The 288,358-nt window shown below is 39.6% G+C and overlaps 2 long non-coding RNA genes across 11 annotated transcripts; one reads left to right on the top strand and one right to left on the bottom strand.

Moving 5' to 3' along the window:
- Nucleotides 1-123,354: 123,354 nt before the first annotated feature.
- Nucleotides 123,355-125,751, bottom strand: LOC122240140. Its single transcript, XR_006219495.1, has 3 exons — nt 125,438-125,751; nt 124,597-124,665; nt 123,355-123,841 (listed from the first exon to the last, which is right to left on the bottom strand). It is a non-coding gene; the product is annotated as an uncharacterized LOC122240140 (long non-coding RNA).
- A 125-nt stretch (nt 125,752-125,876) lies between these two features.
- LOC122240139 lies at nt 125,877-228,388 on the top strand. 10 transcript variants are annotated; one of them, XR_006219490.1, is made up of 9 exons: nt 125,877-126,076; nt 171,246-171,311; nt 182,349-182,488; nt 185,975-186,173; nt 208,150-208,275; nt 221,901-221,979; nt 226,767-226,847; nt 227,069-227,120; nt 227,871-228,388. It is a non-coding gene; the product is annotated as an uncharacterized LOC122240139 (long non-coding RNA). The 10 variants fall into 10 exon arrangements; XR_006219487.1 differs by having other exon boundaries at nt 182,349-182,526; XR_006219494.1 differs by lacking the exons at nt 185,975-186,173; nt 208,150-208,275 and adding exons at nt 145,099-145,180; nt 175,333-175,425 and having other exon boundaries at nt 182,349-182,526.
- Nucleotides 228,389-288,358: the final 59,970 nt, after the last annotated feature.

Genomic DNA, 288,358 nt, shown 5'->3' with positions numbered 1-288,358 from the left:
ATTTCACAGAAATGTGCTAAGCACTCCATTAGGCACTGGCAATACGAGGGGTTAAAAGGAGATATGGCCTTTGCTCCTAAAAACGTTATAGTCTAGTGGGGAAGACATACATTAATCAAAGAAATACCAGAATAAATATAAAGTGACAGTCATGATAACTGTTACAAAAGAAGGGTTAAATGTATGTAAGTGTGAGCATATAAGAGAAATCGACCCGGTCTTCCCCGGGAAGTGGTGTCGGCACTGAGGTGAGGGAGAAGCATGATTTCCTCAGGTGGAATTGTCATGGGAAAGGGTACTTTGGAGAGAAGGAACAATGTATACAAATGTCCTGGGGCAGGAGGGAGCATAATAGCTAAGTGGGGCTGAGAAAAGGTCAATGTGGCTAAGGATCAGGGAACAATGGGGACCCATCAAGGGGTTTAAAGCAGAGGAAGATGTGAATAGATTTAGGTTTTGGCAAGATCACTCTGGTTGCAGTGGGGGTATGGGTTGTCAGGAGACCAGAATGAATGTAGGCAGACTAGCCAGTGGGCTATTTCAGAAGAGATAGCACAGAAGGGCTGGATTGGGGTAGAAGTGACGGAAATAGAATGAGTGAATGTAAAGATAATGACAGGATGGTGATGGGCAGAGAGGTGATTCTCTGATTCTGGTGTCCATAGGAGTACTGGTAAGCAAGCTAAGAGACCCCTGGAAGAAAACCATGTTTGCCAGAGAAGCTCGTGTCTGCTTTTGGACTGTTGAGTGTGGTGAGCCAAGGGAGTGCTGGATATTTGGGTCTGGAGCTCAGAGGAAATTCTAAAATGTCACATGTACACTTGGATTTATCTGTATATATGTGATGAGGCAGCTATAGGCATGGATGAGAAGAGGGGGCGTAGATTCCTATTTTAACGAATAGCAACATTTAATGCTAAGTAGAGAAGACAAAGAAGGAATGGCCAGAGGGAGGGAAGGAGAAGAGAGTGAGGTATCATTGGAGCTGAGGAAAGAAAGTATTTCAAGAGAGTAGGAGTGGCCAACAGAGCCAAAGTATGCCCGAGAAAAGACCAGCAAAAGGTCTATTGGATATGGAGAAGCCCATGGCTTGGTTTGCTTGACACTGAATCTTGGGAAAACCATGAGCGATAATAACATAACAGTGGTCCCTGATAATAATCGAGATATGTGCTGTTGAGGTTATCCATCTCTCCCTGCCTGAACCCATCTGCCTATGGCCCAAGAGGAAGGAGAACAGAGAAGAGGACCCACTGAGGTATGAAAGGTCATGAAGCACATGCAAAAGCAGGCTCTGGAGACAGACATCAAAGTTTAGATTCTGACTCCAAACTACTTAGTTTGGCTGGATTTCTTCATCTTCCTAAGTTTCAGTTTCTTTATCTGTAAGATGAGCATAACTATTTTACAGGTACTTGTGAGGATTAAGGAGAAATGGATCAAAATCTTAGCAAGGTACCTGACCCACAGTAAAGGTTAAAAACAATTGTTTATTTAATAACTGAATGATGGATTTCAGGCAAGGGAATAAGGAAAAGATGTGTTTTAGCAAGATGACTCTATCTATCTAACTATCTATCTGTCTATCATGTATCAATCAATCAATCATCTATCTTCTACCTATATAAATGACTTCATAATTGGAAGAATAACAGTAACTAAATACAAAGAAAGTTCATTTTTGTTACCTTGGAAGGGAGTTTCTAATAGTGTGCTGTAGTCCTTTTCCCCAGGTGATTTACCTTTTCAGTTAATGCCTTTCATGAGGACATAACAATATTCTTAAGAAATGTACAGATGGTAAAGTGACATGAATATGGAAGTGATAGCAAATATAACTTGTGACAGAATAACGATTGAAAATAAAACAAAATAAATGGTCTGAATCAAATCAGACAAAAATTTGACAAATCAACTAATAAACGAACTGTACAAATTCAGGACAGTATGATCCATGTGACTTTTCTGGGCAAAGGCAGTTAAGAGCACCAAGCCTTCTCCATAATTTCACTTTTCCCTTGACTTAGGGCTGGATGTAGTGGGGCCCTCTGAGGTCCTAGGAATGTGCCAAAGCCTTGGTCCATGAAGGACTGTGTTGAGGAGAGCCCTTCCTCTGCCCTTGCCTCCTGATCTGTGACTTCATGTCACCTGAGAAGTGCGCAACTATTGCAAACTATTACAAGTTAAGCCATAGAGATTTGGGGACTGTTACCACAATAACCACCGTTATTCTTTGCTAAAAAACCAACGACAAGCAAAAATAGAAACAAAAAACCCCACTTCGGTCTTCAGTAATGTTAATAGAAGTATGGTGTCTAGTTTAATGGGAAATGGTATTCTGGAAGAAATCATCTAGGAAGCTACCAAATGACCACATTTTTTTGTATTCTGTTAGTAGAGCTATATACCTGATCTTTAGGTTCTTGGCTTCACACAAGACGAGATAGACCTGTTGGGAGAGTTCTTGACATACCCGAGGCACTCAATAAGTATCTGTCAAATGAATAAATATTAAAATGTATACATTCAGGGGTGCCTGGGTGGCTCAGTGGGTGAGTGTCTGACTCTTGGTTTCAGCTCAGATCATTTATGGGATTGAGCCCTGCGTCTGGTTCTGTGCTGAGCTTGGAGCCTACTTGAGATTCTCTCTTTCTTCCTCTGCCCTTCTCCCCTGCTTGCAGTTTCTCTCCCTCTAATATTAAAAAAAATTAAATAAAGTAAAATAAAATAAAATAAAAATGTATACATTCAATGGCATGGTCACAAGGAGAGGTGGTAAACTGAATCTATGTCCTATTAAGGGTGGTTAGAGGAACTGAGATTGTTCAGCTGGGAGAAAATGAGACAGGATAGGTATCACCAACTATAAAAGTACCGTGTTATAGAGGAAGGATTAGATTAGTTCTCTGGGAGTCCACCTTGGAAGTGCAATAATAGGTTGAAGTTAGACATTTCTGTTCACTGCATGATGATGGAACTTATGGAGGTCCCTCGTCAGTCAGAGATGTTCAAAGGAGAAGTGGCCCCTTACTGCATTTGAAGTGTTTAAGCCAAGAGTGAGTGACAATCAGTTGGGGGGATATTATTGAAGAAAGTCAAGCACTGGATGGAATCCTGCATAAGATGCCCCTTAAGACCTCTTACAACCCTAAAGTTCTATGTTTACATGGTTCTAAATTAAACTTCATCTGGAGATAGTCGACAAAAGGCACTGATCCTAGAGAGTCCTGTGGTGGGCCACACATGACTTGTCTATAGTAAGAGTAAATGTCCTTTTCATCTTTTAAATAGTAGTCACTGTTTTGTTCTTTATAGGGCAGAGATTATTAATGCTTTTTCCCAGCTGTCTTCTCCAGATTTCTAAAGGTGGCTCTGCCTTATAATTTTTTTTATCATGAAAACAATATTCATAGGAGGGTTTTTCTTATAGGTGGTCTTAAACCACTGTAGAGAAGTTTTAGCTGAAGCTCAGGTGATTTGAAATCTATTGCATATCAAGTTGTGTTGCTCTGAGTGCCCAGCAAATGCCAGGAGCTCTATGGATTATAGGCACCTTCAAGAAGGTTCCATTCTCAGCTGTTAAAGTCAGTTCTGCCACTGAAGTTGATGAAGACCCGGAGTGTGATCCCAGCTTTGTGCACACCATGACTTGTAGGAAAGCTGTGACTATCTCTTGAGTGAGCGTTTCTATTCACAAAACAGAGGCACAGCAATTGGTTTTCCTGAGAGGGATATTGTAAAGATAAAAGAGAACAGGTGTGAAATTGCCTTTACTTTTTAGGAGAAATAAGAGAAACTTTGGACGGTAGAGCCCAGGTTTATATTAGTTATTCTTTTAAGAAAGTACTTGGAGTCTAAAGGATGGGTCTCATTCTCTCATAGTCTCCACATTATGCTTACCAGCTACGTCTTCAACTGAAAAGTTAATATGGTACACCTAAAACATCTAAGGTTCCCTTTACTGTCATGCTAATATGTGAAAATCAATGCTCATTACTAAGAAACAATTATTTGTCTGAGGGTCAGTTGACTAAATGGTTAATATTTAATAAAACCAATAGGGGTAAAATTAGAAGTTTAGTAGAAATTCCCATCTGGCACAATTGTAAAGAGATATAGAGGAGAATAAGGTACATACCATCTATTTCTCTAAGAAAAGATGTAAACGTAAAAGAAGTAGTGTGCCAAAGCTTGACGAGAGTTTTTGGGTAAATATTTAGATTGTTTCCATGAGGTCACTGATATTCCTTAGGGACTGTTAATTCCCTCTGAAACTTTAAATGCCTTAATATGTTCTGCAGATATTTTCTGAGTAAACACCAGGAATGAATACATTGACTTTTAAAGTGAATTCTTCATTTTATTTGCAGTTGTCATGCATTCTATTTCAAATACTACTCTGTCAGAAAAAGCTCTAATTTGAGAGAAATACCAGATAGTTCTACCTAATATAATGAAATCAGCAGGACTTGAGCCTCTCCACACTCTCATTTGCTCTGCTAACAGAGTCTTTGCCTCCGTTCAGGAAACTCTCACCACTCCCCGCCCGCCAACCCCTGAATGTGTCAGGTCGTTCGTTGGGCATGAGAGACACAAAGGATGTGTGACACAGAGTCCCTGCCTTGGAGGAGCTCACGGTCTAGAGCCGCTGTGAAAAGATGTATCTGGTGCTCTAATACTGGGCTTAGAATGAATTTGAGGCTAGATTAACCAGGAACATCCTGTGAACAGTAACTTAGCTTTGATTATTCTTTTCTTGAATCTTTCTCTTTCTTAAAGATAATGTCTTGGGCTGTGAATCCCATAGATTTTCATGTAGCCCTTTCAGGCACAGAAATAAAATACTTCAAGTCCTAAGGATGGGCTTTATTCATGTTGTCCAGTGGGGTGCTTTGCATCTTGGGCATATTGAATTAATTTCCCCCACGCTGGCCGCTCTCACCACATTAGAGCATTTGCAGTTGTTATGGACTTAACTGTGTGCCCTTAAAATTCATATGTTGAAGTCCTAACCCATCATACCTTAGACTGTGACTGTATTTGGAGATGAAGTGTTCAAAAAGGTAACGAAGGTTAAGTGAGGTCATATTTGTAGGCCCTAATCCAATATGACCGATGTCCTTATGGGAAGAGGAAGAGGCATTATGGACGCACACACTCAGAGGAAAGGCCATGTGAAAAGTGAAAGTGAAAAGTGGCCATCTGCAGGTGAAGAGAGAAATCTCAGGAGAAATCAAATGTGCCAACACCTTGATCTTGGACATCTAGCCTCCCGAACTGGGAGAAAATAAATTTCTGTTGTTCAGGTTACCCAGTCTGTGGTATTCTGCTATGGCAGCCTGAGCTGACTAAGACCGCAACTATTTCTGATACTTCAGTTTTGGTAAAGTTGCCAAATTGAGCAGTTATTCCCAAATTCTCCTCCAGGTTCTGCACGTGGCTCCTCTGAGTCCCAACCATTCTTTCATGCCTCTATGATCAAAGTTCCCTAACTTTTTCTCCAGACTTCCCATAAGATTTGAAAATTTTCAAGGCTGAAGAAAAAGAGGAAATCCATCTTTCTATTTGAACTCTGCAAATGTCACCTCAGGAAAGGCTTGACTGTCACCTCGTTCTCTCCCCAGGAGACAGGGATGGAGAACTTGGCTGAGATGTAATGCTGAGGCCCCACAGTGATGTTTAAGTTTCAAAATGTCCCAAAGAAAGTTCATAGTGGGAGTAATGGTCTGGCCCCGCCCATCTGCAGTGGGGCAGTATTGGGTTAACTTCTTAAAATCCCAGGTGTTGGAAATGTACCTGCAGGAGCTTCATAAAGACAGGTATATTCTGAGGCAGAAAAACTAATACGAGTTCAAATTAAAGAAATGACATGAAATTGCATTTCTTTTTTTTTAAATTTTTTTTCAACGTTTGTTATTTATTTTTGGGACAGAGAGAGACAGAGCATGAACGGGGGAGGGGCAGAGAGAGAGGGAGACACAGAATCGGAAACGGGCTCCGGGCTCCGAGCCATCAGCCCAGAGCCCGACGCGGGGCTCGAACTCACGGACCGCGAGATCGTGACCTGGCTGAAGTCGGACGCTCAACCGACTGCGCCACCCAGGCGCCCCGAAATTGCATTTCTTAAGGAGGGAAATAACACTCAGGAACATTAAATGATTTAATTATGCTTCAAAGAGCTTTTTGAGCTAAAAATGCAGCAAAAGCAAAGTGTGTTGGGATATAAAGTTTGAGAAAGCAGCCACAAGAAAAATCTTGAAAGCAAAGCATGCAAAGTCTGTAATCACCCATAGCCATATTGAGGGCAAGGAGGACCCTCCATTAACATTCATTTTGCTTTTTCCGGGACAAGGACCTAGAAGAATAGGGCAATACTTTTATGTATTCTTGAGGCTTAATTGTCACCAGTGGAAAGAAATACCGCGAGTCTCAAGATTCTTCAACTTAATAGATCTCAAATATATTAATGTATATTTAACATATAGCATTAAAATTAATCAACATTTATTCTAGTTTCCTTAAGGACACACATATAGAAAATGACCACTATCAGAACCAACTGATTATTGATATAGCAAATACTTTGTCATTAACACCTGATACATTTTATGTGTGTGTGTATAACATAACATAACATAACATAACATAACATAACATAACATAACATAACATAACATAGTGTATATATATATATATATATATATTCCCTATATATATATATATTCCCTATATATATATTCCATATATATATATATATATATATGGACACTCCATACGTGCCAATTATTTACTAGATTCTTACTTTGTTTAGAAGAGGGTCATGGGCATATTTACCCCCAAATGTTTTTCTGGTAACGAACTAGCATTCTGAATGGAATCTGTCATTTAAATAGATTCTTTAGCCATCTCTGAATCCTCAGGTTTTAGTTCTAAACTTTAAACAGAATATAAAATGGTCCATGTGGAATGGGACGCAATGTCCCCCTGACTGAACAGTTCCTGGTATGGTGCAAATTTTCTTTTATGGTGCCAATTAGTGTCTGACTTGTCTTTTTTGCCATGTGATGAATTAAAAATGCATGATTTGGATGCTGGAAAGCTAACCAGCTTCTGGATAGAATCCCCTGGACACTGCCATTCTTCCAGTTGATCTTTTTGCCCTCCCTGTGTTGGCAAGTACTGCCTCTATCGCCCACTGCTTACATTTTTCCCTAACAGATGGTTCTTTTTACTAGTCAAGATCCAATCTGGTGATTTACTTTAATATGCTTTGGCCTAAAGAATACCCACGACAGACAGCTAGCACAGCCTCCCGAAGCAAAATTTTGCAAAGAAAAAGTTAAGTCGACACATGCTATCTAGACCGCGTTCCATTTTATGCACCCCATAAATCAGAATATTTGTCAACAACAATTAAAATGTAGTTTCCCCGGTAATAAACCTTACAGGGGGGAACAAATCAAGTTTCATTTATTCTGTCAGAAACCGAAGGCGAGCGCTTCATATTATTTTGTGGATAATCTCTGAGGAGTAAACTAAGCACAATTACATTCTTGATTTTAATTAAAACTCTGGGTACCTTTCAAGTTCCGTTAGGGAGATGTCCTGGGTCTGCTTAGCTGAGGTCTGCACCGTGAAGTTAATTTGACATATAACATATTTTTCATGAGGTAACTGTCGCAGGAAGCGGTTTGTAAGAGCAGCCTCTCCAGTGCCTGTGGGCCCCACAAAAAGTAATGACTTCTCCTGAAGCAGCAACTTCGCCAGGAAGTACATCTGCATAACGGTCCCCAAAGCCCTCCCAATAATGTCATTAAGGTGGAAAAAATCAAAGGAAAAGGCGCCCAAAAGATGCCGTTAAAAATGTTTCATTACTCACTGTACACAGAACAACAATGGAACTGAGTCATGGAATCATTTCAAATCACAATAAAAGTGAAACCATCCCCAAGTACCGGAAAGGGTGGTGGAAGCAGACACGATGGAAATGTGAGGCTGGACCTGGGACTCTGGAAGGCCACCGGGGAAGGCCCGTGTTCCTGCTTCTGTCTGTGAGGACCCTGTTCTTCAGGACTGGGCCTGAGGCTCCACCAGCCGTTAGTTTTTGTGTTATTTGACCAGGGGTTGGCTTACAATCTACTGATTTTCTCCTTGGCCTATTTTTTCAACTTAGTTCTGCAAAGTAATGAGCAGAAAGCTCAATGAGCATGTTCACTGGTGTGAGCTGAGTTGTGAGGGGCAGGGGACTGGACTGTCAAGGGGCCGCACACATGGAACCTCTTCCCCATCCTCACTGTAGCCCTCCTCCTCACCCATCCTGACCAGGGTTTCCCTACACTGGAGTCTGAAGAGTAGATGCTCCTCCGGGGCGGTTCTTAAAATCCGAGCAAACCTGAGCTGCTATTGGCCTTTGGAGACCGTCTTCTCCAGCTGGTCTGTTGATTCACAGATGGCGAGGCTAAAGCAGGAAAAGAGAAACAACAGCCTTTCTGGGTCTCTCCAGCCACATGTATTCACTGCCACCCTTGACTCTGAAGGGCACCTGATTTATACTTTCATTTTGGAGCTTTTCACTCTAAGCAATGATTGCTGTTGCCGTGATATTTATCACACTATGTAATTATTATATAATATTAATGTCTATATTCATGCTACTGTGCATTAGGTCTGTATGGCTTGTTTACTACTCATTGCATGTTCGTGCCTTTACACACCATCCATCTTGTGCCCCACCTCCATCCCCTGGTGGCTACCATTTTACTTTCTGTGTTTTACAGCTTTGAATTTTTTAGATTCCACATACAAATGCTGTTGCACTTGTCTTTCTCTGTCTGACTCCTCTCACTTAGGAAAATGTGCTCAAGTTCCACCCCTGTGGTCCCAAATGGCAGGATATCCTCCTTTCTCGTGCCTGAATGATATTCCAGGTAGTGGTATTTGTTACTGTTAATAACTCAAAAGCCTGACTATAATGGATCTGTAAATAAGTGTGCTGCGTATACCATTTAGTATATACCTGATTCTGCTTTAAGTTGTTGACATAAAGCATCTTTAACTTTCATAATAGTCTTCGGAAGAAGTGAGTATTATAAACCCTGCTTTTCAGATGAGCAAACAGAAATTGAGTGAGTTTAAGCAAGCTGCATGGAGTAACATAACTACTAAACACTGGCAAAACCAGCACTCCAGCCCGAGGCTTGCCAGAGTCAGTGTTCCATGCTGAACTGCATCATGGAGGAGAGTGAGGGGCTTGATGTGGATGCCTAACACTTAGAGAGAAATAGTGAAATAGTGGGCTTGTGCTGGGTTTTGAACTGGCAGGATAGGACCCTGTGCTGTAACAGTTATGTGGGTAAGAGGATTACCCCCGCCCCCCACCCCACTCAAGGAGACCCATTCCCCTTTGGCTTCTTATTTATCTTACTTCTTCTCAGTGCAATCCTAGCACAGGGTCCCAGAGACTAGGAGCTCAACAATCATCTGTTGAATACAGAAATGACTACAGACGGATGGCCCAGGGCTTATTCCCTCATTGCTAACCTTACCTCTTACTTTGCTGCCAACATTCCAATGAGGACTTTTTTTAGCCATGAGTGTGTCTCTCCTTCCTATCTTCCCCGAGTTTCTACAGGCTTATTTATATCACTGTCTTTCCAGGACTTATTTTGAAATTGTGGACTTCTTTCGCAAATATAGAAATCCTCAGTAAAGCTGGTAGTTATTCTCTGAGTTGGTACTGAGCAGGGTAAGGAAAATAAATAAACACACAAGAAACAAAGCCCTGTTAGACCTGATCCAATTCTGGCCACACATTTTATGTATTTCCCTGGGTAACTTCTCTTCACGAGATTTTGATCATCAGAGAACATAGGGCCGATATCAAGATGGATTACAAAAAAAAAAAGAGTAGATCTTAAACGTTATCGCCACATACACACAAAATGGTAATTATGTGAGGGGATGGAAGTGTTAACCAACCTTACTGTGGTAATCATTTTGCAATATATTTGTTTATAAAATCATTATGTTGTATACCTTAAACTTACATATGTTATATGACAGTAGTATCTCAGTAAATCTGGAGAGGAAAAAGTACCATGATGAATATACACTGCCACCTTTTAATGGATATTGAGGCTCTTTCTTAGTATCTAGCTGTTTGTTTTTATTACGATCAGAAAGCAAGGAGCATCCTGTACATATAACTTTGCAAATCGATGTGAATTTATCTACAAAATAAATTCGTACAAGTAAAAAGAAATGGGTAGGTGATGCCCCAGGTATTAACACACAAGAATTTCCTTTAACTTGCTGTACTCTTCAAATTAACCGAAGCTTAGTGAGTAGCAGAAGCTGCACGTGGCCAATGGAAGGAATCCCTGCAAAGCTGGGATTCTGGAATATTCAGCAACTACTGCCACTGTTGCAAAGTCCTTTATTCCTATGGGGGACCCTCCTTTTTTCCTTTAAGCCTACTAACTCCAGGACATAAAATGGCTTGAAAGAGTTAATGCAATTCTTCATCAATCTCTCTCTCTCTGAAGCTTAGCTTTTTCATTTGTAAAAAAAGGCTGCTAAGGTCTGAACTTTTGTGTTCCCTCCAAATTCGTATGTTGGAACCCTAATGGCAGATGTGATGCTATTGAAAGGAGGGGCTTCTGGAAGGTGCTTAGGTCATGAGGGTGGAGGCTTCATTAATGGGATTAATGGCCTGGCAGAGCTCCTAGCCACCTCCCTCCAGGAGGCAGATCTTCACCCGACATCAAATCTGCCTGTGCCTTGATCCTGGACTTCCCAACCTCCAGAATTGTGAGAAATAAATTTCTGTAGTTTACAAGCCACCTAGGCTTTGTGGTATTTTGTTATAGCAGCCTGAACAGATGAAAACATTAGTTCAACAAAGTCTGCCTTCGATGTTGTAAGAATTAAATGCAACATTCATAATAATAATAGCTCATGTTATTATTCCAAGATATATTTATATCTGTATCAATGTCTACCTATCTATCTAATCATTTGATCCTTATAAAAACCCTATGAGGTAGAAATCATTTTCTCTCTAACAGATAAGATTAGAGAGATTGCCTGAGATCATGCACTGAGACAAATTTGTGAATTCCCTGAGATTGACTAACTCTGGAGCTTGTAAGGCAGTTTGGAGCCCGGAACAGTGCTAGGCACAGAGGCACCTGTAAATGTTCCTTGACTCTGAATTTGGATGCCGGTATTTTTCTCTGCAAAATTGGAACTGAAAAATGAAGAAGCATAAGAAGAACATGCAGGGGTGCCTGGGTGGCAAGGTCAAGCGTCCGACTCTTGGTTTCAGCTCAGGCCGTGGTCTCTCGGTTTGTGAGTTGGAGCCCCACATTGGGTTCTGTGCTGTGCGGAGCCTGCTTGGGATTCTCTCTCTCCTCTCTCTGCCCCTCCCTCCCTCAAAAATAAATAAATAAACTTAAAAAAAAGAAAAAAAGACAAAGAATATGCAATCAGTAGTGCCATGTTGTGGCTTTATGTTCTCCAGCTTGGCTTATGGGTACCCAGTCACAGTGACTAAAGTGTCTATGGGCAGCATGTCTACCCCTGCTCGGGCTCTGCTGGCATCCCATGGCTTCTTATCTGATGAAATAATGTCCCGTTCTGGCATGTAGATAAGTCCAGTGAGATTTTTAGTGGGCAGAGGGTGTAAAATGGAGAAAAATAGTCAGGGCTGACACGGTGTGCCAGAGACAGCCATTATAGATGAAATCATCGTCCTCAATATGGCACTTGCTTAGACTTGAAAAACTCCCTAGTTTCCTGCTACATGCAGTTCAGGCTTGCCTTTTAACCTCTGCAATGTTAATGTGTATAGCCACAGGATATCTTCTGTCACAAGAGTACAAATCCCTGGTCTAGAAGGTCAAAAACCACATTGCCATCACTCTAGACCCTTCCTCCAGCATCCCTCCCCCTCACCACTAGCTCCCTGGCCCTCATCACTTCAAATCCCCTGAAGAAATGGAACATGCAGTCATTCAAAAAAATATGTATTGTTGCAAAGGTCAAAGCAGTAAACTCCAATTCAACAGAATCTAAGAAGGATTACAATTCTGATCCCCCTGTCTGGTGATAGACGTCATCTTTGGAGGAGGAAAAGGCAGCGTGCCATCAATCCACTCTAGTAGAGAGGGCAGGTGGAGCCACGAACTTAACTATTTTGATCCCAGGAAGACTCGGGGAAATCTCCCAAGGATGTACTGTGAGCTGATATGGCAGCACCTCTGGCAGAGTGTTTTGGTCCCTGTCCACCATTAGCAAGGAGACTGGCAGTGGCTAATGAGCCTCTTTGAAATGACTTCTTTGCATTGTGGAAAGAAGTTCACTGTGGCTGGAATGTCATCTCCATTTCTGAACAGAAATGAAAAAGTACTGCCACATAATAGTGAGTTGTAAAAGATGGGAGAACAAGAGATTAAACAGAAATTCTATTGCCCTCAGTAGGTTTGGGTTGAAATTTAAAAATAATCAAACTAACCATTATGGCTCTTCTAATGGAGTGGGTTGATTATTCTTGTGTCCCTCCCCCCCCCCCATTTTTATAAGTAGAAGAGCAAATGCTTTAAATGATACCTTATGTGTATCTGAGAGTACCTTATACTTATAAGAAGTGAAGAGAACTTTATTAGGAAAGAAATCATGAAACGAATAAAGTACTAACATCACATTAGGCTCATAGCTCATGCACAATCCGGGTGAGATGGAAAACTCAGAAACAGAAAAAACATCGGGGTGATGGAAGAGGAAACGCTTTGAAACAGCTAATTTTCACAGTCTGAAATCTGAAAGAAAATTGGGGCATGTGAGGACTATGTGTCAAAAGTTTTAGCAAGAAAGGAGAATGTTCTAAGAAGACTGATTTATAATGCTTTGGGTGGATCAGAACTCATTATTCAGGTTCTTGCTCCTTTGCAGTGGCACCAGGGGGGAGCTTGTTAGAAATGCAAACTCTCCGACAGGCTCGTTGAATCAGAATCTTAATTTTTCACAAAATCTCCAGGTGACTTGTATGCACATTAAAGTTTGGAAAGTTCTAATATAGTCTAATACTTTGTACTAGTACTCTGGAGTTATTATTATTATTATTTTTACCTGTTCCACTATTTATTTACCAAATCCACTTACACAGTAAAATTGCAAAGAGAATTAAGGCCCATATTATCTGGCAAATATTTTTCTTCAAAAGACTGAAGATAAAGGCCGAGGCTGTCTAATGAAGCTTTCCTTTGACCCTTCCCCTAAGATTTCACCCTGTGTGTTAGCAAGTCTAGTCATAAATAGAAATTGCATTGTCAAAACACAGAGGCCATGCCAAGGGGCAGCAATAGCATTCGCTGAACTCTGTTAATTGTACAAAAGGCTAGTTAGGCTAGTTGTGACCCGAAGGCCAGCTAACAGCTATGCAGAGAGAACGTTCCTTGGGAGTGTGTATCTTTCCAAATGACAAAATATAATTAAAATTTGAACTATTAAATGAACTGTCAAGAACACAATTATTATGACCATGGTCTCTCTCTCATTTCTTTTTAAGGCAAAGTTGGACTACATTAAAGGCCAAATTCAGATATTCGATCTATATGGTATTTCTGGCTTGGGGTTTTTCTAATAAAAGGGTTTCTCTAAGTTACTGTCTCCTATAATAAGCAGATTTTCTGAATCTTGAGATTGTTATAAGCATACGGAGAATGTGATATGCCTGTGGTGAACTGCTGAGAGCAAATTTTTGTTAAGCATCTCCAATTTGCTTACAAGCTGATTTTTAAAAAAATGTATTATTCCAAATTCTCTTGCTCAGATGATAGGAAATATGTTGAATAATCCAGATTGGCACTAAGACGGTGTTCATGTAAAGCTCTTTGGGCTTGTGGATTTTCTTGTCTCTAAAATTTGGACACTTAAGGGTATTTATATCTCTGATATAAAAACTGGCTCTGGCTAAAGCTAAGGAGAGAAAAGATGAATAAATGAAAAAAATGAATAGGGAAAGGGGCAAGAAATTGAAAAGAGGGAGGAAAAGGAGGGAACTGATCTTAATACTTGGGATAGCTTAAAAAATTCATGTATTCATTCATTCATTTTTCAGACCATTATTGAGGACTCTCTTTTCAAAATACTCTGCTGGGCCTTGAGGACATGTAAAAGAAATATATAACAGAGAAGTCCCCTCCCTCATGGAGGTAATAGACTAGTGAGTGGTGACAGGAATCAATCAGTAAAATATATGTTGTGGCCTCACTCTGTGTTCTGCACCTACTTTGTGCCCAGGTGCTCTGGGGAATGACAGAAAAATATGGTCCAGTAAAGCCTCTTTTTTTTTTTTTTTTTACTAGGTTTTTTTTTTTTTAATATATGAAATTTATTGTCAAATTGGTTTCCATACAACACCCAGTGCTCATCCCAAAAGGTGCCCTCCTCAATACCCATCACCCACCCTGCCCTCCCTCCCACCCCCCATCAACCCTTAGTTTGTTCTCAGTTTTTAACAGTCTCTTATGCTTTGGCTCTCTCCCACTCTAACCTCTTTTTTTTTTTTTCCTTCCCCTCCCCCATGGGTTTCTGTTAAGTTTCTCAGGATCCACATAAGAATGAAACCATATGGTATCTGTCTTTCTCTGTATGGCTTATTTCACTTAGCATCACACTCTCCAGTTCCATCCATGTTGCTACAAAAGGCCATATTTCATTCTTTCTCATTGCCATGTAGTATTCCATTGTGTATATAAACCACAATTTCTTTATCCATTCATCAGTTGATGGACATTTAGGTTCTTTCCATAATTTGGCTATTGTTGAGAGTGCTGCTATAAACATTGGGGTACAAGTGCCCCTATGCATCAGTACTCCTGTATCCCTTGGATAAATTCCTAGCAGTGCTATTGCTGGGTCATAGGGTAGGTCTAGTTTTAATTTTCTGAGGAACCTCCACACTGCTTTCCAGAGCAGCTGCACCAATTTGCATTCCCACCAACAGTGCAGGAGGGTTCCCATTTCTCCACATCCTCTCCAGCATCTATAGTCTCCTGATTTGTTCATTTTGGCCACTCTGACTGGCGTGAGGTGATATCTGAGTGTGGTTTTGATTTGTATTTCCCTGATGAGGAGCGACGTTGAACATCTTTTCATGTGCCTGTTGGCCATCCGGATGTCTTCTTTAGAGAAGTGTATATTCATGTTTTCTGTCCATTTCTTCACTGGGTTATTTGTTTTTTGGGTGTGGAGTTTGGTGAGCTCTTTATAGATTTTGGATACTAGCCCTTTGTCTGATATGTCATTTGCAAATATCTTTTCCCATTCCGTTGGTTGCCTTTTAGTTTTGTTGGTTGTTTCCTTTGCTGTGCAGAAGCTTTTTATCTTCATGAGGTCCCAGTAGTTCATTTTTGCTTTTAATTCCCTTGCCTTTGGGGATGTGCCAAGTAAGAGATTGCTACGGCTGAGGTCAGAGAGGTCTTTTTCTGCTTTCTCCTCTAAGGTTTTGATGGTTTCCTGTCTCACATTCAGGTCCTTTATCCATTTTGAGTTTATTTTTGTGAATGGTGTGAGAAAGTGGTCTAGTTTCAACCTTCTGCATGTTGCTGTCCAGTTCTCCCAGCACCATTTGTTAAAGAGACTGTCTTTTTTCCATTGGATGTTCTTTCCTGCTTTGTCAAAGATGAGTTGGCCATATGTTTGTGGGTCTAGTTCTGGGGTTTCTATTCTATTCCATGGGTCTATGTGTCTGTTTTTGTGCCAATACCATGCTGTCTTGATGATGACAGCTTTGTAGTAGAGGCTAAAGTCTGGGATTGTAATGCCTCCTGCTTTGGTCTTCTTCTTCAAAATTACTTTGGCTATTCGGGGCCTTTTGTGGTTCCATATGAATTTTAGGATTGCTTGTTCTAGTTTCAAGAAGAATGCTGGTGCAATTTTGATTGGGATTGCATTGAATGTGTAGATAGCTTTGGGTAGTATTGACATTTTGACAATATTTATTCTTCCAATCCATGAGCACGGAATGTCTTTCCATTTCTTTATATCTTCTTCAGTTACCTTCATAAGCTTTCTATAGTTTTCAGCATACAGATCTTTTACATCTTTGGTTAGATTTATTCCTAGGTATTTTATGCTTCTTGGTGCAATTGTGAATGGGATCAGTTTCTTTGTCTTTCTGTTGCTTCATTGTTAGTGTATAAGAATGCAACTGATTTCTGTACATTGATTTTGTATCCTGCAACTTTGCTGAATTCATGTATCAGTTCTAGCAGACTTTTGGTGGAGTCTATCGGATTTTCCATGTATAATATAATGTCATCTGCAAAAAGCGAAAGCTTGACTTCATCTTTGCCAATTTTGATGCCTTTGATTTCCTTTTGTTGTCTGATTGCTGATGCTAGAACTTCCAGCACTATGTTAAACAACAGCGGTGAGAGTGGGCATCCCTGTCGTGTTCCTGATCTCAGGGAAAAAGCTCTCAGTTTTTCCCCGTTGAGGATGATGTTAGCTGTGGGCTTTTCATAAATGGCTTTTATGATCTTTAAGTATGTTCCTTCTATCCCGACTTTCTCAAGGGTTTTTATTAAGAAAGGGTGCTGGATTTTGTCAAAGGCCTTTTCTGCATCGATTGACAGGATCATATGGTTCTTCTCTTTTTTTTTGGTAACGTGATATATCACATTGATTGATTTGCGAATGTTGAACCATCCCTGCATCCCAGGAATGAATCCCACTTGATCATGGTGAATAATTCTTTTTATATGCCGTTGAATTCGATTCGCTAGTATCTTATTGAGAATTTTTGCATCCATATTCATCAGGGATATTGGCCTGTAGTTCTCTTTTTTTACTGGGTCTCTGTCTGGTTTAGGAATCAAAGTAATACTGGCTTCATAGAATGAGTCTGGAAGTTTTCCTTCCCTTTCTATTTCTTGGAATAGCTTGAGAAGGATAGGTATTATCTCTGCTTTAAACGTCTGGTAGAACTCCCCTGGGAAGCCATCTGGTCCTGGACTCTTATTTGTTGGGAGATTTTTGATAACCGATTCAATTTCTTCGCTGGTTATGGGTCTGTTCAAGCTTTCTATTTCCTCCTGATTGAGTTTTGGAAGAGTGTGGGTGTTTAGGAATTTGTCCATTTCTTCCAGGTTGTCCAATTTGTTGGCATATAATTTTTCATAGTATTCCCTGATAATTGTTTGTATCTCCGAGGGATTGGTTGTAATAATTCCATTTTCATTCATGATTTTATCTATTTGGGTCATCTCCCTTTTCTTTTTGAGAAGCCTCGCTAGAGGTTTGTCAATTGTGTTTATTTTTTCAAAAAACCAACTCTTGGTTTCGTTGGTCTGCTCTACAGTTTTTTTAGATTCTATATTGTTTATTTCTGCTCTGATCTTTATTATTTTCTTCTGCTGCTGGGTTTAGGCTGCCTTTGCTGTTCTGCTTCTATTTCCTTTAGGTGTGCTGTTAGATTTTGTATTGGGGATTTTTCTTGTTTCTTGAGATAGGCCTGGATTGCAATATATTTTCCTCTCAGGACTGCCTTCGCTGCATCCCAAAAGTTTGGATTGTTGTATTTTCATTTTCGTTTGTTTCCATATATTTTTTAATTTCTTCTCTAATTGCCTGGTTGACCCACTCATTCGTTAGTAGGGTGTTCTTTAACCTCCATGCTTTTGCAGGTTTTCCAGACTTTTTCCTGTGGTTGATTTCAAGCTTCATAGCATTGTGGTCTGAAAGTATGCATGGTATAATTTCAATTCTTGTAAACTTATGAAGGGCTGTTTTGTGACCCAGTATATGATCTATCTTGGAGAATGTTCCATGTGCACTCGAGAAGAAAGCATATTCTGTTGCTTTGGGATGCAGAGTTCTAAATATATCTGTCAAGTCCATCTGATCCAATGTATCATTCAGGGCCCTTGTTTCTTTATTGACCATGTGTCTAGATGATTTATCCATTTCTGTAAGTGGGGTGTTAAAGTCCCCTGCAATTACCACATTCTCATCAATAAGGTTGCTTATGTTTGTGAGTAATTGTTTTATATATTTGGGGGCTCCAGTATTCAGCGCATAGACATTTATAATTGTTAGCTCTTCCTGATGGATAGACCCTGTAATTATTATATAATGCCCTTCATCTCTTGTTACAGCCTTTAATTTAAAGTCTAGTTTGTCTGATGTAAGTATGGCTACTCCAGCTTTCTTTTGGCTTCCAGTAGCATGATAAATAGTTCTCCATCCCCTCACTCTCAATCTAAAGGTGTCCTCAGGTCTAAAATGAGTCTCTTGTAGACAGCAAATAGATGGGTCTTGTTTTTTTATCCATTCTGATACCCTATGTCTTTTGGTTGGCCCATTTAATCCATTTACATTCAGTGTTATTATAGAAAGATACGGGTTTAGAGTCATTGTGATGTCTGTATGTTTTATGCTTGTGGTGATGTCTCTGGTACTTTGTCTCACAGGATCCCCCTTAGGATCTCTTGTAGGGCTGGTTTAGTGGTAACAAATTCCTTCAGTTTTTGTTTGTTTGGGAAGACCTTTATCTCTCCTTCTATTCTAAATGACAGACTTGCTGGAGAAAGGATTCTCGGCTGCATATTTTTCCTGTTTAGCACACTGAAGATATCGTGCCAATCCTTTCTGGCCTGCCAAGTTTCAAAAGAGAGCTCAGTCACGAGTCTTATAGGTCTCCCTTTATATGTGAGGGCACGTTTATCCCTTGCTGCTTTCAGAATTTTCTCTTTATCCTTGTATTTTGCCAGTTTCACTATGATATGTCATGTCATGCAGAAGATCGATTCAAGTTACGTCTGAAGGGAGTTCTCTGTGCCTCTTGGATTTCAATGCCTTTTTCCTTCCCCAGTTCTGGGAAGTTCTCAGCTATAATTTCTTCAAGTACCCCTTCAGCACCTTTCCCTCTCTCTTCCTCCTCTGGGATACCAATTATGCGTATATTATTTCTTTTTAGTGTATCACTTAGTTCTCTAATTTTCCCCTCATACTCCTGGATTTTTTTATCTCTCTCTCAGCTTCCTCTTTTTCCATAACTTTATCTTCTAGTTCACCTATTCTCTCCTCTGCCTCTTCAATCCGAGCTGTCGTCGTTTCCATTTTGTTTTGCATTTCGTTTAAAGCGCTTTTCAGCTCCTCGTGACTGTTCCTTAGTCCCTTGATCTCTGTGGCAAGAGATTCTCTGCTGTCCTCTATACTGTTTTCAAGCCCAGCGATTAATTTTATGACTATTATTCTAAATTCACTTTCTGTTATATTATTTAAATCCTTTTTGATCAGTTCATTAGCTGTTGTTATTTCCTGGAGATTCTTCTAAGGGGAATTCTTCCGTTTGGTCATTTTGGATAGTCCCTGGAGTGGTGAGGACCTGCAGGGCACTTCCCCTGTGCTGTGGTGTATAACTGGAGTTGGTGGGCGGGGCCGCAGTCAGACCTGATGTCTGCACCCAGCCCACCGCTGGGGCCACAGTCAGACTGGTGTGTGTCTTCTCTTCCCCTCTCCTAGGAGCGGGATTCACTGTGGGGTGGCGTGGCCCGTCTGGGCTACTTGCACACTGCCAGGCTTGTGGTGCTGGGGATCTGGTGTATTAGCTGGGGTGGGTAGGCAAGGTGCACGGGGGCAGGAGGGGCAGGCTTAGCTCGCTTCTCCTTAGGTGATCCACTTCAGGAGGGGCCCTGTGGCAGCGGGAGGGAGTCAGATCCGCTGCCAGAGGTTTGGCTCCACAGAAGCACAGAGTTGGGTGTTTGTGCGGAGCGAGCAAGTTCCCTGGCAGGAACTGGTTCCCTTTGGGATTTTGGCTGGGGGATGGGTGGGGGAGATGGTGCTGGCGAGCGCCTTTGTTCCCCGCCAAACTGAGCTCTGTCTTCCGGGGGCTCAGCAGGTCTCCCTCCCTTTGTCCTCCAGCCTTCCCGCTTTCCGAGCAGAGCTGTTAACTTATGACCTCCCAGAGGCTAAGTCGCGCTTGCTGTCGGAACACACTCCGTCTGGCCCCTCCTCTTTTGCCTGCCAGACTCGGGGCTCTGCTTGGCTGGCAGGCTGCCCCTCCGCCCCGGCTCCCTCCCGCCAGTCCGTGGAGCGCGCACCACCTCGCCGCCCTTCTTACCCTCTTCCGTGTGCCTCTCGTCTGCGCTTGGCTCCGGAGACTCCGTTCTGCTAATCCTCTGGGGGTTTTCTGGGTTATTTAGGCAGGTGTAGGTGGAATCTAAGTGATCAGCAGGACGCGTGGTGAGCCCAGCGTCCTCCTACGCCGCCATCTTCCCTCTCTCCCAGTAAAGCCTCTTAAGAGGCATTTAGATCACCTGGAGCTCGTGTCATTTACTTTATTTCCCTTTTTACTCCTCAGCCTCTGTTTCTGCTCTTTTCTAGTGATAGCACCCCCTTTTATGTTGAGGAGCTGCAATGAACCCGTTAGGTAAAGTATGGAGGGATTGTGAATTGAGGCTCTCTGATTTCCCTTATAATGACTGTGCACAGGCAAAAGCACAACCAGTTGGATGTTCTATCCTTAGAATTTCAATCCCAAGCCAAACTGCAAAAAGCCTGAATTGCTGATTCATCCTCAGTGGTGGTGGCCTCAAGGGCTAGTTCTCAGGCTGCTGGACCCACATTCACAGGGCTTCCCTGGTTTCTGGCCTTTTTGAGCCAAGTCCTTCATCTGGGAGTCCTTCCATGTCCTTTTCAAATAAAATACTTTTCGCTTAAGTTAGCAGATTTGGTTTATGTTTCTTGCAACCAAAGAAACTTACCAAATGAAATTAGTACCAGAAGTGGGGAAAGGGATTCTGGGTAACAAAGAAAAGTACACCACAAGTCTAGTCACAGCCCTCAAGGAGAATACAGTTCCTCTGGAGCTTCCCACGTGGGGTCTGAGAGCTTTTGGCTTGCTAGAATTATTTCTACAGGTATCAGTATTAAACCACAGATCTTAACTTCCCTACTTCCACAGGCAATTTCTATAGGGTTTCAGAGTTAACTAAACTTGAAGAGAGAAAGATCTTAACAGGATATTTGAAGAAAATAAATAAAGGAGAGAGAGAGAGAAGAAAAAAAAAAGGGCAGGAGAGAGATTGGGGTTTGGGGAGAGAGAGACATTATTATGTGTCTTAATTTTTATTTTCTGAAATTTTTTTGTGAAGATTTGTGGGAAAAAGGCCTCTCTGACAAAATACATCTTGTCAAGTGTGAAGAGCATTTTCAGAAGGACAAAAAAGACCCCTTCATACCTCATTCATAGTCTGTAGCTTGTGGACGATGCCTCACCTGTGAGAGACTTAAAAAATAGAATCCGTTTCAAGACTCTTCAGCCAGTAAATAACATTTCATACCGAGGGATTTCAATCACCCAAAGGCATCTGTCTTTATGACTCTATTTGTGGATAGTAAAATTACCAATGTTTATCAGGGGGTAAAATATTGGCAAGTCCATTCTGTACTTTACTATCTGAAAAAATTCTATTTTTCAAGCAAAAATGTCTGACAAGCAAATCACATATAATGACATATATCAGAATCTCACTGAACAATCTCTGTTTCTGGACGATTTAAATCAGATTTGAGCAAGGAATACTAGATGCTGATAAGAACATTAGTCAGTGATTTTAAACAATGAACTTGACCTCATCTCTCCAAAGATGTATGGTCTTTGTGGGACAATTAGCCAGGAACATTACCCGATGTTATTATGTTGCTTTGTGTGTGGAGGTCCACCTATACTGTGCCGGTGAAAAGACTCTTCTTAATCTGGGTACCTTCTCTTGATGTACTTCTTTCTCTTTCTCTTGTATTCTATGGAAATAAAACAGTTGCCTCCAAGGCCTGATGTTTCTTTTTATGTGGCTGGATGTCTTACCTGAGGAATATCATGCCCGAGACTCTCTGCCCCCCATTTTTTTACCTACAGAACTAGATAGCCTGCTTCTTTCCTGTTAGTGTTCAGATTATACAAGGACAAGCGTCACAGTGTAATTACTAATTTTAGCTTTTCTCAGAAAGATAGCTTTGGGCACTGCCTTAGTCTTTCAGGCTGCTATAACACAATACTATAGATACTACTACTATACTGGGTGCCTTATAAACAGCAGATATTTATTCTCAGTTCTGGAGGCTAGGAAGTCCAAGATCAAGGTGTTGGCAGTTTGGGGTCTAGTAAGGGCCAACTTCCTCATATGCCTGTCGTTTCTCTGTGTCATCACATGGCAGAAGGGACAAGAGAGCTCTCTGGGGTCTCTTTATAAGGGCACTTATCCCAGCCATGATGGCTCCACCCTCATGACCTACTTATCTACCAAGGGTCCCACCTCCTGATACTATCACAGTGGGGGTTAGGATTTCAACATATGAATTTGGAGGGGAGACAAATTCAGTCTATAACACACGTTATAGAAACACTGATAACTTCTCTTGATAGAGTTATGTGGACAAAGTAAACTGAATGATCAGGGAAGAAGAGTGCAAAGAGACTTTGTGTTTTGAATGGCAGAAAAGAGGCCTCATCCTCTGAGAAATGTAGGGATGGTTTTAGATGCAGTGATGATTTTGTCCTTATCTCCTTGGGGGGAAGGGGTAGGCTTAGGTCTCCTTATGCCAACTTGTGCCTTAGTAAGTGGGAATTATATGAATTAAGAACGATGTCCACTAGAGTTACAATCTCAGAGCACTGAGGGAATGAGACCAGAACCTGCACATGGCCTCACCTAGAGTGGACATGAGCCCATGGATTGTGGTACTGTGTAAGGATGAGCATTGACATTGACACATGAGGAGCAGTGGTAGTGGTGACCTTCAGAGTTCTCTGTGCACCTGGAAAGGGAGGAGAAGGGAATTACCTTTGGAAGCTCTCAGGAGTTCTTGAACAATTGGCAGGGGCACCTTGACAGGAGAATATTGAACTTCCTGCTTATATGGCAGGTGGGAATTTAAGGGATTATTTGTAACAATAAACGATGTGATTTTACTTGTATTGTTATTTTTTTGGAGCATTTCCTTTTGTGGCTGTGATCAACTACATCGATTTTTATTCTCTTATGCTAAAATCAGTTAACATTTTTGTATTCAAACAAGCATGTCATAATTTCTCTTCTTTATTGTCATAGAAAAAAGAGGGTGACTGAATATCATATCCTCCAGCATTTTTTTCCAGTTTTATTGAGAAATAATTGACATACATCAATTTAAGGAGCACAGCATGATGGTTTGATTTACATATATTGTGAAATGATTATCACATTAGGTTAAGCTAACATCCATCTCGTCATATAGTTACAATAACAAGAAAGAAAAAACAAAAAAAAATTCTCTTTCTGATGAGAACTCCTAGGATTTACTCTCTTAACAACTTTATATATCATACAGCAGTGTTAGCCATAGTCATCATATTGTACATCACATCCCTAGTACTTATTTATTTTATAACTGAAAATTTGTACCCTTATTTTTGGTTCATGTGTTTTTTTTTATTTTGATTTTTTTTAAAGAGAGGGACAGCACAAGTCGGGAAGAGGGGCAGAGGGAGGGAGAGAGAGAGAGAGAGAGAGAGAGAATGAGAATCTTAGGCTCATGCTCAGCAGGCTCCCCTCCACCAACCCTCAGTTTGTCCTCTATAGTTAAGAGACTGTTTTATGGTTTGCCTCTCTTTTTCCTCCTCACGTTTATTTGTTTTGTTTCTTAAATTATACCTATGAGTGAAATCATATGGCATTTGACTTTCTCTGACTGATTTTACCTAGTATAATACTCTCTAGCTCCATCCACATCATTATAAATGGCAAGATTTCATTCTTTTTAATGGCTGGGTAATAGTCGATTGTATGTATGTACACACACACACACACACACACACACACACACCAATGTTCTTTATCCATTCATCAGTCGATGGACATTTGGGCTTTCTCCATAGTTTGGCTATTGTTGATAATGCTGATATAAACATTGGAGTACATGTGCTCCTTCGAATCTGTATTTTTGTATCCTTTGGGTAAATACTGAATAGTGCATTTCTGGGTCACCGTTTTCCAGAGCGGCTGCACCAGTAGAGTTCCCTATTCTCTGCATCCTCACCAACACCTCTTGTTTCCTGATTTGTTAATTTTAGCCATTCTGACGGGTGTGAGATGGTATCTCATTGTAGTTTTGATTTGTATTTCCCTGATGATGAGTGATGTGGAGCATCTTTTCATGTGTCCGTTAACCATCTGGATGTCTTTTCTGGATAAGTGTCTACTCATGTCTTCTGCCCATTTTTTTTTCACTGGGTTGTTTGTTTTATGGGTGTTCAGTTTGATAAGATCTTTATAGATTTTGGATACTAACCCTTTCTCAGATATGGCATTTGAAAATATTTTCTCCCATTCTGAAGGTTGCCTTTTAGTTTTGCAGATTCTTTCTCTGTGCAGAAGCTTTTTATCTTGATGAGGTCCCAATAGTTCATTTTTGCTTTTGTTTCCCTTGCTTCCCGTGATGTGTCTAGTAAAAAGTTGCTGTGGCCGAGGTCAAAAAGGTTGCTGCCTGTGTTCTCCTCTAGGATTTTGATGGTTTCCTGCCTCACATTTAGGTCTTTAATCCATTTTGAATTTATTTTTGTGTATGGTGTAAGAACGTGGTCCAGGTTCATTCTTCTGCATGTCACCGTCCAGTTTTCCCAGCACCATTTGCTGAAGAGACTGTTTTTCTTTCCATGGGCTGTTCTTTCCTGCTTTGTTGAAAATTAGTTGAACATGTAATTGTGGGTATATTTTGGGGTTTCTTATTCTGTTCCATTGATCTATGTGTATGTTTTTGTGCCAGTATCATACTGTCTTGATCACTATTGCTTTGTGATATACCTTGAAGTCTGGAATTGTGATGCCTCCAGCTCTGCTTTTTTTTTTTTTTTTCCCAAGATTGTTTTGGCTATTCGGGTTTTTTTTTTTATGGTTCCATATAAATATTTTGATAGTTTGTTCCAGCTCTGTGAAAAGTGCTGGTGCTATTTTGACAGGGATTGAATTAAATGTGTAGATTGTTTTGGGTAGTATAGACACTTTAACAACGTTTTTTCTTCCAATCCATGAGCATGGAATGTTTTTCTTCCATTTCTTTGTCTCATATTCAATTTTTTTCTTAAGTGTTCTATAGTTTTCAGAGTACAGATCTTTTACCTCCTTGGTTAGTTTTATTCCTAGGTATTTTATGGGTTTTGGTGCAACTGTAAATGGGACCAATTCCTTGATTTCTCTTTCTGCTGCTTCCTTACTGCTGTATAGAAATGCAACAGACTTCTGTACATTGATTTTGTGTCCTGAGACTTTACTGAATTTGTGTATCAGTTCCAGCAATTTTTTTGGTGAAGTCTTTCAGGTTTTCTACATAAAGTATCATGTTGTTTGTGAAGAGTGAAAGTTTACTTCTTCTTTGTTGATTTGGATGCCTTTTATTTCTTTTTGTTGTCCGATTGCAGAGGCTAGGACTTCCACTACTATGTTAAATAACAGTGATAAGAGGGAACGTCCCTGTCTTATTCCTGACTATAGAGAAACTCTGAGTTTTTCACCTTTGAAGATGATATTAGCTGTGGGTCTTTTGTACATGGTTTTTATGATGTTGAGGTATAAGTTCCCTCTATTCCCTATTTGCTAAGGGTTTTTTAAAATCAAGAATAGATACTATACTTTGTCAAATGCTTTTTCTGCCTCTATTGAGAGGATCATATAGTTCTTTTCTTTTATTAATGTGGTGTATCACATTGATTGATTTGGGAATATTGAACTACCCTTGCAATCCAGGAATAAATCCCACTTGATTGTGGTGAATGATTCTTTTAATGTACTGTTGGATTTGATTTGCTAGTATTTTGTTGAGAATTTTTGCATTTGTGTTCATCAGGGATGTTGGCCTGTAGTTCTTTTTTAGTGGGGTCTTTTTCTGGTTTTAGAATCAAGGTAATGCCTCATTGAATGATTTTGGAAGTTTTCCTTTTTTCTATTTTTTGGAACAGTTTGAGAAGAATAGGTATTAACTCTTTAAATATCTGGTAGAATTCTCCTGGGAAGCCATATGGCCCTGGACTTTTGTTTGTTGGAAGATTTTTGATTATTAATTCAATTTCTTTGCTGGTTATTGGTCTGTTCAAGTTTTCTACCTCTTCCATTTTCAGTTTTGGTAGTTGATACATTTCTAGGAATTTATCTATTTCTTCCAGATTGCCCAATTTGTTCACATATAATTTTTGATAATATTATCTCATAAGTGTTTGTATTTTTGTGGTGTTGGTTGTGACCTCTCTTCTCTCATTCGTGATTTTATTTGGGTCCTTTCTCTTTTCTTTTTGGTAAGTCTGGGTAGGAATTTATCAATTTTGTTAATTCTTTCAGAGAACAAGCTCCTGGTTTCATTGATCTATTCTACTTTTTTTGTTGTTGTTTCTGTATCATTTATTTCTGCTCTAATCTTTATTATTTCCCTTCTTCCGCTGGCTTTAGGCTTCATTTTTTGTTCTTTTTCTAGCTCCTTTAGATGTAAGGTTAGGTTGTGTATTTGAGATTTTTCTTGCTTCCTGAGGTGTGCCTGTATTGCTATATACTTTCCTCTCATGACCACTTCTGCTGTGTCCCAAAGGTTTTAGACTGTTGTGTTTTCATATTCATTTGTTTCCATGTATTTTTTTGGGGAAATTTGTACCTTTTGACTACCTACCCACCCCCACCCTCCCATATGCTTCTGATCTTTTTTTCTATTAGTTTTGTCTTTTTTTTTTCTTTTTAGGATTCTACATATAAGTGAGATCATACAGTATTTATCTTTTTCTGTCTAACTTATTTCACTTAGCATAATTCCTTCAAGGTCCATCCATGTTGTTATAAATGGTAGGATTTCCTTATTTTAAAAGACTGAATAGGGGCATCTTGGTGGCTTAGTCGGTTAAGTGTCCACCTTTGGCTCAGGTTATGATCTCATGGTTTGTGAGTTCGAGCCCTGCATTGGGCCCTGTGCTGACAGCTCAGAGCCTGGAGCCTGCTTCGGATTCTGTGTCTCCCTCTCTCTCTGCCCCTCCCCCCACTTGCACTCTGTCTGTCTCTCAAAAATGAATAAATGTTAAACATTTTTTTAAATTTTGGGGCGCCTGGGTGGCTTGGTCGGTTAAACATCCGACTTCGGCTCAGGTCATGATCTCACGGTCCGTGAGTTCGAGCCCCACGTCGGGCTCTGTGCTGACAGCTCAGAGCCTGGAGCCTGTTTCAGATTATGTATCTCCCTCTCTCTCTGCTCCTCCCCTGTTCATGCTCTCTCTGTCTCAAAAATAAATAAATGTTAAAAAATATTAAAAAAAATTTTTAAAAATCTTAACAGGAACCCATGGGGGAGGGGAAGGAAAAAAAAGAGAGAGGTTAGAGTGGGAGAGAGCCAAAGCATAAGAGACTCTTAAAAACTGAGAACAAACTGAGGGCTGATGGGGGGTGGGAGGGAGGGGAGGGTGGGTGATGGGTATTGAGGAGGGTATCTTTTGGGATGAGCACTGGGTGTTGTATGGAAACCAATTTGACAATAAATTTCATGTATTTTTTTAAAAAGGTTTCTCATTAATTAGTTAAAAAATTTTTTTAAATGACTGAATAATACTTTTGTGTGTGTGTGTATGTGTCTGTGTGTATATATATATATATACATATATATATATATGCATACATACTACATACATACCACAACTTCTTTATCCATTCATCCATCAGTGGGCACTTAGGTTGTTTCCAAGTCTTGGCTATTGTAAATAATTCTGCTGTAAACATGGAGGTGCAGATATCTTTTCAAGTCAAGTTAGTGTTTTTATTTCTTTTCAATATATTTGCAGAAGAGAAATTTTTGGATCATATGGTAGCTTTATTTTCATTTTTTGAGGATCCTATGTACTATTTTCCATTGTGGCTATACAAATTACATTCCCACCAATAGTGCACAATGGTTCCCTTTTCTCCACATTCATGCCAGCATTTATTATCTTTTGTCTTTTTTTGTAATGGTGATTCTAACAGGCATGAGGTGGTATTTCATTGTGTTTTTAATTTGCATTTTCCTTCTGACTAGTGATGTTGAGCATCTTTGTGTGCTTTTCATGTTCCTGTTGGCCTTTTGCATATCTTCTTTGGAGAAATATCTATTCAGGTCCTTTGCCCATTTGAAAATTGTATTATTTGGTTTTTCTCTTGACTTGTGTGAGTTGTTTATATATTTTGGAAACCAACTTTTGATCAGATATATGGTTCACAAATATTTTTTCCTATCCCGTAGGTTGTCTTTTCACTTTATTAATTTTTTTCTGTGCAGAAACCTTTTAGTTATATGTAATCTGACTTGTTTAAGTTTTTATTTTGTTGCTTGTGCTTTATGTGTGATCTCCAAAAAATCTTTACCAACACCATATGAAGGAGATTTTACTCCTGTATTTTCTTTTAAGAGTTTCAGGGGTTCAGGTCCTACATTTAAGTCTTTAATCCATTTGAGTTAATTTTTGTGACTGGTATAAGATATAGGTTCAGTTTCATTCATTTAGATGTGAATATCCAATTATCCCATAGACATTTCTTTTTCTTAAAAAATTATTTATTTATTTTGATAGAAAGAGAAGATGAGCGGGGGATGGGGAGAGAGAGAGAGGGTGAGAGAATCCTAAGCAGGCTCTGCACTACTAGCCCCAAATGTGGAACTCAAACCCATGAATGGAAAAATAGTGCCCTGAGCCAAAATCAAGAGACAGACCATTAACCGACGAAGCCACCCAGGTGCCCCTCCCAGTACCATTTCTTAAAGAGACTATCTTTTCTCCATTGAGTATCATTGGCTCCCTTGTCAAAGATTAGTTGACCATATGAGAGTCTATTTGGTCTTGGGTCTATTTGTGGCTCTTGATTTGATTCTGTTGGTTTACTTTTCTGTTTTTATGCCCATACAATATTCTTTATAGCTTTATAGTGTAGCTTGAAGTCAGGAAGTGTGATGCTTCCTACTTTGTTCTTCTTTCTCAGTTGTGTGTGTGTGTGTGTGTGTGTGTGCATGTGTGTGGCTATTTGGAGTATTTTACCATTCTATATAAGTTTTAGGAGTGTTTCTTCTACTTTTGTAAAAACATGTCATTGGAATCTTGATAGAGATTGCATTGAATCTATAGATGGCTTTTGGTAGTATTGACATTTTAACAATATTAATTTTTTTCAATCTATGAACATGGGATACCTTTCCATTTATTTTTATCTTCAATTTCTTTCACCAGTATTTCATGGTTTTCCCAATAAAGATCTTTCACCTCCTTAGTTAAATTTATTCCTAAATATTTTATTGTATTTGATATTTGGAGCACTTCTTGCCAGTGACATTTGACATTTAGAAATTATATTGCAACTGCTAACTTATATCTTCTTTCAAATAGGTAGAAACTTTTTACATCTTTATAACAATTACACTATAATTCATATATAAGTATTTCATAAAATAATATGTGTTACCTAATATGTAATGATAAAGCTATGACTATGTAATCACTTTAGAATTAGGTTTGGTTTTTTTCACCAGCCTTCTTGATGATTAACACAATTTTGGCATGGGAAGGAATTCAATCTTCACCAACTTGAGGCCTTTGCAAGCACCATATTCTTAACAACTCTATATAATTAATTGGCTACATCATTTATTCATTGTTGGCTAAACATTTATTGAATACCGAACATATATCAAGCACTGTATAGGATTCTGAAGTTTCATATATAAAGACAATGTGATGTCTTTTATTTTTTTTTTTTAATTTTTTTTTAATGTTTATTCATTTTTGAGAGAGACAGAGACAGAATGTGAGTGGGTTGGGACAGAGAGAGAGGGAGACACAGAATCTGAAACAGGCTCCAGGCTCTGAGCTGTCAGCACAGAGCCCGACACGGGGCTCGATCTCACAAGCTGCAAGATCATGACCTGAGCTGAAGTCGGATGCTCAACCGACTGAGCCACCCAGGCGCCCCTGATGTCTTTTCTTAAAGAGTTTACAGATTATTAGTATGGATAGTTACATGAATAGGAAATCATATTCTTGTGGTCATTGCTTTAGCAGAGATATGTTCAGCATGCTAAGAAAGGAAATATACTCAAGAAACTGAGTGTTATGGGAAGGGCTTCACAAGGCAGATGAAATTTCATCTCAATTTTTTCAGGATGAGGAGTCATTTACTAGGTGGATGAAGAAAAGAGCAGGTCAGACTGAGGGAGAAAATTAATGGGTATAAAATAACTAAAAAAAGCTAGGTCACTATAGCCTATAGAGTGGTTTGATAATACAACTCAGAGATTGTGTGTATGAGGGCAATGGCAGAAAAACGTTCTGAGGCACTGCCCAATCCAGAAGGGTCTATTGCTACATAATCTGAGTGGGCAACAAAATTTTTAATTTCCAGCAGGCACAGTTTTCAGACTAAGCAGTAAAAGCAAGATGTATTCTCTAAAGTTCCCATATGTGCACTGACTTGGCTACGGTTAGTTCAATAAACATTATGTACAGGTGTTATCCAATAGAGTATCTGAAGCAGAAGAACACAATGAATGATGGCAGTCAAGACTCTGGTGCCATAGTGGACAGATCTAGTAAATGACACACATATTATACATATTACATATGTGTTATATGCATCACATAAAGTCAGAGAGAGATTTGAGACTACTAAAAATTTTAGTGTCTTTGAAGGGTTGGAGGTGAAAGAGATGTATGGAAAATAGTGGGTTGGTTGTATGGTATGCATGAAATCTAAACTTTATTTTGTGTTTCATTATTTCCCAAACACTTACAGACAGTGAACCCTGTCTGTAAGATGTTTGTATTGATTACAATTTAATTCACCCAGAAGTAACAGAACATCCAAAGCACAGTAGCCTAAATGATAAAGGAGTTTAATTTTCCTATAGAAAGTCCAGGGTTGCTTCATGGGTCAATGATATTATTTGGGAAACAGGTTTCGCTCATCTTCCTTCTCTTCCATCCTTAGCAAAGGCATAAGATGGCCGCCATTTCTCAGGAAGAGAAAACAGGAAAAGGGATAAAAGGAAATACTTTCCATAACTTCTGTCTATAACATATTGACTAGAATGACACTTAGGCACACCTGGCAGCCAGGAAAGCTAGGGAATATTATAATTTTTCCAACTTCCGTAATAGAGAAATATAGAGAATAAAGGGATTGGCATAGATAAAAAGTAAGCCAACCCACAACATCAGATTTAATTCCCCATGAAAAAAGTCTCAAATCAAATATGTTGGGAAAGGCTTGCTTCCTCTTATAGACTCGTCATGAGAAGTTCTGCAGCAAACCTGTTTAAATGAGTTTAATCCAATGTTGCCCCAAATTATTTAAGCATAGGTCACTTTCTCAATGAAACACCTTCTAACAATGTAATTTGGGAGTCACTGAAGATTTTTATGAGAGTGACCTAAAATGTGTGAAAGGTGAAATTGAAGATGGTAAAGAATGTTGACAGGGAGATTATTGGAAGCAACTTCAACAGTTCAAGCAAGAAATAATTAGTTTTGCTAAGTCAGTGGCAATGGAGACCAAGGAAAAGATAAAGATTCAAGTGATGGATTCATGAGGGAGAATAAAAAGGAATTGGTGAGTATTGCAATATAAAAAACAAAAGCAAAAAACAAAACAAGAGCTTGGTGAATTAAGAGGGACTGAAGTTTCTAACTTGAGCAACCAGGAAGATTTCAGTGTCATTAAATGATATAAGGAAAACAATAGGAGAAGGAGGTTTCAGAAACAAAATAAAAAGTTTAATTTTGACTCTGTTGAGTTTTGGTAGACTTGTCAAATATAATTGACATTCATATTACTATATAGCAAACAGGTTGGAACTTCTATCATAAAAATAATTTTATTTAAGGACTGAAGGAGTGTTAATTAATCTAATTTGCTTTTCTCTAGGACAGGAATAAATATACTTAACCATTTGGATATTAATTTGTCCTTTCATTTACATCTGCTTAATTGAAGGAGAACTTATTGAGGCTGTGCCATATACTAGGTGCTGTGGTAGGAGATGGACAAAGGGTTTGTAATCCATAAAACATGAGCACAACATGAGGCATTAAGAGCTCTGAATCAGCAGGATATGAAGGGGAAATAGAGGAGAGAAAGTGGCCAGCTTGGTATTTGAGCTGAATCCTTCATGAAAAAGCAATATTTCAAAAAGTAAGAATGGAGGGGGAAGGGCACTCGGAGGCCTGTTTTCCTAAATTTTTTACTGTCTTACTAAATATTACTATTTAATCTTCTCAAATGTGAGTAGTTAGAACTCTTTCCTAGAATGTTAAGCTCCGGTAGAATGGGAATGTTATCTGTTTTGTTCATTGCTATATCCTTACCATCTAGAAAAGTGCTTCGAATATAGTAGATACTCCAAAAATTTTTGTTGAAAGAGTGAATAGATTAATGAATGGACAAAATGCTTGCCTTTTGTCTCTTTTTACTACACTTTGTCACATATCCATAATGTCCTTTTTGGAAGATATGTATAGACCTCCTTTTTTTTAAATGAAGTTGAAAGAATATGAAGAATCACAGAATGTGGACTGGGAATTTTAGTAGTTCTTATCAACCGGATGATTTTAGTTTTGACTCTTTCCATTTTTACATGAAAGGTAAGGAAGCACTACGTCTTGTCTGTGGTTTCATCACCAGCATCTAGCAGTGTTTGGACTACAAATAGCTGTTGAATGAATGAATGGGTAAGTGAAAAAATGAGTGAGTGAATAAAATAATAAATCTATAAATAGAAAAGGGTTGATTTTTACCTTTCAGTTCAACAATAGAGAGTGAAGTATTTAAAATCTTCCTTCTGACCAATTCAACACCCTAGTCCCATTTCCCCTAACGATACTAGACTAGCCATGGAAAGTGATTTTTTAATTTCCAAAAGTTGGAAGAACTCATCAGAAACCTGTCAGAAGCACTATCCAGTGACAAATTCAAAATGTGGGAAGCTGCTGTAGAACTCACAAATCCTCAGAGCACATGCTAATGAGTTTGGTTTACTCAAAAGAGAAGAGTTGACTCAAACAACTGGACCAAATGTCTGGCTCGTTTTTATTGCTGTATTTTTTTCTTTATAGTTACAGTGTTTTGTACAGTTTTGTACTATTCAAGAAAAACCCACATTGCTAAGTTTTAAGGATCTTATTTTGTGTGGGAAAAATACAATAGAGATTATTATTTCTCCATACGTATCCACATTCTCAAGCTCTCAGGGTTTTTTGTTGCGTTTTCTTTCTTTCTTTCCTTCTTTCTTTCTTTCTCTTTCTTTCTTTCTTTCTTTCTTTCTTTCTTTCTTTCTTTCTTTCTTTCTTCTCCCTGGAAATTGTACGTATTTGTCCTTGGTCTGGGTTGAGGACAAAAACATCGAATGTGCCATGGTTATATGTTCTCTGCCATAAGTATACTCCAGAGAAGGCTGATAGACCATTACTAAACTTGTACAAATGAGGCTAAATTGTTTTGGTTTTGTTAAAAATTAAAAAAAGTTTTTAAATTAAAAATTTTTTAACATTTATTTATTTTTGAGAGACAGAGCACAAGTGGAGGAGGGGCAGAGAGAGAAAGAGACACAGAATCTGAAGCAGGCTCCAGGCTCCAAGCCATCAGCAAGCCCAGCGTGGGGCTTGAACTCACAAACTGTGAGAACATGACCTGAGCTGAAGTCAGAGGCTTAACTGACTGAACCACCCAGGCGCCCCAGCTTTTAAATTTTTTTAAAATATCATTTATTGACAAATTAGTTTCCATACAACACCCAGTGCTCATCCCAACAAGTGCCCTCCTCAATGTCCCTCACCCACTTTCTCCGCTCCCCCACCCCTCATCAGCCTTCAGTTTGTTCTCAGTATCCAAGAGTCTCTTATGTTTTGCCTCCCACCCTCTCTGTAACTTTCCCCCCTCCTCCCCCTCCCCCATGGTCTTCTGTTAAATTTCTCAAGATCCACATATTAGTGAGAACATATGATATCTGTATTTCTCTGACTGACTTATTTCACTTAGTATAATACCTTCCAGTTCTATCCACATTGCTGCAAATGGCCAGATTTCATTCTTTCTCATTGCCCATAGTATTCCATTGTATATATAAACTACATCTTCTTTATCTGTTCGTCAGTTGATGGACATTTAGGCTCAATCCATAATTTGGCTATTATTTAAAGTGCTGCTATAAACATTGGGGTACATGTGCCCCTATGCATCAGCACTCCTATATCCTTTGGATAGATTCCTAGTAGTGCTATTGCTGGGTCATAGGGTAGATCTATTTTTAATTTTTTGAGGAACCTCCACACTGTTTTCCAGAGCGGCTGCACCAGTTTGCATTCCCACCAACAGTGCAAGAGGGTTCCCGTTTCTCCACATCCTCTCCAGCATCTATAGTCTCCTGATTTGTTCATTTTAGCCACTCTGACTGGCGTGAGGTAGTATCTCAGTAAATTTTTAATGTTAAATATAATTTATACTTACATTACAAAATATGAGCAGTACAGAAGAGCCAAAGTAAGATAGGAAGTCAGTTTGTTTACAACTAATACTCAGGCAAAAAGAGTGTGAGAGTGCCCATTTCCCATGCCTTTGCTCACACTGAGTAGTGTCAAACTTAAATTTTTGCTTGGGTGATAGATTAAATCATTCTTAAAAGCACGAGAAAGCTATTAACTGCAACAATTCTGAAAAGTATAGAATTTGATGGTAATATGGCTTAACAGTATGGGGTCTACGATTCTTGGGTTTTCTAAAATAGGCTTGACATCTCTCCTATTTGACACATTAGAAATAATAGTAGCTAATATTACTGAGCATTTGTTAGTTACTTCTAAGTGTCTGAGAGACAGTGAACTATTATTATAGTACATGTTTTACAGGTGAGAAACTGAAGCACAGAAAGGTTGAATAATTTCCACAAAGTCACATAGCTGGCAAATACACCTACATTTTTCATTTCAGTGTCCTGTTTTTATTTAAAAATATGCTTATCACGTTTAATAGCTAACACCCAGACAGGAGATGGAAAATGTACCTTTTGTGTTTTGGGAAAAGGGGAAATATAAATCTGTAATTATATTGACAAAAGAATAGCCCCAAGTCACTGAGAGAGTAATGGAAAATCAGGAGAGGTGATATAGAGCATAAGTGTATAGGTGTGTCGTTTTTCTCTTGCTGCTGTGACAAATTATCACAAGCTTAGGGGGCTGGAAAAAAACCCAAATTATCATCTTTGTAGTCATGTTGGTTAAAAGTCTGACATGTGTTTTACTGGCTAAAATGAAGATTTTGGCAGGGTGCTGTTCCCTTCTGGAGGCTCTAGGGGAGAATCTGTTTCCTTGCCTTTTTCAGTTTCTAGAGGCTGCCTGCTTTCCTTGGCTCTTGGTCCCCTTTCTTCATCTTCAAAGCCAGCAATTCTTTGAAGGTCCTTCTCATATCACATTACTTTGACCTCTTTTTCTGCTTGCTCCTTCTACTTTTATGGACCTTTGTGGTTTCTTCAAACCCACCTGAGCAATCCAGAATGAGGTATCTATTTTAAGGTCATTTTATTAGCAACTGTAATTTCATCTTCATTTCTGATCACAGGATCCAAGGAATAGGATACAGATATCTTTGGTGGACAATAATTCTGTTTATCACAATAGGCTCCACAGTCCATAATCCATCCAACCTTCCTTCCTTCCTTCCTTCCTTCCTTCCTTCCTTCCTTCCTATTCTCTTTCATTAACTAAACAAATACTTATGCATCCCTCTGTGGTTGAGCCATGGTTCTAGGTTCTGAGAATACAGCAGAGAACTTGACCAACCAAGTTCCTGCTCCCATAGAGGTTACATTCCTAGTGAGGGGAATGACTAATAAATGAATGAATATACCTGTGAAAAAATTGCAGGTAGTAAATAGTCTCCTGAAGAGAGATAAAGTAAGGAGAGGGGATAGAGAGTAGTGAGAGGAAAGGAATATGGGGTGATTTTTGAGAGTGGTAGGGAAAGCTGACTACTGAGAAAAAACCTGCATGAAATGAAAGATCTAGAAGATGAACATTCCAGGCAGAAAGAATGGCATATGTGAGAAAGTGGTATTTTTGAGAAATAGCAATATGGTCAGTGTATCTAAAGTGGAGTGAATGAGGCAGAACTTGGTAAGAGATGAGGACAGTGAGGTGGCAGCAGCCATAGAATTGATTCTGAGAGGTACAGAAGTCTTGATCGAAGGAGTGACTCTGATCTGACTTGCATTTTGAGAAAATCCTTCTTCCCAGTGTTTGGTTCAATGCCTTTGAGAAGGCAAAAATGGAAGCAGCAAGACCAGTCAGATGATGCCTGCAATAACCTAAACAAAAGGTTATGTTGGCTTGGACTAGGGTGGTGAGTCACAGATCTGGTAACACGTCAGATTCAAGACAGGACTTGCAGTGGAGTGTAGGGGACTACAGAGGAAAGAGAGGGATCAAGACTGTGTTTTATGTTCTCAGCTTGAGCAATGGGATAAACACTCCTACACTCTGACATAGAGATGGGGAATACTAAGAAGGAACAGATTTTGGGGAGTGGTAAAATCTAGAGATATTTTGGGCATGTTGGATTTGTCTATTTGAGATCCAAGTGGAGATGTTTTGAAGGCTGTAGACTGGAATTTTAGGAAGAGGTCAGGCCTACAGATATAGGAATAATTAGCTTATGGCTGGTTTGTGCATGGAGGCTGGTGTGAGTACTGGACAGCAGGAGAATGAATTGCTTGCTGGGTGGTTTTGAGGAGCCTCTGAGCTTTATGTTCATTTAAGGTAATAATGTTAGCACAGTTGTGTGTTTTCCTCTAGTCACATACATTTGGGTAGTGAATGAGGAGGCTGAAGGTGGCTGCACCAAGAACCTAGGAGCTCTGGATTTGAATTCCAGTTTTTTGCTTCCATGCTATAGTCTGCAGTTTTTCTTGGCTTCACTCTCCCGACAACGGGGACGATAGCAATGCCCATTTCTGAGAACTGCTGTGAGATGAAGGAGTGTGAAGGGCCTAGTCAAGTAGCTTGACCTGAATAAGAGCTCAGTGGTTGGCAGCTGGGATCCCAGATATGGTATCCACTATTCTCATCATCAGGATGAGTAACACTGAATCAGAGTGTCCCAAAGTACTGAACTTATTTTTAAAGAATAACATGTTGGGAATATGTCTTTAAAAATGACAAAAATAATGTGAAGTGAATAATATGCCTTAATATTGATAATAAATCACACAGGACATAATATTTTTTAGACATCCAAATAACTTCACTGTTATTTCTCAGTGCTTTAACCAATTCTTTGTATTTCACATTTAGTTCCAATGAATCCTACTGGTTTCTACCCTCTCTTCATCTTCTCTGCTTATTTCTAGGTGCCATTAGTTACACTTAGTGTCTCTCTCTCTAGATGACTTTAAGATCTCTCATATAACTCTATTTTGAAGTAGGTTTTTTTTTATTCAACTCTCATAGAAGACAACCTCGAGAAATGAGATAATCAAAGTTCAAGTGTTTCCAGAGACTGAATGCTTGTGTCCCTCCAAAATGTATGTGTTAAAACCTAACCTGCAATGTGATAGTATTAGGAGTTGGGGGACTTTGGAAGGTTATTAGGTCATGAGGGTAGAACCCTCATGAATGCAATTAGTGCCTTTATAAAAATTGTCCCACAGCTACTATAAAAAAAGACAAAGATAGCAAGGGCTGTTGAAGATGTGGAGAAAAGAGAACCCTTGGGTTCCCTTGGTAGGAATGTAAACTGGTATGGTCACTACAGAAAACAGAATGGAAGTTTCTCAGGAAATTAAAAAATAGACTACCATATGATCCAGCAATCTCTATTCTGGCTATATATCCAAAGGAAATGAAATTATTATCTCAAAGAGGTATTTGCACTCCCATGTTCACTGCAGCATTATTCACAATAGTGAAAGTATGGAAACAACCTAAGGGTCAGTCAACAGATAAATGGATTAAGAAAATGTGATACATGCGCACACATACACACACACACAATGGTATACTATTAAGCTTTAAAAAAAAGAAGGAAACTCTGGGCTGCCTGGGTGGCTCAGTCAGTTAAGCATCTGACTCTTGGTTTTGGCTTAGGTCATGATCTCACAGTTTGTGAATTTGAGCCTCACATTGAGCTCTGCACTGACAGCACGGAACCTGCTTGGGATTCTCTCTCTCCCTCTCTCTGCCCTTTCACCACTTGTGTGCTCTCTCTGTCTGTCTGTGTCTCTCTCTCTCTCAAAAAATAAATAAATAACTTTTTTTAAAAAAAGGGAAATTCTTCCTTTCATGGATGAACCTGAAGGCCTCATGCTAAGTGAAATAAGCCAGACAGAGAAAGACAAATACTGTACTGTATAGCATCAGTTATGTGTGGAATCTTAACAACAACAGAAAAATTTAATTCATAGAAAAAGACACCAGGAAAGTAGTTGCCAGGGCCTGGGAGTGGGGGAGATATAACATGATGACTACAGCTGATAAAACTGTATTGTGGGGGCGCCTGGGTGGCTCAGTCGGTTAAGCCGCTGACTTCAGCTCAGGTCATGATCTCACGGTCCGTGAGTTCAAGCCCCGCGTCGGGCTCTGTGCTGACAGCTCAGAGCCTGGAGCCTGTTTCAGATTCTGTGTCTCCTTCTCTCTCTGTCCCTCCCCTGCTCATGCTCTGTCTCTCTCTGTCTCAAAAATAAATAAACGTTAAAAAAAAAAAAACTGTATTGTGTAATTTCAATTTGTTAAGAGAGTAAAACTTAAATGACCTCACCAAAAAAAAGGGGGGGTTAGATATGTAAGAAACAGATGTGTTAATTAACTCAATGGTGGGACTCTTTTCATAATATATACATATATCAAAGTCATCATGTTATACACTTTAAAATATATTATAATATTGTCATTAGAGCTAGGAAAAAAAGAGAAATCCTGGAGAAATCCCTCACCCCTTCTTCCACGTGAGGACATAGCAAAAAAGCATCTGCCTATGAAACAGGAAGCAGACACTCACCAGACTGCCTGTGCCCTGATCTTGGACTTCCCAGACACCAGAACTGTGAGCAATAAAAGTTTGCTCTTTTTAAGCCATCCAGTCTATGATGTTTTATTATGGACTAAGACAAGGGGTCAGTTGCTAAAGATTTGGGAATTACTCTTGAGTATCAACAAGAAATAGATGACACAGATTAGCAAATTGGATCAATTTAAGTATTTAAAATTTTTTTTAATGTTTATTTTATTTTTGAGGGGGGGGGGCGAGGGGAAGAGAGGGAGACACAGAATCTAAAGCAGGCTCCAGGCTCCAAGCTGTCAGTACAGAGCACAATTTGTGGCTTGAACCCACAAACCATGAGCTCATGACCTGAGGTGAAGTTGGATGCTTAACTAACTGAGCCACCCAGGCACCCCTTGAGTGTTTTTTTAAACAAAGGGTTGGGTTGGGTGTGAAAACTAAAAAAAATATAGTGTAGTAACCCAGGGCTACTATCAGTGACTCTGTTAAGACCCCCAAGTTTGAAGAGATCAAGGGAAAGATCAATGATTGGTTTCAGCCCATGAAGACCCTACAGTCAAGGAACCAGGGAAATAAATATCTTGTTCTCACCCTTCTTGCAACCCTACTTTGTACATCTCCCGTTAGGCCTCCCCACTGCCTGACCTAGCTGGAAGCCAGGGAGTGCAGGAACCCACTGTTTGTGTCCACACTGCCCTGGGATAACAATCTCAAGACAGAGAGCAGGGAAGAGGAGGATTTAGAGTGTGTCTGGGGGACTCAGTAACTCAGTAAAGGTCTCTAGTATGGTGCCTGCTGAACACCTGCCCTCAATACAAATGTCTCCTGCAGGAAAATCCCTTTTCACCTTCTAATTTCCCCACCTGGAACACCTGGACTGACATTATTGTGTCATACTGGCCTTAAGCCCTCATTTATCTTTTCTCTTCTCACCTCCATCTTTCTTTAAAATGGATTTCTTTAATTAGCTCTTCAAATAAGAACCCTTAACTGGTGGTCTCCATACAAGTAGCTAAATGAATAAATAAAAATGTAGGAACTTGGTACACTCACTACTCTCCTTCTTACCTGATGGACTTTATATTGACAAATACTGCTTACGCATGTTACTCCTGGTCCACGTCTGGTATATCTCTGAGACTATATTCAGGAGTTAGTGTTCCATAGAAGGTAATGAGAAACCAATGAATCTTAAATGTGTGCCATAAAAAGCCACTTGAAAACACTAGCTGCAAGTACCCTTCTAAAGTCAGTTACTTAAGAAGACAGTGTTTTTAAAGGAACACTGTCAAGTTAGTTCAGTCTAGCATAATTTATAGGCTTTTAAATTGTTCTGGCCCTATAGTTGTTAACATTGTCCCTGGTATAAAAATACATCTAAGAAATTGCCAACATATGCAATGGCCGTGGCCTTTTAAAGACCATTTCCAGTCTTCTGTCTCCAGTGCTATGGACACTAAATAAAATGGTGGCAACAATCAACAAAACTAAAAGGCAGCCTACAGAATGGGAGAAGATATTTGCAAATGACATATCTGATAAAGGGTTAGCATCCAGAGTCTATAAGGAATTTATCAAACTCAACACCTGAAAAACAAACAACCAAGTGAAGAAATGGGCAGAAGACATGGATAGGCGCTTGTCTACAGAAGACATCCAGATGGCTAACAGACACATGAAAAGATGCTCAACATCACTCATCATTGAGGGCAATACAAATCAAAACCACAATGTGATACCACCTCATACCTGTCAGAATGGCTAAGTTAACAGCTCAGGAAACAATAGATGTTTGCAAGGATGGGGAGCAAGGGTAACTCTCTTGCACTGCTGGTGGGAATGCAAACTGGTGCAGCCACTCTGGAGAATAGTTTAGAGAGTCCTCAAAAAGTTAAAAATAGAACCACTCTCTGACCCAGCAATTACACTATTAGGTATTTACCCAAAGGATACAAAACACAAAAGATTTTAAGGGGTACATGCACCCCACTATTTATAGCAGCATTATCAACAACAGCAAAACCATGGAGAAAGCCCAAATATTCATCAACTGATGAATGGATAAAGAAGATGTGAAATATTATGCAGCCATCAAAAAGAATGAATGAAATCTTGCCATTTGCAACAATGTGGATGGAGCTAGAATGTATTATGCTAAGTGAAATAAGTCAGTCAGAGAAAGACATATGCCATATGATTTCACTCATATGTGGCATTTAAGAAACAAAACAGATGAACACATGGGAAAGGGAGGAGAGAAGAGAGGGAAACAAATCACAGGAGACTGTTAACAATAGAGAACAGACTGAAGGTTGATGGAGGGAGGTGGGTGGGAGATGGGCTAGATGGGTGATGGGTACTATGGAGGGCATTTATTTTGATGAACACTGGGTGTTGTATGTAAATGATGAATCACTGAATTCTACTCCTGAAGCCAATATTGCACTGTATGTTAACCAAAATATAAATAAAAAATAAATAAAAATAAAAAATAGAAAAAGGAAACACTGCTAAATTACTGAAAAAAATGTTTGGTAGAATTAAATATAAACAAACAAACAAAATGATGGCATTCTTTTGAGAGGGGTCTGCTGAATCCCCAGACTGACAAGAAACAAACATTATTTTGGCTGTAAAAGGAAACCAGGAATATTACTGGGGCTTTTCTAGATGGAGACCAAGCGAAAAGAACTTAGTTTTGAGATTTAATTTTGTTTTCAGAGTGTCCCCTTGAACAACTGTAGGAAGAAGAGAAGGGAAATGGCACCTGAGAAACACATTGTGGCAGAAAAAAAAAAAACAAACAGTCATCTTGTGGGCCAGAGTTGGCCTTGTGTTCAGGCAGAAGATGATACTGAGTATAGCACTCAAGAGGGGAAAGATGCAGTCAACCTCTTTGACTTCCAGCTTCAAAGGTTTGTGTGGGGGAAATGGCCTTGGAAGCAGGTGGGACTGCCATTCTTGATCCTCTTTTCTAATTACGTGAAGTGTAGGGAAAAAGGATATTGGAAACGGAGACCCAGCTGTGCAGAGTGACAGTTCAAACATAATGAGGACAAAGAACACCCAATGCAAGAGGGAAGATGTTTTAGTTTCAGGTGTCTGCACTCTTACAGCATTGTGTAAAAGAGAGAGAGCAGAAATAATGAAGGAGAAATAATAAAATGAATGGGTTCCCCTCTTGTAGTGCCTTCTGATACCAAACCTTGAATCAATCACTAAAGAGAAAGCCCACAAAACAAAGTGAGCAAGATCAAGTAGGTAGCTAGCTACAGAATGTAGAGGGTGTAGACTAATCAAATGAGAATAACACTTTGTCCTTATATTATGCAACACGGTAGTGCATTTAAAGGGACTGTTTGAGAAAAGGGAGATGTTAACCTCATGGGGAGAAATGAAACAGGTATATGCTTATCTCCTTCAGTTCCCTTCTGTCCTTCCCACCCCTTTCCCCCTGTCTCTCTGCTTCTCTTCTTCACATAGTGTTAGAAATAATTCCAGAGCCTGAACAGCTTGGGAGCTGCCCACAAAGTGTTTGAGAAGCTGGAATCTCGGGCATTAAAAATAATTCAGACTGTTCTCTTCATGTGTCATAGACACAGCTTGAACGACAGAACAAACTTCCTACAGAAATGCAGATCCATTTTGTCTAGTTACTTTAGTAGCTAAAGTTTGGATGATTACATCATGCACTATTTTTAGGAAGACTTCAGGGTAACCATGGAAACTGCTTTTGCTGAAAACTTACACTATTTCCTTAGAAATTAGCCACAGAGAAAACCTTTGCAGAAAACTAATAAGGGATAAATGAGTTAGATTCAAGGGGGAAAAACAACTTAGTAGGTCACAATAACATTTATATGTATGTAGACACCTATACCTTTGTTTGAGGCAGAGTTATAATCCATAGGCCTATATTTATATGTGAAAACACTCAAATTTTTGCATTCTTTTTTGACTGGCAACAGCCCGGGCACATGATGTGATATAGTTTATTACAATGGTACAGCACTGCATATAATCTGAAGGGAGTCCTGCTCCTGAAGGAATAGAGCCACAGCTTCTAGCTGTGAGATGTTAGAAAGTTTCACGACAATCCTTTTGTCCCATTGGGAACTTGCTGGTGTGGGTACAGTGGGTGTAAGGAGAACAATTCACTATACCATGCTTGAAAAGACTCAGCTCGTTCCCCCAAACATTGCCACAGGAGGGAAGATGGCTAATCAGATGACAGATAGCAGAGTTAGTGTAGTTTTGTGGTCCTACTATGTGGTAGGCCAAATGGCCACCCCCAAAAGTACCCATGCTCTAATCCCTGGAACCTGAGAATATGTTATGTTACATGCCTATGGGGACTTTGCAGATGTAATTAAGGAAATGGACCTTAAAATAGGGAGAATATTCTAGATTATTGTGTAGACCCAATCTAATTACATAAGCCCTTAAAAGTAGAGAATTTTCATGGCTGGAGTCAGAGACATGTAGCACAAAGAAAAGTCAGAGACATTCTGAGTGCATGAAGGACTTGACCTGTAGTTGTTGGCTTGAAGATGGAGGGAGTCATGTGGAAACTGAGAAGGAAATGAAATCTGCTCACAACCTAAGGAGCCTGGGAGAAGCCTGGAATTCCCCCCCAGAGCTTCTAGAGAAGAGCCCAGGCCAATTGATACCTGGGTTTTCACCTTGTGACACTCTAAACAGAGTACCCAGTCAAGCCCATTGGACTCCTGACCTAGAGAACAGTGAGACAAGGAATGAGTGAAGTTTGTGGGAATATGTTATTACCATAGCAATAGGAGACTAATACATATCCCAAAACTGCTATGTTAGGAATGTGGCTTAGTAGTGAAACTTCTTTCCCATTGGTGCAAAAGGGGCCAAGAGACAGTTCTTTGAGTATCTTTTTAAAATTTGTCATTTATCAGGAACCTTGAAATTAATATTTAGAATGTTATGTATCCCAGAACAATAGTAGAAACTACCTAAAAGGTTGGCAATACAGTTCTGGTTAAACAAATTATGGAACATCTGTTTGATAGAATATTATGCTTCATTAAAGTTATGCTGCATAAAAATATTGATTGATCTGGGAAAATGTTCATGTTGTATATAAGTTAGAAGTGGGGAGAATGATTGAAAAAGATGTATATGCATTAAAAAGATTTGAAACATGTTAAAGTATTTAATGCTCTTCCCCTCTAGGTATTGGGAATGTATGGTTTTCTATTTTTCAACTCTTTCTGTGATAAAATATATAACTTTCATAATGAGAAGAAATACTAATAAATGTCATTAAAATCATAAAAATAAATAGAGGAGCTTGACATTGAGCAGTAAGGGAGCAGTTTGAGGCTATGCATCAAGTAGAACTTTCAAAAGCTGACCATATTGCTGCCTTGGAAATGGGACATTATGACTTCAACTCTCTCCCACTTCTTTTTTTTATATTAAATATAATTTATTGTCAAATTGGTTTCCATACAACACCCAGTGCTCATCCCAACAGATGCCCTCCTCAATGCCCATCACCCACTATCCCCTCTCCCCCACCCCCATCAACCCTCAGTTTGTTCTCAGTATCTAAGAGTCTCTTATGTTTTGCCTCCCTCCCTCTCTGTAACTTTTCCCCCTTTCCCCTCCCCCATGGTTTTCTGTTAAGTTTCTCAGGGTCACACTTCTTAATTATTTTTCATCAAGTGTGGTTTAGGAGTGCACTTGGAGGGGCACCTGGGTGATTTAGTTAGTTAAGCATCTGAATCTTGATTTTGGCTCAGGTCGTGATCTCATGGTTCATGAGTTCGAGCTCCGTGTTGGGCTCTGTGCTGACAGCATGGAGCCTGCTTGGAATTCTTTCTCTCTTCCTCTCTTTCTCTCTGCCCCTACCCTGCTCATGCTACCTTTCTGTCTCTGTCTCTGTCTCTTTCTCTCAAAATAAGTAAATAAACTTAAAAAAAAGGAGTGCACTTGGAGCATCTTTTCTTTCATATTAGATAGGATTTGTGCAGTTGCCAGTAACTAAAATCTAATTCAAAGCAGCCCAGTCTCTAGTGATGAAAAGTCTACCTGGCTTCAGGATCCAAGTGTTCCAACAATGTCGTTATGGATCAACATTTCTTTCTGCTACTTGGCCAGCCTTTTTCTCTAGCCCAGCAGAAAGAGAGCTCTGACCTAAGTCTCTGGTTAGTCTGGTCATAGGAACCAGGGTGGTCAGACTTAAGGTAGGGTTAGTCTTGACTTAGTCACATGGAATGGCTTTTCTAGAGGAAATAGCGTGGGGTTTTTTTATTTTTTGTTTTTGTTTTTGTTTTTGTTTTAGCAGGAGAAGGGAGATGAGACACTGGAAAGGAAAAAAACAAGAGCCACCATCAGAAGATCTGTGCAATGTGAGAACCAGAGTCCTCATCTGACAAGGAATATAGTCAGTCTGCTTCTTGCATTTCCAGTGGAGGCACCATATCTCCAAGGGATGTTGGCATCTTCTTCCTCTCTAGCCATGCGTGGGCCAGAGCCACCATCTGTTCCATTGCTTCTGCCATTGCCCTGGTGCTCCACTACTTCTGAAACTTGAGGAAAATTATTTCCACATTTGAGGAACACCATGCAATGTCACATTAAAATGCCTCATACTATAATAAGGGTTAAATCTTTGGGCTCCTTCCTAACGTATAATGAATTCCTTGCCTTTATAGCTCAGTGTTTGGCTCATAGTGGGAAGTCAAAAAATATTTGTTGAGTGATTGGAGGTTTCTGACTTCTGCAGTTGGTGTAAATATTTGTCTCCTTTCTTTGGGTCTCAACCTTATTGTCACAGGATCTTTACTGCCAACCCTAACATCTTCCTCACAGAGGCTCCCAGGAGGTTGACAGACGCAGCTTCTGCATTTCATAAAACACTGAATTCATAGGTAGTCATTCAGATTATGCTCCCCATTCAAACCTTACAATAAGCAACTCAATCATTACTATCAGTAGTCTAATTGTCTGGACAACAGAAGCCCATTTTTCCATACATCCTTCTTCTTTATAATCCTCAACTACTAAATATTGCTGGAGAATTATGAATAAACCATTTTAAAACTGTAATAAATTCTTACCAGTCTTTGAGGGCAGAGAGGTCCCTCAAAGAGTCTTTGATAGGCAGAGTCCCTGGGATAGGAAGAGGAGAGATGGAAGGATCTCTCAGATGGCCTTTAGATACCTTGCTTTTCTAACCTTGCTTGTATTTCTTTACAAGTGTCATTATATTTCTAGATATTCTCTGCTATCAGAAAAATTATGCATTATGGACTGTAATATTTAAGGTGGTAAACAAACAAGAGGAAATGAGGAGTGGAGGGTCTGATCTATGGTTTGCATATTGGATAATGACCTGCCCTGCTGCAGAGAACAGGGCTGGATGACCTCTGGTCTCTCACTTAAAAATTCTTTGTTTTTGATGCTCTGTGAGGATCTTTGCACAAAACCTTCTCATACTGGCAGCAACCGTTTGCACTTTCTTGAACACTTTTAAAAAATACTCTTGAGTATATGAAAAGGCCTAGAAATCAGAGGCAGTGTGTACTTTCAGATTATTACCCATTCCTTGAGTTCTCTTTGGAGGATACTTGCTAGATAATTACCAGAACAAATCACTGAGTGACTGGAGGACCCGAAAGACAAAGGCTGTCCCTAGACAGAATGGCAAAGTAGGCAAAATTGTCATTTGGTGCCTTTGGTTTTCCTACCCCATCCCCACCTCCTGCCTATAGTTTGCTCATTGTTTCATGCTACCTCCTTCCCAACACCCTGGCTCTCAAGGACCATCACCTGTGCACTTCACTAAAACATAAGCTGGTCTTGCCTTGAGTTCTTTCCTAGCAAACACAGATTCATGCTATATTCCAGTCCCTCAGGCATCCTTCTTGAGTGATAGCTCTTTCTGAGTGACAATTAGCTCATCTGGCAAAATGTATTTATAGTATGAATTAGTGTTTCCCATATCATTTGCAGGTTAGCAGGGGCTCTCTGGAGATAGTATGTTAACATGCTGAAGCCTGATCAAAGTTGAAAGGACCTTTTCTTCACACTGCTTCACTTCAAGTTACATTTTACACATTACTCTCTTTTACCAAAATAATCTTAAGGGAGTACATTGTACTTGATATGTCTATTTCCTTTCTTACCCCATTATAATTTGTATAACTCCTGCATGCTATTCCATAGCTGACAGACTATCAAAAATCACCAATTGCCAATCAACAAATTCTATTAAGCCTGTTGACCTGTTCATAACACTAGATAGTATCTCCTATTCTGATCTCTAGCCTTCTTTGGTACTCCATTAGCTCTCCTCAGCTCTGATGAAATTCTGGTTTCTTTTACTGGCTTCTCTTCCTTTGTTTAAACCCTTAAAACTGGAGCTTCCCCAAGAGTTACTTGGACTTCTCTCTCCTGCTCCCTAACCCATCCAGATAATCACAAAATCCTCAGCCCAGTGTCTGCTAAATCTCAACTCTGTTGCCATTGCTTTCATTTCATCCCATGCTACTTTTGCTTGAACTTTGGCAAGCTTCCTGTCTCCAGTCTCTTCCTCTGCATGTCTCTCTCACCCACAACCTGAATTATCCAGTCTTGACACTCCTACTATGGTCTCAAATGTATTTGTTTTTCTCTATTCCTGTTCAAAGAACTTGCCACGTCATTTGTACCTTTCTGTGAAGTCTTATCCTCTTATTATTCTCTTTCCTTTCTTCCCTAAGTCTCTACCTCTCCAATGAACATCACTCAAGAGAGAGCCCGGTGGGCCCCTCATATCCATTCCTGAAAACATATCTTGTATTGGTTCCCCAGGTCTACTGTAACAAATCACTACAAACCACATGGCAAAAACAAAACAGCAATTTATTCTCACAAAGTTCTGGAAGCCACAAGTCACCAAAATCAAGCTGTTGGCAGAGCTTCACACCCTGCTGAAGAATCCTTCCTTGCTTCCAGCTCCTGGTGTTCCTTAGCTTGTGACAACATTACTCCAAACCCTACCTCTGTCACCACGTGGCCTTTTCCCCTTCATCTCTGTGGGACATCTCCTTTTCTGTCTCTTATACAGATACTTGTCATTGGATTTAGAGCCCATCTTAACCCAGATCCTTACTTCTAGATCCTTAATATATGTAAAGACCCTATTTCTGAAGGTCACATTCGCAGGTACCAGAGGTTAGAACTTGGACGTATCTTTTTGAGGGGATCTTTTTGTTCAACTCATTACATCTTCTTTGTGTGAAATGTTCCTTTACAATAAGAACCTTTCCTCTTGGAATGGCCTCCCAGCCCTTTCAACTTGTCTTCTAGTTCAGTTTTGAAACATAACCCAAATTCCAATTTTTCCATGGGAATTCCATAGAGTCTCCTATAATTACTGTCATTTGCAAACTCACAGAGTACCTTGTACCTCTCCAACAGAGCTTCGCATAATATGCCTTAAGACAGAAGTATGTATGAACCTAGCTATCTTTTTTATTCTCCATAAGACTCTTGGTTTCTGAGGGCAAGACTTCCTCTGTAACACCCACCAGAAATTTCCAAGTTCCATTAATGCATTAGCTGAATCAAATGGACTATAAAAGTGTGGTTCTAGTGTAGGGGACTTAATGTCCATGGATGGGCAGTGGGGATCTCCATGGACTGACTGAGACTATGTTTTTTTTTTTACCCTTTCCAGATAGGCGATTTTGGGAGAGGGTGCAAATTAAACAAAGCAAAGCAGATAAGCAATCACCATTAATCTTGAAGACAAAGGTAAAATTTCAAAAGAAGAATCTGGAAAAATCCTGTTGAAACACCTACATCCAGCATCATAAATTTTTAAATAAAATCAAGCAGTCTTATAGTTAATAGACTGCTAAGTACTATAAAAGCTCAGTGGTCTTACAGTCTAATCATAAAGATGAGTGCATGATTTGCCTAAAGCCAGATAGCTTCTCCATGACAGAATCAGGAATGCAAAGTCCAGATCTTCTCACTCAAAACCTAAAGAATAGTTTCTTCTATTATTTTTCTGTTGAGATATAGCCAATCTAACCTCCTTCTGTGAACCCCTCTATACTCCAATTAATAGCAAGGATTACAAAATTTACTTTGTTTCAAAGGAGCTTTAAGCATAAAATTCATTTATATTTTTATTTTTAAGTAGGCTTTGCACCCAGTGCAGAGCCCATCATAGGGCTTGAATTCACAACCCTGAGATCAAGACCTGAGCTGAGTTCAAGAGTCAGATGCTTACCTGACTGAATAACCCGGGTGCCCCCCACAAGCTTTGGATTCTTGAATGCCTTTGGCCTAACTATCCTAAACTGGAAAAAGAACTAAGTACAAGTAATACAGAGATGTATTTCTAATATTTTTAATGTATAAAATAGCCTGTTTATTTTTCATCGCATCTTTTCACATTCTCACTAATAAGCAGAAGTCACTAGATCATGTGTTCATTGGGTCTTGTGGTCATTAGTGTGAAGCAGAAAGGTTGCATTCTAATTGCTTACACACTGTGTAAAGCACTCTGTTGACCAAGGTGCAAACCAGCTTCCTTAGCGACAAAGCAAATCTCTAGGTCAAAAGCCCTCACGACATTTTCTTTTCTGTAATTTTTAGATGTGTTGTTACCAACATGGGAATCATTAGAACCTATTCTATAAAATTACATATACTCATTATAACCATTTTCAGAATGAAAAGTCAGGACCAAAAGACTTCTGCTTGATTTGTAAAATTATGTATTTGGAAACCTTGCAGTGATACAAAAATTAAATCTTATTTAGCTATGTATTTAGCAAATCAAGGTATTTTATGAAAGAAAAATAAAATTGGGTTATCCAACAAAATCTGGGACATGGGATCATTGCACTATGCTTTATCAGCTTTACTAAAAGCCATACATAAATAATATGTACATATATATTCAAGAATATACATACATATATACATATATATTCCAGAATAAATGAAGGTTAGTCAGAGAATTAAGTAAGATCATGGAATAATTGTGAAAAATAGAGTTGAAAATAATACACAGGAGTACAGGGATTGGATGGTCTCTTACAATCTCTTTTATGATTAAACTGTTGCCAATATTAACAATAATGATAATAATAACAAATATTTACTGAGTTCTAACTATATGCCTGATTTATGCTATAGCATTAGATGAATCCACTGACTTAAATAGCTTTATATCTGTAAATTTAGTCTCAAAATAAGCCTATGACATAGGTAATAATAATAAAGTTGGTACTAATATTATCCACATTGTATGATTTTACAGATGAGGAAATTGAGGCACAGAAAACTTATGTAACATGTTCAAAGTCACATAATTTGATAAATGGCAAAATGGGATGGACTGTGGTATTTAGGGTCCAAAACATGTTCTCTTGACTTCTATATCATCCAAATTTACTTAAATATCACCACACATCTGACAATATAAAATGTAATAACATGTAAAGTAGGCCGGGAGGATTGGTTAAAATATCTCTGAAATAGTGCATATGGGTGACTAGGATGCATATATTCACTTTCTGGGTAGGGGTTATTGGGCAAGGTACATGAGGAGGAAATCCTTTTCTTTCCCCAATCTTTTATTTATTTCCAACCCTCTAGAATGACTGGGTCATTTGACAGCCATGCATGAAAACACAGCATGAGAAGTTTAGGCAGTTACTCAAGACTCTGGCACCATGTGGTTAGAACATACTGATGGCTGAGCTGATCCACTGTGAGGCCAGGTGCTCTGGCACCATGCAGGTGCAGTAAGACAGCAGGCCCTGGGTTCTTGGCTCCACACTAATTGCCATTCTTGCCCCTCCTCTCGTCTTTCTAATCCCTTCTACTTCCAGCACATGCTAGAATGGCCTCATCACAGAGAGCAGGAGGAAGAGCCCAGTGAGATTAGGGATCAACTGTGAAATAGTGATGCTTTGGGACTGTTTTCTTCCAGTAAAGAACTCTTCTGCTTTTCTTTCCTCTTCCTCTTCTCACACCTAAGTTTCCACAAAAAAGATTTCTGACACTGCTTATTTATAGATTCCTTTTTTAGTGTAAGGCAGGTTGAGTTTTTCCTTTGGTGATGTGCAAGATCCAGGTGAGCATAGATCTCACCTCATAAAATGTTATTTATTGGCAAAGTCATTTAGTATTGTCCGGACTGCTAAAGTAAAGCAAATCTATTTGGTAAGTCAAATATATCTCTCACTCCAAGCCTTTAGAAATCGTTTTCTTTTGTTCCTCAAAAAGGGACAGGAGGGTGGGGAGGGGGGTTGCTATTTATCCTAGGGCTTTCATGTGCCATGCGGTCTATGTACCTTGTTTTTTTTTTTTTTTTATTTCTTGTAGCAATTTTGCAAGATAGACATTATTACTCCATTTTACAGATATGGAAATAGAGGTTTTGAGAGGCAAGCTCAAAGACCTAAGGAGTAAAATGGGATTTGACTCCCAGTTGGGCTGAGTCCTAAGGCAGCATCCTTTCCCAAGTGTCATTGCCATGGAGGTTACCTGCCTTTTAACTGAGATAAGGGACTGAGCCTTTTAGTAGAGTTTTGGGCATCGATCTGATGCTTCTTGTGAGGAGTCCTTGTCCTGAAATCATAGCACAGAGGTAGTGATTTGGTGTTATTCTGTGGATAATCTGCCCTGGTGGTCCAGTACAACTACTAGTCTGGTGCTACATGAAGGGAGAGGCCTGCCCTGGGAAACACAAGATTGGTGCATTTCATACAGGTTGTAATTCTTAGAGGCAGGAATGACCTCATCAATTAAGGATATCTTTGTCTAGGCAATTGATTGCAATTGACAACAGCCAGAAATAGGACTCTTGCTAATAAACTTGCTAACAGTTGCTTCCTGTTGACTCATATTGGTTTAAATTCAGTCATTGGCATTATTGCCTGAATGCTTGGCCATTTGAATGGTGTGATAGAGGTACTGCTACAAGCAACATACTTGTGTATTTCCCTACCCGGAGTGGCTGTTGACTAGATACCTGGCCCCTGCTCATCAGTCCTCATTCTCTCCCCACCGGAGAGCTCATTTAAATTCCATTGCTTCAATATCCTTTCTATGCAAATAACCCCCAAATTGGCACCATCCCAGCTCCATTTCCACAAATATCCCCCTGCCTACCAGATATTTACAACTGGACATCTCACAATCACTTCAAGAATTTCCAAAGCCACTAATTATCTCCCCTCGAAGCAAGGTCTTTCTCCCAAACAGTCCATCTGCTGGTGACTCAACAATGTTAGTCATCTTCACTTTGGGATCCTTTAGAACCCATCTCTCTTCTTTACTTCTTAATTTTCTTCTTGAGTAAAATTCCAGGGACCTGTTTCTTCATCATGATCTCCATGAACACCAGTTTTCCCTGAAATGGTAGACCCCGATTCTTCTGCATCTGCAGACTATATTCTAGCTTCAAATTCTGGGACCCATCCCATTTTTAGACAAAGGAAAATTAAAGAATACTGGACTAATTGTTTTCCTCCCCCTCAGGAGAAAGCATCACAGTTTTAATCATGCATTTAAAATTTTTCTAAATTAATTTTTTATTAGCCAAGTAATATGTGAATATTCTCCTTGTAATAATTAAAACATTACCATTAAAGCTGAGGTCCCTACTGACCCTCTCTGCTTTGCCCCCAGTGAATTTCCAGTTTGTTTGTATCCTTCCGGATCTTTTCCTAAGCATTAACACACATGCATACATGTATCCATAGAAAATACTATTTTTCTCTTTTTTCCAATACAAATGATCACATGTAAGAGTATCATACTGAACATATTCTGTGACATGCTTTTTACTAAACTTCCATTTATTCAACAAATATTTATTGGGTAGCTGCTAGATGCCAGGGACTGTTCTGAATTACAAGGGATACACTGGGGAAACCAACAGAAAAAATTAAACCCCTAAGTTCAGAGAGTTCACAAGCAATCTATTTGTGTGGTACAAATAGATACATCTCATGCTTTTCAATGACAATGTAGTAACCCATAGTATGAGCATGTTGGAGTTCATTTAGCCATTCCTGCATTGATGGACATTTAGATTGTTTTCAGTGTTTGGCTGTGACAGTACTACGGTGAACACCCTCAAACGTGCCTCCTTGAGCATACGTCTGTGTCTCTCTAGGGCAAATGCCAAGACATGGAACCGCTGAACCAAGCACCCTCCAAGAAGATTCCAGCACTTCCAGCAGTGTGTACATGACAATTCATTCTTATACATCCTTGCTAATGCTTGATATCATCTGAATTGTATGCATTCCCCCATCTCATGAATGCAAAATGATATCTTGCTCTTGCTTAAAGTCAATCAAGTTTTCATAAAATTCACATCTATACACTGTTGTGGGTAAAATGTATAGACTGAGTTAAATTAGTACAACCCCTTACTTTTTAAATTTATCACTTCAAACATTGATGGGGACGGATATGAAGTACAATCAAGTAAAAAAAAGAACATTAAGTGGACACATACAGTAAATAAAGTAGCTGTATTTGGTCTCCCTTGTCTCCTTTATGGACAGGTTTCATGACCTTAAAGCTCCCATGAAACCCAGAGATTTGCTTCCCTGGTGGTCTTCTCTGATCTTCCTTGGTCCTCTATGTCTGAAACTCAGCTCTGATAATCTGCCCTTGAAAGAATACTTAACAAAGTCAGAGGGAGGTTGGTAAAGGGAAGAAACAGCACATGCAAAGGTCACCACAGGAAACTACTTTGCTGGGCACAGAGGAGGTCCCACTCAGTATTGGCAGAGAGTAGTAGTGGGGGTGGAGGAGGAGGAAAAAGCAGGAGGCTGATCATGATGTACTAAGGATTTGGCCTTGACCTTATGGACAATGGGAAGCACTTCCATGTTTATTAGAACTCATCTATAAAACTGTTCTCTGTTTTATGGGTCTTATTGTTAAAGTAAAAAAAAGAAAAAAGGAATTCTTCAGAGAAATCTCTTCCTGGCAATAAGAGCACTGAATTAGGACTACAGGTTGGTTTCATGAACACAGAATTAGAGCAAAGGGATGGTGATGGCTTTCAGGGAGTATACGACTATATGAACGATGCATTCCTTTGTTCAACAAGCATTTATTGGTGCTTACTATGTGCCAGGTACTGTTTAACTTCTGAAGTTAACTGCACACACACAGAAAAACATTTCTATTCTCATGGAATTTATATTCCAATAGGGGTGAGGGAGATAGGGGGAAGAGAGTAAACAAATAACCATGTGTTATGTCAGGTGGTAGGTGCTGAGAAAAGTTCAGATAAGGAGAAGGAATTGGCAGTGATTGGAAGGAAGAGAGAAAGTGAACAATGCAGATGGTAAGGTGAGAATATTGAGGTATAGTGGGTAACAAGTGCAAATGTCCTGAGGCCAGGAGTGCTTGGGATATTCAGGGAATAGACATTTATGGGGTACCTGCCTATACATCATTCTTGAGTGCTAGAATAGAAAAGTAAACAAAGAAGGCAAGATTGCTGCTCTTAATGAAGAACACCTTTTAAAAAATGTTTATTTATTTTGAGAGAAAGAGATGAGTGGGGGAGAGGCAGACATAGAGGGAGAGAAAATCTCAAGCAGGCTCTATATTGACAGCACAGAGACTGAAGTGGGGCTTGATCTCACAAACTGTGAGATTGTGACCTGAGCCAAAATCAAGAGTCAAACACTTAACTGACTGAGCCACCCAGACACCCCTGAAGAACATTTTCTTGGTATACTATTTTTTTGAAGTCTCTCTCTTAGAGGGTATATTAGTTTTCCAGGGCTGCCATAACAAACTACACAGACTGGTTGGGTTAAACAACAGAAATCTGTTTCCTCACAGATCCAGAGACTAGAAGTCCAAGATCAAGGTGTCAGCTGGGTTGATTGCTTCTGAGGTCTCTCTCTTTGGCTTGTACATGGCTATCCTATCTCAGCGTCCTCACATTTTTTCATCTGTGTGTGTCTATGTTCTAATCCCCTCCTCCTCCTCCTCTTCTTCTTCTTCTTCTTCTTCTTCTTCTTCTTCAGAGATAGAGACAGCATAAGAGGATGAGCAGGGAAGGGGGGTGGGGGGAGGAAGGGAGAGAGAGAGAGAGAGAGAGAGAGAGAGAGAGAGAATCTCAAGCAGGTCCCATGCCCAGTACAGAGTCCAATGCGAGGCTCAATTCCACAACTGTGAGATCATGACCCTAGCCAAAATCAAGAGTCAGGTGCTTAACCGACTGAACCACCCAGGGGCCCTAATCTCTTCTTTTAAGGACACCAGTCATATTGGATTAGGGCCCACCCATATGATCTCATTTTACCTTAATAGTCGTTTTAAAGGCCCTATTTTCAAATACAGTCATATTCTGAGGTACTGGGTTTAGAACTTCAACATATGAATTTGGGGGGAGACACAATTCAGCCCATGATAGAATTATGTTATTTCTAAGTTAAGAACAATTATTGGGCCATTAGTCCATGGTCTCATTTTCTCTTTTCCAAACTAATATTGTTTTACGTTTATTTGTTTATTTTTAGAGAGATAAACTGTCAGTGGCAGAGGGGCAGAGAGAGAGAGAGTAAAGAGCGAGGATTCCAAGCAGACTCTGCACTGCCAGCACAGAGCCTGATGTGGGACTCGACCTCACCAACTGTAAGATCATGACCTGAACAGAAGCTGTACGCTTAACTGACTGAGCCACCCAGGTCCCCCAAACTAGTATTTGTCTTTTAAGACTCTTTTTTCTTTTTTTTTTTTAATTTTTTTTTAACGTTTATTTATTTTTGAGACAGAGAGAGACACAGCATGAACGGGGGAGGGGCAGAGAGAGAGGGAGACACAGAATCAGAAGCAAGCTCCAGGCTCTGAGCCATCAGCCCAGAGCCCGACACGGGGCTCGAACTCGCAGACCGCGAGATCGTGACCTGAGCTGAAGTCGGACGCTTAACCGACTGAGCCACCCAGGCGCCCCTTAAGACTCAATCCTCACTTCCAGGTGCCTCTTCTTAGCCCTGATCTGATTTGCTGTCTCAGTCTGTCTATGCTCATGAAATCCATGCCTGGCTGTCATAGTCCTTACTGCATTTTCATATAATACTCTGATTATTCCTCTCTCCAACCAGTCTGTGAGCTCCTTGCCATGGTGAGGACTACATCTGTGGTGTTTTTTATCCTTACTAACATTTTCTTTTACATCATATTTGTTCCCTATAGACCTTTGCTAAAGGAATGAATATATTTCCTGAATCCATATACAGTCGTCTCCAGAGGCAGGAAGGACCATCTCACACTGTCCCTCCAAGGAAAGCCCAAGAGAGTGTGGGAGAAGCTGATGGAAGAATGTTAGAATGAGGGGGCTTTCTTGGTGATGGGTCTCTGGTCTTTTCTTCCGACACAAAAGGGAAATAACTGGCCTTTCAAACTACTCTTCCTAACTCTGGACAGAGAAACTAATTCCTCACCAGGAAGATAGGTGTGAGAGGGCCTTGGCTCTCAGCAAGATATCAACTACAAAGGCTTTGATGTGTAACATTTCTCTCCCATCTCCCCACTGTTGGGAAGTATAGCTTTGGATTGGAAGTGCAGACATGGCTGCTGATGAACATGGGTCACATCTTCTCTCCTCTGGTCACAGAAGGTCCCTAAGTATTTGTTCTTCAGGAAGTAGCTACTTTACATCATTGTGAGACCTCAGAGGACCCCTAGTCCTTCAAGTAGTTGATTGTAATTTTAATGGCTTTCCTGGCTGTGCTTATCTATATTTATGGGCATGGCTGGAAGTTTTATTAGAAGGAAGGAGGGAAGGAAGGAAGGAAGGAAAGAAGGAAAGAAAGAAAGAGAGAGAGAGAGAGAGAGGCAAAGAAAGGACGGAAGGAAGGAAGAAAAAAAGAAAAGAAAAAAGAAAAGAGAGAGAGGTGGAAGAAGGAAAGAAGCAAGGAATGGAGAGAGAAAGAAAGAAAAAGAGAAAGAATAGAATTGCCTCAACAGATGACTGGATCACCTCTGGGAAGTAATCAGGGTGTGAGGCCTGTGTATATTTGGTTTGTTTTCTTTTAAGATGGGCCATCTCTTGCTTGTGGCAACGATTGCCACTTCTCTGGGCTTACTCTAGAGGGTCTGTGTGGTTGTTTTAGTCCAGTTAACAACTCAGTAATTGGAAGTGTTCAGGGTGAGAGGAATCAGTGACCAGAGGAAGGGATTAGCTATTGAGGGATAACTGGGGATGGGGGCACAGAAGGAGTGGGGAAGTTATTAAAAATATCATAGAGGACGATGTTTTAAAGAAGTGGCTCCACTTTTTGATGATTCCACAGCAGAATTAAATGGCCATTATAAATCATCTACCTGTCAGCTATAAGATACTTGAGCTTCATTGGGTCTTTTCTTGTGTGTTAACACACCGGTAGGTCTTGATGTCTGCATGTGTCTTTATTACTCTATAGGCAGCCCCTAGTGATGAATGAATTATGCTCTCAAAGTTGGGTCTTATGTTTTTTGGTAAACTTTATAAGCTCAGTTTTCTCCACCAAAAAGGCATACCCTACTACTTAAAAAGTACACACTGGAGTCAGATTTCTTGATTTTAAACCCTGCTTACATCACTTAGCACTTTTGGGTCTTGGAATGAATCTAGCAATTCTTACCTGGTAGGATTTTTGTGGAATGAGAGAGTCCCAGGGAAGTGCATCCTGCCTGGCACTTAGGACAGCCCTTTGCGCCAATCACTGCATCCTTCTGCCCCTATCTTCTCAACTCTCTATTTGAATGGCCACTGCACATGGGACTTTTGCATTCAGAGGAGTCATTTCCACAATGCATCTTTTCCAGGAGACAATACCTTTGAGAATCTTGCTATAGGTTATAAAACAGTAAGCACCCCAGGTTGGCTTTCAATTTATCAGAACTAGTTAACTTTATCCTTGATAAAATTCCTGTGAGGATACTCATGATCTTGTACCTGACCAGGCACGGGCCTTCAACAGAACCAGATCTGAATGGTTCTGCAGGAGAAGTTGATGGTACTGACACATGAGGTGCTGTCACTCTCAACACTGGATGTCTATTTAATCCTCTGTCCCATCTCTTTTCCAGAAATCCCAATGGCATCATAAAGGGGTGTTAACTTACCTCAGGACCAGACCCCTTAGGAAGACAGCTGGGTACACAGACCAAGCTGCAAAATGCATTCACTCATTGGAAAGCATTTCTTACTGCAGAAAACTGGGCATCTTCTGAGATGAAAGGAAGATCTAGGATTCATGGTGGAGGGTGTTTCTTCTCTTCTAACCATTTTTTTCCCTAATGTCTCCTACCCAAGCACATTTATTTTCTCCCTCACCTTCTACCTTTTTCCACTCCAAAGAAACAGGCTAACAATGTCTATAGAATTATTGAGCTTTGTTGTTCAAATTCATTTTCAGGAATTATTGACCCAATAGAACTTAATGACGCTTCAGAGTTGAGGCCCTTTGTGTAAATCTTTCATCCTTTGCAGATTAACAACCAGATGGGATCTGAAAGGGCTCCTATGTCCAAACGCTAAAATCTATACCAGACTTTCAGCTGAAAGAAAGTTACTGTTCCTGCGTATAGCTTGATTTAAAAACAAAAACAAAAACCTGGAACAACAACAAAATTAAACTGATGTCCTTTTCCTTTAAAAAAATTTTTTTTTTAAGCCAACAGACTGATCAGCTGGCTCAAAGTCAGGAACACAAACTCATAGCTGTCTCTCAAACGTTCTTTGTTCATGGCCTGTAAAATCTGATTTCTAACATCGAATTAATTATGTGCAGATAGCAGATTTTAACTTTAATTCATGAAAGACAGGGAGCAGTGCACTCCTAGGTCCTGTACAAAAAACCATCCCTCTATTGCTACATTGTGTAGTGTAATTTTAGTTGGCACCTTTTAGCAGAGAACCCTCTACCCCTCCAAAAAAGGGGGTATAAGATGCTGATTTTGTTTGCCTTCAGACAGGTTCTAGTGAAAGCATGAGATTACAGTGCCTGACTCTTCTGGAATTAGAAGGTATTGGGATGTGAGGGAAGGAGTGCAGTCCTACTGTGGGGGCCAATTCCTCTTTAAAATGAGCCCAGATGCATAGCCTGGGCCCTGTCTGACATGCACAGCTTGGGCTGGCACCGTTATTACCCCATCAAGGCATCTGCCCATTTCTAATCCTTCAACGCAGAAGAGACAATTCCACCATCCCACATAATATGTACCAGTTGAATGGATCCCAATTTATCAGGAAAACTATAAATTGCAGAACACCAGGCTGAAACTAAAGTAATAAACCCTGTGATCTTTGTACCATACATTTTAGGCTGTTATTTAAAGTCTCCAAGGAGATCGGTGCCATAAAAACCATTTCTCAGGAATTCTGCCAGCTATAGGAGCGTGCTGCAACTGTTCGTGCTAATATATTACAACTTGTTTATCGCACTCCCGGAGCAGCCTCAGCATCAGCAGCGTTACCAAGGGAGGGGAAATGATGCGCATACCCTCTCCATAGGCAGCCAGATTTTTGTTTCCTATGTACACATAAAAAAGGATGCTTTTCTTTTTTCATCCTGTTACTACTCTGTACCTGCTCCCCAGAAATAGCTCTTGAGCTCAAAGGAGATGGAATAGGGCCTCTATTAATCTTCATACCTCCTTGGGAGACTTCACCACTGTCAGTGCAAAGATAACATGCAGCTACGTGGAAACCATTGTGCAAAATTTGGGGAAAACGTATGAGCTTGAGAGCCATGTAGATCTAGATGTTCTTTTCACAAAGCATCCATGTGGCCTTGGGCAGGTTATTTAACTGCTCTGAGGCTCAGTTTCCTTATTTGTGTTTTGTTTGTTTGTTTGTTTGTTTGTTTGTTTTTTAAGGAACAGCGATGCCTCTTGTGAGGATTAAATGAGACAGCAGATGTAAAGTAGCTGTTTCAGTGCCTGGTGGATAGCAGGGACTTGAAAAATGTTAGTCCTTTTCACCTAATTAGTTGGTGCAATGAACAGAATATAAGATACCAATCTGCTACTTTTATAAAAGAGTTGAATATATTGGGAACAAGATCACAGTACATTATTTCTGACTCTTTGCCTAGTAGAGAAATCTTTAGTGCAGTTTCTAGGGTGCTGATAATGATCGCCTCCTGTATTAGTTTGCTAGGGCTTCTGTGACAAACCGCCACAGGCTGGGTGACTTAAACAACAGATATTTACTTTCTCCTAGTTCGGGAGGCTAGAAGTCTGACATCAAGGAGTTGGCAGGTTTGGTTTCCTCTGACATCTCTCTCCTTGGCTTATGGATGCCCATCTTCTGCCGGTGTCTCATATGGTCTTCCTTCTGTGCATGTCTGTATCCTAATTTCGTCTTCTTAAAAGGACACCAATCATAGTGGATTAAGACCTACCCAGTGGCCTAATTTGAACTTAATTGTCTCTTTAAAGGCCCCATCTCCAAACACAGTCACATTCTGAGGTACTGGAGGTTAGGACTTCAACATATGAATTTGGAGGGGGGAAGAAATTCAGCTTATGACAACCTGCCACCTTGTCACCCCCATGTTAGGCAGGGAAGGGGGCTGGAGAGGAGACTTATCACACTTCAGGAGGTGTTATGTGGCTCTAGGTGCCATTATGTGCTCATTATCATCTGTTAAAACATGAAGTGGATTTGGAAACTCAGTTATTATATTGTTTAACACATAACACAAATCTAGAGGACACAGAAGTTTCAATAAAAACATTATCAACTTAAGATGTCCTCTGCTTAATTGGCTACCCAGTGAAGAACTTAAGCAAAAATGTCAAGCCTTCCCAGTAATGGATTAGTAATCTGATGACTGAAACCCTTTAGGTTGCTGAGAAGTTATTTCCCAGTTAATAGAGCTGGTAGTTATCTAGCGTGCTGTCACGGTTGGTTTGGCCCGTGATGGATAATGGCTGGATCACAGAGTTGGACAGATGTGCTGTGAAGAGGCTCTGCACATTAGTATCGGGACTTGCTCCTCTGCTCTAGGGACTAAGGCTTAAGAACCCAGAGTGGCTTCTTATCTCTGTGTGACCAGTGTAGCAAGGCAAGGCAGGGAGGATCCCGGCAGCCAGGCCATGGGGCTCATTCTGGGGAGGTGTATTAGTTTCCTATGGCTGCTGTAACAAATCATTACTAATAGAGCAGCTTCAAACAACACATATTGATTGTCTCCTATTTCTGGAGGTCAGAAGTCCCAGGTCTGTTACATGGAGCTAAAGTCAAGCTGTTGGCAGTCTGGTTCCTTCCTTCTGGGGGCTCCAGGGGAGAATCTGTTTCCTTGCCTTTCCCAGCTTCTATAGACTACTTGTGTTCCTTGGCTACTGGCTCCTTCCTCCATCTTCAAAACCAGCGTGATAGCATCTTCAAATCTCTTTGTGATTCTCTGACCTTGCTTCCATCATTACATCTTCTCTGTCACTCTGAACTTCTTGCTTTCACTTGTAAGTATCCTTGCGGTTACATTGGCTTCACCTGGATAATCTAGGATAATCTTTACATTTCAAGATCCTCAACTTAATCTATCTGCAGAATCCCTTTTGCCAGGTAAGGTGACATATTTACAGGTTTGGGGGATTGAGATATGGACATCTTTCAAGAGACCATTATTCTTCCTATCACAGGGAAGGGGCCTGGCAGATGGGCCCTCGACCCAGGAGGTAGGATGTTGTCAGCAGCTCCAAATTCCAAGCTAAGGGTTCTTGGCTTGGGGGTGGAGAGAGTGGTGGTCATGTTATGTGTGGGAGTGGGAGTTAGGGGGAGTCTGTGCGTGTATGTGGGCTGTACAAAGATAGGGTTCAGGAGGCCCATGAACTCTCATTCATTCATTTCTATCAAAGTGTTCCTCTTTTTAGGATCTGAAAAGTATCTTTACCTCTACTAGGTTAACACCTGTGCTTCAAGCCTCAAATAAACAGACAAAAAGAACAGCCAGACCCTACAGATCTCAGAGCTCCCTAGAGCTGCTCTCTCAGTGTGAGCCACTCTCTCTGCTCATCATCACAAATTCTATTTCTTTCTTCTTTTTTTTTTTTCCTGGTTACCATTTATTTAGTACTTACCATGAGTAGATAGAGGGCTACATGCTTTATCTGTTATTTATCCTGTAATACTTACTGCATTTGTGAGCATGAGGCCTCCTGCCATTAACAAATAAACAATGGTTCAACACCAAAGAGGCTTATTTCTTGGCCATATAACCCTCCTTAGCCAGAGCTCTGGTCCCAGGGCAGCGTTCCTCCACACAGTGGTTTGCTACCCAGGCCTTGTCTGTGCTGATCCACATTCTCTAGGCTCCCAGGATCCTCTGAATCCAGTAGCTGGTTGGGGAAAAGCAAATAGAAAAGGCCGATGTGCCCCTTAAAAAATCCTGGCCGTAAGAGGCATGTGTTGTTCCTGCTCACATTGTCTTGTACAAAACATGGAATACTTGGCCACATAGGGTCTAAGAAATGCAGCGCCTGGCCAAGCAGTATCCTTTTAGTAACAACTCAGACTACGCAAATTTGGGGGCAGTGAGAATTTTTGGTGGGCAGCCGCCATCTTTTCCATCCTCTGAAAACCCTATCTGGTAAGATGATCTCTATTTTTCAATGAACAAATCAGGACCTAGAAATGTCTAATAATGTGACCTGGCTAAGTAAGTGGCAAAGTCAGAATTCCTGTACAGGTCTGTTGGAATTCTCTGTGATTGTCTTTGTAACTGGTGTCTCATTGCAGCACTGTCCCGATGCAATGCTTGTCAACCTCCTTTTCACTTAATGGTCCTGGAAGGGGTCAGTGATCCTCCAGAACCATAGGGTGTCACATCTGCATGGCGTAGTCCCAGAGGCAGCCTACAATCAGCCTCTTGTTGTTCTCCTTTCCTGCCATTTGTTCTTCTCCCTCCAAATTCCCAGGCCCCTTACGCTGTCCCCAAGCCCCACGTTCCAGATATTTTCTAATCTTCCACCTCCCTCAGTCACACATGGATTTGTCACAGTTCATTTTCTCAAACCTGTTCCAAAGAGGTTCCCAGACATGTAACCCCAAACATAGGCCGTCTTTAATTCCTCCCTCTCCCCCATCCATCCGCTGATCCATCTCTGACATTTTTCCTGTGTCTACTCTGTGCTACGACCTGTGCAGTCTACTTGGTAGGAATATGACTCAGGACTTGGGCTTAAGGAGCTCATGTTGTCTATTTCAGAATCAATAATGCCAGCATTGTCCTTCTCTCTGTTCCCACTGTCAAATGTTCCAACTCACACACTTATTCCTTCTTACTTAGAGCATTCAGTAATTTCCTCACCACCTCCTGCCTTATTTGTTTTTTATTTAAATGCTTCCACACATTGTTGCCAGGTTAATCTTCACAAAGCAGATTCTTGATTATATTAATTGCCAGTTCCCTATTGACTGTAGAATAAGGGATAAACTCTTGAGTGTCATATACAAAACCTTCCATGATCTGACTGACCCTTCTTGATCTTTCTAATTTTATATTTTATATTCCATTTTCCACTTTCACACATCCCATCCTAAATGGAATTTCTTATGATTCCCTTCATATTCTCCTTCTCTAACCCTCATTTGCATACTTATACTATACCTACCCTTTTTGTCCTTACATTAAAGTCTTTGGTTTTGCATGGTCTCTCATATGAATGGGTCCATTTGTGCTCAATAAGTATGTGCTGAATGAATGACTAGGTCCTAGCCTGGTCTTTAGCACATCTAAATCCCAAACATAACACTTTATACCTTTGTCATGGCAATAAATTCACTGTACACTGTATGATATTTATTTATGGATGGATTTTTCGCTCCTATTAGATGGTGCTCAGGGCCAATATGATTTACCTTTATCTACCACATGTAAGTTCCTCCACCTGAGCACAATGTCCTGTGTATAATAGGTTCTCAAAAACTCTGTGTGTGTGTGTGTGTGTGTGTGTGTGTGTGTATGTGGGTGTGTGTGTTGAATGGTTAGACCCTGCTAGAATGTTTTCAGGATTATGGAGTGCATTTAAGGCACCTAGTACAACTCATGGCATACAGTAGGCTGTCATCTGGAAACATGTCATGCAAAGGTGTTAGTGACTGATGACTGTACCAAGCCATTTCTAAAGGGCATTTAATAAGGAATCTGAAGAGGAGTGCCTGGGTGGCTCAGTAGGTTAAATGTCCGACTCTTGATTTTGGCTCAGATCGTGATCTCATGGTTTCGTGAGTTTGAGCCCCGCATTGGGTTCTGCGCTGACCATGTGGAGCTTTTCTGGAATTCTCCCTCTTTCTGCCCCTACTCCATTCACACTCTCTCTGTGTGTCTCAAAATAAATAAATAAACTTAAAAAAGTAAGGAATCTAAAGAGATGAGAGGCTAATTTTAGGGTTCCTGAACCACATGAGAAGTGTTTGGGGGTAGGGCTCCTCAAATGCTCCCACATGGTCAATGGAACCCTCAGCCCAGGGTAGCCATCTGCCCACACTTGAAACAATTCATGCTTGCTGGAATCAGCAGTGCAGAGTGAGGTGCCCCACTATCCATCCTGGCAGAACCTGGGGTACTAGAGTGGGGGTGACTGTCTCACCCATTATTCCGCACAGAGCTGGGCAGACAGAATATTGGTTAAATGAGTTAAAGGTATCAGAGCTGGAATGTGAATGAGAACTCTAGGGTTCTTTGCAATAGTCACCTCACTGGGTGCTTCTTCTCACAAAAGTGAGGGATTTGGGGTGCCAAAGGAACAAGGAGCTTCGCTGTTTCTTTGTTTGGTCAGTGGGCAACACTCTAATTGTGCCCTTCTGATAACCACAAGCATTCCCACCCTTTTTATTTGGTGCCAGTCCTGGGGAGCACAGACACAGTCTGGGGGTTGTGTCTTTATTAGAGACATTAGCCACCAGGGGAGTCTGCTCAGAGTTTCACATGGTTTTCTGCTGAGCAGGAGGCTAGCAAAGTCACCAGACTCCACATGATTTAATTAGAGACAAGATTTCAAGCTTTGCTTGTGTTCCCAGGATTTGGCATGATGGTACAGCTGGGACCTTGGTATTTCGGCTTCCTCTGTTTAGGTAATTGGTACAGCAGGGAGGGCTTTATTGGACCAACGGTAAGTTTTCTCCACTGAAGATTTCCAATACCCAAAATACTTTTCACTGTCTTTAAATGAGTCACTGGATACAATCCATCCAAGGAAGACACACGTCTTAGAAACTCTGTGGCTTAAATTCTTTGCTAAGGCTTGGGAAAGGCGGGATTTGGAGCCCAACACACCCAACTCTTACGTTAGAGCTGTAAAGTTAATTCTTTTTTTGTCAGGCTTCTCTATAGATTATCTCCTTTGTACATTTCAGAATGTTGTCAATCCAAACGAGGAGTATGACACAGGGATTCATCATATCGCTAACCCCCCACCATCGAGTTTCTCCCTCTCTCTGTTCTGCTGTAACCTGTTCTCATGGCTGCTGTTGCTTTCTCCTTGCCCTCGGCCATCTCATAGTCAGGTGACCCAGTGCTGCTCTGAGTGGCCTCTGTGCTGTCATTGATCCTTTCTGCACCCATGGCAGACGGCACTAATTAATCGATCACAGCATACTTTCTCAAAGAGCTGGGTCTTGTGTGTGGAGTTCTACTCAGGAGAGCCCCAGGCAGCACCACTGATCAGTGAAGGTTAGCATGTGAGATAAAACCTATTTTCCCAATTAAGCAGTTTCTATTGAGTCCCAGAAATAAAAAATGAGGAATTAGCTCACTTACACTATTCCTTCTCCTGCCTTTTCTCCTCCAGGATTTTTAGTATTTCTACTGATCATCTTTGTAACTTTCAATAACAGTTAATTTCCCCTATTTTGTTCAATCAAGTTTTAGCGGTATTTCTTGATTTTCCACTTTGCAAGAAGTCAGTGATAGCTTTCTTATGGTTTCCTCCACCTTTCCTCTCCCATTTTCTATATGGTCATAGTGTTAACATTTACATCCTTTCCTGTATGGAGAGTGTCCTGATCACTTCTAATGAGACAGTCTACCCCCACCAATCTATCCTTGTTAGCCTGCTTTATTTTTCTTTATAGCATTTTTTACCACCTAAAATAGCACATATTTATTTTTTAAATGATCTCTCCCCAACTGGAATTTAAATTTCATAACAGGAGGGAATTTGTTTGTTTTGTTTAGTGCTGTATGCCTTAGCACCTGGAATACTGTCGGCATAGTAAGGTGCTTAATAAATACTCGTGTAAGGAATAAATGAATTCTAATCATGCTCCATACCCCAGTTAACTTTTATTGGCGGAACCAGCCCAGCCTTTGTGCCTGAGGAAGATACCTGACCCTGTGATATGAAAGGATAATCTCACCTTTGGGTCCACTAGGGCAGTGAAAACACCCATTGAAGGCATTTGCCAACCCAGCTTCCCATTAAAAGAAGATTGTGTAACTGATAATCTAGCTTCAGACTTAAAAACCATATTGGCTTCCTGAGGGAATGGAACCCAGAACAGGCAAATTTTTATAGGAAGGAGGAAAAAAGAGAAGTTTCAGAACATGAGTTTCCTTAGGGACGTCAAAGTTTGGGAGTTGTGAGATTATGCGGTTTAGAGTATAAGCTTAAAGGAGAGACAGAAAAGAAAGGGGGATTTTATCTCCTTAAAATATTTCTTATTGGACTGGCTAACAAATACATGTGAAGCAGCAGTGTTTTGAAAAGACTGGCCTTTGAGGCAAGCAGACCTGGGTTCCAATTCTTTGCTGCCATTCTTGGCTGTGTGACATTGGGTGAGTTACTCACCCTCTCTGAACATTGATTAGTGTTATTCATAAAGGTAAATATATGTTGAATATCATCTCAATATTCCTGCTCAACTGCTTAAGCACAAAATGGAAAGAGTCTGTCAGTGCCTTGGGGGAAGACAAGAAAACAAGAACCCTTTTCAGTTATAAAGAGAGGAGCTTAAATGATAAAAGCACTTCATTATCTCACATGACAAGGAGTGCGGTGTTAGGTCATTTCTGGCTTAGTTCAGTAGCTCTGTGATGTCAGTGAGCAAAGCCAGAGTCTGTTTTAGCTGTTTCCTCAAGATTTAAGATGGCTGCAGCAGCCTGAAGGATATCCTTACATGACAGAAAGGTTAGAGAGTGAAAAAGGGTTTTCTCATGTTCCTTTTCTTTTATCAGAGTGGAAGCTCCTTTCCAGAAGGTTCCAGCCACTTTTAGGTATGCTTAGCTCAAAGGATGATGGGAAGTGAAGAGAAGGCATTTCTCCGCCCATAGGAGGCAGGGGGGTGGAACTAGCTGTTGGCTAGACAATTAAACAATATCTACTCCAGAGATCACGTGACTAAAGGAATGTTTGGAGCAGATATTTCCATTCATCTTCAACATGTAGTACTGATCAGGTAACAGACAATCCTAGGAGATTATCTTTATGTAAATCTGAACAGTAAGTTCTTAATGAGAGTTACCACTTCCTACTATGTACCAGACACTTTACAAACATAAACTTCTTTAAAGTTTTCCTGCAACATCTGATAAAGTAGGTGATGTTATTTCTCTATTACAGAGATCTGGAAATGTATAGCAGGTTGCCTAAGACCCATTAACTAGTAAGTGGCTGAGCTAGGATTTGAAGATAGATTTTTCCGACTCCTGTATTTATTTACTCCTTTGTCTCTACCAAACTCTTCCCCAAATGCCCATCTTCTCCAGTCTTTCAAAGGTAGTAAGATGGCTAAATTACTGCCTCTGATGCCCTTTCTAACATAGTCATCTATGAAGTGAGCCTTTTTTTTTTGGATGGTTTTTAAGAGATCTTTCAGTTATTTTTATTTTTCTCCTATTGACCTAACACCATTTTTTTTAAAAGTGTGCTTAGGTATGATTCAGTGATTCTGAATACTTTTTTTTCTTCCATGTTTAATTTTTCTTTCTGACCGCTCCACTCTTGTTTGCAGCTCCCGTGGCTGGATCAAGCCAGGGCAATTCTTTGGATGTCAATCATTTTGAAAGGCGACTTTCTTGCATGACTTGGTAAGATCTGAAAGGAGGATAACCACAATGGAGAGGCTGTGGTGAGGCGTCCCCAGGCAGCTGGCAGTCTTGAGCATCCAAATGTAATTGCTCTATTTTATTCACCACAGCCTGCCTGCTGTGTTCATCAGACTGCCCAGTGGAACAGAAGGCAATCAGGGCCGAGATGGCCTCAGAAAGTCAGGCATACACGACCAAAGTTAAAAATATGTAAAAAATTACTTGAATGTGATTTGCTCTCATAGAACTCAATTCCTGGGTAAGAACAAGAGGAAACAGTGCAAAACTGGGGCACTAAAATTCATCTTCACTGAAGGAAATGTAGGGAGAGCTGTGAACATTTAATAACTTCAGTATCCAACCGCCCATAGTAAGTGCTTGCTTAATGCATAGACAAGACAGGGAGATTCAGAAAGCAGGCAACTCACGGCATTTCCAATTTATTTAAGGAACTCTTTGATCTGTTTTGAAATTTAGGATTCTGCCTTTGACTTTGTTAGATAAAGTTGGAGTAGAAATGAATTATTCATATGAAATATTGCCTCAATAACACTGCATCAAATAAACATAATGAAAAGCTGCCCATGTTATATAAGGGAAGCTAAGTCACAACTCTTTTGAATTGCAAAGTTAAACACTCGGGGCTAGACTCTTCTCCAACATTACTCTATGGAAGAATCTGCTTAGGAGGATGTAACGTTCAGATCCTTTTTATTTCCGGTCAGACATGCATTTGTGGTTTATGGGTTTAAACTACAGTTGTAACCATGCTGTTATTAAATCTCACAGTCCTTGTCCCGATTCCATCCAAGTCATTGGAGGCCAGAGAGCAATTTCCATGACAATGTATCCCACACCATGCCAGCATTTTAAGTTCGCCATAGAAATATGGTAACCAGGATTTACCCCCCACACTCCACAAATTGTGCCCAGTATATTTCTAGCAACCGCTGAAAGCATACCTATATCCATGTCTTGAGGGGAAAATTTTAAGGCAAATAGAACCCTCAGTTATCAGTGATGTTTCTTTTTGGCTAAAAATTAAAAGAGAGAGAAGGATAAAGTAAGCCTAAATAAACAGTGCACGTCTGGGGAATTGAGCTTTGCTGAAATTCAATAGATAACACTTGAATTCTTGCTGACAAGCCAACTTTAAAGAATGTAGTTCAATAAATGTATGGGAAGTGGCCAGAGTCAGCCGTGGGCAAAATGGTGAGGAAGGCAGTTTGTCTTCAGAGTTGCTCTTCCCCTTCCCGTCCTCTGTCCTTTGGACACTCCGGACTCCACAGGAGCAGGCCCACCATGTAAGTGGGTGCTCTGTGATTCCTAATTACTGGCTCAGGGCTGCGAAGGGGCTTTGTGAAAGTGGGTTCCTGAATTGCACTCTCGGCCTGAACTGGAGCTTCTGAGTTGGGGAGCATCCTGTAAATGGATGTCCCCTCCCTCCACCCCCCCCCCAGGGCGGGGTGTTGCCCTTACCTTCAGGGCTGAGAGCACAAGCTCTACTGTTGGCCTGCAGGTGAGCCTTGGGCAAGGTCATGAGCTGCTCTGCCTTAATTCCTACATCTGTGAAGTGGTGATGGCCCTGCCATATCTTGGGGTGTTTATGAGAATTCAGTGAGAGATTTTCACACCCACGTGAGTCCAGGGTCTTGGGGGGGTGTCACATCTTCAAGTGGAAAGAGGAGAGCATGGATTTGGAGTCACTTATTGGTCAAGCTTGAGTGGAGGTTTCTTCATTCTTAAAATGAGAAAGATAATTGCTGCTGATTCTGTCATAGACAATTGTTCTGAGGAATAAATGAGACAGGAATCATGGTTTAACTTATGTTTTACATTAAGTAAGTATATGTAGAAATATAATATTATATTAAAAATAAAGTTAATATAAAATTTGTAATATAAATTATAAGTATATGCATATAGAAAGGAATTTATAAATGTAACACATAAATAAAATAATAATTATGGTAGATATAATTTATTGAGAACAGGTGCTGTATTTGATATTTTAAGTCGGTGTTACTACTTCTCAAAGGAACACACTTCTTGTTTACTGAGGACTCTTACTGGCTCAGCGCTGGGTGAGGTGATCTCTAACATACAAAACAAGCACCTGTAAAACACTTATCATGAGCCGGGCATCATTCCAAGTGCTTTACACACGTGCGTCAGTTAAGTCCTCACAACTGCTAGGAAGCCCCTGTTAGCGTTGCCATTTTACAGATGACAAAAGTGAGGCCAGGAAGGTTCAGTAACTGGCCCAATATCACATAGTAAGTGCTGTTACTGTGATTAGAACTAGACATCCTGGCTCTGAAATTGGCTGTAAGCCACAATTCTAAACTATATTTATGATATGAAATATTTTTTGTAATATAATACCTAACAAATATTTGTCAAATGACTAACCAAATCTTCCTCAGAACTTTGTGTCTTCTGTGAAGGGCAACGTGAGACCCTGAGAGAGAATTGCCTGGCCTCCTTTTCTCACTTTTCCTGGAAGATCCCCTCTAGTCAACTGTGCTTAGCTCTGGATGATGAGTTTTTTTTTTTTTTTAATATGAAATGTATTTCAAATTGGTTTCCATACAACACTCAGGGCTCATCCCAACAGGTGCCCTCCTCAATGCCCTGGATGATGTATTTTACATGGCATATGACATGTCCCTCTCCCTTCCTGCCTTCCCTTCTCCCTTCTTCCTTCTCCCTTCAAAAATATTTATGAGGCATGCACTATGCTCCAGGTACCACGCTAAGCTCTGAGAGTTCAACAGCAAACAAGACCGCATGGGCTTCACCCTTAGAGAGGACTAATGTTTTAGTGAGGGAGAAAAGCAACACAATAAGTACTTACCAGCATGTGTGATGAGCATGAGGCCTGGAAAATTGCAAGAGGCCATGGGAGTGGTGGCTGGGTGGGCAGAGAGAGGGTGTCCTTGCGGAAGGTCACTGGAAGCACACACTGGCCTGGTGATGAGGTTGTTGGTGTAGACCTAGAAGAGAGTGTTTCAGGCACAGAAAATAGCATGGACAAAGGCCTGCACGCGAGATAGAGTGTAGCTTGTTGCAGACACTGAAAGAAGTTTATTTTTTTTTTTAATTTTTAAAAAATGTTTATTTATTTTGAGAGAGAAAGAGAAAAAGAGAAAGAAAAAGAGAGAGAGAGAACATGAGCAAAGGAGGGTCAGAGAGAGAGAGAGGGAGAGAGAGAACCCCAAGCGCAGAGCCTGATGTGGTGCTTGAACTCATGAACCATGAGATCATGACCTGAGCCAAAACAAAGAGCCCAATGCTTAACCGACTGAGCCACTCAGGTGCCCCTTTGCTGAAAGAAGTTTTCTATGCCTGGGGCTCATATTTCCAAAGGGAAGATTGGAGGGAGATGAGAAGAGAGAAGTCAAGGAGAAATCATATTTGGAAGAGTTTATATTAGAGAAGACAAAGGCTTTGAACCTCATGCTCAGAGCCATTGGGAACTATTGAGGCTTTTCAGCAGGCTGCGGCACGGCGAGAGTAGTGTTTCGGAAGCGTCACTGACAGGTGTCTAAAGCCAGGACTGGAAGGCAGCAGCAAGGAGGGAAGTCTAGAGATGTGTGAGGAGGCTGCTGCAGTAGCCAGGGAGGGACTGTGGACTCAGGAGAGAGCTAGGAGGTACATACAACTGGTAGGACTTGGCCACTGGTTGTATACGGAGTGACCAGATACCTCCAGGAAACTCTCTTTTGGAGAAGTGAGAATAAATTCATTCCAAGAATTGTGTGTTCGGTCAGGAGAGGTAGACTGAAGAGGAAAACATGTGAGGTATTTTCAAATATTTAGTATCGAATCACTTTAAAAATGTTTTGATTAAATTTATTGTCTCCCGAAAGAGCGATCAACTGAGTGCATCTATCAAAATATTATGTTGGCACAACAAAACAAGGTGTTCTATGAACTTACGCATGGCATCCTACACCTGTGTGAACTGTGAGTATTTCTCAGCCCCAAGATTCCCCACTATGAACTCAGGGATGAGGAAGGAGAGTTGGGGGTGCTGAAGAAAAGGGCAGCTGCGCTCCAGTCCTCTGATGCATCTGTCAGGCACCCATGGGTACAGGGTAAGTCCTTCCTGAACTGAGCTGTGGGGCTTCCAGGGGTGGGACTAAAGGGTCAAAGAGGCAGATATCAGCAAGGCTTAAGGAAGAGCTCTCTGGCAATTGTTTCAGAGAGGTGAACTCCTCATTCTCAGATACGTTCAAGCAGATCTGTTATAGATCTCTCAGGCAGGGGCGTCCTACTGAGGGCCACATCACCTGATCTCTAGTGTTCCTTATTACCATCTGTAAATAAACACTTGTAAGGAATGACACTTCCCTCCACTGACGGGAAGCCGTCCATCTCTCATTCATGGCTGTACCATCACAAGCCAGTATAAGGAGCAAGATTATTATTACAGGAGCTGTGAGTCTCCAAAGAGTATCATTGTTCTGTCATCCCAGACATTTGCCATCTTACAGCTTTATTACACTGGCCTCTAGATATCGTCTTTGCTTTTCTAAACAAAATTGGAAAGAGAAGTCACATTTTATCAAGTGAAAGCTACCTCGCCAAGTTCTTTTACAGAGAAGTTTGTCTTGTAATTCAATGCATGCTTTCAATTTGGGGATAAAAATTAAGAAAGATCCAGAGGAAAATGTTGTATCAACTCTATCTCTAGCTTGACCACCTTACAATAAAGATTCAGAGAGTCAATCTGATGTTAGGGCTCAAAGTGAACATGAGTTATATGTGTTGTTTACAATTCCTTTTGAGAGCACTTGCATGCTCTTTATAATATGAACAAATGGCTGCTAAGGACTTCCTAATGCTGTCAAGTTCACTTTACTTATGTCCATGTTTTTTTCACCTGGGTTTGCTAAGTAAATAGAAGCCTATCACCCCGTGCCACCTTGCTTCCTCAGGGTTACGCTTTTAAAAGCATTCTCAACAGGAAATAAGTTTCATTAGGGCTTGGAAAACAAATTGGTGAGGTGACAGATTCTGTGGTTTGATGGAAGCTCAATTATAATTGTGTAACATAATATAGCAAGTGCAGATGAAATCCTATTAAGGTCTAGAAAGCCAATATCTCATCTCTATGACTTTTAATTGATCTTTACACATATTGTCATTGCAGTCAAATATCTGAGCTGATTCTGGTACACATAAACAAATGTAAGCACATTAACTCTGTTAATAATTTTAACAAGTAATCTGTATTTCCCATTAGACCATCTCCAGTTTTGCCTTGGCATAATTAAAGATATCATCAGTGATAAGCCTAATTCGTTATTTAAAGTATGCGTGTATTGAAGTCTTGCTTTTATCGTTAACTGTATGGTGAGGCAATCTATGTAGCCATCATTCAAAAATTAGGCCTTTTCTTTCTCTGAAGTATATATGGATAGTGGGGGGGGGGGTGAAGGAGACCCCGTGGGGTGGTGTAGAAACCACAGATGAAGAATAGAAAGTCTAAGTTTTAATCTTAACTTTACCACTAAAATATCCAGGTGGTAGGTATCTTTAACCTTTTTGATCCTGTTTCATAACTTTGGTAACAAAGATGCTGTCCTAATTTTTTTCTCTCAGTGCTAGCATTCTGGTTTATGTGAAGCAGACCTTGACTCCCTACTTTGCTAATTGGACATATTGGATATTGGATATAAAAACTGTGGGCTTTATGTTTATTTTCGCTCAAGTTTCATAGAGCTGGACAATGTAAGCTCCCGTGTAGAGGAAGGTGCTCCGGGAATGCATCTTTCTTGCTGATTGTTATATCTGTAACATCAGGTTCAGGGCCTGGCACTTGCTCAATGAATATCTATTGAATGAATGAATAGGTGAATGAGTGAATGAGTAAATGAATGAATGCATTGTAGTCATCCTGCTTTCCCGTGAAGATGGATTGGAGAGATGGGCTGGATATCCTCATTCAGTATCCTTTGTGTTACTATCCTTGGGCTAGATGAAAATATCGTGGTTACCTCTGAAAGTACACCTTTAATGACATGACATGACACCAGATGCCTTCTCCTGGTCTTAAGGGAATGGAAGAATCAGAACAAACCACTGCCTCCAAGACGGTTCCCCACTCTTGCCCATTAGTCAGAGCACAGTGTGGAGATGCTCTCCTGTTAGTCAAAGGCAGGCAGAGACTCAATTTGTTAGTTTCCAGCTCACTCAAAGTGGGAACTATTTGCATGTGCTACAAATATGACATTTGAGGATGTTCTTTGAGTGCTCAGAGAATGTTAAAGTCTAAATCATGCTGTAAACAAAAACAACTTTTAATACCAGCTATGACTAATCCAGTGCTTTTGTTCATTAGGTAGAACAAACATTCTGATTTGCAATCAAATATCTACAATTACCTTGAAAGCCTGAGAAAAATCCTCCCTGGCATGAGATCTTATCTCAGCACACAGAACAGGTAAGATTCATTCCTTGATAAACAATTTCCATGCACAGGTGATTCCAGTAAACAGTCTTTTCAGAGTGATTTTTAGCTATGAGTAGCTGTATTGTGTGTGTGTGTGGGGGAGGGTTATCTGTTTAAGTTCATCACTTCCTGAAATCGTCTTTGCATATATTAGCATACATTCATTTCACTGATTCTTTGTTTCTTTTGATGGGGGATACTTCCTCTGCTTCTTATTTCATTTGATTTGCTTTTGAAGTGAAGAACCCTTTTCTTCTTTAGGTGTCCTTTGAAAATAAATAGAATTTCCTGTACCTTAAAAAAAAAAAAAAAGAGTTCTAATAGCAAGCCTTCATTAAGGCCAAAAGCCCCATGGAAAAATTATTAGCGTACTTCCTCCTGCATTAAAAAGAAACACAACAAACTTCATTCAAGGCAGAAGCTCCACAGAAAAGTTATTAGTGCACTTCCTCCTGTATTAAAGACTTCTAGGAAGAAGATGGAGAGAGGCTGTTGGAGAATATTAGGGATTCCTGAAGTGAATGAGATCAACTCCAGGGTGACACCAGCCTCTCTCAGATTAGTGACCTTTTGCTTGGTTTTTCTTGTTTGCACAAGCAAAGACTTTTGACATATTCCCCAAGACCCTTAATTCCCCTCTGCTGGCACATTACCAGTGACATAAAAAAGAGAGAAAGCAAGAAGCTCTCATTTTATCTTTGAGCTGCTTAAATATTTATGTTCTAATTTGTTATTGACTTCATGTGAAGTTTTATCAAAATATAGATGGAAAAGTTTAAAGATCGCTCCTGGGAGAGCACTTAATCCATTTAAAAATAAATTTCTAATGGTCAGATTTTCTGGGCTTAAAACATGAAGCTATGGAAGAAAGCAAAACCAAAGAGGCCCAGTTTATGTGCTGACATTTGTAGACGAGGATAAAGAAACTTGGTAATGAAAATGCTAATCAAATATCATTGTGAATGCTCATTTTTTTTTCATTTTTTCTAATATTTGATGGAAGCCTTTACTAGATTTCTATTTTAATTACTTTTCATTTGCAAAAATGGAAACCTAATTAAAAAACACCCTAGGGTAAACCCTTGGGGATGAGTCTTTGTTGCATTTCACCTCCCATTTCTATCTCACTTTTAGCCTACTCATGCTTCCTTAGACACTTAATATGTTAATTCTTTCAGAAATAGTTAGATGTTAAATGTGGGGACTGGCAACATCTATGAAAATGGCTGAATTTCTAATAGTGAAATATTGGAGAATAAAAAACGAGGTAAACTTAAACAGATCATATACACATATATTCTTTCAAATCCAGCCATACAGATTGATGCTTGAAGATGTATCCCCTATCACTGCTACCTTTATGATATAACTAACATTATGTACCTTTCTATTCTGAGACCTTGCTGACTTGTTTTTGACCAAAGTTCTTATGGTAGTGAGTTCCATATTACAAGGAAGAACAGCTTTATCTGAGGAGATTGTTGAATAGCTATTTCAAAATTCTAGCCCACTTAGATTTATTTTACTGGCAAAAGTCGCATATATTTTGATTATTTTATAAAGGCTAAACACTACTTTGTTTATTTTGATGGATCAAAGATTTCCTCATTTGCTGGGATCAGAGTTTCCCATATTTTAGGCCTCAGATTAGGTCTAGTTCACAGAAAACTGTTATGGATTCTCAAAGCAAACTTAAATTTGAAAGGAGAAAGAAGGGAAGGAAGGAAGGAAGGAAGGAAGGAAGGAAGGAAGGAGAGAGAAAGAGAAAGAGAAAGAGAAAGAGAAAGAGAAAGAAAGAGAAAGAAAGAGAAAGAAAGAGAAAGAAAGAGAACTCTGTGTAGCTCTAGATTTTTGTCTGACCTCCCAGAAGTGGGATCCAGCTTCCTGGGGAATGAGCAAGCTCCCTGCTAAAGAGACAGAAGCAGGAAACAAACACTTATGACATCTCATAGAAGCAATGTTTACTCCTTCCAGATCCAGCAGGCCCAGGCTTAGAGCTTAGAGCTGTCTTCAGTCAAAAAGACAAGCACAGCCCCTGTCCTGAAATTGGCCCACACTCCGACATATATTTTCTACCAGTTACATCTTTTTGAGCTACGCACAAATGGTAGAGTTTTTAACACAGGTGCATGAGATGGCTTCCAGCTTGGAAGTTTCTAGATGAGCAGTTGGATGTCAGATGAGCAGTTTCTAGATTTTGCCAATTCCCTTGTGAGAGATTTCATGATGTGGTGGTGATGATTGTTTCCTGTCAAGAATGGAAACCACCAATTATTGGAAGCCCTGAGATGCTTTATATAATTTGTGTGTCACCCTGATCTAACACCCAAATTCTGGCCTAATTTCTGACTACTGTAACAAGGCTGCTATTCATCAGAAGCATCACATACACACAGCATATAGTCAGGAAATGGAACCAATAGAAGGTCTAGAGCTATGTCTATACATCTACATATCTGTATCTGTATCTGTATTTATTATAAGGATTGGATCATGTGGTACTGGAGGCCCACAGTCTGCCGTCTGCAAGCTGAAGGCCCAGGAGAGCCGGGGTATTGTTTGGAGGCTGCTTCCTGGAGAGCTGATGTCATAGATTCCGAGTCTGAAGGCCTAAGAACCAAGAGCGTTGAAGGAAGATCTGTGGACAAGCTCACTGATATAGTTGGGCAGAGAGAGAGACTACGGAACCTTCTTCAGCTTTCTTGTTCTATTCAGGCCCTCAACAGATTGGATGATGCCCATTCACCCTGGGGAGAGCCATCTGCTTTACTCAGGTCAGCGCCAATTCAAATGCTCATCTCTTCTGGAAACACCGTCTCAGACTCACCTGTACATAATGTTTAATCCGGTGTCTGGATATCCATGGCCTAGTCAAGCTGACATGAAAATATTAGTGGTCACATGCCCTCACCCTTATTGTGGTTGTGGCTGCCTTGTTGTGGCCCAGGAGAGACTGAGTTAGGCGAGCCTGGCCCAGGCCTCCTGCAGCTCTTGGAGACTTGCAATCTAGAAAGAAGATAGGCTGCCATGTTGCCTGTCTCCAGGAAGTACCAGAGTGAAGGGCGTCTATGGATGACCCACAGTGCTCTGCTTCCACAGCCATATGTGGTGACAGAGAGCCATGATCAGATTTGTGCCTTAGTGGTGGTGAATTGATACATCAACAAAAAACATCAGAACCAGGTTACTTAGCAATATGGAGGCAACTACCTAAAGAAATAGCTAAGGGTCAGAAGCAGTTGCTTTTAGGAATTGGGTCTAGAAGTGGGAGGTGTATGGAGGGGGGCAGAGAAGCTTGCTTGTCATTTTAAGCCTTTGATTTCTGTTTGATTTTTTTTTAATTTCTTAAAATTTATTTACTTATTTTGAGAGAGACAGAGACAGCACAGTGGGGGAGGGGCAGAGAGAGAGGGAGAGAGAAACCCAAGCAGGCTCCGCGCTGTCAGCTGAGAGCCCAATGTGGGGCCCGAACTCATGAAACACAAGATCATGACCTGAGCTGAAAGTGAGAGTTGGCCGCTCAACTGACTGAGCCACCCAGGTGCCCCATGATTTCTGTTTGATTTTTAAAAATCAGGTATGTGTATATATAAAGCAATATCATAGGCACATGTATGCATAAATGTGTGTGTGTGTGTGTGCATATGTCTGTGTGCAGGTATATATCAATGCACACATACATGCATATGTGTATGTATGTGTGTACATACATCTATAAATGTATGTACACATTCTTTGAGATTAAGGAGGGAGATATCCCTGGGGATAGTGTGGATCAAGTATTGGAGCAGGGAGACCAGTTAACAGGTGACTCCTGCACAGACTGGGGCCAGAGAATGCTCAGACCTGAACCCAGGCTGTTCACAGAAATGGAATCAGTTGATCTGGGAGATGCTAAGGAGATGGAAGGAACAGGACCCAGTGCTCATGAACACAGGCTTTCTGCCTCATGTCCTCGTCTCCTCCCCCTGCCTGACCTCCTGCTAGCCTTGCTCACCTTCATTGGGAATGGATGGGTGGAAGCAGGGAGAAAAGGGAGGCAGAGTAGATAGGAGAAGCCATGGGAAGGAAAAAAAGGGACCCATAGACTTCCTGCTGGGACATGGTGTTTCTTTCTCTTCTGTCTATGGATGCAGAGTATCTCCCACATTCAAGAACAGAGAGGTAAAGAGATACAGTTCATAATGATCTTCCCCATGTCTATTTTGTACCCCATCCCCAAATATACACACACGTACAAGGTTTGGGGTACACTGGCTGTCTTTAATGTTCCCACACTTCTCTTTACACTTTCAATGTGACATATATTTGATGTGTATATGTATGTTTTGTGGGGTTGGGTGATTGGGAGAGGATAGTGGTTTAGGGGGCCTGAGCTGGATAACAAAAAAGGTTTTATTTTGTTTAATAAAGAATATATGCTTTTTATTATATATATGTACACACATCATCATCCATCCCTCTCATTCCCTCTTACATGTATTCATCTATTTATCTGATTTTTGTGTCAGGGTATTATCTGTATTACTGACTCTCCCCCAATTATAGTTGCATTTGGAGAACACTAATTTGGATCTGACAAAAATATTTCTAGAGGTTACAGAATTTTGACTCTCCCCCAGTTACTGGTGAGGCAAGAATCAGTTCTGATGATCTCATTCATCTACCAAATGTTAATTTAGAGCTTATAAGACAGTTGCTGTGTTAGCTCTCTTAGTACCCATTTCAAACTCTTTTCCCTTGCCTCCTTCCATAGAAGTTGCAAAGCTAAACACTCACATTTTTAGGCAAACTTGAAGCTATGGGTGGCCATGTAACACTGTTCTGGCCAATGAAACATAAGAAGGAAATGTTGCTTGAGATTTCAGAGAAGGCCTTCACTTTCTTGCTAACATGGATAGTACCATCTGCCTTTATTCTACACCCTATCTTCCTTTATCTTGCCTGGGATAAAGATGTGATGTCTGGAGCTCTAGCAGCTATCTCATGAGCATAAAGTAAGACCAAGAGAATTAGCAACTATGGCCTTAATATCCTCCACCTAATGAATCCACGCAAGCAATTACCCTCAGATTTCCTGTATAAGCTCAGACAATTGGGTTTTCTAAGACTCACAACAAAATGCCATTTCTGACTGATATAGATAGGCATTGGGAAAATAGTGGAAAGAGGACAGGATAGAGTCTCTGACCTATAATTTTGTGGGCAAGACAAGTCTATAGAATTTGAGGTCTTTAGGCAGTGTCCTCCACAGACATGTCTTGGAAGCTCAGGGCTCATTTTCTGCCTGAGAAACTTGGAGCACAGAGACCAATAAAACACATTTCTAGCTATTAATGCAGAATCAGTGGCAACTCCAGTGTTAATCCTGCAGCCTGGAAAAAAATTATGCTCTGTCTCCACTGGACTGAATCTTTACTAAAACAGCATTAAATACCTATTTATATTTTTCTATCAATATTTCATAAATTTGAAGAGAAACAACTTGAAAGAATTCAGATGATTTTTTTCTCTGTGTGTGCTTTCAGAGCATCAATTATTGCTGTGGGGCACCTTCAGCATTGCCTAAAGCTGCAATAAATTCCAGAGTTCTAACTTTGAAGATTTTAGAAATGCTAATAGTGAAATGCATATGAATTATTACTCTTGCTTTAACACAGTGATACTCTCCTGAAGAGTAAACAAAATCTTCATTCAATTTAAGAATGAATGATAATTTTTTTGGCTTGAGTTAGAGGAGGGGTGAGTGGAGGGTGGAAGGGACTTGTGAACTTCTTCATTGTTTTAAATTCAGTGTCTCACTGAGTAAAGAATATAGATAAGTCAAAGAAGATTGTTAGTGTAATATCTTTACATTTTTTCCCTAAAAATTTCACATTTTCTAACTCATCTGCTTCTTATGAAAATATTGTTGGCAGGCAGGTGAGATATAACTATTTCCATTTTGCAGATGGGAGATTAAGGCATAGAATATATTTTCATCATGGGCTTCTCAGTGTTCCAGGAAGACAAAACTCATTATTCACAATTGGTATCAAAATGGTGATCTATTGGTCACGTCTGTCACTTTGTTGTCCTTCAAGCCTGGTAATAAATAAATAAATAAATAAATAAAAACAGAACAAAATAAAACAAAAAGCCAAAACAAAATAAAACAAAAATAAAAGAAAAAAAAAAACAAAACAAAAAAACCTGACCAACTTCCCTCATTCCATTCTTGAAAACAACAACAAAGAACGGAAATATTTGTGAATCCATTTACATTTGATCCAAAGTGAACCAGGAGAGGTAAAGAGGGAATGAAAAAGGGAGAAAGGAGGATCAGAAGTAGCATTAAAAAGATAAATATACCTTCATCTGCCCCCTTAATCCCTCTCCCAGATCTAGAAAAAGAAATGGGAGGAATAACGAAAAAGCAGATTCCATATTTTTTCCCACTTCACATATTTTAAGTTCTAGTTAAATCTGAAAAGAAAGGTGCATGGAGAGGGTGGTGAGAAGAAGGAGATGAGATTAAAATCAAGTTTGAGGAGAACTTCTGCAATAGTGGTGTGAGAATCTCCATGGATCATCTCCCCAACAAAACCATAACTGGTGAAGTTTATTTTTTAAATAAAGTCTCTGTAAATTGTCTTAATAGTATATGAGAAATGGAAAAAGATTTATTCAAGGAAATCTAATTAATCTTGATAAGAACAGCAAGAATCTGTGGCATTTGAGCCATGACCCACTCCATTACCTCACACACTCCAGCTCATTTCAATGGAAGTGTTATCATGAAAGGAATAACCATAAGAGAGCTAGAATGACTTGTACTAATACCAGACAAAATGGACTTTAAAACAAAAATATGTTACTAGAGAGAATCACTTTATAATAACAAATGGATTTATTCATCAGTTAGATGTAACACTTATAAACATATATGCACCTAACAAGAGAGGTTTCAAAATTCAGAAGCAAAGTTGACTATTTGAAGGGAGAAGTAGACAATTGAACTATACTAGTTTTAACTTCAATATTGTACTAACAATAGTATATACAACAACCAGGCAGAAGATCAACAAATACATAGAAAAATTCATGACATTATAAGTCAACTAGATCTAGCAACAATAGAACATTCTACCCAACAAAAGCACAATACACATTCTTTTTAAGCACTCATGGATCATTTACAGGTATAGATCATATGCCAGGTCATTAAAAAAAAAAAAAAACTCAATAACAATTAAAAGGTTGAAAGTATACAAGGAATGTTTTCAAACCACAATTGAATGAAGCTAGAGCTCAACAACAACAACAAATTTGAGAAATTCACAAATATGTGGGGAAAAATAAGACACTTCTAAATTACCAATAGGTCAAATAAGAAATTACAAGCAAAATTAGAAAATACTTTGAAGTGATAAAAACAAAGCAAAAAAGGAAGATATCAAATTTACAGGATACAATTAAAAAGCAATACTTGGGGAAAAATACATACTACAACAGTATTTGGAAAGAAATTATAATAAATGTCTATATTTAAAAAAGAAAGATCTAAAATCAATAATCTAACCATCTACCTTAGGACACTGAAAAAAAGAAAAGCAAACTAAATCTGAAGCAAGTAGAAGGAAGGAAATAATAAATATAAATATATGTAAATATAGAACAGAAATAAAAGAAACGGAGAATAGAAAAAAAAAGTAGTGAAAACCAAAAACCAAAACCTGATTCTTCAAAAAGATCAACAAAATTGACAAATTTTTAACCAGAGTGGTCAAGAAAAAGAGAGAAGACTCAAATTACCGGACTCAGAAATGAAAGAAGGGGCATTACTACCAACTCTGAAATTCACTATGCTATATACACTGCTTTATCTTTCCTTACTGGGGGACAGGTCAGCCTTTTTGTTCTATTCAAGCTTTCAACTGACTGGATGAAGCCTACTCATATCAGGGAGGGAAATCTGCTTTGCTCATTCTACTGATTTAAATGTTAATCTCATCCAAAAACACCACACAGAGACACTCAGAGACACTCAGAATAATGTTTGATCAAATAGCTAGTCATCTTGTGGCCCAGTCAAGTTGACACATGAAAATAACCATCACACTCCCTTCCTTCCTCTCTTCCTCCCTTCTTGTCCCATCTTGGCTGTAGGAACCCAGAGTTGAGCTTCTGTTGCACTGAGCTGGATGTAGAGTGAATGAGCAGGTTGTAGGTCAAATGCCATGGATTCTTGATTCTTATCAAGATTTATTAAATTTCTCTTGAATAAATGTTTCTCAATTTGCTATAAGCCATAGGAAAACTTTCAGGCTTTAAAATTTTAAACCCATTGGATAAAATGGAATTCATTCTCCCTCCCTCCTTCCTTTACTTCCTCCCTTCTTGCCAGAATTCCTTCTTTTCCCACTAACTTCCTTTCTTTTTTCTTTCCTTTTTTTCTTTCTTCCTCCAACACATGTTTGTTAGGGCCTCTAGCTCTACATAGCCATATTAAACTCTTTGGAGAAATAACTTGCAAAGACTGGAGATCTAAGAACTCTGAATGTGGGAACTGAATGCCAGATCTTGGATTCTCAGTGGGAAGTGTGGCCTGGAGAAGAAGTTTACAATGGTAAGGGTCAGAAAAGGTCTTTTTATAATAGAATGCTTACATCAAAAATCATCTGTATTCTGTGACTTAGAGGAGAATACTTATTGGAAATTATGCATTTATTGGTTTCAGTGTTGCACATTCTGGATTTGGTCTCGATTTCAAGATTTTAATTATTTTTAATTAGTATACATGACTTATACTATTGCCTTTTAATGAATTTAAATATTGGTCTAAACCAATAACCAAAAATCTAGTAATATAGTTATTGTCTCCTGCAAAGAGTAGGGTTTTGTTTTTGATCATAACTTTATTGAATATTGTTATGCTTAGATATAAATAAAATTTCATTTTATGGATATCATACATTGTATATATTGAAGTAGTGTTTTGTTTAGATTTTCCATAAATTATTTGTGCTGCTACATCAGAAAATTGAATAATGATTTTGTAATTTTCTTTATTAAAAATAACTGAAGCAATTGTTTTGAAACTAGTGGGATATGAACCATCTCTAATTCAACATGTTAATCATGGATGCTTAGGGGGAATATTTTGGAATCAGAGTATTAAGAATAATTATTATCCCCAAACATTAGGCATTCATTTTGTGTATGCGTGCACATGCTTTTTTGTTCAATTTAAAAAAATGGAGATTTAATGCCCCTTATTGTCCAAGAACCTGTATCAGATACACAAGTCTTCCATCATTTTTTAGCCTACTTTGAGGGTGGGAGACATATAACTGAGGTAGTAGAAAGTCTAAGAAAATGCCTTCAGAGGTTAGAATTAAATACTACAGAGTTTTGGAGAAGAGAGTAAGTGCAATTTGTTTCAGGGTCCAGGAAATGCACAGGGGAAGTGATATTGAAATTAGAAATATAGGGGCGCCTGGGTGGCTCAGTCCGTTAAGCGTCCGACCTTGGCGCAGGTCATGATCTCGCGGTCCGTGAGTTCGAGCCCGGCGTCGGGCTCTGTGCTGACAGCTCAGAACATGGAGCCTGCTTCTGGTTCTGTGTCTTCCTCTCTCTCTGACCCTCCCCCTGTTCATGCTCTGTCTCTCTCTGTCTCAAAAATAAATAAACGTTAAAAAAAATAAAAAGAAAAGAAACTAGAAATATATACCCTTTATGTTGGAACTAATTGTTTCTGCTTCCATGTTCTTTGCATCTTCATTATGGTATTTGTTTCATTCAGTTTTACCATACTTCATTATTTTTATTTGCTTATCTGACTAGTTTTAAAGCTTCTAGAGGACAGGGACTTTGTCATAATCATATTTGCCCCAAATACTCACTATTCTTCTGTATCCTTTCATCTAATCCCCATAGTAGTGGCTAAACAAATGTTTGTTTCATTAAACTTGGCACTACTACGAAGAGAAAATTATGCAGAAGCTCAGAGTTCTAGTCTATGAGTCTAGATGAGTCTCCCAAATACCTTTGGTAAGAGGTTTAAGATTAACGGAAAATTCCTATGGGAGTAATTAACACTTTCCTCTGAAAAGAAGTCAGGGTCCACATAGACATGAGTTCAGAAACTGAAAATATTTTTGAGAAGCAAGGGGGGATATGGTAGGACATACTTGTTTACAGACACCAGGAGAAAAAAATGTAAGTGGGTCTTGTTACGATTAGTGACTGGAGGTCTTAATTTGTACCTATGAATAAAGATGTATTGTAAATTTTGCTAAGGATTAATTACAGTTAATCCTACCTACCTATGCAAACCTGTGTTATAAGATATGAACAGATAAAGAAGACTTGGTTCCTGCCCTCAAGCAGCTTTTCAAAATATATTTTTAACAGAAACATATCATCAGCATCGTTTCTCTTGCTTCTGCCTTCCCTATTTCTTATAACTAGGGCTATTGATTCACCATATCCAGCACCAACTATTTCCTGATTCTGAGGCTAATCTTGAGTGAGGCAGACATATTAGCCTCATGTGCACTATTTAGGAGGACGTGAAAATGAGTCTCATTTCTGGACCTGGAATCCAGGACTCAGCCCAGCCATGGGTGCTAGGCTCCATTGCTTCCTTGAATCTTCTGAACACTTAGACTTGGGATGGCCACTGTTCTGTTGTCACATGGGTAGAGTTATAGTATTTGCTACTCTCTCTTTTACCTGGTCTGGCACCTTCATCCTCTCAAGTTTTTGCCTTAGCCCATACCTTGTCAGCCATGTATTTCTCTGCCTATTTCCTCTGACCCTCTGGCCCCCAATACCAGACTGTTCCTTCCAGTCTCTTTCTTTGAGAGCTGGGCGCTGTCCTGGTATATCAGACTGCAGGCCCCAACTCTGTAGGGAATGGGAAAATCTCCCAGGACTGTCCTCTTCCATTTCCTGAGATTCTCTGCTCTCTTCCTTTTTGAATCTTCCATTCCTGTGCACTCTATTTGTAAGACCAGACCATGCAGTTGTAATGGTTTCCTGAATAGTGCCATGTTCTCTATACCCCTTGGATTCTAGGCCTTAGACTATCCAGCTTCCTTTCCCTGGGCCAGTCTTTGTAGCTGGACCAGATTCTGTGCTACCCTCACATCCATTTTTACTTTACTTAGTTTCTCTCCTCTTTCTTCCAGTTACATGTTTCTGAGGACCCTTCATACTTCAAGCTCAAGTCCAGGTAGGTACTGCCACATTGATCTTCTTGTATTAGATGATGCTTCTAATCTAGTTAGAATAATTTTCTTAGCAGATATGGACACACACACACACACACACACTCATCCATAATGCATCCTATTTAAGTATTAACTTTGTGTCCAAGTATTTTTCTTCATCCGTCCATCCATCCATTTATCCATCCAACAGATATTTAGTAAGAAACTACTGAATTTAAGCCATCTGGCTCAAATGATGATTGGTAAATTCAAACCATACAGATACTCTGAAGGTAAAACTCTGCTAGCTTTAAAATTTCTAAGATAACATGAAACTTTTGTGCTATATAATCATTAGTGATAAATTTTAGACCATGGATATAACTTAAGACCAAGTGTATTTTAAGTTCAAGTAAAAAAATATGATTTCAAGTCTATTATATGGGATTTTAAAGCTAACTGTTATATATCAGGTACTTTACATATTTTATAAGATAGGTTTTTATCAGTATCCACAATTTAAGATGTGAAAATAAGAAATGGAAGCTCAGAGAAAATTAAGTAACTTGCCCAAGTCAATTGTCAGAAAGCAGTGGAGAGAGATTGTATAGTTAGTTATTTCTAGGTCTAAAGTCCAGGTTCTTACCATATCACCTCTCTGATATTTAATAAAGAATAAAAATAACATTTGAAATTTTACAATCTGATCCTATTAGAATTTTGTATTGTTATTATTTTTAAATGGTTGCTTTTTTATTCTTCCTGATAAGTCTGTCATTACACAGAAATGTTTTATGTGTGTATCCAACTCCCACCAAGCCCCCAGCGTTTGTCTAGATTTAAATAATCAGGATACAGTTAAAGAAAGGGGTTTGACCAGTAAAGGGAAAACACATGGCTTCCCTTCTGCTCAGGAACTTCACTTGAGGTACAGTATCTCAGCACCTCAGTTAATGTCTAAAGCTCTAAAGTTTTACTGAATTCTAACAATACTTTAGGTGGTTTCCCAACCCAAGGCAGAAAGAAGAGGGGGTGATGAAGGCATATAACTGCAAGAAATAATAGTTGCTGTGTTTTGATGAGAGGAAAGATGGGAAAACTACAAAAGTAGGCACAGGGACTAAGAAAACTAAACTAAGAAATTTAATGACCCTTTAAAATGGTGAGACATTAGACATACCTGCCCGAAAAATGCATTGTATGATAATTGCTTCCTTACAACCATTTAGAAGGGAGCTGGTACATAGGGACACACAAAATGATGATTTGGGGAACTAAGTGAAAGATTAAAATATATTCCAATTCTCTCTCTTGGAAGGCAAGAAAGTGTGTACGACATACGAGAGTATTGAAATCCAAAATGGTTTTAGGACTTCAAGGAATAAACTTCTATTTTCTGAAAAATTACACTCATTCGGAATATGCATCCCAGTGCTACTTCTTACCCTCTCTGTGACCTTTGGAAAGTCATTCAGTTTCTCAGAGACTGTTCCCTTCTCTGTAAAATGAGGCTAATAATAATAATGATGATGATGGGTTGGTCGTGAGGATGAAATTAGATCAAGTGCTACCACAGCTCCCAACATATGGTAAGCACCTAAAAAAGAGTTTGCTATTGTTTTTTAGGTTCTGTCCATTTGCATTTTGCATTTCCTTGGATCCATGGATTTAGGTTTTTGCATTTTAGAGCTTAAGAAAATTCATCAGCAGAGATATGTTTATTAGAGAGTTTGTTGTATCTTGAGATCCATCTTTGCCTGAGTTTCTCATTACTTTTTACAATTACATGAGACTCAATTATATTTCACATCTCTTTTTTTTTTGTTGCCCAGACACTCCATAGGAACCACATGGCAGCCATGATCCAGTTTAAAGAACACCAGGCCAGCCTCTGGAGACCTAGATTTCATTTTGTCTCTCTCGGTACCTCACTGTGTGAACTCAGGTAAGCAGCTTAACTTCTCTGGGCTTTCTTGGTCTGAATTTCTCCCTAATATTCCTATCACCTTCTTTTATAGCATTTTCTATCAGTCTTTGGAACTATTTAAATGGTTTCTTTGAATAAATTTAAATATATGCATAGTATAGTGTTTAAGTGTGGACTCTCTAGGGTAAGTTTGACTGGCGTCAACACTTACTGGCTCCTGGAGGGTAGGCAAATAACCTAACTTGCCTGTACCTAGTTCTACTAATTTGTGAAATGGGGATAAAAGTATCTACTTTGTATGGTTATTAGGAGGATTAAAAAATGACTAACACACCTGCAGCATTTGAAATCATGCCTAGCACATGGTATAAGCCCCATAAGGGATATGGAGATGAATGCATTTTTAAAGAGCTGGCAATTTACTGGGGGGAGATTAAGGCACATACCAAATAACAAAGAAAAGTATGATGCATATTCAGTAGAAAGAAATTGCAGAACCTGATGGAACACTAGGGAAGGAGCAATTGATTCCTACTGAAAGGACCAAGGAAGGTCTCATGAATTAGCTCAATGTTGTCTGGGCCAGGAGGAGTAAACTGGCTCTCAAGGGAAGGTCAAAGGTATTTCTTCTTGGTAGAAGAAATAAAAGGAGGCAGGGTGAAAAACTCAGAAAGTACCTGATGTGTAGCTCTTTTTAGCTGCAGTGTTGGTGGTGAGTGAGGGTGTGTACTGAGAGATGAAGTTGGGAGAATGACCTGGGATTAGATCAGTAAGAGGTTTGTTTAGTGCTTCGGCAAGGAGTATGGGGTTGACTCCACCAGCAACAGGAAGCATTGAAGATTGTTGAAGTGATATCATCCCATTTGTGAGCCTGGGAAAAGTCTCAGGTGATTCTATCAAAGAGAAATTAGAGGAAAGAGAAAATGCAGTCAGGGAGAACATTCAAGGACCACTGGGGTAGTTGAGTAAGAGATTTTAAGGGTCTAAATTGGAGAAGTGGCTGTTGGGATAAAGAGAAGGGCTAAGATTGAGAACTGGGAAGATAGGTGTTGTCTTAGAAACTCTCTTACCTGCCCACTGTTCCCCCCCCCCCCCCCCCCCCCCCCGCCGCTTGGTTCTCTTTGTCCACCTTTTGAGCTCCTGTGGAATTCTCTCTATGGTGATCTACCTGTACCCAGTGGCCCACATGGGCCACTATCTAGTCATGGAAGCATTAAATGGCAAGCCCTCAGTGAGCTAGCAAGCCATCAGCTTTTATTCCTGTGTTTAAGGGAGAAGATATTTTAGAAGCAGAAGACAATCACACAACAAACAGCTTTTGTTTAATGGGGGAGAGGCTTCCAAGCAATAATTAATCTGAAAGCCTTCCTTTACTTGCAGGAACCCAACCATTGAATGGTGCATTTAAACCTCTTCATTATGTATCTGCAATAGATACTGTGTAGCAGGAATTTTGTGGGGGGCATTTTATACTGCAGAATCTGTGGTATGGAGAGCACTGTCGTTCATCACTGCCTGGGTTTGTGTAATAGCAAATAGGAAAGGGACCATCTAGATCAAAAGAAATAACTATTATAGGCAGCACCTATGTATTGCAGGGCAGATATTCTCTTTACTTGAAAGAGTGCATCGTAAGAAACTGAAGGTCATGCTGATTCTCTTTAATTAGTTGTACCTGGTTTGACAAAAGAAGGTGAAATTCATGAATCTGTGTAAAATACAAACCAGAAACCAATCAGTGAACACTGCAACAGTATAACAAAAGGGGATCAGAACCAGGTAGAAACATAAAGTTAACAATTATAGAGTGACAGTGATGCCCTGTGAAGAGACCATTAATGAATCCCAGAACCACACTGTAGCAATTATCCTGCATTTACATATGTGAGTACGTATGCATATATACATCTGTGTATATATGCATAGGTATATACACATAATATAATACATAATATATGTAAATAAAAGATAATTCATTCAACAAATGTTTACTGAATGCTCAACGTGTGCCAGACACTCTTCTAGGTACTAAGGATAAAACAGCCAACAAAAACAGATCATAGCCTGAAGAGCTTCTCTTTAGTAGGAGAGACAGACAATAAATATACATGAAGTCAAATGATGATCAGTACTAAGAATAAAATAGAGGACACATTAAGTGGAGAATGAGAGGTAGAGGGAGGGCTGTGTTTTATATATGTTTAGGAAGGGCCTCCTTAGTAAGGCGAAGATTTGAGGAAAGGCTTCCAGAGATCTGGGAAGGAAAAGTGGTCCAGCCAGAGGGGACAGGAAGTGAAAGCTCTGAGGTGAATGTCTTGTGGGTTTTTTAATTTTTTTTTCCCAATGAATTTCTTTTATTTTTTTTTAATATGAAATTTATTGTCAAATTGGTTTCCCTATGACACCCAGTGCTCCTCCCAACAGGTGCCCTCCTCAATGCCCATCACCCACCCTCCCCTCCTTTCCGCCCCCCATCAACCCTCAGTTTATTCTCAGTTTTTAAGAGTCTCTTATGGTTTGGCTCTCTCCCTCTCTTTTTTTTTTTTGAGGAAAGCGATGAGGCAGGGTGGTGGGAGCAGATAGAGGGAGAAGGAGATGGTAGATGGGGTTAGAAGAATAGGTAGGTCTTTCAGGCCCTCATAGGGCACAGTAAGGACTTTGGGTTTTACTCTGAGTGAGATGGTAAGCTTCTAGAAGCATATTATTAGTATTTATTTATTTTTTATTTTAGAGAAAGACAGAGCATGAGTAGGGGAGGGGGCAGAGGGAGAAAGAGGGAATCCTAAGCAGGTTCCATGCTCAGTGCAGAGCCCTATGTGGTGCTTGCTCCCACGACCCTGGAATATGGCCTGAGCTGAAATCAAGAGTCAGACTCTCACCCAACTGAGCCAACCAGGTGCCCCTAGAAGCATATTATTACACTAACCTCATAGGGTTAATTTGACTACTTCCACATATTACTTTATGATCCCACTTTGCATGCATAAATTTCTAACATAAGACATGTCCCCCTCTTCTGTCCTGCTTGCCTTCTTCCCATCTATAGTGCCCAAGCACAATGTAAAGACAGCTCTGGATTCTGTCCTGGCTCCTGCCACTGCATCCTTGGATAGTTTCAGTAAGTTACACTTCCTATTTGATTCTCTGATCAAAACAATGGAAATACTTTCACAAAACTCATGTTATTAATGATTTAGCAAGAAAAAAATTTTAAAAATGTGCAAACTCGTAATATTACAAGATTCTTTGTCTTTACACAGTTGCCACAGGGCATAGTATGCAGTAGGCACACAATAAAGGCCTATGGAATTGAATTAGAAAATTAAATGAGGAGAGGTGTAAAATGTTCTATTAGGTAGGTAAAAAGTTTTATTAGGACTAGTATAATTTTATTCACTGAGCTCAAAAGATACTCTCCCTGGGGAGTATCACTCTCTACCCAGAAAGTTGTGCCATTTTTGTTTTCATAATGTTTCTCTAATACTCTTTTTAAAGAGCTAATTTTTTTATTTATTTATTTTGAGAGAGAGAGAGAAAGAGAGGGAGGGAGAGATAGAGGGAGAGAGAGAATCCCAAAAAGGTTCCACACCATCAGCGCAGAGCCTGATGTAAGGTTCAAACTCATGAACCATGACCCGAAAAACAAATAATCCGGTGAAGAAATGGGCAGAAAACATGAATAGAAACTTCTCTAAAGAAGACATCCAGATAGCCAACAGGCACATGAAAAGATGCTCAACATCGCTCCTCATCAGGGAAATGCAAATCAAAACCACACTCAGATATCACCTCACGCCAGTCAGAGTGGCCAAAATGAACAAATCAGGAGACTATAGATGCTGGAGAGGATGTGGAGAAACGGGAACCCTCTTGCACTGTTGGTGGGAATGCAAATTGGTGCAGCCACTCTGGAAAACAGTGTGGAGGTTCCTCAGAAAATTAAAAATAGACCTACCCTATGACCCAGCAATAGCACTGCTAGGAATTTACCCAAGGGATACAGGAGTACTGATGCATAGGGGCACTTGTACCCCAATGTTTATAGCAGCACTCTCAACAATAGCCAAATTATGGAAAGAGCCTAAATGGCCATCAACTGATGAATGGATAAATAAATTGTGGTTTATATACACAATGGAGTACTACGTGGCAATGAGAAAGAATGAAATATGGCCCTTTGTAGCAACGTGGATGGAACTGGAGAGTGTTCTGCTAAGTGAAATAAGCCATACAGAGAAAGACAGATACCATATGGTTTCACTCTTATGTGGATCCTGAGAAACTTAACAGAAACCCATGGGGGAGGGGAAGGAAGAAAAAAAGAGGTTAGAGTGGAAGAGAGCCAAAGCATAAGAGACTCTTAAAAACTGAGAACAAACTGAGGGTTGATGGGGGGGTGGGAGGGAGGGGAGGGTGGGTGATGGGTATTGAGGAGGGCACCTTTTGGGATGAGCACTGGGTGTTGTATGGAAACCAATTTGACAATAAACTTCATATATTGAAAAAAATTAAAAAAAAAAAAAAAACAAACTCACGAACCATGAGATCATGACCTGAGCTGAAACCAAGAGTTGGATGCTTAACCTACTGAGCCACCCAGGCACCCCTAAAGAGCTTATTTTATTTCTTAAAGTGAAAATGGTTAATTATACTTAGATTTGTACTTTTCATGATGCTACAGATAATACATAATTATTCCCTTTATGAAATTTTGCCAACAATTTTAGAACAATTTTGAAGCTTTGCAGAATGATCTGTGTGATACTTTTGTGTGTATATACCTTGAGTCTAGCTTTTATAGTAGATGTTTGCAGGAAATGGTCAGAAACTCTTTTTCTTCCTATATACATGTCCCTTTGATGTGACTTTGCAACCCATTAAGAGCTGATATCTATTTCTTTATGTCTTAACTCTGGACTTGGCCATGTGACTTGCTTTGCCAATAGAACATTAGCACATGTGATACAACTAGACCCTTGAAAAGTACCATGCACAGGACCCTCCCTTGCTGCTCTTGGTAACCCTGTGGCCAATAGCATGTAAACAAGGTTAAATTTACCTGCTGGATGATGAGTAACATATGGCCAATTACCTTCTTTGCTTCTGCCAAGAGCCAGACAACTACAAGATATGCCAATGATGCTATTGTCAGCCAGCTGACACATGATTGAGCCTGACCAACAACACATAGACCAGAAATGAACCATCCTAGCTGAGCCTAACCCAGCTAATCCACTGAATTCTGAGCAAATACATGTTTTAAGCTCTAAGTTTGGGACAGAAAAATCTAACAGATACAGCTAGTATCCCTATTAATTGTTTATATTTTGTGAAATGTGTTTTCTTTTTGCTCCTTTTTGCTCCAGTGTGTTTCCCTCCAAAACACACCGTGGTAGGGACAAGTGTCTCTACCCCAACATCCATTTTCTCTTTTTTGTTTTATTAATAGACCTCCTCCCTTTCTTCCAACTTTCTACATTTGAGTTTTATCCAGGCCCATGGCCATGCAACTTAAGACTAAATTCCCTGCCTTTCCTTGCAGCTAAAGTGTGGTCATGTGACAAAATTGTGGCCAATGTGACATGAATGGACAAAATGTGTGCTAAGAAAGCTTCTTGCTGTCCACTCTTCTGCTCTGTCATTTTTCCCTCCCCATTCCCTCAGGCTGGGAAATGGAGCAGCCTCAGACCAGGAGATGGAAGCCACAGGTTAAAGACGGCAGATGTAACTCTTGGGGCCCAGAGCACACCTACTTTGCACATCATACCTACTTACCCGTCCTGGACCACTGTCTACCACTGGTCTGTTATGTGGTAACCGTCTTAAGTGTGCCACTATATTTTTGTGTCTCTTTGTTACAGCAACTTGACTTTTACCCTGACTTGTACATAACAAATAATCAACAGATAAAAATAGCAAATACACACTGCCTACAACCTAGAACTCAGGAGCTCAATTAATGTTAGATTCATGCACTTATTCAATAACAGTTACTGATTTCCTATTGTGTATTATATTGTGTATTAAGCCTAGAGTTGCCTAGATAATAGCTTTTTTTGGGGGGGGGGTGTGGGCAGGACAAATGAGCAGGGATAGAAAAACATAACAAACAAACAAGAAAGGAATTAAAGGTGAAGAATACTGTAACATAGGACTCTGTCAGGGGTGGTATCCAGAGAAAATGAAAGGATTTGGAGATCTTTTAAAAGTTTGCTGTAGTAGGATGAAACACAAATCATGAAACGAAGCAGCCATTCAATGCGCCTGTACAATTACTTTTACAGAATTTGGAAGCCTCCTCTCTCTTGTTTCTGGGTCACTGACCTTGAGCTGGGGCAGGGGTAGGGGCTGGCCACTGGCTTACTGCTTTCTCACTTCAGACTTCCAACACTATCTTTTCAAAGGGTTTTGTGTGTTGGGCATAGGGGTGGCAATAGGGACGGAGGTTAGGTTTAGAGGATTACTGACAATCCTGTAATAACTTTTGAAATAGCTTTTCAGATCAATTCCCATTCATTTCCCACTTTACAGAGAAAAGAGGACCAAGGAAGGATCAACAGTTATGAGAAAAACTTAGAGGAAAAAACTCCACTAACCACACCTGGAAATGGAAGATATCTCTTTGTTCCTGTGTCCCATTCCTCGCCCACCCCACCCCCAACCATATCCTGTGGCTTATTTGTGTTTTCCTTCTATCATCCACAGTAGCTTTTATTTTATATTGAGAATGTCCTGGGAAGAAGGCACTAAGTGAGAAACCATTGCGAAAGTTCAAGAAGAGAATACACATAGTATCTTGGGTGTTAACTAAGACATACTAAGCATGAGAAAGAATCTTGTCAAATTAGGTAGTCATGTCTACTTCATCTAATTGCACCAAATCTCCTGTCACGATCATTGGCAATAGTGGTATTTTTTACCTTGAGTCATAATAACCTTGCTCTTTATGAACGCCTTGCCCATATGTGCCTTATGTTTTCAGAATTCCATTCATTTCCAAGTTGTAGGTTATATGCCTTTACAGAAATCATGTATCCTCTGTAAGCCCCAGTTTTTTTTTTTTTATTTGTAAAATGACCACATAATCTATGAGATCTGCTTTGGGTCCCAAATTCGATAATTTGAGTTCCCTTGTAAACATATTGATTAAAGTCTGGTGACAACTGTAGCTACAATGACAACAGAATGACGAAGCATATTAACGTTAGTGTTAATGCAATAATCAGCTGTGTTTTATCCCATATGGCAATTTATTTCAACAATGAAGCCAAACTCCATCTGTTTTGGCATACACATTTTTTTCAAACGGGTTCCTGAACTACATCTTTGGAAATAATTTTATGTTTTGCAAATATTGCTACCATCCATAAATGATGACTGTGTGGAATCTTTCTGATTAAAAAAAAAATCATGGGTGCCAAAGCCCATCTTATGTGACAAAGGGCTCGTTTTGCTGTTTGACCTTATGGATATGTTGCATTGTCTAATTGATAGTCCCGGAAAAGGAAGATAAATCTCAGTGTCTGCATAGAGGGAACGTACATGGGGTGCTAGTTCCTAGAAGAGACAGAGAAAGCCTCAATGCCATCAACAGCAGATTTCTATTTTTCTGACCTGAGGATCCTGTTGGGACAGGATGTGCCTCAATCTGTGATGGAGACAAGACAAATGGTAACTTCCATACATCCGGCTTGGGTTGAGCTGCATTGACAGAATAGCAATAGGGAACATTTGTCTTTATCTTTATAACGCTTGACAAGAGGCATGATTACTGCTGTAAGGGTATCAAAATAAAGAAAAAAATGGGCTGTCCTACAGCCCTGTTATTTATCACATTCAGAAACGCTAACCCAGACTAGCAGGAGAGAAATTCCTTGTCAAATTGCCTCTAAAAATCATTTCCCTCCCTGAGATAATATGTGAGTCCCATGGATCCACCCATGCTGTCCCCCCACCCCTCCAGGTTTGTGGTTGGGGACAGTCTTCCCCTGAGCCAGGCTGTCCCTCCATAGACTGGAAGTTGCTTCCATGTGGCTCATTGCATGTGCCAGTCTGCCAATAAACACACCGTTCCTTGCATGTGCAGGAAATACAGAAAAAATGCTAGCTGGCAGCTTATTAACAAATATTGAATGTACACAGCAAAAATTCGATTTATTTTGCAGCAAGTGTTAGGATGTCTCCAGGCAAATTAGTGCTGGAGCCGACTTTGTTCAACCCCTTTATTTATTTTCTTATTCCTCATTTTCTAATTAGGCAGGCTTTCTTCTGCTTTACAAACACCCTCTCTGCCTAAATCATTGCAGGTCTATTGCATCCTGAATACAATAGGCTTACACATTCATAGTAATACCATGATAGGGAGGTATAATCCACCCTTCTGCATATAGGCTCCAAATTGTTTCAAGAGTGATACTAAATGCCTTTATGACACAGTATGCATTTTCCCGCTCTGACTTATAGGAGGCCTGCACGTGCTAAAGCCAATGATTTTTTTCCGAAGAAATTGCAAACAGTAAATGGGTCTAAATAGTGTTTTTGTTTTTGCTTTTGTTTTTTTGAAAGGCCACCTTCTTCAGTGTGTGGTACAAAGTAGTGTTTTCCCCTCAAAATGTTCTTTTTCAACAGGTATTTGCAAAAGAGGGTATTTGCTCCCAGTTCCTCATGGAGAGAGCAACTCAGGAATTAAATCAATGGCTATGTCCTGAAGCTTGTTTGAAATTCAACATAATTTTATTTGGATTCACATTCTTTTGTAGGGTATAGAGCAATGGTTCTCAACCTTAGCTGTCCATTGGAATCATATGTGAACCTTTAAAAAATATTGATGCCCAAGCCCCTTCCCAGACCAATTAAATCAGAATATCAGAGGGTGGGGCCATATGGCACTAGCATTTCTAAAGTTCTCCAGGTGATTCTATTAGGCAGAAAGCCATTGGTTTTCAGGGTTTTTATCATGAGAATACATCCAAAGAACTCTTGTTTATTTATTCAATGAATATTTGAATAACTACTATTAGGAAAAAGACTATGTACCATAGGGGAATCAATGACCTACCAAAGAATGTCTATGTCCTGAAAGTAGCTGGTAAGTTAATAGAGGACATGAAGTTTTCATTCATTCCACACATATTTATTGAGTCTTATTATGTGTTATGAGCATTGGGGAGTGAGCAGGGAACAAGACAGACAAAGCCCCTGCTGTCGTTGAGCTTACATTCTAGCCAAACATTGTTTTAAATAGGTACTGATTAATCATATAAAGAAATGAATACAGAGATAACATGATAGAGAGTGGCTGAAATGAGGGAAGAGTTCTGGGATGCTTATCTGAGCAGCAGATGAGAATGATGTGAAGGAAGCAGGTAAGTGAAGACCTGGAGGGATCCAGTTTTGGGTAGAAAGAACACCAGTGTCAAGGTCTTGAGGTGGGAGTGAGCAGCTGCAGAAGCAGAAAGAGGCCAAAGTCTTTAGAGGAGGTAGGTGGTCAGAGAGGAGGTCAGAGAGGTGAACAGAGTCAACAGTCTTCATAAAGGTAATCTTAACAGAGAGAAGAAAGCAGGTAAGAGTTGGGAGACGCAGATTAATGGTTCTGAGTATTCAGAGAGAAATGATATTGCTTTGGTATGGACATTCAGTGTTCCTAGAGAGAGTGGTTTTGAATTGTACCTTGAAGGAGAATACCTGAGAACTGGAGGGGAAGAACATTTTAAGTAGTAGTATTTCTCTGCAAAGACAAAAAAGGCACAGCAATCTAGACCATGAACTGAGAGTAGCACATTGTTCAACTTGACTGGAATGAGGGATATAGGAAGGAGTAATGGGGACTCAGACGTTGGGGTAATAAAGGACCGTATATGTAGAAAGCTTGGACGTCATCCTAGAGAGCTGCTTACTTCTTTAGTCTTATGTGTGGCCAATTCCTGCCTCACTCTCTGTGTCCTGGAAACTCCAAAACACTCCTTACTGTCCCACCTCCACACACATACCACCGTGCTGGTCCTAGCCTTTAGGTTACAATTGTCTTTTCCTCTGTTTGAAATATCTTTCCCATGTTCTTGGGCTCCTCTTTGTCAGGTAGTCAAACTCCTCCTACTCAGGAGTTAGCCACAGTTACTTCAGGAAGGTGTTTCTGACACTCCTTCGTGACTCCATAAAATGAGAGGCATATTTCAAGGGCACTTGCCATGTTGAGTGGATCGTTCATGAGTGCTAGGTACTTGCTCTTTATTGAGTGCTAGGTACTACTCTGTGTGCTTGCATTATGGCTTAATTGATAGGCAATAAATACTGAGCATAACAAATAAACAAATTGTATAGTATGCTATAGATGGTAAGTGTGATAGGAAAAAGTAGCCTAGGATATGGAAGGTTAGGAGTGGCGCAGGAAGGCAGTTACACTTACAGTAGTAAGTCAGAGTGAGCCTAACTGAGAAAGCAAAATTTGAGCAGACTTTGACCAACTGTTCTAATTTACTTGAGACTATTTCCTGGGATGTGGGATGTTCAGTACTAGAACTGGATCAGTCCTGGGCAAATCAGGATGGTTGGTCACCCTAGAACTGTCTGTTAATATTTGTCTTCACTACTAGTTCTAAACAATTTGAGGACAGGAACTAGAGAGTCAGAGTAGCATGGTGGCTAAGATCATAGGCTTTGGAGTCAGAGTAGCAGGGTTCAAATCATAGCTTAGCTCAGCCATTTGTTAACATTGTGACCTAGGACTAGTAAGATTTTTAATTTTCCTGAACCTCTGTCTCTTAATCTATAAAACTGAAGTAGCTGGCACAGAATAAGCGCTCAATAAATGTTGCTGTTATTATTATTCACAGTGCCCAGCACAGACCCTGGGGGAATAGTAGCTCCTTGGTAGATGTTTGTAGAAGGAACAAATGAATTAATGATAATGTACCATGTGCCAGGCACCAGGCTAAGCCCTGGATATATAAAAATGAATCAGGCATGATTTCTGCCTTTAAGAAAATCACAATCTAGCAGGAGAGACATACATGAAACACCATATTTGATTTTAACAACCGCTCTGTTGTTCTACCATGCCATTCTTCATTCTACTTTCTTGGTGTACTTTTCTTTTATAGAGTGTTCTTATATGTCAGTTATTCTCATCAGAATGCAACTGCTTAAAAGCAGGGACCTTGGTTTTTTCACCGAGATATCCCGAGTGCCTGGAACAGTACCTGGCACCAAGAAGATGCTCAATAGTGTTTTGTGGATTCATGAATAGAAGGTCCATTTGGTGTGATAAGAACTTTTAAAGAGAATGTGCAAGGTGTGGATGACTATTTTTGGAGTCAGGAAAGGTTTCGTAGATGACTCAGGTTCCACAGATGTGGCATTTTAGGTTGATCTTGAAGGATATACAGTGTTTCTTCTAGAAGGCTTCTGGAAGGCTTCTAGAGCCTTCAAGGCTCAGAGCTCATCAAGAGGACCTGATAGGAGCAGGAGAACCAGAAGAATGCAGGGCCAATGAAGGTGGAAAGAGGGATTGATGGGTTGAAGAGAACCTGAAGCAGTTTAGTATGGGTGAAATTTTTTTTTAATTTTTTTTTAACGTTTATTTATTTTTGAGACAGAGAGAGACAGAGCATGAACAGAGGAGGGTCAGAGAGAGAGGGAGACACAGAATCTGAAACAGGCTCCAGGCTCTGAGCTGTCAGCACAGAGCCCGATGCGGGGTTCGAACCCACGGACCGTGAGATCATGACCTGAGCTGAAGTCGGCCGCTTAACCGACCAAGCCACCCAGGCGCCCCTGTATGGGTGAAATTTAAGAGACATTTCAGTGTGTTGGTGTTGATGGAAAATGGATCAAAGGTTGAAGCAGTGTGTGGCGTGACAGCATGGAGACCCGTGTGTAGTTGCTTAAGAATCTGGATGGAGATGAGTTGGTAATTTGATGGAGGATGGTTTTAATTTTTAATGAATTAAGATCACTTGAGGATTAGAACACTAAGGGGAAATAGCCAACGGAGGAGGCTAGAATAAACACCGGAAGAGGGCACAACTGATACAAGGAAGTTCTGGAAGAGACAGGAAGAGATAAAGTTGAGAGGACAGAGACAGGGAGGGAGGGATTCCTCTGAAAGGAAAAGAAAACCTTAATCTTCTTCAGAGACTAGACTTAAGCTTCTCTCACTTGTGTGGAACCCGATATTCATGAAGTCATAGGAGACAGAACTATTATAGAAGCTGAGTCACTATTGGCACGTCAGTCGAATCCTGTTACCTCACTTTATGCTGGATAGCAGTTAAGAAAGGTGGAAACTGGGAGACTTTCTTCAGCAGGAATTTTTATAAAAAAAACTTAACCACTCAATTATTAGAAAACACAGGGTGCTGTAATGGAATTTTCTGGCCAACTCAGAATTCACCAAAACCAAAACCAAACCAAACAAAAAAACCCAACCCTTTCTGTTTCCAACATTGTTAAAAGTGATGGCATTTTTTTCTTTAATGGAGAATGACAACTGAAAAAAAAAAAAACCAAAACATTTGGTTTTTAACAAATTCGAAATGCCTCAGAAGTTTCCTCCTCATTTTCATTTAATTATACTGAGTTGCAGAGGTAGATGGTATGAGGGATTAGTATTAATGGGTATGGAATTTAGGATGTACCCAGAGACAGCCTTTTTTAAAAAAAAATTACTTAATTCCAGTTGTGGCACAACTGCTTAGTGAATTGAGGATCCTGGTTCTTTGCTTTTACTTATTTTTGACTTTTGTTTTATATCGGAAAATTAACATCTAAGAATTAGGAAATGAAAGGTTATGAGTAGCCTGGCTTTTGCAGATCAAACTTTAGCTTATAAATTTTGTAGTGGGTGGGTAATCTTTATATTCTGCCATCAGCCAAAGAAGTGGGTTGTCTCTGAATATAACTATTATATTATCAGCCATAATAGTCTTTTCCTCAAGGGCACTTACTCAAACAAATGATTTCAAAATCAATAAACACCCTGTAGCCTCCTATTTCAGAATTTACTTATTCATGAGATGCTTATCTCTCTGTAAATTCCCAGGAAGAATTCTTATTGCTTAATCCCACCATATTGGATTGAATGCTTATCAGTTCAAAATTAGTTCTTATTAAATTTTCTTGGCAACTTTGTAACCATCTCAGGGGGTTCTCCCCCAGAGAGTTATTCTTACTTTTAAATCTTACATGAATAGAAACACACTTTAACATCCTAAAAATCATTAAACATTGGCTTGCCCATTTGCAGTCTGTTCCACTTCAGTGTTAGTTAGGCAAAGGCCATATGCCCTCAAACAGGGCTTCCTAAACAGACTATTTTGTACATCTGCATCTTTTCATTATTAGACACCAACAATCTCCATCACTGACAGGTAGAGACACATTGGAAGCTAAAGCACAATGGAGGCTAGTATAGGCACGTCCTCATTTTTCAACTTGAAGGCTGTTCTGCCATCCTTTGGTTTGGTCCCAGGGCCATTAGCAGCTTCTCTCCCAATCTAGGGATGTGATGTACACACACATGGCCAGGTAACTAAAGAGGAATGGTCTGCTCAGACTGCCTGACTCTGAGAGAAGATGCCTGCTCAAGATGGCGAGAGCTTCCGAAATAATGCTTTGCTGTGGGCTCATTTGAATAATCTCTCCACTCATTAAACACAGCTGCAAGGCAAGAGGCAGCAGAGTTCAAAAGGCAAGCCAAGGGAATATATTAGTAATAGAATTATAGTTTAAGCCTTTAGGCATGTTTCCCCAATATTTTTGTACTCCATTAATTACAACAAGAACACTTTTGTCACTTACTGAAAAAAAAGGTTAGAGGAATATTTTGACTAGGAAACATAAGTAAAATGTATATGTTTTATAAAAGTGTTAGGTATGCTGCAATTAAATTTTAAGACAAACTCTGGAAGTCATCCAACAAGTCATTTCCCTGTTGTACAATTTAAATCCCTGGTGAGCTGGGATTAGAAACCATCAGCATGATTTAGCTTCATGAGTCACTTTACCCTCGGCCCAGTACTTTGGTGTCCTCACGCAGTCTTCTCACAGCTGTGTGTGTGTGTGTGTGTGTGTGTGTGTGTGTGTGTTCTGCTGGGTGATTTCTGGTTTAAATCCTAGAATGCCTCTTATACCCACTCAGAATAGCAAATTTATTATAAGACTAGAAAATATTTAATAGAAGACAGACAACAGTGGAAGTAAAAGGTGGAAATAAAAAAAACCAAAAGTTTCTTTTTGAAGACCTCACTGGCAGCATTTTTCCTCTTCTCTGTCTTTGAGTTTCAGGGTCACTTGGGCACTTCTGGAGTTGCAGACTCTAGGGTCATGTTTTTGCTCTTGATTTACCCCCACCCCTAATCTCATCCACCACACCATCTTGCCTGGATGACTCACCAACATGACATTTTAAGATATTGGGAATTTGATGTATTTAAATTCTGAATGGTTTAACTCTGAATTCAATTCTGTAACCTCCCTTGGGCTGTGGATTGGATTGAGCTGAGGTTTATTACCCCAGGGACTCATGTCCTCTTCCAATACAGAAGCAAATGGCTTTCATTTTGTCACAGTTTCTGTAGGGATTTGAAGGATATATTGGTGTCCAAGGGTGGACAACTCCATCCTTCTCCTTTCCTTGTATACCTATCTAAATTGACAGAAAGTGATGTAAATAAATGTAGCACTATTAGAGATTGTAGGGACATTCTAGTTCTCCATTTTCATTAGCATTTCCATGTTAAGGTGTTCCTAAGGCATGAGGCAGAAAACTACTGAAGAGTTTTTCTTTTTAAGGCACCTTATTTCACCCAGCGTTGGATGAATAAAATATTCCTTTCTGGTGAATTTTTTAGATAACCGAATTTATCTAAAAGTTTGAAGAAGAGTTAACTGACAGTTTATCACTTGGTTTTGGCTTTGATCTCTCCCTCTATTTGATTTTGTATGTGGTAAGCGCTTGGCAAGCAGTGAGTATAGTATACCAAAAAATGGTTCCTCGAAAGATTTCCACATCCTAATACCTAGAACCTGTGAATGTTAACTTATGTGGAAAAAAAGAGTCTTTGTGGATATTATTCAGAATCTTGAGAAGGGGAGATTATGGTGGGTTATCTAGTTGGGCCCTAAATGCAATCACATGTATGCTTACATGAGGAAGGCAGTGGGAGACTTGATACACAGAGGAAAGGTGATGTGGAGATGGAACAAAGTCAAGTTTTAAGATACTGGCCTTGAAGATTGAAGCAATATGGCCACAAGCCAAAGAATGTCAGCAGCCACCAGAAGCTGGAAGAAGTATGACTTTACCTGGAGAGACTGTGGCCCTTAAGATACATTGATTTTTGCCCAGTGATACTCATTTTGAATTTCTGACTTCCAGAGCTGTGAGGAAATAAATTTATGTTGTCTTAAGCCACCAAAAATCTAGTAATTTGTTACAGTTGCAATAGGAAACTAACAGAGGAAGGCATTTTCATAACATTCAAACACTGGGGCCACTAGCCAGGCAAATGAATCCCCACGTATCTGATAGTTCCATGTTTGCAAATGATCTTCTAGACAGTTGCAATAGCACAAAATATTTAACAAAAAGGAAAAAAAAAACTAGTGACTTAAGGGCTATAGACCAAAAGAAAAATATAAATTTGGTACCCATGGGTTTATCCCTCCCTCTTATTTTCAGCCTGAAGGTACCAGTTCTTATAATCTAGATGTTCTTTCTCAGGAATGAAATAGATGGCATTGGATATTATATAAATAAGTCCTCTAAGATGAGGATCTGGCTGCTGCTGTGTCCATAATTTCAGTTCTTGCCATGTTATTGTAGGGGAAGCCATAAATTGTCACCTTAGGTCTCAGAGTAACAGGTGGTCCAGCAAGATGCACGGTATAGCATTCCTGTCCCTTACTGTGCCCTTGACCTTTGATCTTTGGTTCTCCCCTCCTCCCCAAATAAAAGAAGCCCTGACTTTTAATGTCTTTCCCATCAAGTTAAATCAGAAGCACCTTCTCATTGGCCAATTTCCTCCTAAGACATCCTACTTTTGGCCTTACCAGGTCCATTTCAGTTAGGGAGACGAGTTCGGTAAGAGAACACATCAAAACATCTCTTTGCCTAGATTTATGAAACATATATCTTCTAAAAAAGTCTGAAATACCAGATTATAAACATATCCGTATGACTTTTTAATTTCTCTATGGAGAGGAAGAAGTAGGCTTTTTTGGTGGATAGCCCCTGTAGCTGGGACAATGCCCATTTTCCATTTTATTCTTCTTTAAGTTTAGAAAAAATAAACAGAACTTTGAGAATGATTCCACATATCTCTAAACACCATCATTACATTGGCAGCAAGATTTCACTAGTTTAGAATAATGATGTGAGGGTGGAGAAGGACAGAGACAGCTGAAATTCTGGTTGTGGGAAATTTTTAAAGAGCGCTTTGGTGTCACCTAGAATGCATACTAGACAGTAAGGTATAAATGTATGTTAGTTATTGGAATAAAGCAATCTGAACTAATTTTAACATTCTTTCACACTGGACTAAAGAGACAGAAGTCATTTAATATGCAAGAATTTATTATGTCTCCTCAGTGGTCTAACTGAACACATCTGGAGGCGTGTTTATAAAGAAATCCTTCGTTTCAAGAGCTTTTGGTTAGATATAGCTACTGATTTTATACTGGGTTCCCTCCCCTGTGAAACCCCAAAAAGGTTTTCCAGGAATGTGTTATTTTGACCTTCAATAATAGATAAAATGGACTGATATCATCTTTGAGAATTAAAATCTCTGTCCTGCCTATCAGGACTGAGTTTATGATAAGCATTGTTTCCACGGACTGCCTGTTTATTCACCTTCTTCCCAACTTCAACCCAATGCAATGTTTCTTCTTTCTTCCCATCTCCATCAAAATTGTTCTTGGAGAGGAGCAGTGATATAGTTGCTAAACTCATTGGATTCTTTTAGTACTTATTTAACTGAGTTCTTGGAAGAAGGTTGATCCAGTCCCGGCAGTAGTCCGGTAAAACATCTTGGCATCTGCCCTGAGAATTCCACTGGACTGGAATAGTTATGGCCTGAAGCCTCTGTCACCCTGATCATTGATCCAAGCCATCAACTCTGTGTTCTCCTTTCAGTACCTCTTCTGGGCAGGATCCATGCTGTTGAATGAGAGTAAGAGTGTAAGAATAACTAAGCTCTGATCTCAGGGTAACCATCTAAATTCTGATCTAGAGTCAACCTCTTGGGTCACCAGATGAAGTCCACGTGTCCTTTCAGGCAAGCTCCTAGAAATATGAATTAATTGTATTATTCCATTGAGTTTAGGGCACATTCCCCTCCCCTCTCCCCAACATTTTTAGCCTTTTTTATGGTTCATGGCATTTAGAATCACTGTTAGCCTGGATTGACATTGACTTCTTTCCTGGAGGATTTGAGATTCCTTTACCAGTCACTTGGTCTACTATCAACTTGAAACCACTTTAAAATAAGTTCTCAGGTTGAGGTTCTTTTGACCACACTGACGGTGTAAATTCAAATAAAAATCTGTGTGTTGGCTCATATTTTTATGGGAGAGGTTTTGATTTCCTTCCCAATTAGTGCCAAAATTGAGGTACCCATTCTTTACTGTCCCCTTCTGTGTGGTGGGTTTCTCATTTACTCTTCTACAGAGAGTGTAGCCCTTTGTCTTCTAGCTCTAAGCAGAGGTGTTTTTCTCTCTTAATAGTATACAAAATTATGGTGCATGTTTTTTTTCAGGGACAATAAGAGAACAAAAGGTCAGTGTTGTACCTAGAAACTTTCCAGCAGGCAGGCTGAATTCACCTCCTAACTAGAGAACTTTCCTTCTTTCCCTCAAGACCACACCTTTTGTCTGTAGCATACAACTCTCACCTCTCTCCCCTAAAATGCACTCAGATCTTCCCCTAGTTTGTTTTTCATAATAATACTATTGGTATGGGATACAGTTCACTCATGACTAGGTCAACCAGGGGTGGGTTTGGTCTTTATTTAACTTCATTAAAATGTGAAGTGTAGTCTTTATTGAAACTAACCTTAACCCTACCTGGTCATGTTCCCATTGCATTCTTGACTCATTTCATTCCTGGGCTGTCAAGAATGCACAGCAGTTCACATTTTGACCATCCTCTTCCACCTATTTTATCTGGTTTTCCTTTTGTACTAGGATGCTTTACCCCTAAATTTGCTAATTTAATTCTTTTTTATTTCAACTAGCTAGCTTTGAAGATTTTCTCTTCTGCTATGTACAATAGGTTGACCCTCTGAACTTCCTCTCTCACTGGTATATTTTGTATAACTCTTATCACAATGCTGACACTTCCTTCATTTTAGAATGCTCTCTTTTCTTGTCTTCTTTTACACCATGCTCTTCTGGTCTTTCTCCTACTGCTCTGTCCATTCCTGCCCCTTGAATGTTGGTGTTTTTCAGGCTTCTTCCCTATGCTCCTTTCTGGTCTCACTTGGTATACCTTCTCCAGGCCATCTTATCTATACTCTCATGGTTTCAATTTTAAATGCTACTCTGACCACTTCCCAATTACAATTTCTGGTCCAGTCCCTTTGCTGAGCTCTAGGCCCATCTATTCAGTTGCCCTCAGACATCATCCACAGGCACCTGAGATCAACCAAGTCTAAAAAGGAGTCAGCACCTTTTCTGCAAATGTTTGCCCCTTCTATATTTCAATGGCACCTGTATTTCAATGACACCATCATTCAGCTCTTAGCTCTGCCTCCAAAACTGGATGTCATCCTTACTGCACTACTTATTAGGTCTACAGGCTAATCACGTATTTGTCTCTGTAAGTCTTATTTCCTTCATTTCCAAAACAGGAATAGTAGTGCCTGTTTCATAGACTTGGGAGAACATTATAAATATGTTTGTAGCACTTTGTATAGTGATCTATGATAAATGCTCTATTATTTTTTTTAATTATACTTGAGTCTTTCCTTTCAGATAACCCTTATTCAGTTGATCACCAAATATTCCTGAACCCCCCTCCTAATCCATCTCTCCTGTGTCTTTCTCATGTCCTTTTCTTATATCCACATTGCTAGAATTTTAGTTCAAGCTGCTAGTGTCCCTTAGGCTAATTATTTCAACTGATTTCTTTGCCTCCCATCTTGCCAGCTGTTTATCCATTTTCCACCATTCACCCAGAACAGTCTTCTTAAATCAAACACCCAATTGTATAACACTGCTGCCTGGAAACCTTTACAACTTTCCATTGTCCTAAAGGTGTCCAAATGTCTTTATAGGATCTCCATGGTCGGGCATCTGCAATCTCTCCTGCCTTATCACCCCATGCCCAGTTATTTTGTATGACAGTGATAGGCATAAGCCAGTCTCTTTCTCTGCATGTGAACTTTGCACTTGCATTCCTTCTTGAAACCTCTTAACTTTTCCTTTTTCTTGGTTAGCTCCTATTCATCTTTCAGATCCTGGTTCCCCAGTCTGGGTTACTCATACATCCTTAACCACTTCTTTAGCATTCAGATCATACTTACCACTTCACACTGTTGCAATTGCCCATTTACTTTCTCTTAGGCTCACCAGATTTAATAGATAAAAATACAGGACACCTGGTTAAATTTGAATTTCAGATAAACAGTGAATAATTCTTTAGAATAAGTATGTCCCATGCAAGCCTTTCTTCTATTAGACTGCTCTCACTTGAGGGCAGGGACCATCATTGCTTCCCAATACCTCGCATTTTGCTTAACCCACTGCACACACTTTATTCACTGTTGACTAATTGAGTAAACTACCTAATGAAGTCCAAATATATATTCATTAGTTGTATGTTAGCTGACATGTTCCAGATCTTTCATTTTGATGCTATGTTAACCATGAGACACATTCTTCTAGTTGATTATCTATCTTTCAACTGGGCTCTAAAGCAAGCAGAGAACTTAGGAATTGACCGCCTTCACCACAATTAGCTTTTACGTAAATGATTCGAAATGCTCATGTTTGGAATTTTCACTGTGTCAGAACGAAGTTAAAATTTCAACCATAGTTTTCAATAAAACAGAAGCAAAAACATAACTTCCACAACTCAACTGCCTTTTCCTTTTTGATCAGTTGAAGGGCTTTTGTTCTTTCTAATACAAGTGTTTTCTGTTCATGCATAGCAAAGACATAATCTAATCTCCAAGGTTTATTTGCCTAAAGAATCACTAGATGTGAAAAGGAGCAAAGGTTTGAATTTTTATTAATTTGAAACGTAAGTTCACCTGAGAATTAATGTGCAGATCTCTCATAGGAACCTTTTCAAAATAAGAGTACAACTAAGGGAAAGTTCATAGATATTTTCCAACCTATGAACTTAAAAGTTTAGTTAACCAAATGAAAGGGTTTCATTGTAAGACTGTGAATGGAATAGAAGCAAACCAGTTTCAAGGTAAATTCTTCATGCTCTGAATCACTGAATGCCTTCTTTCTAGAGAACAATAGAAGCCCTCAGCTATTTTATAAAATTTGAGAAAATACCATGGGGTCTGAGATTGGCTTTATTCTCTGCTGTGATTGGCCAACTCCTCTTTCCTTTAATTGTGCTTGTTCAGTGGTCTAGTTTAGAAAAAAAAAATGCTGGACTGCTTTCAAAGTATGGAAAAAACACCTTACTGTATTTTCCAATATACTATTCTCAAGGCTAGTAACCACAGGGATCACACTCTAGAATGTTATGCCAGTGAGATAAAACGAAACCTTCCACACTCATTAAACAAATCTTTTGGTGTTTTTGGTGAACAATAATTACAAGAGCTTTTAGTCATTTTGGTGACTGTGTGACTCACACAAGTCTGAGACAAAAAAAAAAAAAAAAAAAAAACCTACAAGAAAAGGGCACACACCAAATATGCTTCCTAGGGGATTAAACACATTAAAACCAAGAGGCGCTCTCATTGTAGAATTTAATTGAACTATTTTTCAGTAGCTGATATTTAGTTTGCTTTATTTATATTTAATGTAGCTGTAAGTAGGAAGACTGTGAATTGGGTCTCTGGGCTAATCATGCTGACATGTTCAGGGATGAAACTCAGGGGTTTTGCATAGCGGAGTTCTGTGATCAGGTCAGCACTGGGTTATTGAGTTTCTAAGGTTGAGGATGGGCTGTGTCAGTTTATACTTTTCCAGATAAGGAAAAGAAAATTGCACCTGGAGGCAACAAGAAGAGTCAAGAGTAATTTGCAGGGAGTGAGTAAAATGAAATCCTGCAGGAGGTCAAGTTTGTTTTCGCCAGGAGGTGTCACTATTGTCAACATACATTACTGGAGATGGAGGAAAGCTAAGAGGCAGTGGCTAGCATCATTGGACAACAGGAGACAATTTTTCTGAATTTCTTCTTCTCCTTTCTTCCTTCCTTCCCTCCCTCCCCTTTTTCCTTCCTTCCTTTGATGCCGCAATTTACGTACTCTATGTTACATGTAACGGGTGTGTTAAAATGCTTTTATTAACATCAGGAGGAAAAATCAGTGGTGGGGAAAGAATGGAGAAGAATTCATGTAGTTTAGAGGCCACCAACTCAGATACATTGTAGCTTTTCCCCCCTCTTAGTCATGACTTAATGGCCTGAACTAATGAAAATTTGAGGCCATCGAGTTGTGAGAACTGACCCCTTTGCGTCTTTCTATTCCTGCACGACTCACTTTCGTATTTTATAAAATTCCTCTCGTGAGGAATTTATAGAATTCCTCAAGATTATCCATCAGAGATAGTATGGACAGTCTTCTGAGTTCATGCTCTGTGATATTATTTAGGTTTTTTAAAACAGAGTTGGGGACTTCTGAGTTTTTTTATTTTTGTTCACGCTCCAAAGTCAGAGAATTTGGCTTGACTGGCTCTATGTAATCCAGCTATGCAATCTTGTTTGGCAGCTTATTTACTCTGACAAAAACCTTAGTTTCCTCACATGGAAGCTGACAATAATAATACTACCTACTGTCACTGGAATGCTAGGAGGATTAGGTATGAATAAATGAGATAACATATCAAAGCACCTAACACAATGCATGGCACCTAGTTAGAAGCAGTAAGAGTTAACTTTACTATTATCTGTTAATGTTGGCATCTGGGCAGTAGGGAGGCCCTTGTAGGGTTTGAGAGTCATACTGGCTTTCAAGTTGCCCTAACTTCTCTGTCACCAGTCCCTGGGGGATCTAGAAAAGACTATACGCCCTTACTTTCTTCAAAGTCTCCTATCTGGCACTACTCTCCATTTGAGTTGATAGTTTACAAAATTTATTAATGACACTTCCTTGTTGGAATATGGTGACTGCAATTGCTTTTTCTCTCTCTTCTCTGAAAGCCCAAGTGCTTCCCTTCCTTTATGCTTCAGGTCAACTTCTACCTTTCATGTGTCGTCTTCCTCATCTTTTCAGCTCAATTTCTATAGCACTCAGAGTCCATATTCCACAAACTAGATTACTGTCATTACCACTTTTTATTTTTTCGCTAGTAGTATTAGCTGTGCAAACTCTACTTCTTCAAATAGCTTTTTTGTTTCTTAAGGGTCAGAAGGACATTTGTGTCTTCCTTTTATTCCCTGTAGCACCCAACTTAGTCTTGAACATACAGGAGGGATTGAATACTTGTGTGTGAGTGTGTGTGTGTGTGTGTGTGTGTGTGTGTGACTGGTTGACTTACTGAGAGTCCAGAATGTCAGGGAAGCATATTGAAACAAACAAACACGAGCAAGTAATTTTGCAGCTCTAAGTAGGATGAAGGAATTTAATGGGAACTTGGGATTGGAGGTGGAAAAGGAGGACTTTGAGAGAAGTTGGAGGGAGAAGCTCTGGAAGTTTAAATCTGGGAGAAAAACAAGAATTTGGCTAGAGCTACCATTGCTGGATAAAGGCAGGGCTGTTTGAAAGAGACAGTGTGCCCTAAAGGAGGTAGCGCTAGAGTCACAGATTTGAGTCCTGAGTCTATCACCACCTGTGCCCTTGAGAGAACTACACAACCTCTCTGGGCCCATGCTTCTTTGATTTGAAAGTGAGAAGCTTGGATTAGCAACATCTAATGTCCAAAGTCATTCTAAAACTGTATACTTCTGAGATAGGAGAGAAATAGACAATTCTAGACTGTGATTCCTGAGATTCTAGATGTTTCTTTCTTTTCCCCCAAAGTGTAAAAGAAATAGTGTTGGATAAAGAACGAACACTGCTCTGTCATAGACTCACTGTGTACCACTCTTTCATTCACCCAACAAGTGTTAGCGGAACCCTGCCATGTGGCAGGCTCCAGGCTAGTGCTGGTGACCAAATGGTGAATGAAACTGGCATGTCCCCTTCTCTTCAGATTTACAACCTAGTGGGGGAAAATAGGTCCAGAAATGTAAAGCTATGAATTGGATGAGGTCTAGGAAGGACATGTAGATGGTGGGTGAGAGAGCCAATTTGGACTTAATCTGGGAAGGCTCTTTAGTGGAAATAATCTAGGTAGATGGCAGGTAGAGGAAAAGGACATGTGTGAAGATCTCTTGGTGGGAGGGAGAATGGAAAGTTTGGAAAATAGAACAGTGCAGCTGGAGGTGAGAGGACTAAAGAGGATAATTTAGATAATGAAGGAGTGATGGGGTCAGATTATGGGGGACTTGTTAAACACTGTAAGAATACGGGACGCCTGGGTGACTCAGTCAGTTCATGATCTGACTTTGGCTCAGGTCATGATCTCACGGTTCATGAGTTCAAGCCCCACGTCGGGCTCTATACTGACAGCTCAGAGCCTAGAGCCTGCTTCGGATTCTGTGTCTCCTCTCTCTGCCCCTTCCCTGCTCACACTCTCTCTCTCTCTTCCTCCTCTCCCCCCCCCACCCCAAACATAAATAAATATTTAAAAAAAACCCCAAAGAACATTGTTCTTTATTTTAGGAAATAGAAGGCACCCATGAGAGAGGGGGGGTGATCGGCATTGTGGTAACTGGATTTGAGAGTGGCTGGAGTGGGTGTGGGTCAGATCACTCAGGAGGAATCCAGGCGAGTCATAGCCGTAGATTGGTTTAGGGAGGTAATGCTAGAGACAAACTGATCACAGACTTTCAGGACCTCAGTTTCCTCATCTGCAAAGAGAAAAGCTAAGTTCAACACTAGGATCCTTTCTGGCAATTTCTGTGGTTTGATGGGATGGAAATACTCTGGGGAAGAGTGTGTTGCTGTGTGGCCTCATGACTGGTGTGTAGACATGTATTCTCACATCCCGCCTTTTGGGGTGGCCTTTTCCTGGATTTGGGGATTCTCTTAGAACTCCTCAGATGAGACATGCATTATAGCAGAGCTTCAAAACTTACAGGATTTCTGACAACTGTATTTTAAAAATTTTACTGTGAATCAAATTACAGCATGGGATGAGGGATTGTTGAAATTTTCCTCTGACTTAAACCCCTCCCTTCTCCTTCTTCTTCTTCTTTTTTTTAAAATCCATATTGGATGGACTAGACACAACAAAACAAACAGCTGCGTCTACTAGTTTTCGTTCTGGCTCCACTGGAAGAAATAATGAGAACACTTTGGAAACATTCCCCCCAGGGACATAAATCCCATGAAAAACTCAAGAATTTTATACCATGACTTAAGGCTTCTTGGTATAACAAGAAGAGGGACAATCTATTGTAAATTTTACAGCCTCTGCCCTGACTATAAAAATATATGCTAAATGCAGACAAATTTTGAAAAATACAGAAAACTGTAAAAGAGAAAATTAAGATTCCTCAAAATCCCGCTACTTAGAGATAAACACTGTTTAACATGTTTATTTATTTTTGATTCATTCTTTCCTATCAATGTACATATGTGAGCATATTTAGACATACAAACACACGCACCCTTCTTTTATTCCTACAGGATGGTGTAATGTTTAGGGGTAGGTGCTCTGCAGTCAGACTGCTTGGATTCAATTTCCAGGCAGCTCTTGGATAAGTTTAACAATTTCCCTCGTTCCTAAGCCTCAGTTTTCTCACCTGTAAATGGGCACAATAATAACACCAGCCTCTAGGACACTGAAAGAGCTAAAGGAGATAAGGTATGTAAAGTCCTTGCTATGGCTCTGGGCACCAGTACTTCAATTTGCATAAATAGATATAGGTTATTTTTGTTATGCCATTTTGTTATATAGTTTCTGTCATCTTAGATTTTCTTCCCTTGTTTTCTGTCACTTTCAGTCTCTCCTGTGATTTGGAAGTTACACATTCTATTTTTATTTCTAGTGGCTATTTTTGAGTTGCATTTTAAAACTTTGCTCAGTCTATATTTCTCTAAATATTAAAGTCAATCACTCATATGAGGGCTTTAAGATACAAAACAGATGAACATAAGGGAAGGGAAGCAAAAATAATAGAAAAACAGGGAGGGGGACAAAACATAAAGGACTCTTAAATATGGAGAACAAACTGAGGGTTACTGGAGGGGTTGTGGGAGGGGGATAGGCTAAATTGGTAAGGGGCATTAAAGAATCTACTCCTGAAATCATTGTTGCTCTATATGCTAGCTAACTTAGATGTAAATTAAAATACATAAATAATTAAAAAATTTAAAAACATAAAAATAAATAAAAAACAAAGTCAAGAATTAAATGGTATTTTTTGACCTTCCCCCACCATGAAAGAAAGGACCACTGAATCCTTGAGTGGCCCCCCAGGACATCTGGTTCATTACACGGATAGGTTTCCTGATTTTTTCTAGACTATTAACCCCAATGCAAGATGAGGACACTGAGACTTAGGGAGATTAAGTCACTTGCCCAAGGCCACATATTTTAGGGTATGGGGCTAGTTGTCAAACTCAATTCTTTCTGACTCCAAACCTATTAATTCTTGGCTTATGTCAAGAATTACTCTGGTCACTGAGTTTCTGTTTGAACACTACTGGGAAAAAAAGGATTCATCACTTTCTAAATCAACCTAATCCACCTTGAGTGGTTATAAGTTTTCCTTGTATCCAGCTGGAATTTTGTCCTTCCAGTTTCCTCCCCTAGCATCGACTCCAATTTCCTATTACGCTGATATATTTTGAACAGTCAACCAAACATTCCTTGAATTTTATGTGCTTGGATTCAAAGCAAGTGCTACGTGGGCTTAAGACATGGTCTTTGTCCTTAAGTAGACCTTCGGTGAAGTAAGACCAAAGTATATAAAGTAATTACAGGATAAAATGAAACTGTGAAGAATTAAGTAAAAATATACTGAATGAATTATCAGCTCACGAAAGTTCAACAAAAGGAGAAGAGAGCACAGGGGTACAATTTCCATGGAAAGTTTATCTTTACCTTATCTCTTACTCCATCTGAAATGATATAATTATAATCAAGAATTGGGGATTCAAAGTGCATTATTAGAACTAAATAGTAATGCAATAGCAGAAGAAACTTCTGCAGGGGTCCTTGGATGTTTGATGTAAATGTAAAACAGATTCCACTAAAATAATAAATGTCAAATATAAAATCCATTGTTTCCAATTACTGCCACTTCACAGACTTTAACTACCTAATTTAGCCAAAGCATGAGGGGAAAATATTTTGCACTTGAAAATGTAAATTAAAACATTTTCCAGTGCAGCAACAATGCTGTATTATTGAGCTTGGCAGACCCCTGCTCCATCTCCTATGGTCCATTACCCTGGCCCAGCGCCTTGGAGCTTATCTGGGCTGCAAGACATTCTTTGCTTCAGACTCTGCCTCTTGATAAGGGTTATCACTTTGCTAGATGTAGAGAGCTCATATGTGCCAGCTTAGGGTTTTTACCAGAAATTCATGGCGAGGTAAGGGGCATGCTGATGGGGTTTTTCCAGAGCCTCATTCTTTTCTCTTTTACTGAAAAAATTGGGCTATGTCATTTCCATCAAGCCTTTGCAAACCTCTTAGCAGAAAGACACAATGTTTCTGCTTATTCAGGATCCTTCTTGTACCAAATTTTAGGTTCTTTATGTGGCTTAGCTCAGAGAACAGACAGGTGACCCATGCTTCAGGGAGTTTATTTTAAGGAAATTAGAGCAGGATCAGCTTGAAGACAAGTTATGCTCTGTGTATCTCTCTCTTGGGCTAGGGGGGTCTTTGTGATTCATGGCTTCTGTCTGCACATGCTCTCGGTATTGACTGGCTCCCTATGTTCCCTCATAGTTTCTGCTTTCTTATAATGGCCTGCAGATGGCGTGGACTTGCCTTGGTCTTGGAGTCTACCTGATAATGCTAACCATCACTTACATGGTGCTAACTGTATGTTAGCCATCATTCCAAGTGCTTCCCACATTCATTTACTCTTTGAACTTTACACTAGGGCCACAGTGCAGGTTCTATTATCACTTCCATTTTTACAGATGAAGACACTGAGTTCAGAGAGATAACGTACCTTGGCCAAGATCACACAGAACTGACAACTGGTACAAGGATCCAGGCTGACTAGATCCAATCTTCATTCCCTACTGTAATATGCCTACTAATGGTATTCTTTCAGTTTTAACTCCCATTCCTTCATTTTCTCAGTATTTCTAAATACACATTCTGCTATAGACTGAATATTCCTGTCCCCCCCAAATTCATATTCTGAAATCTTACCACCCCAGGGTGATGGTGTTATGAGGTGAAGCCTTTGGGAGGTGATTAGGTCATGAAGGTAGAGATCTCATGATGGGATTAACACCCTTATTAGAGACCCCAGATAAATTTTTCCTCTTACACCATGTGAGGTTATAGTGAGAAGACAGTTGTCAATGAGGAAATGGGTCCTCACCAGAATCTGAGCAGTACCATGACCTTGGATTTCCCAGTCTCTGGAATTGTGAGAAATGAATGTGTGTGTGTGTTTTTTTTTTTTTTTTTTAATAGCCACTCAATCTATGCTATTTTGTTACAGCAGTCTGAACAGACTAAGACAAATTCCCAAGGGAAAGAATCTAATTGGTCAGTTCTTCATTCTGTGCCTGGTTGCATCATAATTTTCTGTCTCTGGTCCAATGAACGATATACATCTCACTAGGGCTAGGGGGATCATGTATCTTACAATGTGGTCACATTGGGTTTCCTGGTCAAAGGGGTTCGAGAGAGGGCATCATTGCCCAGATCAGGCGTAGAAGGGTAGGTCCTGTTAACTGAACTTTTATACCCATGAACACTATTTTTGACATGTAGGGTTAAAATATTTACATGTATCCACAGGCTTCCTTCTTAGAGTCACTGAGTCTGCTAACTTGGAGGTCTGTCTGTCCAAATTTTGAAGTGTTCATCCACATTATTGTTATCTGGTTGAGATGAAGGCATATTGCAGCATGCCAGAAAGCATGCTACCTGCTGGTTTAATTTGCTCCCTGTGGAGCCTACTGCATTAGCACATCAAACACTACCTGCTCATAGGTGATGTGTAGGGTACAGAACAGCAATGAGAGTGTCTCTGCCATAAGGAATTTATAATCTTGAGGAGAAAAGTCTTGTGCACTGGCACACAGAACAAAACAAAGCCCTGTTGATGAAAGAAAAATTCCACCAATATTTACCAAGTACCATGTTGGGTGTTTTCACAGATGGTACCTTACTTGGTTTTCACCATCACTCTACGTGATATGTGACTTATGCCCATTTTTCAGATGAAGAAACCATGTGATGGTGATGTCGACTGTCCCAAGACACAGGTGGCATGCAATAGGGATGGTCTTCAACTACGGATTGCCCTGACCATTGCAAAATGCTCAACATTTTTGTTCTGAGTGGCCCACTTCTAACTGGAATAAGTCACATGGGTTTTCAATTTATGTAACTGCCTCTGAGAACCTCCCAAAGATGGAACTGGTTTAGCAATATTTATTTCTGAGGACAATGAAAAGCAGAGATTTTGCTATGACAAAATTCTGAAAACCTTTGCCTTGGGTCTTGCTTTGCTTCCTAGACAAAAGCAGCAGTACTGGGCTGGAATTCGGTTCTCCCAGCTGGAGCCCAGGGGAGTGATGAGGTGAGGTCTAGCTAGATACAGAATCTACAGGAGAATGAATCTTGAGCTGAGCCTGCCTTGCTCTCCCTCTCTTTAGCTTAGGTGCTAAACATGAACTTGAGTAAGTCTTGGGCTTGTATGATCCTTTCTCTGGTGTTTTGTGTAGTGATTAAGAGCTTGGACTTTGGTGAGAGACAGACCTAGGTGTGGTCTTAACTTTGGCATTTATCACCTGTGTGACATGAGGCAAATTAAGTGCTATCCAGGAACCTAATGTGCCTAACATGTGCTTGCTAGACTATATCTATTATCATTAATTTCCTCGTTCTCATCATCTAGGCCCTAGTTTCTAGGAAAAGCATTTTTTAAAGTATTTTGTAATACTGGGCTTCTTTGGGATACTTTTTTCTTTTTTTTTCTCCATTTCCCTCTTTGAAAAGGTTTATTTATTTATTTTGAGAGAGAGAGAACATGAGTGGAGGAGAGGCAGAGAGAGAGGGAGAAAGAGTATCCCAAGTAGGCTCTACACTGTTAGCACAGAGCCCAATTAGGAGCTCAATCTCATGAACTGTGAGATCATGACCTGAGCCAAAATCAAGAGTCAGACACCCAGGTGCCCCCAAGATTTATTTCTCTTTGGAAATTTGGCTCATGTGATTTCCTGGCAGGAGAGAAGCTTGTCCTTATGGCCAGGTGATAAAGAGACATGTGAAAACAATGATGTCAAGTGTCACCAGAGGATTAGAATTAGTTGCCCATGGACGTGTCCTCATGCTCCTATGCAAACATACAATGAGTAGTGAGTAGGCCTCTTGTTCTCCTCCAAGGAAAACTGTACTTATCCCATTCTGCTTCTAAGAAATGTCCCCCCTGCCCCATCCTAATCATGTGGTTTGGATAGAAATGGACAAATTCTTTTTTTTTTTTATGTTTATTTTTGAAAGAGAGAGAGAGAGGCAGAGAGAGAGAGGGGGGGACAGGGGGACAGAGGATCCAAAGTGGGTTCTGTGATGACAGCAGAGAGCCTGACGTGGGGCTTGAACCTATGAACCATGAGATCATGACCTGGGCCAAAGTCAGACATTCAACTGACTGAGCCAACCAGGTGCCCTGGAAATGGCCATATTCTTATGGATCTCATCAACTTGGCCTCTATTCTTTGATTTAGGATAAACATATGATTTGTGCTTGGCCATTTGGAGCACTTTCCAGCTTTTAGAACTTGGGATGAGAGAAAGTGAGATGTACTGCCTGATCATGTTGGTGGTCATGTTTTCTGTTACATCAAAGAAGACTGTCTGAGAGAATGAAAAATATGTGCAGAGAGAAGCAGAGATGAGAGATAAAGAAAAAGTGTTTTGGCATCTTTTGGGGCCCTGGTTCCATTGTCCTTTAAACCACATGCCCTCAAACCTTCCTGTAGGAACATAGGTTAAAAGTTTACACTGTTTAAAACTAGTTGAAATTAAGGTTCTGTCACTTGCAGCCTTTATTGTTAACTATTGCCGAATGATAGACTACTACAAAAATTGGTGACTGAAGACAACAATGCTCATTTATTATCTTATTATCCAGTTTCTGTGGGTCAGGAATTCAGGAGAAGCTTTTCTGGGTGATTTTGACTTGGGATTGATTTGTTCATTCAGATGTTGGTGGGCACTACAGTCACCCGAAGCCTGGAATGGGGCTGGAGGATCTGTGTCACATGGTGGTACATTGGTACTGGTTGTTGGTGGGAGGTTTCACTTACTCTTCACACAGACCTCTCCACAGAGCTGCTTGTGCCCATATGACATGACAGATGGCTTCCCCAAGAACAAGTAATCCAGGAGGCCAAGGTGGGAGAAGCAAATGTCTGTTATGACCTAGCCTTGGAAGTCACACATTGTCACTTCTCCAGTATTGTATTGTTCATATAGGTTAGCTCTGATTCAGTATGGGAGGGGACTATACAAGGACATGAATACTAAGAGGTGAAGATTATTGGAGGCTGTCTTGGAGGCTGGTTATGATGGAACCAAAAGAGTCCTGACTGGTACATTGTGGTGACAGATGTCTCTACCTGAAGGATAGATTTTATACCATATAGGTATTCTGATCACTATGATAATCAATATTTGTTCATTAGGTAATTGCCATTATTTATCACCTATTATCTCTTTGGAGGTTAAATTCATATAATATAATTCTCTCTTTTCACCTCATATGTAATATGCAAACGATTCATGAATAGAGTTCCATTTTTGTCCAAATAGATTTTTCATTGGTTAAGTTCCTCGGTTGTGCATAGGCATGGAGGTGTGAGATGATGACATGAAGAAGTTAAGAACAAATTGCTAACCTCCAAGTTCTGCCATTTTCCCAGTTCAGAGGTCGTAGAATTAGGGTAAGAGGAATGGGTTTAAAACATCTGGTTTCTAGTTCTGAATTTGCCACATACTAACTGTGTGACCTTAGTCCCTTAAGCTCAATGAGTCTCTTTCCTCATGTTTAAAAAAGGGATCAATATTTTTATCTTATAGTGGACTTAGGAGGATTCTGTGATTTGGTGCTTTATAAACTATGAGATGCTACTTGTTGCTGCAGAAAGGTACCGTGGTATTGGCTTGGGAATCAGAAATCAGACTTGGGTCCAGTTTAGCCACTTGTGGGCCACATAATTTTATGAGGAATTATTTATCCCCCCTGAGTTTGGATCTCCTCCTCTGTAACACCAATTTAATAATAATAATCATAGTTTCATGCAGATATGGAGTTCAGATGAAATGCTGTCTGTAAAAGTTTGGAACACAGCTTTGCTATGACAATGTCTATTAGAGAAGGGTTGGAACCAAATTTACTGTATCTTTTATATCAAAGTAAACATGACCAAGTAATTTTACTTAATGAATCAACATGTATTGAAGATAAGTATATGGCAGATGTGAGCTAAGTGCTATGGATACAACAACAAACAGGACAGACGCTATTATCCCTGTCTTCTCAGAGCTTAGAGTTGATGAAGGAATGATAAACAGGCCAGATATTACAAAGCCCTGTGATAAATGGTATGGATGGGCATGTGGGTGCTATGGGAGCATGTAGGAGTGTTGCCTCACACAGGCTTGCAGGGTCATGGAAGGCTTTCATGAAGAAATAAGGTCTAAAGTAAGATCTGAAAGTTGAGTTGGAATTAGGTTAAAGGAAGTGGGTGAGAGTTAAAGGGAGGAGCATCCCAGATGGAGGAAAGAGCCTACCCAAAGAATGAGAGGTAAGAGAACACAGGATGGTCAAAAATTATTCACTGTGGCCGGAGCCATGAGACAGAGGCGGAGCCCTTTGTGAACTAGGGTTGAAGAGATGCCCGATCTTAGAGAACTCTCTGGTAGGCATGCTAAAGCTTTGTCCTGGATTTTGTCTTGAGGGCAATGAGGATTCCCTGGAGGAGTTCAAAGCAAGAAAGAGACATATTAGATTTGCATTTTAGGAAACTCACCCACTCCATATTTTTCAAAGAGGCTGCTAGTGGCATTTTGAGTGGAACACTTCTCTACTATGGAGATCATTCCAGCTGTGGTTGCAGATTACTGGCTTCCCAAAGATACCCATGTGCTAATTCCCAGAACCTATGAACAGGTTATATTACATGGCAAAAGGGACTTTGTGGATAGTATTAAAGTTATGGGTTTTAAAATAAGGAGGCTATCCTGGGTTACCTAGATTGGGCAGGCCCCATCTAATCACATGGGCCCTTAGAAGGGAAGAGGAAGACAGAAGAATCAGGGAAAGATGTGGTAGGAGACGCGAGGCATGAAAAGTATTCAATCCACCATTACTTTCTTTGAAGATGAAGGGAGAAATGAACCAAGAAGTATGGGAGGCCCTAAAAGCTTGAATGATCTCTGCTGATAGCCAGCAAGGAAACTGCCACTTCAGTTCTACAATCCCACGGAACTGAATTCTGCCAACAACTTTACTGAGCTTGGAAAAGGAGCTTGCTTCCATTAAGGAGTGCAGCCCTTCCGAAACCTTGATTTGAGCCCAGTTAGACCTCTGTCAGACTTCTGACCTACATAACTTTTGCAGTAATAAATGGATGTTGCTTTAAGCTGCTAAATCTGTGGTACTTCACTACCCGAGCAGTAGGAAATGAGAACACTAGATAATGCAGCCTCCCTGGCTCCTATTCCTTTAATGACAGCATGGCCCCCCACCCCCTGCCCCCACTTATGTGACAATCCCAATGGCTCTCACACATTTCCAAACCTCTGCTGCTGCTGGGGGCAAGGGTGGGGGTAGAGCAGTTTGCCCCTGGTTGAGAATCACTGCACTGGAGAACTGTGGATAGGAAGAAGGCTGTGTGGAAGGCAGAAGAACCAGTTAAGAGGTTGTTGTGAAATTTAAGCTGAGCAATGAAATGGCCTGAAGGAACATAGTGGGAACATTCATGGGAATAGGGAAGGGGATGACTTTAAGAGATAATTAGGAAGCAGAACCAACAGTGGTGGTTTGATTAGCATTGCGGGTGAGCGATCTCCTCTGTCCCCAGCCTCCCCCCACCACCACCCTTCCACCCCCACCAGCACCACACACATCTAAAAGCAAAGAGCATTTTTGTAGAAACCTGACTTCCCCTCCAGTGAGCAAGAGGACACACTCTTGGAGCCATCAGCAATTTGTACCAGGATCAGCCAAGGAAGGGAAATGACAGCGGAGCTATTGCAAACCCAAAAGGCCCCTTATGGCCAGAGGCACCCAGTTGGTGAAGCCCAGTAATTGCTTGAACACTTTTCAGCTACTCCATGCTGCAATTGACGACAGGAAATGAGGAGAGATTTTATACTTCCCAACAGAAGCAAGTCGGGCGATCCAAATGGCTGGAATGTAGTTCGAACCAGGGTGTTTGGCTGAGCTGACCAAACCCCTGTGTGCAGTTTGAAAGCATTTTGCCCTGGAGATTTTTATTTATACTTTGTCCATAAGAACCTGTGCCCCTTACTTACAGCCATGGACCCAAGTGCTTGTAGTAAATCCCTTCTGTGTGAAATACTTGGTGCGGTTTCTGCCTTCCTGACTGGACCCTGAGGCAGGGCACATACCACACCACACACACAAGCCTATTTCAACAGTGAGTTTGTTCTCACTCTGAGATGTCACAGCCCACTGGCTTCCCAGCCCTCCTCTGGTTTGTGCTGAGTTCCCCAGCCTAGTGACTGGGAGGGCCAACACTGCATCACTGACCCCTAATCCTGGGAAGATGAACACAACAGAGCATGTAACCAGTTACCCAAAACAAATGCAAGTGTCATAGGAACCTTTTAAAGTTGGTTCTCAGTGGGAAACGAAAATTCTCCCTGCGTTTGCATTTTCCTTACGTTCTTGAAAACAGCCACGGTGACATGAATGAAACATCAAGTCAAAAAATAATGATTCAACATAATTCATAGGTCATAGCAGAGAAGCTGAGTTTTTTTGTGCTCTTTTATGCATAGGGATTGATGAATCCCGCAGGTATTCCTGACGTCGGCACTTTAGGTAAAGTGTTCAGCCTGTAATATTAAGACTAATTGGCCAATATGTAATTCACACATGAAGGTTTTGCCTTTCAAAGTCCAATGAAAGTTGACCACACACTCTTATCCCCAGTGGAACTGAAGTGGGTCATGTCACGGGGTAGGTCGGCTCTGTGTCTGCTTAAGCAAAGCATTTCCCCCTTTCTGCCTCTTGATGAAAGTCCATTTAAGTGGAATCAGTTCTGTTTCTTAAAGAAAAAGTTATCTCATTTTCAAATAATAATAACAATGTTAAGTTTCAGCCCCAAAGCAGGAAAACCCAGGGCTGATGCTTCTCATTGCTCTACACTTACCTTGCTTCTGAGTCATTTTCAGTTCCAAGAGATCCTCTTTGTTCTCTGCCCAGGCACTGAGAAAAAGCCAAGGACAGAAAGCAGGCCTCGCTGTCAAACGTTTTCGGTGTCATTTTCCTAATGCTGACTACGTATCAGTATGTGTGATTTTATAATTATAGCTGTTTATTTGATTTGGATAGGCAAATTGGCTTGGGAGTGAAAGGGATGTTTTATGTCAAGATGCTCTAACTTTGGTTGGCAATTATCTTCTGAATATTTAGGAATGGTGACAGCCGTCTCTCCATTCTTGAATATATTTCTGGCATTGTCGGGGCTTCAGTCCCAGGAAGGGAGGAAGAAGGCTCCTATACAAGAGGAGATAGCTAATAAAACTATAGTGGTGGGATTTTTTTTCTATAAAAGAAAATCCATAAGTGACAAAATATCTCACCAAGTCATTTTTCCTCCCCAGTGTCTTGGCATTGTGCGCGTGCTTGGCACATGCACAAATTAAGTTTACAGATTCTGTAAAGCAATTCATCCTGCTCTGAATCTAATGCCAGTAATTTTTCAAGGAAGTCAGCAAAATGTAGCCCAAGAAGGAAAACACTGCCATTATTTTTTCAAAACTCTATTGTTTTTATTCAATCTGCTACTGAACTATGACTAAATCATTTACTCTTCATATTTAATTTTTAATTTTGCGATATTCTCACCCCAAATGAGGTCAAGTCCTAAATCCTTGTATCCTAACATCCCAGCTGTACAGTCATATAAGAGGTTTGTTTCAGTAAAAATGATTACTGGTGTCTATAATAGAATTGTAATAACTCAATACTGTTTTATAAATTTTTGATTCACTCTGCATTTTTTATTTGACAGCTTGCCAAGTTCCAGTTTTTATCTGATCATCTTTGCATCAATAATACATGAAGCTGAGATCTTCTGAAAAGAGGATACTATTCTCCCCCCTCACTGAATGCTTTGCTTTTGCCAGCACCAACATTGATTTGGATTTAATAATCTGTAGTCCTTTTGGTTTGATCACACTTCTCAGGAAACCCCAAAAAGAGCCATGGCCACATATCCACCAACATGGAATCAATTGCTCCTTCTTAATAAATGCAATCATTGAACACCTGATCCATACGTTGCTTGTTACGTGTAATTGATTAAAGTTTCGACATAGTTAAGATTTGAGTGGCCCCAGGTTTTCCATATTCAGATCCTCTCAACCAAAAAAATGACAATCAACAAAACCTATGCCGTAGAAGGATGATGTTTCTGATTGTAATTCCTTGTCACCTCCATCATCGCACATTTCGTCACACTCTGCTCTTAAACGATGGTAGCAGTTCTGCTGCTCTCAGGCTTCTCTCGCTCCAGCTGTTTACGTTAAAGACCACTGTGTGAGTAACAGGTCTACCCATCACCCACCTCCAAGATTGTTATAAATAATCAGTATCAGGAAAAGGAACTGACTAGGACTGAGAGCACCACATTTTCATCTATTGTCTTATTTTCCACCTCTAAGGAATGCAGCCAAGGGCCTTTTACAATTCATCATTCCCATCTCAAATAAACAATGAAATGCTGGTGAGTAAGAGAATTGCTCACCCAATGGTTGTCAAGTGATTAAATCAGAATCTCTGGGGGGTGCATTGTGGGCATTTGGTATTTTTAAAAGCTCCTCGGGTCATTTCGATGCGTAGCCAAGGTCGAGGCTCAGTGTGCCCCAACCTGAAACCTTGCCACTCTGTGTAGCTGGGTGCCAGCCTCATGGGCTTGTTAGAAATTCAGAAATGTACTGAATCAGCTAGATCTGTTGCACCCGGTCTACTGAACAGAATCTGTGTATTAGCAAAATCTTCAGGTGATTTGCAGGCACGCTGAAGTTGGAGAAAAACTGACCTAAACTGCTATTGTTGTAAGAGACATCCCTAAATTAGGTAAGCCGATTGCTGAACAGATTGGCCTCTCTCGGGGTCTCTGGAGGAAGTGGGGTGTAACCGTGGGGTCTATTGTCAGGCAGTTCTGGGTTTGTACCCTAGTTATGTCAGTCAGTAGCTGTGTGACTTCGGGAAAGTCTCTCTAAGCTTAAGTGTGCTCACCTGTGTAATGATACTAATAATAGTACCCACCTCTCTCGGGTTATCGGGAAAATGAATTGACAGATTTCATGGAAAGTGCTTGAGACAATGCCAGGTGCACTGTAAACAAGCAATATTTTTTAGCAGTTAATACTAACATTGATAAAGTTATACTCTTCAGAGACTCTGCAATTTCTCAGATGTTTAAACGCAGATAATAATTCTTGTTTATTTATCTGTTCACCCTCAAAGCCAAGTGAGGCTTTTATGAAGGTCAGCCCTAATGTCCACCCTTGCATTTTCAGCTCACACTTGATCCCATTCATCATTTACAGGAGGGACAACAAGAAGGTTAATGGATGCCTAGAACAACAGTGCAGTGGTGAGCTCAACCAGAATGCCTTTCCTAATGCCTGAGTCCGGGTGACTTCAGCTGAATTTTCTTTGGAAGCCATTGCCATTGTATGTAAAAGGACTCACAAAGCAGGCTTCCATGTGGGGCTAACTCTGTTCACCTACATTTGGCCTGATTTGGAAAGCTTTCTTGGCTTTTTCCCATCCAATCCAAACAGGGATGGGAGATTTTATTAAAATGACTTGGGCCCAGCCTGCTCTGTGTTCTGAACCATTGAAGAGAGCCAAAAATGTCCCCTGGTGTCCATAGAAACATTGTTCTTATTTTTCAAAATTAATCCTGCCGAATTTGCGAGGCTGCCTCACCTCCATCAGAGCTGCAGACGGCCAGGACAAAGAGCTGTTTTGATGTTCCCAGCTGGGAACCCTGCCCTCAGCAAATACAGTTGATATAAATAAATGGTCTCTTGCCTGCCTACATTCATGCCCATCTGTTTGGAGGGCGTGGTGCCCAATCAAAAGTTGCCTAGATGCTCACCATGGGCACCGGTGCCAAGGAAGGACGATTTCATGGCAGCCTGCCTAATGCTGTGAGTGCCATCTTTCCAGTAGTGGGTTCTCATGCTGGACCAGAATGGGAGCACTGGCACCGCATGTTTCCTTACTGTTGATCGCACCTGTTGACAAGGTGGTGCCAAACTAAAAAAGAGGGAGAGAAAGAAAACTGCTGTGTAGGAACATCGTTGGGCTCCCAGGGCCTGGCACATCCACTAAGACAGATTCTAATTAAGTAGAGAAAGTCTCTGCCCATGGATGTTCTGATGAGGCACGAGATTGGCAAGTCAAACTTTACTTGGCTCTATCACAGGGGCAGAGGGCTAGCTGCTCCCAGCTGGCAGTCTGCCCCTGTCTAATAGAGGAAATATGATAGAATACTGGTCTTTGTGATGACATCAGGAGCCAGACAAACCGGGGGAATGAATCATGCTGAGCCCAGCCCACCATCCCCTTGCTCCCAATTTTCACCCACCCACAGGCAATGATAGACCTGATGAACACAACTTACACACCGTAAAAACCTAGGAGCTGATTTTATTTTGCGTTGGCTGAGCTTGAGAAAGGAAACGAAGCCAGTCAGGAGAATGCAGGATGTGGGGACATTTTCATGCTGATAAAGGTAAATAAATTCCCTCAGAGTTTGTTAAGCGCGATTGCTAATAAATGCACGTACTCAGGTCAACAGGGGACCACAAAGGGGACCGGGAGAGAATCCTCACAGCAAAAGTTAGGAAATTACTAATCCCAGCATTCTCTGTGGACCTCTAAAGGGCTAAAAACAGTGGTTCTCAGCCACAGAATATTGTGGAGATGCGGAGTGAGTAATCTTTATTGATGAGAAATTCAGGCACACTACCTTGTCCTGTGGAAGAAAAATAGGTCGAGAAACTGCTGGCTGAGAGAATCAAAGCAACATGCCTTATTTACACTTAAAAGGGCATTTGTTAGTTCAATATTTGGTTTTGATCCGAAATTTGCATCGTCTTATTTAAACAGGAAGTCTATCAGTTAGACTTGTGGATAAATCTTGAGGTGAGTTGACAACAGTCCTCCAAGATGTCCATGTGCTAATCCCCAGAACCTGGAAATATGTTACCCGATGGGACAAAAAGGACCTAGCAGGTGTGATTAATTTAAATATCTTGAAATGTGGGAGATTATTTTGGATTATCTGAATGGGTCTGATGTAATCACAAGGGTCCTTATTAGAGCAGAAGGCAGTGTGAAGAGGGCAGCAGAGACTGGGTGATGTGTTTTGAAGATGAAAGAAGGGGCCCAAAGCCAAGGAATACACACAGCCATCAGATGCTGAAAAAGGCAGGGAAACCAGTTCTCTCCTCAGAAATTCCAGAAGGAACCAGCTTTGTATATACCTCTATTTTAGCCCAATAAGACTGATTTTGGAGTGCTTACAATTCCTTCAGAATTGTAAGAGAATAAATGTGTTTTGTTTTAAGCCAGTAAGTTGTGTAACTTGTTACAGCAGCATTAGGAAATAATGCAATCCTTAGCTCTGTGTAGCCGACTCAGGGTGGCCCAAACTGGAGGGCCCCAGGCAACACAGCTTGGAGTAACACAGTCTTATCAGCTGCTCTGATAGAACCGACTAATTCAGTTCATTGTTTTTCTCCCCAACTCACTGGCCTTTTCTTCCCCCATCATGAATACAAAAGACTGCAATCAAATCCAATGTTTTTGTTTATCCTTATTGGCATTGCACAAGCCTAAGGTTAAAAGAAACAGTTCTCCATCAGGTCTTGGGTCCCACCCTTAAATTCACAACATTTGGCCTACCAGGCGAGAATATCACTCAAATTAACAGCACAGGCAATGCCAGCTCTAATCGGAAGCATTCAGATCCCAAAGGCTGGGAACAGTTTTAGAGCCTCAGTTTAGATTTATGTTTGACTAATGTTGTATCCCTACTATGTGCCAGGTATGAACCATGGTATGTTGACATTTGGAATAGATCCCCAAGCAACACGATGGGTTAACTTTGCAATTACTGGATATACATGCAGTGTGAAATAGCCATTATTATTAGAAGTTAATAGGTGACTTATTCCTCTCAGCAACTGACCTAACACTGTAGGGCGCCTGCTGTCACTGAATGTTAGCAGCAGGTGCCTGTCCATATACTGGTCCATCATTCCATCTCAGTGTAGCAGTGTGTCAAACACAGGGAGTTGGGACATTGAGGCTTTTCTTTCCAGGAAGCAACTTTATTCGTGCCAGCACGGGCTCAGTGGGCTAAGACCCCAAAAGGCTGAGCCCCGAGCATAGCGGGGGGGCTGCCTTTTGTACAATTTTGCTCCTTTGTCTCCCATGTATGGTAACATACATCTGAATGAGTGGTCTGTGTTGCAGAGTTGTGAGGAAGGTCGCGCACTTGCACATAGCCAGGTTGCCTTTCCTTGTCTTGAGGTTTTTACCACATTCCTTAGGGAGAAGCTCTACCACATTCCCCCCTTTGATGCTTGGACCCCCTATTTTGGGTCAAAGAGCATCATCTTGGTTTAGAGGTTTATACTTCCATAACATCATCACATGTGTGGCCGTTTCCCTTTTGACTATCGCCTCAGTGAGGTTGGAGACAGACTGTATAAGCCGGGGACCTAAGCAAGGTAGGATTAAGCAAGCTCCCAAAATCAAGAGGATAATACTTAGGTGGATTTTGAATCCCCAGAGAGTTGAAAACCCTCCTGCAAATAACTCCCCAGGGTCTCAACCTTTCCGGGTCTGGACTGGCACAAGCAACATTTCTCGTTCGATCTATGATCTCCTTTATGACTTTTCCTTCATCATCTATCTGTAGGCAGAAGTTGCTCAGGTTAAACTTCCCACAAACTCCTCCCCCAGAAGGAAGCAAGTAATCTAAGGCCAAGCGATTTTGATAGATAGCATCGTGCATTTTGGTTTGCTGCTTGGCTAGTAAGTTAAGAGCTCTGGCACTTTCATTGGTTATAACTTCTACAACTGCTTGCAGTCTGATTATGTGGTTTAACATGTAAATGGGATTGCAGTAGCAATCCTACCCCATCCTCTAACCTCTCCTAACCCATCCTCTGCTAGGTGGCAGGGCCATAATATTGGATTATACACTTGGGAGGCCATTTATCATCTTTCCAATTGCCAATTTGTAGGGCACATCATTTCCTTTGAGTCTCCCTGTCCCCATACACTTGGACTCCCAAATCCTCCCCTCTGGCGAGGGGGAGCAGGAAGAAAGGTGGATGAAAAGTTCCCAGCACACATGACCCTGACCAGCCTGAGGGAAGTACTATATAGGCTATCCTTCCACATATCCAGTATAGTCAACCTGGGGCCCGCCATTCAATGGCTGCATTGACATTGTCCCAGGCCTCTTGGAGATGAGAGAAGTTAGACAAGGGGTGGGGATCTGTCTGACTCAAGGTGATCTGGGGATCCCCACCATTGTGTTTCCTGGGGGGTTGAGTTATAAAATCTTTGGCCTAGACACGTGAAGCTTCCAACAGAGATGGTGAACTTTCTTCCCCACCAGGCAAGGCAGTTTGTCTCAATAATTGAGGATTTGAAGAGCCAAACCCTGGTAGGACTGGATTATTCTGTTCCATTATAAGGTTTGCGGGGATCTAATACTCTAGCCTCCCATGGTCATTGATCTCCCATGTTGGTTCCCACGCATACATAGCAATAAGAGATCTTCAGAGTCTGGGTTATAGTCTCTGCTAGGGCTAGAAACAAGTTCCTTGCTGTGACTGAAATGGGAGCAGGCTACTTCTTATTTCTTCATAGAAGGAATGGAAGACTTGATGGGACATGGTTGGATGGGTGGTAGTGACTCTCTTGAAATATAGCACAGTCCCTGGGTCTCTGCCTCGCCCAGGGATCCGGATGCCAATTCAGGTGCCCCATTGCCATTTGGAATCTCCTGGGTTAATGATGGTAAAATTAACAGCATTACAGACCTTTGATTGACAACCTGATGTAGCAGCCCCCTTCTGAAGCAGCACTGTTGTGCTTTCTTTTTTCCAAGTAGCCCGTGAAACACAGCTCCAGCTGGGGCATAAAAACTCAGGTGTATAGGCACATAAACCATTTTCCTCACACATGCATTTGTCATTGAGTCAGTAAACCCACTCCCAGTCTAAGCCTCCACATGGTGTATAAAGAGTCTTTGGGCCCTCTGTGACAAGTGCCCACTTTTTTCTTATGACAGATGCCTCTGTGCCAATACCTATAACCACACATACGTCAAACAACATTGACACTGGTCCTTTTGGGTTAGTAATTTGTGTCCAGCTGACCAAGGCCTCCCCTCCCCCTCTGGAACCTTGGTAGGATCAGACTTCTAACCAATCTTCACTGAGGGAGTACTGTGGGGTGAAGCAAGTGTTATTGACTCTCCCATTGGCAGATAGAATAGGTGGTCTTATGTATGCAGGTCCCCAGTCCTTTTCCCTGGGATGAGAAGTGGGTATGGTAAAGTCCAAGTGACTCTCTGGCCTGACCTGGTTATATGAATACATGGGTCACATGATGAGGGATATAGGTCTACAGAAGGGGTCCAGATTAGAAGCAACCAATACCAATGAAGCATCCCTCCACAAAGGGAAGGTGGCACTAACAGAAACCTCTCACCACACATGCAGCCAGCCGGGCAGCCACTGCCAGTCCTATGGCAAAAAGTAAAGCGAGAATCACAATAATAGCAAGAAACAAGGGTGACAGTGCATCCCAGTAAGGAAACAGATATAGAAAATAAGGACAGTCGATTTGTCCCACCAGACCATCGATTCCTCAGGGTTCTGCCATGCATAGATTAGTCAGCTTCTGGAGTGACTAAAGCAGGGCTGTAGTGTCCCAGAGGCTCTGGAGTTGCAGATTGCTCCCTCCATATGGTCAGCTTGCACGGTGTTGATGGATCAGGAATGTACTCCCAGTTTCGAGATGCTGCCTTCACTGTGCTGTGGTGAATCCAGGGACCCACCTCGGCTACCTTTACTGCACTAGGTGACAGTAAATGGACCCTTCAGGAGGGGTTTTAGGGGTTGGACATTCCACTCCTTCACCCATATAGCATCTCCTGGTTTAAAGGGGTGAGCGTCTGTGGCCAGACTCACAGGTAATCCCTCCCCAACCCAGTGGTGTAAGGTGGTTAGGGTAGAGCCAAGGGCCCACATCTGTTGCCTCAGGGTTAAACTGCCTATCTAATTTAGATCCCCACTTATGCCCTTGATAATGGAGGGAGGGCACCCATAATGGATTTCTTAACGGGAGAACACCATCTGCTTAGTGGGGCTACACCTGATTCTTAACAAGGTGGTGGCAACACCTTGTTTCCTGACATAGTTTACTTAATTGCAGCTTCAGGGTTCGGTTCACTCGTTCCATCTTCCCAGAGCTCAGGGGTTGGTATTCTGTATGTAATTTCTAGGTAATCTTTAACCCCTTTGCCACCAGCCACACCACCTCAGCCGTGAATGCTGGCCCATTATCTGATCCCATAGTGGTAGGGATTCCAAATAGAGGAATGATATTTTTAGAAGAAGTTGGGCCACTTCCTGTGCCTTTTCTATGCGATCAGGGAAGGATTCCACCCAGCCTGAGAAAGTACACACAAAGACCAACAGATATTTATAGCCTCAGACCCAGGGAAGATCAGTAAAGTCCACCATCATATTTTCAAATGGGGCTCCCCCAACACTCTGCACCCCAGGGGCAGCCTTGAGTCCCTGACGTGGGTTATTCCGGGCACACATTTCACATTGCTCGCATACTGCTCAGGCTATGCTGGACAGTCGAGGGATGTAGAAATGTTGGCTCAATGTAGTCTTGAGAGCTGTCTGGCCAGCATAGTGTCCTGATGGAACTTCTTGACAAAAGTTTGGGCCAGGGCCTCAGGAATTGCTAACTTGGCCATCTTCAAAGTTCCACCATCCACCTGGGAGGTAGCTTCCATTTTCAGTCTTAAACCAGGTATTCTCATGTTATGTCATTAGGGTCCCATTTTGCCAGTGGACTAGGGAACAGTGTGGCCATTAAAGTCGCAGATTCCGCTGTCCTTTGGAAGCTGCAAGCTTTGCCTCTCGGTCTGCTTTTCGGTTTCCCTGTGCAGCCATGATGTCCCCAACAATGCATGACTGCCACTCTTTAGGGGCCCACACAGCATGTAAGAGTTCAAGGATTTCCTTACCATACTTTATGTCTTTTCCTCCTGAGTTTATTAGACCCTTCTCTTTATATAAAGCCCCCTGTACGTGGAGGGTGGTGAAGGCATACTTAGAGTCTGTATATATATTAACACCTATCCCTGCCACCAGTTGGAGAGCTCGGGTTAATGTGATGAGCTCTGCCTTCTATGCCAAAGTCCCCTTTGTCAGGGATTTGGCCTCAATGATAGAATTCAGGGTCACCACAGAGTACCCCACAAGGCATTCCCCCTCTTTCACAAAACTGCTACTGTCAGTGAAATGCTCAGTGTCGGGGTCCTTGAGGGGCTGGTCCCTCAAGTCTGGTCTGCTGGAGAACACCTCATTCATGATTTCAATGCAGTCATAATCTGGTTGATCTGGCCCAACAGGCAGTAGGGTTGCAGAGTTTAGGGTCCACACTACTTCTAGGTGAATGCATGGGTTCTCACATAGCATTCATTCCCTGGTATCTGACCATGCTGGCATTGGTTAGTCAGTAGTCCATTAACGTCAGTACTGAATGTGGCACTCAGACAGTCAATTCTTATCTCATAGTTAACTTGTCAGCCTCAGACACTAAGGGGGCCGTGGCTGCAAGTGCCTATAGCAGGGTGGCCAGCCTTGGGCAACAAAGTCAAGCTGTTTGGAGAGATATGCCACCGGACAATGCCAGGACCTCAACATCTGGGTTAGGACTCTCACATGATGCTGGTACATTCATGAACGTACAAGAAGAAGGGCTTGGACATGTCTGGGAGCCCCAGACCAGGCACGTTGGTGAGGGCCCATTTGATCTCTTCAAAGGCCTTTTGCTGTGCTTGCTCCCATAACTAGAGGTTCCTGCCCTCCCTACTCTGTGGCCTCATAAAGGGGTTTTGCCAAGACTGAGAAGTTAGGTAACTGGATTCTACAGAAACCTGCAGCCCTGAAAAACTCCCAAACCTAATGTCAGGTCAACAGGACCAGGATCAAACAAATGGCCTGTGTTTTCTCTGGGCCGAGTTGGCACTGCCCCTGGGAGAGGTGAAAGCTAAGGTACTTGACTTTCTTTTGACAGATTTGGGCCTTTGGCACACCCCCCCCGCTTCCTGCATGCCATTTAGAAGGGCTTCTTGATACTGGTTAGTACTCACCAGCCCTCCATCTACACATGAGTCATTTGGGTCCCATTTGGGGTCCTCTCCAGGGAAGTGAGCCCGAGCATAAGCGTCGCAGCCGGGCCATTCTCCTCTAACCATGCTAGGGCCACCTGGGTAATTTGAGGGTCAGGAGGAGTTGGCAGCAGTCCATGCAGGTAGGTTTATGGGTTTGAATTATGGACTGCATTAGTTTAGTCATAGCCTGGGGCTTCTCTGTACAGGAGGGAGTGTGGTGCTTCCAATTTAGGAGGTCCATAGTGGTAAAGGGTTGGTACACAAAACGTGCTGGTATCCTCGGATCTGGCCTTCCTGATCATCATAGATGGGTCCCCTAATTTCCCTCAGTGGCATCTGTAGGGGTCCCCAGTGTTGCTGCAGGGAGGGACTGTCTCCGCCGGCCTGATCTTCTAATCGCCCTCTAGGAGGGATATATGGGGTTAGGACGGGTGGTCCAGTTGAGCTGGTCACATCCAGAGAAGCCGGTGGTGCTAGAGGTGGTGAGGTGTCAGGACTAGGGGCAGACTCCTGTGGGGTTTCAGCAGCTGGGATGGCTGGAGGCACAGGTGGCAGTAAGGGGTATAGTGGGGGCATATGGCAGTGGGGTCCCCTCAGGCTCTCCCAACAGTATGGGTTTTTCAGTTTTTGGCCAGCATTTGGAGGATGCCATGATGCGAGCCATCGTAATTTTATAGTTCTCTTTAATACAGACTTTTAGCCAAGGCGACTGGGATAGGACTAGGTCTTGCCAACATTCAATGTGAAGAAATTGGTTGGGGGTGGCCTGGATCCCCCACAATGACCTTGAATACTGGACCAACTAGTTCCCTATCAAGTGAGCCCTCAGAGGGCCAGCCCACCCCAAACGGTGGCTAATCAATTTCATAGAATGTCCAGAGCTTTCCGGAAGTTAATTTCACACTGTAATCTCCTGAATATCCCTTTTTGAAATTCCTCAGAATACACTCTACGGGAGTCGTTTACTCTGCTTTCCACCCATTTCCTCCCCATAATGGACAACTTTCATGCACAAGAGAGGAGAAAAGGGAAAGAAGGGACTAATTTGGAGAGGACACACACTTGCTTTGTCCATTTTCGGCTGCTCTCCTCTCAGAGATATTTCAGGCGCCACTTAGCATTGGTGGGTTCAGTATCAAGCGCTGACCCAGGTCAGACTCCTGAGGAAGTCTGACGCCGCCCTAAGCCATATGAGGTTGCCACGGAACCACAGACTGGGACTCAGAATTCACTTTGACCCATTTAATGGGTCAGGGTCAGAAAACTTCCTCTGTCCGTCTCATTTACACACAGTCACACAGTGACTCCAACCTGCTGCCCAGTGCCTGGTATCTTAGAGTTGTGGTTTCATTCCTTATGGAACTACCCGGGCAACTCTGGGAGGTGATCAGGCTCCCCTTCTGCCTCTTAGGGGCAGGTCTACCAAAATGAACCTGGGTTCTTACCAGTCTGATGGGCGATGTTCTCTGAGCTGGTTCCTGGGCCTCACCAGCTTCCTTTGTGGATCTGGGGCCCTCGCCCCAGTGTGCTGGGAGGCGCTAATCTCCTATGGACCAAGCGGTCTGCCAGCGCCAGTCAAGGTTGCCTCTCCCAGTGCCCTGAGGTTCGTGCTTGGTGACAAGGGAGGTAAAACACCGTCCCTGCCTCCCGGGCGATGTCCCCACAAAATGTAGTGATGTGTCACACAGAGAGAGCGGGGGACACTGAGTCTTTTCTTTCCAGGAGGCAGCTTTATTCATGCCAGCTCAGGCTCAGTGGGCTAAGACCCCAAAAGGCTGAGACTTGAGCACAGTGGTCAGGTTGCCTTTTGTACAATTTTTGCCCCTTTGTCTCCATATATGGTAACATACAGTCTGAATGTGCAGTCTGCATTGCAGAGTCGTGAGGAATAGTGCACACGTGCACATAGCCAGGTTGCCTTCCCTTGTCTTGAGGTTTTCACCACATTTCTTAGGAAGGGACCCTACCACATCAGCAGCTGGATTGTCTATTTGCCTGCCTGCAGTGGCTGTGATGTGCAGAAAACAGACACCAGGAAAAATTCAGGCTTTACCTGTGGCTAAATTATGGTTGGACCAAATTTAATATATATATTTTAATGTTTATTTGGAGAGAGAGAGCACGAGCAGGGGAGGGGCAGAGAGAGAGAGAGAGAGAGAGAGAGAGAGAGAATCTCAAGCAAGATCTGCCCTGTCAGAACAGAGCCCCACTCAGGGCTCAATCTCATGAGCCGTGAGACCATGACCCGAGCTGAAATCAAGAGTTGGACGCTTAACTGACTGACCCACCCAGGCGCCCCTACTATATTTATTTTTAAACCATAGTGGACGGCTTTTGCTTTTGTTTCTTCTTGGACACAGCATGACACACACAGTACACAGTAAGTATGTACATAAGAATAAATGTCTTGAGCTCCAAAGTAACAAGGATCCTAGAAAAAGAAGTGGTCATTTAACTGTTTTCCTTTTCCTTCAAGGAAATTAAATACTTCTACCTTGTTTTTTTCACAAAAATTTTGAGAGATTGAGAATCTACCAGCTCTTCTATTGTTAATAACTGTTGAATGAAGTTAAATGACATCTTTTCCAAGTTGGTTGAGTTGTATCTATGTTTCCCATCAATTGGCCTATTTCAATATGCATTTCAAGCATTTGGCCTACTGGAAAAATTGCCCCTATCACTTCTTAATCTAATATTTGGACTTTATTCTGCCAAGGTTTTTCTTTTAAAAATAAAAGTAAATAAAAATAATTTTCCTCAGTGTATCATCTTTTTCTCTAAATGCTGTTTTCTGTTTTTATTTTGCTTGCAATCTAAGTTAGTGATAATTCAATATCTTCTGTTATGATAAAAGCCTCAGTTTTTGAGATGCCTTTAAGAGTGAAATGAAAGTATCTCTGTAGAGCTCTATAGACTTGAGAAGAAAATAATCAAAATACTGTTTATTTATTTATTGAGCATCTAGTTGCCCTGCTATCTTCCCTTTCTTTCTTTTTGTTGTCTTCCCCCCACCCCATTTTCTCTCTTCCTCTCTCCTACAAAGTTGGCATTGTATCTCAGAAACTTGCAATTTAAAGATGAACAAAATGAAGGACTCTTAAGGACTTAGAGTTTAATAAACAGTAATAATGCAATGCAACTGTTCTGTTATGGAAGGGTGCAAAAGGTACAATGGGGGTATGAGGAGGGAGAGTCTATCTGTGCATGGGAGCATTGGGTTAGGCAGATAACACTTAGATAGAAGTTTGAGTAGGATTCTACAAGCGAACAGGATTGGGAATATATTAGTTTTCTGTCTCCATGTAACAAATTACCACTTTGTAGTAGTTTAAAACAATAAACACTTATTATCTCATAGTTGCTGTAGGTCAGGCGTCTGGGTGTAGGTGAGCTTGGTTCTCTGCTCAAGGTCACACAAAGCTAAATTCAGGATATTGGGTGGGCTGCATTCTCATCTACAGGCTTGACTGGGGAATAATCTATTTTGAAGCTCATTCACGTTGTTGTTGGCTTTCATTGTCTCATGGTTGTCTGACTGAGGGCCCCATAGTTTTGCTGGCTATTAGACAGAGGCTGTCCTCAGGTCCTAGAAGACAGCTTTCATTTTTAGAGGCTGCCAGAAGTTCCTAGCTATGTGGTCTTCTCCTACATGACTTCTTACTTCATTAAGCCAACAAGGATAGTCTCTAGTCTAGTCTGCTAAGAGAGTCTTATGTAATGTAACAAAATCATGAAAGGACATTCCATCACCTTTGACATACTCTATTGTTTAGAAGTAAATCACAGGTCTTACCTGCACCTAAGGAGAAGAGATTATACAAAGGCATGAACACAAGGAGCAACTCATTGGGGGTCACCCTAAGGTGTGTGCCCCACATGGGGTGATAAGAGGAATGGGAGAAGCAGGCAGATAAGAGATTGTGTAGGGAATGAACAATGGTTCTGTATAGCTGCAATGGGATGGAGGAGTGAAGGAAGAGTGACTCAAGGTAAGACTCAAGGCAGAATGATCACTGCTAACATTTAGATAATGCTTAATCCATGCCAGGGTACTTTATGTATGTTAAATCATAGAATCCTTACAAAAACCCCAAGAGATAGATATTATCACCATTAAGACAGGCAGAAACTCAGAGAAGTTAGATAACTTGACTGAGGTTGTATAGCTTGTAAATGGTGGAACTGGATCCCAATTGTCTGGCCCCTGAGTCTGTGTCTTTAACCACTACACAACCTAGTCTTTGGGCAAGTATTGAGGTGTGCAAGGAGGAGATTATGAAAGGTCTCGTTGTGGAATTTGAATTCGTTCCAGGAATCAGTAGGGAAACACTGTAGAGTTTTCAATGAAAGGTATAGATGCTCAGATTGACATGCTGCCAGAAGCACAGAGGAGGCACTGGTATAGGTGAGGGAAGATGGGTTACTGGAAGTCACTGGGACTGGGGCTGGGGAGGAGGGAACAGATAAGAGATCTTTGGATGATCTGACTCAGTGATCAATTATGAGAGCTGGGTGTGTAGTGGTGGAACTGAGGAAGAGCAACCCGTCTCAGGTAACTTCCAGGTTCCTGGCCTGAATGATTTGGGGTGGAAGGAGCATGGGACTCATCCAATAAGCTCAAAGTTACTGGAAGGCAGGGACTATATTCTTCTTTTTGGTGTTAGATCCTTTGGGCCTCGCATATGTCTTTGCCTAAAGTTACAAAAGCAAACACTTGGGCTGTGCATACTACATGCCATGCACTGTTCTAAGAACTTTGTTTATACTAACTTGTTTAATTTTTGCAACACCTCTGTGAGATCTACTATTATCATCCACGTTTTACAAAAGGGGAAACTGAGGTATAACATGGTTAAGTAACTCGACCAACTTCACACGGTTGGTAAGGATCATAGCCAGGACTTGAACTAAGGCGGGCTCTCTTCAGAGTCCATGTGCTTAACTACCACATTATGCCACATCCACACAAACAGATGCTCAGTAGTATTTGCTAAATGTTGTTGTGTGACCTCACGAAAGTAGAACAAATATTTAAAATACAATGTGATAAATTTGTCCATGGCCTTAATGGCCTTTGTATAAGTCTCCATTATCACATTGAGGAAATCGTATTCTAAGGATATGTTGAAATCTCTCTCTCTCTTACTACTGTTAACTGCTCACACATAAGGACTGGGTTCTATTCTAGACATTTCCATTGTGTCTTGTGCAGTACACTCAATAACCATTTGTGGAGTGAATTACTTTCTTGTATATTATATATATGATAAAAATTAAAAACTGTATTTACTACATTATCTCATTCAATATTGACATCAACCAGAAAAGATAGGGGTGGTGGGTCCTGTTATTCCCATTGTATAGCCATGGATATTGAGGCAGAAGAGAGTGACCAAATGGAACCCCGAAGTTCAATTCTTCCTCATTATAACTTAAATCTTGGCTGGGATAATGAGGACCAGCGAGAATGTCAAATTCTAGTGATTCTTTGCAAGTTTTCCTTTTACAAGTACATCAGGGGATCAATAAGGACATGAGAACATAGGGTACACTAAAAACTAAAGGGACACAGCAAAAGTATCATGACTGGCATTAAGTGATTAATTAACTAATTAAATGGCCATCAGAGTGTAGTCTAAGGAAGAGGTCTATTTATTGAATAAATAAAAATAAAAAGCTGAGGGAACAAACTGTGACTGCCACCCTTGCTTCAGCACATGCCCACCTCTGTCACTCTGACCTCCTATCCACTTACTAATTCAAAATAAATTTAAGAAAATAACCCTCATCAGCAGTGTGGCTTTCAAACTACTCCACAGGTAAGACTAATAGTCTCTGTTTTTCCTTTCAAAATTCACCCCAATTCTTCCCTTAATCTATATCCATTGTCAAATTTCCTTCCATTATTTAAGAGCCTCTTTTTCCCCATTCTTTTCCTCTAAGATAACATCTTAAGAAATAAGATAACTTATTTATCTTTCCCCCCTTTTTCTTGTTTGCTTGCTCTGTCTTTTCTGCAACCTTCTACTTTCTTCCCACACAGACTCATATTGACTCCTTCTGCTTTAAGTATCAGTTCAGGAGTTCTTTTGGGGTAGGCTGACTTCTAATAAGGGCTCCCATGGCCTCTGCTTCCTAGTATTTATGCCCTTCTATAATCTCCTCCCCTTGAGAATGGGCTGAACTTAGTGACTTGCCCAGGACTGGCAAAAGTAATGGGATTATTAGTATGGCAAAAATGATGGGGTGTCACTTCCATGGTAATTATGATGTCCACCTTGCAAGTAGGCTCTCTCTTTTGTCTTCCTGGCTTGCGTGTTTTGGTGAAGCAAGCTGCTAAGTTGCTATGCTGGAGAGGTCCACATGGCAAGGAACCAAGGACAGCTTCCAGCCAACAGGGAAGAATTAGTGTCCTCAGTCCAATAGTGCACACAGAAATGAATTCTGCCAACAGCCACAGAGCTTGAAAGTGAATCTTCTCCCCAGTAGAGCTTTCAGATGAGGCTGCATACCTGGACTAACACCTCGATTGTAGACTTACGAGAAACCATGAAACAGAGACCTAGCTACACCATGCCTGGATTTCTGACCCACTCAAGTGATGTGTTTATATATGTGTGCTGTGTTAAGCCGCTAAATTTTGGACTAATTTGTTACACAGCAAAAGATTACTAATACACATCCCTTCCAAGCAGCTTCCCCTCACCCTAGGCACCTCTCCTTTATGTAGCCATCTGTATAGGTCTATTCTTGTACTTAGAACATGGTATTCTAATTATGTTTGTCTTTGTTTCCTGCTCTGCACTGAGCTCATTGAGGGCAGTGACCTGATTTATCTCCTAGCACAGCACCTGGCTCAACAATAATTGTGTGTTAAGTAATGAACATATATTCAATAGCCCTCTCTGCTCCCACTGCTCTCCCACCAATCACCAGCAATTGGTGCCATTAGGGCAAGAGAAGTTTCAGCTCCAACCATCTCAGGTAACTGCTGTAATTCTTCCTGTGCCCCCGCTCTCTCTGTCCATTTGAGCAACACATCCTGGCAAAAATGGGAAGAGCAGGTTTGTGATACATTGTCTTATTTGATCTTCCAGTCAATGCTATGAACGAGGTATCAGGATCCAATGTATAATGAGGAAATCAATGTTTTATACAGAGCTGCACAGCTGTTAAATAGCAGAGTCAAAGTTGGTATCTAAATGTGTCTGATTTTTAATTCAATGCAAATCTCTATTCACAGTTACGCTATGCTGCATGATCCCGGACAAAGTTTCCTACACACCAGAATAAACTGGCAAAATGAGAATAATAACAAAGATAATACTATTTAAAAACATTTATTGAGTTATTGTTCTGTAACAGGCATTGTTCTAAGCCCTTTAAATGGATTTACAAATGAAATTTTTATAAAAGCTATGAGAAAAGTATTGTTATTTTTTCCATTTTACAGATAAGAAAACTGAGATGAGAAAAGGTTAAATAAGTTGCCAAGGTCATACACTTCAGTGGCAGAGTGAAGATCCAACTTGGGTGGTCTGGGTCTAGTAATCAGTGTGGTTTTAAGGGACGTGATTCATCTCAGGTAATTTTGACTTGCTCCTATAAGAGAGTAGAGTGACAGAGCACTGCTCACATGTTTTTGAATCCTAGGTTCTCAAGACAAAATTAATTTGGAGATCCGTTTCTCTTTTGTTAATGAGCATCAATTTTTCTCTAGAGAGAGGACCCCCTCCTGTTATAGATCCCCACTGCATTGTAGGAGCTCTAATTAAGCGTATGCAAAGTACATAAAAAAGGGAAATAATGAGAATCTGCAATTGAGAAAGACATGACTCTGGTAGCAACCTTGAACACAATTTGGCCAGATTTTGTCCCTTCCTCTTAGCATCTTAAGGCTGTGAGCAATGGGAGGGAGATGCAAAACATAAGTTAATTTTTGAGAAAAGAAAGCTTAATTGGAAGATTTTCTCAAGCAAGGGCACAGAGCATTATGTGAGCCTCCAGTTCATTTGCTGAGAAGAATTTATAAATTTTATTTTCTTTTTTCATCAGTTGTAATTGCCACGTAAAAAGTCAAACAGTTCTGCAAGACTTATGAGAAAGATCAGCTCCCTGCACAGTTCCCACCCCTTGCCCCCCACAAGCTACCTCTTTAAAGCCTTTTCAGCTGTCTCTCATGATATTTACCTACATATTTTCAAATAACTTGCTCATACTGCTACCTCTTGATTATTTTAGTTTTAGACATCATTCTGAAGAAGGATTTGTCACTGGCATTTTATATGTCAAGTTAGCATTTCCTTTTCAGACATTTCTCCAAGAATAAAGAAAATAAGGCAAAGGGGTAATAGTTCCTTGACATAAAAAGTACATCCACATTTATACAAAGCACCTCGAGATAGGTGGGGTAAGTAGAGAGAACAGCTATACGAGACAACGTAAGAGCAGTAACCAAGTAGATGGGGGGAAATACCCATCACTATTTTGGAATATAAAATGAAAGCCAAAGCAAGCTTGAGGTGCCATGTGAAATTTAATATATTAGCAAAAAAGAAAGGCTAATGAAACACCCAGTGCTGGTGTGGTTGTTGTAAGTTGTAAGTTGTAAGCTGTTGTGAGTTGAAACTCTCACATGTTTTTGATGGAATAGTTTTGAAAATAAATATGATAATTATGTACCAGGTGCCATTAAAATGGTGATACTGTTTGACCCAGTAATCTACTACTGGAAATTTATCCTAAGGAAATAATACAACAGAAGCAAAAAACGTATGAACCAACATGTTCCTTGTAGTATCAATTATAAGAGAAAAAGAGTTAGGACACATGGACGGACACACACACACCGAAAGGCAGCCAGTTTAAATATAGTGTTTCATATACTAATGTAAATCACCAGATGGATTACTGTCCACCTGTTAAAAATGACAAACACGAAAGCTTTATAAAAACATGAGAAATATTTACGACATTCACTGAACAAAACTGAACACAAAATAGTATACATTCTCCGTTTAATTATGTATAAACAAGTTTGCACACCCACGGGAGTGGCTATGGTACGAGGGACATGAGTATTGAGAGGGAGGAGCTGATTTGAAATTTAGGTCTTCCATTTACAAGCTGTGTGTTGTTGGGCTTTAAAAGAATACTTCTCTGAGCCTTGCTTGTTGCATCTCTAAAACTGTAGAAAATATCAACTTTTTAGTGATGTAAACATTAGAGAAATAAATAATTGGCAGCTAATTTGGTACACAGCATATTATGGTAAGGGCTCCATAGATGGTTATAAGTATTGCTAATATATGGGCCCTATTCGGGAGAATGGGGGAGCTATGTTAGGGACATGTAGCCATGAGTGCCTTTGTGCCCCTTAAAATTTTTTATATATGCATATATATAAAATGTTATATATGCATGTCTATATATACATTTTAAAGATAATTATATATATATATATATATATATATATATATATATATATATATTATTGCTGCATGAGCATTTACTGACCTTGTCAGTAACGAGGCTCCATGTTTCTGAAGGTGTCATAATGAAACGATCCGGGAGTGGAGAGAAAGCAAGGCTGAGAGCCTTGGTCTGTTACACCTCTGTTCTCTTTTTATTGCCCTTGGCTCTCCCAGCTCTTTGTTCTCCAGTGGGCGATTGCGACTGGAACTGGTGCATTCCTGCTAAATGGCATTTTAACCCTGGTATTCCCACAACTCTCTGCTATTTCCTTAACTGACATTTGCATGGCAGATGGCGCAAATGGCCTAGCAAATATATACTGGGTCAGCGTTAAAAAACTGCCAGATTGATGGCTTTGTTGGCTGTGTGCCTCTAAGCAGAGACACGACTGGAAATTGCACAGAGACTCAATTTTCCAAACCAACTTGTGGGCTTTCTGTTCCTCCCTTGCTATGGGCGATCAGTAGGACAGGTGAAGATGGGGCTAGTCTGATTGGCTTCACTTTTAAATAGACACTGATGTGGGCAGATGGGTTGGCACACAATGTGCTGAACTGGGAGCTAAATCTTTCTACTTCTAATCCTGCCTGCATCAGATTTGCTAAGGAATGGAAGCCAAATCTTAACCTGTTCATTTCCAGAGTGTTCCATACGATAATACTAAGCTTCTTTTGAGGAGTGTCATGAAGGCTGATTTAGAAAGGTAGAACATTTTATCTAAGTGGCTAAAGAAAGCTGGTTTACTTAATACTTGTTAGTCTGAACTACTTTTGGGGAAGAACACACCATTGACTTGGCTTATACATCTTTGGCCCTTAGGGTTTTCATTAGGGCCTTTAGTTGTTTCACAGAAACAACTGTTTCTGTGTTTGTGATCTTCTCAACTAGACTATAAGTTCTTTGGGGACAGAGACCAAATCTCATATATGTTGGTCTTCCTTATGGCATATAATAGGATCTCTTGCCAATGGTAATTCTCAGTGCCTAGTAAATGTTTATCACATAAGTACTGCTGGTCTGGTTCATAATGCTATGACAACAGGCAGTTCTGTTCTTAGAGGGACCCCTGCCTTGGGTCTCCAGTGCCTATCGTCCTACTGTTGGGATAGAGAGTCCAAGGTTTGATCATCTTAGTAGATGACTATGAACATGACATGGCAGTTAGGTAGGATTCTACTTGGGGATTTCCCTTCTCCACACCTACTAGACCATATTCTTCATATCTGTGACTCTCTAATTGCTTATCCCAATGGTCCTGAGCCCACAACCAGAACCCGCAAGGTCCTCTTCCAAGGGAAGACGCTCTTCCCTGTTCTCCCAAGGGGAGACTATCCTAGTGTTTGTGTCTTTAGGCCTGGAGGGTAGCCAAGGGGCCGTTGTTTGTGGGGAGGGGAGGAAAAAGGTAGAGATGTAGCCTGGAAATGTGACCCAAGAGATGAGTGTAGGTGGAGTTGGGGCCTGAAGAGACAGTGGTGAATAGCAGCCCGGTGCTGACACTCCATGGGCTGCCACATTCAGGTACAGCTCATGGTGATCCAAGAGTTTAAATCTGAAGCTGGCCTTCAATTTTTCATACTAAGATAGGACCATATGACAAGATCTATTTTTCAAAGTGGACAGATAGAATGTATTTTATTTCACCTGTGTAAGCTCGATTGATAACTTTTAAATATATGGACATAGAGTAGTAGGCTTCTGTTTGTATTGTCACGCCTGAGCCCTGCAAATTCTAAGGGCAGGCTCATGTCAATGAATTCAACCTGCAGAATAGTATTGGGCTGCAAATGTGATGTCAATCCCTGCATTTTATCTACTTAGTTAACCTTCCTATAGTAGGCACCTTTGAATGTAGTAAACAGCAGGAATAAAAGGTAAGAGACCACCACCGCGTGCAAGTGACACTAGGGATATTTTCCTTATATGAACCTGAAACCACAGCGGGTCAATCCCGCTTCTTTCAACCGTGGGAAGTTGGGGGAGAATCTGAATGACAGAACAGCTTGAAAAACAACACAACTTTGTTACATATAATCACCCAAACTGATGACCAACTAAGTATTGCTAAGTTGAAGTCCTACGGGTCTCCTTTAGTAAAAAGATAATTAGCTCATTAATGGCTCTGAATGAAATGAAATGAAATGAAATGGCTCTTAAGGCACTCGAAAACAGTATTTTCTAAAAGAGACTAAACATTCCAGTTGTATTTTTGTATCTGGCTAATTTTCTTAGGTCATTTCATCCCTGACCTTTTGTTCTCTAAGATAAGGTAAACTTCTGCCTCTTTCGAGTAAGAATGATGACCAATTCTGAGACGCACAGGGCCCAACTGGCAGAGTTTTATGGTGCCGATTAATGTTGAGAACAAGACAGGGCAGATAAGATTCCAGACCCAATGTCAAGCATCCGGGTTTTCCTTTGGGATACCTTTGGTAGAGAACAATCGTCAAGATAATGATTATTACAATTTATAGAAACATTTTATTGTTCCTTTTCAAATGATTTAAAAAACCCCACTATAAGCAGGAAGAAATTAAATTCAGAGGGAAAACAAGAACTTTATAGGCCATCTGCTCAGACTTTCAAATTTAAATTTTATACATAAGAGCACATTAGCTGTGGGGAAAAAATGTGATCACATTTTGTAGCTGTCTGAGCAATGAAGAAATTTCCCTCATTGGGCTTTCTGCATAGAAATAAAAGGAACCGTTTTGCTGAAGAAAATGAAATGGCTTCGGTATGGGGGAAATTTGCTATTCACCATTTTATATTTATGGAGTGCTGAACTTACACCGTTTTTTGTAAAATATGAAGTAACGGTCGATGCCTGGGGTGGGGAGGTTCACAGGTGACGTTAGACAAACAGTATTGGAGAGCACCTTGCAGAGAGAAACCTGGGACCCTGACAGCCTGTTAGAGGTGGTGAGTAATGGGATGAATGGGGGAATTCAGGGCAACAGTGGGCCCACCTGTGGGGAGGGGGAAACAGGTGCATGAGGGAGGAGGCTTATCCTGAACCTTCCCCTGAATCTGGGCCTCCAACTTACAGCCTGGTCCTACTGGCCTGTGCCTTTAGGTATATCCTTTCTCACACAGGCACGGAGAACAGTAGGATGCGGTTGACAGCATGAGAGAGTCAAGGATCATACTGAGTCGAGAGCGGGTGACAGCAATGCCGCTCACAGTGGCCGCTGACCCCTGCGAGCCAAAGCTGGCGGCTTTCCTAGGAATGGTCTGGAGAGCGTTTGATTAGGTCAGGCTGCTCCTGCTGCTTCAAACCTACCTGTCTGATGCTCTGTGACAGGGGGAAGAGAGGTCGCGGCGAACACCAGGACAATTAGTGTGCCGGGTTTTTTGTTTTTTGTTTTTTGCATCTGCCTGCCTTCCTCCCGTTTGGTGACCACCAGAGAAACCTCCATCATTGCTTGGTCAAATGAAGCCTGGCAAACAAACCAAGCCCCTTGCCCCACTTTGTTGTGCTGTGAAAAGATAAAGGAGGCACAGTGAACATCCAACTGATGGAATGAATGCTGACCCTGGTAGGCAACTTGATCTTTTACAGCCAACCCTAAGAGCTGATACCTTAAAGCACCTAATTTAGAGAGGTATGTGAAATCGTTAAAAAAAAAATACTAATTAAGGAAAACCAGCTACAGGGAAAACTGTGAACTGAGGGTCAGGAAAAACAAATTAAATTCATCTGAGTTGGTGCTATTTTAGAAAAGCCTAGAAAGGCTTAAATTAATCTGATGATAAATGAATGAAAGGAACACAGAACTCAAAAGGAATGGTAAGCACTGAAACTCAAGCTTCGTTCAATCATAAGATCTTAAAAAGCAAGCAGCACAGTGGTTCAGGGTTCAGCCTCAGTAGTCAGACCTCCTGTGTTTGAATTTTGGAAGATGGGAATATCTTCCAGCCATGTGACCTTGAATGAGTCAATTACCATCTGTGGGCTTCCAGTTCCTCATCTGTAAAATGGGGCTAATAATAGTAGTTAGTTCACATAGTTTTGAGGAGCATTAAATGAGATAATACATAAAAAGTACTTAAGAGGGTGCCAGAGATACTTGCAAGTGCCCCCTAAATATTAGCAATTTTAATCCAGTAATTTTAAAACTATGCTTCAAAGAGTCCCAAGTTTCTACAAGTCTTGTGCTGAAACACCTACAAATTTAAGATAAGGATAAGCAGGGGAAACTTGGTTTTTATCTGCAACTACCACAGTTGCTCAGCTTGTGTGTACCTTGTTTTAATTTCTGTTTGCCATTTTATTTGAACAAGATCCTGTAAGTTAAAACAAAACAAAACACGTCTTATAAGGCATCTGATCCAGCATCTGATCTGTTTATCCAGTTAGATCAGGAATCCTGTCCCTATCCGTGGATCATCCTGCCTCTTCTTGAATCTCTGCAGAAAACGGACTCTCACTGATCTATAGACCTTTACGGTTCAGGGTTGTTTGGATAATTAGAAAGTTCTTTCCCATGTTGACTTGTCTGATTTCACCTCCAGGTGCTAGTTTTGCTCTCTAAATATGGCCAAATTCTCTTCTGAAAAGATCCAGGTAGATGTTAGGAAAAAAACGATTGTACCCTTTGAGGTCTTCAGTGGCAAGAAGCAGAAATTGACTTTGACAAACCTAAAAAGAAGATAAATTTCTTGATGAGCCATTGGGCTGCTCATAGAATTGAAGAGAAGTTGGAGAACCAGGCATAGAAGAAAAGGCAGGAGTCAGTCTTTCTGGAGATCTTGATGGCATGACCCACTTAGGGCTTCCCCTCCCACATTCTTTCAGCTATCCCACCTAAGATGTGATTTCCATTCTCTCTGCCCATCAACCCAGCAGCATCTCTCCAAGAATGGGCCCGGAAAGACCCAACACACTCTGCATGTGCTCTCTTGGGCTCAGTGAATCCTGGGGTTCTTTCATCTAGTCGTCATCCTTCCCGTCATACCGCGGAATTGATGTGCTTTCCAAGGCACCCATGTCTGAAGGCGTGTACTGAGCTTTCAGTCAATTCAAACCTCAAGAGTAAGGCTTCCAGATTTACTAAAACACACAGAACACCCAGTTAAATTTAAATTTCAGATAAACAAGGAAGAATTATTTAGTGTAAGTATGTCCCACATATTTTGTCTGGCAATCCCACTTCTCACTTCTTTTGTTTTTTAATAGAATTGGCTGTGGAACCATTGCTGGTTCATCTTCTGTGCTTCATTTTAGAAGCTAAGCTCAGAAATACCCATTTATCTCAATTAAATTTCATCACATTGATTTCAGCTTCTCTTTCCAACTTGTCAGAAGTTTTAAATCTTGATGTTATGAAGTCAGTGTGTTCACTCTACTTCTAACCCTGAATCCCTAGTTTGACATTGTGACCAGAGAGGGAAGGAGAGCAGAGGTCCGTGGAGGGAAAAATAAAGAGAATGATGCAGTGTAGAAAGGATGGTGGTAGTAGGGAGATAGCCCATCAGAAAGAAGGACTCAGGATAGAAAAAGCTTTAAGGAAATTGGAGGAAGAGAAAGAAAGAAACATAAATATAAAGGAGAGGTACCAGTCAGGATTCTTAATTTCAGGCAACTGCTCAATTTAAGCAAAAACAAAAACAGCAATTATGTGAAGATATGAGAGGCTTGTAGACCCAACGGGAGGTTTGGATAATGGGCAGGAATCAAGGGTTGAGCATCAGGAACCAGAAAAAGGGCTGTGAAGCAAAACACACTGGACTCAAGGCCATTCGGGTTGCCATTGGGCTGATGAGCAACCTCCACCTGGCTCCACAATCATGCGTCGTAGGTGAGCTCTGGCGAAGAGTATCCCATTGGCTGAGCCTGTCACAGCCTGTCCCACAGAGGTGTTGAGCTTAGGGGAACTTTGGCCAAACCCTTTGGTCTGCATTGTGGAAGCCTCAAAACAGTCTCAAAAAGGGATCAGGGTGCAAATACGAAGAGGCTTTTTTTTTTTAATTTTTTATGTTTTTTATTTTGAGAGAGACAGAGACAGTGTGAGTGGGGGAGGGGCAGAGAGAGAGGGAGACAGAGAATCCCAAGCAGGCTCCATGTGGTCAGTGGTTAGGGGTCAGGGCACAGAGCCCGACACAGGGATTGAGCTCAGGAATCCATGAGATCATGACATGAGCTGAAATCAAGAGTCCAATACTTAACAAATAAGCCACCCAGGTGCCCAAGGAAGGGGCTTCTTTTTGTAGAGTCAAAAATCAATCAAAATCAGTCAATCAATCAACCCATTATTCATCAAGCAAGCAAGCAAACAAACATAATATTCCCCATGGAGAGATTAAAAGAATAGAATCATATGCAGACAACTCACTATATGCTGCCTCCAGCCCAGGCCTCTCTTCCTTGCTGCCAGCCAGAACAGTCATTTGCCTACTCAGTATTTGGACAGTATGTATGAACCAAAGCAATGCCAACAAAGTCTATCCAGAATCAAACTCGTGTTCTGCCCCAGCTCTGCCTCCAGCCTGTGTCTTCTTTCAGTGTCACCTGTCTCTGTGAACACCACACATTCCAAATCTAGTATCATCCGTACTCTTCTCACTCTTTTATCCTTATATGAAATACACCTCCAAGTCCTGCTGAGTTTACTCCTTAATTCTCATTTGAATATGTTGACTTCTTTCTATCTCTTCGCCTCCACCCATTCCAATCCTATCCTCACCTTTATTACTATAATAACCACATTCCTGAGGTCTCTGAATCTGCTCTGCGCCCCTGCTCCCTGACTGTTCTTCACCCTGCAGCCACAGCAATCTTTCTGAAGTGCAAATTTGAACATGAAACTCCCCCCACCCCCCCCCCCCCCACATCCCTCAACTTGAAATATTTCAATGGCTTTCCATTGCGCTTAGAAAGAGATCAAGATCTTTAATCTAGCCTACAAGGTTTTAAAGGTCTGACCCTAGAGAGTCCTCTCCAAACTCTGTATCTGGGGTTGGGTGTGAGGATGTGGGGTGTTAGTGGTCGCGTAGTGGAGTGGTCTTCAGCGGCAGTGTCCAGAGCAAGAGCGTCTGTTGGGTAAGAACCAACCTCTAGGCTTAGAGTTAATTCTAGCCTTCATTAGCACCTATGATGTGATTAGTCCTGATCCTTGTACGCACGTTCACTTAACTCAGGGCAAGGGTCTCTACCAGGTGATGGCCCATATTTCTTTCCAGCTCCTTCTGTGATGTTTTAACTGATTACCTGGAAATATTCTGGCCGCTAGAGGGCCTCATTGGTTTTTTTCCCCTTAAAAGGCTCTCAAATAGTAGACAAGAACTACAAACATTCACTGGGCTCTAGCTGCTTTTGGGGTGTGTGACCTGTGCAAACATGTTGACTATTTTGCTAACAACGTTTTGAGAATATTTTTATTATCATTGGGTAGCTTTACACTGAAAACAGTTAACAATAAAAAATAAAAGTCTCTTCTATTTAGCATTTCTAATCTGTAGGTGAAACTAGGCTGTTGGAGCTCAGGGACCCTCAGCAATACACGACTCCTCTTCCAGCCTCCTTCAGCACTTGAAGAAAGAGTTTTAGGGTTGCAGAAAGCTTCACGGTCCTAGAACACCCCATTTCAACCGCCAATACTCACATCCTTACCATCACAATCTGCCAAAGAGATTGATAGTCACTGTCAATCCTATCATAACCTTTATCCAAAAGGTCATATGTCCTGGTTTGCCTAGGATGACCATCCTCTCCCAACCCTGAAAATGTTTCCGTTTGGATGATAATTTGCATGACCACCTTATTTGTCCTTGTTTATTTCAGACATTATAAGAAACTTAAGACTCCCACATTACTGCCTTCCCCATGGATCCTTTTCCTCACATATTCTATATCTGACCTCATCTTCCATCCTTTCACAACATCTAAAATCTGCCCTTGGTCCAAAAGTTTTTCCTATATGTTCTCTTCAACTTCTGGTTCTGAAATCTGACTCTCCTCTGAGGATCCTGCTTCTCATTTGGGCCTGGAGGTGGTGGTGATGGCGGTGGTGGTGGTGGTCATGGTGTATACCTTGCTCCCTGTCGCTGCCTCCAGACCACCACCCTTCTCTTCTCAGAACACCCAATTTTGACCTAACTCATGTCATCTCACTATATCACCTTCTCCTCCCCCCGCCCTTATTGTTGTGATCAATGGACCCCACAGAGCACTCTCATTTTATTCCTTGAAGGTTTTAACTCATTACTCCTTTTCATGGGTCTTTAATGCGCCTCCTGACGAAATTCTTAGAAATTTCAAAATTCACGTAAATGATAGTTCCCAAATTCTTGCCTCTTAGCTCTTGACTTCTTCTCTGGTGGTTATGTCTTTGAACATACCTCAGTCACCAGAGTCATGCCAAGATCTTTCATTATTAACTGCATGTACTTCATAATCTTCATTTTTATCTTTCATCTTTGACTACTGTCCACGATCTCTTTAGCTCTCTCCCTTTAGTATTTCAACTTCAACAATACTTTAAGCCCCCCAAGATCCATATTCTGTCAACCTCATCATCTTATCAGTACCCCTCACCTCTCACCCTCAGTACTTTTCTCTTTACCACGGTTCATCATTGCACTCCTTCCTGAAATCTTTCCTAGATGTACAGATATAGTTGGGTGGGGAACTTTGACAGTGGAAGCATGTGTTAGATATCTTCTGAATGCCTCTTTGTTGGTGCAATAGCAAACAAGGCACGGGTGAGAGTGAAGGCAGGAAGGAAGTGTTGTAAGCATGAGAGGAGACAAGATGGCTTGAAAGGGGCTTCTCAAACTTTAATGTGCATACAGCTCACCCAGGGATCTTGTTAAAATGGAGATTCTAGTTCTGTAAATCCACAGTGAGGCCTGAAATTCTGCATTTCAAATAAAATCTCAGGTGATGAAGATGTCATTGGTCCATGGGCCACACTTCGAGCAGCAAGGGTCTAGGATAAGTTTTCTTAATCTTGGTACTCTTGCCATTTTGGACCAGATATTTATTGTGGATGGCTGTCCTGAACATTGTAGGATGTTTAGCAGCATTCCCTTTTATAGGTTAGCTGCTAGCCCATATATTTCCCTGTCACATTCAACTGGAAACGCCCAATCCTGGCCAAATCCTATTCTCTACCTGCTTCATGCCTGCACCTGTGTAGTTGAATATGCCTGGAAAAACACACAATAATAATGTAAATCCATATGCATTATGCAGAACCTTAATGCTGCTTATTGTCCCTATTACATTTTCTTAATCTATTTAGACATTTATTGTCCTACAGTAGTGGTTTTTAACCAAGGTTGATTTTACTCCCTCAGTGGATACTTACAATGTATGGAGACATTTTTTTTTTTAATTTTAATTTCAGTATAGTTAACATACAGTGTTATGTCAGTTTCAGGTGGACGATGTAGTGATTCAACAGTTCTATATGTTATTCAGTGTTCATCAATATAAATATACTCTTAATCTCCTTCATCTATTTCATCCATCCACCCAGCAACCTCCCCCCTGGTAACCATCAGTTTGTTCTCTGTAGTTAAGAGTCTGTTTCTTGATTTGTCTCTCTCTCTCTCTTTTTTTCTTTTTAGTTTGTTAAATTCCACATATGAATTAAATCATATTATATTTATTTTTCTCTGACTGACTCATTTTGCTTAGCATTACACTGTCTAGCTCCATCCGTGTTGTTGCAAATGGCAAGATTTCATTCTTTTTTTTACAGCTGAATAATATTCCATTGTATAGCTATCACATCTTCTTTATTCATTCATCTATCAGTGGACACTTGGGCTGCTTCCATATCTTGGCTATTGTAAATAATATAAATATATTTATTGTAAATAAACATAGAGGTGCATGTATCTTTTCAAATTAGTGTTTTTGTGTTCTTTGGGTAAATACCCAGTAGTGGGATTACTGGATTGTAGGGTAGTTCTATTTATAACTTTTTGAGGAATCTCCATAGTATTTCCACAGGGGCTACACTAGTTTGCATTCCCATCAACAGTGCATGAGGGTTCCCTTTTTCCACATCCTCACCAACACTTGTTTCTTGTGTTTTTGATTTTAGCCATTCTGATAGTTGTGAGATGATATCTCATTGTAGTTTTGAGTTGCATTTCCCTGATGATGAGTGATGCTGAGAATCTTTTCATGTGTCTGTTGGCCATCTGTATGTCCTCTTGGGAGAAATGTCTGTTCATGCCTTCTGCTATACGGAGACATTTTGGATTGTCACAAATGGAGAAGATTATGCTGTTGGTATATCACAGGTAGAGGTCAGGAATGCTGCTAACCTACTATTGACCATATTGTGTCACTGTAATGATTATCTAAAATAACTCGTAGACAAGGTGACTGAAAATGTTAGGAACAAAAGAAAGAAAAGAAAAGGACATGAAAAGGAAAGGAAAAGAAAGGAAAGGAAAGGAAAGGAAAGGAAGGGAAAGGAAAGGAAAGGAAAGAAAAGGAAAGGAAAAGAAAGGAAAGGAATAGAAAGGAAAAGAAAAAAAAATGCTAGGAACATTGTCAGGGGATGCTTGTTTCTTTGTACTGACAGTTACATATACCATCTAATTTAATCGCTACCATATCACTATGAAGTTACATCCTCATTTTTTGGGAACTGAGACTCAGAAAGACTGAGGGTCTTTCCTAAGCTAGTGAATGCAGAGTTAGAATGCAAACCCATTTCTGGGTGGCTATCTCCATAATTCTGTATTTACATAAGAAATGTTACCTTCTTCCTGATTAACACAGAACTAGGCCTGCACATGAGGAATCATTAAGAACCAACACTTACATCTTCAGCCTGACGCAATTGTAAGAAACAGTGACTTAAATGGAGGAAAAATGTCACACTGACGATCACAAGAAAGAAACAATGATGCTCTAGCTTCGTTTAAACAATGAACCATCTTGCTTAGTGATTCAGCTGCAATTATATTTCAGTAATGTACCCCAGCTTTTCCCTGAGTGGGAGATAGCTGCTTTTAGACTTTCTGTTCCTGTTTTATTTAATCCAACCCAAGTTTGTTGATGCCTTAAGTGACTTACTAGTTAATTGTCACCCTGTTGATAGTACAGTTAATTGGTCCCTACCTAGTTCTAAAGGCTGGCGTGAGATGGGCGAAATCTTTTGGAAGCGCACTCTGTGGCTGGTAGGAATGCTCCCACTGACCACCTCAGCAGTAGACAAGGGCTTGCATCATCTTGCCCTCTGTAGGCCAGCTAGCTGAAGTTCCTTGCCAGATTTTGCCATCAACATTGGTCTTGGTTCCTGCTGTGTGGCTGGCCATATTTCACTCTTACCAGCCAAGGTATCTGTTCTGAGCTGTGGTGGTAGTTAGTAGTTAATTGGTAAGTAACCTTATCTGAGTCACTGAAACTAGAGCAAAGACCACACCTTAGCAAGGGTGTATCCTAGTGTAATCCTAGCTCCATGATTTACCACTGACTGGGTGACCTAGGGCAAGAAACAGGATTCTGTTTTCTGCAAAGTGGGGCTAGTAACACCTGTGCTACAGTATTCCTGTAAAGAACTCACTGAGCTCCAGCTCAGTGCTTAACGCATACTCCTCACTGAGGGCTTGGTGCTGTGCTAAATCCTTCCCACCAGTCACTTCAGTTTTACTTCAGTTAACTGTCACAATGACCCTAAGAGGAATAATAACATTCGAATCCTCATTTTATAGATAAGGAAAGTGGAGAAGAGAGAGAGAGAGAGAGAGAGCGCTTAAATCACATGCTTGCTGTCACACAGCCAGCAACAGGTTTCAAACTTAAGCAGATGAACTGCAGGCCTGTGTTCTTAATCATTAGCCAATAACGCTCAGAGTGAGTCGTTCATAGAAGGTGACTGTGTTGTTGTCTTTGATGATGGTATTACTGTGTGGTCTCCTTCTCAACTTTCCAACTTCTCTGGGGGTCTATGTCTATTCAAGAGGATGGTTCTTTGTCTTTTCATTCAACATATATTTCTTGAAAACAGACTCTGTGCTCACCTAAGATAAGTAAACCAGACAGACATGGTTCCTGAATTCCTCGAATAATTCAGTGGGGAAAATGCATTGAACAAGAAGTGCCAAATGATGAATTAACTGCAAGTGTGATAAGGAGGAAGGAAAATTGATAAAAGGGGAGCTCTAACCTTTGCTGTGGCAGAGGGCCAGGTAGGCCTCTTGGGTCAGAAAATTCTCTTCTTCTTTCCTGGAAGCCTGCAGGGGAGGGATGCTAGTATTTTTTAAGGAGATCCGCAACAGGCTCTCAGAGTTACTTTTATGTTAACTTTCTTATTAAAGACAAAAAGAACAAAACAATTTATGGGCTTTAAAAACCATATGACAGACCATTAGGAAAACTGAATTAATGAAGTAGATTAAATATGAACATATGATAAACCGTCTCAGTAGTTTTCTCTACAATAGTTTCCTTCTGCTTTGGAAACACCTGTCTTCCCTCTATTCACGTGAAATTTCATGCAATCTCCTCTGGCTGTTCTAACCTCATAGGTTTGGGGATTGGTGAAGAGACACTCTGCGTACATCCATTAGAGGCCTTTTGCTTCCAGCTGTTCCCAAATCCTAGATTGTTCCTTCAAAACACAGGCTTTATGCCCTAGAGGGCTTTCTTCCAACATACAACTATGCCAGTTTATCGTCCTAGATCTGTTTTAAAAATTTACATTTACTTAAGATGTTAAAATACTTAACCCAGGGGGATCAGTTGTTTCCCCATAAAATGTTGCAGCTCTGCATATTATATTTCCATCTAAAATATATATAGAAGGATTTGTAAAATATTTAGGCTAAGAGACATAGCACAAACCTAATTTATAACATGCCATAAATAATAATAAGGCAGTTTTCTAATTAGATTCTGTTTCCCCAAATAAAGACATACCATAGTAGATTATTTCTGTAGTCCTATTTTTTTTTTAAAAAAATCAATTCATCAGCACATCTGAAATCCATATACCAAACTGGCAGAAAATCAAGATACTAATTTTATATAGGAGAGGAAAACCCCTAGAGATTTCCATTTAAATATCTACATCCTGGAACCATTTCAGGTTCTGATTTAAAATCAGGGGTTCGATATTTTATGGCAGATTATAGGCAGAATCCAGAGAATTAGATGAGACATTTTCTGACTTGTATTATCTACTTGATGAACCAAAGTCTTGCTTTCAGATTCATTTTCAGTATGATTTCCCTGTTGGATATGTCCTGGATGCCATGGTGAGAAGCTGGCAGGAAAACCCTGGGGAAGAGGTCAGAAACGATGCTATCAAAAAGAGAAATGTCATGGGACAAAGACTAAAAATTGGAAACAATGAGAGAAGGAGGGAGGGAGGGAGAGAAAGAGAGAAAAAAGAGAGTGCCATATATCTATATCTATATCATCTATATCTATATCTATTTCTGTCACTATCTCTATCTCTATGGAGAGAGAATTTGCACGCAAGGCAGAACAACATAAGAAATAATACATGGAGTACTTCTACTAACATGATCATTTTGGTTCCTCTTATTTAAACCCTCTTTAAGCTTTCACTTGTAATTAATAAGAACTGCTATTTAAAAAATTTCAGAAGGACTTCTGTTTAGTGTTGAAACATAAAAGAAAAATATTGCCCTTTCATCATCTCTAAGAGAAAAAAAAAACCCCACACGATTTATGTATATACTTTGGAATCAAAGTCCCTTTTAAGTCTCTTGGAGCTGATCATAAATAGAAGCCAAGTCTGATCTCAAATAATAAAATAGTGGGAAAAAAGATAATGCACCCTACCATTTAAGCATTTGGACCACATCGTTAAGAGTGGTTCAACTGAGTGCCATTAAATTAGTCTTAAGAATGCAGTGCATTGGAATTTGTGTAGTAGGGACTGTTTTTCTGTATAGAAGCAACTGCTGATTACTGAATAGTAATGGAGGAACTCTATGGTTGCTTTCCCAAGAGTGGTGCTGGCATCCACTGAGCTGACCACTAACCCTCCTCTAACCTAGTTTCCCTTGGGACTGATGCTGTGGGTTATGGTTTTTCCTCTAAAAGGAAATTGACAACCTTACTTTTGAAGTGGAGAAAACATGAATTATATATATCAGTGCTAGTACTCAGTTAAACAGGTTATTTACTAGAGAGTAGAGTTTTGATGGAAGTGAAAACTTATCCTGGGAAGAAGAAATTAGCAATAAATCTGGTGATGAAGGTGGCTGAATTCTTCCCCGGATAGCCCCGTTTAGATGCACAACCTGAAGCATGTAGCCAACATGTGGTGGAGAGCCTGCTTAAACTTAATACGTTTTCCCACATTTGGGAGGTGGGGGTGGGGGGAGTTCAAATAGAGATAAACAGCAGTCTAAGACCGCGGAAGCATCCTTAGAGACAATCATTTTTAGACAGAAAATAGAAAGGCTTATGTATACAGCTGGTATTTACATGAATTCCTCCCACTGAAGCCTGGGACTTTGGAAGACAGACCAAGAGATAGGAGGGAAACAGCTGTCTGTGCAGATGTTGTCAACAAATAGGATTTGGGATTCTGATCTATTATGCAAAAGCCCATAACCAACGACTTTTACCTGAGGATCTGGGGAAGAAGGGCATTTAACTGACCTCTGAGTACTGGTGTGTTCAGGGCTTATTCCTGGGCTTCCTTCTTTCCCTGTTTTTTCTCCCTGGGTGAACTCACCCAGTCCTAAGCATGTAAATGCAATCTATGCTGATTTAATGTTTGTGAAGTGATGAGAGTCATGCCTAGCTCATAGTAAACACCATGGAAGTGTCAGCTATCTTTATTTATTATAGCTAATTGCCTACTATTTCCCCTTGTGTGTTTGATCGGTATTCCCAAATTAAGTCCAAAATGGAATTGCAGGTTTTATCGTTCCCACAAACCAATCTCCCCTGTGTTGTTTTTCCATCTCTGTAATAGCAGCTTGACCCAGTGACTCAGGCCAAATGCTTAGGAATCATTGTTGATTCCTTTTTTTCTCTTACTCTTCACATCCAATTCATCAGCAAGTCATCCCAGTTAAACCTCTGAGATGGAAAACAAATCCATCCACCCCTCTCCATCTTTACTGCCACTATTCTCGAACAAGGCTCCCCCCCATCTCTTGCCTGGAAGGCTGTAGAAACATTTTACCTTTTTTTTTTTTTTTTTTTTTTTGCTTCTACTCTTCCATTAAGATCCTTTCTCCATACACTAACCAGAAAGATGTCTTTAAAAGGTGAATCAGGGTCAGGCTCATGACTTAACAGTGCACTCAGCATATAATTCAGTCTTCTTTGGTTTTACTCCATTTGGGCTGCTGTAACAAAATACTATAGACTGGGTGGCTTGAACAATAAGCAACAAACAGTCCATGATCAAGGTACTGGCAGATTTGGGTTCTGGTGACAGCCCATTTCCTGGTTCATAGACAGTTGTCTTCTTAATGTGTCTTCTTATGGCAGAGGGGACGAGAAAGATCTCTAGGGTCTCTTTGTAAGGGCACTAATCCCATTCATGAGTGCTGTGATCTAATCACCCCAAAGGCCCCATTTCCTAATCCGATCACGCTGGGAATTAAAATTTCAACATATGTATTCTGGGGTAGGGACACAAACATTCAGTCTAAGTCACCTTCCCATGAAGTACAAAGCCTAAGCCTTTCCCCACTTGACCCTCCTCCATCATTCTTTCTCTTGCTCACGACACTCCATTTAAACTGGACTTTTTGTTCTTTCCATTTGTTTCCTGCGTTATTTCTCCCCACATCTTTCACCCCTGTCCCCCACCAACAATACATTTGTTTCTCAAAATTCAGGCTACAGCCAATGTGTTTAAGGCTTTCCTGACCACTCAGCTCATGTCTACCTACTGTTAGTGCAAGCTCCTGGAGTGCCGGGGCTTTTTCTGTCCTGTTTATGGCATCTCAGATGCTTAGGACAATTCTGTAGCAAGGAAGAGGTTCAATGAATAAGGATAAATACAAAATTATCCAGAAAACTGATCAGCTAGAGGGGATAAAAACTTGAAGCTTGTTTAGGGAGAGCAGCAGCATGTATGATGTGTAAGAATAACAAAAGTACCAAAGGAGGGACCCTGTGATTTACTTAGAAAGAATAGGGGCTGGAATCTCCATCTAAAGTCAAACTCTTCATGTGCCCACTAGATCCCTCTCCTTATTTTTACTCCTGGACAATATTCCAGAAATTTCTCTTTGTCTCTATAAAATCATACATTTTTTTTTTTTTTTGGCGTTCTACTGGATCATTTCCATCATCATGCAAAGATGTGATTTTTCCTTTTTTTTTTTTAATAAAAGACAAAGAAACAGACTAAAAACCCAACTTGACTCCTTTTCTCCCTCTATTTCTCTGCTCACTGTTAGCACAGACATTACACAAAGGGATGCATATTCTTGACGCTCCAATCCCTTGCTTGGAACTCCCTCCAATCAGGCATTCACAGCCAGCCTACTACCAAGATGTGTGTGGCCACAGGTGACTTCCATGTAGCTAGTCTTTAGTCCTTGCCTGACGATTCATGTCCTCACTCTGTCCTCCTTGATTTTTCACTTGACTTCCATGGTAATCACCTAATTCTCTTAGCTACTTTTTCTCCTCTCTGATGGCTTCCTCTCAGTCCTCTTTCCTGGTGTTTCCTCATCTCCCACAACTGTAAGTATGCAAATGTCCCAGGACTCCAAGCTTAAGCACCTTCCTTTTCTATCTTTACTCACTTGTTTGGTGATTTCATAGAGCTTCACACTTTCAACTTCCATCTATATGCTTATGACTCCCAGATTTCTTTTTTTTTTCATTAAAATTTTTTTAAGGTTTATTTATTTTTGATAGAGACAGAGGGAGACACAGAATCTGAAGCAGGCTCCAGGCTCTGAGCTGTCAGCACAGAGCCCAACATGGAGCTTGAACTCATGGACTGCGAGATCATGACCTGAGCTGAGGTCAGACGCTTAACTGACTGAGCCTCCCAGGTGCCCTTTGACTCCCAGATATCTATCTCCAGCCTGGACACTTCTCAAGTCTTGCCTATTCATCATCTCCACTTAGATATATAATAAACCTCACAAAATTAAAATGCCTGAAACAAAACCCCTGATTTTTCTCCCCCTCAAATCTCCTCCTCCACTGTTGTCTCCAGTTCAGAAAAAATGGTGACTCTTTATGATTCTCCAGAGGGGGAGACAAAAACTTAGAACCTTGGATCCATACTGATCAACTCCTTCCTTTAATACCCACATCCGTACTGTAGACTCTACTTTTAAAAGGAACCTAGATTCTGACAGTGTCTCTCCATTACTATCCTGGTTGAAGCATCATCTTTTCTCTGAATTATTTCAATATCCTCCTAATTGTTTTTTCTGTTTCCTTCCTGTCCTATTGGAATCTATTTTTAGCATGGCAGTCTGAAAGATCCTTTTAAAACCTAAGTCATCTAAAGTCACTGCTCTACTCAGAGCCCATATTTGCCTTCCTGCTCAGAGTAAAAGCTAACTCCCCAATAGACTGTAAGGTTCCTGGGATCTTCATACAGTGCCTACAATGGCACCCGGCACATAATAGGTACTTAATAAATATTTGATAATTCAATAAATTAAAAAAGTAGGCTCCTCAGAAAGGGAGGCAGAGTAATACTATACGGCAATAATATCTTAAATTCGCTCAGAAACTCTTAGTGAGGGTAAAGTACATGTCGAATTTCTTGGCAACTGATTCTTCTCTCCCGTGTGGTCTTTTGCCCATCACCTTTCTGTCTTGTTTCCTACTTCTCTCCCATTCATTCATTCTACTCCAGCAACACTGTCCTTCTTGCTGTTTCTCAAATATGTTGGGCATGTTCCTGTTTTGGAGATTTAGTACTTGTTGCTTCCTTTACTTGGAACTCTCTACCCCAAATATCTGCATGACTTACTCCATCACCTCTAAAGATCCTTTGCTCAAATGAATCTTTTCTGGCAACTTCTTTTAAAAAAAAATTTAATCTCACACTCATGACAGCCTCCTCTTCCCTAAAATATTTATTTCCATACAACTGGTCATTATCTGACACTCTGTAATTTTATACTTTTATTTGATTAAATGTAAAATCCTTGAGGGAGTTTTGTCTGTTTGGTTCTCTGCTGAATCTTCAACACTTCCATTAATGCCAGACACAGAGGACGTTCTCAGTAGATATGTGTTGAATGGATGAATGAGGTAATGAATAAATGAACTCTGATATGAAGGAACTGAAACCTCACTTGGGCAAAGAATTTGAAATACAGATAACTCAAGTACTGCAAATAACATTTTTTTCACATGAACCCAGATTAATTATTTCTCATGACTGTGGAGAACTTGCAAGTCAGGTCACTGAACTGAGATTGATTACTGTTGAGAAATAAAGAAGAAAAAAATGTGCCAGAAAACTTTGGATGTTAAAAAAAATCTTATTTTCAAAACAGTAGACTCAGTAGACCTAAGACTGGTACACTTGCTCTTGAACAAGATTTTGGAATTGATCATTATATTATGTGCCTACCCACTACAGGAAGTTTGCCACCAAGGCCAAATAGGAGGATACCAAGAACAAGAAGTCATGTTGGCTAAATTAATTTCTTATTTGCCTTGTTGAAAACTAGAATGCCAGAGAAGGCATGTGAGAGGCAGAGTGTATTTGCACTTTAACAAGTCACTAATGAAAAATCTCTCAGCGTGTGTGTGTGTGTGTGTGTGTGTGTATAAAATGGGGGAAAATGAGAAAGACCTGACATAATTAGATAGATTAATAATTTGTTTGACAATTAAAGCGATTGCTATCAGCCAGGATAGAAATTCTATTCAAAAAGTTTTAATCAGTTCTCCGTATTTTGCTAAGCATTCTCCACACTCTCCTTCTCTCCTTGAAGCAGAGATCAGCGGTACCCTGTGGTTCTCTCCCTAGTCCTAATCAACATATTTATTCATCAGTGCTTTTAGCAGTTTTAAATGTTTAGATCTGACTCACTTGGAAGTAATGGTGAATATACTGTATGACAGAATCTGTATCCAATTCTATCTAGACTGGCTTGGAGGACAAGTTGCCCCTGAGTATGCAGGGTCCTGCCAAGCTTCAACAAGTTGCCTGCACCCATGATATATGGAGCAGACGTAACTTAGTAGCAGCCCATGTGGAAGGCATGAGAGGTTTGATTAGCTAGGGTGGAAGTGAAGTTGCTCCAAAATTAGGACCCATGAGGGTCATCCAGGCTGCTGGGCAGCTTGCTTCACAGGCCATGGCTCTGCCATCCTGGAGGATTCTTGTCTTACCTGTATAGGCAAAATGCCTCTGTTTTATGTCAATGTCCTAACCTATGGGAAAAATGTCCTGGGAAAGTGATTTCCTTTCTTAAAGTTATTTTTTTAATTTACATGTAGTAAAAATCTTTTTGGGGGGTGTGTTGTCCTGTAAGTTTTAACATATATAGAGAGATTTTTTGTGAACACCCCTCTTGGTTCTCTGAGTGCTGAGACCATGGGCTTCTCTTGGTGTTTCCTGTTTATGGTTCCAGTTTTGGGCTTCTCCAGAGCCCATTCCATCACATATCAGAGGTACAAACAAACAAAGAAAAAACAGCATTGCTGGGTTGCTTTGGAGCCCTGAACTTCCTACCTAGTCCTCTTTTTCTTACTCACTTTTCAGAGTCCTCTAACAGTTGCTTTATGTATTCTTCCCAAGCTTTTTAGTCTTAGTAAGCAGAGAGATAGTAGGGAGTATGTTTGCTCCCTCTAAACCAGAATTGAACTTTGCAGTTTCCTCTTAAAATGCATGGAATGATGGGACACTCTTTACTTCCACTCACACTCTATTGATAGCAACTTAATCTTAGGGCCATGCCCACCTAGCTGCAAGACAGGCTGGAAAATACATCCTCCAGCTTAAGTTAAGGGGAAAAGCCAAAAATTTTTTACCAAGAAAGAAAGAAGAAGAGATTTTAGGAAACACTGGCAGTCTGCCACAGGGATGACAGTGAAGAATATATTCAACGTGGCTTGAAAGAATAAGATGGCTAAGAAGATCTCATGCTGCATGTCTGTGCATTTGAAATATCAGGTTAAACTCTTATTGCCTCAGTTTCATCTTGGACTCTAAAACAATACAAATTTAAGACCAAAGTGAGGGCTAGACAAGTCGATGTATGCATCGAAATAGCTGCAAACTGGATCAGATTGTGGAGAGGGATAAATGTGGGCAGGAAAGTTTTTGGCAAAAGCTATAACCTTTACCTCTAGCCTGCTGAGGGAAGCTTCCCTGAAGCCATTCAGAGAGCTTCAGTGTAAACTCATTAGAACTGTTAGTTGTGTGTGGGGGGGTGAGAATGTTGGTGCCTGACTCATACCTGAGGGTATAAGTGGCTGCCTAAGGCTTGCTGATACGTCCAAAGTTTGCTGAGATGAGGAATGGACCACAGGTGGGCCATACAGAAGAGAGAATTGATGTGAGGCTATCTTGAATCCTGTTTAATCTGTCTACCTGGAAGAGAGGAAGGACTTCAGCATCAAGAACATGGAAGAGAATGCTGGGTTCTAGGAAATGGTTCAAACAATGATCATTGAGACAACAAGCTGAATGGGATGGAATTATCGCCTGAAGTACACAAAACACCCACATAAAAACAAGAGAAAGCTTTAAACACCTGCCAGACCCAGAGACAGCAAGCCAGGTTTATGATTCAAGACCTTTCCTTCATCTTACTGTAGCTTTGTAAAGGGCAGAAATTAGCTAGCAGGTGCGCAGATAAGAAGCCACCCACCACCCACCACCATCCACAAGCATATGAAATCCTTATCCTTTTCCTGTTGCATGCAGGCTTCCAACCTGAAGCTGACCCAAGCTAAGGAAGTAGAAAAGATATAATCATCAAACTGATGATTTTAATTAAGTGGATATTTTATTTACTGAATTGAGTCTACATTTATAACTTAAAGTGTTCTTAGAAATGTCTGTTACTTATGGGGTGCTTGGGTGACTCAGTTGGTTGAGTGGCTGACTCTTGACTTTGGCTCAGGTCATGATCCCAGGGTTGTAGGATCAAGCCTCATGTCAAGCTCCTCACCTGCTTAGGATTCTCTCCCTCTGTCCCTCTCCTCTGCTCTCATGTTCTCTCTCTCTCTCTCTCTCTCTCTCAAAAGAGAAATAAATAAAAAGAAATGTCTGTTACTTAAGAGTGAGGACAACTCGGGGCGCCTGGGTGGCTTGGTCGGTTGAGCATCCGACTTCGGCTCAGGTCATGATCTCACGGTCCATGAGTTCGAGCCCCGCGTCGGGCTCTGTGCTGACAGCTCAGAGCCTGGAGCCTGTTTCGGATTCTGTGTCTCCCTCTTTCTCTGCTCCTCCCCTGTTCATGCTCTGTCTCTCTCTGTCTCAAAAAAATAAATAAACGTTAAAAAAATTAAAAAAAAAAAGAGTGAGGACATCTCACTCATTCTTTACCATCCCTGATTACATTTTAAAGGGAAGGTAGGAGACAAAATAATGTTGCATTTTGATAATGCTACAAATTGTATCTTGTCAATATAGCAACTACAAGTATGAAGTATTTCAGATGCAAGAGAGAAAAATCTGGTCTTATTTTCTCACAGAAGTATGTTGAGCATTTGTAGGCACTGTATGTTAAGAGGAACACAGAAAGGAACCATTTGCATCAAGTGACCATGCTGGTAGAAGGATTCAGAAGGATCACATTTTTTCCCAAACTGAAGGGCTAGCATGAAGAAGCGAGATTAAACTTGCTCAGGAGTTTAGTGGGTCAACTTGCTGAAAGCTTTATAGAGTCATGTATTTAATATGAAGAAGACTTCTTTAGTGTTATGGGGCCCCACAGATAGAATGGGTTGCCTTGAGAGATGGGAGCTTTGCATCACTGGAGATGCACAAGTTCCATTGGATGATGTTATATGGCAAGGTTGCTTGTAGAGGGAATTCAAACATTGGGAGGGTGGTTGGGGTTAATGATCTTTAAGGCCCTTTCTGACTTTGAGACTATGGGGTTCTATAATCTCTCTGTCCAGATGTGTTCATACTATTTAGAAACTGTAATATTACTGAGTCAAATCTAAAAGTGCATGTATTCTCTCATGTAACAAGCATCTACTCTATCTGATCATTTCTGTCTATTTGAATCTCATAGGAAACCAGCCAAGTGGAAAAAAAAAACTCCAATAAGTTTTTAAAATCATGAATCCCATAACTGAAAAATCCCTCAAATAATGACAGTTTAGCTAAGTACAAATTATAATTAAATTTGTGATTTGTTTTATAGCTAAAAAAAGCATTCCAGCTTCCCCCGTCACCCATTCTCTTCCACTGTTGCTCTCTCTGTCAATCACCCTCTCTCGTTATCCATTAGCTCTTTACAACTCAATCCACTGAGAGAAAACTCTCTGTTCCAATGTATCCAGGCCATTGTCTTGGCTATATCTCTCTGGAATACAGTGAAGGAAGCACAGCTGCTCCGGTGTAAAGATGCAACATGGGGTTCCATGTGCTTGCCTGTTCTCTTCAAGAGTTATTTATGCCAATGACTCTTACATTTTTCTTCGATTCCACAATGGCAGGAAGCACATGGTGGGTGCTCAATAAATAGGGAAACAATGATCTCCTTTTCTTTTTATCTCTCTCATTGGGGAGCTACTGAGAGAAACCAGATTGATCTCACAAAGAAAGCCACACAGCTTTGAAGAGTGTTTGGCATTGCTTCCATTCTCCAATATTTACAGACCATGTGGAATATAAAGACAAAGCAAACAAGATCCCAGCTATCAATGTGCCAGTAATCTAGTTGGGAAGATAAAATATGGGAAAATAGACTTAATAAAAGAAAAGGTATGAGTGTGATAAATGATGTGGATAAAATATTGGGCTTACAGCTTTGGAAAGGACCTTGGAGATTAGTGAATTCATAGTCTTCTTTTTACAGTTGGGTAAACTGAAGCCTTCCCAAGTCTCTGCTGTCTTGACACTCCTGTGTCCACATTACTCAAAGCATTATCCCACATTCTCCCCCAACATGATGAATCTTATAGCTTGCCTTTCCAGCAGCCATTGTCTTCTCTTTGCAGGCATGGTCTAGTTGTTTGAGTAGTAGTGTGCCCAGTCTAAGAGATGAATCAGGATTGGTTTCAGTCATGACTATCCTTCCTCTATGCCAATGATTGACATAGGGATGAAAGCGTGACAGTGGGATTTAAGGGAAATCAGATGAAGATTTCTGAAAAAGCTTCTCTTCTTCATTAAAAAGGTTCTTTTTCTTATTTCCACTTTGTTTCAAGTGTAGATGTTGATGTCTAAGGATATGACACTTGGAGTTGGGATAGACAATTTGCACCATGAGGGAGACAATGCTACACGTGGTAGAATCAAAGGAACTCAGGATCAACCTCTGTCTAAACTTCTTGTTAGTTAACAATAAATATCAATTTGGTTTAATTCTATGTATGTTTTGCTTTTACTCACAACCATAAACACTGCAAAACTTTATCTTCAGTAACTCTTCTGCTGCTGTCTTTCCTCCTCACTCACTTCATTAGAACCTCTGGAACCTGGATTCCATTGTCTCTCTGCTTAACCAGAGCCCTGGCTCTCCTCAGAGGTCACTGAGTCTGTTGCAACCCTTTAAGAGAACTATCGTTCTCCATTCTCCAAATATGACAGAGGTCAGAGGTATGGATGCTATTACCTTAGATGCCCATTGCCTTGGTAGACCATTGATTCTTTGCTGTTACTAGAAAAAAAAAAAACAACTCTTCTCTTTTGAGGAGGCAAGAGGAAACAGATTGTGATTATACCTGATTATGCCTGATAATAACTACCATCTGGCTAAGACATCCTCTACCCCTGCATGTTGTTGCCATGTACACTCCCCCCCACTTGATCCCCCAAGCCAGGAACTCATTCATGTTCCTTTTCTGAAGTCTCTGGCAACAGCTTCACAGGCTTCCTTTTTCTCCATATACTGTCATTATCATGGTGACATCAGTGACTCTATAGATGTCCTTTCCAATACTTGAGTTCCAGTAATAGGTGTTCAGCCTCTCACTGAAATAGTCCTTTCATTATGCATAACACTGATGCAGTGATTTCAAAATATGCCAGCCAATTCTTTGACACCCTTTCAATCAAGAGGGGTGTCTATGTTTTCTCTTTGATTTGAGCTGGCCTGAGAGACTACCTATTAACCAATAGAATGAAGTGGAAGGAACATGCTGTGACATAGGAGACTAGCTTAGAGAAGACCATGCAGCTTCTGCCAGATTCTCTTGAGATGTTCATTCTAGGAGATGCCAGTCTCCAGGTGAGAAGTTCCATACTCAGAGACAGTCATGCTGAAGAGGCCATGAGTAGGTGTTCCAGCCAATAGTCCCAGCGAAATTCGCAGCTGACAGAGTGTCACTGGGCAGCCTTGTTAGTAAGCCATCCTGGAACTCTAGATGCCCTTTCAGATGATTCTACCTGCCAGCCATAGAGTCATTCCTGCAGCTTTTGAGTCTTTCCAGCTGAGGCCTAAATATCCTGGAGTGGAGAAAAGCCGTGTCTTCTGTGTCCCGTCTGAATTTCTGACAGAATTTTTTGAGCATATTAAAATGGTTGTTTCAAGCTGGTAGGTTTTGGAGTACAGGTTTCCCCTGCTACCTGAGCAGAGCATTCCTTTGAAAACTTTGGTAAGCCAAAATGGCACAAAGCCAAGCGTATGTACCCTCTGCCATTTCAAAAGTTTGTGTTTCGCCATTATGAAAGACCTACATTAGTACCTGGCTTTTGCTAACCGATAGAAATCTGAAGAGGATTTTCACTTTTACCAAAAAAAAAAAGCCTTCATCAAACTAATGTAGGTCTTTTTCAAGAGTAAAACAGCATAACGCAAACTTTGGGAAAGTGAGGGATACCTGCACTTTGTTTTGCAGCTATAGTAAACAGAACTCCTGCCATTGGCTTTCAGGGGAGTACAGTTCATTCAATGCTCATCAAATTCTCAAGAGAGGACCTTCCAAAGCAGAGAGGCAAGATAGGACAGTGATTATACCTGATTATACCTAATAATGTCTATTTTGAACATTATGATTGTGCTAGGCACGGTGCTTTGGCTAAGAATATGGATTTTGAGGTGAAACAAATAAGGATTCCCATCCCTGCTTTGCTACTTAACAATTGTGTGATTTGGGGGCAAGAAAAGCCACTCTACATTTTTGAGCCTCAGTTTCCTCATCTGTAAAATGGGGAAAATAACATCCATCTCATAGAATGGTTTTGAAGAGTAAATATGATAATATATATAAAGCCATTGATACTCAGCAAATGGTAGCTAGTTTTGATAATAACACAGAATAATATGATTTGTGTAAGAAATGAAGTCATAATGGAAGCAGAAGGTAAGACTACAGGGTCTTTTTTTCAAAACTATACCATAGTTTATTATTTTTTACTAGAGGACTCCTTTTTGTTGGTATATTTATTCTTACCTAGCTCTTATTTACTAGTTATTAAATCATATTTAAATGTTTAAAATATTACATTTGGTTTCATGCTAGTCATCTCAATCCGATATGAGACATAAGAAAAAATTTACAATCCAATATTTCACAGACCAGAACAATGATACTGAGCAAAAAAGTTTGGAATTTAGGGGAACTATGTTGTTCTTTTTATTATTTTGAATAAACAGGTTTTAAGAAAATCGATGTAAACTTATCATTTTGTGTGAGGGAGTGAATTTCATTTCTAAAAATAATATTTGAACTCAACATACTATTTATCAATTTAATTTAAAAATATTTACTTAAGTATTTCAAGAATAAAGCAAAGTGAAGAAAAAATAACATATTTTGCACAGAGGACCTCCCTCCCATCCAGATGCTAATATTTAAATGCCTTTGTGTTTTAGAAGATGAAGTTGGTAGGTTGGTGGGGAATGAATCAAAAGGTGGAACTTCTGAGCAGGGAGGTTAGTCAGGGTTATTTCAACTTCACTATTACCGGTAGGCCATGTGGTTATAATTCAACGATGTGTAGGAGGCTGGATGGGAAGGTGTGGGCATGAGAGGCCCCATAAAGGAAGACGTGAGAGGCCTTGGTTTTCAGGAGACCTGTAGTCAAATTTCTCTCCCCAGCCCCCAATACCATAGCACAAATCTGTGTTTCCTTTTTCTTAGGGAGAAAAAATAAAATTAACAAAGTACAACCACTAAACAGGTTACACTAAGCTATGTGAGCAATTTTGTCAGAAATATCAATTCTACATATTGCAGCAAAAGAAACATGGAATGTTTGCCAAGTTCTTGTGAGAAATCTCTGTCTAAAAATTGTGCTAGCTTGCTAAATATAGAGTTGTTACAAAGAACAGAGCCAATTGGCCTGTTAAACCCACCTCAAATGAGATGATGGGGTTATGCTGGATTTTACCACACCAATCACTTCTACCCCAAGGGACGTGGAAATGAGGTCAGGGCACTTTTGTGCCTGAAGCCAGATAGTTTCCCAGTTTCTGTAGATGTTCCTCCCCTCAAAAAGTGACAGGAAGTATCCGTATGTCCTCATACACCTGATTTCGAAACGAAGAAATCTCTTATGCAGATGGCTGAAACAAAGCTGTGTATTAATTTTTTTTAAAGTAAAAAATCCAAAAAGGACAGTAGAAAAATTCTTTGAATGCTCTCATAGTGTCCTGAAACTTCTGTTCTGTTGCTCTTTAAAGAACAGTTAGGTCTGGCTCCAAGGAAGGAATCACCCTTAATATTGCAAAGCACCTAAAAATATTAGTAACCGACTGAATGTAAACGAGTCAAATAGCTCAGGATATGAAAGCTGTAACAGGAAGAGGAACTGGGCTGTGAGAAAGAGGCATGGAAGTAGCTTTGGATGTCACGAAGGAAAGCATGCAAATTGCTGTTTGGGAAGGTAATTTGTGTCCTTATGAAAGCACACTGAGAAGGTGCTGGAATATCAATGTAGTCGGCTGGATTGTGTCCCCCCAAAAGTCAGGCCTAAGCTCTAACCCCTGGTATCCATGAGTATGACCTCATTTATAAATAGAGTCTTTGCACATATAATTAAAGATCTTGAGCTGATATTATTGTGGATTTAGGATGGATTCATTCTAAATCCAACACCGGTTCCCTTAGAAGAGAAAGGGGGGGAAGTTGAAACAGAAACATAGAGAAGGCGGTGATGTAAAGCAGAAACAGAGATTGGAGGGACGCAGCCAGAAGCCAAGGAACATTCAGGACTACTGCCAGCCACCAGAAGCTAGGAGACAGGCCTGGAACAGATTTTCTCTCAGAGCCTCCAGAAGGAACCAATCCTGACAACTTGATTTCGGACTTCTGGCCTCTGTAACAGTAGGAGAAGACATTTTTATTGTTTTATGCTGCCCAGTTTGTGGTCATTTGTTACAGCAGTCTCAGGAAACAAATAAAACCACCCACAGAAGCACCCATGTGAAGAGGAGACCCAGGATTAGAAAAGGGGATGTTGATAGGTGGAGAAGTGTGCTATTCCAACTTGAATTTATTAAAAATTAAATGAAATAAAAAATTTAGCTCCTCAGTTGCACTTGTCACAATTCAATTGCTACACGGGGCTCCCAGTTACTCAAAGGGACAGCACAGATACAGCACATTTCCATCGTTGCAGAGAGTTCTATTGGACAGTGTTGCTGTAAGAGCCACAGATCAAAGTTTCATTTCTATGGGCAAATGACGTGCATGGGGACTGTTGGCTTCAAATCTGTCTTTTCACTCACACCTGCACCAGAAGATAGCAGTTATCACTGGTAGTGTCACTTTTGATTATGAAGGAACTACAGCAGAAAGGTGTAAATATAGTACAACCACCTGTCTCGGGTTTCCTCCCACATACCATCTTCCCAAACAACAAACATAATAAATGATAGTATTGATAGACAATTCTCTTCCAAGACGACATCCCAAATCACTATTGCAGAAACTATCAAACATGTTCTTATCTGTGAATGCTATGTGAATCATACCCAGGAGGCCATATTTACTCCATTCCCTTCCTTGTATATTTCTATTTCCTCTTAAAATTTTAAGGAGGATTTCCCCCCCTTATAGCAATTTACCCTCTGGTGGGCTCTGTAGTTATTGAGAACAGCAGGAGCTCTATGGTGGGCTTAGAAACCTAGGGAAAGATTCTGAACAGGGGGATGATGTGATATACACTTATTTTCCCCAGAAGATGAATCTGGCAATGCTGTTAGGATGATTGGAAGGGGTAAAGCCTGTTGGCTGTGTAGTTGTGATGAAAATGGGAAAGAAATTATGCTCTGAATTGCAAAAGCTGCCGTCACCAAGATCCACCTGTTCAGAGCTATCTTTAGCTGCATTCAGGAACAATTTACCCACATAACCTTCCTTTCCCTTACTTTTCTTGTCTCCAGGTACAGGCATGAAGGAATTTGCAACATTAAAATGGGAAACGGCATTACAGGAGTGTGTGTGTGTGTGTGCATGTGTGTGTGCGTGTGTGTGTGTAAGAGAGAGAGAGAGACAGAAACAGAGATAGCGATGGGATATACATGTGTGCATGTACATGTGTGCTGGTGCATTGTTCGTCACAGGTAGTACCAACAGTATGGCATTTAATAGTTTCTTACAACCTGACCCTAAACACATTATCTTTTTCACCCTAAAACCTTCCCTCCTTCAGCTCTTAGAACCACATGTACTGTTCCCTAAATATTCCAGGCACTGCTGTGTCTCCATCTTTTGTCCTTATCTTTCCTTTGCCTGGAATGCTGTTCCATGTCTTCTCCTTGTGGTAAATTCAGACTCATTTTCAAGGCCAGTACGTAGGTCACTGCCTGTAGAAAGCTTTCTTTCATTATTCTATTCTCCCTTTGGAAGATATTCTGCTTCTTGTGGCTTTCCCTCTTGACAGTCAAACATGTTCATTTACCATGCGGGATTTGAATTCATTGGGTTCTTATTATTTCTTTTACGTTTTATTTGCAGAACTCGTCCCAGCATCATCCTCAGTGGACACTCAAGGGAAGTATGCTGAATGGACATCTGAGCTAGGTGAGGTTGACTTGGAAGTGGAATGGGAAGTAGGTGCCAGATGTGAATCTCTCAGCCATTTTTTCCCCCTTATTTGACAAATACTGTTAGGACCTGTTTTCATTCAATAAAATTCATTGGCCTATAGCTTAGTGGTAGCATGTCATTTTACATCCAGATAAATTATTCATTAGAAGTAACAGATCTCTTTACTCTCCTCACCCCTCAGCATGCATTTGCTACACATATCTATCTGCCCTCTCCCCATTGCAGTCTTCCCCACTTTATTAAATAGCACCCCTACCCCCCGCCCCCCACTCAATTGTATAAGCCAGAAAGATGGAAATCTTCCTTGATTGTGTTTCCTTCTCTTTGTCTCCTCCTCCCATATCCAATCTGTCAGCACAAACTCTTGATTCGATCTTCATGTCTCTCTCTCCTTCTTGCCATTTCCACAGCCACCACTGTGACCACCCACCAGTATCTCTTGCTTGGATTACAGCTGTAGCTTCTTAGTTTGACTTCCCATATCTGTTCTCCACAGAGTAGCCAGATAGACATAGCAACATAAATTGGAGAATTTTACCCCTTTGGTGAAGCATTTTAATGGCTTCCCACTGTCCTTAGAATGAAATTGAAATTCCTGAGCATGGCCTAAGAGGCCCTGAGAGGTCAAGCTCCCAACTGTCTCCCAGCTCCTGTCAGGCATCTCTCCCCATCACATGCCGGTCTCCTTCACACAGAGTTTCTTTCTTCACTTCAGAGCTCTGCAGACTTCTCTGATTGGAACCATGTTTTTGCTACTCTTGGAGGATTGATTCCTTCCTGAATTTAGGGGTCAATTTTTATGTTACTTCCCCCAGAAAAGTTTTCCCTGACCCTCATTAAGTAAGATCCCCTCTTATTCTCTTTTCACAATGTAGGTTGTGTCCTATATAGTCCTCACAGAATTTTTCATGAGTTCAGTTATTGGTGTGTTTGTTCAACTATTGTCTACTCTCCCAGTGGGCTTTAAGCAACACAAGGGCAGAGATCATCACCAACATGGTGCCTGATAGAGACTATATGGTCCGTAAAATACATATTGAATGAGTGGATAAGTGGGTGAGTATTCAGACTCCTCTTACCATTCGTTGGCTGTCATAACCTTCCTCGTGCTTTAAGACTTACCTCAACAATGCCAGCTCTGCATAAAGTCTTCTTCAATTCCCCTACTCAAACCCTTACTTTGAGCTCCTATGCTATTTGTTTAAGGCTTTGATGTTGTGAAGCAATATATGAAGTAGTTGAGAGAACATGTTTTAGAGTAAGTAAGAATCTAACATTTGTCACCTTTGTGATCTACTTGGGTGAGTAACTAAAACTCCCTGACTTTTAATTTCACTACACCAGAGAAACTATTTTCAACCTCAATTGTGTAAGGTGGTTGACACAGAGAAGGAGACTTAATGATGATTGATAGCCAGTAATATATTGGTTCATAATCTTCTATATATTTTTACATAAGTGTTTTGAAAGTAAGAAATAGTGATCCCTAAATGACATGACTGAAGACATTTCGTGGCTCTGGACCAGGTCAAAAGCAGCTATTGATATTGGAGACCATTCCAGGTTCTGGAGTCATAAAAACCTGGTTTTAATCCCTAGATCTACCACTTATTGGCTGTGACCTCGTATATATTTCTTATCCTTTTGAAGTTTCAGTTTCCTGATATGATTGAAATGATACTTTCTCAACAGGGGTGTTGTTCATACTATCTCAACAGGAGTATATTAAATACAACTTATGCAAAGAGGGAACAATGTATAATCAGAGCTATATAAAACACCTTTAATACTGATCTATTTCATTCAACCAGGATAGAAACTTGGTCAAACTCAACGTGATCAAATCTGACATGACTAACAATGCCAGTAGATCTCCTGTCAATTTCTTAAAGCAGCCAAACATACCAGAGTCTGAAAAATACTTTTCTCAAATTGATGAATACAATGCAAAGGTCTGGGCATTTCTCCAATGCCTGCCCATTCATCCTAGGTAGTGGCTTCCAACCACTCTTGCAACAGCTATGGATTCAAGGTGAACTCTGACTGGGACTGGATTAACACTAAAAGATGCTCTGTTACAAAGATTTCTGATAGCTAGTAGGTTCATCTTTTTGAAGAGATATCTGAGAAATCTGGAGGCAGATAAAGCCTTCTTTAAAAGAGAACAATAAACATCTGACCCCTCTAGGAAATGGGTATTCAGACATTTCTAATGTTCAACTATTGAAAAAGATATGTAAAAAAGTATTTTAAAAAATTGAAAAGAACATTTCCAAAGGAGATGACATGGGGTTGTGTAGTGGGTTGGATAGTATCCCCCTAAAAGTTATGTCTATCTGGAAGCTGTAAATGGGCCTTATTTGGAAATATCTCTGAATAATTTAATCAATGTACAAGCAGGTGTAATCAACTTAAGATGAGGTCATACCGAATTAGGGTCATTACTATATCTAATAAGACTGGTGTCTTTATCAGAAGAGGGGAATTTGGACACAGACACACAGACATAAAGGGAAGATGATTTTATGAGAATGGAGGCAGAAATTGGAGTGAAGTTTCCACACACCACGGAATGCCAAGGATTACAGCAGTCACTATAAACTACAAGAGAAGTCTTCCCTCGAGTCTTCAGAGGAAGTATGATCCTGCTGGCACCTTGATTTCAGACATGTAACTGACATGACTAACAATGCCAGTAGATCTCCTGTCAATTTCTTAAAGCAGCCAAACATACCAGAGTCTGAAAAATACTTTTGTCAAATTGATGAATACAATGCAAAGGTCTGGGCAAAGTATTTTTTAAAATACTTTTTTACATATCTTTCTCAATAGTTGAACATTAGAAATGTCTGAATACCCATTTCCTAGAGGGGTCAGATGTTTATTGTTGTCTTTTAAAGAAGGCTTTATCTGCCTCACAGTTCCTTCAGAACTGTGAGAGGATAAATTTGTTGTTTTAAACCACTCTGTGCTGACTTGTTACAGAAGCCCTAGGAAACTAACACAGGCTGAAATCTTGAGTACCAGATCATGAGCTCTGCCAGATATGAGCTCCATCTATTCCCTTGAGCCTCTCCAGGCCTCAGTTTTCCTATTTGAAAAAGACTGTGACACCAAAGGTAGGAAAAAACAATACAAGAAAAGAAAATTACAGACCAGTTTCCCTGATGAACATTGATGCAAAACTCCTCAACAAAATACATGCAAATTGAATTCAACAGCATATTAAAAGGATCACTATGATCCTATGATCACTTGATCACTATGATCAAGTGGGATTCATCCCTAGGATGCAAGAATGGTTCATTTGCGACAACACAAATGGATATTGAAGGTGTTCTAAGTGAAATAAGTCAGTTACAGAAGGACAAATACTGCGTGATTCTAGTTATATGAGGTATCTTTAAGAGTCAAAAAGATAGAAACAGAAAATAAAATGGTGGCTGCCAGAGGATGGAGGTAGGGTGGAATGGGGAGTTGTTCATTGGGTATAAAGTTACAATTACACAGTGAGTAGGTTGAGATATCTGCTGTGCAACATAATGTCTATACTTAACAGTATGATGTTGTGCACTTAAAAATTGTTAAGAGGGTAGACCTTCAGTTAAGCGTTCTTATACAAAGACAGAACAAAACAAGAGCAAAGGGACACGAGGGAACTTTTGGAGGTGAGAGATACGTCTATTGTATTGATTGTGGTGGTGATATCATGAGTGTATGGAGTATGAATACATCCAAACTCAGCAAATTGTATACATGAAATATGAGCAGTTTCTTTTTGTGTATTAATTATTCCTCAATAAAGCTGTAAAAAATTCTTGGTGAATTATACAAATATAATGAAAAATCTTTGACATATGCAAAAAAAGGAAAGAAAGAAAAGGAAAGAAAGGAAGAAAGAAAGAAAGAAAGAAAGGAAGAAAGAAAGAATAAACGGTGTGTATGGAATACGTCTTTTGCCCTGTTTCATATTTTGCCTACCTTCTTACTCTAGATGGAAGTGCCTCAGCTGCCCCACGCTTAGCTTACATTTTGGTCCAGAGCTTCTCCGCTACAGCCACATGAGGCCTCACAGGACTCACTACTCGTAGGTATTGTAGCCGTGGAAGTGTTACGATGCCAACACCCTACAGAAGAGCTCTTGACCAAAAGGGATAGAATCCAGGCGGGAAATATTTCCCTTCTCAGAGTCTAAGACAGATAATTCTAGGGTGTTTTCTGTGTAGCTCCTCAGAGCTTTCCTCACCTGTTAGAACCCCAGTTGCCCACAGAGTCAATCATCCGGACAACACAACCCTGGGTTTCACTCCCCCTAATCTTCACTCTTTTTCCTTGGTGTGCTTCCCAATTTAAACTGCCTGCACACAAGCCATTATCATATGTTCTGCTTTTTGGAGAACCTAGACTAAGACACTGTGAGAATCATGGCATTGACCTCACAGGTTTGTTTCAAAGATGAACGTTTAAATGTATGTAAAATGCTTGGTCTAGTGCCTGCCCATAGAAAGCACTCAGTAAATGTTAGCCATTTTCCCCATATGAGATGGAATGTTCTGGAAGATGAATTTGAAATGTGCTATCATCAATCTCTCTTTCTAAGTGTTGAGTGGATGCATAACAGTAAAAGTCGTTTGTGGTTTTCAGCTTCAGCTTCCATCTTCATTAACACAAGTGGGGCTGTAATGGTAGAAAACAAGATATCAAATTTCACTCCCCCTTATGACACCCACTTGAAGCTCTGAACCCAAGAACTAAAAGCAAAATAAAACTATTTACCAGCCAGAGGGAAAGGAGAATAACAGCATGTGGCTTGTAAACTTAACAAATGTAATCACAGTAATTGAGCAGCCCAGGAAATAATTTGGCCAGCATAATTATATTACAAATTACATATTGCACAATTAAACAATTGCATTTTGGCCACAAATGGAACTCCAAATATACAATTTATGGTGAAGTGGAGAGGTAATTTAAAATGATAAAAGAATAGCAGGGCCCAGAAATGCATTTACATTTATATCCATATTGGAAGGAATATACCAGGCAAAGTAATAAGGAAAAGGGCCAGTGTTTTCAACAGAAAAAAAAACAAAAACAAAACAAAAATGAGTTGAATGAATTTTGCCAAGTACTACGTAGATGCTTTACCACTATTTGACTTTCTAACATATGTAAAACCCAAAAGTCCAGTGCTTTTTTTTTTTACTAAGGAGAAATTCATGTGTCAGAAGTTCTTAATTTGGGCTATTAAACTGGATTACTAAAGTCCTTAATTTAGTAGGAAATTCCAATACTCAACTATCAAAAACATATTGAGAGAGTTATATCTTATTTTTTTCTTGTCAAATACATTCCTGAAATATGCTGTTTAGAATATGCACAAAAAATTACATTGTCTTTCTCACTCTGCGGTTCACACTTCTTGGGGAATTTGGTTATTTGGTCTGACCCTCGTCAAACATTGACTATAGACTTTCTACCTTCCAGGTTCTATTCTAGGGGGTACAGTGGGGAACTTAGTAGACATAATTCTCTCTTGAAAAGTGTGTTAGATGAGAACAAACAAACTTTAAACAAATTATTACAAATAATTGATTAAATAATTACAAATGTGTAAAAAATTGAGAAGGGTGCAGGGTACCCTACATGCACATAGCAGGGGGTTCTAACAAAGCCTGATGGGGAAATGGAGTAGATCGGGCAGAGGAAACCTGAGGATCTATATTTACATTAAGACGTGAGAATGCCCAAGAAATATAGGACTCACTACTTATTTTATAATTAGTAATGGGTAAGGAAGCCTTTCTGGAATTTTTTGACTGGGGGTCCAAAATTCCAACTCCTGCCATCTAAAGGCAAAAGGGATTGGAGAAAACATTCCTCTGTCAAAAAAGAATCATAAAAAAAAGCAACGTCAGTAATTTGGGGATGAGTTCTATAATACTTGGTTTGTATCCTGCAGGACTGGTGATTTAATATTTCCATTGGATTTTTGATAAATGCGAAAGCATCCAGACTCTCTTTGCTTAGTATCTGGAGCTTAAGGGCTGGATATCACCAGGGTTTTTTGAAAATTGACGAAACAATACTCATGTGGTCACCATTTATTGAGTGCTTTACTGTGAGCCAGAGTCTCTGTTGAGAGCTTTGCCCTACTCAGTCTTCACAGCAGGTGACTGTGGTGGGCTCTACTCATCTTATTGTGCACATGGGACGATTGGGGTACATATGATAAATAAATGGTTTCAGGACCTCAGATACTGAGTGGCATATCTGGGATTGAAGCCAGGGTCTCTCTGACCCAAATGTCCACTCTATAGCATTTGCTATCAAGCCTTTCACCTGTTTAAAAGAAAAAGGAAAGGAAATAAGAGCAAGTACCTCATCAGGCACTTGCCTCTGCCTTCCCCTCTACCCACCCCAACCAGGCCAAGGTTGTAGTTCACTATTGTCTAAGTCTGGTTTTCAAGGTGTGGTCCTCATTGTCAATATCATCTGGAAATCTGATAGGAATGGTTGAGCTACTAAATCTGAAACTCTTGGGGTATGACCCAACAATCTAGGTTTTATAAGCCTAGGGGAGTGTAACGCCAGTTAAAATCTGGGAACTGGTGGTATAGACAAATGTGAAAGGCTGTGAAGGTCCTTATGTTTGTTTGGGGTCTGACAATCTCAGATGACAAGGTGCATCTCATTCTTTTCCTTATGCCGGGACAGCCAAAATCAGATGACCTCATTAAGAAACTTCCCTGGCCCACTCAAAAGTCCTGGCTTTGTTTGTATTTGAGCGTGTATACCTTAATTGGAAAATGTGGGAGACTGAAATTAGAATGTGAAAACCTGATTGTATCCTGGGAGATGTAGATTTTCCAGGTGAACTTAATGAAGAAACTTTTCCCCCAAGATAGAGCGGGAGCGACACCACAGGGAGGAAGTAACTAATAAAAACAAAGGAAATCAAAAACCCCAGGGAAAAGGAAAATATTAGATAGGTGGAATTAGGTCTATCTCATTAAAAGGAAAATGAAATTGGGACGCCTAGGTGGCTCAGTTGGTTTAGCCTCTGACTTCGGCTCAGGCCATGATCTCACAGTTTATGGGTTTGAGCCCCACATTGGGCTCTGTGCTGACAGCTTGGAACTTGGAGCCTGCTTCAGATTCTGCGTCTCCCTCTCTCTCTGATCCTCCCCTGCTTCTACTCTGTCTCTCTCTCAAAAGTAAATAAACATTAAAAAATTTAAAAAAAAGAAAGGAAAATGACATTGGTGTGAGACGGGAAGCTACTGGTCAAGTGAAATGACCTGAGTTATGTTTTTTAGGTTAGTTTTTTTCTCTTCAGGTAAAAACTGCCCTGACACTTACCTTTAAATGACATACAGGTCATATTAAAGAGAAAGAATGGCCTAAGGATAGGTTCTGTGGGTCACCTATCCTGACACAGGGAAGGTAGTAATCAAGTACATTTGGAACATGATGCATACCCTCTCTTCATCTCGGGGGTTTTGGTGTACATTAAGCATTCTCTCAGCAGATAACCTCTGCTTCAATAAGTGTTTCTCAATATTATTTGATCTTAGAACAATTTATAACAATATCTATTAACAGCCTGAGAACTCACTGATCTAAAGTCTTCAAGTACCAAATGGTCCATTGAGGCCAGTGGGGCCAAGTTTGTGACAATCTTTAGTATTCAACTCATAAATTGATCGTCGTGATTGGTGCTGTTCTGGCTTATTATGTCTAGAATAGACAGTGGGCTTCAGGTGTGGTAAATGAAATATGAATTGGGTTTCCTAGGCAAAAGCACTGAGATGGATATTGAGGAAATGATGCGATTAGAAGTTTTTCTTAACACTTTCATGCTGGGTTGAAAGTCCATCTGCTAGACACCCCTGCTGGATGAAATTCTCATAGGTGGTTTGCTGGTCCATGTTGGAAAATATTTTGTGATAGATACCTTTCTCTGTGTTTTCTCTTTTGCAATGTCCAATTTGGAGATGGAGGTAATAAGACCCAGTCTTGACTAACGAGCTTTGGGGAAAACAATGTTCCTGGAGGCGGCAAACAGGACTAGGAGAATAGTAAACTTGGTCCCAGCCTCTTGGTTCTCGGCAATGAGGTTTTCAATCATAACCTGCATCCTGCTCATTTGCTGAGCCAACTTTGCTAAAGGGCTTAATCTGGTGTGAGATACTCCATGGCCACATCCCTGCTAACCTCTTCAGACTTACTTCTCACAACTCACCACCTCCCATGACACCTAACTTCTTCAATCCCTTAAATATACCATGTTCTCCTTCTCTTTCCCCTGGCCATATTCCTTCAGCTGCAAACCCTCTCACTTCCTAGCTAACCCCCAGTCCTCTTTCTTTCCCATTTTTATTGAGATGGTAGTTGATATTCAGCACAATACTTTGACTTACATGTATTGTGAAGTGATTACCACAATAAGGTTAGTTAACCTCCATCACCTTGTAAGATACAATTTTAAAGAAAGAAAAAAAGCGTATTCTCCTTATAGATGAGAATTCCTAGGATTTGCTGTTTTAACAACTTTCATATATATCATACAGCAGCCTCATCCTCTTTCACATCTCAGTTTAGATATCACTTCCCCTAGGAAGTCTTTTATATTTGTTGGGGTTTTTTTTGGTTGCAAGTGGTAGAAGCCAAATCTGTCTTTAAGCAGGAAAGGTTATTACATGGCTCATAAAATGTTGGAGCATTGGCTTGACTTTGGAACCTGAATGGACTGGAAGTGCACCTGCCGCCAGCATTGATGCTAAATCTGATTCAAGAACCCGACTTTCCAACCAGCGTACCTGCTAAGGCTTGGGTGCCTTGAAGGCCAAATGGTTCCACTGGGGGCCTTTGTATTCATCTTTCTCGTATATAAATCAAAATCTCTCAGAGATGAGTCTGATCAGTGTAGCCCAGGGAACACACCTGTGCCCCAGTTACAAAAGAGGCTGGGGTGGCAAGTTTTCTGGTTCCTGTCTTAGGGAAAAGGGATGCATAGGGCTGAAAATTTCCCAAGGATTAAAAAAGGGATCAGAGATGCAGGGCTAACAGCCAACATGACAAATGTTCACCACCTATTTACTGATTTTGTAACTCTGGGTTAGGTGCCCTTCAAAGCACTACACGTCCCCATCTTGGCATCTTACTCCCAGTTCCATGTTGTAACCAGCTCTTCATTATTTTATAACTTTCCCCAGACTGTCTGTGAGAGAAAGGACTGCTCGTTGTCATCTTCTTTTTATTCACAGTTAAATTCCCAGTCCCTAGCTTCTATTGCTCTGCACATAGTAAGTGCTCAATAAAGATCTGTTGAGAGAATACATTTGGCTCAAGTAGTCTGGACTTCCTAAAGCTGGCATCCAAGGAACTTTCATCTTATAGCTGCTGTATTTTTTCCCTTTATGATTTAAGCCCAACCTTGCTTCTCATTTTTCTCAGCTTTATTGAGGCATAATTGACAGACAACATTGTGTAAGGTTAAAGTGTACAGCATGGTGATTTCGTATACGTATGTATTGTGAAATGATAACCACAGTGAGGTTAGTTAACACATTCATTACCTCATGTAGTTACCTTTTTTCCCCAGTGGCGAGAACATTTAAAATCTACTCTCTTAGCAAATTCCAAATATATAACACGATATTGCTAACTATAGTCAGCATGCTATCCATTAGAACCCCAGAACTTATTTGTCTTACAACTGGAAGTTTGTACTCTTTGATCAACAACTCCTCATTTTCCCTGGCTCTCAGTCCTTGGTAACCACCATTCTACTCTCTGTTTCTATAAGTTAGATTTCTGTAAGTAGATTCCACATATAAGTGAGACCATGCAGTATTTTTCTTATTCTGTCTGACTTATTTCACTTAGCACAGTGCCCTCAGAAGTCATTCATGTTGTTGCAAATGTCAGTATTTCTTTGCTTTTAATGGCTGAATTTTATTCCATTGCATATTTATATATACCACATATACATTCATCTAACATCAGACACTTAGGTTATTTCCATGTCTTGGCTATTATGAATAATGCTGTGATGGGAGAACTATTTCTTTGAGATAGTGTTTTTGTTTTCTTCACATATATACCCAGAAGTGGAGTTGCTGAACCAGCCTTACTTTTTAGCTTGTTCCCAATTCTATCATTAGGTCAAGGAAAATTATCCTGAGCGCCAACCTTTTTGCTGAACTGGAAATCTATAAGCTTTTGCCAGCTTTTTATTACTTCAAACTCTTCTCTTGTACCCTCAACCTTTGAATGGAATTGCATTCCCAACCAGGAGGATGACTCAGGAGCAAGGCATTCCCACCTGCTTAACTCCCACATTGTTCTAGACTGCTTCTCTTGTATATGTCATTCCAGTGCTGTTTTGCCTTTCACATTTGGATAGGCCTGAAAGTTGAGTTTACTCCATTAGTTCTAGGACTCCCAGTTCCAATTTTCTACTAGCCCAGCACAGAGGGCCTAGCGTTCCTTAGAGTCAAGCCCAAATGAGGGTGGATGGGTGGAAGAATACAACATCCCATTCGGCCTATTTGTATTTGAATTAGGGTGGAATAGCCCAGTGAAAATGCCAAGTGGGCATATACTGCTCTTGAGCTCACGGATGAAGTCATAGCCAGAGCTGAGAATTTCAGAATTATCAGAAAAGCAGAGTGGCTAGAGTATGAAAGAATCCAAAGAGCTAATGTAGAATGGGAAGAGAGGCAAAGACCAAATTCTCAGTCTGTTTGCAAGACAGGGGGAAGAGCCTGTTCAGATGAAGAAATCAAGAGCATGAAATATGGAAGAAATAAATGATTAAGTTTGTGGGGAGATAGGAGAGATTAGGTAAAGAATACAACCGAAGGGATTTTCTTAGAAAGAAGGGTGGAAATATCCTTGAAATGAAAGGAAAATAAGCAAGGAGTGAAGGTCCAGAGATATAATGAAGTGAGGGTGGGAGGGGTCCTAAAGGAGTAGCATGGCTGAAAGCTTTTATTCTTTCAGATCTGCTGAGAGTCGTGTGACTGAGATGTCCTTAAGGCCTTGAAAAGAATGGAGACGATCTGAAAGAGCTGCTATAAGGAATGGGAAGGGGCTGTCTAGGGATGCAGTGAAGTATCAGGATCTAACAGAAGTGGAATGATGTGAGTTTTAGTGGCTGCCATCACTACTTTTCTTTGAGGTAATAGCAAATTATTCAAATTAAAATCCTCCTGAAATTCATAATATTTTAAGTTGTGGTTATAGTTTAAAGATAGCAAAAAATGAAATATACTTAATAAGATCTCAAATTAATTTCCAGTGACCCACATTCCAAGTTTTCTTGAGAAAGGTTAAGTGTGATACATCTCAAAACAATAAGGCTGGAAATAGAACTAGTACTTATTGAATATCTCTGGCATACCAGACCCTGGGGTGAGAGACTAAGAGAAAAGTTACCAGGTGTACTCACAACTGCAAAGAAAAGAAAAGACCCCCCCCCCCCCACCCGCCGTTCTCGGAACCAGCCAGGGCGTGCCCGGTTGTGGTCTGACCTAAAGGTGGGAACCAATCAAGTTCTGCTGAGTGGTTTGAAAAAAAAGCGGGAACCAATCAAGTTCTGCTGAGTGTTCAAATTTAAATGTCAACCAATAACAGCTCTGTAACCACGAAAAATCCCTAACTTGTTTGTGCCTGTCTATAAAAGAAGCTGTAAGATCCTCGCTCGGGACCTCTTAACGTTACCGGTAACGAGTGCATGGAGGTCCGGGTTCGAACCTGTAATAAACGACCCTTGCCGCTTGGCTTTGACTCTGGACTCTGGTGCTTTGTCCTTGGGGGTCTTTCGAATTTGGGCATATCAGGGGTAGGCGCTTTATATGTGTTGTCTTGTTGAACTTTCACAGCATCCTTTAGAGGAAGCAACTAATACCTCCATTATGACGTGCAGAAAATGAAATATAAAAGGGCATTCTAGTCCAGGCCACTCATCTAGCAAGTGGAAGAGAGAAGATTTGAACCTAAGTCTTGGAATGCCAAAGCTTGGACTCTTTTCACTTCTTCATGTTGTGAGATGATTATTAGGTCTCACTGAAGAATCACTTTTCTTTCATTATATCCATATTGCCTTCTAGGTAATCCCTGATTTTGTGAAACAAAGAAAAGTTTGATAGAATACATGGTTTAATCTGCTATTCCTCAGAGTCCAAGCATAATAGACAGTAGAGGAAAAGATAGATGAAGGAGAATTTTAGAATAATTTCCAGAGATGCCATTGGGAAATTCTTACTTTCTTCTTAAATATGCCAGAAGATTTCAAGCCTTGAAGTGGATTCTAAATGAGAAATGAGAAAGATAAAGCTAGAAAAAGAGGCTTCAACTAGAATCATATTTAGTCTATTTGATATTTCTGGATCCTGTATTGGTCTCATCTAGATTGCTTTCTCACATTACTTAGTTTCTCCCTAGCAAACCAAAAGTAAAACCTGGAGTAGAAATGAACTCTTCATAAAACTAATGTCAAATTAGTAGAGTTACTAAAGTTAAAAGCAAATGTGATCATAAAATCCAAAGGAATGTGGCAAAATTACTGGATAAAAGATTATAATATAAAAATCAATTACATTTTTATAGTAGAGCACATAAAAACATTAAAATAATCTAAAAATTATTATTTACATTAGGTGTTAAAAGTATCAAACACTTAAGAATGCATTTACCAAGAGAAATGTAAAACTTCTACACTGAAAACTTTAAAATTACCGCATAGCTGAGAAACATTAAAGCCTTCTTAAATAAATGGAGAGGGTACCATGTTTACAGATAATAATATTTTTATGATGCAACTGTCCTCAAGTTGATCTATAGATACAATGGAATCCTGATTAAAATCCAGTAGATTAGTTATTTTTGGGCTAGAAATTGACAAGTGGATTCTAATCTTTATATATATATAATATATGTATATAAAGATTAGAATATATGTTATATATATGTGTTATATATGTGTGTGTTTTATATATATGTATACATTTGTATACATGTACATATATATATACATTTACATGGAAATGTGAAGAACCTAGGACAACCAAGAACAAAGTTAGGGTATTTATACTACTATATATCATTCATATATTAATGTATCATCATAAACTGATATATCACCCATAAAACTGATATATCACCCATAAACTGATGATGTAGCCTTTTGGGTTCCAGTTTTATGGGGAAAAGACTGCCTATTAGATTTTTCATCTTGGGCAGGCCTACGCTGGTTTTTTTTTTAACTTTTCCATGCATCATATCAACCATGAAAATTGTACTTTAAAGTTATTCTGTTAGGCAAAGTACCTAAACATTAAATTAAGTTTCAGTGCTTTTAATTTTTCAGAAATCCTACTTTCTCTCAGTCCTTGAATTTTATTATCTGATTATTGATATTGTTTTTAAGAAAAAATTTAAATTCAGAAATTTTAGTTATTTTTCAGCAAAAGAATTTATCAAGGTGCCCAGATAACCTTATTGTTAGAAATGGAAGTCCCCTGCACATGTTAAGTTTGAGACACATTTGAGAAACCCAAGAAAAGATAATAGAAAATTTGTTTTGTGAGTCTAAAGTCAAGGAAGAGGTCTATACTAGAGACATAAATTTGGAAGTTGTCGGTGTAAAGATAGTATTTAAAGTCGTAAGTTTGATGAGATCCACAAAAGAGTGGGTATAGGTGGAGAAATGGTCTAAGGACTCCTGGACACATAAAAGTTTAGAGATTGGGTAGATGAGGAACCAGTAAAGACTAAGACACATTAGTGAACAGGAAGAGGAAACTGGGAAGGTGTGGACTGCTGGAAAATAAGTAAAGAAAGAGTTTCAAGGAGGACAGAATGGTCAAATGTACCAAATGATGCTGAAAGATCAGTTACAATGAGGAACTAAGGTGAATAAAACTCATTGGGCTCTTTGGCCTCAGTAATCTGGAAGCCAATGACCTTGAGTAGAATATTTTTGGTGGAGTGCAGGTGGCAAAGCCTGATTTGAATGGGTTGAAGGCATGACAGAAAGAGAGGAAATTGGAGCCAGCATCTACCAATAAGTTTTTATACAAATAGATATAGACAGAGAAATGGGGAAATAGTTCTAGGACAGGTGGAGTTAGGTCTTTTGGAAGCCAAGAAAAATTATAGCATTCTTGTACATTTGCAAAAATGACCCAATAAAGAGAAAAAGTTGATGATACAGCAGAGACAGAAACAAATTTCTGGAGTGATGTTTTTGAGTAGGCAAGGTAGATGGGATTTCATGCACAAGTGGATAGGCTGGCCTTAGGGAAGAATATGGGCAGAGCATACTCAGAAGATAAAAGAAACTTTCTGAGCACATATGTGAGTGGGTGTATAGTTGTAGTGGTATGAGCTCATAGGAATCAAACCTTCTGATTTTTTTTAGTAAAAGAGAAAGCATGTTTATCAACTGAGAATGAGAATGAGAATGAGCAGATATTAGAACTTGGAAGAAATAGAAGGAGGCTTCTAATAGTAATGGTGGAGAGTGAATGAATATGGGGCTGCCAGGTAGCTCTAAGGCCACTTGGGGGGGGGGGAGATTATGAATTTAAAGTGAAATCAGCCAGTATGATTGTGTTTTTCTTTAGGTCTGTTCAGCTGTGCATGTGTGCAGTATGGAGCAAGCAGAAAATTGTACTTAGGCAGAGCTGGGGTTGTGCCAGGTGTGGGGATGAAGTCAGAACATGACAAAAGAGAGCTGTGTGGAAGGGAGTGATGTCTCTGATTCCTGGAGATGTTAAGCAAGATAAGAAAAACCTGAAGATGCTGAAATACAGTGAAAGGAAGGTAAGGACTTCAGATTGTCAGAGCAGATGGGTTGAAGAATTGTTGTAGTTGGAAGACTACAGGGAATGTGCTGGAAAGATAGGAAGTGGTATAACAGAGGGGGCACTAAAATTGAATTTACAGGGAGTGGTTGCAACTTTTGGTGATGAGAAGGCATTATCATGGCAATGAATGTCAAAGGTAAGGTGAGAACAAGATCATCAGAAGAAAAGAGGTCCAGGAGTGAGAGACCAATGTATTGGAAGGATAATGTACATCAACGGTCAACAAACCGTAGCCTCATCTGGCCTGTTGCAAGGTTTCATATGGCCCTGGCATATGAATCTGGATCTGGATAGCATTGTGAGCCACAGAGATGAATTGGTGCTTCCCTTCACTGTGTTTACCTCCACTCCCAGCACCAACCCATCCAGCATGGTGGCCACACTTCATTGCTGCTCAAGAGTCATGCTTGGCAACTGCCGGGTACCAAGTTGTGGAATCACCTCTGGCCTTCTGCCCAAACTGAAATGGTTGGGCTTTCCAGGAGGAAGCAGTGTTCTGAGATCAGGGTCACTGAAGCAGAGGGTGAAACTGACTATGATGGCAGCCACAGACAGATGGGGTGGGAGGAACAAGACAGGAGTTTTCTGCTTTGTTATGTAAGTACCTACATAATATTCTTGCTTTTGTCCCTTGGCCAACAAAGTCTAAAATATTTCCAACTGGCCAGGCTCTGATCTGCAGAACTGAGCAAGAATTGGGATAAATTAGTATTGGAGAGAATGACAGTGAGATAGGAGCAAAAATCCTCAAAAAAATTAGGGAAAATGGATTAAGGGATATTAGTTGACTGTACTGAGGAGGTTAGTGGATGGAACAGTCTGATGACATGAGATTAAAACCTGGGTCCTGGCTTCCCCACTTTTTTAATATTCTTAGAAAGCCTGGAGTGAGAATGACCAAGGAATGGCAAAGGTTGTTACTAGGAATAAAAATACAGTTTCAAGCGGGCTTTAAAAAGTCATCATCTTACCATTATCATTATGGAACTATAAATGGTTATTGTGCTGAAGTAGAATTTAATAGACTCTTGAAAACTTATAAAAAGGTTAAGTATATAATCAATAGTGAACCATCATTATAGAAATTTCAGCAAGTTTTAATGCAGTTCTGAAACCCAACTTTCCTATGAAACTATTCTAAGTGTCCTTGGTTTCAACTCTAATGTCTTCCTCAGAAGTAAACTTTCCATGCAAATTATTTATTGCCTGAAGAAACAGGGTCCACAGGAAGCTAAAATTAGAACTACCATCCTAGGAATTGTTATTGAATATTTCAAACAGCTGATGTTCTCTTCCATCACAGTCATAGCAAGGTACATAGAGGAACAATGGAATCATTTTTAATGGATGGGTACTTTTATAGGCTCCTCTTTCTTTTTGAAAATTATCTTCAAGGGCTGAATAAGACCAGTGATTGGCAGCATGAAATGATGAAAAGCACCAAATTTAAGTCTGGATTCCTAATCCACCATTTCCCAGTGGTGTGGTTTTGCACAAAGGACTAACCCTCTTTGGTCCAAAGTTTCCAAGACTGTAAAATGGGAATAATATTATTATTAAATCACATTGGATTATTGTGAAGGATAAATGAAATGTGTGTGCAAGTTTTTAGCTCTATCTGGCACATGAAGTAAGCCTAAATCTGAACTAACAAGATGTTTCATTGATCCTCAGACAACACTCTTCCAGGGTCATGACTTTTTAAAAAGAGTTTATAGTTTTGTGGAAAAGAGGCATTTTCTTAGAATATTTCAAATGACTATTATGTGCTATTTAAGCCATAAAGTAGCAAAATTAATGAGTATCTCTAAGAGAGAATACAAAATGTTATGTATACAAACTTAGGTCTCCATACTCATTTATTGTATATAATAGGCCAGAGAGCCAAAACTCCAAAAAAGAGTGCTGGTAGCTAAGGCCTACTGGGGAATCCATGTTCTACTTAAGAGCAGCCAGATGTTTACAACAATATGTTCTCTCCTCCCCTAAATCATCAGATTTAGCTAGTGGGCCAAAATTTTGTGGCTATGTGTAGACTGTGAGATCTGTGCATAGGCCTTCGGTGTTATTGAATGAAATCTCCAGACCTTTATGAATATCCTCCTAATTTTGTTGATATGCACCAACTTCTATTGCTGATAGCTAACTACCTGCATTTTTAACTTTCACTAAAGTTTGATCTTTCACTGTATGGCCATTTGTCATAAAGAAACAAGGATTCTGTCACCTCCTGGGAATTTTGCATACCTCAATAATGAGCTGAGAATAGCAAAGACCCATTGAGATATAATCCAGGGATTAGGTCTACTTCCTAGCTAAGTAGTTTGTTCTCATAAGCTAACTTCACAATCACCCGAGACTCAAATTTCTGCCTCAGCAAAATAAAGATTGACTGTAGTATGGCGCAAATTTTGGGATCCCTGGCTATAGTCATAGGACATGGTTCAAATCCTGGTTTGACTGAATTGCTTAACTTCTCCAAACTTTGTTTGTTTGTTTGTTTGTTTTTCCTGGGAGTTTTAGATTGACCAGGCCGGTGAAGAGTAGTAGTAGTAGACAGAGGGGATGAGAGGTCATGGGGATGAGAGGTCATGGTGAGTGGTAAGCCTTGTCTAGGGGAAATTAACAAGAAAAACAACATTGTCAATGCAAAAAGCAAGAGTGGAGTTGAAAATTGAAAAACCACAGAGGTCAAGAGCCTCCAGAAATGGAGTAGGGAGAGGGTAGGAGTGAGGTGAAGCAAAGCAAGAGGTGCCAGGCATTTCCCAGGAAGCAGACGCTGTTCTGTAATGCTTGGTTTTATCACATGCTAAGTGTTTTCTGATTTGAATCTCAGTGGCCCTGGTTTAAAGCAGAAATCGCAAACTGGCGGCCCACAGATCAAATTCAGCCCACACACCAAGGTAATAATGATAAGAAAATGTGTACTAACATTTAGTACACATGAGATTTGGTCTAAGTATTTTACACTTACTAGCTCATGGAAACTGCTAAATAAGCCCGGGGATGGATACCATTAGTATCCTCAGTTTCCAGATGTGGGAACTGGGTTAACAACCAGTTAACTTGTAGCATTGGGCTTTAAATCTAGGTAGACTGGTTCCAGAGTCTATACACTTACCCGTCATCCTATCAAAGGGGCCATGTCCTAATATTAGGGAGAACACACTCAGGGCTTGCAGAAAAAGCCTATACTCTGGGCTGCTGAGGGAATAGTCACTTAAAACCAGCTTCCATGCAAAACAAACAAACAAAAAACAAAAACAGCTTCTGCCCTTTGGCTACTTTCTTTATACATATCTTGGTCTTGTTCTCCCACCATTTTCTTGAGCATCTTTTCATCTGTCTTAACTGTCATCAACATATCATCTTAACAGATTACTTTAAAATAATATGTTTAGCATATTACCTTAACATGTGTATGCTTTTCTTAGCTAACATGTATTTTGCCCACCCAATGTTTTGAAAACATTGAAAGTAGCTGACAACATTTTAAATTTGAGAGGTTTCACATAAAAATCCTGATTTCTGGCTTTTCGCAAGAAATTGGAGGACCGGGGGAGTTTGGGATGGTGTTCATGCTGATGACTGTCATGGTGTCTGGCAGAACAGGTGCCACTCTGCAGAGTCCTGTGGTCCTCACCCACCTTTGCTACATTCATTTATGTCACTTGCCTTTCCTCAATAGAACTTTGTGATCCCTGGTTTAAAGGTCCCAGGTGGGCTGATAGCACCAAGTATAGCAGAGTGATGTCAAGATCATACAAAGAGACATGTAGGAAACAATTGAATTTATTTATTTATTTATTTATTTTTAAATGTTTATTTATATACTTTGAGAGAGAGCGTGTGTGCTCAAGCGAAGTAGGGGCAGAGAGAAAGGGAGAGAGAGAATCCCAAGCAGCCTCTGCCCTGTCAGTGCAGAGCCTGACGCAGAGCTTGATCTCATGACTGTGAGATCATGACTTGAGCTAATATCAAGAGTCAGATGCTTAACCAACTGAGCCACCCAGGCACCCTAAAACAATTGAATTTAAAATACAAAAGTGATAACCAATTGAAACTAAACCAATTGAACTAAACCAATTTAACCAATTGAAACTAAACTCCCCAGCTACGTACATCTATTTGTATGATTTTAGAGCTTGAATTTTATAACTAATGGCTAACATCTAGTTAACCCTTTCCGGTGACCGAGAATGCTATGCATTGACTAAATTGGTTCACTTTATGCCAGCACACATAATAATAAGGCTATGTTGTCCAGGCCCTTGGCATCTAAGTAGGATCTTAAGACTGGTTCTGGGGAGAGTGATGCATGTCATTATGAAGCCTAGCCCTTAAGAAAGCCTTCCAGATATTATTATCCTCTTTCTTCCCCTTCCATGGAATCTTGGATACCACGAGCTAAAGATGATGGCATTACAAGATAGAAGGATTTAGATCACAGTGTCGTTACCTGCAGAACTGCCAGCTGGCATGGACCATCTGCATTGGAGAAATTGTCTTCTATTTTGTTGGGCCAGGGGGACTGAGGTTGGCTTGTTACTGTAGCTGCTGTAATTACCATGGCTAATAGTCTTAATATTACTCTGTTTAAAGAAACTCAGTTCTCACAGCTACCTTGTAAATTCTCTGCTATCCCATTTTGCAAATGAGGGAATGGAGGCATGGAGAAATTAGTAACTTGACCCAGGTTACAGGACTAATCAATAGCAGAGTGAGGATTTGAACATAGCTTCAAAGTCTCACCATTGTCCATACTGCCTCTCAGCAAATTGCTACTGAGCATTTGTGTGAAGCAAGGTTCTCGGAATCCAAAGTCCATAAACACACACCGTCCCTATACTTAAGGACTCACAGTATAACAGTGGAAGTAACCTCATGAACAGATTAGGTAATCTGACATGCTTGTTGAGTGATTATGTGTCAGACACCGTGGTAGGGGACGAAGTTCATCTGTTGTGAAAGTCGGTAGAGGGTAGATCAGGATGGAGACATAGAGGAGGGAGAAACCACTTCACATAAGAAAGGCAGGGGACATCTCAGGGGAGACAGCAGTCTGCTTGGCTCCAAAGTGCTGCTTAGGATTTTGCCAGGGTTTGAATAATTCCAGAGGCTCGATAAGCATGTCCTATTTCTCAAGTACACACGGCCTGAAGCCCTTTCCTCTCTGACTTATGAGCTTTTTCTTTATCCAGTGAAGTGATCATCACTGCTTAGTTATTTTAGGAACAGGAGCAGAGAACAATTAAAAAATCATCAATTACTGTAAATAAACTTGGCAGTCAATATCCCTCATGATACCATAAACCCATGCAAGCTATTGACTCACTAACAGGTGAATAATTCTCCAGGATCAATGATGACAATAATGCTTTGCTAAATTTAGAACCATCAAAATAAACATACAAGTACATAGGGTCAAAACAATTCTTCATATCCACAAGGGAAATTTTCATCAAGTTAATGTGCCATGATAAAGCAAAAACAAGTGGGAAAAAAAATCCACTTCTCCTTGAATGTACTTTTTTTTTGCCTGCAGAGGATTCTAGAATTATTTTCTTTGTTCCTAAACTTTATGACATTCCACGCAGCAGTGATATTAGCTTAGAAAAATGATGACTAGTCAGCATCCACATGGAGGCACTCTTTTTAAGATATTTGTGAAAGAGTTCCATAACCTTTAGCATCCCATGGCTTCAGCTTGGTTATTGCAGTGGTTATTTGTAATCCTTAGTGTTTGCTGTTTTCCTCATGTTATATAGGTCATCATGGCATTTTGCATACTCTCCATCTGCAATGTATAGTGGTTGGAACTGTTTTTTAACAGTGGGGTTTATAGCAAGCTGAAATTTTATACGATCTAATATATTCTAATACTTATTACCATATATATTTATGTACATGGGTACATGGAGCTATGTGCTGAAATTAAGAGTGAGTCCAGAGAGTCCGGAGTTCTAATCCTGTCTCTGCCTGGCTCTGGACTTGGCCAAACTCCTTTACCTCTCTGAGCCTCTATTTCCGCATCTATTAAATGGAGTTAATGGGAGAATCTTTCTCATACGATGGAAGAGTTTAAATGAATGGAGGAAATGTAGATAGGGGTAAGCAGAATAAATAAAAAGGAAAGGCACTCAGGGTTGGGTTGAGAGAAAAAAAAGACTCATGCCATTTCCTTGCTCATGGCCTTACATAATTTTCCTTCACCTACGATATAAATACTAAAGTCTGAATTCCTTAACTGAACTTCAATATCCTGTATATTTCTTACTCCTTTCTAACTTTATCTTCCCATAGTAGTCTGTGCTTAGATTACGAAGACCTAAGTTCTAGCCCAGCATTTCCCATTTATCAGCTGTGTGGTTTGAACAGGCTGCTGAACCTCTCTGAACCTTAGTTTTCCCAACTGAAAAATGTAGATGACAATGATCTTATAGGTAGTAGTGACAGTTGGATGAAACACTCAGCATAGAACCCCACGTATCATATCCACCCAGTAAACTATTCTCCTTCCTCTTTGCTTGTATGAAAAGTCCTCTATAAACTGTAAGTCATTTGGAAGAGTTATGTATCATCGTCATTCTGACAGAGCAGCTGGCCCGAGCCACACTCTATTTATGCAGCTTCAGAGACATTGTATAAATACATAAATGCCTAGGTAGAATGCAGACGCATCTCACTTCCTAGTGACAGAGTCTGCAGCTGCCAGTGAAAGATGACTCTAGTGGGATACCCATGAGAAAGATGCGATTACAAGACTTAATTAGGACAAAGGGTATGGAACAGAGAAGATTAAAAACCCCATCCAGTAGGACATTGCAAATTGGCCAGAAAGTATAGCGGGAAAAAAACGAAAAAGAAAATTGTGTCTGGGACAGGTTTTCCATGGGCATTTCCATTAGGGTGAGACGAGTTGCTTCTCCTTGGAGAATCCTCTGGACAGACAGCACTGTGGGCTCGGCCTGCATGCTCTTCAGCTCTGCTGAGTTTCCCCTCCCATGAACTCCTTGGGTTAAATCAACTGTCACTTCTTCCCAGACCCACTAAACACAGTTCTCCGTGATCTTGTAGAAAAGCAACTTTGTTCAGCACTCAAAGCAACTACTGCCTAATCCCATTATTTTTATGGGTGTTGGTCAGATTTTGTTTCTCGCTACAGACATCAGTATTTCGAGTCCTGTTAACCGCCCTTGGGTTCGGTTCAAATAACCTGTGAAAAGTACCGACCGATCCTTAATGGGACAGTCAATTCACCTTTCCATTCCAACACCAAAAAAGTTTTCCATTTTGATATTTATGAAAATTACTGTGATAAATCACATTGAAGCCCAGTCCCATTTCCCTTGCTATTAGACCCCATGCCAAATCTTGTCGGACCTGCATTCAATTTGCTTTCACATAATAGAAACCCTGTGCATCTGAGGAAGGAAAGTAGCCTATTTTTCTGGTGGTAAAAAAGAATTGCTCCTTCTCACACATGCATCAGGGGAAGCAGCTCCTCTTACAAATCCAGCAAATCCTCTGTAAGAAGGTGGTTTATGTCCCTGCCGATAAGGAACAAAACAAAAAGAAATACAGTAATTGTGGCATTAGCAAGTCATGGAACAACTACTTTTGAATATTTATGTTTTTAGGCAATTTAAAATGCATGTTCTTTTTAAAAAGAGACTGAAGAGATATACCATTTATTAAGCCCATAGCAGATGCAAGGAACGTATTCAGTACTTATGAGATTTACCTTATTTAATCTTCCCAACCTTCTGAGGAAATGTTATAGATATTAAGTAACTTCTCCAAAGCCGTGTACCTGCCAAGTGATGGAGTTAGGTTTGTACTCAGGTCTCCTAGATTTCAAAGTCCAAATTGTTCTTGTCTACTCTGCTGACTCTCTCTAACTATAGAAACTTATTGGGGCGCCTGGGTGGCGCAGTCGGTTAGGCGTCCGACTTCAGCCGGGTCACGATCTCGCGGTCCGTGAGTTTGAGCCCCGCGTCGGGCTCTGGGCTGATGGCTCGGAGCCTGGAGCCTGTTTCCGATTCTGTGTCTCCCTCTCTCTCTGCCCCTCCCCCGTTCATGCTCTGTCTCTCTCTGTCCCAAAAATAAAAAAAAAATTAAAAAAAAAAAAAAAAGAAAAGAAAAGAAACTTATTAGCAGAATCAGTTAAAAATGAGAAACTCCAAAATCAATCATATTTTTTTCTGCACAGCCCTCTATTTGATTATTAAATGACTTGGTAACTTATGGTCAATAGGAAAGAATAATACCTTTTTTTCAATTTAGGCTCGGTAACTTGTTAGCTGCGTGATCTCAATCAAGCATCTTAGATGCTTGAACCCTCCGTGTTCTTATCTGTAAAGTGGGGATAATAATAATATCTACATTACAAAGTTGCTGTGATTTTACAAATAAGATATATAACTTCCAGCAGAAGAGTGGGTGAGTTTTTCAGTAAAAGGCAGCCATTCTTTCTTCTTGTACTGAGTGGACATTTACTCAGTGATACTGAAAATAGCTACTCCAATTGATGCTAATATTTTGAACCAGAAAATTAGAATGTCTAAAGAATCAGGAAAAATAAAGGGCTGAGAAATGGTTTCTTCATACATATAACTACTAGCAATTCTAGTAGATGTTAAGGAATTACTAATGCAACCCACAAGGCAAATAGGTGGGTAAAAGGTCGGAACAACAAATGCATTCCTTTTTCTCCGCAAGCTTAGAGTGCTTAGGGTAAAAATAAATTTGTAGTTTTCCAGTGAGCCTTTTTATTCATTCTTAAAAAAAAAAGCCATTCCATAAATTTAACAGGTCTTAAGCTATAAGTCAGAGTAATTTTTAAAGTGGTAGACCAAATTATATGCATGCTACCTAGTAGCATTTTTCTGAAAACACTAATATTGCTCTAAATAGTGTCAAAATGGGCAATTTCTGAAAAAGCAGAAAAGAAACGTTGCAAGCATTTTATTACTACTTTTGATAGTCCTCTGGCTGAACACTTTCATATTGGGATTATTCTGGATAATAAGAATAAGTGAACACACAAACATCATTCTGTAGATGACTTCTCTCTTCCTTCTTATTCCTTGATAGCAGCAAATATGCAGAACACGCTGAAAAATTCTGTTGCGGGCTTTTTATTGAGGTAAAAAATCACTGGGGACTCTGCCTAATGAAAATCATTGCACCCAACCACAGGAAATCAAAAGAGTCAAAGACTCTGACCTTGAATTTTAGAACTTTTTTTGACCGTCAGAAGTGCATTTCCCTATATTGGTCTATAATAGCACCATGGAGCAGGTTGGAGGGTGGGGAGATGTGGAAAGCTCTGAGTGATCTTTGCTATTTCATGTCCAGCACAAGACTCTAGATTGGATGCTGGCAGTTTTTAAAAATATATTTTAAGGTTTATTTATTATTGAGAGACAGAGAGAGCTAGAGTATGAGCATGGGAGGGGCAGAGAGAGGGGGAGACAGAATATGAAGCAGGCTCCAGGCTCTGAGCCATCAGTACAGAGCCCAATGCGGGGCTCGAACTCAGAAACCGCAAGAGCATGATCCGAGCCGAAGTTGCACACTTAATGGACTGAGCCACCCAGGTTCCCCTGGATGCTGCCATTTTAACCCTTGTCTTCCTTTAAGCTTTCCCAGACAACATGCGTCAGGCGTCTCAATGGGTAGCAGTCTCTTCCTCTCTCATTTTGACAAAAATTCTCAGAAACTCTGAGTGGACTGAGATTTACATGTTAAGTTTGAGACTGTAAAGAATCAAGTAGCTTATGCAAAGTTTTATGGAATTTAGGAGAGAGCCCGGACTCAAACCAAGTCTTTTGACCATCAGCCTGTCACTTTGCTCGACGTGAGAGCCTAAAAGGAGAGTTAGTTTTGATAAGAGGACAAGCAGCAGGAGCATGCAGATTGGATCCTTAAGCAGGTATCAGAAAGAGAAAAGGACAAGAAAGTGAGACTAGTCCAGTTTTGTCCCGGTTCATCCAGAGCATCTCAGCCCCTGGGCAAATGAGATTCACGATATCTGCAGAGGCCAGAAAACTGGGGGCTGGGGTGGGGGGAACACATAGGGATGGGCAAATATCCACCCCTGTGCCTTGGTAAGATTGAGGAGACTGGGGCATTTACCTTCTAGTACTTTTCACCTCTGCTGATAATACTCACCTCACAGAATTATTGTGAAGGTCAGTCTACATAAAGTGCTTAGTAAAAACTTCTAAGAACAGGGTCTGCCATAGTAAAAACTTACTAAATTACTATATTAGGGGTAGTATCATAGCTTTACAAAAGAAAGTCCATTCCACTATAGGCGCGTGCATATCCATTATTACAGATTTGGAAAATATCTTTATTAACAAATATTTAGTGCTTAATAGGTGTTTCATATTGTGAACCACTGGTTGGCTCAGTCAGTTAAGTGTGCAACTTCGGTATGATCTCGTGGTTCGTGGGTTTGAGCCCTGCATTGAACTCTGTGCTGACGGCTCAGAGCCTGGAGCCTGCTTCAGATTCTGTGTATCCCTCTCTCCCATTTGTGCTCTGTCTCTCTGTCTCTAAAATAAATAAACATTAAGAAATTTTTTTAATATGTGTTTCATAATTATAAACTCTTTTTTTTGTAAGGAAGTATTTTCACACTTTCATTTACAGAGAGGTTATAAAACTTGTCTAAAGTCACACAGTTGGTATCAGAGCTAGGATTCAATGCCAAGAAAAGCCATGTTATCTCTGAAATAAAAGGGTGAGCCCAAAGTATCCATAATCCCAGTACCCAGAAATTTTAATTTTGTTTCTACGTTTGTTTACTTTTTTCTCCCCCATGGTAGTTTTTTTTAAAGAGAGATCATTTTAATTTTTTTATTTGATTGTTATACATTGTCAGGATCACACTTTATGATTTCAAGGTATAGGAACATTAGGTATTGGTAACATATGTACATCCCAGACATTATGCTAAGTGCTCTACATATATTTCCCAGCTTGCCCTTCATAGCATTCCCGTCAGGTAGGTCTTATTTTTACATATTACTGATGACAGGAAATTATGTTTTAAAAGTCCTGTTCTTATAGGCTTCTCATTCAAAAATAACTATGTAGCAGAAATCAACACAGCAATTTAGAAGCAATAAAGTGCCTTAGGATAGGCCTGGCCTGACTTCACAGATGAGAAAACAAGCACAGAGAGAATATGACTTTTTCACTATCACGCATTAGGTTAGGGACATAGGGAAGACTAGAACCCAAGATCTCTTAATTTCAGCTGTATGCTCACCCCATATCTCCCCCCACCTCCCCTCACCCACACAGTGTTTTAAATTAGCTCTTTTATCAGTCCCTTCTTTTGCAATTCATTTCCTCCAAGCAGTAGAAGTGACAGAGAGTCAATGTTTCCGAGCTGATTTGTCCCTTAGCATCCTGCCTCGTGATGCATACGGCTGTCTATTTGTCTGCAAGAGCTTCCACAACTCTGTTGATTCTCATGACTGCTTCCATCTGCATGAATCACTCAAGATATCAACATCCTTCTCTTGTGGGACCTACATTATATGCAAAGGGAAGTTAACTTTGGGCTGAACAAATTGTGTTTGGGAGGACATCTGTGATTCATTTCAACTTAATAGAGATTTAAACAAAATAAAGAAAATACAGTGTGATTGAGCAGAGATAATATGGGGGGTTATGGTTAGAATTTTGTCAGATACAGAAAATCAGACTGTGGATATCTGACTGGTTGGGCTCAGAGTATATAAAATGCACTTTTTAAATAATATGTCTATTCACTTGTATGTGGAATTTAGGAAACAAAACAGATGAACATGTGGGAAGGGGAGAAAATGAGAAGGAAGCAAACCATAAGAGACTCTTTTAATGATAGAGAATAAACTGAGGGTTGATGGAAAGGGGTGGGTGGGGGATGGGCTAAACAGGTGATGGGCATTGAGGAGGGCACTTGGTGGGATGAGCATTTGATGTTGTATGTAAGCCAATTTGACAATAAATTATATTTAGAAATAAATAAATAAATAAATAAATACAAATTTGGAAAAAAAGGAATAAAATAATGTGTATAAGGTCACTGAAAATAGGGGTGAATAGAAATGTGATAGTGATCATAATAATAATAATATCCCATCTATACAAAGGTCTTATTATGTGCTAGATCCTATGCTGAAACACTTCATTTATATTATCTCTTTATCTTCAAAGCCACCCTGCCGATAATCACTCCCCTGGTGAGGAAGATGAGAGTTTATGTAACTTCCAGCTTAAGTAATTTATAAACACTTACAGCTTGTAGGTGACAGAGCTGGGAGCCATGTTTTTTTCAATGGACACATTTATTTCCCTCTAGAATATAAGCTCCATGAGAATAGGGATTTTTTTTTTCCTGTTTTGATCACCTAGAACAGTGCCCAGCATGGATTTACAGTGAAGTGCTTAGAGTCTGGTTTCTGTCACTCAACAGATTTTAACAGGGCCAGCCATGTTATTTTGTTTGCTCTGTAGAGACAAGAATGATGCAGTTGTCAGTTTTTTCCAGTTGAAACTATTAAGGACTCTTATTGGTAGCAACATGAGGGAAGAGATACAACTCTTAACTAGGATGAATTATCTGGACAGACCCAAACAACCAGAGAGGCTGTTAGTGTATCTTCCTAAGGCCACGTAAAATGAAAGGATGGAATGTGGGAGAAAGATGGCAGTAAGAGAGAAGGTCAGAGTGACAGCAGTGACCAGATGCATTTGCAATGCAGTGTTAGGAAGTGACAATGCAGCACAAATGGCTTCTATGAAAATAATAAGGATAATGCGAAAAGCATATTTTCCATTGCCTCTGTTTCCAGATTTTAAGATAATAATGATCGCATGCAAAACATTTTGAAGGGCTAGTTACTGCTGTTCTGCCAAATGGGATTCCTCAACTCTCTGACTGCTATGGCTCATCGAAATGGGCACAGATCATGGCCTGTGGTGTAAACTGTTATGAACATTTCATGAATCGGCCCAGGCTCTTGTGCCTTGACCTGGTATAGGTAACTGGAATTTTTCCCTTGAAGCCATAGCTAGTATAAGAGGGAAAGGAACTGGCATAATATTTAGTAAGATTTTGAATCTACAGGAAGAGAAAGCATACGCTATGGATGGGACAGACTAAGTGTGATCTCTGGCCAATGATGGGAGGATAGAACCTGCCTCTGACTGCTTGAGATTGCAAGACCTTATTTCTTGACTGTAGAATTCTACGACTCTTTTAGTGATATAACTTCAAAATTTACATAGAAATGGCTCATTGTTTTCCATTAGCATACAATGATAGTAGCAACAAAGAAGAGCATTGGCACTTGAACTTTCTTTTCATTCAAGAGAAGGTTGTATGCTGTAGTGATAAGGACATGGGTTTTGGAGACAGATAGACCTGGGTTCAAATCCAGCTATGCAACTCACCGTGTAGACTTCAGCAAGTAACTGCAATTAGCTCAGTTTCCTCAACAGCAGTTTGAAAGCTGAAGTACTACCAGGCACATACTGATGGTATATAAATAGATGTATTTATTCTTTGAGGGCTGTTTTAAGGATTAAAGAAAAGTATGTGTAAAGTAACTGACCCACTATATAGACATTCTATAAATAGTAAATTTCACTACACACACACACACACACACACACACACACATAAAAGAAACATTAAGGGTAAAAATGTATCAATTCCATAAACAATAGTGCCAAATGCAAAAGAGTCAAGAAAATCCTTGAATAATTATACAATGAAAATTAAGCTCTGGACAAAGAATATTAACAAGGAAGTCATAAAAGAAAATATATAAATGAGCAACATACAAGAAATCCCTCAACCTCACGTATTGCCTAGGAGATCCAAAACAAACCAAAAATACTATTTTTCACCAAATATGTGGAAAAAATAGAGTAGCTTGATAAGATCTTAAAATAAAGAGAATATGGGAAAATGGCGGTATAAATTGTTATTTTTTACACAAAGTAATTAGGCAATATCAATTACAGATAAAAACAAGATACTCTTTGACATAGCAATTGCTTTTTAGGATTAATTCTGTTTAAGAAAAAAAAGAAAAATCTTATTCTGGGCCCTAAAACAACTTTTTAATAAATTTAAAAGGATTCAAATTATACAATATAGTCTTTTTTTATGTTTATTTTTGAGAGAGAGAGAAAACGGAGTGGGGCAGAGAGAGACACACACATAGAACCCGAAGCAGGCTCCAGGCTCTGAGCTGTCAGCACAGAGCCCAATGCCCGGCTTAAACTCACAAACCGTGAGATCACGACCTGAGCTGAAGTTAGATGCTTAACCAACTGAGCCACCTGGGTGCCCCTAGAATATAGTCTTTGACAAAAATTCATTAAATTAAAGGTCAATAGGAAAATAGCATGACTATCACTAAATATTTGGAAATTCAATGACACGCTTCTAAATAACTGGTAAAAAATAAAATCACAAGACAAGGTAGAATATATTTTGAATCACAAAATATCAAAATTCAGAAGGCAAAGTTATCAAAATTGGTGTGAAATTTATAAGATGGGACATTTATATTAGAAAAGATTGTTAGGGGAGCCTGGGTTGCTCAGCCAGTGAAGCGTCCGACTTCAGCTCAGGTCATGATCTGGCAGTTCATGAGTTCAAGCCCCGCACCGGGCTCTGTGCTGACAGCTCAGAGCCTGGAGCCTGGTTTGGGTTCTGTGTCTTCCTCTTTCTCTGCCCCTCCCCCCGTCTCTCTCTCTCTCTTAAAAAAAAAGAAAAAAAAAAGAAAAAAAAAGAAAAGATTGTTAAAGGTCTCAAGAAATGATCTCAGGTTTTACCATAAGAAACTTGGAAAACACATACATAAACACAAAATAACCCAAAATAAGCAAAAGAAAGAAAATAATAAAGAGATGAGTAATAAAGAAAGAAATAAAGAAAGAAAATAATAAAGAGAAGTGCATAAATAATGAAGTGGAAATCAGATAAATAATAGAGAAAATGAGTAAAACCAATAGCTAGTTCTTAAAAAAAATCAATATAATTGATAAAACTAGACTAATCCAGACAATAACAGAGAAGGCACAAATTACTTCAAGAATTAATGTGAGGTTATGACTACAGATTGTATAAATATTAAAGAATAACAAAAATTATAAAGAACTTCATGCCCATAAATTTGATAATGTATACAAGATGGACAAATTTTTTGAAAAAGACAAATTACCAAACTCTCCTAAGGAGAAAAATAGATAACCTTGGAATACCCAAATATCTATTAAAGAAATGACATTCATATTTAAAACCTTCCCACAAAGTAAACTCCAGGCCTAGAAGGCTTTGTTGGTAAATTTTCTTCAGCATTTAGGGGAAAAATAGTATCAATTTTGCATACTCTTGCAGAATGTAGAAGAGATGGAAACATTTCTTAATTGACTTGAGACAAGTGTAACCCTGCTATCAAAATTAGACAAAGAGAAGGGGCGCCTGGGTGGCTCAGTCGGTTGAGCGTCCGACTTTGGCTCAGGTCATGATCTCACAGTCTACAGTCTGTGGGTTCAAGTCCCTTGTCATACTCTGTGCTGACAGCTCAGGGCCTGGACACTGCTTCGGATTCTGTGACTCCCTCTCTCTGCCTCTCCCCTGCTCATGCTCTGTCTCTCTCAAAAATAAATAAAAACATTAAAAAAAAATTAAAAAATTAGACAAAAAGAAGAAAATTACCAACATAAGAAAATCCAGCACTATATAAAATGATATATCACGATTAACTGAGATTTATTCCAAAAATTTTTAAGGTTGGTTCAACATTTGAAAACTAGTCAATATGATAATTCACTATATTAACTGATTAAAGAAGAAAAAGTTTTAAAGTTTTAATCTTAATATGGTAGGAGAAACATTTGACAAAATTCAACACCCATTCATGATTTTTTAAAAGTTGTAAGAAACAAGGAATTGTTAAGAACTTTTCAACCTAATAAAAGTTATCTATGAAAAAAATCACAAACAACATCATACTTAGTGGTGAAATACTGAATGCTTTCACCCTAAGATTAGGTACAAGGCAAGGATTGTTCACACTCACTATTTCTATTCAACATTGTACTAGAAGTTCTAGTCAGTAATAAGGCAAGAGAAAAAAAATGCATACAGATTGGAAAGGAAAGAATAACCCTGTGTTTTTCATATAATTATGGGTTTATATATAAAAAATCCTAAGGAATCTAAAAAAACAAAAACAAGCTAATTGAGCTTAGTATGTTTGCAGGATACGAGGTCAATGTTCAAAACTCAAGTGTATTTTTATACAAACAACAAGCAATTGGAAATTGAAATTTAAATATACTTACAATAGTGTAAACAACATACAAAAATTACAGATAAATGTAACAAAATATGCACAATACTTGTATACTGAAAACTACAAAATCTTGCTAAATCAAAGAACTTAAAGAAGATTTAAATAAATGGAGACGCATCCTATGGAGTGGAAGGCCCAATACCACTAGGATGTCAGTTCTCTTCAAATTGATCTATAAATTCAGTGTGATCCTAATCAAATCCCAGTGGACTTTTTTATAAAGTTGGAGAAATTGTTTCCAAAATATATGGAAGTACAAAGGGCTTAGAATAGTAAAGATAACCTTGTAGAAGAACAAAGTTGGACCTTTTATATCATCTGAATTCAAGACAAAGCTACAGTAATTGAAACTGTATAGCACAGACATAAGTAGAATTCAGAAATTGACACATACCTACATGTTCAATTGATTTTTGCCAAAAGTGCCTTAGCAATTCAGTGCAGACCAGATAGTCTCCTCACTAAATTGCTTTGCAATAAATGGATACCATATAATTGAAAAAATAAAACTCAACTCTTACCTTATACCACACATAAATCTAACTTGAAATATAGATCTAAATATATAAGAAAAAACTAAGTCTTCAAAACAAAAGATGTTTTGTTTTAGACAAAGATCTGTTAGATAAGACAAAAAGAACACCATAAAAGGAAAATCAATAAATTGTATTTCTTCAAAATTATAAACTTCTGCTCTTTCAAAGACTCTAAGACTATGAAAAGGCAAGCCAACAGATTAGGAGGACATTTTCGAAAAACATCTGGTTTAGATTTCTAAAAGCAAGGGTAAGAAGCCATACGCAAAATACTATACGTATATGCTTTTATTTGTTTGAATTTTAGAAATGGCACCAACTATAGCCAGAATAGCAGATCAGTGAATGTGGAGGCAGTGCTGAATTAAAGCACATAGGAACTTTTTGAGGATGATGGATACGTTCTATATTTCATTTACTGTGGTATTTACGTGACTGTATATATTTTATATGCATGATTGTTAAAACATATCAAACTGTGTACTTAAAATGGCAAAATTTCGTTGAATATAAACTATGCTTCAGTAAAGCGGATTAGAACAAACAAACAAAATAAACAAACAGCACTTGCAGCTAAGGACAGATACATGGGGATGTTTTAAAGACAAAACAAAACCGGAAAACAAAGACAAAAAAAAGGCTCTGATCTGATTACCTACCAGAATTTATCCTTGAATACATTATGGTATATTTAATATATGCAACATTATATATTTTAAGCATTCCATTTATATTATTGATCTGGAGATATACACATAATATTTTGTGGAATTCCAATGTGATATGTATATTACACCCCCCCTTTGTTAGGAAAAAATAAATCTTATGTATTGAAGAATATATAATTTTTATTTTTAAAAATACTTCAAGGATACTGAGATTAAAGATAAGGAACAGGGGATGGGCGCCTGGGTGACTCAGTCAGTTAAGTGTCCGACTTCTTCTCAGGTCATGATCTCGTGGTTCATGGGTTTGAGCCTTGTGTCTGGCTCTGTGCTAACAGCTCAGAGCCTGGAACCTGCTTCAGATTCTGTGTCTTTTTCTCTCTGTTTGCCCCTCCTCTGTTCATGCTCTCTCTCTCTCTCTCTCAAAAATAAATAAACATTAAAAAAAGATAGGGTACAGAGGAGATTATTTGCTTTTTATAAATACATCTGTGTATTGTATGGTTTGTTTTTTTTTTACAAAATCATATATCACTTTTATTTAATGTTTATTTATTTATTTTGAGAGAGGGTGCACATGCTTGCGGGGGAAGGGCAGAGAGAAAGAGAGAGAGAGTGAGAGAGAGACATTGAGAATCCCAAGCAGGCTCTGTGCTGTTAGCACAGAAGGCCACACAGGGCTCATGCCCATGAACTGTGAAATAATGACCTGAGCCAAAATCAAAAGTCAGATGCTTAACTGACTGAGCCACCCAGGCGCCCCCATATATTACTTTAAATTTTTTTTAAATCTAATAAAGTTTAAGAAAGAAAAATAAGAATTGAAGTTGTTCTTTCTGAAGGGTTTCCCTTTTTACTATTACTACTGTAAGGAGTCATCTATAGCACTCACGTGTACATCGTTCTCAAAATCTATCACGTTGCACTTCAGTTGTTTGTAGGACTGATTCTTACTGGATCATAAACCATGGAGGAAAGGGAAGAATCAAATTTAGGGAAGAATCAAATTCATCTCTGAATCCGTAGCACCTTTCATTGTCAACTATTTACTGAATACCTACTAAGCGGTATTCACTGCCAGTGCAGGGGACATATTTTCCAGTATGTAATAGAAATTCAATGCTTCTTAATTTTTCAGTTGAATTCAGGTATGAGATTTCATGGGGGCAGAAGAAGGAAGGGATCAAATGAATGTACCACTTTCCCCTCTAACAAATGTAAAACAAAACAAAACAAAGCAAAGCCACCAAACAACTAAACTGTAATATCCGTCCACTTGTCATCTGGTTTAAAGTAGAATTTGGCTCTGCAATTTGAGTGTGAAAAAGGGATTTGAGAAAAGAAAAATTACATAAAATTCCAATTTAAATTGTTTTAAAAAGGAGCCAAATGTTCAATATTTGATGCTCCTGCTCCCTCCCATATCCATAAGACTGTAATTTAAGATCATAAATCACAAACCTAGTAAAAATGAGGACCACCTATTTCATTAGAATTTATGTTTTTGCAAAATTTAAATATATAAACCTATCATCATCCTGGTAGAAGAGGCTTAATCCTTAGAAACCAGTGTGCAAGAATTAAGTTTAATTCTTAAGGTGGAACATTAGCGTTTTTAAATTCTGTAAGCCAGGTGGCCCCAAAGAGGCTTAAATCACATGCACGGTCAACGTCTGTACCTCCATCACCGCTTTCGCAAATGGCATGTGGTCACAAAGTGGGAGACCAGCATTTCCTAGCAAAAAACAGCATTTCCTAGCAAAAAAACCCAGCATAAATATTAGCAAAGCAGTTAAACTATGGAGCCTACCTGGGTTTATACCTGGGTTTATAATCCAAGGTCCATCTTTTCCTGTCTTTCTGCCCTAGGGTAAATTGCTTAATTTCTTTGTGTGTCAGTTTCTGCATCTGTAAATTGAGAATAATAAAGGCATCCACTTCATAGGGTTGTTATGAGGGTTAATGAACTATATTCATTAATTGTGAATTACCTGAAGCAGTCCCTGGCCCATGAGAAGTACTTGATGACTAAAGAAAAGTGCTCCGCCTGTACACCAGTTGTCCTCACTTTACATCTGTGTTAGTGACCATCTCTGATAGAGAAAGGGAGGTAGAAGGGGCTTGAGGAGATCATCTCAGACCCAATTTGACTTCTGTCCCACTTTGCCTTGATATTTGATATTTTTATCTCCCTGTTTGTAACCAAGGGTGTCTAAACCAGAAACACCAAATTAAAAAAAAATTTTTTTTAATGTTTACTTATTTTTGGGAGAGAGAGACAGAGTGCGAACTGGGGAGGGGCAGAGAGAGGGAGACACAGAATCTGAAGCAGGTTCCAGGCTCTGAGCTGTCAGCACAGAGCCCGATGCAGGGCTTGAACCCATGAACTATGAGATCATGACCTGAGCTAAAGTCAGATGCTTAACTGACTGAGCCACCCAGGCACCCCAAGAAACACCAACTTCTAAATGAAAATATTCAGAAGAAGAAAATGTAAACAAGTCTACCCCATGCCAAATTTCTTCATTCTAGGATTCTGGGGCTGGGACTTTGTCACAAATTTGAGCAATGGTGTTATAAAACAGACTGACAAGGCTGTGAATTGCAACACTACATCAAGCTGGAGTTCTAAACTGTTATACTTTTTTTTTTTTTTTTTGCTTTGAGTTTTTACTCCATATGCTTGCCATTTCTGCAGACATACTTTCATGCATTGGAATTTTTATTTCTCAAGGAAAAAAATACTGGGGATTAAATCAGCCAGGATTTTACTAAGTCTTAGGTCAAGAGAGTTAAGACATTTGGGAGTTAGTAGGAAGAGAGCTGCGAGAGGAAAATCTAGGTCTCCCTGTTTTTCTGGAATCTGTCTCTCCTGGCATTATTTAAGCCTCTTTCATTTCCGTATTACATCGTGAGTCTTCTGAAGTAAGAACTATGTCTTGTTTGTCTTTGAACAATAAATGGCAATCGTAATAATGGACAATAGGCAATGTTTGCCACATGGCAGATAGTGTGTGGAGTGCTTTACATGAGTTCTCTTATGTAATATCCACAATCTTCCTCGCTATTGCTTTTATTCTAGCGTAACAGATGGGGAAGCTGAGCCTTAGAAAGGCAAATGAATAGCCTCAAGGTTTTATGGCTAAACGGTGCAATCAGGTTTAGGATCAAAGTTTGTTTTGTTCAGTTTCAGAGTGAGTTCCTTAAACAATACCCTGTGATTCTCATGTGGGGTACAGCTCAATGCTGGACCCTATGAGGAGCTCAAAAAATAAACGTTCCCTCCTTGTGGGGCAGCTGGATAGAATGAGCAAGATGAAAGAAGCTTGTGGTAGGAGGTCAACAGAATACTTTGTGTTGTCCATCCTTCGAAAAATACACATATGCATTCCTTTATATAATTTCAGTTGTTAAAATTTACTAGTTTTTAGGTTTAAAAGAGCATCTGAGAATAATTGGACAAGAGAGAGTTTATTGTACTGTAATGCAGAGATTGTGGTAGCGTTGTGTAATGGATAACTGACATCCTGGGAGGGCCTGGGTCCGTGGTGCAGAGGGCTTGGGCTGGGTCCTGAATCTACCACTTAAACTTGGGTCCTCAGGCAAGGGTCAACCTGTGTAATGTTAGTCTCTTCACCTTATAAAAGTGAAGATCCTCCAAATTGGTGTTTATGAAAGCATCTCAAGTCACAAGGCACTTTATCCATGTAAACTATAATCAAGTTCTCAAGCTGCTAAGGCTTTAGGAACAGTGAGGATTCTTGTCTGTGATAAACTAGAGAGTGTAGATCAGAGATATACAAGACAGGTGGTAGAGATGTACAAGAATAAGAAGAGGCATACCTTCCTAAAATGATGCAGCATGCAGGACATTACCTCTTCTGATCATGCACACTGCGCCCCTTTTTTGACCTCTAGGGTGACAACTAGCAGTTTGATGGGTAAGACAGGAAGGGAAGAGAGCTGGAGTCTTCTGCACGGATGCATGTGTGGATGAGAGGGGCCAGTGGAGATGCAGCTTTGGGGATGGAGAACGTGGGTTTCTGAAGGATTTCTGAATCTGGGAGTACAAAGGGAAGATGTGCATAGACATGAGTTTTACTGAGTGTCATGCACAGTTTAGTTAAGCTCTAGTTTGACTGTCTGTTAGGGACTGAATATCTCTGTTTCCCTCTCCACCCAATTTATAGATTGGAAGTCCTAATCCTCAATGTAATGGGATTTCGAGACGGGGGCCTTTGGGAGGTAATGAGGGTTGGAGAAGTTCACAAGGGTGGACCCCTCATGATATGATTAGTGCCCTTATAAGAAAAAACATGAGAGTTTATCCCCCCACTTCTTTCTCCCCTCAGACATTCATCAAGAAAAGGCCAAGTGAGCACACATCCAGAAGGCAGCTATCTGCAGGCCAGGAAGAGGGTTCTCACCAGAACCCAAGCATACTGATGCCCTGATCTAGGATTTCCAGCCTCCAAAATGTGAAGAAAATTTCTCTGTTTTGCTTAAACCACCCAGTTTATGGTATTTTGTTACTGCAGCCTGAATAGATTAAGACACTCACCAAAATCAGGCAAATTTTAGAAAATATAATCAATTAGACCACTGGTTTGTTCTTAAACGTGGCAGCCATTCATTCAGTGGAAAATAACTACTTGAATCAAAACGATGAATATGAATTTACCTCTTTTGTACTTAGGATTATCTTTCAAATGGAATCTCCCTCATTGTTTAATCGCTTTCTCTGTACTCTCCTCCACTGCAAATGTAACTCACTCAACATGGTTCAGACTTGCTACTTTGAGATTTTTAGTAAGAAAGAATATTGTTCAACACAAGGTCCATTAAGTCTAAAAGCCTACCCCCCACCCCACCCCTGCCCACATATGCAGAAAGCTTTGCTTAAGGGGATAACTTACTTTGCTACTCACCTAAAACTCTACCGCCTACCTATAAAGGGGCAGGTTTTGAAAAGATGACTTTCATTTTAAGATCAAAATGAATTTATTTTTTTTTTATTTTTTTTTATTTTTTAATATATGAAATTTACTGTCAAATTGGTTTCCATACAACACCCAGTGCTCATCCCAAAAGGTGCCCTCCTCAATACCCATCACCCACCCTGCCCTCCCTCCCACCCCCCATCAACCCTCAGTTTGTTCTCAGTTTTTAACAGTCTCTAATGCTTTGGCTCTCTTCCACTCTAACCTCTTTTTTTCTTCCTTCCCCTCCCCCATGGGTTTCTGTTAAGTTTCTCAGGATCCACATAAGAGTGAAACCATATGGTATCTGTCTTTCTCTGTATGGCTTATTTCACTTAGCATCACACTCTCCAGTTCCATCCATGTTGCTACAAAAGGCCATATTTCATTTTTTCTCATTGCCACGTAGTATTCCATTGTGTATATAAACCACAATTTCTTTATCCATTCATCAGTTGATGGACATTTAGGCTCTTTCCATAATTTGGCTATTGTTGAGAGTGCCGCTATAAACATTGGGGTACAGGTGCCCCTATGCATCAGTACTCCTGTATCCCTTGGATAAATTCCTAGCAGTGCTATTGCTGGGTCATAGGGTAGGTCTATTTTTAATTTTCTGAGGAACCTCCACACTGCTTTCCAGAGCGGCTGCACCAATTTGCATTCCCACCAACAGTGCAAGAGGGTTCCTGTTTCTCCACATCCTCTCCAGCATCTATAGTCTCCTGATTTCTTCAAGGATCAAAATGAATTTAAAAGCAGAACTAACTATAGGACATTTCATTTTTGGAATTAATAATGAAAGAACCTTATCCTACCTTGAAAACAGAGGTGCCTGGGTGACTCAACTGGTTGAGTGTCTGACTTTGGCTTAGGTCATGATCTCACAGCTTAGAAGTTTGAGCCCCGTGTCGGGCTCTGTGCTAACAGCTCAGGGCCTGGAGCCCACTTCTCTCTCTCTCCCCCTCCCCTGCTCGTGCTCTGTCTCTCTCTCTCAAAAATAAAAAAACATTAAAAAATAAATACAGCAATAAGCAATAAAAGATGCATCGAAAAGAATACAAATAAATAAATAAGTACAATGAGAAGCATCCAGAAATGCAACTACTTCCCAAGGCTTATTTGATTGTGACAAATTTCAATTAGCTTTGAAAGGTATAAGCAGGATAGCTAACTTTTGCTCTCTGACCATGGTGGACATAAAAATGAAGAGGAATTAATCTCTAACGAATCCTTCCCTAAACACTGTTAAAATATAAACTAAAGCATATTAACATTTTTAAGAGTTTATACAAGCAAAAATTTATTGGAATCGGGCAACACCAACCTGGGGGTGGTTAGTGGTACCCCATAGACAGGAGCTAGGGAGCAAGACTTAAACAGAAAAGGTGCAGAAGAAAAGCAAGGAAATTATGTAATTGGCTATGACTTAAAGCCTCGTTGGCTATTTATGATTGGTTGTTCTTAGGTTTCGATTTTATAACCTTGAGGCGTTTACAGGCTTGGGTTTTGGATTGTTTCCATCAGCCACCCTAGCGTGAGAGCCACCTCAGTGTAATGGCCTCCTTTTTAATTAATTGAAAACCAGATAGCAGAAATCACATTTTTGGAGGAATATAACACACCTTGCCAACGTAGCAAATTGAGCTAGAAGAATCTGAAGAGGGTAGGAATGGATTTGAAGGCAATAACACCTGGGCAACTCTAGTCAACCTGGAAAAAACACTCTGTCATATTTCAAAAGATCTCACAAAAGGCAAACCCTTTCGTCCATGTTTAAAAACTCTTGTCAACAGTAAATGGTGACTTCTACCCAACTGAAGACCTCCCGATGGTAATTTTCATGGAGACTTTATGTTAAAAAATGTTTGTAAGTAAATGAGGACACAGAAAAATACATTTCTATTCTTAGTCAAAACTCTTTCTAAAATGGAAGACTTTAAATTTAATTTTCCTTGATTTTTTTCTCTCCTTCAGGCTAAAAACTCCAAACCTGTTTAGTTTTCTGCTCTTCGATCTTTTGCTTTGTATATTAGAACAAGTACATCTGAAAGCAAAATTTAGATTTAAATGTCTTAGGTTGAAGTACTTTCACTAAAATGTTCTCCATTTCAGAAAACACTTTTGGCTTTTATTTACATTTGAGCACCCTTGTAAATTAGGTATTTTTCCCCCTAAAATGGCTTCAAACTTTTGCATTATAAAATGCAGATCACTTGATTAGATACTCAATCCGATATAATAAAAATAAGCTTCTGACAAAAGCAGCTTTAAAGAAGCTTTCCTAGACTATGCCTATAAAAAAGTCCATTTGCCTATTTTGTCTGCCATTGCTGAATGAGTAAAAGATATAAATGTCATTGAAAGACAGATTATTTATTATATTTTCCCATCTGCTTACTACATTGGTTATTTGAGTCTTTTCTAGGTGTAAAATGCTTCATATTAATAAATTCAAATGATGTCTGTTGTCTTGTACAAACACAGATGTCATTTTTGCAGCTTGAACTTGTTTAGGTCCATAAAATAAACTAATAAAAAATAAAAACAAGAATTTTGAATTGACAGAGAGAAAAGCTGTAGTAAGAGCAAAAAGCCCATGTTTAGCTTTTATACGTTTGTCTCTTACTCAGCAACACAATATTACACCCAATCACTAATCTCCACTACATAAAGCATTTAACATTTTTTTGGCTTGATGTTATCAAATATTATATTGTTCACATTTTCTCTCAGTCTTTATAATAACAGTGACTTCATCCATAGAGGACTGGATTCATAACCACAGAGAAATTTGTGTTTTTTTCCTCCCATTGGTGTTTATTAAAATTGAAATCAAACTAGGGAATCGGCACACAAGCCGATTGGTCATCTATCTATTCTCAGTCTTTTGTCTCACAATGATCAAAACCATGATTCCACTAGAAAATGAGAAGCTTGGGTGGACCAATGAGGACAGCCTAAAAGATACTTTGAGGACACAAGTCTCAGCTTCTGTTTTCAAAGCAATATATAGTAATAATACTTCAATACGACTGCAGGGAAACTTTAATATCAGACACTGGCCTGGCTTGGGAAACTAGCTTGAGGCAGTGCTCTACCTATTTTTGTGAGATTCGTATCTGACACATTCCAGCTCACTTTCCAATCCCGTGTTCAGCTGCCAGAAATGGGAAGCATATTATAAGAGTTCACTTCTTTTCTCTGAATGTGAGTTTTGAACACTTTAGAACCACAATGTTATCACTTTTGCCTCCTGGAAGATAAAATTGATGATGATGATGTCCATTTTTCGAGCACTCACCATATGCCAGGCATTGGGCTAAGAACTTTTTATTATTAATTTACATGAGCTAGATAACCCTATGAGATAGCTGTTGTTATTATCTCCATTTGGCAGATGAGGAGAAACAGAAGCTTAAAGACCTCAGCCTCCATCGAGGTCCTACTCCTATTAAATGAGAGAAGTGCAAACCAGATTCAGCTGAGTCCAGAATGAGCTCCTAACCACTGTGCTATATTGATTTCAATTACTAAAGGAATACCAACTCATTGGATAGAAGGTTCAAGGGCATTTTTGTCTTTGCTTCATTTGAAACTCCTCTATTACTTCTTGATGCCATGGACAAAAGCACTGGAGAAAGTCAAAACTCCATGGTGGCTGAGTTCTTTGGAGATAGTTGTTTTGAAATGAAGGAAAAGATAAATCCCAGTTGTCTCTTGGGTTTACTATAGAACTTGATAGTCATCAACCTTTCTGCCAGGATATTTATCATCTTGGCAACTCTAGAGGAGGAGATGATTTTGTCTTTGACAAATAAGATTTTCCTCAAAAGTATATACGAGGTAAACACTGAATGTCCCCAGTATCATTGAGATCTATTTCAGCACGGCTGGGCTTATGTAAGGAAGGACAGAAGAGTTCAGACATTATCTCTCACGCTGGCTGAGGCTCTCAACAGAATGGGAGCCCACTCTCACCCTCCCTCCCCCGCCCCCGCCCAGTTTCCAGGCATCCAAAACCCACACTCTATACCCAGATGTTCACAACTCTCCTCTGTGGCAGCCCCTTTAGATACAGCACTCTCTACTGAGGACTTCATCAACCTTGTCACCTTGGAAATATACTTTGTATTATATCCTCATAGAGCTCTGCTTAACATTAAGTTACTGAATTCCAAGTTTCAGACATGAGTAGAATCATAAATATCATCTCTGCAGTATCTTCTTGAAGCAGATAAAAGATCCAAAGCTTGGGCACATGCCCCAGGTCACCCAACTTGGTGAGTGGCAAGGGTGGGGAAAATTCTGCACCCTGCCCGTGACTCTCGGTCGCGTGTTCTTTGCACTGCACCGTGTCACCACCTCTTATACCATGCAATTAGCCGGTTAACCCCCCAAATTAATCTGCCACCCAGATCCCTGTGAACAGCACTCTCCTTCTTTCCAATTACCTTATGCACTTCAGCACAGGATGGTTTTAGAGACAAGAGTAATGAATAACTTTAGTGATTTAAGGAGCTCCAGGACTAGGCAGTTCAGTTAGATAGAGAGCCTTCTGGCAAACAACACTTAATATTCATTGTTGACACACATTCATCACACTTTTCTTTGGTTAGGCCCAACCAAAACTTTAGAAGGATCTTAGAAAGCCACAGTTAATCATAGGATGAATTATGAGATGGAAAGCATGGCCAGCAAGAAGAAAGCATACAAAATTTAGGATTATTCAGCCTGAAACAAAACAAAACAAAACAAAACAAAACAAAGACAATGAAAGCTACTTTCAGAATTTCTTTCTGGTCAGGGGGTTTATAAAACAGAAAAAAAGTGAGTTGTTTTCCATGGTTAGGACACACAAAAATTGGGCTTAAAGTGCAGCAAGATAAATGAGTGGCCCCACTGAATGTCAGTGTGGTTGATTAGGTGGCCTTTGGAAGCCTTCTGTGGCCCTACCACAAGGGAGAATCTTGAACTGCACTCTGCAGGAAGCAATCTTATCAGAGGCATTGGAAGAGCTGTATATGCCTGGAATGGTCAAGCCAGGCTCTCTGTTGAAGGCAGAGGCATACACAGTGCAAGGTTCTTGAGTTTCCTCACAATCAGGTTTCCTAGGGTTGATTTTGTTTGCTTTATAACTGCTGAGGAATTTTGAGGAATCACCTACCACACACAAGCTTCTATCATGTGGCAATGAACCCTCTACTGTCATTGACAAAGGGATGAAATTTCATCCAGTCTCAAAGGGAGCATCTAATTTTGGACCATAATATGGTTAAAACTGCTCTCTGCAAACAGGTTTCTAAATCAGTTTTTTTACTAGCATAATGAGATAAGATCTGTAATTCTCCTTTTTGAATTACTCTGTCTGTGCTTTGAGAAGCACAAAGTCAATCTTCATTGCTACCAAAATCTGAAGGTTAAGTTTCCAGGCAAGAAAGGAGGTGGTTCTGGAGCCATGATCAATCAGTGATGTCAACCTGCCAGAAGTAACTTATCACAGCACAGGGATTGGACATTTTAGTTTGAAGCCTTCTTTTTTCTCGCTCCTGAGAATCTGACATTCAGTCACTTTTTTCTTAATTCATTGGAAGAAAGATGCAGTGGAAGAGAACTTATGATCTCCAGACAATAAGATGCCTTTTTCATACCACCATTGTTGATTTCTTGTACACTAGCCCTACCAGCATTTTCTCATGTCCTTTCGAAAACTCACAACTGTTCCAAGGCAGATAGCAAGGGTTGTTGGAACACATGTAAATCATGTGTGTGTGTGTGTGTGTGTGTGTGTATAATTGAGTGATAAACTCTGTATTCTTTTTTTAATGTTTATTTATTTTTGAGAGAGAGAGAGAGAGAGAGAGAGAGAGAGAGCATGAGTGGGGGAGGGGCAACAAGAGAGGGAGACACAGAATCTGAATCAGGCTCCAGGCTCTGAGCTGTCAGCACAGAGCCTGACATGGGGTTTGAACTGATGAGCCGTGAGATTATGACCTGAGCCGAAGTCAGATGCTTAACCGACTGAGCCACCTAGTTTCCCCTGTATGTATGTATGCATTTATTTATTTTCCCAGTCCACAGAATTCAAAAGGTCACTTAATTCAAAATAGGAACTAGCATAAGTTCATATAGGCTTCGTTTTCATGAAGGCCACATGCAGTCACTCAGTGTACAACTTAGATCTCCAGATTTTATCTTCTCTGATCCCACCGGCTCTCAGAATACTTTTGGACATTTGAGAGAATTCTTCCTTCTTGCTCTTGTGTATAGATGTTATGACTCCTTTGGGAATACTTTTTCTAGTGGAGATGGGAAACGGAAGCAAAATAGATGGTAGAGAAGGAACTGAGGTTTTTTTAACCCAAAGTTACGAGTAGATAAAATTGACCTTCAGAACTATTACCCGGGGCAAGGATAAAAATGGGGGAAAGTGACAGAGGTGGATTCAGGGTCTGGCCAGAACCATCCTTGAAGTCATAAATTTGAGTGGTCACTGAAAAGAGACAAAAGGTCTTTTTTATGCATATTACCTGCAACCAGGCCATAGTTTGCAAGCGTACTTAAAACTAAAGGAGTTGTTGATGGTTTTGGAGTTTGAGATAAGAGTTTGCCAGTTGCTTGGCAAATCACTTAATCCCTCTGTGCTGAATTTCTGTGTGGATAAAATAAAGATCATAATTGTATCTATCCCTGGGGTTGTTGAGACAATTAAATGCCACAATGTACATATAAACACTTAATATGGTGCCCACAGCATAGTAAAAGCTTAATAGATATTAGCCATTACTACCCTGAGAAGTATTTAGTGAAGAAGAAATTGTAAATATAAACTGAAAGCAGAGTGACTGTAATTATACACCTCATATGTTTAAAATCTCAGGATAGTCTCTTCATAAAGGGTGCCTCCTTTATAGTTTCATTTCAGTGAAGGTAAAAATATTTCTAAGGTTTTCATAAGATCTTTTTGACATTTTCCTCCCTTAGCACGATACTTATGGAAATATATATCTTCATAATGTATATATGCATAGAAATATAAATGCTAAGTTGCTCACCTTTCATGTCACTTACCACTTAGAATTTCAGAATCCTAACACTGACAGTTGGGATGAACCCACATTATTTGAAGGATTTAGAGAAGATGTTTTCTTTTCTTTTCCCCCTTTTTTTGTCTCTTTGATTGGAGGGTTAGAAAATCTAGAGTAGGATGGAGGTATGTGGAAGAAATTTGAAGGAAGCATGTTGAATAGGATACCATTATTCCATCACAGTAATTCTTTTGATGAAATCTAATTGGAAACTCTTCTACACACTTAATTAACTGACAGAAGATTTAATTTTGATTTTGGCTTCAACATCAACTAAAAATACATTGAATTGTAAGTCACTTCCAAACTCCAATCAAGCTTCTTTAAGAATCTGAATCATTTCTTAATTTCTATGACAACCAACTTATGCTTCATTCTGTCTCATGTGAAGCTTAGAATGACAGTGACCCAAATCAATGCCATCATTAATGACAATAGCGTAAGGTGTTTAGATTCCCTTATGTTGTTTGCGTGCTAAAGAAATATATCTGTGCATTGAAAATGAAAGAAAAATTAGTTTATAAACTGATCATGAAGACCAAACTTTCAGTGGACAGATATTCAAATTTCATTTTGTTTATGTAATGCTTTTCCTCTATGCTAATTAGTTTTTTTCTTAACCCTCTGTATGCTCCCACTTACTTAGACACATACCTTCCCTGTAAGCTGTGATAGCTAAATTGATTAAAGTCGATAATATTTATTGAGTATCAGTTATGCCCCAGGCAATATAGAAGTTTTGGAGATGTTTAGGTGAAAAGACAGAAAGGGTTTCTATCTCACAGACAGCAGGTGAAGGCAGGAAGGTAAAAACTAACAATGGGGGAATTGCAGTGTTGTGGAGTAGGGACTCTGGCGGGTGAGGGTGGGGTTGGGGGGGAATGCAGTGCTATGGCGCTATGGCGGTGCATTCAAGTCCTGCTTCCTTGATGAGGTGGGATCAGATGCCTGTGTTGGAAAGTCCCTCCCCCTCCCTTCCTATTTACAACCACAGCATGAAGACACAAGCAGTTTTAAGGACTCATTTTCTTTTTCTCATTAGTTGGCTTCCAGACCTTGGGCAACGTGATGGTCTTCTAAGTATGCAGTGGGAGGGGGGTACAGAGAATTGTCTGCCACAAGGAGCCATCTTGCTTTCTAAAATAATAATGGGCCCACATGTCAAATGTCTTGCCAAAAATGTGCCAGCCTTTTTTTTTTTTTTTTTTTAAACTCTTGCTTGTCAGCACTTCTTCAGACTCAACATCTGAAGAGGAGAAAACTGAGTCTGGCTCAGCCTTACACATCACGAGCAAAATTGTCAAAATTGAACAACATTTAAATCTTATAAGAGGAGCTGGGAAAAAGAAAAAGATGACTTTTTTTGAACTTTAATTCATTTTCGTCAATATATAGGGCAATCTAATACAAATGAACTTGGAAATTTACCTCTGATTCCACTTGAAAAGGTTACATTTGAATGCACATATGCAATATTCAGTAAGTAAATAATACAGCAAATAAGTTACTGGATTAACAGAAAGACATCTAGAACTAGCTAGACTCCAACAATCATGATTGAATATCTTAAAAGTCTTTTTGCCAAAAACATATCCGTTCACAAATTCAGCATTCCTTGGTTTCTCATTTCTCCTGAGCTGTCTTCACCTCTTACCCTTTAGCTCTGTCTGAAGGATATGGATTTTCTGACCACATATATATTCATCTGGCCCTCCCTGCCTGTCTCTGTCTATGGAAAATCAACAATAACCCAACAGTATGACAAGACTTCATGGTAATGGCATACCTGGGAGAGCACAAAACCAAAAATTTGGGCACTCATTTTGACACCTAATGGATTTTGTTTCCAGAATAAGCTACTTCATTTCCTTGAGCATCACTTTGCTCATATGCTCTGTAAAGTCTCATGGCATATGTGTATACTTATTTTTCTTTCTCCAGACAGGGCTTTCAGGCACCAAAACTTCTAAGTCACATATCTCCATCCTGTCTTTCAGGTGGATTGTTGCATACTGTCATTATAGTTTTATTTTAGTGAAGATAAACATATTTGTAAGGTTTACATGAAATCACTTAGTAGGTGACCTCTGTGCTAGAGGGCGTTGATTATCCTACAATATCTATACTTCCCTCTTCCCAATTTTTAGTGAGACATGTGATCACTTGCAAAAAGACATTTCCCAGCTTCCTTTGTAGGTCTTGCCATGTGTATAGGTCCTGACCAAAAAGATTCATTCATTCATTCAGTCAGTCAGTCAACAAATACTTATTCAGCACCTACTGGAGTCTGGGATCTAGGGATATAGTGGTAAATAAAATAAACAAATTTCCAGTAATCCCTGCCCTCCCAACCCCCAAATTGAGTTTATAATCTACCTACCAGGAGGAAATAGAGAAGTTAAAAATATATTATTCCAGGTGATAAGTGTTATGTAGAAAAATGAAGCAAAATAGGAGGATAGAACATAGAAGAAGAGATGGGAGTTGCCTCACTGTTCATAAAGTTGAGTGGGAATGAGACACCTGGGGGTGAAGTCTAGTCTGGGAGTCAGGGGTTTTTGTGGTGACTGATGTAAACAGGGCAACGCGCACACTGAGATGACGACAGGACAGACAGTGCTGGTGAGGCTCTGCATGCAGAGAAAAGGGCAGAGCGAGGTTTAGCTAAGGACACAGAGTTCTGGGGCCCTGTCTCTACTTCTGCCTCTAGCAGTGTTTGGTGGTATGGGGAGGCCAGGAGCAGAGTCATCTGGAACACACAAAACTTCCTCCTGACTCCTGCTACTATAGGCAAGAGAGGTAGGGAAAAGTGGGCATTCTTGCCCATTATTGACACAGAAGTGTCAGGGGTTAGCTTTCAAAAACTTGCCTTAAATATCAACTGGTTAGTGCCTTTTTTCCACTGTTGTTTTATCCTTTAATCCACCCTTATGCTTGGAACAGAGATCTGATGGCAGGATTTCTAGCAGCCACCTTATATTGTGAGGACAGGACCATACTCCAGGGAGTGGGAAGAGCTTGGTTCCAGAGATTTTAGACAGTATAGTCACCATGCTAGCCCTGTGCAACTAACCTCGTTTACTTGAGGGAGAAATAACCACTTCTTGTTCAAGTCACTATTATTTGAGTGTTTACTACTTTTTTGCTGTTTTCAAATATAGCATGCAGGTATAAAATCTACCATTTATCCTTGGAATGTTTTATTTGGGATTAACAATGTAGTATCTGGGACAAATAAGTGCTTTTGGAGGCAGAACATCTGGAGTTCTGTCTTGATTCCATGTCCATTAATTTTCCTTATAAAATGAGAATCTCCTACTACCCAAGGAAATCTACACATTCAATGCAATCCCTATCAAAATAACACCAGCATTCTTCACAGAGCTAGAAAAAATAATCCCAAAATTTGTATGGAACCAGAAAAGACCCCAAAAAGCCATAGCAATCCTAAAAAAGAAAACCAAAACTGTAGGCATCATAATTCTGGACTTCAGGATGTATTACAAAGCTGTAATCATCAAGACAGTATGGTACTGGCACAAAAACAGACACTTAGATCAATGGAGGAGAATAGAGAACCCAGAAATGGACCCACAAACGTATGGCCAAATAATCTTTGACAAAGCAGGAAAGAATATTCAATGGAATAAAGGCAATCTCTTCAGCAAATGGTATTGGGAAAACTGGACAGCAGCATGCAAAAAAAAAAAAAAAAAAAAAGAATCTGGACCATTTTCTTATTCCATATACAAAAATAAACTCAAAATGGATGAAAGACCTAAACATAAGATAGGAAGCCATCAAAATCCTAGAGGAGAAAGCAGGCAAAAACCTCTTTGACCTCAGCTGCAGCAACTTTTTACTCAACACGTCTCCAGAGGCAAGGGAAACAAAAGCAAAAATGAACTATTGGGACTTCATCAAGATAAAAAGCTTCTGCACGGTGAAGGAAACAATGAGCAAAACTAAAAGGCAACCAACAGAATTGAAGATATTTGCAAATGACATGTCAGATAAAGGGTTAGTATCCAAAATCTATAAAGAACTTACCAAATTCAACACCCAGAAAACAAATAATCCAGTGAAGAAATGGGCCAAAGACATGAATAGACACTTCTCCAAAGAAGACATCCAGATGGCCAACCGACACATGAAAAAATGCTCAACATGACTCATTATCAGGGAAATAAAAATCAAAACTACAATGAGATACCACCTCACACCTGTCAGAATGGCTAAAATTAACAACTCAGGCAACAACAGATGTTGGCAAGCATACGGAGAAAGAGGAATCCTCTAGTGCTGTTGATGGGAATGCAAACTGGTGCAGCCACTCTGGAAAACAGTATGGAGGTTCCTCAAAAAATTAAAAATAGAACTACCCTATGACCCAGCAATTGCACTACTAGGTATTTATCCAAAGGATACATGTGTGCTGTTTTGAAGGGACACATGTACCCCATGTTTATAGCAGCATTAATGACAATAGCCAAAGTATGGAAAGAGCCCAAATGTCCATCAATGGATGCATAGATAAAGAAGATGTGGTATATATACACAATGTAGTATTACTCGGCAATCAAAAAGAATGAGATCTTGCCATTTGCAACTATGTGGATGGAACTATAGTGTATTATGGTAAGCAAAATTAGTCAGTCAGAGAAAGAGAAATATCATATGACTTCACTCATATGAAGAACTTAAGATACAAAACAGATGAACATAAGGGAAGGGAAGAAAAAATAATATAAAAACAGGGAGGGGGCAAAAGATAAGAGACTCTTAATACAGAGAATGAACTGAGAGTTGCCGGAGGGGTTTTGGTGGGGAATAGGCTAAATGGGCAAGAGGAATTAAGGAGGACACTTGTTGGGATGAGCACACGGTGTTATATGCAGGGGATGAATCACTGGATTCTACTCCTGAAATCATCATTGCACTATATGCTAACTAACTGGATGCAAATTAAAAATAAATAAATAAATAAAATGAGAATCTTCTTTATAAAATGAAAATAGTAATACTCAACATTTCTGCTGGAGAAAAATCGAGTAGCAAGACCCAGAGGTGAAAGTGAGTGTGTCCGGTCTGAAGAGTTGGAAGTTCAATACGGCTGGAGTGTAGCCATTCCAACATTAAACCAACATTTGAAAAGCTGGCAAGCGCCCAAGGTGCCAGGGCATACCAGCCAAGAGCTGCTAATCAGCAGCTCAGGCTCCATGGTGTAGCTTATGAGTCCTCCACGGTTGGGCCACTGCTTCAGCCTCCAGTCTTGTCTTTGCTTCTCTTCTCTATTCACATTACCCTCCATACACACTGAGCTGCTTGTTGTTGTTTCATACTCATCCATTATGTCTTTATACTTTCGCTCCTGCTATCCCTTCTGTTGCAATGAGAGCCTACTGCTCCCATTTAGCCTATATAACTCCTACATCTTCTGTATAACATTTCAGCTGCAACCTGAGTGTTACCACCTCTAGGTAGGTCTTCCGGATAATATCCTCATTATTCACATATGCTATCTGTAGTGGGTAGAATGGTGGCCCCCTTCCTGGAAACTGTCCACATGCTGGAACTTGGAAATGTGGCCTTGTTTGGATAAAAGAGTCTTTGCCGATGTCATTCAGTTAAGAATCTTGAAGTGAGATCAACCTGCTTTATCTGGGTAGGCACTAAATCCAATGACAAGTGTCCCTATACAAGACACACAGAAGAGAGACAGACCCATTTGAAGAGGGAGGCAGAGATTGGAGTTAGGAAGCCACCAGCCAAGGAACAACGTGAACCCCCAGACCCTGGAAGAGGCAAGCAGGCATTCTCCCCTAGAGCCTTTGGAAAAAGTAGGTCCCTGCTGACACCTTGATTTCAGACTTCTAACCTCCAGAACTGTGAGAAAATGAATTTCTGTTGTTTTAAGACAGCAAGTTTGTGGTCATTTGTTATAGCCGCCCTAGGAAACTGAGCTTTTAGAATTACATATAAAAAATTGTCTTACAATCCTATTATTTGTTTGTGGCTGTCTCTCCCATGTAATAGAGTGAAGCTCCTCGAGAAGGGGAAACGTGGCTCAGTTACCTATCATCCTGTATCCAGCCCCATGCATGCAAGACACAGGGTTTGTATTTGTTAAATAAATGGAAGAATGGGTAAATAAATAGGAACTGAACATTTCAATGTCCTGACCGCAGAGTGTTAAAGAACAAAACTTGTTTTGGTTTCTGAAAGATGTATGTTTATAAATGTTGGATTCTCTCCCCACTCCCCACCCCTGCTGTCAGTGTGGTCCTGAGCACTCTGGTTCTTGCTGGGTTTTATTTAGCATCACACCGAATCAAAGGAAATTAGATGTTCGTCCCTTTCCTTGCTTCCTGGGGTTTAACCTTCCTTTTGTATAAGTCCTTCCTGGCTCTCACAGCAAGGCAGTGCCTATACGCACCCTGAAAGTGTTGTATTCAGCGCTGTGTGGGACCAAGGTCTAGACAGCCATTCTGAACCTCTTTTCTTCTCCTTTTTTTTTTTAAAGCTGAATGCAAATGTTCAGCTTTGGCACTAGTTCAGCGTGGAGTTGGACATATACTGGCTCTAATGTGTTTTTCCAATTGTGTGACATTTTCACTGCACCACAAAAGGGACATTGAACCACACCCCGAGTGCCTAGACATGGGGCCTCACAATTAGGTTCCTCACCTGTCAACTCTAATTGGCTCAGACTGACCCACTCGCTGTGATATTTGCTTTGGATATTTGGATATTCGGATATTTTCTCAGGAACCTCATTTTTATACATTTGAAAAGCCACACTCAAAGAATAGGGGACAACTGAACACATGTCATACGTAAAAGAAATCTGTTCATCATTTGTGGGAAAACAGCTTCTGGCAAGAGGATGGTGAACAGAGTCCAGCGTTCCCTTTGCCTGTGGTTTGCAATTCCACTGTGGGCTTGTACTGCCTCTTTGTTTCTCTAGATCATCTACACAACTCATTCAGTCAGTTATTTATTGCGCACTTTCTGGATGACCAGGCAGTGGGCTAACGTGTCAGGGACACAGCCATGAACGAAACGGAAAACTGATTCCTGCTGTCATGGGGTTTACATTCTAGTGGGAGGCAGTGGCAAAGGAACGAATTGAACATCACAGCAGATGTACAGTTTGACACACATTCTTCCAGTGAGCTGAGGGGCTCAGATAAGCTAATGTGGGTGAATGCACTTTGTAAACTATAAAACTAACCGGAATTAGTGACTGTTTTTCTGTCCCCTGTTCAGGTATAGATTACCCATTAAAGTTTCCTTATTGATATTCCTGAAATCGATTCACCAGTGACTTATAAAGGACCATAAAGGACAGAAGGAGAAAAACCCAAATCAAATGGCTATTTGGCTCCTTAGCAATTTCGCCAGGGCTTTCGAGACATGCTGCTTCTAAAGCAGGGTGTGTTGGGCATCCGTAGTTTCCATGGTTGAGTCCGTGCGATAAGAACTATTATCATTGCTCATGTTTTGTACCTATTTCTTTCAGTCAGAGCAGAATACTATCTGAAAGACAGGATTGGAAGTCACCGGGAGGGTTTTGTTTTGTTTTGTTTTGTTTTCCACTGCCTACCTGTGCTAAACTTAGCTAAAAATTAGTAAGCATTAATGTCTGGGCCGTTCCTTTTTGTACGAAAATGGGGATAAAAGGCATAAGTTAAATTCTCCATATGCTACATTAAAGGGGAATGATTTTGACTGAAGATTAATTTGGGGGTTAATATTTGAGGGGGCACTGGCCACACATATGAAATGCCCAGAAAAGTTAAGGAAAAACATAGCAGTAGATACAATTCATAAGTCAAAAACAAAACAAAACAGAACAAACAACCTTAACGTTGAACTGAAAAGAATACATGCAAATTTATGGTAATTTGTGTCACAAATATCCCCAAATGTGAGGCAGTGTGATAAAGTGGAAATAGTTTGCTTGTGGAATCAGACCATTTTCCTAGATGAAAAATAATAGTAGTTAACGTGTACCAGACACTATCTTTAGCATTTCACACTCATTCTCTTGGTTCAGACTCACCTCTTCTCTGGGAGGGAGGTACAATTACAATACATAAGACTAAATTTATGATTAATGAAAAAAGATACAAAAAGCTACTACGAAAGCGCATCGCAAGTTTTGTTAAAATATTATTGTGGGGCACCTGGGACATTTAACCAAAGCCAGTTAAATGTCCGACTTTGGCTCAGGTCGTGATCTTGTGGTTCATGAGTTCGAGCTTTGCATCGGGCTCTCTGCTGTCAGTGCAGAGCCTGCTTGGGATTCTCTCTCTCCCTCTCTCTCTGCCCCTCCTCCGCTTGTGCACTGTCTCTCAAAATAAATAAATAAATAAATAAATATATATATATTATTGGTTTTAAGACATAACTCTGGTTAACTCTAGGCCTGCTACTCCCCACATATGTGATTTTAGGGGGTCACATGTTTAATCTTTGAAAGCCTCTATTATGTCTCCATCAAAGGGTTGTCATGATTATCAAACAATATAACACATGGAAAGAATCTAGAATAATTCCTGGAACATAGAAAGTGATTAACAGAAGTTACTTCCCCCAACAGCAACCTGAAAATGGTGGTCTAGACAGCATTCCCTGCACCCCCCACCCCCACATACTCCCAAGGTTGATCTAGAGCAGTGATGACTGAAATAATGTGAGACGCAAATAGAATTTAAAATTTTTAGTGGCCACATTAAAAAATTAAAAAGAAACAGGGGTGCCTGGGTGGCTCAGTCAGTTAAGCATCTGACCTCAGCTCAGGTCATGATTTCGCACTCTGTGAGTTCAAGCCCCATGTCAGCTCTGTGCTGACAGCTCAGAGCCCGGAGCCTGCAGCCTGCTTTGGATTCTGTGTCTCCCTCTCTCTGCCCCTCCCCCACTCATGCTCTGTCTCTTTCTCTCTCTCTCTCTCAAAAATAAATAAATATTTTTAAAAATTAAAAAATTAAAAAGAAACAGGTTTAATTAGTATAAATAAGATATTTCATTTAACCCACTTTATTCAAAATATTATTGCAATTGGAAATCAATATAAAATTATTAATAAGCCATTGTATATTTTTTGTTACTAAGTGCTTGAAACCTGGGCTTTATTCTATACTTACAGCACACCTCAATTTGGACACTAAATTTTCATTGGAAATACTTGACCTGTATTCAGATTTCATAAAATTAACAGTTGACAATACAGAGTCACAAGACCAAATCGTTTCTTACAAGTTTTCCAATAACCAAATTGAGTTTCAGTTTTTAAATTTAACTTATTTAATTTTTCAAATAAAAATTAAAATCTCAGTTCCCCGGGGACACTAACCGTATTTTAAGTGCTTGATAACCATGTGTGACTAGTAGCAACCCTATTAGGCAGGGTGGATTTCATCCCTCTGTATAATCAGCCAGGAGTGGGACTAGGATAGGAATTTTGCCCTGTTCTCTCTAACCCCAAGGAGCCTGTGCAGTAGCTTTCTTGGTTTGGGTCAAGAGGTGTAGATGTCACTGGGACTGTAACATGAAACATGAAAATAATGCCATTTTTTGGTGAGGTTCTTGAGATTAGGGCTGATATTGAAAACACTCCTGGGTCCTGCTGGGTCAGTATGGGGAGGGAAGCTTGAGGCTGGCTGAAGCCTGACCAAATTCAAGAGACTCTGTTGGAACCCGATGGGACTCCATCATTCAGCCAATTGTACTTCTGCATTGATGCCTGATGTCCTTTCGCTAGGCTCATTCCCAAAAATTCAGTTGGTAAGAAATAAGGGAATGGTCATAGTCCAGAGATAGAGACTATGAGGGGGGAAGAAATTAAGGGTGGTGTTTTTTTGTTTTTTGGTTTTTGGTTTTTTGTGAAGTCTAATTCTCAGATAGAAAAAAAGAAAACCTTGAGAGCTTCGGAGAAATATAGGGAAGCAGCTAACTTGGAGGGCAGCAGGATTTGTTCTGTGGGACAGTGGTGAGATGTTACTTGAAATACTCAACTGGCTCTAGCCCTTCTTACACAAATTGGTGGGTGGAATTCAGAGAGAAAGATAGTTAAGAGAAAGGGTTTCCAGCTGGGATAAATGAAAAGACCCTGCAACTTGAAATAAAGGAGGCTAGGGAGGTCACGGTAATCCTGGGCAAACATGTCACCGGTGTAATCATAGAGCATTGATTTAAGTGTTCAACATCAGAGAGGCACTGTGGTTTAGAGTAATAATATTCGGTGCTTTTGTTTGACCCCAAAATGGATGTAATATTAATAAACGTTTACAGTAAATAATGAGACTCAATAGACAAAAAGAAGACGGTCACTCTGTATCAGAGTACAGAATACAGTCCACTGCACGTAGGCACCATCAGGGGGTTCAAATCAGAATTCTCTCCCTAGACATTTTTATGACAACTTTAGAAAACATGTGGTTAACATATGTGTAAGTAATTTGTTCCTAAATTGAATATTCAAGTTTAAAGGAGCTTCCATAGACTGTTGCCATTTTTGGTAGACCTTTTCTTAAGGGCAAAAGTCTCCCTTGTTTCAACACTCGGCTGAGATGCAAAGGCTCAATGATTTGCCTAAGACCAAACATGTAATTAATGGAGGAACTGAGACTAGAACTCAGGTCTTCTGAGTATCTCATTTATCCTATACTTTCCCAGTAAAGAAAACTTGTGCTTTCTGCAATTAAATGTATGCACTTAAAAATGGGGAAAATCTAAAATTACTGTCAGAACAGATTTGAAATTTGGTTTTCGCAGAAAATTTCCTATGAACGTATACTCCTGAGCTTCTGAATATGTATTCTGGAAGCATGATTATAATTTAAAAACCCTCATATATTACCATTAATACATAATAACTTTACAATCTGTCTTCATTAGGGCAGCATGGTGTAGTAAAAGAGGTTGAACTCTACCACTTATTAACTGGGCAATCTCTCTGAGGCTCCCTCATACTTCAAGGTGAGTAATCTCACTTTTCCAAAATGGTCCTTTAAATTTTTTTCTATAGTACTTATCAATTTCTAGTGTACTTTATAATTTGATTATATTGTACACTATATGTATACAACAGTATACATGTTGTTTACATACAAGAGTATATATGTTGTTTATTATCTGCATGCCTCACTAAAGTTTTTTTATTCAAGTATAATTAATATACAGTGTTATGTTAATTTCAGGTGTACAATATAATGAGTCAGCAATTCTATACATTTCTCGGTGCTTATCGTGGTAAGTTAAGTTTTAATCCCCTTCACCTATTTCACCCATCCACCCACACACTTCCTCCCTGGTAACCAGCAGGTTATTAATATTAATAACCAGCAGGCTATTCTCTATAGTTGAGAATCTGTTTCTTGCTTTGTCTCTCTCTTTTTTTCCTTTGCTCATTTGTTTTGTTTCTTAAATTTCACATCTAAATGAAATCATATGGTATTTATTTGTCTTTCTCTGACTGACTTATTTCAGTTAGCATCATACCCTCTGGATCTATCATGTTGCTGCAAATGGCAAGATTTCATTCCTTTTTATGGGTGAACAATATTATATATATATGACACGTTTGCCCAGGATTACCGTGACCTCCCTAGCCTCCTTTATTTCAAGTTGCAGGGTCTTTTCATTTATCCCAGCTGGAAACCCTTTCTCTTACTATCTTTCTCTCTGAATTCCACCCACCAATTTGTGTAAGAAGGGCTAGAGCCAGTTGAGTATTTCAAGTAACATCTCACCACTGTCCCACAGAACAAATCCTGCTGCCCTCACTTCTAAAACTTAACAGTTGAAAAGTAGATTCACACACACAAGTTGTTCCAAATATACTGAAAACATGTTGAATTTAATGAAAAAAATCAGGCTTCTTCTTAGCAAAGTATTAGAGTTGGAGAGCAACTTCACCCTTTGGGAGTTTGCAGATGCTGTGTGGAGGACCTGATGGGGTAAGGGTGGTGTAGAAAACTTCCTCTTCTGTCTTTCCTCCAGAGTCTCTGACTACCCACAGGAGAAGCAGAGGGTGCAGCATCCTCATTGGCCTCGGAGATAAAAGGACTTGAGGAAGACGCGGGGAGGACATCATCACCGGAGGTCGGGGGGCCACGAGACAGGACAGAGGTGTAGAACAGTTGGGAGTCAGGCATCTAGAACGGGAGAACTTCCAAGTTGTCATGATGTGTGAAGGATTTAGAGAGAAAAGAAAATCGAAAAGGAGATACTTAAAATCCTGGGGCTCTAGGTTACAAATCAAAACCTTTTCATCTTCTTTGAAGGAAGAAAGATTGGAAGTCCCATTTAGTTACTTTGGGAGGGTTTTTTCCATCTGTAAATTGGAGATAATATCTGCAATAACGTGATATGAGGATCAACTTAGTTTTCTCTACCCTTTTCTACCACTCTCCTTTGCCAAGGCCCTGTCCCATAACCGTTGCCTCAAAAGTGTCCATGACTGGCTGTTGTCCCTGTATTTATAGCACTAGAAAACAGTGATTTCTTTGTGACTGTGACTGTGGGCTCCCTGTGGCCAGTGCTGTGTCTTTTTTGTCATCGGGTCTTCAGTGCCAGGCATAGGATCTGATACATCCTGTGTACACAACCCATGTTTAGTAAGTGAAGGAATGTATGAATGAATGAATGTGAACGACAAGCACTGATGTAATAAATAAGCATTCTCATTTCTTGTCCAATCAAAGCCAAATACTAATATACTAAAGATTCTCCAATAATGTCTTAAAACTCTAGTTGACTTAATTAGCTAAACAAATTACAATGAATTCATGCACACCATCAACAGGCCTTATTTACTAAACCCCTACTCTGCCCTGTTTCTGTGGTGATGATAGTCATTGCAGTAGGCCCCCCAATGATGTTCCCATTCTGGTTCCCAGAACCTGTGAATATGTTACCTCACATGTTAAAAGAGACTTTGAAGGTGTGATCAATTAAGGATTTTGTGGAGGAGACATTATCCTGGATTATCTAGGTGAGCCTGGTATAATCACAAGGATCCGTGTGAGGAAGAGACTGGAGGTCAGAAAAGACAGAAGATGCTACCTGCTTGCCTTGAAGATTAAAGACAGGGACCACGAGTCACAGAGTGTAGACAACCTCCAGAAACTAGAAAAAGCAAGGAAAGATATTCTCCCTAAGGGCCTCCAGAAGGAATGTAGGCTGGTGGACCGATTTTTAGACCTCTGGCCTTTAGAACTGTAAGTTAATCAATTTGTGTTGTTTGAAGCCACTAAGTTTGTGATGATATGTTACAGCAGCTGTAAGAAACTAATACAGCCATAGAAGTAAATTTCTGAAATTTACAAATTTAACTTCAGCATACACATTTTAAATATAATGGCCTCCTCTCTTGCTGAAAAATAAGGCAGGTTTAGACATGTTTCTAGGGACAATATAGGGCAAACATATGCACTGAATGGTCAAATATAAATATGTTACGTAACACTGCCCTCAAACATAGAGCAGGCCTTGTGATTCACTACGAGATTTTCAAGTTTTATTCTTTCTGATCTTCTAAATGTAAATGAAATTCCAGCACTCTTTAGAACATGATAGAACCCAGCAGACTTCTGTATTTTTATACATGGACCCTCTAAGAATAGTGCGATATTTTTGAAGTCAAAAATAAAATCAGCCTGATGAGTTAAGTAGGGCTCCCATGTTTAAAATTATGTATAAGACCCTCAAAGTTCAGAGAAAGTGGACTGATTTGATCTGTTCTTATTACTGGTAGCTATAGACGTTTTTCTACTGTGAGAACATCCTTTTACGAAGCAGAAACAAGATTGTCTTGTTGCCTCTTTTAATCTCAGAGTTTAGATTTTCCCATACCATTTTCTTGTTTTGAGGGTCACTTTTCAACACAGGAGCACAGCTGTATGAGAGGCCTCCTTCTTTGGAAATACAAAAAAGCGCATAGCTTCCTATTTGATCTCAGTTTCATTATAGGACAATTTTAGGCTGACCCAGGCTGTGTGATTCACTAATGTCCAATCATCACGTGCAATGGAGGTAGCACAGCTGAGAACCAGCCTTTCCTTCAACTGGAAAATTTGCAGACAAATGTTTATTTTATGAGGATGCTTCCTCTTCCCTATTGATCTTATAGCATATAACTAATGCTGGCCGAATTGCAGCCCTAAAGGCAATATCCAGAAACCAGTTACATTTCCTGTTTTATTATTTACTGTGGTTACATTCATCGCATTATTTACATGCACCCACATTTCATAGATAATTGCCCCATTGTAAATTCCTAAGCCACCAAATGGCCATACATTTAAATTATGTGTTCCTCTCCCCTACAAAAAGTTATGTGGAAGTATTCACCTTTAGAGCCAGCCGACTGAAGAACAGCCTGGAAAATATCGCTGACAAGTGTCTCTGATCCAAACGAGAAACCGCTAAGCCACCCTTGTTGTTCCTGTAACACACAGGATCCATTGTGTGACTGGGTCTCTACATGTTTACTGCTTGGCTTTGCAGTTTTTGATCAGAACTCATTCTCCTTCAGGGCACCTGGGTGGTTCAGTCAGTTAAGTGTTCGACTTCAGCTCAGGTCATGATCTCATGGTTTGTGAGTTCGAGCCCTATGTCAGGCTCTATGCTGACAGCTCAGAACCTGAAGCCTGCTTGGGATTCCGTGTCTCCCTCCCTCTCTACTCCTCCCCTCCCCACCTCAAAAATAAATAAATAAACATTTTAAAAAAGAACTCATTCTCCTTCTAGACTCATAATCTTGCAGTTTAGGGACTGTGTCTGAAGATTCCCCCTCCCACCTCCCAATAGTAATGACTGGCATTATCACCAATGCATAGTAATTATGATTTCCATGTTTTAAATGCTTACTATGTGTCAAGATTTGTACACATACTATTTCTTTGTCAAACTCTCCACAATACTATGAGGTGAATATTATCAGGCCCATTTTACAGATGATGAAACAGAGGCTATAGAAGTTCAGCGTCTTGCATAAGGTCATAAGGCTAATCCAGGGTCTAGGATTGAATGTCAGTTCACCTTGATTCTACATTGCCTTTCACAATATCAGTAACACAGAATAAATAATGCATGAATGGCTAACTTCTTGAAATCTACCAATACAATTTTAGGATAGGAATAAATAGTTTCATCTGAAAAACAACAAATAATTTTATTCTGGAATGCTGAGTGCATTAGCATGTTCTTAACATGCAATAATTTAGATAATTCAGAGCTAAGAGCTGTCTATTGAAGGCCAATTCAATCTATGCCAAATTTCTACTACAGTCCAGCACAATGTCTTTTCTGGAGAGGAAGGTTGGAAAAAGCTGGCCAGGAGCAGGCAGAAGGGCTCTGGGTTTAACATTTGGTTAAACTCAGCTGATTCTTTACTAAACTTCTTTGCTTTTTTAAATTTTTTAATGTTTATTTATTTTTGAGAGACAGAGAGAGCAAGAGTGGGGGAGGAGCAGAGAGAGAGGGAGACAGAATCTGAAGCAGGCTCCAGCCTCTGAGCTGTCAGCACAGAGCCCGACATGGTGCTGGAACCCATGAACTGTGAGATCATGACCTGAGCTGAAGTTGGATGCTTAGCCAACTGAGCCACACAGGTGCCCTTCTTTACTAAACTTCTTTTAACATTTTATTTTTTTAATGTTTATTTATTTTTGAGAGAGAGAGAGAGAGAGACAGAGCATGAGTGGAGGACGGGTAGAAAGAGAGGGAGACACGGAATCCAAAACAGGCTCCAGGTTCCAAGCTGTCAGTACAGAGACCGATGCGGGGCTCGAACTCACGAACTGTGAGATCATGACCTGACTCGAAGTCTGATGCTCAACCGACTGAGCCACCCAGGCGCCCCTTTACTAAACTTCTTAAAGTGGATACTTCTAGACCGTTCCCTCCTCCAGCAAGTGATCAAGCTGGAAAGGTAGCAGGACTGGCTTCATGGGCATGTGACCAGTGTAGTTCTATAGGACCCTACACTCAGATCAGGGGCCCACTCTTGGTGTTTAATGGTATTTAATGGTATTTGTTTACCATCTTGAAATTCTTTTTTTTTTATGTTTATTTATTTTTGAGAGAGGAAGAGAGAGACAGAGCATGAGCAGGGGAGGGGCAGAGAGAGAGGGAGACACAGAATCTGAAGCAGACTCCAGGCTCTGAGCTGTCACCACAGAGCCTGATGTGGGGCTTGAACTCATGAAACACAAGATCATGACCTGAGTCAAAGTTGTTCACTTAACCGACTGAGCCACTCAGGCACCCCCAGCATCTTGAAATTCTTAATAATTTTATCTTTGCAGCTATGTTTTGTAAGTGAAGTCTGATGTTAGCAGAGCAAAAGCTGAGGCTTGGGGTCTTGGCTCACAAATAGGCTCATCTACCCCAGGCTGGATTTTGACTGCTGACCTTTCTACCCTGGGGGTGGGGTTGGAGGGTTTCAGTACAGATACAGGGAGAGTCAGGGTCCAGAGTAGGCCCCACGAACTGAATTATGGGTAGACCCCAGGTGCCTAGGAAGGTGTGTCCTTGCCTTGTGAGTATCCCCATGACCGAGAAGGAGAGGTTAATTAACAAATTAAAAAAAAATACTATGTAGCTTGAGAGAGACTACAGAAGGAAGGCAATATCTTTTTACCTGGTTTTTGTTCAAGGGGCTCACATTTTCACTTTATATTAAGCCCAACAAATTATGTAGCTATCACTGCAGGATGATTCAGATGTTTTGGAGGGAAAATATGGCTGCCAAAGCTTACTAAATGCTTTTTGTTTTTTTGTTGTTTTGGTTTTTTTTTTTACCCTGTGGGTCCTTTTAGTTTTTGTTTTTGGTAGAGATTGTCTAGGTGCCGAGCACTCTTCATTTCTTTACTGTGCACTTTTATAGGAAGTTATTGTATTTCTCAGCCTTTTTTAAAGTTAGTTCTGGCCAGTGAAATGTGGGTTCAAGTGTGGTGTGCCCATGAAAAGTCTGACATGATCCTCCTCATTCTTTCTTTTCACTCAAAGACTGGTTGGATGCAAAGGATCCAGCAAGGAACTCCAACAAACCCTGGAAGAGGGGATTACCATAACATGGAATGAGATAGGATTCCCTAAATCACCACTGGAAAGTTGCCTACCAAACTGTAAAGAAATACACATTTATTATATTAAATCGTTAAGAACTTAAGATTGTTAGCTATAGAAATAGTGTTAATTAACCCAATTAATAATATTTTCAACAAAAGACATTTTTTTTATGCAGGGTTTGCAAGCTATAGCCCTCAAGCCAAATTGGGTCACCACCTGTTCTTGTAAATAAAGATTTATTAGGAACACAGCCATATCCATTTGCTTATGAATTGTCCATGGCTGCTTTTATGCTATAGTAGAGTTGAATTGTGTGGCAGAGACAGTATGTCCCACAAATCCTAAGGTACTTACTATCTGGCCCACTATAAAAATGTTTGCAAACTGCTGGACTTCTAAATAAGGAAAGGGATGGTTGTACTGACTTCCATCAAATGTCTCTATGCTCACTTGTATAAGGCTTTTTAACACAAATAGTGATATACTCTGGACAACATGATTTTGATTCTTGCTTTCGCATTTCTACCACTATAGCAAGTTGTTGTGAGATTAAGTCCAAGACGTTTTTGCTATTGTGCCATTGATCATGATAATGATAATAATACTACTAATAATTAAAATAAGAACTGCTAGAACATTCACTGAGCTACTTATAGCCAATGTGTTAAATATTATGTGTGCACTATCTGATTTAATTCTCACAACACCCAAGGAGATAGAAATTATCATTCAGTTTCATTGAGAAAGAAACAGAAGCTCAGAAAGGTTAATGACTGGGGCGCCTGGGTGATTCAGTCAGTCGAGTGTCTGACTTCAGCTCAGGTCACGATCTCACAGTTCATGGGTTCAAAGCCCTGCGTCGGGCTCTGTGCTGACAGCTCAGAGCCTGGAGCTTGCTTTGGATTCTGTGTCTCCCTCTCTCTGCCCCTTCCACCGCTTGAGCTCATTCTCACTCCGTCTCTCAAAAATAAATAAAAATGTTAAAAAAAAAAAAAAAGAAAGGTTAATGACTTGTCCAATATCACCTGGGTAAGTGGAAAGGCTGGATTGGTAGAACGCCTATGGGTCCTGGAGGGCCAATGCAGCCATCTCAGGGGCAGGAGAAGGCATAATTCCTACATAATTACCATGAGTATCTCTTCTTGAGCCACTAAAGACTGATTTTTCAGATCTGTAAATGAATAAAAAGCATTTCAAATCCCTAAAGATGTAGAGAACAGGCAGTACTATCTGAGAATGTAAGCAATCCTGCAAAACAGAAAGCAAAGGACTGGTATGGACAGAATTAGCAGCACAGAGAAAACAGAAACCTTCTAATAACTCTCAAAGGAGAAAGTCAGAGAAGAAACCTATTGTCAGCAATTCCCAGGAAGTCTCAGGAATTGAAGACACTAGGTACCTCTAAAAGTAGGGGCTAAAGATGGGACTGAAAAATATGAGGAGTGGTTGTAAAAGGATCAGTTAGAACTCCCAGATTCACTCTCTCACTCCAAGTACGAAGTGACTACTTTTTTTTTTTTTCCCAGACAGGAAACTTTTAACCATAAAAGTTCAGTTCTCAGTGACGTAGACACAGTGGAGTTGGTAAAGGAAGGAGATGGGAATAGAGATCCAGTGAATATATATTCAATGGTAAGAAAAGCAACACCTTCCAAAGCTCTGCTTACAGAATTTTGGTTATAAGGATACACCCTCCAGGAAAGATAAGGAGTCCTCTTTACAGAAACAGAATCTCCCCAAAATAAAAACCTATAGATGTTGACATTCCAGGCTCACCCAACACCACTCCCAGAATCCTTACAATGAAATCTACCAACCATCAAACTGACCTGTGAATGTATAGCTTTTTCGTGCTTTACTTTTAGATATGAGCAGAGTCAATGATTAGCAGATTTTGAGGAAAGTCTCTAATTATAGAAAGGGATCAAAACAGAGAAGCAGACTAAAAGGGAACTTAAAGGAAATAAACAAAATGTAGGGAGTAAAACAAAAAATTATAAATGATTTCCTCAAATAAATGAAAGAGGCGGATGCTATTAAAAAATACAAAAACCAGAAAGAACTCTTGGACATTGAAAACAAATCAGCACAATATTTAAAAAAAAAAATCAATAGAGAAGTTGTAGATAAAGTTAAGACAATCTCCCAAGAAGAAGAGCAAACACAAATGAAAGTCGTAGATAAAATTCAGCAGATTCCCAAGAGTTAAGACAAAATACAAACTAAATATGCTCAGCTTCTTGTCAATAGAAGTTCTAAAATGAGAGAATAGGAATGAAGGGAGGGGCACCTGGGTGGCTCAATCTGTTAAGCATCTGACTCTTGATTTTGGCTCAGGTCACGATCTCACGGTTCATGCCCAGCCCAGCGTTGGGCTCTGTGCTAGCAGTGCAGAGCCTGCTTGGGATTCTGTCTCCCTCTCTCTCTGCCCACCGTGCACATGATCTCTCTCTCTCTCTCTCTCTCTCCAAAATAAATAAATAAATAAACTAAAAAGAAATAAAAAGAAATGAAGGGAAAGAAATGATAAAGGAAATAATGACGAACGTTTTCTGGAATTGAAGGACACGTGTACACTTACTGAAAGAACCAACTGAGTGTCCGTGCAGAGAATGGGACAGAGTATACATGAAGGCAGGCTATCATAGAGTTTCACAACCCTGAGAGGATCAGGAATGAGAATGGAATTGGACTTCACACTAGCAGCATGGTAGACTAGACAAAATGGAGGAACGCTCTCATAATTCAAAGAGAAAATGATTTCCAACCTGTACGGTCTCAAAAAAGTACTTCATATCAATCTTTTTTCAAGAACATACTGGAAATGTATCCGTAAAGATAAGCAATTAAATCAAGAATGAGGAAGCCATGTGGGGCACCTGGGTTGCTCAGTTGGTTAAGCCTCTGACTTCAGCTCAGGTCATGATCTCATGGTTTGTGGGTTGGAGCCCTGCGTCCGGCTCTGTGCTGATGGCTCAGATCCTGGAGCCTGCTTCAGATTCTGTGTCTCCCTCTGTCTCTGTCCCTCCCCCCACTTGCACTGTCTCTCTCTCTCTCTCAAAAATAAATAAACATTAAAATTTTATTTTAGGTGGTGTGTAGGTGTGACTAATAAGATCAAGGGAGATTTCTGATGGGGTTGAGGGGTGCTGGTAATGTTCTTTTTTTGGCCTGGATGGTGGCTACATAGGTGTGTTCACTTTGTGAAAATGTATTGATTATGATTTATATGCTTTTCTTTGTATATTTAATCTTTACAATAAAAAGGTCTACTTTGCAAAATGAAGAACAAAAAAGCTTGTTTACAGTATGATCCCAATTTTGCTGAAAAATTATAGACATTTAAAAATTTTTAATAATGTAAGGATAATATGGTAAAATGTTGATAATGTTTACCTCTTGGATATAGGATTATTGAATGAATTTTATTTTTTGTGAATTTACATAGTTTTCTCAATTCTCCATAATACATAAATATTAATTTGTTAATTGGAAAAGAATGAAATAAAAATAACAACATTGAGATACTATTTTTCCTTTGCTTATCATATTGTCGAAGATTAAAAAAAGAAAAGAGCATGAGGAATTGTCACCCTTATACCTTTTTGGTAAAAATTATAAACTGAGGCATATATGATTTATTAAATGTGTCCACCATTACACCCAATCAATTCTGCCCCCAACAATTTATCCCAAGACAATCGATGGACAAATAGGTAAAGATCTTTATGCAAGGATGTAAATTTTTAGCTGTTTATAAGAGTTAAAATGCAAACTATTGAAATGTCCATTAAAAGGATATTGATTCAATACATTATGATATATATTCAGAATGGAACGCTATACAATCATTGAAAATGAACACTCTCATCTATATTATTATGCTTTTGGGTTACAGAACAACATGTATAGTTTGATCACATTTTGATGATTATAATAAATATAGATAGAGATAGAGATAGAGCAATAATGGTTATATCTGGATGGTGAAACTGTATGATTTTTACTTTTTCTCTGTTCTTTTTAGTATGTCGTCTTCTCTTTTATAACTGTATTAACCTACCTGGGCTGCTAAAACAAAATAAATAGATTAGGTGACTTACACAGTGGACATCTATTTCTCCCAGTTCTGGAGGCTGAGAAGTTCAAGACTAAGGTAATAGGTAAAAAAAACAAAACAAAACAAAACAAAACAAAACAAAAGCAAAAACAAAAACATCAATAATAATCGACTCGTGGGAAGGTTCTCTCTCTTCCTGGCTTGTAGACAGCCACTTTTCGCTGTCTTCACGTGAAGAAGAGAGTGAGGGGGAGAGAGTAAGCACTAGAGAGCAAGTTCTGGTCTCTCTTCCTCTTATGAAGACATTACTTGCATCATTGGGGCCCCATTCACCTGACCTTATCTAAACCTAACTACCTGTCAGGGTGCCAGGGTACCTGTCAGGGTGCCTAACTCAGTTAAGCGTCCAACTTTTGATTTTGGCTCAGGTCATGATCTCACGGTTTGTGGGATCAAATCTCACATCAGACAGTTCAGAGTCTGCTTGGGATTCTCTCTCCTCTCTCTCTCTGCCCGTCCCCCTGCTCACGCTCTTTCTGTTTCAAAATAAGTAAATAAACCTAACTACCTGTCAAAGGCCCTATCACCAAACACCATCATAGTGTGGGTTAGAGCTTTCACATATGATATCTGTGGGACACAAACATTCAGTCCATAACAAACAGCACGCATAACTTCTATAATGAAAAGGAATGACCAAACTGTCTTCGTTTTGGAGGGAACACACTAGCTAAGAGAAAATGAAGCATTTGGTGTGTCAAAGGATAGCTATGTCTCTTTCTGATTTTCTTTTACACTCGAATTTCTATCAATAGTTGTGATTTTTAAAGTAGATTTGACCTTTACTAGTCATGTAGGAAAAAAGAACTGTCTTGAAGAAAGTCTTATAGTCCTTTCCTATTTTTACTGGTAATCTAATACGTTGGTTTTGGAGTGGGGACACCATAGGTGTAAGTCACAGCCTGGCCCCTCATCAGCTGTGTCACATAGCTTTTTGCTCCTGACTCCTTCCGTGGATGAAATCTGGAAATTGGTACCTTTTCTACTCCTATTCCTAAGTAGCTGAGAATATGTAAACTGCGTGCAATTAGGCCTTGCCAGCATTATTCACTGCTGAATCCACCTCCCACACTCCAAATCTAGAACAGTATTTGGCACAGAGTACAAGCTCAATAGATATTTGTTGAATGGATGAATGGCTGACCAAATGCAATTGTTTTGTGAACTCCAAAGTGAAAAAAACTTAGGTGTCATTAAAAATGATAACTCAGATCTATAATTATTAACATGAAACCAGTTTGGGGTATAGAATAGTTTTGGTATTATATGATTACTAACATATCCTTTTTAGTTTGTAGAAATTATTACGGTATTAAAAATTACACTTGAAGGGTGCCTGGGAGACTCAGTCGGTTAAGTGTGCAACTTCGGCTCATTCATGATCTCGCGGTTCGTGAGTTCGAGCCCCACATCACAGGACAGCTACGCTGACATCATGGGAGAGCTGTACTGACAGCTCCGAGCCTGGAGCCTGCTTCAGATTCTGTGTCCCTGCTCCCTCTCTCTCTGCCCCTCCCCTGCTTGTACCTTGTCTCTCTCTCTCTCTCAAAAATAAATAAACATTAAAAAAATTCTAAAAATCACACACTTGAAATGCTGAGGGGAAAGTCCAGGGGTTCATGAGATGTTTGTTAGTAAAGCTATGATCTTACAAATATTGAAGGTTTGTACACATTTAAAATCAAGTTTTCTACTGGATTTTGTTAATATATAAATGGAGAAACAATATTTTCTTCCAAACCTGACTCATCCACAGAAATAGTGGTGTGATGGGGTATAAAATAATTTTATGGATAGCAGTAAATCTTTGTAGAATAAGATCCCAATCTTTTTATGAAAACATGGGACATGCTTCTAGATGATGATTAGCTCCATGCAGAAACTACAGAGAATGGTAAGTATTCTAGTCATCTATTCTAATTAAAATTTAAATTGAAATCTGGGTTCTAATGAAGAGAAGCTTAGTGCTAGTCCTATGGGAACCCTTCAGAGGGTAAGAGAGAAAATGCACAAAGGCAAAAAGAGATTTCACACAGACATTTTCTTCCCATGTGTTTTATTTGAACATAAAATTTATATTTTATATAAGAACATGCCTTGCCTTGATGGAAGCCAAACACTGTCCTTTTGACATGAGCATGCTTAAAATTGTGTCATATCCCAATAGCGAGGACCCACCTGTGTCATTGTGACACATTGGCATTATCCATCTGACACCGTGTCGCAGGGAAATTAGGTGACAGCTCCACTCTACCTGAGAATCGGATTCATTACTACCAATTTTGGGCATGTGATCAGGCTCAGGCAGGGCTCAATGTCAAAGGTTGCTGCCGTGTTGAAAAAAAAGTGCTGTGTTGCAAAAAGGATAATAATGGAAGAATAAAACTTAAAACTCTATACAAAGTTGGGTGGGGCAACTTTAAAAATGAACTTTGGATGTGGGATTATTTTACAATGTCCCTTTAAAAAGTATTTGTTAAACATCACACAGAAGCGCCCACCCACAGAACGCAGTCAGGAAGACAATTTTTCAAAACATCAACAAGAAATAAAATGTATGAAATAAAGACATTTCAAAGGAAAAGTGTCAAAATGGTGATTTCATGCTAAATAAGTTATTGTCATAAACATAACATAAATACAAGAAATGAAAAAAAATAAAAAAATCCCTTCTAGTATTTTAAAAGACTTATATTCACACCACTTGAAAAAGATGTGATTTCAACAAGACCTTTGACTCAAACTCAGCTGTATTTTTAAACCTTGAACTGCATTTGTTGCTAAAACATGACCCTGTGTCATCCTCTCTCTCCTAAAATATTCCCTGCTATATTTGTCCCCATTTATTCTCTTGGGTTAATTGGGGAAGTGAAATTAATTCTCTCTTCAGGATTCCCGGTCAATCAAGAACAAAAGCATTTCACCTAGTGGAAAATATCGAAAAATAACAGTGGTTCTGGAAAGGTAATAAACACTGCATTAGGGCATCTTTCCGTGGCTGGGAGCCTTCCGCAGATGAAAGTTAGCAACTGTCTGTCGGACACCCCAAGTGGCGGGTTGCATGCCACAGAGAGAGCTCGCAGCTCATCTATCATGGACAATATGCGACATCCGTCCTGAACCTTCCTTGGCTACTGTGCAGAGAGGGGGCTGGGAGAGGAACATCTCCCCAGCAACATTTAAAGGAGGAGCATACTGGAAAAACAAAACAAAACAAAACAGCACATAAAATTACAAGGGCAGATCCGATGCAGACTACCGGCGGAGTTTGATTAAAATGCACCAAAATTGTAATTTTTCCTTCCCCATTTAACTGTAAGACACAGTCAGTGTTGTTTAATGTCAATGCTGTTAATGAAGTTGTCAGGCTTGTCACTTTCATTGAATACCAACTTTACTGAGAAACTGGTACTACAATTACCTCCAGCTCTATACGATTAAATTCATCAAAGCATGCCCAGGCTTTGGACTATACAGATTTTTAAAGAATTTCCCTATGGCTTTGGAGTCTGCCCAGACAACATCAGAACAACCCAACACGTCCAGCAAAAGACAGACGCTTAAAATAATCAACAACCAAAAAATTTAGTTAGGACTTTGTCTTCTGAAGCAGGCTAACTGGGAATTGAATTCCACTCTCCATGAAAAGGGCCAGCCTCACTCACAGGTTTTGTGACACTTTTTGAGGCACGCCAGGACTCCACATCCCTAACATCTGTCTTCCCCATCCCTGCCATAGATGAAATAAAATTCCGCCATTTTCCTTTGTTCATTTATTCTTTCATTCAAAAAATAGTATTCCTGTATATAAAGAAGTTAATTAATTAAAGTTAATAAAAAATTATATTTTACATTTATGCTGTATATTATATTTTTATTATATGATACAGTATTATATTTATTGATATTTTAAAATAAGAGATATTATTTCCATATTAATATTGGACTAAGCATTGTAGGTGATAAAAAAAAGAGCAGATCTTCCACAATTGGAAATTCTAGTAGGGTAGAAAGACAGGTGCATAAATAGCTAGCATCCAAGGCATAAACTGGTAAGCACTGCAAGGAAGATAAAGTATTACGGGCTGGAATTCAGGTGGGAAGATAAGAGAAGGTTTGAGGCTGAGGTTGCGTCTAAACTAGGCTTTCAAGAGCAGATAATATTTGAATATCGGGGGTACTTGCTGAGCTCTCTCCCTTGAACTCTCTGATCTTCACATGCCTGGCTCCTTCTTGATATTCCGTTTGAGATCAAACATCATCCACTCAGAAATAGCTTTCCCTGAACACCCAATGAAATGACACCCCCACACACACACATGCTCACTTTCTGCCACATCACTCTGTTTTATTATCTTCAGAGCACTTACCACTCTCTGAAATTCTTCTGTTTATTTGTTTACTGTTTTCCTTTATTAGAATAAAAGCTTCATGACAGTAGAGACCTTGTCCCACTCAATGAATGCCATGTTCCCAGGGCCTAGAATAGAGGCTGGCCTATAGCAAGTGCTCAAATAATGTAAGTGAACCAACAGAATGCAAGAGAGGAGGGAAAGAAGGTTTTAGGTATAGGGAAGAATATACGAAATGGTGAAGAGACGAGAGCACACAGGAAACAGTAAAACAGATAATAAGGTCATGGTGGAAGACGCATTCCGACAGGTGGGTTGAGCCAGATGTTGAAAGAGCCAAATGCTGGTTTAAGACTTTTTTCTATTGTGAGTGGGCAGCCAAAGGCTTTGAAACAAGAAAGTCGCTCAAAAGCAACATTGGTAGGGTGCCTGGGTGGCTCAGTCAGTTAAGCATCTGACTCTTGGTTTTGGCTCAAGGCATGATCTCACGGTTTGTGGGATCGAGCCCCACATCAGGCTCTGCAGCTGGCAGTATGGAGACTGCTCGGGATTCTTTGTCTCCCTCTCTCTCTGTCCCTCTACCACTTGGGCTGTCTCTGTCTCTCTCAAAGTAAATAAATAAGCTTAAAGAAAAAGAAGCATTGGTAGAGCTTAGCTTTCCAGCTGTATGCAAAGTAAAGAGGCAGAGACTGAAATCTGAAAGGATAGAGAACTACTTAATAGTTTAAGTAGGAAGAAATTAGATTCATTCCTTTAGGGAAAGAGCCTGGAATGATAATTAATCCACAACACCTGTGTGAATTAGTGTCTCCAATCCCTCTCTCAGGAATTAAGTAAACACTATTCAAGTATTCACAAAGCTATGTGATGGCGATAAGGATAAAGAGAGAAAGGAAGGATGATTCTGGAACCTTTGCGTCCAAGGAGGCCAGGGCTGGTTGCTTGGGTTGAGAAACATCCACACCCTGGGGCCTGTAGACAGGCCCTGTGTGAAAACACCTCACATTATTTCTACATCTGGCCCTGTGTTCAAGCTACGAAAACCCAACTTGGGTTCTGGTATACCTTTCCATGCCTTATTCAATCTTTAGGACAAAGAAAATACCCTTCCATAGCATAGTAGCCACTGTATGTGCACTGTATGCACGCACCATATACTCTTAAAATCTGGCTCTCACATTCTGGGGATTCTTTAAGAAGATCTGAGTAGCAGACAGCCTGTGGGATCTGGAGCCAGGAAAACAAGGTTCAAATCCTCGCTCCACTGTCCGTCCTTGGACAACCTATCTCAATGCTCCATGCCTCAGTTTCCTCATTTGTAAATTGTGAGGATAATAGTAGTGCCAAGTGGCACGGAACTTCCGTGGGATGAATGAGCTAAAACATGTAAAGTACTCAGTGGAGTACCTGGCACAAAGAACTGCTCAGGAAAACTTAGCTATTACTATTAACGTTATTCTTTTTTTTTAATGTTTACTTATTTATTTTGAGGGAGAGAGCACATGCACAAGCAAGGGAGGGGCAGAGAGAGAGAGGGGGCGACAGAATCCCAAGCAGGCTCCATCTTGTCAGTGCAGAGCCCAATGAGGGGCTACGAACTGTGAGATCATGACCTGAGCTGAAATCAAGAGTCAGATGTTTACCTGACTGAGCCACCCAGGTTCCCCTATTAACATTATTCTTATTATTGCGACCTCTCATTGCATTCATAGCATGGAGCAGAGCCCCCGGTGCATGCTTACCATTGCTCATTAATGTTAATGAAAAAGTATGGCTTTCGTTTATGTTCTCGGGCTATAAAGAAATATCCTAGTAAGCCATGCATTTTTCAATCTCCATAACTTCGTGAGGTCATTTTAGACAGGGGGATATCTTCAACAGTTTTCCTGCAAGGTTACCAGGTCACTTTCTTTCCCCTGAGTGGCACAGTTCACTCGCCTACGTGCACATCATCATTATCTTCACCACCATACTAGTTATCAGGTGTTGAATGCTCCCTGGGTACCAGACCATTTCTGTTTGATCCAAATAGCGAATAAGCACTGAATGTGAGCTAGACACTGTTCTAGGGCCCGGGAATGTAATAGTGAGTAAAGCCGGTACCTCACCCTCAAGGAGTTAGTACTTTACACATATGGTTTCATTTAATCTTCCCCAAAGTGAGGATGCATTACCTCTTCCCTTTTATCGATGAGAACTCTGAGGCTCAGTATGGCTATCATTTTGTGAAAAATCATGCAGCCATTAGGCAGTGGATGTAGGATATTACTCTAGGACTCACTTCAAAGTGTGTATTCTGTCCAACACGCTACACTGCTTCCTCAACATCTTGAATCTACAAAGTGACAAATACTCATTTATAAACGCCTATAGCTCACATTGAGTGAAAGCACCTTTATTTGAAGTTCTGTCAAACTGACATTTCTGAGAAAGGTAGGATATAAAACTTGACTAAAAGGTTGACCTAATTAGAATTCCAATAAAACATTTCCAGGTTTCTCTTAGTAAACATTTTTATCAATATACAAGCATTTAGAGATTATTGAATTTGAAAGTGGGGTCGTGTTTTTCATTGTGATGGAAATCCAATATCAAGAAGCTGAAGCAAAAGGAAAGGGACTGTGTTGGTTTTCATAACTCAACCATAGGAGGAGTTGAGGGATTCAGGTGTGCCTAGATGTAGATGCTCAAAGAATACCATCAGGCTTGTCTTGTCCTCTTTATTTCTCTGCTTTTCTTTCTTCCTGATTGGCCTCAGTTTCAGGCAGGAAACTCTTCTTGTGTTTGACTTGTCCTATCAGATTGTAATACCACAGAAATGAGAGCCTCTTTTCTTATGAGGAAGTCCCGAGAAAGACTCTATTTGGACTAGCTTGGGTCATGTGTCCACTTGGTTGAAGAGGGGTGGAGCGCTCTGATTCTAGATCATATGCTACCTGAACTTTATGGGCTAAGCTGGGTTTTTAAAAAGAATGCTAGAGATCTGAACATCCCCCCAAAGAGAGGGATGCTGGAATAGCATGGATCCAGTATAGTTAGGAAAGTTCAAAGGTATACAAGACAGAAAGCAAGCAAAGAGTAACAAAGAGCCCAGTGAAGTGCACCAAAAGAAAGCCACAGTTAATCAATCACCGGAAGAAAAGATTAATGTGGTCACTCTGGTAATTTCACTATCTTGCCACAAGGTTTAAATTCCTCATCTGAGACTTAAAACTGGAAAATTTATGTGGGATTAATATTTCACTGGAGTGATAAATACTGGAAATAAGCCTTCAAATGTAAACATATGTTCCATCTGGGTTAGGCCATAAAACAGTTAGCTGTACTAAGAATATTTTTCTTTGCAGGTTGCTGGAAACTTGCACCCTTGCAAATTTTCAATTTTCCCTAAGCAAATCCTCTTCTTGTATAAATTTATAGTTGAACTGAAGAAAGCATCTAGGTGATAAATTTTATTCACTCTGTAGTCTCAATGCTTTTTCTTTTTCTTTTCCTATTTTTCCATCTACCCCTCTCTGTGCTTTCATCCTCATTTCCATTCTTCTCTCCTGCCTTATGCCAATGCATTTGTCAATAACACTTGACCTGCTTAATTGTGCATAAGCCCCTGCCATCATTCAGGTAGATTGCACAGAGCTAAATAGTTGTCGCAGAATGACTTCTAACAAAAGGCTGTATCAAGGTACGATTTTGCTAGAGAATTGATACTTTTCCTGATGACAAAGTTTGCTCACATGGAGGAGAGAAGAATGAAAAAGAACAATTTCTGAGTACTTCTTGTATACTGAACACTATGTCGAGTAGATTTGTCTATATTCACTTATTGAAGTCATCCTTTTCCTAGGTTTCATGAGCCAGCTATAATCACCATTTTGTCAACAAACAAACAGGTCTAGAAAGGCCTAAATAAATTGGCTCAAGTCACCTGAAGAGTAGAAGCCAAAACTTGACCCAAGTCTGTCTGACTCTGGAAACTTTCTTTGTGTTTTCCAAGTCCAGTTACTGACTGTGATTTTTGTCCTGACACCATGTTCTCTCTGTTCTTTCTCTACATAGTTTTTAAATTTCCACTTAAATTTCATCCACAGTAGGCTACTTTAGGGCACCATCGGCTTCGTCCTAGGCTATAGCAACAGCCTCTTAACTAGTCTCATAACTAATCTTAACTAATCGCTCTTGCTCTCTTCCATTCCATTCTCCACTTTGCCTCTCGAACATTCTCAATATAGACCTGTTCATGCCATCCGCTTTCTTTAAAGACCTTAAAAATCTCCTAGCATGCTTAAGACCCAAAGCCTTTAACATGATCTGACTCTTACCCACCTCCTTAGTTCCATCTTTCATTCCTCTCATTTTATATTCTACCCTTACTGAAACTTTTCTAGATCCTCAATTTTAACATGCTGATTTTGCCCACCACTCTTTGTGCTTGCTGTTTCCTCTACCACCAGCCATTTTTCTCATGACTTTGCTGACTCCTATTATGCCTCAGGAAATATTTTAAATGTCACTGTCTCTGGGAAGCTTTTCCTGTCCTCCTAGGTTATGTTAGATTCTGCTTAGCACCATGCATTTCCTTAGCATCTCCAGATGGAGCTTTATCCATGTGTGCCCAGAGAAGGTAGGTATCATGGGAGTCTTGCCCGCCAGTTACTCCTTAATACTTAGTGCAGGGTCTGGCACCCTGCAGTAGGCATTTTTAGTGTTTGTCAAATGGTCAACGTGAATTCACATCATGCTCCTTATCGGCGAGTGTCCCCAAGTCTCTAACTATATGTGTATATATAATTATGAAAACAATTATACAAAATACATTATCAAATGACACACACTGTGATACAGTCACGAAATACTAAGTGAGTAACAAAGAGTATGTATCATAGTTAAATAGTTTATAAAATTACTTATTTAGGGGCGCCTGGATGGCTCAGTCAGTTAAGCATCTGACTTTGGCTCAGGACATAATCTCACAGTCCATGAATTCGAGCTGCATGTTGCACTCTGTACTGACAGCTCAGAGCCTGGAGCCTGCTTCAGATTCTGTCTCTCTCTCTCTCTCTCTGCCCCTTCCCTGCTCATGCTCTCTCTCTCTCTCTCTCTCTCTCTCTCAAAAATAAACTTTTAAAACAACTTTAAAAATTACTTACTTACTCTTCTGGTAAAGTGTATTTATTTAGATAATATGACATATGTAATACTGAACATATGAAGAAATCATTTCTCTAGGATCCAACAATCTACTTAGGGACACAGGACACGCAGAAAATAGTTAAGCAAAATGGGAAACATTATAATAATTGCTTTAGGCTGCCAGAGCAGAGGAAGATCAATGTTGGCTGGCATGTTGGGGAGTTTGGATGAAAGATATGGGCCTGAATAGATAGTTAGGATTGGAGAATCAGAAGGGAATGGGGAAGGAATTCTGGGTAAGGAAAGAGCATGGTCAACAACTGAGTTAGAGATGGGAGAGGAGTTAGCTGGAGTGAAGAAAAGTTAGAAAAAGGTTTCGACAGATTACAGGGGAGTTGATTTTATAGGGTCAGGAAGCCAGAATGAGAGGATTTCACCTTACACTCTAGAATGTGGTTAGGAACTTTGTTGATATGAATGTGACATAAAAATATTGTTATGCTAGAAAGATGAAATCTTTCCTGAGTCTTTTAGAATGGACTAGGTGTTTCTTGTTCTATGTTCCTACTGACCCTAATGATCATCTTATAATTGTTGGGTTAATATTCTTACTTCCCCTGCACTGTAACTTCCTTGAGTAAAGAAAGATGTAAACTTATTTTTTTCACATTTCAAGTGTCTACCACATTGCCTGGCACATAGTCAGCATATAATACATACTTGTTGAGTGACTGATGAAATGAATTAATCAATCACTTAGACATCAAAAGGTAATATGACTTGAAATTAGGAGAGGAGATACAGGCGATCAGTTGGTTGATAACCATAAACAAGGCATGACAGGTGAATGGTCAGAGTTGCCGTAAGCACCAGAGTTGGAGATGTTCAGAAGAACTCAGTGTACCATACTTGGTAACATATGGACTGCAGAAGCTAGATGAGGAAAAGAAGTGAAAAAAACAGATGTAAAAAAAAAAGCCTGCAATGGGTGTAAATGAGAAATTGAAAGGAAGAAAATATAATGACCTTTCTTTAAGGCTTGTATAACTTTATGGTAGCCCAGAGTGAAGATCCAACAAGACAAATGGAGAAAAAGGACAAGATTTGACTGAGAAGTCAGGGTTAGAGTTAATCATTCAAATCAGAGCTTTTGAACAGAATGAGAAATAGTTTTTAATGATTCTTATTTGGGTCCTTATCAAAATTTTATAGCAGAATAATCAAAGCAATGTTATGCAATCATTATGTTATGGAAGAGGATATATTAAAAAATCTTCATGACATGATGTTAAAAAGACCCTGCTGAAAAATTATACATCCCCAACAGTGGATTATTTGCCTATGGTCATTGGGATTCTAAGAGATTTTGGCTTTGTTTTGCTCATCCAAATCTTAAAAGTTCTCTTAAAAATTATAAATACCTCTTAAGTAGCTGTAATGAATCTTGATATTATTATGAAATTGTTAAAGAGATCATTTAGCATGTGCTCTGTGTTTTTTGAGATTGTCTTATCCATCGGGGCAAGATTCCAATTTGAGGATGGATGGATACATATCCAAGTATTTGTGAAGTGTGAAGATAATGAATACGTCAAACTACCTGTCCTTTATGACCATCAAGCTTCTCTACTTTACAATATTATTTTCAATTACATCCTCAAGTGGCACTTTTATTTCATAATTTAAAATAGCACGCTAGATGGTATGTATACCTGAGCATAGCTTTACTACATTACAGTCAATGGGAATAAATCCTGCCCCTTTTCACTCTGGTGTACTTCTCTTGCAAATTTCTGTTAACTACATGGAGGCATTGTGCATATGAGAAGTGGCATTTGTTTTTTTATTACCACTTGGTTGGAGCTCACTCAGCCCTTCCCTGCATACTGGTTTCAGCATACAATATGTAAAATGGAATCTTTCCAAATCACATCCTCTCTCTGCTAAAGTGTGGGTTCGCCTGTTGCTCACCCTGCAATTTCCCCTTGGTTTCCAAATACCCTCCCGCTGGTCCCTGGTAGAGCCGCTCTGGAGAACGGTATCCCCCAATCTGTAAGCCAGCAGCTGATCTCCCAGGCAGACCTTCCGGTTGTGAGCGACTGCGTGAACTCCGATGACTCACACACTCATAATCATGTGCACACGGGGGCTCTCCATCCTGTGTTTGTTTTTTCAACTCCTGTAGTGTTTAAGTCATAAAGAGAGGACTTTCCCCCATTTTCTAAACCCAAAACAACCTGCTTGTGGCAGCCTTCGTGAGTCCTTTTCCAGGTTTCTGTTTGCCCTGTCCCCACTGATTCCTTTGGCTTTCAACCAAGGTTTCACCATAAGACTCCCATCAGAGTCCTTAAAGAAGAAAGGTTTCCAGCATGAGTACACTATATTAATAAATGAAACTCAACCTTTTAAAAATTACACTGTCAGAAAAACCCATTAGGCTGTAAAAGAGTTGAGGTAAACATTACATTTTAATATCTACTGCTGCTTAGATTTTTCTGAACTGAAAAATCCCTGGTGAGCACTTAAAACTTCATTACTCCTCTGAAAGGTTGTGAAAGGCTATTTAAAGGTTTTCAATTTTGTTGAAGTCTAGAGGTTATTACAGCTGGAAAGAATACAAACCCTAATATTACAAGGAATGAAAGGAAGGAAATTTATGTTCTCATCTTCCCTGCAGTTTAATCCAGGTCTCTTAGATTCATTGGTAAAAATTAGGGCAGGTTGAAAACTTTTCTATAGGTTTGATAAAGAATAATATTTGGCGACTAGAGAAAGTATTGCTGTCTGCATCACAGTCAAGAAAATGCTTTATCTTCCAGTGTTCTGGTCAAAAGTTATTTCAAGATCAGCCTCTGCTTAAAACCCCTGAAACGGTTTCAAAATTCAAAAACTTAGGGCAAAGTTGCAAATCCTACTCAAAAAGCATCTGAAATTAAACCTTCAACTCAAATTCACAAATATAAAAACTTGATATTTATGTTCTTTTTCCATGACTTTTTTTTTGAGTGTCGTATTTTTTTTTTTTTTGTAATGGAAGGAACGTGTGTCTTAATTTCCTTTATTTTGCCAAACTTAGTATTAATTAACCAAGTAGTATTAGATGCTTGGTACATCCCTCATCCTTATTTCAAAGACCCTCCTGATTCTCCCCTGTATCTGAACTGTGGAATGGCCTTGAGCTTATTATAACATTATTATCTGTATGTCCTTCCACGTATTCATCCACCTGCCCATCTATTTATCCAACAAACATGGCTGGCACTGTGCTGGATGCTAGGGAGTCATGAAAAGATTGGCAACTATTATGAGGTGAACAAGGTAACAGATCATAGCATAGAAAGGTATAATTAGTGCTGTACTGGAAGTGCGTCCAAGGAAGAGCGAGCTCTCCAAGGAAGAACCTCAGCTTACTGCCTAATAAGAAGGTTTATTTAAGGAGGAGATATTGGAGTGTGGTTTCAAAGGATGAGTCATGGAGGGAATGGGACAAAGGGAACATCATAAAGGAAACTTTTTCTTATAAAGGCACAGATACTATGTAAGGACACAGTATCTAATTCAGGTTCAAGACGGGTTGATATGGAGGCTTGGTATAAGATGGGTCTGCAGAAGTTGTCTGGGGGTGAATGGTGAAAGACTATTGTGGAGAGGTACATTTGAATAGAGAATTTAATAATTTTTTTTCTAATTGCAGAAGTAACAATACATACTTACTATTTAAAAATGGAAAGTTTTAAAAAGTATAAAGGTGAAAACAAATTTTGTCATCCATAATCCCACCATGCAGTAGAAATCATTGCTAAATTTTGGTGTACTTATTTCCAGTCTTTCTTCTATGCTTTAAAAAATGTTCTTTTGTTATAGTTGAAATCAAATTATACACAAAATTTTATGTATTGTTTGTTTGCAAATAACATTATAATACGTAATTCTATATCATCCTTTCTTCCTAATCAAAATTTCAGTGGTTGCATAATATACCACAATGAATAAGGCCATTCCTTAGTTGATTTTTATTATTTTTTATTTTCTTTTGGAGAGAGAGAGAGGGAATCTCACAAACTCAGATCATGACCTGAGCTAAAATCAAGAGTCAGATGCTTAACTGACTGACCCACTCAAGCGCCCCTTCCTTAGTTGATTTTTTAAAAAGTTTTTGACATTATAAACAATGCTGTGAAGACCATTTTCTTTATATTTTTTGAAATTTTTGTATTCTTTTCTTCAGTTTTTTTTTTATCAGATAAGGTATATGAGGTGTTAACACAGTTGGCGTGAATATTAGCAATTATTATCGTCAGAGATGGAACCATCGGGTCTAATAAGAAGAATACTTTTAAGGTTCCTGATAGATATTATTTCTTTCTTTCAAAATTATTTTAATGATTTATTATCCTGCAACAGATAATGTGAAAGCCCTTCTTTCATTGTACCTTCACCCACAGCCAATATTACCACAAAAACAATTTTGTTAACTGAGAGTGAAACATAGCATGCTCTTGTTTCAATTTATATTTCTTTGAGTATCAGTGATGCCAAATATTAATTTAATGTTCACTGACCTTTTTGCATTTCCTCTTCTGTCTTCGTGTTCCTTGACCATTGTTTGTAAAGGATTTGGAAAGCCCTGCTAGAGAGCTGGGACTTCATCCAATTGGCAGTGGGGAATCACCAAGCTTCTAAAGTTTTTGCAGTTGCACAAAAGTGGCCATTCCAGCAAGATCATTCATTGCTTTTTTAATTATTAGCTCCATAATAAAACTATTCACATATGGTTTCAAGAGGCATGACAACAACAATATTAATGTGATAAATAATAATAGTAGCTGCTATTTATTACATGCTTACTAAGTACCAGCAGTTCCCAAGCATTTCCAGTATTATTTTAATTCATCCTCACAACACCATAAGGTAGGTGTTATAGTATCTGCACCAGAGCTTGAGGTTTAGGAGAGCCAATTTACATCTTTCCTCCCTCCCGATGTTGTCCACTGGAGAGGTAACACAAGGAGCACCACTATCCTGTAACAAAATTTCCAGATGACTCTAGGGACATACCTGGGGGTTGCCATATCACGTATTTAAGTGCCTCACCCTACCATATCTAAAACATAAACAATTTTAACTCTGTTTATACGTAACTGCTCAAATTGATTTCAAAAGCACTATTATTATTAAACTTATTTCATAAAGAAAGATGATTTAATAGACAACCTTTTTGGGAAATCTTAGTAAAGTCAATTAAGTTATTTAGGTTTGAGGAGCCTCTACAATTTCCCCAAGAAATTTCTCCTCAGTTTTAAGAAAGATTTCAAGGTATATATCCAATTTTAAGAAATAGCAGACCTTACCTAAATCAAGTAATGCAGAAAAAAAAAAAAAAAAAAAGAAAGGAAGGTGGACTCACAATATTGGCTTTGAATTATGGTTCATTCTTTAGCATCCAGTCATTTATTCATTCAAAAATACATATTGATTCCTATGGGGTACGAACTAGGAATTTTCTTGAAATTTGTCCTCATAGAGGAGGAGATAAGCACAAATAATGCAATAATTTCTTTTAATGTTTTAAAGTGTAATAAGTGCTCTCAAGAAAAACTATAGGAGTAGAAGAGGAGACAGCTCTGGGGAAGTGAACCTGGCCTCAGCTGGGGAGAAGGTATTCCAGGGAGAGTTCCTGAAGCCGAAAAGAATGTGGTAGTTTTAATGACTCAAAAAGATTTGTATAGTTGGGACCCAGGTTATGTGGGGGAATGAAAAGGAGAGGTGGAAAGGAACTAGGTCATGTGAGACCCTGTGGGATGGTATCATTTCTGAATTTTATCCTAAGTGCAATGAGATATCATGATCTTCTTTCTTTTCTTTTTCTATTTAGCAGAGGATAGAAGCATGGCTCCACCACTAGGTATACGTGTAGATGAAAGAAGGGGTGTTTGTCAGGAAATGAGAAATGAACCAATTATAAAGTGTTTCATTTTTTTAATACTGTGATAAACTTTCCAAAAATAATGGAGATCCACGGTTTAAGAAAGGTGTGTGTGTGTGTATTTGCTGCTGCTGACGGAGTGAAAGTCCACCTGGCAGATTGGGACCGTAAGGAAAAGCACATTTCTATGGTAATTTCTTGTGTAGCAGGCTGGAGAGGCTGGCCTTAGTTCTGCTGGCCATGTGGAGACACTGGAGGGTTGTGAGCAGCAAAGTGACATAGGACAAAGACTGAAGTTAGGTCACTTTAAAGGCTTCTGGGTGGCTCAGTCCATTGAGCATCTGACTTTTGAATTTTGCTCAGGTCCTGATCTCATGGTTCATGGGATCAAGCTCCATGTTGGGCTCTACACTGACAGTGTGGAGCCTGCTTGGGATTCTCTCTCTCTCCCTCTCTCTCTGCCCCTCCTCTGCTTGTGCTCTTGCATTAACGCTCTCTTGCTCTCTCTCAAAATAAATGAATAAACTTAAAAAACAACAACAACAACAGAAGATTACTTTAGATGTCCCGGCAAGACATGATGAGATTTGGCTAAGACCTCATTGGGGGATTATTTATATATTCTTAAAATAATGTGTATTCTTCTCATGTGTGGTCATGAATGGGAAAAGTGGTACCATTTATGTATGTTCAGGACATGTTATCTACAAAGAACCTAAAAAAGTACTCTTTTTCCAAGAAGCTGGATGGCATATGGATTACTGTTATCAGTCCATTTCTATACTATGTATTAGTTGTGAATTACTGTTATCAGTCCATTTCTATACTATGTATTAGTTGTGTCAGCAAATATAAATCAAACACAAATTACCTATACCAGTGGATACTGGAGTCCTGGTCGTTTACCTGAAATAAGGAGCAGGTGAGATAATGATGCTATGACTTCATCTGCACAGCCAAACTCAAAGTTCTTATCAGCAACAGCATCTAGATGACTGCCAAGTGTTCTTTAGCTTTTGACAGGGCAGATAAGTGTGTGCGGTCAATCACAAGCCTTGACGGGTAGAAGGGAGGTATCTTTAGCAAGTGAGCAATGTGTCTGCAAGCCTGGTATCTGGAATACTACGCTCAGTGATTCTCTTATTCTTTTGCTCTGAGCGTTGCATTTCCTCTACGGTCCTTTTAGAATGGGAATATATCTGGTGGGGAAATCACTGGGTTGAATCTCTAGCACATAGAGCAAGTGAGTTACTAAGACTGATTTTCTTTTTTGCTTTGGAGACAGTGATTATTGTGACCATATTGGTATGTGGTAAGGGAAAGGGAGACCTGGGACAGAGAGGAAAGGGGACATTGGAATAAAATAATTGATATAGAGAAAGAAATAGGAATTTTGTAAGAGAGAAAGAAAGAAAGAAAGAAAGAAAAAGAAAAGCTGTCAGCTCATCCACAGTTATAACTAGGGACTAGGTCTGGTGCTGTTACCTAAATAAACTAGTGTTGTATATAACTCATATAATTTCAGATTTAGAAAGGACATTGAAGATCACTTTGTCTATTACATGAAAATTCCTTATAATACTCCTAATAAGTGACAATGTATCTTTTCCTTGAATATTTCAAGTGACAGGCACCCCTTGACTTCCCCAGGCAACCCAAAATTCCCCTTGAGGTCAAGACTGAAATTTCTCTAAGTTGTTCCTTATGTGGAGCCTGGGTCTATGTTCTTGAGATTTTTGTTTTGATTTCAAGACCCACACTTTCTATATTTATTCGTATTTTTATTTTCTTCTTTCCTCTCTCCCTCTATCTTTCCCTTTCTCCATCCTTCCTTCAAGAAAAGTACCAGGCATTGGCCACAGAATGGGTCTAATCCTTATTTACACGAAATTCAAGTATTGAAGACCTATCATCATGACCCCTCTAAGCCTTCTCAAGAGTTAAACTCCTTGTTTTGTTTTGTTTTTCCAATCCCATATTGCTTTTAATTTCATGTTACAAATGCAATCTACTTGTGCCCACACTTCACACTTGTCTATAAGCATTCAATGGGGGAAATATTCATTTCAATCCAAACAGGATATAATGTATATTCTTGGAAGTTTTCTTTGCCTCCAAGCATTTGATTTTGTTCCACAGGTGATGGAAACTCCTTGTTTTGACAGCTTCTTACAGAAAATAACTATATCCTAGTTGCCAGCTTATTGGAATCTCAATTATAAATTGTTCTTTTAATAACACAACATTTTTGCCTTATTCAGATTATCTGGTTCTCAGGGATGCTACTATCATAAAATAAGTAACTATGCTGTGACTGTATAGATTTTCTATCATCAGAATGATAACTTTAAAGGCACCGATCAAATTAATGGTGTTACGAGTAGGATATTTCCTGCTGTGTTACTTATAATACAAAATGTCTTTCTCCCAAACTTTCTGTCCCTAAAAATGTATGCACACTCAAACTTTTCCCTAGATATCTATACAAATCAGATACCTGGGTTGCCTTCTACAGTGTCAAAAGCTTGACTCTAAGGCCCGGGTCAACTCCATCTAGCATGTGTAAAAATCCTACTAACAGCATATATGTTCTTACTTTGAAATTAAATGCCAATTGTATGCTAAACCAGTCATATGCCAATGTCAAACATATAAAAGTAAGTTCCAATTTCTCTCAGTTTCCTGGCGACTGCTCTTTTCACTTGACTTTCATTAAATATAACCTGTTCTTAACTTTTGTGGTTAATTTGCCTAGGTCGTACACATCCTCCCAGATCATTTTTCTCTCCTTTTAACATCAGAAGGTCTTCCTCTCACTGATAGCTGATTTACTAAGTAACATCTCTTTCCTCCTTCAAAACTCACTTCATCCTGTAACTTGAGCCTATCTAGAAAGTGGGGAATCAAGGAGTAAGAGGTGAAGAGAGGCAAAAACAAAAAAATAATAATAATGCAAACATTTTATAAATATGTAATGACTTTATATATACTATCTCATTTTCTTTTACCAGGGATTATCTAGGGAGGCCATGTGATTGGCTAGTCAGCTAAAGACTTTCTGATAGAGTTTATTCTCTCAGTCAAAAGTTTGGAGCATTAAGAGAGGCCCCTTTCCTCCCCCTCTTTCCCTTCTTTCATACTTGTGCTATAGTATAAGGATATGGTGCCTGGAGCTGCAGTGGCCGTCCATTAACCATAATGGAAGCTACTGCTAACAACACACTGTTGATGGCAAGAGAGAAAGGCAGAAAGATCCTACTTCCTGATGACATCACAAAGGCGCTGTATCCGTTAGCTCTTGCAGAGTAACAAACCACACAAAAACTTAGTTGCTTAAAACAAAGACCATTTATTTAGCTCAGGATTCTACAGGTAGCATCTTGGGGTGGGCTCAGCTGGATGGGTCTTCTGGACTCAGCAATTCTTACTCATGAATCTGTGGTCAGCAACCAGATCCATTGAGAGTTGATTGGGGTACAGGCATGGGGAGTGTGCATAGCTGGGGTAGCCCATTTTTATTCTACATGGTCTTTCATCCTCCAGGAAGTTAGTCCAGGCTTATTTATGTGGTGGTTTGCCAGAATTCAAGAGTAAAAAATAGAAGAAGTGTGCAAAGTCTCTTGAAGCCTACTCTCAAAACTTGTCCAACATTACTTCTGCTGCATTCTACTAGCTCAAGAAAAAGGCAAGACAGTCCAGACTCAGGAGGTGGAAATAGGCTCATCCTCTTGATAGGAGTTGCTACAAAGAACGGTGGCCATTTTTTTTCCACCTGCCACAAATACCAAAACAACCTTGGGACCACCTCTTTTTGGACTTCTTGCTGTGTAACCAATAAATATGTTTATGATTTAAACTACTATGAAACAGTTTTTCTATTACTTTCTGCCAACACATTCTAATTGATCCAACCTGCCCTCTAGCATTCCAGCAGCTGACACTCTAGCTGAGGAAGTAGCCTTCATTCTAGACAAAATTACAAGTTAAACTCTTTAATTTTCAGAACAAAAACACCCTGTGTGTTATTCGGAGTGCTGGTATGCTGAGGAAATTATCCTCCTTTCAATCAACACCACAGAAAATCTGCATTTCTGGGGCTTTTGGGTGATTTCCATTTTTAATTGTCTTTTACTGCAGCTCCTGTCAAAGATGAGCTGAGACAGTCACCATCCTTCCTGGATTACCTATTACATCTTCCTCCTCTAGATTCTCTAAGCCTCAATTTCTTCTGCCTGGCTTTCCAGATAGCTCTTTGCATATTGGTCTCTCCCATCAGGCGGTAGGACACAGAGTGCCCAAAGCTGTTTTGTATCCATTCCTCCTATATGAATCCCTCTTCCTGGCACACCTTCCCCATCTCCAGCTCTCACCGCTCTGCTCGGCAGGTAGCAGGTACTCAGAGTTTCCTTGAGTTGAATAATAGGACACATGCTGATAATGACATACTAAAGCCTCTACCAACTAGAGTCATGTGGCTTGACAAGTATCTCCTCTTAAAATTCAAGTATTCCAAGGAAAGGTGAAGGGACTCTGAGTAATTTATAGCTCATTACGGGTTTGTATTAGCCATGTTTCTAGATTCTGTAATATGATCCTTTAACATCTGTCCAACAGGCCTATACTGGACACACCTTATTCTAGACAATCTGATCATATGGCTGAGTCATCTTGCTTTGACCTCCTGCCTTCCTGGTCAGCTCCCCACGTCCTACTCTTCTTCCAGAGAAGTCCTCTTCCAGGGGGCATGCTTTTAAGATAAAAACCAACCAATTCAGAGTCCACATCCACAACCACCTTCCTTATTGGCCTCTCAGATTTTGAGCCACAATCCACTGGCCCCAATCACCCAGGGGTAGGTACCAGATAACCAGGAATACCCCGTATGTTTCAGAGCACACTGAAATTATTTGAGCTAGCCAATCATAAATCTGCTTACCCTGCCATGTCTTTTCCTTCCCCCAGTAAAGGCTCTTGCCCACAATTCCCACCTCTCTGTCTTATGCCTTACTCCACTGGTTTCTTAGGTTGCCTCCCATGGCATGATGTATATACTCTCTCTCTCTTGGGATCTGTGAGTATAATAAAATATTGTATCAATGACAGACATGTCCTGATCCACTGGCCTTACAAAACCCCAAAATGGCACTTGCTAAAACAGAGTTGATTATTACATACCTGACCAATGTGTAGCCAGAATCTGAAGTGAAGAAATAAGGGTTTTCTTTTTTCCTTAAGAGGACTGGGAACGAGAAAGGCTTAAGAAAAGTAGAATTTATAGGCTGTTAGAAGAAGGAAAACCAGTATTTGTCAGCAAAATGAGGAGCTGGATAAGAACTCCAGGCACTTGGAGTGAGAGTAGAAACACAGAAAGGAGCAGACAGGAAGAAGGGAAAATATAAAGCAATTCTGACCACTTTGGCATTGGGTCTTAAAAGACTTGCTGAATATGTGAACTGGGTTTGGAAGGAACTTGTTTTCTTCATTTCTCCTTCTTAACTTTCATAATCTCCTGCAGGTAATTCTCATGTGCGGCCAAGGCTGAGAACAACTGTATTGAAGGCTTTCTGTACAAAGTGGGGTCGTTGGGCCAGAAGCATGGGGCACCACCCAATGGGTCATATGGTGTCCTGGGGCCAGCATGTATAGGCTTGAAAGAGCCAATTGTACATGTCTCTTTCTAACTCCACATTCATTGACATCATGTTAATAGGTTGAAATAGGCCATGGTGGTAGTATCTATACCATGGGAATTGACAAATGCCCTTCTGACCTCTGGTTCCAGAGTCAATTGGTAAATATTTACCAACACACTGTATCTTAGGGGCTTCTTAGAAATGCAGCATCTCTAGCTCCACCCCAAATCTATCGAATCAAAATGAATATTTAAAGAAGATCCCCCTATGCATATTAATGTTAGAGAAGCATTGATAAAGTTCAGACTTTTGACATGGTATTTAAGTCCTTATTATTTATTTATCTTTTTTTTAATGTTTATTTAATGTTGAGAGAGAGAAGCAGAGGGCGAGTGGGGGAGGGATAGAGAGAGAGGGAGACACAGAATCCGAAGCAGGCTCCAGGCTCTGAGCTGTCAGCACAGCCTCCGATGCAGGGCTCGAACCCACGAACCGTGAGATCGTGACCTGAGCCGAAGTCGGACGCCCGACCGACTGAGCCACCCAGGCGCCCCTAAGTCCTTTTTAAAATGCATCCTCCCACTACCCCCTTCCAGTCAGAGATCCCCCACTAAAAGCCCTCAAAGAATCCTGATCCTCACAACTCCCTGTGTTTTTTCCTTGGCCTAGAAAACCCATTTATTTCTTTCTTCGCTTTCATTGCCAAAATCAAACACCATCTCTTCCAACTGTGCAGGCAGAAATAATTACTGGGATTTCTTGCCCCCTAACTGGTCACGTAGAGCTCTCTTAGGGTAATTCTTTTATCTCATGGTCGTATTCCGTTCACAAACCAAGCTCCACAACTCGCAAGATTCCCTGAAGGCAGGCACCGTGAAGTCATCTCTGAATCCCCATAAACCAACACATAGTAGGTGCTTGGCAAATAGTTATTAAATCTGCAAATTTCTTCATTTTGGAGATTTAATTCAAAAGTTCTGAAAATCTGGTCAATTCTGATCACATATGCATCTAGGACAAATGTGCAAATCTCAGGAACAGGCACAGATGACAAGAGGTGGGGAGGGGGCTTTTCTGTGAGGATCTGGACCTAAATACTTAGGAGTAACTGAAAATTAACGGCTCTCGCTGCTTGTTTTGTTGAATAATACATCTGCAAACTGGAAAACTGCATGTCTATTTTATTTACCAGCACAAATGCCCATTTGCTCACACACATAGCTGTTTGCAAGCAAATTTTGTGCCCATGCAAAACAAATGTAAATTTGGCATTAAACAAGTGCCAATTATTTCTTGAATGTGGAAGGGAAAGGAAGGGTGATTTAACAGATAGAAGCTCTGGACTAGGAAGCAGAGAAGGCGGCCTAGCTCAGCTGCACGGGACTTTCTCATCACAAGGAGTGAATGTTTAATCTGCTTAATTGGGTGGGCATTCACTGCCGATGTGCAGGGATCCAGCGTTCCATGTCATTTTCTTTCTCTATGAGATGGCTGCTATGACCTTCAGCAGTCTCCTCTGCTTGCCGCTGGAAAATAGGAAGCTAATTTGGGCTTGTTCTCATGTTTCTTTCATATGGTGGAGAGAATTCGTTTGATAAGCCCTATGTCAGTTTTTATTGTGAAGCCTGATTACTGTGGTTAATTTTAATACTAAGAGTTACCATTTATTTAGGACCCACTAGGTGCTAGGCATGAAACAGCAAAGCTTCAAGCTTCCTGTGTCAGTGGAAATTTTAACCCTTGCCACTACTCTGTAAGTGAGGCTGTGTTGGCCCCGTTTTGTGGATCGGGAAACTGAGGCTCACCTTCAAGTCGTGTACTGGTGACCGGCGGAGGCAGAGTTGCTCACCAGGTCTATTTGGTGTAACCAACACCCCTCCTCCCTCCATTCTTTCTGCTGTGCCGCAGTGCTACATTTTAACAAAACTACCTAATTAATCCTTTGCACAGCTTGACCATGGCAGCAACTGCTGTACTGGAAAAACTTTATTCCTTTCTGTGGCTGTCTTAGAGGAAAGAAACAAAGTTTGCTTTGCTGGTACCTCTACCTACCTTTATCCTTAGCCCTCTCCTCTCTACACCTACCCCTGTCCCTGGGATTTTGGGGGTTCCTGGGCTTCCACTCCACTTCCCAAAGCAAGCCTGTAGCTGTCTGTCCTGGGCATGGTTTGCTTCCTCCTGGAGACTCCAGCTTGTGCCCCATGGTTGTACAAAACACCCTCTCTTCCTCCCTGCCTCTGCCACAATTTACACTTAATTCCTACCTGTGCCCAGTCTCATACTCCAAGCACTCCAGGCAGCGAACAATAGCAAATGTGACGGACCGTTTCCTGCTCAGGGCCTAATGAGTTTCAAATGACTTACTTTTAGTTCTATAAAGAGTTATAATTCAACAAAAATGCAATGCATGCTAACCAGGTGGCAAGTACCGTTACAGGCTCTAGATCCATAGCTGTCAACGACACAGTCCATCCCTGCCCTCATGGAGCTTACCTGAGTACGAACAGCAGACCTGGAACTGTCCTGGGGCCTGGCACATATCACCAAGGGTTAACATTTGCATTTAGGGGTTCACAGACAACTGGAAGCTCATAGTTTAACCTCCGCAAGTAGGAAATTATAATAGTGTTTACTGAGCATTTGCTACGTATAAGACAGAGAGAGAAGTAAAGTGACTTATCTATAGCTACTAGCTACAGCTGGTGAATGGTGAAGAGAAGAATAAAAATAGGAAATCCGAATTCAGTATTAAAGCTCCTCATCCCACCAAGAATCTCCGTCAAGAAATTATCTTAATGTAGAAAATCTTTTATGAGTAAAGATGTCCACTGCAGACATATCTGTGAGAGCAGGAAGGTGGGGATCCCCAACATGTTTAACCACAGGAGAATGTCAGGTAAGTGTTAGCTCACATCAAAACCTTGAGGTATCTCAATGATCATTTGGAGCCTCAATGTCCACTACCTAATGTCCCCAGTGTCAATGTCTGCAGGTACCTGGCAATATCTCCTCAAGGCTGCCCAGATTTTTATATTGTTCTTTCTGCAGTCTTGACTATTTTTCCATTCTTATACTTTTCATAGGTAAACATTCCTATGGATATATAAATTATACATAATTTGAGATGTTCAACACATAAAGCTGAATATAATTGGTGGAACTATAGATCTTGGACTCACAAAGAACCAGCTAAGGTGCCAGAACAAGATAGTTTCCCAGTCGTCTCCTCCATTTAATTGCATGGGTTTCCATGGTAACAGAAAGGCAAAGAGTAGGAAAGGGACTGTATAAGAAGACTCTAGTATTGGGGCTTACATAAGTCTTGGTGAAAGTTTCCTTGAGTCAGGCTTGAGTTGGATATGGTCTTACTAATCAATGGCCTAAGCCTACTCCAGTCAGTGTCTTTTATATTATCCTACAGATAATGGAGAAAAAGCCAAAAAAAAAAAGAAGAAGAAAAATGAGATTTGTGCCAGTAATACCATAAAATGGAATACAATGGGTCTCTCAATTTTGTTGCGGTGATAATATCATAAAATAGCAAATTTTATGATGTAAATTAAAGTGGAAAAAGTAGAATAAGAATTGCATAGGATAAACTGAAGATCAGATTCATGCGTCACCTCTGGCAGGTTACCCAGCTTTCGGATACACATTTCGTATATCATCATGCCCTTTGCTAACTTGATCTAAGTGTTCTAACCTGTCTTTTCTTTGCCTGTTTTCCTAACCTTGTTATATATTTTTGTATCTGAAAAGGTCTTTAAATCTATTTTAAAGAAGAGTATAAATAAATTAAAGTTTAATATCTCTTACTTCCTGTTATTTATTTATTCATTCATCTATTTAGTTATTTTGAGAGAGAGAGAGCACACAAGCAGGGGAGGGGCAGAGACAGAGGGAGAGAGAATCTTAAGCAGGCTACATATTGTCAGTGCAGAGCCCCAGCAGAGCCAGACAGGCGGTTTGATCCCACAAACCATGAGATCGTGACCTGAGCCAAAATCAAGAGTCAGATGCTTAACCAACTGAGCCTGCCCTCTTATATTCTTTATAGTCTTATATTCTTTATAAGAATTCTTTATATTCTTTATATTCTTTGACCTATGCTGGGCTTTAGTCATTTCCCTCTTCTCAGTAAAAGTTCTCATTCCTCAGGCCTGAAAAAAAAGGGTTTGGGTTTTTTTGACAGAAACTAAACAGGAGTTGAAGGGAAGAAAATGCTTAAATTACTTGCCTTGAGCATCAAGCTCCAGATGAAATCTAAGAAGGGGAAAGAGCAGTGGAGGAGAACTGAGGGCTTGAAACCAGCAAATGCTGGAGAGGTGAACCCAGTGTCTGAGTTTAAGAACAATGACTAATTAGCCAGAAAGTGATGAGTAACTAGCATCAGAGGTCGAGATGGGAGTTGCAAATGTGAGAGTGAGGTAGCCAAATTAAGTAAACAGTAAAAAATATGGTGCATTCCAAAGGCAAGTCCCTGATTGTCAGAGATAAGGTCCTTATAAAGCAAAGGCAAGATTCTCTGGGGTTTGTTAATGGCTGTGACTATATTTCGCTTACAACTTCCCTTAGCCAGGGGCACCTGGGTGGCTCAGTTGGTTAAGCGTGAGACTTCGGCTCAGGTCATGGTGTCACGGTTCAGTGAGTTCTAGCCCCGCATCTGGCTCCCCGCTGGCAGCTCAGAGCCTGGTGCCTGCTTCCGATTCTTTGTCTCCCTCTCTCTCTGCCCTTCCCCTGTTTGCACCGTCTCTCTCTCTCTCTCTCTCTCTCAAAAATAAATAAACATTAAAAAAATTAAAACAACAACAATTTCCCTTGCCTATAGAGGTCCCTCTTTTCCTACTTCTTGGGGTCTTGTGTGCAGCTGGTAGCATCATGCAGCTGGACTGCATTCCATGGTGACTGGGACTTCTCCCTTTTGTCTTCCTGCGGTTTCCATAGATTTTAACTTTTGACCAGTTGTAGATTACACATTATGGAAGGATACTTTGAGTAGTCAGTCCTGGGCCTCAAGGGTTTCAGGGAAAGACGCTGGAGTGTCTAATAATGGACTGATTCTTCCAAACAAGATCCAAGTTAGTTTTTTGTCTCTCCCTTACCCCTGTGGATGGCACATAAAAGAACACATTGAAAAGGAGCACTTTTCATCCCCAAACTGGCCCCAAGCAATTTCTGTGAAATGGTTGTCATTTTACAACAAATGGGCCCAGCGTCACTCATAATATTAATAAAATCATTATGCAAAGTAGTTGCTTTTCAAGTTGGATGATAATTTTCTCTTTTCTCTTAGACATCAAAAAGAACCAGATCCTACTACTGATTTTAAAACATACCGCCCACCAGCTCTTCCTTGGAAATTCTAGCAGCTTACGTTTTTTTGTCCCTGATGGGATCATCCAGCAGCTATGTTTTATTTGTTCATTCATTTGTTCATTCATTTATTCATACACTCAAGAGACACCATTTAGTGAGAATTATGATGTGATGGCCACGATATAGCTTCCTTTATAATTTATTAAATTCTAAGCTACTATGTGTCAGTCATCATCCTAGTTTCCATGGATCAAAAGACTATCCTGTATCTGCTCACAGGGGAAGAGTAAGTTGAATAAAAGTTACAGTGGGGACTTAAGGGAAGAATGGACTATAATTCCTGGGGTATAAAAAGAAATCAGTCTTCATAAAGAAGTTTTGAAAGGGCTAGATGTTGACTTAACTTCTAACTGAAAAAATCAAAACAAAACACTACTCCCCCACCAAATCGAAACTGTCAGACTTTAGGAGGGGAGCACCAAAAGACTGAAGAGAACTTGTCCTTGAGCAACCAAGCTGCTATTCCAAGAGAAGACTGAAGTCATTTGCTGCAGTGGGAGCACAGTCAGATCAAAGTTATTGGAGGTGGTACAATGGAGAGATAGAAGCTATCTCCCGGGTACAGTCAAAGAAGCAGATTTTCTTTTTCTTTTCTTTCTTTTTAAAAAAAAATTTTTTTAATGTTTATTTATTTTTGAGACAGAGAGAGACAAAGCATGAACAGGGGAGGGTCAGAGAGAGAGGGAGACACAGAATCCGAAGTAGGCTCCAGGCTCTGAGCTGTCAGCACAGAGCCCGACGCGGGGCTTGAACTCACGAACTGAGAGATCATGACCTGAGCCGAAGTTGGACGCTTAACCGACTGAGCCACCCAGGAGACCCTCTTTTTTTTTTTTTTTTTTAATTTTTTTAATGTTTATTTATTTTTGAGACAGAGAGAGACAGAGCATGAAGGGGAGAGGGTCAGAGAGAGAGAGGGAGACACAGAATCTGAAGCAGGCTCCAGGCTCTGAGCTGTCAGCACAGAGCCTGACACGGGGCTCGAACTCACAGACCGTGAGATCATGACCTGAGCTGAAGTTGGACGCTTAACCGACTGAGCCACCCAGGTGCCCCAAAGAAGCAGATTTTCTGAGAAAGGACTCCAGTCCCTAGGGAGTAAGTCCCTGCCTGTCACTGTCCCTACACAGCAAACCATTTATAATACATACTTTTGTCTTAAATAGCTAATGGGGTAACAAATTACCAAAGGGCTGTGGCATCTGAGACAATTTTAGGCACCTTCCTCAGGTAGGAAAATTGGCCATCCTTGTATGTAATAGTACATTCTTAGCATGTTGCCCACACCCAATGACACTGAAAATATAAGAGTAGAATAGGGCCCTTTAAGCCAGACATCATTTAATTTCTTAAGATTTATGTGTTTATTTTGACAGAGAGAAGTGGGGGGAGAGAGTGGGGTAGGGGCAGAGGGAGGGAGAGAGAGAATCCCAAGCAGGGCACACACTGTTAGCACAGAGCCCGATGCGGAGCTCAATCTCGCGAACCCTGAGATTGTGACCTGAGTTGAAATCAAAAGTCAGACGTTTAGCTGACTAAGCCACCCAGGCACCCTACGCCAGAAATACTTTTAAAGCTTTGATGTGTAAAAGATATGTCTTTGTCTTTTTTACTCTCTGGTGCATCCCCAAGAGACTTGAATGGACTCTGGCACTAGATAGTCACTCAAAAAGTTTTTGTTCATTGAATTGAATTGAGGGGTGTAACATAAAAGCAGATACACCATGTCGGGAGCCAGACTAACTGGGCTTGAATCCTAGCTCTGCTGCTAACTAGCCTCAGTTTCCCCTTCTTTAAAATGGGAACATTAGGTTTGTTGTGAAGATGAGATTATTAGAATCTATTGCAAGCACTTAAGCCAAGGGGTGGCACACAGTAATGCTGTCATGAATATTGCTCGCGTCTCTTAGGCAATGGCGGGTCCTGAGCCTGAAATTCTGGGATTCAGCTTTCATGTACATCTGTGGCTCTCAGGGAAACTTCACAGATACTTTTTCCAAATGCACTGCTTGCTACACTTTCATTTCTCCGAGCTGCTGCGATTGCTTTCCATCTTATTCACTTCTCTGACCCTGCTCTTGTTGAGGTCATTACAATTCCCTATTTGCCGAATCTAAGGCTTCTTTCCAAACTTCGTTCAGCTTGGTTCTCCTGGAGCGTTTACAACGTTCGAACATATTCTCCTTTATTTTTCTTTGGCATTTAGAAGAGTATTTCTTCCTGGCCCTCCTCTTAATGTTTAGATACCTATTTCTTGATCATCTTAGCCAACTCCTCTTTGCGCATTACATTCATCAAAATGACTTATTGAGGTAATAATATTAACTACTATCACTCTTATTTTGCATAAGAGGAAATGAAGACTTAAAGGAGTATTTTGCCTAAGGTCGCACAGCTAGTGTCTTGGTTTGAATCCAGATAAGTCTGACTTTTGTGTCTGCACTGACATATAATCTACTGTCTCTCTAATTACACTAAATTAGATCATAAGAAATCGTGGAGGCCATTCTAATAAAAATGATAATATTAATAATAACTAACATTTATATAGTCCTTACCCTGTGCCAGACACAATTCTAAAGCTTAGTGGATACTGGAATCTTTAATCCTCAGAGTGCCATGAGGTAAGTACTACTATCCAGTTTTACCAATGACAAAATCAGGGTACAATTTCTAACAATTCTAAACAGTTGGACTTTATTTTGCCAGCAGTTAGATGCTCAAAAATGTCCTTAAGAAGGGAGGGGACATGACCTTGTTTGATTTCTATAGAAATATAGATTCCAGGAGTTTAGAGGATACATGGAAAGGGATTGTTTGGGGACACAGAAATCTGTTCATAGGCTGTTAAGAACTGTCAAGATTAAAATGACAAAGGTCTGAGTAGCAGTTGTGGCAGGGAATGGAGGAGGCAAGGGATGTCTGAAGACATTTATCAGATATCATCATCAAAGCTCGGTGACTGGCTGGGGGTAGGTGGAGGTAAGCAAAGGAGAGGTTTTGAGGTTCTTTACATGGGAAAAATTATAAACAGTGTGTTTGTAGGGCACCTGGGTGGCTCTGTCGGTTAAGCGTCCGACTTTGGCTCAGGTCATGATCTCACCGTCCGTGGGTTCGAGCCCCGCGTCGGGCTCTGTGCTGACAGCTCAGAGCCTTGAGCCTGTTTCGGATTCTGTGTCTCCCTCTCTCTCTGACCCTCTCCCGTTCATGCTCTGTCTCTCTCTGTCTCAAAAATAAAAACATTAAAAAAAATTTAAACAGTGTGCTTGTTTAGGTAACTTTAAAATTTCAGGTATTTAGCCATCCAGATTGGCCTTGTGCCCTATTTGTCTTAATTAACTGGTTTGGTCTGGAGAAGCAGTTCTCCTGCCAGTCTGCCGTCATGGGCTCTGCTGCCTTCTCCAGCTGACACTTGCTGAGCAGCCCCCGTTCCCTGCAGCCCCATTCTGGCCCAGGGAAGAGTGTTCAGGCTGCTGGCTCAGTGGCCATCCCACTACTGCTGTTCAGTGATATGGCAACACTTTCCCTCTTGTGCCAGGCACCAGCTGCTGCCTAGCTTGGCAAATAAGAATTTAAACCATTCTTGGCTGTGTCTGCAGCTCCTTTGCAACACTGAACTCATACCCATGACTCAAGACCAGAACTCAAAACCAGGCGTTTATACTCAATGCTACCCCCCCGCCCCCATGCCCCACACTTTCTTGACTGATACTACAAGATTACAGCTATTCATTTCTGGCCAACATGACTTTTATAATGAATTTCTTCTTGTCTTTTGAGGTGGGTATCCTATTTTGGAAGTTAACAAGCGTTAGGCATACATTAGAACCATGACAGATTTGTGTGAGATGTTGTGGCTACAAAGATGAATAGGGCTATCTATCCTCATCTTAAGAATCTCCCAGGCTATTGGGAGAATCAAGGAAGAAAACAATAATTAAGACAGAGTATAAGTGGGGCGCCTGGGTGGCTCAGTCGGTTGAGCGTCCGACTTCAGCTCAGGTCACGATCTCGCGGTCCGTGAGTTTGAGCCCCGCGTCGGGCTCTGGGCTGATGGCTCAGAGCCTGGAGCCTGCTTCCGATTCTGTGTCTCCCTCTCTCTCTGTCCCTCCCCCGTTCATGCTCTGTCTCTCTCTGTCTCAAAAATAAACGTTAAAAGAAAAATCTAAAAAAAAAAAAAAAAGACAGAGTATAAGAGTGTGGTAAGCACAATAGCAGGAAGTATAGAGTATTATGGGAGTACAGAGGAGGGAGGCACTGTGAATAGCTGACATGTGTTGAGAGCACCAAGAAAAGCTTCCCAGAGCACCTAGGCAGTCAACGTTGAGGCCTCAGTGACACAGAACAAGTTGCTTGGCTAAGAGCTTGAGTGGAATGGTGGGATAGGGTCAACAGGGTGAAAGAGCATATGCTCAGAATCAAGAAATAGTGCTGCTTCGACAAGGATGGAAATGGAAGGTATTATGCTCAGTGAAATAAGTCAGTCAGAGAAGGACAGATATCATGTTTTCACTCATATGTGGATCTTGAGAAACTTAACAGAAGACCAAGGGGGAAGGGAAGGGGGAAAAATAGTTACGAAAAGAGAGGGAGAGAGGCAAACCGCAAGGACTCTTAAATGCAAAGAAGAAACTGAGGGTTGATGGGGGGTGGGGGAGAGGGGAAAATAGGTGATGGGCATTGAGGAGGGCACTTTTTGGGATGAGCACTGGGTGTTGTATGTAAGCAATTTGACAATGAGTTATATTCATAAAAAAAAAAAAAAAAAAAAAAAGAAAGAAAGAAAGAAATAGCCCTGCTTGCTTAGGGACCAAAAAGCAACTCCATATACCTAGAATGACAGGTACAAGTGGCTAAGGATGGGGAATAGTGAGAGATGGTGAGAGTTTGGCAGGAGAAAAAATGTATACATAATATTAACAGGCTTGAATATTATGATTTGGAGTTTGGAATTCTTCCACAGGCTAACAGGAAGACCTTAACAGGTTTAAGCAGGGGTGTGATGTGGTCAGGTTTGCTTTTTAGAAGTTACTCTGCTGCAGTGTGGAGGCTAGATTGGAAGAGTCAAGGTGAGGCAGGGAGTTCCAAGGCTATGGCAGCAGCCAAGTGAGAGCCATGGAGAGTTACACTAAGGAAGTAGCATTGGGAAGAGCATGGAATGAACAGATTCAAAGGATTTATAAGAGGGTGGATTTCATGAAATCTAATGATTGGCTGGATTGGAAGGGGAAAAAAGAGAACAGTGTCTCTAGGTTATTTCATGGGCAATAGAGCTTGACCACCTCTTTGAAAGTAAGTTCCATGAAATATACTAATTACATTGCCACATTATCTCCTGAGACATGACATTTAATTTCCTTCAAACTCCTTGTTTTGAAGTCTTGAAGTTTCTTCTTGGGCTAGTATCCTCTAATAATATTAAGTATACTTTTGAACCTTGAAGGAGGTTCTGTCATTGGCAAAAATAAAGCATCCTGATGAGCTTTTATGGATTATCGGTGGCCACAGGAGCCCTTCTTCCTTACAATTCAGGAATCTCTTCAACGTACAGTGCTTTGAAAAGCACAGCTGTCCCCCCTGGGAGTGGATTATGTCGGTTTTGACACATCTCTATGGTAGAAAGAAACAATTCTAAAAGCCTACTAAATCTTTTCTCCAGCAAGACACCTACCAGCTAACTGGATAATCAGCCAGTATCTTTTTTCCCCTCTTCAGTTGAAATGTCCTCTATTCTTCAGATACTACCTAACATCCTACCACATCCATAAAGCCATACTAGCAACACCAGCATAATTTGGTTTCTTCTCCTTATTCCTTAGTGTCAGTCCCATCCATTTTGTCCACTTGTTTCATTTATTTAAGGATTTATTGAGCCCTATGGTGTGTTCGGCACTGGTATGGTCCTCGGGAATTATTGCTGGGAATAGAACAAAATGCCTATAATGGAGTTTCCATTTGGTGGGAGAAGGAAGACAGTGGGCAAGTAAACAAATAAATGAAGGAGATAATTGCAGAGACTGAAATGGTATGAATAAAATTAAAAAAAAAAGAAAGTGCTATTGGGGCTGGAGAGATATGGGCGATTTAAATTGGTCAATACAGAAGGCTTTATTGAGTCTTGAGAGATCAAAAATAAAAGCCAGTCATGCCATGGCTTAGAGATAGTGCTTTCTGGACAGAAGTCCTAAAGAAAGGACGAGTTTGACTTGATCAGTATGGGTGAATGCTCTCATGTATCTGCAGCATAATTTATATCCAGTTGACTTATTCTCTACTTTTCCATGTTTGCACTCTGTTGGCTTCCAGGCTAATTGGATTATTTGTATACATATTGTTTCTTGCTAAAATCCTACAATCCTTGAGGGCGAGGGTATATCATATATTTCATCCTTTTCCCCACAGCTTTTAGAACAATGTTGGGAACATTACTAGGTGCTCAATAAATTCTTGTTAAATTCAATTAAATTTATAGTAAGAGAGCTGTTTTTCATAGTATAACGAGTGAAGAAAAGATATACCTATTAAACAACACAATGACACTATTACAAAAGTTCAAAAACAGATTATAAGTTGTTCCCCAAAGTCTTGATGGATCCACTTCCATTTTAGAGATTGTTATCCTCCAGTTAAAGAGGCATCTGATTTTAGGAAATCATTTTCCGTGACAGCTGTCTTCATTTTTGAGAGAGAGGAATTTGCCAGAAGATGGCTTTAGTAATTAAAAATGATTTCATTTGCTGCTGAAAGATAAGAGCAAGGAAGAGAAGAAAACTTATTCTCTGTATCCAACATCTGAGTCTTTTGGGCCAATGGCAGAGAGAGGGACAGGTCCTAGAACTCCAAGTCCAAGAGGGAGTTGATTAGAGATAATTAATCTGAACAACAGTAAGTGGAAGGTAAGGAGCTTCACTCATTATTATTGGTGCTAATAAACCAAGGTAGCTGAATCGGACACAGAATGAGGAGTATGTTTAGATCCAAAGCAGGCAGGTCTGGGTGCCCAGAGGATCATCCTGGAAGTAGACTACTGGATGCCCAATTAGAGTCACAGCATCATTTTTATCTGCATCCTTTGGCAGACTCAAGGATACATATTCTGCCAAGAACAGATCACAGTGTGATGCTTCATTTCATATCTTCATCTATGCTGATGAGGTGTCACATTTCTGTTTCAAGGATGTCTATGGCTCTGGACTTGCTGCCATTGTGTCACTCAGGAGCACGGCATCATTTCAAACGGCTCCACCTCTGCAGTTATGAAGGTTTCCCCTTCATTCTTTCACTTCATATTTCCTTCAATTCTTTAGCCCAGCATTTTGCCCTTATTGTTGTCATTCACTGATTAACTGAGCAAATACTTAAAGAGTCTACTATAGATCAGATACTGTTCTAAGACATGAGTATACAGTGATGAAATAGACAAAGTCCTTTCCATAGAAGAAAAGGACAATTCGTAGAAAAGAAAAATGCATATAAATATGTTTTTAAAAACTTTTACAGAAGAAAGGAAGCTCCACTTCACTCATAATCAGAGAGATGCAAACCAAACACTACAAGATACCATTTTTCACCTTTCAGAGTGGCAAAAAGCTCACTGTTGGCAATACTGTGGGGAAACAGCATTTTTACACATGGCTGGTGGGATTGTAAATTGGTACAGTCCCTATGGGGAGCAATTTGGCATTATCTATCGAAATTATAAAGGTATGTAACCATTGCATCACTTTGGGGAATTTAGTCTATGGCTATCCTTGCATGCAGATAAAATAATATATGTAGAAAGTTATTTTTTTAATAGGAAAAATAGAAAACACCCCAAAGTCCAATAAACTATGGTATAGTTATATAACAGAACACTATGAGCTGTGAATCAAACAATCCCAAAAGTCTAAATCTCAAAAGCAAAAGTAAAATGAGGACTTTCTCAAAGCACTTCTAGGGGAGGTCTGCAATGGAAGAGCAACGAGCCCAATGGTATGTTTAATATATGTCCTTTTTTGCATAAAAGAAGAAGGAAGATAAGCATATATATACTATTTGTATATGTTTACATGAGGAACCTGGAAAGATACACAAGAATTTCATAAATGTGGCCATCTTCCAGAGATTGGTAACTGAATGGTTATGGGACTGAAAGGCTTTTCAATGTACACTAAAATCATTTGATTTTTTAAATATATGAAAGAATTATTTAATCAAAGATGTTGTAAAGTCTTTGTCCTCTTGGCACTTATAGTCTAGGGGTAGAGACAGAAAATAAAGAGACAATAAGTATATAACATAGTGTCTAATGATGATAATTACTAAGAATGAAATTTCAGTAAGGGGTGGAAAATGAAAAGGTGTGCTGTTTTAGATAAGGAGGTCAAGGATGGCCACGCTAAGAAGGCAATGGTAAAAGATGAAATTGAATGAGGTGAGGGGGCCGGATAGACACCTTGAGGAAGTGTGGTCTGGGGAGAGGCAACAACAACAGCCGACACCATGCTGCAGGAACATACTTATTACACTAGTCAAGGTACAGCTTGGACTTTCAGAGAGGAAGCCAGAGCAAGATTGTGTAGGACTTTGCGGGTATTGGTGAAGGCTTTGGATTTTATTCCCTATGTGGTTAGAAGATAATGAGCTTCCCATTTTTTTTTTTTTTTTTTTCTGATGCTCTGCCAATTCTTCTAGTCCCTTTTCTTTTCTGGCTTTATTTGCCTCTCACCCAGTCAAGGTGCTCTGATAAACAGTAAAAATTCCCCCTTATCCTCCTGATGCTCCCTTTTGCCAAACTCTATTCTCGAACAAATTCTCCGTCCATGCTGCAATGATGGAGTGCCATGTGGCAAGGAATATCCTCTAGTTGTCACTTGGCAAGAAATTGTGGCCACCATTATAGCAGCCGACCAAGAACTGAGTGCTCTCCACAATCATGTGAACTTGGAAGAGTTTCTTCCACAGTCAAGCCTCAGATGAGACCACAGATCCAGCTGACATCTTGATTGCAGCCTTGTAAGACTCCAGAGAGAACCCAGCTAGGGTTGGCGCAAACACCTGAACCACGGGAACTGGCAGAAATAAATATGTGCTGTTTTTAAATCGTTAAATTTGAAATGATATTATGTAGTACTAGATATTCAGCACATTAGCAATCTATATTCTCAAAACACCACAACAGGCCTTGATTACAGCTCTTATCCCTTGCTGTTGGAACTCTCTAATTACTTTCTTTCTCCCCTCTGGCATTGGAGATATGTGAGAAAGATGTTTACATCTTTGTCCATATCCTGAGATGCCATGTGGGGCCTAGTTGGTGTTTAATACATGTTCATTGAATGCATTTCCAGCCTATAATACTTTTCAAACACTTGAAGAAAAACAATTGGATTTTTGATTGGGTATAAAGGGATAAAACTTGTTTTGCAAGTGAACTAAACTGAAATAGACCACAGAGAGGTAAAAATGACAACTGAATGGTGACATGTGTCTGATGCCAAATTTTCAATGGAATCATCTTGATTAATGAGGTCCTTCATTTGTGCAGTCACCAGAAAAATGAAAAAAGAAAGAAGGTCTATTTTCTCTTAGAGTCTACTTTCAAAGGCATGACCTACTCCTTGTAAATAATCAAGTACTACTCTGAAGGAAGGGCAAACTTGAAATGACTAACTTAACTTTTAAGGTCTACTATTCAAGTTAAGAGTAAAGCATTTTTTATAGAACTGATGTTATGATTTCACTTGGATAATTTAGTACTTTGAAAAATGACAGTGTTCCTATTCCATCTACTGGCTACAAATCTACTTGAGGAGCTTCCTTGTTGAGAACATTCCAAGGTACGTTTTTAATTTGTTGAGGGAGTTAATGAGATCAAGTAGCATATTATATTATTTTTTTAAAAAAAGTAAATGTGTTTCCCATGGAATGATAACACAGATTTCAGGCAGAAACCACTGTGATTTGGTATAATATTTATTTTGTAACAATAGGTCATCAATATATATTTATCAAAGTGAATTAAATTGTAGTGTTTATTATAAATACAGCACAGAGATCAAAGTCTTTGGAATTAAATGATGCAGGTTTGTGTCACAGATCCAGCTACTGTAAGCTATAAAACCTTGAATAAACCTGCTAATGTTCTGTGGGTATCACTACCCCTACTCCTGTACCTAAGCCCAGAGAAAAGGACTATGAGTGCTTCATGTGAGACCAACATCACTACTTATTCAACATAACACTGAAGGTTCTGGCCAATGTTGTCAGGAAAGAAAAAGAAATAAAAGAAATGAGAATGGGAGGGAAGGTTTTAGAAATAATAATCGAACCTGACAAACTATTGAGACTAATAAGAAAGTTTAGCAAGGTGGCTAAATACAAGACCAGAGTACATTTAGTTTAGTAGCAGATTATACAAAAGCAGTAAGCAACCAGAAAAATTAATTAAAATAAAAATGAGCCACTAAGCAATAAGTATAAAGAATCTTCAACAGGAATACATAAGACTTACATGGAGACAACCTTAAAACTTGAACAAAGAGAGAGAAAATGTTCTGAATAAGTGAAGAGACATTTTATGCTCTTGTGTGTTACCATCCCTTATGAAGATGTAAATTCTCCTCCAAATTAATCCATACAAATGCAATCCCAATCAAATCTCTGTCGAATGTCTTGAAGAACTCAGTAAACTTAGTCTAAAATTTATATGGAAAGTTAAATATACCCCCAAATAATCAAAGCAATGTGAAAAAACACAGTTAAGAAGGAAAGACTCGTCATGCTGATACCGAGACATATCACTAAGCCGTGAAGATGTCAGTGATGCCTGACTCCATATACGGAATTAAGGTAATCACAGTCACAATTGGACAGGACTTTTGTTGTTTTATTTTGTGGGATATGTGAACTGGGACATGCTGGTTATAAAATCCATATGGAAGAGCAACAATCCAAGAATAGTCACAATATTCCTGTTGGAGAAGAACTACATGGGAATGTGGTGGCTAACAAAATGTCGAAACTTATTATGTAGCTGTACTTATTAAGATACAGTGTCATTATTACAAGGAAAGACAATTGGGGTTTTATATAGAACTCCTCAAGCAGACTCACAGATATATAGAAATCTATGATAGATGGGCACTTGGGTAGCTCAGTCCTTTGTGTCCAACTTCGGCTCAGGTCTTGATCTCATGCTTCATGGGTTCAAGCCCTACATGGGGCTCTGTGATGACAGCTCAGAGCCTGGAGCCTGCTTCGGATTCTGTGTCTCCCTTTTTCTCTCTGTCCCTTCCCTGCTTGTACTCTCTCTCTCTCTCTCTCTCTCTCTCAAAAATAAACAAACATAAAAAAGAAATCTAATGATAGATATAAAACTACAGAACAGTGAGGTAAGAATGGATCTTGCAATAAACGGTGCTTAGAGAGTTTTTATACCATATCACATGTAAAAATCAATTTGATTATAGACAAATATGAAAGGCAAAGCTATAAAACCTTTAGGAGAAATATAAAAACATATACCTGCAATCTTGGGATGAATAAAGATCCTTAAATAAAAATTTTAAAATATAAAGCATAAAAGAAATTGATATATTTGATTGTATTAAATTTAAGAACTTCTTTTCATCAAAAATGGCCAAAAAGAAAATGAAAAGACAAGGAAAACATTAACTGTTGTGACATTCAGTGGACTAGGGACCAGGATATCTATCTATATCTAATCTATATCTATATCTATACCTATATCTATACCTATATCTATATATCTATCTATATCATCAATCTATATCATCTATATCTATAACAGAGAGATGGAGAGACAACTCCTAAAAATCAGTTAGAGAAGGGCAAACAGTAGAAAAATATGCAAAAGATAAAAGAGGTGGTAATAGGAATGAACAATAAATATATGAAAAGTTGTTCAACCTCATTAATAGTCATGGAAATGTAATTTAAAAGCACAATGCCCATCAGAAGTAAAATGGATAAATCACAGTAAGTTCATACAATGAAATATTATAAAATGAATGCAAAGATGCATTGGCATAATGGAATTAGGAAGGTGCACAGAATATTCTATTTCTTAAACTGGATATTGAGTATATACGGGTTCATTATGCTGTTATTCTATCTTATACATACCTTATAACTATCCTTTTGTATCTAATAAGTAGTGGGTCCAAGCTATCTTTTAAAGGAAGGCATGGGTGTTTCGAGGTAGAGATCTTAACAGAATCTGTCCTGTAAGACTATGTAAATTGGCAAGTAGGCCTGAATAAGAATGCTAAAAATATGACATGGGATTTAGGTGCTCAGGAAGAAGTAACTTTTACTTTAAATATTCCTTGTAAATTAGATACTAAAAAAGGTAATTGTGTTTTTTGGCTTAAATAACTATAGGAGTTTGCTTGTTTGTTTGTTTATTTATTTATTTAAACCTTAAGGAAAGCCAAGGAAATTATGAGGCTGACCATGTTTCCCAGTGGGATAAAAAGAACTTTCTCACTACACATAGTTTTTAAAAACATTGGGAGACAAACAAAAAATGCTTATGATGATACCCCATAAATCCCGCTTGTTCCACACACTTTATAGGGCAGTTAAGAAAATCAAATGAGATGATGACTATAAAATAGACCTGCTTGCATGGGTAAGTGCAACAAATATTAGCTTATATAGTTATCATTACCTTATCATAGGGTGAAATTACAAAATGATTTTAAAATTTTCTTTGCAAAACCATTATGGGAATTTTCACATATACACATATACTGAGATGTAACCATTAAATTTAGGAGAATTAACTAGATTAGTAGATTTACAATTCACAAGAAATTGCAGGTACTGAAGTTTTTAATATTTGAAGTGTAGAGACAATTTGATTAATTCAGAACAGCCATCAAAAGCGTATACCTGCCCCAGGAAGGGGATTGCAGAAACAGCAGTCATGATGTGTAAGTTGCTGCCATAAACTGATAGCTGACCTTTATTCTTAAATGCAGCTATCATTTGCTTTTAACCTTTTCTAACTCATGTCTTCATTTACTTATTTATTATGCTTGAGAGAGACAAAGACTACTTGTCAAGTTAAGAGTTTGGAAACTTTGGTCCTAAGTTTCACTTCTTGTTTTGCTTAATTAAGTTGACACAAACAAGAAAACAAAACAGAAATTTGGGGCAAATACTAAGTCCCCAGTGTGAGCCTCATATAGGATCACTGAGTCTCAAAGTCAGGGACCTAATAAGAAATGTCAAATATTAGTGATTTTAAAAATAAATGTAAGTAGAAATTTGAACTACCAAGTTGTATCTGGGGATATATGTAGTGAATGACATTGGAATCATTTGAGAAAAAGGGGACAAGAAAATGTTTAAAGTGGTTTATGTAATAAGTAATTTTAAGACAGAAAAACAGATAGCTCTTTTAAATGTAATAGACGAAAAGATATGTTTTATATAGTCTTCTGCCAAATGAGAATTTGGCAACTCAGTATCTCTACAAGGAAAAACAATGCTTAATATCCACATATCAGGACTAAAAATAGCAAAAATGCACATTTGTTTACATTACCATCATACCTTTTGCCCTATAACCTTACCCTTACGCCTGATGTATCTTAGTCATGTTCATTTTGAATCTTTATAGTATTGTGTATAGGATGGAAAAAAAGACAAAACCATATGTTTGTTGATGACCTGGGTCCAAGATGAAAAAAAGAAATGATGTTTTTATGTTTTATGTATTTCCTATGCCCCAAAATGTGATTTTCCAGCTATTATTGTCTTGCAGAAGTACACATGCCCCACGGAACAAATACACTTCCATTCTGCTTTCATCGAAATGACCAGCAGATTCTGATCAATCCCAGGTCTCAAGTCTGACAGAGAACTATTCAGACCATTGTCTTGATTTCAGGCTGTGCCTAATCTAGGAAAACTCAACAAACACTAAACCATCTCCTTGTAAATCATGCTTGCCTCCAACATATTCACCAGATGACTGGTCCCTAATCCACCATTTTTTATCAACTCGTAATTGGAACATATTCTTCTCCATTACCATCATAGAATGTCAATGTTATAATCTGTTTGTAATTAGAACCACTCCAAAAATCCATCTTTTCTTTATCCCCTTTCCCCATGAACTTATAGAATAAATGTGCTAGTATTATTCTCACCCACAAACAGGAATCAATCTATACCAAATTCCCTGGTGTAATATGTATTAGCTTGTCACCAAGGACAAAATTTATATTTAGTTAAAGATGCGTCGCTCCACACACAGCTTCTCAGAGCTGCAGTAAATAAAAATGCACGCCTGTTTAGGCATTAAAAAAAATAGAATTATTTTGAGAAATATAATCCACTTACACAATGAAAAGTCATGAAATGAATGTACCATATGCCAATAGTGATGTGCTTCAAAGAATAATGAGTTCTATTTTGGTGAGCTTGCTTTAAAGTTCATCGACATTATAGCCAATATATTTACTGCTGGCCTGTGAACAAAGCCCTACTCCCAGGTTTCTGAATAATGGTGTAAAAGAAAGATGTGGTGGAAAGATGCTGCGTGCAATTTAATGTTTTGCTTTTTTTTTTTTTTTTAGGTGGCAAACTGCCTGCCTAATTTCATTTCTTCTTTCTATTTGTTTTGGAGTAATTTAACTTACAAAATAAAGGTTATTTTAATAATTAATCCTGGCATATCAACTTCAAGGCAAGTCAGTCCATTCATAAGAAATCCCTTTATGTTTTTAATTCAGATTAGATAAGCTCTTTTTAAGGAGTTATATCTCTGAAGACGCCTATTTAAAACATGGCGGGATATAAAGACACTATTTTCCTCCAGTTACTTGTTATTATTTTTACTCTTTGCTAGAAGCATACATACAGTAGGAGCAGAATGAATGCCTGGTTCTGAAAATAAAGTATTAAACTTCTGGCAGGTTATACTTCCCTCTTAGAGTTTACATAGTCCAGTAACTGGATTTTACTTTGAAATCACAGTTTAAGATGACCCAAAGCAGAAAAAAATCAGCGTAGGATAACAATAATAGCAAATGAAAAGTTAAGTCTGGAGCTGGATACAAGAGATTATGTATTGTCTACTCCAAGTACTGTGAAATGTAATTAACTCTCCAGGAAAACAACAACAAACAATCAAACCAATAACAGACAAAAACCAAAACTAATTAGAAAACTGAAAGATTTCCTAACCACAGGCCTCAAAAAACTAATTATCAAAAGAAATTATTATATTAATGTTAACAATATCCATTTAACCAAGGTATCTTTTTAAAGTGACATTCACTACAATTACAGCAATTAAACTAATACCAGATTTCCTTCTGAGTTAGATTAACTAAAATTTTGCTTTTCTTTGAATATTTCATAAGCCAATTTTCCTAAGTCTTGTCTTAGAGAAGAGTGGAATACTGTCCTATCTTCTGGCTCATAATTTGCTTTTTGTATCACTGAAACTCACATGAGAAATTAGAAACATTTGAGAGAGTGGGTGTCAAATTTTCTATACAGCTTTCATGTGTTTATCATGCAAATAAGTGTTCACTCACTCAGTTTTTTTTAAAGTTCATTTATTTATTTAGAGAGAGACTGAGTGTGAGCATATATGTGAGCAGGAGAAAGGCAGAGAGAGGAGAGAGAGAATACCAAGCAGACTCAGCACAGAGCCCCACAAGGGCCTTGATCTCATAACCCCGAGATCATGACCTGAACTGAAATCAAAAGTCAGACGCTTAGCCGACTGAGCCACCCAGGCACCCCTCACTCACTCAATATTTATTGAGAGCCCACTATCCTTTAAGAACTGTGCCACGAAAAGTGTTTACACTGATGAATGAGACATCAAGGTCCCTGCTCGCACTGAGCTTGAATTCTTTTGGTAGGGGAGAAACAGCAAATGAGCAAAACATGAAAGTGTGATGATTGTGTTGTGTTTGAGAAGGAAATACAGAGAGTGCTTTGGTCAAGAATAAAAAGGATGGGGCCCTACTTAGATTTAGGGCTTAAAGAAGGCCCCTGTAAGTTAGTGACATTTGGGATAAGACTTGAATAAGAAGCTGGTCATTTGGAGAATAATCCAGGGAGAGAGCATCAAGTATGTTGGCCTAGAGGCAGCTAAGAGCTTATGGTGTTCTGGACATTAGCACAAGACCATGTGGTAGGGGAGTGGAGAGCCACGCGTGAGTAGCACAAGTGGAGGTTGAAGAGCTAGCTCGGAGCCCGGTCATGCAGAGCTTTGCAAGCAGGGTGAAGAGTTTGGATGTGATTATCTTACTTTAAGAGCACTAGGATGCTACCAAGGCCTTTTTTGTGAGAGTGAGAAGTGATATGTATGAATTTAAGCTTGACATGATTACTCTGGCGACTTTGCAGAGACTGTCCTGAGTATCAAAAGTAGAAAGGAAGGATCAGTTAGCAGATGCTATATTGGTCCAGGAAGGGGGATTTGGGCTCGACTTGAAGTGGGGCCAATGGAGATGGAGAGAAATAATGGATCTGTGATAACTTCAAGGCAGAACTGACAAGACCTATACCAAAGTCTTGAATGTGGATAGCAAGGCAAGGGGCCAGAGGTCATCCCTAGGTTTCAGGTTGGGTATCTTCCTTACTTGCAGAGGAGAATGATAAACTTTTCCCTTCCCAGGGGTGTAAATTGCATGACATTTGAATCTGGTGAATGTAAATGTCTGAAAATGTAAGATAGTCTAACATTCATAAACTCAGAAGAAGTATTACAGACATTCTTGTAGTATGGAGAACAAAAGCACTGTGCTTTATAATTAGCAGAGCATTGGTCCTTAATTCCACGATTTTCTTTGTTATTTGGCCAATTACTTAGTGTTTTTGCATTAAAGCATTGTTTTCTTTTTTTCTGAAATATTGCAGTAATGTCAAATGTGAGAAACTATTGTGAAATTTTTACAATAGCATATGTGAAAGTGTAATACGGAGTACTAGAAGGGAAATAAGCTTTATTAAAATATTTCCATATGGTTTACCTGACTTCTAATATAAGCATTCCATTATGTCAACCTATAAAGTAGTTTCTGTATCAATGACCAACAAGTTTTTATTCTCACTCTTTTCCACCAGAAGACAGTCTCTTAATGTCTTGTACTATGAAAGAAAGCATTCATTGAAACCAGAATGATAGTAATTAGCTTCATTTTTTTGGTATGTTGAAAATATTTTGATGAATCCTCTATAAGAATATTATAAAATATCTATATGAATAAGATTTGTGTTAGAATGTATAAAAGTGCATTTTAAAAAGTTTAATTTATTATATTTTTTCTAGAAGAGAACTTATCTTTTACCTCGTTTTAGACACACAATATTAGCAGCCTTACTAATATTTCTAAACCTCACCAGATTTTCAATCTATTGATGTTTTTCCACTACAAGATAAAATAGAAGTTAAAATAGAAAGTACTCTCTGAAAGCCACAAATTATGATCATCTGAATGAAAAAAGAGAGAAAGAGTGTGTGTGTGTGTGTGTGTGTGTGTGTGTGTGTAATCCAAGCACAGCAGAGTGCATAATTTCAAAAGGAAGAAGTCTTAAAGGGAACATAATTCTATGTGGGACCAAGTCTTTATGAATATAACCCCATTAACTAATTACACTGTGTGATGAAACACATTACCGAAATCTATTATGTGAAATAAAACTTAGTATTGAAGCATAATTTTCACATACTGCAGAGAGTTAATTATTAAATATATTATCCACTGCACAAAAGCCACAGTGTGGATAATGATGTTTTTTGCAGAGCCCAAGTGTGAATGACAGAAAACGAGTGTCATCATCAGCCTATTTTACACTGATAAAATATTTTTCTTAGATTTTTACTTCTGTGGCATACCTTTTTTAAAAATACAGAAAGTAAGACATTCCAATTGTGTAAAATTGAAAAAAAATATAGGAAAATATTACCAGTAATCCCTGTCCTCACCATCCCATTCCAGTGTTAAAATTTTATGGTATTTTTTTCTAGATATTTTATATGCATTGCTCCTGTTTTTTAATTTACAAAATACCAGAGCAATACATACAGTGCATATAATTTTCTATCCTACTTTCCTCACATCATATTGTATTGAGAAAATTTCCTCGTGTTATATAATATTCTTTTAATTATGGTTGTATCTAGTACATAATATCCTCAGAAATTCTATTAGAATTTCATTAAAATTATTGATTTCTTTGTATAAAGTTAGTATCTTCCCAAGGAACTTTATTTCCATCCAAGCATAACATATTTTCATCTTCACTTAAATCTTCTTTCTTTTTTTTAACCTCAACAGCATCCAAGTCTTTCTTCCACATAGGCCATGCACATTGCTTGTTCAGTCTATTGCCAGGGTTTTTCCTTAACTGCTTTGCAGATAAGAAGTCTTATTTTACTCTAATTTCTAACTGCTTATTGCTGATAAAAAATAAAAGCTATTCATCTTGTTTTGTCAGAAGCCACCTTATTAAATTTACTTGTAGTTGACTCTCTAGGGTTTTCCAGGTAGAAACATATATCATAGGCAAATAAGGAATTTCTCCAGATATTTGTATTTCATACTTTTCTTGACTTATTACATTAGCAACAGTTCCTAGAATAATGTTAGATTATAGCTATGATAGCAAATAGTCTTGGTATTAGGATTAACTATAATTCTGCTAATTTTTAATTATTGGGTATGATATTGCTTGCTATCTTTACATAGCTTTTTTTATCTTATTAAATTTCTTTTCATACCTTAATTATAAAAGTTCATATATTTAAATCAAGAAGGGTTGTCAGATTTTTATCAAAAAATCAATGTTTCTCTGGATGCTCATATGCTATCTTACCTATAATGTATAATAATAATAGTAAGAATAAGAATAAACAAATTTATTGAAATTTAATACTTGCAGGTACTAAGCTAAACATTATACAAAATATCTTGTGTAATCCTTAAACAATTATATTAGGTAAATACTATTATTATCTCCAACTAATAGTAAGTGTATTCACATTATGGACTGAAGTTTCTAATATTGATATATGCATGTATTTGGGGAATAAACCCTTCTTGTGTGTAATGAATTATTTGTTATATTGCTTGACTCTATTTACTAGTCTATTATCTAGGATTTTTACATTTATAGCAATACAGACATTTGCTAATGGCGTTCCATTTAGTTTTAATCACAACCCTATGAGGAAAATGTAGTGATCTCTAGTTTCTGGGTTAAGGGACAGGAGCAAAATGACGGCATAAGTAAAGAAATTCTTCTAAAGTTGCATAGTTAGTAAATAATGAAGCTGAGATTTGAATCCAGTGGTAGAAAAAAAGAAACTGAAGACCTATGAAAAGCTCAGTGTTATGGATCGTATGTTTGTGTGCTCCCCAAATTCATTTGTTGAAACCTTAATCCCTAATGTGAGGGTATTTGAGATGGGGACTTTGGGAAGTAATTAGGAGGATAGGACCTTCATGATGGGATTAGTACTCTTAGAGGAAGACACATGACATAAGAAAGCTTGCTCCTTCTCACTCTCCACTGTGTGAGGAATACAGTGAGAAGGCAGCTGTTTAGAAACTGGGGGTAGGGGTGGGGTGGGAAGGGCTCTCACCAGACAATGGATCTGCTGGCACCTTGATCTTGGACTACCCAGCTTCCAAAACTGTGAGAAATAAATGTTTATTATTTAAGCCACCCAGGTTACTGTATTCTGAACTAAGACATTCATAAAGGAAAATATACCAGGGGCTAATAGTATGGGCTGTGGAGCTTCTGCTTTTTCTTACAAATATGTAGAGATTATTTACATATTTTGGATACTAGTTATTAGTTGGTGTATACTGAAAATATATTCTCTTATCCTCAGTTATTTCCTTTTAAAATAGTAATGGAGTACATAGAAAAAAAGCAAAGAAATATACAACTAACTTTTTAGAATAGCTACCTTCGGGGGTGATATTTACCTTTTATGATATTATGATATTAGTTCCATAATGTTTGAGTTTTATATCATTATATGAAATTTGTGATATAAAAAAATATGTGATGATATTAAAAATGATTTCTAAGTCTGTATGATAATCTTTCTGGTATTTCAGCTGCTCCTGAGAAGATCTCTTCTTTTTTTTTTTACTGTGTCGGTGTAAGCATGCAAGCTCTTATTTATTTTTCTATAGAGTTGAGATGAGAATAATTGGTTGTGTCCTCATTAGATATTTGAAAACAATTATATTGCAATTCCTTTAACCTTTCCTTTTGAATATTTAGCATTTTATGATTTCAAAGAAAGATGACAAGATAACATTTTAAGAAAATGTAAGATTCAAGCTAATTAACTTATTTTAGATATTAAATTGTCTCCTTACTCTGAAGTCTAGACTAGAGTAAGAAATTCCTTAAGAATTACACTAACTTTTCTCATTAATTATTTTTGCTCTTTGAACAATATTGGTCCAAACCTAGCTATAAATGAGGATTGGGCAGGAGCCCATATAATTTGAGGACAGGCATTATAACATATAAACTGAAATGTGCACTTTTCAAAAATAAAATACTTTCAAAAATAAGAATAGCAAATAAAAGGAATTTATATTATGAATCATATTTAAAATATATCCCTGTATGCAGATATATCCTTATAGAGCTTATGTGTGCATTTTCTAAATGTGTTGTCCTGGTTGTTTCATTTTGGTGAAATTAATCATATTTTAGTACTTTTCCAGTGGAACAAGGTATCTGTTGGATTGCCAATGTACTTTTTCTTCTTATTGTAAAAATCTGGTCATCCTTGTTCAGAAATAACTGCTGCTAGACCTCAAATTTAAATATTTATGAGGGGGGGAATTCAAAACATGTCCTGTTGTGGAAGGAAACACACGCTTTTGCTGGATTTGTCTCATGGGATCTAGGAAGCAATTTTCTCCCCTTGTTTTCTCATCTAATTTGTACAGATACCGATTTCATTAATATTTAAACCTAAATATTAAAAGAAACAAACTTTCAAACACAAAACCTTTTGATGTAGAATGTTTCTTTATGGATCTGTGTTTGTGAAGCTTATTGTCAGCACTGTAACTTTACACAACCATCAATTCTGGCTAGAAATCATCAATTGAAACTCAACATAGACCTCTAGGGAACTGTGTGATACCAACATGGGGTAACAACGGAAAGGCCAATCACGCTGAAGAGAGACTTGGGAGGGGATTGGGTCCAAATTGTGAAGAGTAGTTTAGATTTCAAAGTGCTTCTTAGAAGGGAAGAAAACAAATTGCATGAACCCCACAGGCAAGCAATAAAGGATCAGTTTCTAGATAAGGAGATGGTAGAACTGGAGCAGAGGGTGAGGTCCTGGAGTTCAGTAAAAATGGGCAAGTTCAAATGGCTCAGTAAGTTATAATTGCTCAGAAATCCTCTGAGGCTGTCTTCCAGGGGCCTATGATGTGGAAATCTCTGCTCTAGATGTGAAGTATAGCAATAACCAAAAGACACACAAGCTCTGTTTTTGTGAAGGAAATGCAGTAGCAGGAAAAATGGGCAAACAAATCATTATGACGTACTGTGATTTTTTTTTTTTAAAGGAGAAAGAAAGTATAGGATGCTATGGAAACATAAAACAGATGGACTTATCCTTGGCTACAGGATCAGAGAAAATGTCTCTGGAAGAGTACTATTTAAACTGAAATCCAAAGAAACGACAAGTGTTGGCGAGGACGTGGAGAAAAAGGGAGCCTTGTGCACTGTTGGTGGGAACACAGACTGGTGCAGCCACTGTGGAAAACAGTATGGAGGTTCCTCATCAAATTAAGAATAGAAATACCTATGATCTAGTGAATCACACTATTGGGTTTTTACCCAAAGGATATAAAAACACTAATTCAAAAGGATATATGTATCCTTATTTTACTGCAGCATTATTTACAATAGTCAAGATATGGAAGCAGCTCAAGTGTCCATCGCTAGATGAACAAAGAAGATGGTGTGTGTGTGTGTGTGTGTGTGTGTGTGTGATGGAATATTATTCAGCCATAAAAAAGAATGAAATCTTGCCATCTGCAATAATATGCATGGAGCTAGAGAGTATAATGGTAACTGAAGTAAGTCAGTCAGAGAAAGACAAATACCATAGGATTTCACTCATATGTGGAATTTAAGAAACAAAGCAAATGAACAAAGGGGACAAAGGAGAGAGACAAACCAAGACTCAGACTCTTAACTACGCAGAACAAACTGGTGGTTACCAGAGGGGAGGTGGGTGGGAGGATGTGTGAAGCAGGTGAAGAGGATTAAGAGTACACTTATGATGAGCACTGAGTAATGCATAAGATTGCTGAATCACTATATTGTACACCTGAAACTAATATTACACTGTACATTAACTATACTGGACTTAGAATTAAAAACTTAAAAAAATCAACTGAGATCCAAAGCATGATTAAGCATTAGCTAGTTCAGAAAAGGAAGATATGGACATTCCAGAAAGAGAATGTTCCAGTGCTTTCTATTTGAATAAGGATTGGTACAGTCCCACAAAGCTGTAGACATTCCATTGTTCTTTGTCACATTGCACTTTGTGTGTTTTCCTTGACAGTGAAATCCTGGAATAAGAGAGTGTGTCTTAGTCATTGTTGAATGTCCAACACCTAGGGCAATGCCTGCACATAGTGGGACTTCGGTAAATGTTAAGGGGTTGTAAAAAATATTCCTGTATATTGAGATACCTACAAGAATGTTCATTTTCTCCCGGGTACTAAGTCTGAACTTTGGGTAAATTTCCACTGAGTAGATAAAATACCTCAGCTTTGTTCTCATGATCCATGTCATTGGGTTTCCCAAGGTATGGTTAGTGATAAAGACATATTACAAAGTATAATTTTTTATTCATTTATCATTTTTCCATTGCAAATTAGACCTCTATTATAGTATGTATGAGTAAAACACATTACTTTAAATACATTAATATTTTAAAGTGTTATACATATGTCAGAGGAACATTTTAAAATATAAAAATGGAAAACAATCTAAAATTTATTAAAAGTAAGTGTTCATTTGGGATGTCTGGCTGGCTCAGTCAGTAGAGCATGCAATTCTTGATCTTGGGGTTTGGGGTTCAAGCACCACACTGGTTGTAGAGATTATTTTTTTAAATTTTTTTTATGTTTATTTATTTTTGAAAGAGACAGAGCATGAGTGGGGGAGGGGCAGAGAGAGAGGGAGACACAGAATCTGAAGCAGGCTCCAGGCTCTGAGCTGCCAGCACAGAGCCCAACTCGGGGATCAAACTCATGGACCGTGAGATCATGACCTGAGCCAAAGTCGGACACTCAACTGAGCCACCCAGGTGCCCTGGGTGTAGAGATTATTTTTAAAAATCTTAAATAATTAAGTATTGATTTTTATTGATCATTGTCTCAACATTTCCTTAGTTTAACTTAAGCTTACAGAGTCCTACAAAGCAATTTTTTGATATTACTATAAATGATGTCTTCATGATAAAAGTCTCAAAGTCTTTGGGGCATAGACACGCACAGTACTATAGATACGTTACTTTGGAGTTTTCGAGCTGTGTGGCGTCAAAAACTTTTAAAGAAATTCTCTCTCTCTAACAGTAGGAACCTAATTACTTTCACATTTATTAGAAAAAAACAGATTAAGTGTCTTTGTAATAGTCCTTTTGGCTATTTTGACTCTATCAATATTCTCTTTTCTTAGCTGAAATAGCTACAGAAATGACAACATGTATAGTATGAATCACTTGGCTAAATATAAACCTCATGATGGTCTTTGTTTTTTCAGGCATAGTCTTCTTGACAGCTTTTAAGATAACCAAAGGAAAAAAAATCCGATTTGAGATGCCCTCCAATTTTCTCCCTTTCTTACCTTAGACTAAAAATACATTTAAACACAATATAGAGATATTTTTGAATGAACTCTCAGTCTCTTCCAAATGACATGCTTTTCAGAAATCATTTTCTGACTTTTGTTTTTTGTTTTTAATCTACTTCCCAACAGGTTCTTTTTAATTCTGCCATGATAGGACTTTCTTTAGAGTACAGAAACTGCTTGTCTGGTTAAAGTAAAACAGACCTTAACATAGTGTCTAATTAAATTTGTCTAAATGCTAATCGATTTGCATAAGGCTTTGTTTGGGCCTTACTTATTTTTTGAGTCCTCAGGGCTTAGCACTGTATCGCACATAGTAGATGCTAGATAGATGTTTGCTAAAGAAATGAAAGCATGGACTGTGGATATGATAATCCTTTAGAATATCTGCATTACTGGAATTTTATGTATTTCAATTATAATGCTATTTGAGATTAGAGGTTCTATGAAGACATATCATCAATAATAGTAACAAGCATTATTTGGGAGTGACAGCATATCTTCTGTTTCTTTAATGACTCATAAACCACAGTACATAATGTTTGTTTGATAATGAAACATTGCATCTTCTAGACAGTATGTGAGACATGATGATTTAAGTGGCTGAATTTAAAAATACCTTCCAAGCAGCCTCACTAAATGAACATGCCATACAACAAGAACTAAATGAAATGTTTGGTTTTCAGGTTGAAAATTATTGGTACCAAGTCTAATTTTTATTTTGTGTAAAGCATTATATACCCATAATTTCACCCCCTAATTTAAAACAAAAGTTTTATTAAAGCATAGGATAAATGGCTGTTCTTTATTTGTTTTTCTTATGTACTATTTAAGTCCATAGCCAGAATGGATAAAGTATCTACACTGGATAAGCAAAAATTGGATCTGAGGAAAGCCACCAAATACTATATATACTCAATGTTATTCTTGTGAGTAGCACAACTATATTAACACAAGAACCAAGTGCATTGTAACAAGAG

The sequence above is a fragment of the Panthera tigris genome, chromosome B4 (assembly GCF_018350195.1).
Source record: "Panthera tigris isolate Pti1 chromosome B4, P.tigris_Pti1_mat1.1, whole genome shotgun sequence".
Lineage (NCBI taxonomy): Eukaryota > Metazoa > Chordata > Mammalia > Carnivora > Felidae > Panthera > Panthera tigris.
The sequence above is the reverse complement of the archived record's forward strand: the minus strand, read 5'-3'. Positions and strand labels throughout refer to the sequence as shown.